General features: G+C 43.0%; 5 protein-coding genes across 17 annotated transcripts in view; 3 read left to right on the top strand and 2 right to left on the bottom strand.

The window, feature by feature from the left end:
• agrn (agrin) overlaps positions 1-28,793 on the bottom strand; it is a 269,273-nt gene extending 240,480 nt beyond the window's left edge. For 3 of the 9 annotated variants that reach the window (XM_090184407.1, XM_036988114.2, XM_090184408.1), the window contains exons 1-2: positions 28,169-28,793; positions 26,805-27,066 (exon numbers count right to left, since the gene is read on the bottom strand). In XM_090184407.1, coding sequence (XP_090040533.1) covers positions 26,805-27,066; positions 28,169-28,363 — 457 coding nt within the window. In that variant the 5' untranslated portion in view covers positions 28,364-28,793. The remainder of the gene's footprint in view (positions 1-26,804; positions 27,067-28,168) is intronic. The other 6 variants (XM_036988111.2, XM_090184405.1, XM_090184406.1 and 3 more) reach the window with 3 other exon arrangements.
• Positions 28,794-82,459: 53,666 nt separating this feature from the next.
• Positions 82,460-205,848, top strand: mtor (mechanistic target of rapamycin kinase). 4 transcript variants are annotated; one of them, XM_021615845.3, is made up of 58 exons: positions 82,460-82,720; positions 83,351-83,492; positions 83,690-83,798; positions 83,971-84,203; positions 84,550-84,750; positions 84,925-85,059; positions 85,356-85,631; positions 86,093-86,201; positions 86,597-86,780; positions 86,999-87,127; positions 87,348-87,592; positions 88,145-88,360; positions 88,568-88,773; positions 89,473-89,595; positions 89,901-89,984; positions 92,084-92,176; positions 92,438-92,572; positions 92,845-92,974; positions 97,106-97,356; positions 97,794-97,880; positions 99,627-99,794; positions 101,565-101,677; positions 102,104-102,266; positions 102,762-102,854; positions 104,293-104,436; positions 104,898-105,040; positions 105,875-106,037; positions 106,310-106,455; positions 152,772-152,847; positions 158,000-158,139; positions 161,494-161,594; positions 163,164-163,279; positions 172,241-172,318; positions 172,815-172,922; positions 185,093-185,218; positions 187,098-187,229; positions 187,653-187,768; positions 191,601-191,718; positions 192,225-192,422; positions 192,686-192,786; positions 193,587-193,683; positions 193,899-193,997; positions 194,131-194,253; positions 195,663-195,845; positions 196,163-196,297; positions 197,131-197,305; positions 198,819-198,954; positions 199,111-199,258; positions 199,597-199,719; positions 200,009-200,091; positions 200,311-200,383; positions 201,641-201,715; positions 201,956-202,091; positions 202,219-202,284; positions 202,385-202,465; positions 203,562-203,642; positions 203,746-203,851; positions 204,369-205,848. In XM_021615845.3, the coding sequence occupies exons 2-58, from the start codon at positions 83,364-83,366 to the stop codon at positions 204,382-204,384; spliced, it is 7,554 nt and encodes a 2,517-aa protein (XP_021471520.1). In that variant the 5' UTR covers positions 82,460-82,720; positions 83,351-83,363; the 3' UTR covers positions 204,385-205,848. The 4 variants fall into 4 exon arrangements, with proteins under 4 accessions (XP_021471520.1, XP_021471518.1, XP_090041867.1 ...); XM_021615843.3 differs by having other exon boundaries at positions 82,473-82,720; positions 86,576-86,780; XM_090185741.1 differs by having other exon boundaries at positions 82,652-82,777; positions 86,576-86,780.
• On the top strand, positions 93,361-96,643 carry LOC110532177 (intelectin). The gene has a single exon (XM_090185743.1). It carries the CDS (start codon positions 95,489-95,491, stop codon positions 96,464-96,466), a length of 978 nt encoding a protein of 325 aa, XP_090041869.1. The 5' UTR covers positions 93,361-95,488; the 3' UTR covers positions 96,467-96,643.
• On the bottom strand, positions 110,390-114,655 carry LOC110532176 (angiopoietin-related protein 7). The gene is made up of 5 exons (XM_021615846.3): positions 113,878-114,655; positions 112,345-112,445; positions 111,865-112,059; positions 111,294-111,489; positions 110,390-111,152 (listed from the first exon to the last, which is right to left on the bottom strand). The coding sequence occupies exons 1-5, from the start codon at positions 114,239-114,241 to the stop codon at positions 110,983-110,985; spliced, it is 1,026 nt and encodes a 341-aa protein (XP_021471521.3). The 5' UTR covers positions 114,242-114,655; the 3' UTR covers positions 110,390-110,982.
• A 31,831-nt stretch (positions 205,849-237,679) lies between the features above and the next one.
• On the top strand, positions 237,680-278,703 carry tafa5l (TAFA chemokine like family member 5, like). 2 transcript variants are annotated; one of them, XM_036988104.2, is made up of 5 exons: positions 237,680-238,487; positions 250,580-250,729; positions 255,534-255,661; positions 273,688-273,730; positions 276,415-278,176. In XM_036988104.2, exons 1-4 carry the CDS (start codon positions 238,385-238,387, stop codon positions 273,709-273,711), a joined length of 405 nt encoding a protein of 134 aa, XP_036843999.1. In that variant the 5' UTR covers positions 237,680-238,384; the 3' UTR covers positions 273,712-273,730; positions 276,415-278,176. The 2 variants fall into 2 exon arrangements, with proteins under 2 accessions (XP_036843999.1, XP_036843998.1); XM_036988103.2 differs by having other exon boundaries at positions 237,749-238,487; positions 273,688-273,734; positions 276,415-278,703.
• Positions 278,704-288,358: the final 9,655 nt, after the last annotated feature.

Here is a 288,358-nt window from a genome sequence, read left to right as displayed (position 1 = left end):
CTCTCTCTCTCTCTCTCTCTCTCTCTCTCTCTCTCTCTCTCTCTCTCTCTCTCTCTCTCTCTCTCTCTCTCTCTCTCTCTCTCTCTCTCTCTCTCTCTCTCTCTCTCTCCTTTCCTGAACTTGACGTTCCTGATCTGGGGCGGCCAGAGGGTAATGCTGGGGGTGGGAGAGGCCTAATCGCTCTATTCTCTAATGCCCCCTCCCCCCAGTCCTGGATCACACCAGAGAAAAAGAGGAAAAACAAATGTTGGGGGGGCTAGGTGTACATTGAGCTGGCCCCTCCAAGGCTTTGTGACACTGTCAACGGTGATGGAGGACAGGTGGCTCTGGGGCTAACATTAAAGGCCTGGGAGTCAACAAAGGCTGAGTCCCAATACATGGCCTCGTATTCTTGTCTCCTTTCCTTTGTGAGCGCTGATCTCAAAGGACTAGATGGAGGTGGGGCCATTGATTTACGACATGGCCTACTGTGTTAACTACAGCCTGCTTGGGGACAGAATATAATGGCTGCCTACCACAGGCAAGGAAATGACAAAACACAACAAGTAATTTCTCTCTGTAAAGAGATACAGCTAGATATACAATATCCAGCACTTAACGCTTTCAACAGTGTTTTATCACATTTAAATTCCCGAAATTCGCCCGACAACAAAGAGGGGTTAAATTAAAAAGCAGCCAGGAATTCTCAGAAGGCTTGAGTCTGACTCATTCTACCCGGGGTGACTGTGAGAAACACTACCATTCTTCTCACCCATGTCCACACACACGTACACACACACTCAATCCCCATGGGCGAGCTTCAAACACCCCCTTATCTCTTCCTTGACTTGCACTTAATAAAGTTCACGCTTGAATCGTATCATGGCTAAGTAGCACCAAGCACTTCCACACTCATCAGGGCAGCGCGAGAGGACGTGTGCAGAGTACCAGCCTATGATAGGTTCTGCAAGGTGCATTTCATTTCAGCTCCCTGAGATACTGACATTGGAGCTTAAGAATCCAAAACACAACAGTGGTGACTGACTTCAGGTAATCCAACGAGTGTAAACTACCAAGACAGGAGTCCTCACATGTCGAGGCCCTTCGGTATGATAGGAGAACTCCTGATTTGTTATCGTTTTCATCTGAACGAATGATACGGGTGCTGGAACGCCAGCTGAGGCGGCAAGCCTAACGTGTTGATAGAACCACATCTGACTTCACTAGAACACCCTCGTCCGGTGACAATCACATCCCTCCTGGAAGATTGAATTATTTTAACCAATTGAAAAGTACATGGTACAAGTAGAGGACTGTTTGACTTCTAACACGTACAGTATAGGTCATATCGGTGACTCTTATAAGCCAAGTGCACCGTAACGGACATGACGTACTCTCAGAGAGTATCAGCATTTCAACTCCAATTAGTATGACACTGGACATGATGCTAAATCAAGCTCATACTAATTTATGATTATGTACGGTGTGATGACATGCGTAAGGAGGATTATTATGTATACTGGTAATCAAACAGACAGTGACAGAAGGCAGGTCCTGCTCCCAACAGCCTGTTTAAACCGGAGTGTGTGTGCGTGCGCGCGCGCGTGCGTGTGTGTGTGTGTGTGTGTGTGTGTGTGTGTGTGTGTGCGTGCGTGCGTGCGTGCGTGCGTGTGTGTGTGCGTGTGTGTGTGGCCCTGTGTGTGTTCAGCCTTGCACGTGTGTGCATGTGTGTGGAGTTCATTATTATGGGGGTATTGAGAGGGGCCTGTCCTCTTTAGCACTGATGAAGTCTAAGCCCATTCAGGGCCCTCTACTGTAGAAGAGCTGCTCTCCTCCATCCTACCTCCGATTCTTCTTCTTCTCTCTCCGAAGACACCAACCCGCAAAGAAGAGAGAATCCGGGCAAAAAGACTGAGGTGGAGAGGGAGGGAATGAGGGGCAAAGAGGGCGAAATAGGCCTGGGAGAGGGAGAGAAAGCAAGGAGAAATCACTTGAACTTCCCCCATTGTCTCCATGTAAATGTGCCCTGATCAAGATTCCACTAGCATCCTGGCAGCCAGTTCAATCTGCAAAGACATGGCTGAGCCGAGATAGAGAGAAAGAAAGAAAGAAAGAAATAAAGAAAGAAAGAAGGAAAGAAAGAAAGAAAGAAAGAAGGAAAGAAAGAGAGAAAGGGAGAGAAAGAGAGAGACACGACCAGGTCTGAGAGAAGGGCCACACACATCCAAATGCCTCCACTCCAAACGCCTCACAGTTTTGTTCAAATGGAGGGTCAAGGGATCTAGCTGTTGCTGGTGAGCAAACACCTCGACCAAATAGTCCAACAAAGCCATGCGAGTCGCAATAGGCAGAGCAAAAAATCTTCTCGGTTCCTTCAAGTGTCGCCCCTTTTTTCCAGAGGGTTTCAACTCTTACAACTCCAGGCATACGGGTATCCACATGCCTGCCCCTAACTTAACCCCTGCACTTTGACCCAACCACTGCTACCTTTCTCCCCCCAGGCGATGGTAGACCTGTGACTTGACAGTTTCTAGCTGATTTACAGGAAAAATAAGTGAGGAATATAAGATCCGCCCATGTCAACCTGCCCTGAAAAGTTTGGCATTGAACCATGTAGGATAAAGGACAGGGGAATTCCGTAGGAATTTTTATTGGCTGTGTGTATCAGATGCCATATCTCATTCGCCTGTATTCCTCTGTCCTCCTTACTCATAAGGCATTTTCATGTTAGGAAAAGTAGATGCAGTGCTCTTATCATTTCCACATTGTGGACTAGGAGTACTGTTGTTGTCATTGCAGACCAGCAAAGAACTATATGAATACAGCCTCCACTCTTCTGGGAAGGTTTTCCACTAGATGTTGGAACATTGCTGCGGGGACTTGCTTCCATTCAGCCACAAGAGCATTAGTGAGGTCTGGCACTGATGTTGGGCGATTAGGCCTGACTCGCAGTCGGTGTTCCAATTCATTCCAAAGGTGTTTGATGGGGTTGAGGTCAGGGCTCTGTGCAGGCCAGTCAAGTTCTTCCACACCGATCTCGACAAACCATTTCTGTATGGACTTCGCTTTGTGCACGGGGGCATTGCCATGCTGAAACAGGAAAGGGCCTTCCCATACTGTTGCCACAAAGTTGGAAGCACCAAATTGTCTTGAATGTCATTGTATGCTATAGCGTTAAGATTTCCCTTTACTGGAACTAAGGGCCTAGCCCAAACCATTAAAAACAGCCTCAGACCATTATTCCTCCTCCAACAAACAGTTGGTACTATGCATTGGGGCAGGTACTGTTCTCCTGGAATCCCGGACTACTAGATGGTGAAGTGTGATTCATCACTCCAGAGATCGCGTTCCCACTGCTCCAGTCCAATGGCAGTGAGCTTTACATCACTCCAGCCGACGCTTGGCATTGAGCATGGTGATCTTAGGCTTGTGTGCGGCTGCTCGGCCATGGAAACCCATTTCATGAAGCTCCCGACGAACAGTTATTGTGCTGACGTTGCTTCCAGAGGCCGTTTGGAACTCGGTAGTGTGTGTTGCAACCGAGGATAGACGATTTTTACGCGCTACACGCTTCAGCACTCAGCGGTCCCGTTCGTTCAGCCGTTGTTGCTCCTAGACGTTTCCACTTCACAATAACAGCACTTACAGTTGACCGGGGCAGCTCTAGCAGAGCAGAAATTTGACTGACTTGTTGGAAAGGCGGCATCTTATGACGGTGCCAAGCTGAAAGTAACTGAGCTCTTCAGTAAGGCCATTGTACTGCCAGTGTTTGTCTATGGAGATTGGATGGCTGTGTGTTCAATTTTAAACAACTGTCTGAAATAGCCGAATCCACTCATTTGAAGTGGTGTCCACATACTTTTGTATATATAGTGTATATCCAATAGCACCTAATTCTATAGCTAGAATTATAGCAGAGTTTGTTTGACCCTTATGCACTGTAAAAAAATGAGTTGTTTCAACTTATTATTTCCAGAGATAAAGGTGCATGGCCTTTTTTCAAGCTCTATCAACTTTACATTTCAAGCTATCCCAACTTACATCATATTTACTTTGACTAATAAAAGACAGTTAAGTCAACTTCACCATTTTCAGTATAACTACTATTCCTAGTTGAACCAATTTCAACTTTAGCTATATGAACTTTAATTGTAGAGTTTATCCTAAACAACACCACATTTACTTATGACTAATAAAATAAACTTAAGTCAAATTTACAGTTAGTCGATATAACCTACGATTTATAGTTGAATCAATTTAGGTTTTAGTAGAGATAACTTGCCTCCATTTTGTAATTACGTCATATTTTCCATTAATCTAACTTACTATCAAGTTAAGTAGACTATATATTCATGTACTAAACAACCCTAACAGTGATTATTATAATAAAGATTTCAGTAGGGAACATTAAGCTCCCATCTGTCTCTTGCTCATGTATGAGCTTTTTCTCTCTTGCTCATGTATGAGCTTTTTCTCTCTTGCTCTCTCTTTTTCTCTATTGCTCATGTATGAGCTTTTTCTCTCTTGCTCATGTATGAGCTTTTTCTCTATTGCTCATGTATGAGCTTTTTCTTTATTGCTCATGTATGAGCTTTTTCTCTCTTGCTCTCTCTTTTTCTCTATTGCTCATGTATGAGCTTTTTCTCTCTTGCTCATGTATGAGCTTTTTCTCTATTGCTCATGTATGAGCTTTTTCTTTATTGCTCATGTATGAGCTTTTTCTCTCTTGCTCTCTTTTTCTCTATTGCTCATGTATGAGCTTTTTCTCTCTTGCTCATGTATGAGCTTTTTCTCTCTTGCTCTCTCTTTTTCTCTATTGCTCATGTATGAGCTTTTTCTCTCTTGCTCATGTATGAGCTTTTTCTCTCTTGCTCATGTATGAGCTTTTTCTTTATTGCTCATGTATGAGCTTTTTCTCTATTGCTCATGTATGAGCTTTTTCTCTCTTGCTCTCTTTTTTTCTCTCTTGCTCTCTCTTTTTCTCTCTTGCTCATGTATGAGCTTTTTCGCCAGTTTAAAAACTGGTCGTGCACTCAGTAATGTCACCCAACCCACATACCAATTTAACTACAATAACATTCTCAGTAAAGGTTCAAGAAACATTTTACTTGTTACTTTGTACATGTGGTTGTTGATCTACGTTTTTATTGAATGCACTAACTGAACTTTTTCAGGATAAAAGCGTCTGCTATATGATCCAAATTGTAAATGTATAAAATGTGCTGGGTATTATTCTTACGAGTTCTGCCCCCCCCCCCAAAATAAGTTGAAGGCAACTTAACGTGACTGTTTTAGTCAATACAGCTGTTATGTTGTTTCAGTTGACTTCACTTTTTGGTTGTGAATTTCTAAGTTGAGTAAACACGTTGACCTTTGTTGATTCAACTTGGTTTATTTAGTTGGCATTTTGAGTGAGTTGAAGTCCACACAACAACAACAATTGTCCAACTCAACAATTCTTTTTAGTTGACTTGGCACTCATAAGAATAATACCCAGCACATTTTATACATTTACAATTTGGATCATATAGCAGACGCTTTTATCCTGAAAAACTTCAGTTAGTGCATTAAATAAAAACGTAGATCAACAACCACATAAAATGAGTCATTTTGACTGAATCTCAATATATTGTTTACAGTGGTATGCAGCTTGACAGGCATTTGCCTTGTTCCTCCTTTGCAGGCAGCCAATGAAAGACGGATTACATTTTCATTTTCAATCGAAGACAGTGCTGCGCAATCCGACTTGTCCCGAGGCTGCATTGCAGCGATACCTTTATGCGTTGAACTATGGGGCCTTCTAGTTCTTCAGTGTTTTCAATGTAGGCCTGAAATTCAACATCATTTGCTCATAGAAAAGTGAGAAAGAGCCAAAGTGTGCCAAACTCACCCTCTACATTCCCACACTATCTTCATCCTCATATATTTTGGGAGAGCACTTTCCAATCTCTCATTCCAAGTGCTTTCCAAGAGCAGGCTTCTATGCACTTACTCCCAGGGGGGAAAAAAGACAGTTTTATAGAGCATGTCAGGAATAGGTAGAGTTCAACTTTCAGTAGGAACTGTAAACGTGTATCAACCCCCAAATGGCTGACACTGCCGTATGGTAATATCCATGGAGAGGCTCTCCAAAGTGAGACAGGTGAGTTAGCTAATGGTGTGAGTCAGGAGAAAAGCAACGATTTGAGAGGTGGGTTCGGGTACACCGCAGGCAGTAGGTGTTGTACCCGATCATGAGAATTCTTCCTTCAGGCGAACATTTTGAGAGATTATACTTTCCCTGGGAAATGCCAGGAGGCTGCTCGCAGGGGTGGAAGCTCAATCAGTCATTGTTTTGCTGGGCTTCCCACACTCCTGGAGTGAAACTAAAGCAACAACAGGAGAGCCACGACTATTAGTTCAACAATTAGGTATTCTGTCTTCTTCTGTCTGCTCTTCTAGCACTTTCTGGAAGGCAAGGCTACATATGACACACGCAAGCAGGCACACACATATCTCACACACGCACGTAAAACAGCAGCGGCAGAAGCAAAGACCAGATAACGCTCGATTTTTCTCACACACATACATACACAAAGAAATGGGAGACAGCCACTGAAGAGGAGAGTAAGTAACCCCGGGAGGAGCAGTGGAGCGTCTCGCTGGCTGGTCTTGGAATGACTTCATCTCAGCGTGGATAATAAAGGGCTCAACACAAAGCAGGGTAGCTGCTGGCCCGATTCCCTCTCTTAATTCACCCTACTGCACCGCTCCGTTTCTCCCTCTCTCCCTCTCTTAATTCTCCCTACTGCACCGCTCCGTTTCTCCCTCTCTCCCTCTCTTAATTCTCCCTACTGCACCGCTCCGTTTCTCCCTCTCTCCCTCTCTTAATTCTCCCTACTGCACCGCTCCGTTTCTCCCTCTCTCCCTCTCTTAATTCTCCCTACTGCACCGCTCCGTTTCTCCCTCTCTCCCTCTCTTAATTCTCCCTACTGCACCGCTCCGTTTCTCCCTCTCTCCCTCTCTTAATTCTCCCTACTGCACCGCTCCGTTTCTCCCTCTCTCCCTCTCTTAATTCTCCCTACTGCACCGCTCCGTTTCTCCCTCTCTCCCTCTCTTAATTCTCCCTACTGCACCGCTCCGTTTCTCCCTCTCTCCCTCTCTTAATTCTCCCTACTGCACCGCTCCGTTTCTCCCTCTCTCCCTCTCTTAATTCTCCCTACTGCACCGCTCCGTTTCTCCCTCTCTCCCTCTCTTAATTCTCCCTACTGCACCGCTCCGTTTCTCCCTCTCTCCCTCTCTTAATTCTCCCTACTGCACCGCTCCGTTTCTCCCTCTCTCCCTCTCTTAATTCTCCCTACTGCACCGCTCCGTTTCTCCCTCTCTCCCTCTCTTAATTCTCCCTACTGCACCGCTCCGTTTCTCCCTCTCTCCCTCTCTTAATTCTCCCTACTGCACCGCTCCGTTTCTCCCTCTCTCCCTCTCTTAATTCTCCCTACTGCACCGCTCCGTTTCTCCCTCTCTCCCTCTCTTAATTCTCCCTACTGCACCGCTCCGTTTCTCCCTCTCTTAATTCTCCCTACTGCACCGCTCCGTTTCTCCCTCTCTCCCTCTCTTAATTCTCCCTACTGCACCGCTCCGTTTCTCCCTCTCTCCCTCTCTTAATTCACCCTACTGCACCGCTCCGTTTCTCCCTCTCTCCCTCTCTTAATTCTCTCTACTGCACCGCTCCGTTTCTCCCTCTCTCCCTCTCTTAATTCTCCCTACTGCACCGCTCCGTTTCTCCCTCTCTCCCTCTCTTAATTCTCCCTACTGCACCGCTCCGTTTCTCCCTCTCTCCCTCTCTTAATTCTCTCTACTGCACCACTTCGTTTCTCCCTCTCTTAATTCTCTCTACTGCACCGCTCCGTTTCTCCCTCTCTTAATTTTCCCTACTGCACTGCTCCGTTTCTCCCTCTCTTAATTCTCCCTACTGCACCACTTATTTTCTCCCTCTCTCCCTCTCTTAATTCTCCCTACTGCACCACTTATTTTCTCCCTCTCTCCCTCTCTTAATTCTCCCTACTGCACCACTTCTTTTCTCCCTCTCTCCCTCTCTTAATTCTCCCTACTGCACCGCTCCGTTTCTCCCTCTCTCCCTCTCTTAATTCTCCCTACTGCACCGCTCCGTTTCTCCCTCTCTCCCTCTCTTAATTCACCCTACTGCACCGCTCCGTTTCTCCCTCTCTCAATTCACCCTACTGCACCGCTCCGTTTCTCCCTCTCTCCCTCTCTTAATTCACCCTACTGCACCGCTCCGTTTCTCCCTCTCTCCCTCTCTTAATTCTCCCTACTGCACCGCTCCGTTTCTCCCTCTCTCCCTCTCTTAATTCTCCCTACTGCACCACTTCTTTTCTCCCTCTCTCCCTCTCTTAATTCTCCCTACTGCACCGCTCCGTTTCTCCCTCTCTTAATTCTCCCTACTGCACCGCTCCGTTTCTCCCTCTCTTAATTCTCCCTACTGCACCACTCCGTTTCTCCCTCTCTTAATTCTCCCTACTGCACCACTCCGTTTCTCCCTCTCTTAATTCTCCCTACTGCACCACTTCTTTTCTCCCTCTCTCCCTCTCTTAATTCTCCCTACTGCACCGCTCCGTTTCTCCCTCTCTTAATTCTCCCTACTGCACCGCTCCGTTTCTCCCTCTCTTAATTCTCCCTACTGCACCGATCCGTTTCTCCCTCTCTTAATTCTCCCTACTGCACCACTTCTTTTCTCCCTCTCTCCCTCTCTTAATTATCCCTACTGCACCACTTATTTTCTCCCTCTCTCCCTCTCTTAATTCTCCCTACTGCACCACTTATTTTCTCCCTCTCTCCCTCTCTTAATTCTCCCTACTGCACCACTTCTTTTCTCCCTCTCTCCCTCTCTTAATTCTCCCTACTGCACCACTTATTTTCTCCCTCTCTCCCTCTCTTAATTCTCCCTACTGCACCACTTCTTTTCTCCCTCTCTCCCTCTCTTAATTCTCCCTACTGCACCGCTTCGTTTCTCCCTCTCTTAATTCTCCCTACTGCACCGCTCCGTTTCTCCCTCTCTTAATTCTCCCTACTGCACCGCTCCGTTTCTCCCTCTCTTAATTCTCCCTACTGCACCGCTCCGTTTCTCCCTCTCTTAATTCTCCCTACTGCACCGCTTTGTTTCTCCCTCTCTTAATTCTCCCTACTGTCCCGCTCCGTTTCTCCCTCTCTTAATTCTCCCTGCTGCACCCGTTTCTCCCTCTCTCCCTCTCTTAACTCTCCCTGCTGCACCCGTTTCTCCCTCTCTTAATTCTCCCTACTGCACCTCTCCGTTTCTCCCTCTCTTAACTCTCCCTGCTGCACCCGTTTCTCCCTCTCTCCCTCTTAACTCTCCCTGATGCACCCGTTTCTCCCTCTCTCCCTCTCTTAACTCTCCCTGCTGCACCCGTTTCTCCCTCTCTCCCTCTCTTTACTCTCCCTGCTGCACCCGTTTCTCTCTTGCTCCCTTTCCCTTGCTCAGTTCTCCCTCCATATCTCCTGCTCCTTCCCTCTGTTGTTCCCTCCCTCCCTCTCTTTCTCCCTCTTTCCGTCACATTTCTCCCGGCTGCACCCCTCTTTCTCACTCTCCCATTCCCCCCTCATTTCTAACTGCCTCGTGTGTCTCCCACTCTTATTTCTGTATAACGCTCGGTTTCTCCCCCTTTCCTCCTACACCCCTCTATACTTTCTACTCCCCCTCTCTTTCCCCCATTTTCTGTCACTCTCTCCCTTGCTCTTACCCTCCCTCCCGCTTCTCTCTCTCAAGTGCTGTGCATCAATAGACAGTCTTTCTGTGTGACTGATGGAACCATGTTGATTGCAAACAGAAGCGTATTGCTCCATCCCTCAAGTGATCACTGTACTGATGAGGGGTTGCTACAAGTGGCTGTTCCCATTCATCGCCAATGGGCTGTGCTTCACATCCCAAGAACTACAGCCTATCCTCTGACATATACTTTAGAGATTAAAATATAATTTGTTGAAATCATTTTTTTTACGAGTTAGATTAATCAAAGAGCTGTGTGAGAGCTGTCCTAAACACTCAATCGTGAGGTCAAAGACACAGGCAGTGTGTGTGTGTGTGTGTGTGGTGTGTGTGTGTGTGTGTGTGTGTGTGTGTGTGTGTGTGTGTGTGTGTGTGTGTGTGTGTGTGTGTGTGTGTGCGTGCGTGCGTGCGCCACTGAGACAACCTCATCCAGATATCTCTGTTTGCCTCTGAAAGCCACCACTTCCTTGCCATTGTTGGCTAAAACAACAGGATCGGCCAGGCCACTTTACTGTAGCCAGCCAAATCTCTTGGCTCAGGGGTGCCAGTGGGTGGGCACACACACTGGATAAAGCGAGTGAGAGAGAAAGCGAGAGAGAGGCACATTCCTGAGGCCTCAGAGAAAGCTGCCCTACCACCACAGAGGAGTGTCATCGCAGGGCCTTGCACAGTATACACATACTGTGTTCCACGTACACCCATACACATGTACGCTTGCCCAACACACACACACAGTGCAGGGCAGCTCCATCGCCATTTACGATCAAAGTCTTGCTCGATGGGGTTGTGACTTACACGACATGCATCTCACACATCTTCTCGAGATAGAACATCAGGAATAGGGAGATATGAAAGTAGGTCAATCCCACTTGTTTTTGAACCTGCACGGCTCAAGTCTGGCGGTCTGGAGGCTGCACCTGGTTATTAGGCTGTGGCTGGCAGCTTTACTGTCCAGATTCCAGCCTAATTACAGGTGAACCGAGAGGGCCTTGGATGGACTCTGAGACACAGAGGAGTGGGAGTGTGGGAAAAAAGACAGAGGGAGGTCACCTCCTCTGCCCAGATCTCCAGAAACAGACAGGATGTGGAGAGGTTCGAGGAGAGAAATATGGGAGAAGGGGGAGAGGAATGGATCGATGCTAGAGCTAGACGGATGCGCTGAGAGGTGGATAGACACATGTACAGGTAAGCAGACATACCAAAAGAAATACAACATAACTCAAAAGACCGACAACGAGTTAGACATACAGAGAGGAGTGATGGCAGGGGGACAGACGGAGAGAGACTGCTAGGAAAGAGTCCTCCTTCCCACAAAGCAGGAGCCCCAAATACCTGACACCGGGAAGAGAGAGGGTCTTGATGTTTTTCTCATCAAGGTCAACCCTCCAGGATGGAGGGAGGGATAGAGGGGGAGAACAGGAAGTGATAGCGACGCGAGCGATGGTGGAGGAGCAAAAGGAAAGGAAAGGCCTGTGCATCACTCCATGTCATTGTGTGGTGTGCGAACGTGGGCCCTACACCAGCAAACCAGAACCTCTAACAGCCTCTATACAGTACTATAGGGCAGTCTGGAGAAACTCACATTGATAAGACAGAGGGCCCACAAGCAGAAGCAACAGGGTTTGTAACTAGCCTAAATACATTGCAATTGCTCCTGAAGCCAACTACATCTACCGTGTAGTGCCAGCCACAGTGCATTCCAAACATCAAAGAAAGAGAGAAACTGCAGCAGATGCCAGGACATAGAAAAGCTAGAACAGTTGTATTAGGAATACAGTAGCATCCCAAAGGCTACCAACTGACTATCCCTGCTACACTACGGGTGCCAGCAGGGAATGTTTATATATTGACCAACACCAAGTCAGACCACCTCCACATCGGGAAAGGGAGATTTGTCCTTGTAATTGGGTTCTTCCTGTTTCTCAATACAGGCGAGTGATTATATTATCATGCATTGTGGCTCAGGTTTAATTCAGTCTAGCAGATGAGCTAGAGGAAGCAGGGAGGGGAAAATGCATTGCACATTCCCTGGTTGACATATTGACCATGGGGCAACACGACCCAGCCTCTAGCTGTATATTTTTCAACTCAGAATGATGAATTCTCTGCTTGAATGCAGTTGGATAAACATAAGATAAGAAACAAGAGATTGACAACCTGAGAAATGGCTCATTTTAGGCAAAACTGCACAAGGTTTTTATCAGCAAACAGTCTCCCCTATCATCCAATATCCCATACTCTGTCCTAGACTGACAGTCGAGCTAACCTTAACCCAAACTTAAATGACATTAGTCTTACAATCCCCTCGAGGGCTCGTCGTAAGCCTCCCCTTTAACCCTGGTGCCTTCGGCGTGTTTACAGTAAGCAGCAATAAGCAGCTACTTATAAGCAGCTACGCTCGCCATCCAGCCGTAGAATCAGGAGGTCGGAATTGGAATGACGCGGTAGATTTCAGATCCCGAGGAAGTCCATATCCCGCACTACAGTCCCGCGGCGGGGGCTGTGATTACCCCTCTGGCCTTTGTGTCCTGGGGGGGGGTTCCGGTTCACTGTTCATATGAAGTCCGGGAGCCTGCTGGGTCAGTCAGAGTTTCCTTTTCCAAACAACTTAGATTAGCTCATGTCTCAGAGGCCTGTACTGTACACCTTCCTCACATGCAGATGGCTCATGCATTTCATTATTTATTGTTTCAATGGTCACCTTAGAAGATGAAGGCCAGTAGCACTGATGTCCCTTTGGTGCTTTTCTACACTGCCATTGTGTGCAATATGTGTACTGGGTGAATAATATATATATATTTTTTTGTTTGTTTTTTTGAAGAGGTATAAAATGACACTTGAAGGAGTTACAGGAGTAACTAAGTCCACCAACGTAAACCATCTAAATCAATTTCAGAGGATTGCATTTCTTTAAAGGAATGCTACAAGTTTGGGCTTCAGCCTGCGAAAGGGGTTCAGGGCCAATCCTACAGTATGGAGTTCTGAGTAACGCATATTCCCAGAATAGTTATCTCGCTCTGTACAGCCCAAGGAGGTGTTCAAGACCAGACCACTCCATGAACTGTTGTATGAGTGGCATTGAGCCCTATTGAATGTTTCATAATTGTGCCCTAAGGGTAAAGAATTCAAAGGTAAAGACTGCTAGTGCAGTCTTTATGGCTTACAACTATTATAAAATGCTTGAGATGACAACTGACAATATGAAATGGGGCGAGGTTCATCATTCCTCTAACCAGATCATTCTCACTTGAATGCTAGACGAGGGCCTTGGCATCAACTCAAATTTGGTCTACTGTCTCCACACGGAACTCCACTACAACATCACAAAATACCATTTGTATATTTTTGGAGATTTTACATTAAGATTACACACTGACCAAAAATATAAACGCAACATGTAAAGTGTTGGTCCCATGTGTTATGAGGTGAAAAAACGTATCTCAAATTTAGTGAGCATTTCTCCTGTAATATTTCTGTCTGTAATAAAGCCCTTTTGTGTGGAAAACCTCATTCTGATTGGCTGGGCCCGGCTCCCCAGTCATGTGAAATCCATAGATTAGGGCCTAATGAATTCATTTCAATTGACTGATTTCCTTTATATGAACTGTAACTCAGTAAAATGTTTGAAATTGTTGCATGTTGCGTTTATATTTTTGTTCAGTATATATGGCATCGTGTCTAAATGTATATGCTAGTGAACAGAGTGACAGGCCTATGGTGTCTGATTGTACTATGCTAGTGAACAGAGTGACAGACCTATGGTGTCTGACTGTACAATGCTAGTGAACAGAGTGACAGACCTATGGTGTCTGACTGTACTATGCTAGTGAACAGAGTGACAGACCTATGGTGTCTGACTGTACTATGCTAGTAAACAGAGTGACAGACCTATGGTGTCTGACTGTACTATGCTAGTGAACAGAGTGACAGACCTATGGTGTCTGACTGTACTATGCTAGTGAACAGAGTGACAGACCTATGGTGTCTGACTGTACTATGCTAGTGAACAGAGTGACAGACCTATGGTGTCTGACTGTACTATGCTAGTGAACAGAGTGACAGACCTATGGTGTCTGACTGTACTATGCTAGTGAACAGAGTGACAGACCTATGGTGTCTGACTGTACTATGCTAGTGAACAGAGTGACAGACCTATGGTGTCTGACTGTACTATGCTAGTGAACAGAGTGACAGACCTATGGTGTCTGACTGTACTATGCTAGTGAACAGAGTGACAGACCTATGGTGTCTGACTGTACTATGCTAGTGAACAGAGTGACAGACCTATGGTGTCTGACTGTACAATGCTAGTGAACAGAGTGACAGACCTATGGTGTCTGACTGTACAATGCTAGTGAACAGAGTGACAGACCTATGGTGTCTGACTGTACTATGCTAGTGAACAGAGTGACAGACCTATGGTGTCTGACTGTACTATGCTAGTGAACAGAGTCACAGACCTATGGTGTCTGACTGTACTATGCTAGTGAACAGAGTGACAGACCTATGGTGTCTGACTGTACTATGCTAGTGAACAGAGTCACAGGCCTATGGTGTCTGATTGTACTATGCTAGTGAACAGAGTGACAGACCTATGGTGTCTGACTGTACTATGCTAGTGAACAGAGTCACAGGCCTATGGTGTCTGACTGTACTATGCTAGTGAACAGAGTGACAGACCTATGGTGTCTGACTGTACTATGCTAGTGAACAGAGTCACAGGCCTATGGTGTCTGATTGTACTATGCTAGTGAACAGAGTGACAGACCTATGGTGTCTGACTGTACTATGCTAGTGAACAGAGTCACAGGCCTATGGTGTCTGATTGTACTATGCTAGTGAACAGAGTGACAGACCTAGGGTGTCTGACTGTATATGGATCTCTATGAGACATCAATTCCATCAGTGATTCTTATCATTAACCAAACAGACAGAGTCACGGGTAGGGCAGTGAGTCAGGGTAAGGTGAAGTGGTCCCCTCCTCTCTCTCCCTCTCGTTCACTCTCCCTCCTGTCTTTCATGGATTTTTCATTTGTAGCCCTTCATCGCTATTCCTGGCAGGCACTGCGCTCCCACAATTTATTTATTAAAATCTAAAAGTATAATAACTCTGGAGACTTAGGGGTAGCTGGCAAACAGGTAGATCTCTCTGCCTTTGTCAGTATTTGTTGCTCGCCCCTCCAATACTCATTATCTTCTCACTGCCTCTCCACACTCGCTTCACTGCGAAAACACATTCACACATTATATGCCAGTGTTGTGTTTGAGACCAACTAAAGCGAGACCGATTCATGACCAAGACCGGAGCAAATCGAGGCGAGTCAAGACCAAGACCGGAGGGGGGGGCGAGATCGAGGCCGAGGCTGAGTCAAGACCAAGACCGGAGGGGGGACGAGGCTGAGTCAAGACCAAGACCGGAGGGGGGGGTGAGGCCGAGTCAAGACCAAGACCGGAGGGGGGGCGAGGCCGAGTCAAGACCAAGACCGGAGGGGGGGGGGGCGAGGCCGAGTCAAGACCAAGACCGGAGGGGGGGCGAGGCCGAGTCAAGACCAAGACCGGAGGGGGGGCGAGGCCGAGTCAAGACCAAGACCAGAGGGGGGGTCGAGGCCGAGCCAAGACCAAGACCGGAGGGGGGGCGAGGCTGAGTCAAGACCAAGACCGGAGGTTGGGGCGAGGCCGAGTCAAGACCGAGACCAGAGGGGGGGAGGAAGGCCGAGTCAAGACCAAGACCGGAGGGGGACAAGGGGTCCGAGATCGAGTCGAAACCAAGACCAGAAAGATGCTAGTCCAATTCAACACCATGATTGTAACTTTGTCTAATCACCACCATAATAAGAGTTCAACATGTCCAGTATTTCTTTATTTTTTCCCCCCTTTTTCTCCCCAATTTCATAGTATCTAATTGTTAGTAATTACTATCTTGTCTCATCGCTACAGCTCCTGTACGGGCTCGGGAGAGACGAAGGTCGAGAGCCATGCGTCCTCCGAAACACAACCCAACCAAGCCGCACTGTTTCTTAACACAGCGTGCCTCCAACCCGGAAGTCAGCCGCACCAATGTGTCGGAGGAAACACCGTACATCTAGCGACCTAGTCAGCGTGCACTGCACCCGGCCCACCACAGAAGTCAATGCGCAATGAGTCAAGGATATCCCTACCGGGCAAACCCTCCCTAACCCGGACGACGCAAGGCCAATTGTGCGTCGCCCCATGGACCTCCCGGTCGCGGCCGGCTGCGACAGAGCCTGGGCTCAAACCCAGAGTCTCTGGTGGCACAGCTAGCACTGCGATGCAGTGCCTTAGACCACTGCGCCACCCGGGAGGCTCATTCATGTCCAGTATTTCTGTGTTCATATTTCAAAACAACATGTAGATTCTTTAGACTTTCAGAATAGTGAAAAACTGAGGTAAAATATTGTTGAGGTAAAATATTACTAAACCTAACACAATGGGCCTTCTACGCCTTCAGAGAAGGGCTAAGGATTTATAAAATAATTATTATAACATAATAATAATGATTATCATATTATTATTTTCAATTATGTTTTGATTTAATCTCTTCAGTTTTTTGGAATGGAAAGGGCTACGTCAGCCATTGGCTAGGCCATCAAAAGCTAAATCAAGGCATCTGCCATTCAACTGTATCAGGGCAATATTTTGGAGTGAAAGTGGAATCAACCAATCAAATCAAATCAGAGTTTATTTGTCATGTGCGCCGAATACAACAGGTGTAGTAGACCTTACAGTGAAATGCTATCTTACAGGCTCTAACCAATAGTGCAAAAAAGGTATTTGGTGAACAATAGGTAGGTAAAGAAATAAAACAACAGTAAAAAGACAGGCTTTATACAGTAGCGAGGCTACAAAAGTAGCGAGGCTACATACAGACACTGGTTAGTCAGGCTGATTGAGGTAGTATGTACATGTATATATGGTTAATGTGACTATGCATATATGATGAACATTGACTTAATGAGTGGGACCATTTTTACAAAAACGTATGGAAACTTCTGCGTTCTTGAAGGACAAAAGGTCACTGCGCAATAGCGAGCAGTAGTTTTCCCATGACCTAGCTAGCTAGCTTTTGTTGTCGGATAGTTTGCAGAGGTTGCAGCAGGTGTTATCAAATAGGATGTTGTTGCTAATTTGTTAGCTTCTTCTGTTAACTTTCAACAAAAAGTTTAAAATGATCATCATCTGGTGAGTGGAACTGGAGTTTTCCAATAAATTGTGAAGATTTTCAATCTCAAAATCACACCTTTTTATAAATATAAAAACATGAAGAAATGTGATGGTGTAAATCCACAACAATGCTTCCACCACATCAATCTGATTTGGTGGGCCTGTCAAGGCCTGGCTCCCAAGTGGGTGGGCCTCTGTCCACCCAGGCCCATCCATGTCTATGCCCCTGATGCATGATGACAATTGCGCATCACAAATAGCCTACTAACCAACACTTCGGATGAAACTTTTTCAATACCTGGTACCTATTTTTAACATAGTTAGTATTTACTGGTAGATATTGGTAGATATAAGTTGAAAGTCTTTCCTACACTACCAGCTACCGATGTCATTCTTCTGTGAGCTGCACCATGCTAAAACCAGTTGAGAGCTGCACCATGCTAAAACCAGTTGAGAGCTGCACCATGCTAACACCAGTTGAGAGCTGCACCATGCTAACACCAGTTGAGAGCTGCACCATGCTAAAACCAGTTGAGAGCTGCACCATGCTAACACCAGTTGAGAGCTGCACCATGCTAAAACCAGTTGAGAGCTGCACCATGCTAAAACCAGTTGAGAGCTGCACCATGCTAAAACCAGTTGAGAGCTGCACCATGCTAACACCAGTTGAGAGCTGCGCCATGCTAAAACCAGTTGAGAGCTGCACCATGCTAAAACCAGTTGAGAGCTGCACCATGCTAAAACCAGTTGAGAGCTGCACCATGCTAAAACCAGTTGAGAGCTGCACCATGCTAAAACCAGTTGAGAGCTGCACCATGCTAAAACCAGTTGAGAGCTGCACCATGCTAAAACCAGTTGAGAGCTGCACCATGCTAAAACCAGTTGAGAGCTGCACCATGCTAACACCAGTTGAGAGCTGCACCATGCTAAAACCAGTTGAGAGCTGCACAATGCTAAAACCAGTTGAGAGCTGCACCATGCTAAAACCAGTTGAGAGCTGCACCATGCTAACACCAGTTGAGCGCTGCACACTCTTGCCGCCTGCAGATGATATTCCACTGAAACAAGGCTGTGTGTGTGATGCACAAATGAATATATTTCACTGTGCTTTGCAATTGTGTAGGCTACTTAGCATGATTTCTCTATTGTTCTACATAATTGTGCCATATACCTCCACTACACTACATTGATACGCATCAGGAGGGATTAAGAAGTGAGTATAAGCAGTGCCCACTGAAAACAAAGTGGGTATACGGCTTAAACCGGCGTATAGCCTTCATTACACCAAACAACTGGCCCTTTGTGTTTTACAAAAAGTGCACTCTCCTACGTGAGTGCACTGGTATTACGGTTGCCGTCCTTTCAGAATCATGAACCTGTCACACACTGAAGACCTATAGGTTCACCACTCTACTAACCTGTCACACTGAAGACCTATAGGTTCACCACTCTACTAACCTGTCACACTGAAGACCTATAGGTTCACCACTCTACTAACCTGTCACACACTGAAGACTTATAGGTTCACCACTGTACTAACCTGTCACACACTGAAGACCTATAGGTTCACCACTCTACTAACCTGTCACACACTGAAGACCTATAGGTTCACCACTGTACTAACCTGTCACACACTGAAGACCTATAGGTTCACCACTCTACTAACCTGTCACACACTGAAGACCTATAGGTTCACCACTCTACTAACCTGTCACACACTGAAGACCTATAGGTTCACCACTCTACTAACCTGTCACACACTGAAGACTTATAGGTTCACCACTGTACTAACCTGTCACACACTGAAGACCTATAGGTTCACCACTCTACTAACCTGTCACACACTGAAGACCTATAGGTTCACCACTGTACTAACCTGTCACACACTGAAGACCTATAGGTTCACCACTGTACTAACCTGTCACAAACTGAAGACCTATAGGTTCACCACTGTACTGACCTGTCACACTGAAGACTTATAGGTTCACCACTGTACTAACCTGTCACAAACTGAAGACCTATAGGTTCACCACTGTACTAACCTGTCACAAACTGAAGACCTATAGGTTCACCACTCTACTAACCTGTCACAAACTGAAGACCTATAGGTTCACCACTGTACTAACCTGTCACAAACTGAAGACCTATAGGTTCACCACTGTACTGACCTGTCACACTGAAGACTTATAGGTTCACCACTGTACTAACCTGTCACAAACTGAAGACCTATAGGTTCACCACTCTACTAACCTGTCACAAACTGAAGACCTATAGGTTCACCACTGTACTGACCTGTCACACTGAAGACTTATAGGTTCACCACTGTACTAACCTGTCACAAACTGAAGGCCTATAGGTTCACCACTGAAGGCCTATAGGTTCACCACTGAAGGCCTATTGGTTCGCCACTGAAGGCCTATAGGTTCACCACTGAAGGCCTATAGGTTCACCACTGAAGGCCTATAGGTTCACAACTGAAGGCCTATTGGTTCACCACTGAAGGCCTATAGGTTCACCACTGTACTAACCTGTCTATAATAGATATAAAGGCTGTTAATTAGATATTAATGTTTCAAGAAAGGAGAGTATATATTTGGCTGGAGAGACGTTTATATACGCTGACTGAATAGAAGCTGATGATTGACTTTTTGTACTCCGCTGGCCTCGGGAAGAAATGACGAGACCTCACTATCCGAGACCAAGTCAAGACCAAGTACAAAAGTCTGGTCTCGAGTACTACAACACTGTTATACGCACATACAGACACGCACAGGCGCACACACCCAGGGACGCAAACCCACAGACATCGAAGTATCCTGAGAAAAGTCCAAGCCTTCGAGTCACCCTGCTCGGGTACATGACTTCCCATGACTCTCTGAACACAAAGGGGAGCTTGTATGGCCAGTAGATTGGGATAAAGAAAGGCACAAGACCACAAGACCTCACTGCTCTCTCAGTCTTCTGGGTGGGACTGTCTGGGTCTAGGACTACTCTCTCACACTTCTTTCGGTTTGTCAAATGCCCCCTACGCCTCCTCTTTGGGACATAGATAAAACCTACATAGCTATCATGACATAAAACAGGGCTTCTAATCTGTGCAGAATAAGGAAGAAAAGTGGTGATTGGTGGTCTACTCTGGTATTGTTAACTATTTGTTTTCTATTAACACTGAATTAGAAATGGGGCAAGCATTCCTGAGAGTCACTGATAAACCGTAGGTAAGAACTGACCTCACAGACAAAATAATCCAGACCATCTCAAAATAAACTAATCTGGCACTAGATGCGACAGGACTGGCATTGTCCTTTAAAATTGGGACTCACTCAACAGGGATCCAACTTAACTTCATTTAGTAAAGATGAGCCCTGCATGTGAAAATCACAAATGCTTGCTCCTTGTAAAGGTCCAAATGAACAAACAAAGAGATGTTCAACCCCTCAATTTCATATCAGTTATTCATTACCTTAGCAGATCTAGTGGGGGGGCTTGCTGAAGGAATGCTAAGGGGGGTGAAGGTAGGGAGAATGAGATGTAGAAGCCTTAAACAGTCATCCCACATCCCACCCACCCAGAGGAGCATTCCACAGGACTGTCTGCAGGCCCGTCATTAACTCAGACCACCTGCCGGCAAATCAGGAACCCCATCGCACTCCAGGCTTAGCAAACTAACCCCATACTGCTCAGCCCTTAACGCCATACACATATCAGACAAACTTTACGCAACTACACACTGACCATAGAGAACTAGGGATCCACTGACAATTCCTGGCCGACGCCTAGCAGATATTTAACTGAGCAGAGCACTTATAGTAGTACGGGTGGACGGAACGTCACACTGACCAGAAACAGCATCACAGCATCACCCGTGTGGCCATTGACTGGCATGTCACCTCCTTGAGAGAGCGAGAAGAGGATGGAACAAGAAAAGAAAGAAAAAGAAGAAGAAACAGCCCTTTGTTGTTCTCCTCTGACAGAGCCTTGAAGGAATGACGTTACTGGCATCAAGTGAAGTTGAAACAAAAGCAGCTGATAAACAGACTGGGACAGATAGCATCTCCCTGTACGCTCAACACCTCTCCATCAAGTGGGCTTCCTCTCCCTCCCCTCCCCTCCGTCCATGTCCTTTCGCCTCACGGTTTCGCTCTCTCTCTCTCATCCCTCTCTCTCCCCTCTGTCAGTAACACAGCAGAGGGAGAGAAAAAAACAAATGACAACAAACAGTAACAATTCACATGTTCTCAATTCTCAGAAAATGAAGCCCTCAGGCATTCGGTTAAATCTTGTATCCCTCCATACAATTTCAGACAGCAGTCTCATTGTGTTTTTCCAAAGCCATGCAAATGGCTCTGCTTGATTTTGACACACTATCTGACAACTCGGTGCGCGGGGAACAATTGAATATGCTAACATTTCACTGAATAGTTGTCGCTCGAGGTGCAAACATAGGGAGAGGAAGATGTAGGCTTCGCTTATCCGCTTCTGCAAGGTAAACGTCAACAGTGTGAAGGGGATGTGTGTCCCAGTCAGAAGTGGTGCATTTGCCCCTTTTCAGGTCTTCATTTAGTCTCTGAATTGCCTTTGAGAGCCGTGTGAACAGAGATAACACGTTGGGAGCGGGCCAGCTTTGAACGGCGACAAATATGGAGCTGTGTTTTTAGAGTGCCGGGTCAAAGACAGCACAGTATGAAGATAGGCAGAAACTGCTTCTCCAATAGAAATCCCTGATCACGCTTGTAGGCGATGTCATGGCGACGTTGGCTAGCTAAGCTCATGCGCAGAAACACGTCATCAGGTCTAAACGGTCGTTTGATGTGCAGGCCATCAAATCAAAGGCACACCTTTGATATAAAGTTGTTTTGGACGAAAATGAAAACGTGTCTGTTTGTCACTTTCATGAGGTTGGAGTAATAACATGTTGAACTACTTAAGACATTGGCCCCGAATCTAAGTTGTGTCTTTATAAGTCAAGAAAATAAACAACTAAGGAAGAATGTTTCACTTCTCTCATTGGCTTCTCAAACCCCAAACCCCGGCCTGGTCTGCTTGGTCTGCTTCGCAAGAATTCCCTGAAGTCTCGCGATGTTGCGCCTCTGGGTTTAGAAACTCTGTGGCCGGGTGTTTAGTGAGGTCTTGTAAAGATTCCTTTGAGGGGAAGGCTGCTCTTAGTGAGATTAAAGCATTGCCCAAGTGATCCCGTGCGAGGTTTTGAAGTGGCCTGTACCTCCGCACTAAAGCTCTGGGGAGTGATAGGACGAAACACGATGCCTCTAGGCATCTATCTATGCCACGGAGCATTGGTCGCACTTCCTGACCGTGAGATGCCAAGAAAAACACACATCTCCAGCATTCCAAGTCCACACCTGAACAAAGAATTTCCTCACGGTCTCTCTCTCTCTCTCTCTCTCTCTCTCTCTTCCCCTTTCATCCTCACTTATCCTTCCTCCTCCCTCCCATGCATCTTACACAGAGACTCTTTTTCCTCCACTTTTTGACAATGTGCCTCCCCGCCTAGCTCCGCCAGGCATTCCTGGGTCTCTCCTAGCTGTGGATATGTCAAGAATGGGGAGAAAGGAGTGGAGGGTACACTGAGCGCAGCGACAGGTAGAGTCTTGTCTGAAGGTACTAACATCCCCAGTCTCCTGGATGGTGGTTGGCTGCACACAGAGGATGTGATCCGACTTGACTGTCTTAATTAAAATGTTGCACTGGACTGAAGCCTCAGAGCTCACTCTTCATCAGATGGAGGAATGCCAAATAATCCCTTGGGTGAAATATGGCCCGCAAAAAAAACAAATACAGATTTGTGTCTAACCTCAAGAGAGACGTGGATCGCTATTATGCCCCTGAAAATCAGTACACTTAGATTTGTTTTAACCTTGTCCTATAAAGACTGAGTGAAATAATTGTACAGCGATGAAACAAATACATTGCAAATTCACATTGAATACAGTTTGAAAAGTTTCATAAGGTTATATTGAAACGAAACAGGACCAAGTGCATTTCCTAATTTGAAAAATAAGAAAAGAGGGAAGAAAAAATGTCAGCAGTACAGTGTGTCGTGCCGGGAAAGATAAAATGTTATTTGTGCCAAACTCTACCAAACACTGCAAACAACCTGCGACCATTGGAATCACCTGCCATCACTAATTATTTGGCCGTTTTTGAGGCCTGTATATGGAGGCCATGGATTCTAACTTCTGACCAGCTGCCAACATCGTCAAGCGCCAGCAGAAGCCGAACAGCAACAAGCCTTGTTTGCTGGCAAAGAGGGCAGAGACGGGCATAGTCACGGCAGATGTTAGGACTTATTAGTCACGGGTATGGGTCTTCTTATAGTGCCTGACAAATGGTTTCTTCACAAAAAAAGTGCCAAAAGGAGCGACAGCTCTCAATAACTCTCACTGCACTGGGGAAGTTTTCAGTATCTAGAGCTGCAGCTGGCTAAAATGGATTACTTGTCTCCTTTTTTTCCCCCAAACTCAGGAAGCTCCTCAAAAAACTATTTTTATGATTGCATGTTCTCAAGCACAGACAAGTCTGATCTATTCATTCCTTCTCCACGTCCGCTTCCTCCTGCTCCTGCCTCTGTTTAGGTAAAATTAGAAAACGCGAGGCTGTTTCTTTTTGGTGCCACGGCTTTGCCATTAACAGAGGTGTGAACATAACTGTCAACTGCTAAAAGAGTGTGAGAAACGCAGTCCCCAGTAAATACCTCAAAGCTCTGGGTTATGTGTAAAAAATACTTTAAGAGCTTACTGACTTCATAAAACGTCCCCCTGACAACGGGGAAAGGTTGTCTCAGGGAGGTCAGTTACTGTCCCTGAAGGTGTATATCAAAGGGGACACCTCCACCTCCTAGAGAGAGACGATTAACCTGAGCAGGGCCGCAGCAGCTTCACCATGACAACTAACCTGCTTAGAGGACTCAGGTGTCCCTATTTGTCTGAGTGCTGGGAAACAGTCATGGGTGTAACCCTACAGCTATGATATTTCAGATACCATTTACTTGTGATGCAGGGAGTGTGATGCCTATCTTTACAATGTGACTGCCCTGTACTACTCTGTCAGACTAACCTTAAAATAATCTGGTCTCAGACGATCGTGCAGGTGAAGAAGCCGGATATGGAGGTCCAGGCAGGCGTGATTACACAGGTTCTGCGGTTATGAGGCCGGTTGGATGCACTGCCAAATTCTCAAAAACAACGTTGGAGGAGGCTTATGGTAGAGAAATTAACATTCAATTCTAAGGCAATCGCTCTGGTGGACATTCCTGCAGTCAGCATGCCAATTGCACACTCCCTCAGAATTTGAGACATCTGTGGCATTGTGTTGTGTGATAAAACTTCCCATTTTAGATTGGCCTTTTATTGTCCCCAGCACAAGGTGCACCTGTGTAATGATCATGCTGTTTAATCAGCTTCTTGATATGCCACACCTATCGGTTGGATGGATTATCTTGGCAAAGGAGAAATGCTCACTAACAGCGATGTAAACACATTTGTGCACATTTGAGAAAAATAAGCTTTTTGTGCGTATGGAACATATCTGGGACCTTTTATTTCAGCGTATGAAACATGGGGCGAACACTTGACATGTTGCATTTATATTTTTGTTCAGTAAATATTGAAAGTCAACATCTTCATCAGATGACAACAGAAGTGCAACGCTATTTGGCTGACAGCCACACGAGTAAAAGAGCTTACAAAGAAAAATAAAGGTATTTATTATACATGACCATCGTATTTCTAATGTTTTTTACAGAAAGAATGTAGCCAGCAACAATTCCTAATATTTTGCTTAACGTTAAAATTGCATTTTACCAGAGAAAAGCAGGCAGGCGAGGAAAGTACTGGTAAAAAGAAGCTACACATCAGTCAGAGCATTGTCTGCTGGTTGAATGCTCGTTCATGAATTCTCATCCAAATGGAGAAGTGCAACTGAACCACAAAATGTGCCTGAAATTACAATTACAATAAGAAGCATTTCAGGATCTTCGTTTTAAAAAAGCTGCAAGATATTTCTTATGTCTTTGAACTTTTTTCCTGCGTGAAAAATTAAGAATTATGCGTTAACGCGACAACTAAGCTTAACTTGCTAGTTATCAAAGTAAGTGGCTGAATTAATAAGCTGACGGGGCATCATATTGAGTTGGCTTTCTGCCATGTTTGAGAAGTCAAAGCCCTTTGGATGAGTTATCTGTACATCTGCCACTGCTATCTTTTGAATTCCTTGTTTTCTCCTCTCCGTTCTTGGCCAGTCTGCTACACTCCCATCTTCTCTGAGTAGTCAAGCCCATTGCCCTAGCGACTCCAGACTCCTCACAGACATATCATGTACACATGCTGCTCCAGTGCCAGTACTGTTTTTCCTTCAGAAAAGCATGTGTCAAAACTTTGTTCATTTCCACAATGTCTCTGGTTCACATTCGCTTTTAAATGTCCAAAATCACCAAAAATGGCATTCGGTAGCTCCTATATGTATAACTTTATGAGCTGGATTGCCATTCTTTGCGCTCGTTAGCATATTTAGCTAGCAACCGCCATGGAAATTCGCTATTATTTGTGCTAATTTTGTTAGACCCCCAATGGCCTTTTTTGTAGTTTATTTGGCGCCCCCTTGTGTACTAAGCTGGTAATACCGTAAATCTTGGAACGTATGAAGGACGGTATGACAATATGAAAATCTGGATTGCGCCCAACCTTAGTATAAAACAATCAAACTTCCCCCCCAAAAAATCCTAATTTATTATCCTTTCCACCGTGTAAAACATTATTTGTGTGAAAAAGTCCCTTTTCCTTCATCAGAATAATGATTCTCCTCTATAGCTAGATTTCAATCCAATATTCTACATTCTAAAAATAGTTTCCTCACAAAAATGTTTTGCATTATATAGCGAGTGTATACACTCTGGTATTGGCATGTGCACTCTAGCCAACAGCGTTATCTGCACGCTGTTGGCTAGAGCGCACATATAGCCGATATGATGAGATTATTATTATGGAAAAAAGCAAGATTATTTTTACTTGTCAAATGACAGCCAAGCATCGATTATCATGTCACCAGAATAAGACCCTTAATATTTATTGGAAAGGAGCATCAACCTCATCACCTTGCACTTTCACCACCCTGTGAAGTTCATCATTTATTTAATCTGTAGCCTAATAAACTGCATGCTTTCCCGATGAGTCATAGTAGGAGAACCACACATGTCATCGTGTGACTCCAAGTTAAATTCAATATGATGGTAATTATATCAATATTCGCACATAAAAGCTTTTCCACTGGCATTTTCCACATAATTAATTTTACCGACAGAAAAAGATCCCACCTTGTCTAACATATTTTTTTTATCGATACTTGGAAAGTTTACCGAAAAATTTCCATCAGGCCTTTCATGACATTTTTTATCCAGCATGCACTTTACTCGCATTAAAAGGTTGGAATGAAACCTGGTTTATGACCATGTACTGTATTTTCAATGGATTCAATAACAGTTCTTACGAGCAGCACTTTGTGTTGATTTCTAAGGTGCCTTTGGCACCCGCACTGCCTCACAGGCAAAATTCATGGCACAAAAGTACGTGTGCACCTGAGGCTCTTGCATGCATATAAGGCTTACTGCCGGTAAGAACGGACGATTGCCATAATTTTTCGAGTTTCAACACTCAGTTATTACATTTAAAAAAACAAACATTGAAATAGCATTAGGTAAGGTAAAGCAAAACCCCAAACCGGTCCGTGCATCCCTAATATGGGATACCTAAACAGAGAGGGGGTTGACTATTCCATACCGTCCTGTTGAGACTGAAAAACAGACAGAGAGAGAGAGAAAGAGAGAGGAGACAACACAATGGCAGCTTACCGTCCACACAGTGCTCCACCTCCTCCAGGTTACGCAGGGTAATCCTCATCAGGCTGGAGTTGAGCATCAGCTCGTTCTTATGTGCTGGCCACATGTACTCCGGGGCCAGGTTGACAAAGAAAATGCGCGTGTCGCCAGTGGCAACCTGGTTGTCGCATATCACAGGGTCCCCGAAGCCGCCGATCATCACCTTGTTGCCGCCGTCCAGAAGAACCTCGCCGTTGACCATGGTCTTGCCTTTCAGGTACCGCCATACCCTCACCTTTATCAAGGCCATGGAAAAAGACTCTTTAGCTCTTTACTGAGGCTCCTCACATGCAGGCTGTAACCTCAAGTTAAAGGTAGTCTGAGCAAGGTGACATCATCATAACTAGGATATGAGGTATGCAAGTGGAAATTTGCCCTGTTGCTTATGATGATGTAATTTTGCAGTCTACCTTTAAGCAAATATATATCAAAAGTATTTTACAACAATTGTAGTTTAACAAACAGATTTAAGTCAGGACTCCAGTTATTTCATGTTTATATGCATGCAAGCACTTATTCTTCCAACCACTTGTTTTAATAAAACTTTAAAGGGACAAATTGTATACATCAGTGTACCATGGTTGAATAAATACATACTTTCCTGGACTGTATCTGCTAAACCATAACCGTATTCGCAACAGAAGACATTTCATATTCATGGGACAGGTTTCCATTTGGGCCGGTCTCATTTGGTGGTAAAGTGGTTCCGATCTGAAAACGTGACACCTCTAATCTACTCCAATCTCTCTACATAGGATATGGATCTTTAGTGTCCTGCTCTATGACAAGGCAATTGTCAAATACAACTTCATGCCTGTAAATACATTTTAAAAACAAGCTTCTGAAGAACAACAAATGTAACGCCTTATATATAGCTCAATTATGTACATCACTATAGTTTAAATATATATATATATATATATATATATATATATATATATATATATCGTTTACTTGAGCTTCCCTTAGGAAGACAGATATAGTATTTTATGTTTCAAATGGGGTTTATTAGCCTATAAATATGTAATAAATAGTTACCACTTTGTTGAAAAGGTTGAGATTGTTATTACTTCTTTTGTTCAACTACTGTATGAGAAGGCCTACCAAGACCGATGCACTGATTCAAATGGCCACTGTTGGCTTTGGAAGAAAAGTGGGATGGCATGTATAGGCTATGATTTGACAGGTGTCACTTTGGAGTTAGGCTTACACGTATCCTACTTCCTGAAACAGAAACATTGAATACTTTGTAACGTTTTCGACAAGACTATCGTTACTTTGTAGACAACCTCAATCAACATAAATCTATCCACTCAAGTCAGGACAGTCAGGCTTACCTTGCACGAGTATGTATTATGCACTGGGTCCATGTTCATGATTTCTTCAACGGTACCAGTCAAAACTACGTTCGCCTCCTCTTCCCTTTTCTCCAAGTCTTTCTCCGGACAACTTCCGTGACATCGTTGACAGAAAACGGCGACTATCATCAATGCCCACCCGTACAAGTGAGTTGGTCTCCGTTGTGAAACCATGGTCACGAAAACGGGTAACAGACTAAATCAATTCTCTGCGACACAAAGTAGGCTACAAATTGTTTTCGCAGCAATACTCGCTATTTAGGCGAATAAGCCTTCTCCTAACTTCCCTACCGACCACAAAGCTCTCTCAATTTCAGACAAATCTCATGCGTCTGCTGCGTGCGCGACCTGAGCTGCCTCGCTGCAAGCCGGCTGGGAGAGAAGAAAAGGGCTGGATTCTCTCTCAAGGAATGCGCTACACTTCACCCCCCCCCCCCCTCACACTCGATTCTTTTTGAATGACGCTTCGGATTTGCATGCAATCTGAATTGCTGATACGACTGGTGAAGGGACCTGCGGTTTCAGGAAGGCTGCCGAAAGTGGTGTAAAACGCCACCCTTTGGAGAAATGGTGCGTTCACTGAACAAGCGTAAAACCTTGCTTTGAGGCAAGTGATGGTCAAGTAGCCTATACTAAACATTGAAAGTAGTCTCGGCCTATATTGTGTGTAGCTTAGCCTAAACTATGAAATAATCAAATAACAAAACAAAAACATTGGCCTATCCCTAATAAACAAACCAACAGAAACAGTCCAGAACTGACAATACAGTAAGCCTAAGTGATACAATTATGGATCTTATTAAATATTTGCCATGATCAACATTTATAAATGCTACCATGTGTGCGTTTTTTTACAGCTCCCAGTTAGGAATAGACACTGCGTAAATTTCCGCTCTTCAAAAGCTGTAATTTTAAGTAGACTATCCGTCAATCTATTCCTGGAAAATGACAGGCTTGCGATGTGCTTTCCAACAGAGGATATTTGTAGAGATTTGTTCCATGTTTTCCCTCGAATTTCTTGTGCCCTTCCCTGATTTTTCTATAAATCTAAAAAGTAGCCTCTTCACAATTAAAATGTCAACATCACACTCTAAAAATTAGGGGTTCAACAAGGGTTCTTCTAAGATCATCAAAGTTATTTAAATAACCTTAGGGTTCTTGGAACTGAAACTGTCCCCCAAAAGGTTCTCCCAAGAACCCCATAGGATGTGGGGTTCATCGAGGAAACTGCCTTAGTTGGTGGGGTTTCTTGCAGAAACCTAACTGCCCAACTGAAACATTTGGATTTGAATTTGAAAGGACAACAGGTGCTGGCACTTAACTGAAAAATGTTAAGAGCTCCTCAATTTAAGGGAAGGGTTGTCCCTTGTATGAACTAACTTGATATTGTTTTACGATGATACCATTTATCTTTTCATATTTGTGCAAATCTTTCTAAAACAGAAAATGGACACAATTCAATGGATATCAATCTAAAGGTAAGAATATGTAGGCTATAAGAATATGTAGGCTATAAGAATATGTACGCTATAAGAATATGTAATAAGAATATGTAGGCTATAAGAATATGTTGAAGGCTATAAGAATATGTACGCTATAAGAATATGTAGGCTATAAGAATATGTAGGCTATAAGAATATGTAGGCTATAAGAATATGTAATAAGAATATGTAGGCTATAAGAATATGTAATAAGAATATGTAGGCTATAAGAATATGTAATAAGAATATGTAGGCTATAAGAATATGTAGGCTATAAGAATATGTAATAAGAATATGTAGGCTATAAGAATATGTAGGCTATAAGAATATGTAGGCTATAAGAATATGTAATAAGAATATGTAGGCTATAAGAATATGTAGGCTATAAGAATATGTAGGCTATAAGAATATGTAGGCTATAAGAATATGTAATAAGAATATGTAGGCTATAAGAATATGTAGGCTATAAGAATATGTAATAAGAATATGTAGGCTATAAGAATATGTAGGCTATAAGAATATGTAGGCTATAAGAATATGTAATAAGAATATGTACGCTATAAGAATATGTAGGCTATAAGAATATGTAATAAGAATATGTAGGCTATAAGAATATGTAATAAGAATATGTAGGCTATAAGAATATGTAATAAGAATATGTAGGCTATAAGAATATGTAGGCTATAAGAATATGTAATAAGAATATGTAGGCTATAAGAATATGTAGGCTATAAGAATATGTAGGCTATAAGAATATGTAGGCTATAAGAATATGTAATAAGAATATGAAGGCTATAAGAATATGTAATAAGAATATGTAATAAGAATATGTAGGCTATAAGAATATGTAATAAGAATATGTAGGCTATAAGAATATGTAATAAGAATATGAAGGCTATAAGAATATGTAATAAGAATATGTAGGCTATAAGAATATGTAGGCTATAAGAATATGTAATAAGAATACCAATTGACATACCCTTTTATGCCTCCTTGTCTGTATACCTGCAGACACAGACTCAAAAGTGAGCAGTTCAGTCATGTGCACCCAATACAGATAGCCTTCAACATATTCTTGTAGCCTACACTCTAAAAATAAAAGGTTCCTGGAGTATCCTTTAGGGGTTCTTCAAATTGAAACTGTGGGAGAACCCCGATAAGTTCTTCAAATCCCCACCAACTAAGGAGGTCCTTGATGAACCCCACCTCTTATTTGATGAACCCCACCTACAGAAATATGAAAAGATAGAGCCCCCAGTGACGGCCTCCAGTCCGGAGCCCCCAACGAAGGTGCCCAGTCCGGGACCCGCAGCGAGGGTCCCCAGTCCGAGGCCCGCAGCGAGGGTCCCCAGTCCGGTGCCCGCAGAGAGGGTCCCCAGTCCGGGGTCGGCGGCGAGGGTCCTCACACCAGAGGCGCCACCAAAGCGGGGTGAGCCAGAGGTGGAGCGGGGTCTACGTCCCGTACCAGAGCCGCCACCGCGGATAGATGCCCACCCAGACCCTCCCCTATAGGTTCAGGTTTTGCAGCCGGAGTCCGCACCTTTGGTCACATGCTGACCTTAGAGAGCCTTTTTTTCTCTTTTTGGTTTGGTCAGGGTGTGATTTGGGTGGGAATTCTATGTCTTTTATTTCTATGATTTGTGTTTCAATGTGTTGGCCGGGTATGGTTCTCAATCAGGGACAGCTGTCTATCGTTGTCTCTGATTGGGAATCATACTTAGGTAGCCCTTTTTCCCTCCTTTCAGTGTGGGTAGTTATCTTTGTTAGTGGCACTTAGCCCTGTTAAGCTTCACGGTCGTTTCTGTGCTTTTTGTTTTGTTGGCGACATTATAATAAAAGTAAAATGTACACTCACCACGCTGCACCTTGGTCCTCTTCTTTCGACGGCCGTGACAGTATCATCATGAAACAATATCAATTTAGATCATACAAGGGGCAAACCTTGCCATAAATTGAGATCTTTACATTTTTCAGTGAAGCGCGTGCACCTGCTGTCAAATCCAAATGTTTCAGTTTTATTTATTTATTTTATTTAACCTTTTTTTAACTAGGAAAGTCAGTTAAGAACAAATTCTTATTTACAATGACTGCCTACCCTGGCCAAACCCGGATGACGGTGGGCCAATTGTACGCCGCCCTATGGGACTCCCAATCACTTCCGGTTGTGATACAGCCTGGATTCAAACCAGTGTGTCTGTATTGATGCCTCTAGCACTGAGATGCAGTGCCTTAGACTGCTGCACCACTCGGGAGCCCAAGAGTGTGTTGGGCAGTTAGGTTCCTGCAAGAACCCCCATCAGCTGAGGAGGTTCCTCAATGAACCCCACATCCTATGGGGTTCTTGGAAGAAGCTTTTGGGGGCCATTTTCAGTGCCAAGAACCGTAAGGTGCTTCGAATAACTTTGAGGATCTTAGAAGAGCCCTTGTTGAAGCCCTAATTTTTAGAGTGTGATACTACTAATAATAAGTGATGAGTAGGACTATTAGGAGTAGGCAACAGATGAGATGAGTGTTATTTTAAGCGATGGGAACGCCCTTAGTGGTGCTGAAAGGACAGCGCCAGGATCGAGCACTAGTGTTTTTTTAATTAATTATTTATTGAATATTCGAAACATACAATATACTTGCAGTGAAGCTGCTCAATAACTACATCATATCAGTCATCCAACAGATTCCCATTCAGAGCGACACACAGAAGCATCCAGGGTCAATGCCCTGCTCAAGGGCATGTTGACCGATCTACCACCAGGACAAAAAACGTTAACCCGTACCCTCCAAGATCCCCCCACAGTTCCCCAATAGCTGTCCCTCAACCATTCAAGACCCCACCCACAGTCCCCCCCCCCCCCCCAGGAATAAAATAAAATACAATTAATTCCATTCCCCACCCCCTAAGAACCCCCCAATGCACCAACAACCAAGAGAATGGACTAAAGAGAAAAAAGGAAAAGACAGAAGAAAACAGCAAACAACAATGCAAATGTTTTATTTTTTTAATAATACATTTAAAACAATGGACATCAAGGACAACTAAAATCGCAATGTCACGTTCACTGTCTTCAACTCCCTGTCATAGATGAGCCAACGTGCAGCATGCATGTAATTCCACATCTTTTAATAAAGTGAAACTTTCACAAAAAAAAAACAGAAACCGAACATGACGCAACCATGGCCCACACAAACACACACAGAAAATTAATAATTACCCACAACCTTAGGTGGGAAAAAGGCTGACCAAAGTATGATTCCCAGTTAGAGACAACGATAGACAGCTGCCTCTGATTGGGAACCACACTCGGCCAAAAACAAAGAAATAGAAAACATAGAATGCCCACCCAAATCGCACCCTGACCTAACCAAATAGAGAAATAAAACGTCTCTCTAAGGTCAGGGCGTGACAGTACCCCCCAAAGGTGCGGACTATGGGGGAGGGTCCGGGTGGGCATCTATCCTCGGTGGCGGCTCCGGTTCGGGACGTAGCCCCCGCTCCGCACGCTGATCCCCCCCTGCTTCCGTGGAATCAGACAGTGGACCGCCGCTGGAGGCTCCGGACTGTGGAAGGTCGCTGCAGGGACCGGACTGGGGATCGTCGCTGCAGGAACCGGACTAGGGACCTGACTGGGGACCGTCGCTGCAGGCTCCGGACTGGGGACCTGACTGGGGACCGTCGCTACAGGCTCCGGACTGGAGACCGTCACTGGAGGCTTCGTGCCATGGATTATCACTGGAGGCTCCGGGCCATGGATTATCACTGGAGGCTCCGGGCCATGGATCATCACTACAGGCTCCAGGCCATGGATCATCACTGGAGGCTCCGGGCCATGGATCATCACTGGAGGCTCCGGGCCATGGATCATCACTGGAGGCTTCGGGCCATGGATTATCACTGAAGGCTTCAGGCCATGGATTATCACTGGAGGCTTCGTACCATGGATCATCACTACAGGCTCCGGGCCATGGACCATCACTGGAGGCTTCGTGCCATGGATCATCACTAGAGGCTTCGTACGTGGAGCCGGAACAGGTCTCACCGGACTGAGGAGACATACTGGAAGCCTGGTGCGTGGAGCTGCCACAGGGCTTACCAGGCTGGGGAGACATACTGGAGGCCTGGTACCTGGAACCGGAACAGGTCTCACCGGACTGGGGAGATGCACTGGAAGCCTGGTGCATGGAGCAGACACCGGATACACTGGGCCGTGGAGGCACACTGGAGGTCTCGAGCGTAGAGCTGGCACAACCCGTCCTGGCTGGATGCCCACTTCCGCGCTCTGTGCGCTGGCACAGAGCACACCGGCCTGTGAATGCTCACTGGAGACACCGTGCGCATCACCGCATAACACGGTGCCGGGGAGTTGGCTCAGGTCTAAACCCTGAATATGCCAATCTCCCCATGTGCCCCACCCCCCAAAAATTGGGGGGCTGCCTCTCAGCCTTCCGTCTACTGGGTCTTGTCCCCTGCCATAATCTCCTCCCTGGTCCAGCTCGTCCAGCTCGTCCTCCAAGTTGATGCACACTGCTTGGTCTTTTTGTGGTGGGTAATTCTGTCACGTTCACTGTCTTCAACTCCCTGTCATAGATGAGCCAAGGCATGCATACATACATGCATACATTACATACACTGGGCCGTGGAGGCACACTGGAGGTCTCGAGCGTAGAGCTGGCACAACCCGTATATTAAATGTATGCATGTAATTCCACATCTTTAATAAAGTGACCTTCCCTATGCCTTGGTTGAAACTCAAACTACTATATTTGCAGATGATACTACAATTTATGCAGCAAGACAATCGGTTCAACAGGTACAGCAAGCTTTGCAAGGAGATTTGGAGATTATCAGGAAATGGGTTTGCCAAAACAAACTTGTTTTAAACACCAAGAAAACCAAAGTTATGTTGGTCTGTTCAACTAGGAAAAGGCCAAAACAGCATGGGATACAATTAAGTATGGGAGGAGTACAAATTGAAAAAGTGGCAGAAACCAAACTACTGGGAGTGCAGCTAGACAACTGCTTATCATGGTCGTCTCAAATAACTAATCTATGTAAAAAAAAATATTGAAACAGCATGCATAATCAGAAGGATAGCTAAATATTTACCAGGGAAAATCCTTCAGCAAATAACACAGGCATTGGTTGAGAGTCAAGTGAACTATTGTTCGGTGGTCTGGGGAAATGCATCATCTAGTGAAGTTAGGAGGCTGCAGAATGCACAGAATAAAGCAGCAAGGATTGTTTTAAGGCGGAGATATGGTTATTCTGTTGCAGTCATGCGCAGTGTTCTTGGTTGGTCATCAATCGACAAGATAATTGAAAAAAACATGCTTATCTTATTTTATAATATACATCATTTAAAACGGCCAAGTTCTATTCACAATGGTATTCAGTTGGTAAGAGACAGACATTCCTTAAATACTAGGAATAGATTGTCCACCATCTATGCGTTATCCAGACAGAAAAAAGAAATGGGCAAAAGAACATTTCGATTTAGAGCAATAAAGAAATGGAATAAATTAACTGAGCAAACTAGAAACCTTTCAATATATAAGTTTAAACATTATTTAAAAACAATTTAAATATAGTATATAGAAATGTTGTGGGACTATAGTAGATGAAGAATCAATATTTTTATTTTTTTATTTTTTATTTTTAGATTGAGTATTTATTGGGTCATTATGCTAGTGTATTATGTATGTTTGTAATAGTGTGTTATATGTGAAAGTGTGTTTGTATTATAAATTGTATTTTAATGTTAAGGACTCTTGGAAGATTACTCCAAAAGGGGACTAAAAGAGATCCTAATAAAATCAAATCAAATAAAGTGAAACTTTCACAAAAAAACTGGTAAACAGAAACCGAACGTGCCGCACAAACACACACAGAAAATAAATAATTACCCACGGTGGGAAAAAGGCTGCCTAAGTATGATTCCCAATCAGAGACAACAATAGACAGCTGCCTCTGATTGGGAACCACACTCGACCAAAAACAACGAAATAGAAAACATAGAATGCCCACCCAAATCACACCCTGACCTAACCAAATGGAGAAATAAAACGTCTCTCTAAGGTCAGGGCGTGACAAGCATTGCCAACTGTATATGTTTGTGTGCGTGTCTGGCACTATTACATGTATGTGTGTGTTCTTGCATGTGTTTATTTGAATGAGAGTGTGTGAATATGCATGTGTACAAACACCTGCACTGCGTCAGCCTCAGGCAAACCAGGCAATAGTTGTAAAAACACTGCCACTTAGTATCATTCAAATGTACTTTTTATAATGTTTTATTTTGGCTTTTTTTGCAATAATGTTGAAGAAGTTGAACCAACTTGGGGTGCTGAAGGATAGCTCTGCCATTCGGCCAGTTCAGGAACAAACAATAATCATTTGCAGTATTGCCTAATAGTCCTACGACTACGTGGTATAGCTATTTGTAGGCTATAGCCTACTGTAAATACATATACATATAACACTGTTTGCAAGGTGAGGTTTAGTTGCTAGTAGGAATTTCATTGTATTGTGTAGCTTACGCTTTGGCTGTATCATAAATAAACTGTGATTTGATTAGCTTGAACACGTTACAATATAGGCCTACCCAGGGCCAGAATTCTGCAGGGGCTTACCGGGGCTGAAGTTTGGACACATGTTTTTCTTGTGTTCCAGTGTTTTTCTTTATTTTTACTATTTTCTACATTGTAGAATTATATTGAAGACATCAATACTATGAAATAACACATGTGGAATCATGTAGTAAACAATAGTGTTAAAAAAAGTGTTAAATTAAACAAATCAAAATATATATTTTATATTTGAGATTTTTCAAAGTAGCCACCCTTTGCCTTGATGACAGCTTTACACACTCTTGGCATTCTCTCAACCAGATTCATGAGGTAGTCACCTGGAATGCATTTCAATTAACAGGTGTGCCTTGTTAAAAGTTCATTTGTGGAATTTCTTTTCTTCTTAATGCGTTTTTAGCCAATCAGTTGTGTTGTGACAAGGTGGGGGAGTATACAGAGGATAACCCTCATGGTAAAACACCAAGTCCATATAATGGCAAAAACAGCTCAAATAAGCAAAGAGAAATTACAGTCCATAATTACTTTAAGAGATGAAGGTCAGTCGATGTCGAAAGTTTCTTCAAGTGCAGTCGAAAAAACCATCAAGAGCTATGATGAAACTGTCTCTCATGAGGACCGTCACGGGAATGAAAAACCCAGAGTTACCTCTGCTGCAGAGGATAAGTTCATTAGAGTTACCAGCCTCAGAACTTGCAGCCCAAATAAATGCTTCATAGGAGTTCAAGTAACAGACACATCTCAACATGAACTTTTCAGAAGAGACTGGATGAATCAAGCCTTCATGGTTGAATTGCTGCAAATGAACTACTACTAAAGGACACCAATAATAAGAAGAGACTTGCTTGGGCCAAGAAACACGAGAAATGGACATTAGACTGGTGGAAATGTGTCTTTTGGTCTGATGAATCCAAATTTGAGTTTATTGTTTCCAACCGCCGTGTCTTTATGAGACGCAGAGTAGGTGAATGGTTGATCTCTGCATGTGTAATTCCCACCATGAAGCATGGAGGAGGAGTTGTGATGTTGTGGGGGTGCTTTGCTGGTGACACTGTTGGTGTTTTATTTAGAATTCAAGGCATACTTAACCAGCATGGCTACCACAGCATTCTGCAGAGATACGCCATCCCATCTGGTTTGCGCCCAGTGGGACTATCATTTGTTTTTCAACAGGACAATGACCCAACACACCTCCAGGCTGAGTAAGGGCTATTTGACCAAGAAGGAAAGTGATAGAATGCTGTATCAGTGACCTGGCCTTCACGATCACCCGACCTCAACCGAATTGACATGGTTTGGGATGAGTTGGACCGCAGAGTGAAGGAAAAGCAGCCAACAAGTGCTCAGCATATGTGGGAACTCCTTCAAGACTGTTGGAAAAGCATTCTAGGTGAAGCTGTTTGAGAGAATGCCAAGAGCATGCAAAGCTGTCATCAAGGCAAAGGGTGGCTACTTTGAAGAATCTCAATATAAAATATATTTTGATTTGCTTAACACTTTTTTGGTTACTATATGATTCCATATGTGTTATTTCATAGTTTTGATGTCTTTACCATTATTCTACGAAAACACTTGAATGAGTAGGTGTGTCCAAACATTTGACTGGTACTATATCTATCTATCTATCTATATATATATATATATATATATATATATATATATATATATATATATATATATATATATATATATATATATTGTACAATATGTGTGTTTGTATGAATTCAAGACCAGATTGATCTCAGTTGGTCAGTGTCAGAGTAGTCATTTCAGTCATTTGTATGGTAAGATTCAGCTAATTTCTTCTATCGTGTAAATTATGTAGAACTCCATAAAATGCTTTTTTTATTTTGGCTTTATTATTGCGTCTTGGTGCACAGATTTGTTTTCAGAAAAGTATGGTGTTCCGGGACGTGTGTGTGTGTGTGCGTGTGCGCGTGCGTGCGCGCGCGTGTGTGTGTGTGTGTGTGTGTGTGGGGGTGAACTATCAATTCTAATAATTTTTTTGCATAGATTAAACATGCTATAAAATCAATTCACCAAGTAGAGAACATAAATCATTACTACGTAGAATTGAAGGAGATTAGTTTTAATATAGCCAGTAAATCAAGCTTTTGGTGTGGTGGGTTCCACTGCGCAGTGCAAGAGGGGGTCCGTGATGTTTTATGAACATCAAGGCAGACACACGGTGAATTTGGATTCTCGATCTCGTTGGTAAGATGATAAGGTTCATGTAGCTAAACCCTCTCACACTCCACTGAGCAGTAGATCGTTTTATCAACTGTCTGATTGGCCAAAGTGGTAAATCCCCTGAATTGCCTCTGCAGTGCACACACGTAGCCTACAGTTCTTCATCATTCCCACCACCGCCAGTGAGAAGAGGGAAGAAACCACCATTTACTGTCAGTTCAAGTATATTTAAAAAGTAAGTTCATGGCCAGTTTTATTGTGAAACATTTATGACAATGTCCTCATCTTCCCAACATTTCCTGTCACCTCATGGATAAAAAACACCCAACACCAACTCTCCAAAACTAAAAACGATGTTTTACTTTATTTTCATGTTCCTTTGTAGGCTAATCCTCTCCGTGTTGTCAAAATTATTGTGTAGACTGTAGCCCCGAAAATGTCTAGGCTGTAGCCCGAAAACAACGGGCTTTCCCAAACTTTATGCATTAGGTAGACTTAATATAGGCCTATATTTTAACAAAAAAAGTGAACTTGTTTTTAGAAATGTTCAGTGGAAAAATGGGTAAGCCCAAGGGTGCAACTGCATCTCTGAATTTCCCATCGTTCTTCTTTGTGTGCATTCCAGGCAGACTAGATGCTGTGTTGTGTATTGCTGCCTTTCACAGGTCTGAATGCAGATTGCACGTTTTAGTCACAAAATTAAAGGAGTAGGGGAATGAGAAATTCTTAAATTGCACCACCATCTAACCTGGCACCTAGGGTTAACAAAATGCTGCAAACTTTCAATAAACGGTTCTAGTTATATAGCTATAGACCAGGGTTTTCCTTGTCAGATCACATAGCTAACACTAACAGCACAATGGAAAAAGCTGTAGCCCTCTAAAAAAGTCTACAGTACTGTGACCTACACACACTGTCAGCCAGAGCATCTCCTTCAGCTTAGAACCTTTTCCCAAATCACGTGAAGAATCATGTTCTCACCACCACCAATTGTCTTTTGACAGCACTCCTCATCCCACAAATATTTCAACACAAAGCCTCCGTAAGTAAACATGCTTAAACAAGCATTCGACTCAGGAAAGACATTTTCATAGCCCATTTTGTCATTCAAACCATAATCTGCCAAGCAGATGCAATTACTGTTGAAAAAGCCAGAGTGGCAAAGACATATTCCCCACGGGCATTTATTAGCAGACTTTGAGAGGGTTTGTTGAAAACGTTCCCATACATCATTTTGGTTGTGTTTTGACTCTCTCTTTGCTCAGTTGTCAGTTTTTATGACTGAGTGTTTCATTGCAGGACTGACCACACTGGCAGAATGAATTGGCACATTGCCATGTAGTTGTGTGACATGATCTGTTATTCGAATCATTCTTCAGCAATACCCCTGGAATAAACCAAAATGACACATATCACCGCTCTGACAGTTTGTTCGTATATATGTATGAATAAGGATGTGTGTTATTATTTCTCCCTTTGAAATAACTTATTGAGAGTGATGACTTTAAACATGCGGAAGGTTTGTTCAGCGGGATTATAATGACCCAGTTTAACTAAGGGTATTTTGGAAACAAAGAGACTAAAAATTATTTTTTTTTTTAAATATTTGCTGAAAAAAGTTATGCAAAGGCCTATACAATAGTAGGCTCTCAGCTGTTATTCATTTAACAGCTGTGCTATTGGTTTATTCCTGTATTTCATCAACTTCAGCCATTCAGTGAAATTCCTACTGTATGAGTGTTGAAAAGTCCATCTGCTTGGTGCTCTATGTACAGGAACATGTAAGTGATATCTCCACGGTGCAGATCACAATAAATAATTCACATTGCCTCCGTGGTTCTATGTCCTTACATTCTGTTCGTTGTTCTTCAAATATCCTTTGATTCGTAAGAATGTGTCCAAAATGTATTCTGCCCACAGTATACATTGCTATATTTTACACACACACACACACACACACACACACACACACACACACACACACACACACACACACACACACACACACACACACACACACACACACACACACACACGGGCTAATATGACCCAATAACTGAGTTTCTTTGTCTGATGGAAACAGACTCTCACACACAGATATGTAAACAGTCACACAACCCCCCATTCCTATGCAGACACACATCACCAACATCACCTAACACACCCACACACTGTGGTAGACATTCCAGCGTTATCAATAGAGCCTGCTGTAACTCTTTTGTTTCTCCAGGGGACAGGCTTCGTTCCCTTTATCAGGTATCAGCCTGGGAACATAATAGCAACCCTCGCCTGCCTGGCATCTATCTGCCTGTGGCTGTGACCACAGAGATGGTGTCCAGTGTCCCAGCCTGCCTTGCAAGCCCTAGAGAGGTGGCCTCTTTCCATTAGTTCTCTAACTGTCCTCACTGTAGAAACAAAATGGAGGCCACCAGATTGATATTATCAAGTAATCCTTTTCCGACAGTTAAATCTCAATTGAGCATGACTCTCGGGGGCACTTGTTATTTATTTTAGAGATAGAGGATAAATATTCTGTGGTGTGCGTGTCTGCGCACGGTGGCGGGTGTGTGTGTGCATACGTGCAAATGTATGGGTAAGAGTGTGTGTATAAATGCCCATTGACCACAAGGCAGCTCATTTAAGAATCAACATGAGCATGAGGAGGTGGACTGAAATTCTTCACACTGAACACATCCGTCACTTATTGGAGAGCTGCATTCAAAAAAGAGCAAGTCCAGGTAGCCTGGTTTAAATCACTCCGAATGAAAGGAGCATGAAACCCAATTGGCCAAGCCAATAGAAACAAATCTGAACAGAAATATACCCCCCCTAAACCATTTAGCCCACCCTACGTCAAGCAACGAATTGACTGTAGACAATCAGGGGATGTTTCCGCTCTTGTTCCTGTGTGAGAATACATGGTGATCACTACTACAACATTTCCTCAGCTACAATGTTCCAGAAACACATGACTTGTCATGGTGTTCATCAGATCTTGCAGGGTTTCCCAACCATCTCCTCAGGCCTCCCCAGACGTTTCACATCTGAGTTGTAACCCTAAACTGGCACACCTGATTCAATTAGTCAAAGGCTTGATGATTAGTTGACTAATTGAATCAGGTGTGCCAGTTTAGGGTTAAAACTGAAATGTGAAACTTCTGGGGAGGCCTGAGAGGAGGGTTGGTAATAGAGGAACATTATCCCTAACCTCATGTCTAACACACTAGAAAGCATCTCGTGACTAGAATGCTAGCAAGGTAGCACTTCATTTAAGCTACAAATGATTGTACCTGAGGTAATTGTAGCCAAGGGCTCCATATTTCATCCAACTTGTTTCATGGAGTTGGAGGCTGCTGGCTAACCGTGTCAAACACTGAAGACTGTTTTTTTGTGTTTTCCAATGGCACTCCCTCACAACCCAGCCACTCTTCCATCACAAACAGAGCGGTGCACAGCAAACAGCCGGTGTCGAGCTGGCTGGCAGTTGCCAGATGTTTTCCTACTTTGTGGTGTCAAGTCTAAACAGGAGAACGATCCTCACACCTGGTTTTACCATGAGCATTTAGCTGGAATGTTTCAATGTCTCTTTTTTTCAAGCCTCTAATGTCTCTCCAACTCTTCCTTTTCTTCTCGGACGGCATGGAGGGAGGGGTTACAAATGCTGCATTCCAGAGAGAGAGAGAGAGAGAGAGAGAGAGAGCAGGACGGAGAGATGGGAAGACAGAGAGACAGAGAGAGAGAGAAAGAGGGAGACACTTGTCTACTGTTTGAGCAGAGGTTTCCTGTAGTCTGTCAACACTGTCAACAAACAGATGCCATCTGGATGCATTGTGGTGAATGGCAGAGAGACACCACAGCTAGGTTGCTGAATGTGCACTTCAGAATTCCCAACAAACACACGTGCACACTCAAACACACTCAAATACGCAAATGAACACACACCCCAAGGAAAACACACACTCACTTTTTATAATTTCATAAAGTTTGTTGAAGATTAGACCACAAAGAAAGCCAAGCAAAGCACTTAGAAGCACATACTGAGTAATTAAATCTAAATGTGGATGAGTGTCAACAAGGAATTGTAGAGGAAGTAGATAATCAACTGCCCTGGAGGAAGACCAATTATGGGCTACATCTGCACCGCCACACCTCAACTGATAGGGATATAGATAGGGATATCTCAGATCCGAGTGTGGAGTCTAGAGACAACATACCATGCCACCACGCAGCATCCCCACTCCAACCACAGACAGATGCTATTAGTAATGTCTCTATTATCTTTGGACAGCATGTGAGGTAACAGGAGTCCTGCAATTACTGGTTCTCTATCTGTCTTGAAAGATACCAACAATAGATGATTCACTGTCACTTTGTTTGCAACATAAACATGAGCTATGTGTCTATCAGTATTCACAAACCTGATGATATTAATATAAACCTGGCATGGGCATTTCTCCCCACAACAAAGTACTTTTCACTAATTTGAATCTACCTATATGTGACATATGATGGCCTTACAGGTCTTATATCATACAGTAAAACCCCTTTTACTTAAAATGTCACATGCTGGGTGCATTTATTTTCTGTTGAGTTTAGTCTAGCAGTGACTAATAAAGGGGGAAGTTTCATTGCCCTTTAGAAAGCCTTCCAGACATCTCTATTCATCTGCCCCTTGTGACAGAGTCCCGGCTGTACTCGCAGAGTGGCCAGGATTTACCGGCCATTTCATTTTATGGACGCCATTCATTCCCAGTTAGCTCTTTGGCAGATAGCGGGCCGAGTCAATTAGGAAATGAGTCCATCGGGACCGCTCAAGTCTCCCACGCCACCAGAGATGAACGGCAAATCAAATCTGATTTGGACTGATTTGGTTCACTGCAGTTAGAAATTCAAATCAAATCAAAGTTTATTGGTCACATATACATATGTAGCAGATGGTATTGCGGATGTAGCGAAATGCTTGTGTTCCTAGATCCAACAGTGCAGTAGTATCTAACAGTTCAGAACAATACACACTAATCTAAAAGTAAATAATGGAATTAAGAAATATATATATATTACATTTAGCAATGTTGGAGTGGCATTGACTAAAACACAGTAGAATAGAATACAGTATATACATTTGAGATGAGTAAAGCAGTATGTAAAAATTATTTTAACATTATTAAAGTGACTAGTGGTTCATTATTAAAGTGGCCATTGATTCCAAGTCTATTAAGGGCAGCTGCCTCTAAGGAGCACAGTTACGTAACCGGGTGGAAGCCAGCTAGTGATGGCTATTTAACAGTCTGATGGCCTTGGGAAAGAAGCTATTTTTCAGTCTCTCGGTCCCAGCTTTGATGCACCTGTACCTGAACAGGCAGTGGCTCGGATGGTTGTTGTCCTTGATTATATTTTTGGCCTTCCTCTGACATCGGGTGCTGTAGGTGTCCTGGAGGGCAGGTAGTTTTCCCCCGGTGATGCGTTGGGCAGACACACCACCCTCTGGAGAGCCCTGCAGTTGCGGGAGGTGCAGTTGCCATACCAGGTGGTGATACAGCCCGACAGGATGCTCTCAGTTGTGCATCTGTAAAAGTTTGTGAGGTTTTAGGGGCCAAGACAAATTTCTTAAGCCTCCTGAGGTTGAAGAGTCGCTGTAGCACCTTCTTCACCATACTGTCTGTGTGGGTGGACCATTTCAGATCATCAGTGATGTGTACGCCGAGGAACTTGAAACTTTCCACCTTCTCCATTGCGGTCCTGTTGATGTGGATAGGGGCGTGCTCCCTCTGCTGTTTTCTGAAGTCCACGATCAGCTCCTTTTTTTTGTTGACGTTGAGTGAGAGGTTATTTTCATGGCACCACTCTCTCAGGGCCCTCACCTCCTCCCTGTAGGCTGTCTCATAATTGTCGGTAATCAGGCCTACTAATGTTGTGTCGTCTGCAAACTTGAGTTGGAGGCGTGCGTTGCCACCAATCATGGGTGAATAGGGAGAACAGGAGGGGGCTGAACATGCAACCTTGTGGGGCCCCTATGTTGAGGATCAGCGAAGTGGAAGTGTTGTTTCCTACCTTCACCACCTGGGTGTGGCCCATCTGAAAGTCCAGGACCTAGTTGCAAAGGGCAGGGTTCAGACCCCCGAGCTTAATGATGAGCGTGGAGGGTACTATAGTCAATGAACAGCATTCTTACATAGGTATTCCTCTTGTCCAGATGGGATAGGGCGGTGTGCAGTGCGATTGCATTGTCTGTGGATCTATTGGGGTGGTGAACAAATTGAAGTGGGTCTAGGGTGTCAGGTAAGGTACAGGTGTTATGATCCTTGAATAGTCTCTCAAAGCACTTCATGATGACAAGAGGTGAGTGCTACGGGGCGATAGTCGTTTAGTTCAGTTACCTTTGCTTTCTTGGGTACAGCAATAATGGTGGACATCTTGAAGCATGTGGGGACAGCAGACTCGGATAGGGAGAGATTGAATACGTCCGTAACCACTCCAGCCAGCTGGTCTGCACATGCTCTGAGGCCGTCTGGGCCGGCAGCCTTGCGAGGGTTAACATGCTTAAATGTCTTACTCACGTCGGCCACAGAGAAGGAGAGCCCACAATCTTTGGTAGCTGGCTGCATCGGTTGCACTGTGTTATCCTCAAAGTGGGCGAAGAAGGTGTTTAGCCTGTCCTGTGTCCGCGACGTGGCTGGCTTTCCCTTTGTAGTCTGCTATTGTCTGTAGACCCTGCCACATACGTCTCATGTCTGAGCTGTTGAATTGCGACTCCACTTTGTCTCTGTACTGACATTTTTGCCTGTTTGATTGCCTTACGGAGGGAATAACTACACTGTTTGTATTCGGCCATATTCCAGTCACCTTGCCATGGTTAAATGCTCTTTCAGTTTTGCACGAATGATACCATCGATCCACGGTTTCTGGTTTGGGTAGGTTTTAATAGTCACAGTGGGTACAACATCTCCTATATACTTCCTGATGAACTCAGTCACCATATCTGTGTATTCGTCGATATTATTCTCAGAGGCTACCCTGAACATATCCCAGTCCGCGTGATCAAAACAATCTCGAGGCATGGATTCCGATTGGTCAGACCAGCGTTGAATAGACCTTAGCACAGGTCAGATGAACTCATGGCTATCATTTTAATGTGAAGTTTAAAGACGTTGCTAACTAGTGTTATCACAATTGCTAACTAGCGTTAGCTCAATAACTAGAAGTCTATGGTAGCGTGCTAGTAGATACCATAGGCTTCCAGTCATTGGCTCGCAAAACTACCTCTAACTTCCTTTATACTGGATACAGAGACATAAAAATGGTATCCATGAGTTCATCTGACTCTGGGGAAGAAGATAAAGGGCTTCATTGCAAAAATCAGGAAGTATCCCTTTAAAGCCCTCTCCACACAAAAACAAATCATGACGAGACTGATTTCTTCTAAAGTTACGCAGACCCAACAATAACATATATAAGTAATTGCTCTTGGAAACAAATAAAATAACGGGGCTAGACATTGCATCTTTATCTGACCATTGACGACCATTCGCCTCTGTGCGAGTCTTACCCTGGACTCTTTTGATGTAAAGAGTGGATGTAAGTAAATTTCTCATTTCCATAAACATAAGCTAGCCTCTGGTTTCCTGGCCCCTCTTAATCATGCATTAGCATTAGCATTTGATCCCATACATCTGTCCGCGGGAAGGAATAGGTAATCAATAGGAGGTTGAGGTGGAGTACAGTACTGTTTGGGCTCACCAAGACTTCCTTTCCTGAGTCAGAAGCTTGGGCGATGGGCCAGAGGGAGAGAAGCAAGCACTACAACAGGAAACCAGTCTTCACTGCATCATCATTTGTCAGGTCCTCCTCTACCACTGTTGGCCGCTTGCTTCAAAATGGCCGCCGAACTGCATTAGCTAATAGCAGACACAAGGTTGTTGCTGCGTCAGTGTGTTCTGCTGATTCATTTGATTGATTGGCGTATTGACTCAGTCCTGCAGAGCACTTTGTTCGTGTTTATATATTATCATTCAGACAGACCGTAGTCGTGTCCAGTGGGATGAAACATTATAGACCGTTCAGTAGAAATAAAGTATGCCATTATGAATCCCTATTCATGTAGAATAGGGAATCATATCAGCTATATACATCACATTTCTACATACAATGTTTTGAAACAATGGGCCTTCCTTGCTGTGACCCTTAGTCGAAATGCGTATGTCTGCATTCAACTTACATTTGGGGTAATAAAATGTACTGTTGTGCAAAATTGGGAGGAGAAAATAGGGAAAGTACACTATCCAGTTTTGTGTCTGTGTAGAGGGAGGCACAATGCCAAGTATCGACAAGGGGTGGGCAGTTTGGGGGGAGTTATAGAAGGGGATGTTGGGATATTGCCAGGTAGAGGAAGAGAGACGCCTCCAACATCAGGAACCAGATGTCGAAACGCATACTTTCACAGGAACATGTCATGTCTTATCACTTGGTTTCCATGACCAAGTCCATCCATGATCCATTCGGAATTATAGAGTTAAAGGGTGTCTACAGGGGGGTCACCTTTTCTACCGCTGCATACTTCCCCCATTTCTGGGAGGAATGGCATGTTTGGTGTAAAAACATTTTAAGAAGCATCAGGACAGAATAAACAAAAAGGAAAACAAATACAAGCAGTGGAGCAGGTATCAAAGTCCTGTCTGTCACTCAGTGAAGGATGCCGGCTGCCTGTTGGGACTCGTACCTGCACAGTGTGCGTGTGCGCATGTGTGTGTGTGTGCATATGTGTGAGTGGCAAGTAACCTAGTGGTTAAGAGCATTGGGTCAGAACCTGAAAGTTTGAATCCCTGAGACAACTTGGTAAGAAATATGTCGATGTGCCCTCGAGCAAGGCACTTAACCCCAATTGCTCCTGTAAGTCGCTCTGGATAAGAGCATCTGCTAAATGACTAAAATGTAGTATGTGTGGGTTCCTGGATGCAAGTGTGTGTGTTTCGCCCACCCCACATGAAAAAATACTTTAGTATCAAATATTTACTGTTGACTATAGTACAACTACTGTAGTAAAATAACTGTAGTATATACTATAGCAATTAATGTCGTGTTTTTGCGGATTGTAGAATATGTATTATTTACTATAGTGTTATTGTGGACTGTACTATACTGTAGTATTTACTATAATGTTTGTGTTTTATTATCTTTGACATAGAAGTGGAAAACTAATGGAGAAATACTAAAAGAGCACATTTTCCTTGTAGGTAGATAGGACTGGGGTCTGAACAGATGGTTCAGCGCTTGCTTCTGCTCTTTTCAATAACCTGTAGGGAACACAATATATGATCTACACTTGGCATGTAGGTTTCTCACTTATGGGTGGTACAAATTGAGATACGGGTGAGGGTAATTTGCAGGGTATATGCAATTAAATACTGTAGTATTTGCTATAATTTTGAGGACTGTTGTGTTTTTGCAGACATTACTGTAGTATTTCCTAGTGCTTTTTGGGGGGGTAATACTGTAATATTTACAATAGTATTCTACAGTATACTGCGACATTCTATAATTATTACTACACATGATCGAGGGATCCTATGGTGTGTAATATAGTATTCCACAGCATACAGTTTACTATAGAAACATTTAGTAGGTACTGGAGTATTATATACTGTAGTAATTTTCAATGTGGGAGACATTAAAAGCACATCCACGAGTGAAAGATGAGTGGAGTGGGGAAGATGCCTGCAGTGTCTGGAAGCCTCGTCAGTGAAATACTGCACAGTATGTCTGGCTGGCAAAAGCCTAGTCTATGCAGCAGCAACGACTTGCTCCTCCTCCTCTCAAACTTAGTCCTTACATTTCATTTCTCACCTTCGCCTTCTAATTTCCCCCCATACAGCGCCCATATGCGGCAGGCCCTTTTTCTTTCAGCACTCCCCCTGCATCAAGACATACACGCGTGCGCACATGTACACAAGGACACACACACACAAAAACCTTTATATATTTGTCTACGCCAAGTCTCTCCAATCCTACTCCTGGAGAGCTACGTTCCTGTTGGTTTTCACTCCAACCCTAATCGAGTGCACCTGATTCTAATAATTAGCTGGATGATCAACTGAATCAGGTTATACAACTGGGGTAGAAGCGAAAACCTACAGGAGGGTATCTCTCCAGGAACAGGGTTGGAGAGCCCACGTCTACACACTAACATACTTGTTTGCATGCATGCGCGTGTGTTTGACTCCTTCCATTGAGCTTTCCAGTCGCTCCCCTATGCTTCAATCGTGCCTAAATAAATGTGTAAGTGTGCATCCAAAAGAAGGTCAATCCCTGAACATTCTCTCGATGTGGGGAGATGTGCAATCTCATGGAATAGAACAATGGCTACCTGGAAGAAATGACCAGCGATACTCAGAGCTGGAAGCCATCCTTCCCTCAATTTAAGCAAGTTTGAAGGTCATCCCTGCATATTAGTTATGACTCAATTGACATCATTCAGCTGTGTCTACGGTCCTAAGCCTGCCTAATGGTTCCAAATATCTGATATACATGTATGCAGAAGATGTGTAAGTAAGGTAAGGTGGATAGGTGTTGTGGGTGTACCACAGGCAGGCAGCTTTCCTTCTCTAACTTCTGACCCCTGACCGGCAGTGTCCACCGTCTGGGCCGGCCAGCTCCAGTGTTTTTTTGTGTTGCAGAGGTAAGTTTTTTGTGATGAGGTAGCCCATCAAAGAGACTTGTGTCTTACATCAGTCCATCCCCAAACGACCAACTCTCACTGTCACATGGCAACACATGGCAAAGAAAGAATGAGGGCCAGCCACGCCCCTTCCTATTATCAACCCCTAACAGGAAATTTCCTCAAGAGTAGCCTTGAGAGTATGGTTATGTTCCCCTGCTCAGACGTTGCTGACGCATGCCAGATCTTACAACGCCTGGCTAGCACAGGAAGCTGATGAGGGGAAACACATCATATGTTATAGCAATCTGGCGCCCGACTACACAGTCGATGACATGGCACACAATCATTGATTGATGCATGCAACGTCTGAGCAGGGGAATGTGACCAAAAGCTACTGCTCTCTGGGGTTATGGAGTGTAAATCATGTTTGATTATGGCTGTGTTTACACAGGCAGCCCAATTCTGATATTTTGCCCAGTAATTGGCAAAATATCAGAATTGGGCTGCCTGTGTAAACACAGCCTATGTGGTCGTGCAGTCGAAACTAAATGCACTCTAAATTCACATTTCCTAACAGCATTGAGAAACATTTGCTCCCTTTACCCGCTGTGATAACTGACTCTACAGTGCCTTGAATGTTTTTGTCTGTGTGTCCTCGTGATACCCTTGTTACACCCTCCTAAAAGCATTAACTGTCAGGGGCAGACTGGGATCAGAAATCAGTCCAGGAATTTCTAACACACCGGCCCATTTTTTTCCACAAGGCCCATACACTGGCCCATTTTCCCCTTTATTATCAACCAGATAATGATAATTTGGCACGAAAAAACAAGTTAGACAGCCCCACCTCAGCTATAATGGTCAAGACATCTCGAGTTGACTATTACAATGAAGAGTGCTCACAATATGTTTTGCTCCGACAGTGTTTGTTGATGACCATGCATTTCTATCTAGCCATTGAAAGCTCTCTTTAATGGTAAACAAATTCACAAAGAAACACGTAATATGCAATTGTTTTATCAGAAACTGCTTCATATCTAAATTCACCATGTCTTAGCAAGATCAGATGGTGACAGGTGTCCCTGTAGGATCAGACAGTATTAAGAGCTCAGGTGAATTTTACAGTATATTAACAATATCAGTGAATGATACAACAACATTTGGATACCATGAAATTGGGGAGAAAAAGGGGTAAAATTAATTAAAAATAAAATAATAGATAATAAATAAATCTTGAGTTGATGAGTAGCTTCAGGACAGCAGCTTATTAACCGTAAAGCTACAGTCTTGGATCTGGGAATAATGGTCATTTCAATTATTGAACCATTGATTCTATTCTTGAATAATGTAATGTATAAATTTAGACCAAGGTAATTCTTTGTCATGAGCAGGATCAGACGGTGACAGGGATCTCAGCAGGGTCAGGCAGTTAGGGAAGACCAGTCTGTGACGGAGCTGAGGTGAATTTTTGCTGATACATCACTTTATCAGATCCAAGACTGCAGCAAACACTGGACAAGAAAAAAGCTTCAAAGACTGAATCAAATGTTATTTTTACTTAATTTTACCCCTTTTTCTCCCCAATTTCATGGTATCCAAATGTTAGTAGCTACTATCTTGTCTCATCGCTACAACTCCCATACGGGCTTCTTAACACAGCGCGCATCCAACCCGGAAGCCAGCCGCACCAATGTGTCGGAGGAAACACTGTGCACCTGGCAACCTTGGTTAGCACGCACTGCACCCGGCCCACCACAGGAGTCGCTGGTGTACGATGAGACAAGGATATCCCTACCAGCCAAACCCTCCCTAACCCGGACAACGCTAGGCCAATTGTGCGTCGCCCCACCGACCTCCCGTTCACGGCCGGTTACGACAGAGCCTGGGCGCTGGCGCTACCCGAGAGGCCCTTGACTGAATCTATTTTAAGGCAGTCTGACAAAACTCTAAAGTTGATTTCCACACTGTATTAAGGGTTGAAAGAGACCTTTCCCGATGACATAAAACCTGTAAAACAAAAATGTGAGGAAGACCTAGGAGATGCTATTGATGATGATGAATGGATACAGTGGGGCAAAAAAGTATTTAGTCAGCCACCAATTGTGCAAGTTCTCCCACTTAAAAAGATGAGAGGCCTGTAATTTTCATCATAGGTACACTTCAAATATGACAGACAAAATGAGAAAAAAAAATCCAGGAGTGGCTTCTTACGAAGGAGTGGCTTCGTAAGAAGCATTTCAAGGTCCTGGAGTGGCCTAGCCAATCTCCAGATCTCAACCCCATAGAAAATCTTTGGAGGGTTGAAAGTCCGTGTTGCCAAGCAACAGCCCCAAACCATCACTGCTCTAGAGGAGATCTGCATGGAGGAATGGGCCAAAATACCAGCAACAGTGTGTGAAAACCTTGTGAAGACAGAAAACGTTTGACCTCTGTCATTGCCAACAAAGGGTATATAACAAAGTATTGAGATAAACTTTTGTTATTGACCAAATACTTATTTTCCACCATAATTTGCAAATAAATTCATAATAAATCCTACAATGTGATTTTCTGGATTGTTTTCCTCATTTTGTCTGTCATAGTTGAAGTGTACCTATGATGAAAATTACAGGCCTCTCTCATCTTTTTAAGTGGGAGAACTTTCACAATTGGTGGCTGACTAAATACTTTTTTGCCCCACTGTATATACAAAAGTATGTGTACTCGGCATTCAGGCACACCTGCATTAGACTTTCAGCCACACCCATTGCTAACAGGTGTATAAAATCGGGCACACAGCCATGCAATCTCCCTAGACAAACATTGGCAGTAGAATGGCCTTACTGAAGAGTTCAGTGACTTTCAACGTGATACCATCATAGGATGCCACCTTTCCAGCAATTCAGTTCGTCAAATTTCTGCCCTGTTAGAATTGCCTGTTATTGTGAAGTGGAAACAAAGGCTCAGCCATGAAGTGGTAGGCCACACAAACTCACAGAACGCGACCGCTGAGTGCTCCATTGGACTCTGGAGCAGTGGAAACACGTTCCCTGGAGTGATGAATCACGCTTTACCATCTGGCAGTCTGATGAACAAATCTGGGTTTGACGAATGCCAGGAGGACGCTACCTGCCCCAATGCATAGTTCCAACAGTAAAGTTTGGTTGAGCAGGAATAATGGTCTGGGGCTGTTTTTATTTGTTTGGGCTAGACCCCTTAGTTCCAATGAAGGGAAATCTTAACGCTACAGCATAAAATTACATTCTAGACGATTCTGCGCTTCCAATTTTGTGGCAACAAGCCACAAAAAATGGCGCCGACAAAGGGCTGCCTCGCTTCTAGTCCTTGTAGTATTTCGTTTTTTTTAATGTATAATTTCTTACATTGTTAGCACAGGAAATCTTAAGTGTTATTACATACAGCTGGGAAGAACTATTGGATATCAGAGCGGCGTCAACTTACCAGCACTACGACCAGGAATACGACTTTCCCGAAGTGGACCCTTTCTCCGTGCCACCCAGGGCATTTGAACTTATTCCAGAAGCCGACCCAAAACAATGCCGCCGGAGAAGAGAGAGCCAGAGCGGTCCTCTAGTCAGACATCGGAGGCGCACACACCACCCACCGCTTCCGAGTATATGACTTGCTAATGTCCAGTAACCCTAGATAGAAAAAGTTGTCGAAATCAGGGCAAGGTTTGCTTTCCAGAGAGACATCAGGGATTGTAACATACTCTATTTCACTGAAACATGGCTCTCTCGGGATATGCTGTCTGAGTCGGTACAACCACCTGGATTCTCAGTGCATCACGCTGACTGGAATAAACATCTCTTCGGGAAGAAGAAGAGCGGGGGTGTGTGTTTCATGATTAACAACTCATGGTGTAATTGTAATAACATACATACTTGTTCCCCTGACCTAGAATTTCTCACAATCAAATGCCGACCGTATTATCTCCCAAGAGAATTCTCTTCAGTTATAGTCACAGCCGTGTACATCCCCCTTCAAGCCGATACCACGACGATCCTCAAGAAACTTCACTGGACTTTATGCAAACTGTAAACCATGTGTTCAGAGGGTGCATTTTTTTTAGCTGGGGATTTTAACAAAGGAAATTTGAGAAAAGGCTGCCTAAATGCTATCAACATATCTACTGTAGCACTCGAGCTGGAAAAACATTGGACCATTGTTACTCTAACTTCCGTGATGCATACAAGGCCCTTCCTCACCCTCCTTTCAGCAAATCTGTCCACAAATCAATTTTGCTCCTCCCTTCCTATAGGCAGAAACTCAAACAGGAAGTACCCGTGCTAAGGACTATTCAACACTGGTCAGACCAATCGGAATCCACGCTTCAAGATTGTCAGTACAGAGACAAAGTGGAGTCGCAATTGAACGGATCAGACACAAGACGTACACTTGTTCTGAGAAATTAAGGCTATTCCATGCGAGAAATTGCCAGGAAACTGAAGATCTCATACAACGCTGTGTACTACTCCCTTCACAGAACAACACAAACTGTCTCTAACCAGAATAGAAAGAGGAGTGAGAGCCCCGATGCACAACTGAGCAAGAGGACAAATACATTAGTGTGTCTAGTTTGAGAAACAGACACCTTACAAGTCCTCAACTGGCAGCTTCATTAAATAGTACCCTCAAAACACCAGTCTTAACGTCAACAGTGAAGAGGCGACTCCGGGATGCTGGTCTTCTAGGCAGAGTTGCAAAGAAAAAGCAGTGAGAAGAGATAATCTGTAGACATGATGAGATAAAAGAACATACTCTTGACAGAATTCACCCAGCCTTCACAAGAACATAACATATGCAAATATGTCCCCTTTTGTGTTTAACACCTCGGGCAGAATAATACAATTTCTGTGTGAATGATATTAAGTTTCACTTGCATATAGTACGTTCTATGGATGGTCTTTAACTGCAGTAATTTATGTCTGCAATTATATGAATTCTAACATTCTAGCATTCTAACATACACTACATGGCCAAAAGTATGTGGACACCAGCTCGTCGAACATCTCATTCCAAAATGATCGTGGACTTCAGGAAACAGCTGAGGGAGTACCCCCCTATCCACATTGACGGGACAGCAGCAGAGAAGGTGGAAAGTTTCACTGACAAACTGAAAAGATCCACCCACACAGACAGCGCCTCTTCAACCTCAGGAGGCTGAAGAAATTTGGCTTGTCACCTAAAACCCTCACAAACTTTTACAGATGCACAATTGAGAGCATCCTGTTGGGCTGTATCACCACCTGGTACGGTAACTGCACCGCCCACAACTGCAGGGTTCTCCAGAAGGTGGTGTGGTCTGCCCAACGCTTCAAACTGCCTGCCCTCCAGGAGCAAACTACCTGCCCTCCAGGACACCTGCAGCACCCGATGGCACAGGAAGGTCAAAAAGATCAATAAAGACAACATCCACCCGAGCCACTGCCTGTTCACCCCGCTATCATCCAGAAGGCAAGGTCAGTACATGTGCATCAAAGCTGGGACCGAGAGACTGAAAAACAGCTTCTATCTTAAGGCCATCAGACTGTTAAACAGCCATCACTAGCACAGAGAGGCTGCTGCCTACATACAGACTTGAAATCATTGGCCACTTTAATAAATGAAACACTAGTCACTTTAATAATGCCACTTTATAATGTTTACATATCTTGCATTACTCATCTCATATGTATTTATTGTATTCTATATTATCTATTGCATCTTAGCCTATGCGGCTCTGACATTGCTCATCTATATATTTATATTTATATATTCTTATTCCATTTCTTTACTTAGATTTATGTGTATTAGGTATTTGTTGTGGAATTGTTTGATGTTACTTGTTAGACATTGCTGCACTGTCGGAACTAGAAGCACAAGCATTTCGCTACACTCACAATAACATCTGCTAACCATGGGTATGTGACCAATAAAATTTGATTTGATTTCTTGTTTCAGCTTGACAATGCCCCCTGTGCACAAAGCCAGGTCCATACAGAAATGGTTTGTCGAGATCGGTGTGGAAAAACTTGACTGGCCTGTACAGAGCCCTGATCTCAACCACAGCCAAGGTTCCAGTGTATAAATGTACAGAAGAGTGGAGGCTGTTATTGCAGCAAAGGGGAGATCAACTCCATATTAATGCCCATGATTTTGTAATGAGATGTTCGATGAGCAGGTGTCCACATACTTTTGGCCATGAGGTGTATGTTAGAATGCCCTGTCATGTTCATATAATTTCAGACATAAATTACTGCAGTTAAAGACCATCCATAGAACGTACTATATGCCAGTGAAAATGAATATCATGCACACAGAAATGGTATTAATCTGCCCGAGGTGTTAAACACAAAAGGGGACATATTTGCATTTGTTATGTTCTTGTGAAGGCTGGCTGAATTCTGTCAAGAGTATGTTCTTTTATCTCAGCATGTCTACAGATTATCTCCTCTCCCTGTTTTTGTTTGCTTGGAAATGTTGATACTAGAGACTAGAGATACTAGAGTATCAGAATAAACTGTGTAACCTAACATTTATAGGGGCTAAGAAATGCATTGTCATTAATTGGAAAACTATATATCAATAGATTAAAGGTATACTGTGCAACTTTCAAAAGGTCTGTCTGCCTTGTCAGAGGAGATACCTATTTAGGCAATCCTAAACTGCTGGTCTAATCAGTCCTGGCCCTGGGAGTCTGCCATACTGTTGGTTGTCACTCTGGCCTTGACCTGACGCACCTGAAACCAATAATGAATGTTTCACTAAGATCCTAAAGCTGAGTGGGCTGTGTTGGGTTGGGGCGGTGCAGGGTCGTGGACCCCTAGGGACAGGACTGGTTGACCCAGTTATAAGGTGTGCAAGTAAAAATAGCTCTACCGTACTATTAGTCCTATGATATGAATTATATGTGGGATGTACTGTTTCTGTGTGTTAATGTGTAGGTGTATGTGTGTTTCTATTTAACTTTTGTTTTCCATACCTTTCCCTTGAGACATTAAAAAAAATCTGGGAATGAAGTTGTGTTGGGGAGAAAGTTGAGTTATTTACTAGACTGGTGGGGGTCGGGCGTGCCGGCGGCTCAGGTTGGCTGGGCGGTTAAGTCTTTGTTAAGTCTTTGTACGTTATTTATAAGAGTTGTTCATTTGTCAGGCTATTGATTAAAGGTGCAACACAATATAATATTGATTATTGAATTATCTTTGATATAGTTCAGTCTTATCAATCACTTAAACATATTTAATAATGATCTCTTGTCTAGATTGATGACTGTGGGGACCCTTATAGCCAAGTTATGTCCCCCCCACCTCTAAAACCACTTCTAAACTTCACAGGATCACCACAATCTCCTTCCCCATCACTTTTTCGGCCTCTTCCTACACCAGGCACCAAACCTCCACCTAGTCCACAGACTGGTGGGGAACAAACCCCACCTTTTCCAAGGCCACGCCTGGCTTCAAAACCTCCTCAGCCTCTGCAGACCAATGGGGTCTAAACTCAAACACCACCTCTGCCTTCACCCCCCAGCAAGGTTCCAAACCATCCTCAGCGTCTGCTGACCAGCCATGGGGTCCAAACCCAAGTCCCACCTCAGCATTCGCTGCCTGGCCAGGTTCTCAACCAACCTCAGCCTTCGCTGACCATCAGTGGGGTCTACACTCAAGCCCCACCTCAGCCAGTGCCACCTAACCAGGTTCCAAACCAGCCTCCACTGACCACCAATGGGGTTAACACTCATGGCCCACCTCAGCCAGTGCTTCCAAGCAGGGTTCTGAACTCACTTCAGCCTCCAATGATAACCAGTGGAGTCCAGATTGGTGACCTACCCTAGCCTTACCTGCCTAGCTAGGTTCGAAACCCACCTGAACCTTCTGGGCCACGCCAACCAGAAGGACCTCTGGGTGCCCAGACTGGCCCTGGCTCTTAGCCTTCAACTCAGCAGCTGGCAGGGGTGGAGCATCCTGACCCCTTTCTCTCACTATATCGCTACCACAGCAAGACAATGTAGCCAACAGGAAGAAGCTCCTTGTCGCCTACGCTCATAGTGTACCCAGACCTAAGATGCCTTACTTCAAAAGTGGCCATAGACAGCCTCCTAGGTAACCATGGTCACCTTTCGGAGCAGTACAAGTTGTAAGTGCTCCTGGATCATCTGAAACTGCCAAATGCACAGAAACTGGCCATACACCTCAGCGCTCAATGCCCTGAATGCCAAGTATGGACAGCCCTGTCTGCTCATGCAGAGTGAAATTGGCAACATCCTCAGTGCATCACACAGCCTTCCAATAATTCGCTCTCTCCATCCAATCCTTGATGGGCAAGCTGCAGACAAGCCAGTTACAGCTCTCCTTGTGGTAAGCAGCAACAGTTGAACCAGAACAAGCCCAAGTTTAAATGATATTGTCCTTACTGTGAAGGGAGAGAACACTTCCTAGGCTCAGGTCCTGAGTTCAAGTAGCTCTTGGGGGAAAAGGTCAGGGATTGGATCTCATTTAAAAGCCGCTGCTGGAGGTGTGGGCGAAAATACTCCCCAAAGGAATTCAGCCTAAAAAAGCCATGCAACACCTGCAAGGAGTTACACCTCACTGTGCTACATTTTATTTTGTAATTTAGCAGATGCTCTTATCCAGCGTCATACCGCAAGACCACAGTAGTGTCCTTATGGGGAGCTTTGACAAAGCAGAGACCGATGAGGAGGTCTTTGTTGGTACTCTTACAACTGAGATTCAGGAGCTAACCAACATGAAGGACTGGAGGTACGTTGACTGCCGAAACAACCCTGCAGACGACATCACTTGAGAGACAACTCTTGCAGAACTTGCCCAACCGCAGAGATGGATTTTGCGGCCTGGCTTCTTGAGTTACACAGAAGACCAATGGCCAACCTGGCCATCAACCCCCATGCTGGAAGGATCAACAGAAGAGCTGAAGAAGCTTACCTTCTGATTCAATTTTGCAGTTGGTCCCAGCACCACACTTCCTGATGCCTCCCAATTCCAGACATGGCAGGAGCTCCTTAAAGCCACAGAAAAATCACTTCACTGGGTGGCTGGCACCAAGGCTGAAACCTTTCTCCTACAGCAGGTCCAGGCAGAGTCTTTCCCAGAAGAGCTGAATGCCCTCCAATCAGGGAAACCCACATCCAAACACAGTTGACTTCTCGCTTTCTCACCTGAGTTTGACCCGGTTCTCTGGGGTGGCAGGACGGCTCTCCCTGGTTCAGAGCGGATCTTAAGAAAGGTCAGGAGGAAATTCTGGGTGCTGAGAGATCGTGCAGCCATCCTCAAACAACAGCAAGCCTGTCACCAGTGCCGTATATGGCGATTTCCAGGATTGAGAAACGGTGGGGTGTTATCTTCAAATATATGACCATCCACTGTGCCCATCACGACCTGCTGGAGAGCATCGACACATGCTTTTTTGATGGCCTTCTGCCAGTTAATTTCCTAACTTGGGATGAATCACTAATTATTGGCAGACAGAGGCACAAACTTCAGAGGGTGTGCCCTCCAATAGAAACTGGTGGATCCCCATTTTACCTTTCAGTTCCACCCCCTACCTTCGGGGGTGTGTGGGAAAGGAGACCCGGTCTGTAAAGGTGGCACTGCAGGTGGAACTTGGCGACCAGACAGTGATGGAAACTGTACAGTGCTCATTGAGGTGGAGGGCATTCTGAATGCTAAGCCGTTGGGCTACTTGTCGATTGATGTTGCTGACCTGGACCCAGTCACTTCCAAGTTGCTTTAAATGGGGTGGTGTGACAGCTCTCTACTTCAAGCTATCTACGCTGACAGTGGTCTCGTCGGTCAACGGTGCTGGCGCCATAGCCAAATCCTGACCAACCACTTCTGGGCCAACTTCATCCGGCATTACCTCCCGAGCCTACATAGGCTTCAGAAGTGGCAGAAGGAGTCCAAAGAACTGGATGTTGGCCAGGTACTCATGCTCCTTGATTCCCCAGTTGCCTCGTGCCTCATTGCCCATCGGTCAGATCACCAAGGTCATCGCAGGGTCAGATGGACGGATCCGGACTGCTGATGTGCAGGTTGGCGGTGATCGAATTTACCCCAGACCGTTGGTCTGTCTGATTCCGTTGCCTGAGGTCTGGAATGACCCAGATTAAAACAGGCCGCTTGGAGAATCTTGAGGAGTAAGAACAAAACCATCAGAGACTGCTTTTGGAGGTGGCTGTGGTGAAGGCTCTCATTTTTACCACACTTTTTAGTTAAATGTCCCTTTAAATTGCACTTTTTTGTTAACTGTCCTCATAAATCCAGTGGTGAAAAAAAAAACATACTTGAGTAAAAGTAAAGATACAGTGCATTCGGAAAGTATTCAGACCCCTTGACTTTTCTCACATTTTGTTACGTTAAAGCCTTATTCTAAAAATTATTAAACTGTTTTTGAAAGTGCAAAAACAGGTTTTTAGAAATGTTTGCAAATGTATAAAAAAACAACCCTGAAATATCACATTTACATAAGTATTCAGACCCTTTACTCAGTACTCAGTACTTTGTTGAAGCATCTTTGGCAGCAATTACAGCCTTGAGTCTTATTGGCAATGATGCTACAAGCTTGGCACACCTGTATTTGGGGAGTTTCTCCCATTCTTCTCTGCAGATCCTTTCAAGCTCTGTCAGGCTCTGCCCTCAATCTCACACAAATGATCAATGAACCTACCAGGTACCTCCCCAAAGCCTTAAACATGGGCACCCTTATAGATATCATCCTAACCAACTTGCCCTCTAAATACACCTCTGCTGTCTTCAACCAAGATCTCAGCGATCACTGCCTCATTGCCTGCATCCGTAATGGGTCAGCGGTCAAACGACCTCCACTCATCACTGTCAAATGCTCCCTGAAACACTTCAGCAAGCAGGCCTTTCTAATCGACCTGGCCGGGGTATCCTGGAAGGATATTGATCTCATCCCGTCAGTAGAAGATGCCTGATTTAAAAAAAAAAAAAACATTCCTAACCATCTTAAATAAGCATGCCCCATTCAAGAAATTTAGAACCAGGAACAGATATAGCCCTTGGTTCTCCCCAGACCTGACTGCCCTTAACCAACACAAAAACATCCCATGGCGTTCTGCATTAGCATCGAACAGCTCCCGTGATATGCAGCTGTTTAGGGAAGCTAGAAACCATTATACACAGGCAGTTAGAAAAGCCAAGGCTAGCTTTTTCAAGCAGAAATTTGCTTCCTGCAACACTAGCTCAAAAAAGTTCTGGGACACTGTAAAGTCCATGAAGAATAAGACCACCTCCTCCCAGCTGCCCACTGCACTGAAGATAGGAAACACTGTCACCACTGATAAATCCACTATAATTGAGAATTTCAATAAGCATTTCTCTACGGCTGGCCATGCTTTCCACCTGGCTACTCCTACCCCGGTCAACAGCACTGCACCCCCCACAGCAACTCGCCCAAGCCTTCCCCATTTCTCCTTCTCCCAAATCCAGTCAGCTGATGTTCTGAAAGAGCTGCAAAATCTGGACCCCTACAAATCAGCAGGGCTAGACAATCTGGACCCTTTCTTTTTAAAATTATCTGCAGAAATGGTTGCCACCCCTATTACTAGCCTGTTCAACCTCTCTTTCGTGTCGTCTGAGATTCCCAAAGATTGGAAAGCAGCTGCGGTCATCCCCCTCTTCAAAGGGGGGGACACTCTTGACCCAAACTGCTACAGACCTATATCTATCCTACCCTGCCTTTCTAAAGTCTTCGAAAGCCAAGTCAACAAACAGATTTCCGACCATTTCGATTCTCACCATACCTTCTCTGCTATGCAATCTGGTTTCAGAGCTGGTCATGGGTGCACCTCAGCCACGCTCAAGGTCATAAACAATATCTTAACCGCCATCGATAAGAAACATTACTGTGCAACCGTATTCATTGATCTGGCCAAGGCTTTCGACTCTGTCAATCACCACATCCTCATCGATAGCCTTGGTTTCTCAAATGATTGCCTCGCCTGGTTCACCAACTACTTCTCTGATAGAGTTCAGTGTGTCAAATCGGAGGGTCTGCTGTCCGGACCTCTAGCAGTCTCTATGGGGGTGCCACAGGGTTAAATTCTTGGACCGACACTCTTCTCTGTATACATCAATGATGTCGCTCTTGCTGCTGGTGAGTCTCTGATCCACCTCTACGCAGACGACACCATTCTGTATAGTTCTGGCCCTTCTTTGGACACTGTGTTAACAACCCTCCAGGCAAGCTTCAATGCCATACAACTCTCCTTCCGTGGCCTCCAATTGCTCTTAAATACAAGTCACATGAAATGCATGCTCTTCAACCGATCGCTGCCTGCACTTGCCCGCCTGTCCAAGATCACTACTATGGACGGCTCTGTCTTAGAATACGTGGACAACTACAAATACCTAGGTGTCCCGTTAGACTGTAAACTCTCCTTCCAGACCCACATCAAACATCTCCAATCCAAAGTTAAATCTAGAATTGGCTTCCTATTTCGCAACAAAGTATCCTTCACTCATGCTGCCAAACATACCCTTGTAAAACTGACCATCCTACCAATCCTCGACTTCGGCGATGTCATTTACAAAAAAGCCTCCAATACCCTACTCAACAAATTGGATGCAGTCTATCACAGTGCAATCCGTTTTGTCACCAAAGCCCCATACACTACCCACTATTGCGACCTGTACGCTCTCGTTGGCTGGCCCTCGCTTCATACTCGTCACCAAACCCACTTGCTCCATGTCATCTACAAGACCCTGCTAGGTAAAGTCCCCCCTTATCTCAGCTCGCTGGTCACCATAGCATCACCCACCTGTAGCACGCGCTCCAGCAGGAATATCTCTCTGGTCACCACCAAAACCAATACTTTCTTTGGCCGCCTCTCCTTCCAGTTCTCTGCTGCCAATGACTGGAACGAACTACAAAAATCTCTGAAACTGGAAACACTTATCTCCCTCACTGGCTTTAAGCACCAACTGTCAGAACAGCTCACAGATTACTGCACCTGTACATAGCCCACCTATAATTTAGCCCAAACAACTACCTCTTTCCCTACTGTATTTATTTTATTTATTTTGCTCCTTTGCACCCCATTATTCTTATTTCTACTTTGCACATTCTTCCACTGCAAATATACCATTCCAGTGTTTTACTTGCTATATTGTATTTACTTTGCCACCATGGCCTTTTTTGCCTTTACCTCCCTTATCTCACCTAATTTGCTCACATCGTATATTAGACTTGTTTATACTGTATTATTGACTGTATGTTTGTTTTACTCCATGTGTAACTCTGTGTCGTTGTATGTGTCGAACTGCTTTGCTTTATCATGGCCAGGTCGCAATTGTAAATGAGAACTTGTTCTCAACTTGCCTACCTGGTTAAATAAAGGTGAAATAAAAATACATTTAAAAAACCCGGACAAGGCAGGACCAATTGACTCGAACCCAAAATCTCAAGTGGCACGCGATGCAGTGCCTTAGACCACTGCGCCACTTGGGAGGCCCAGGGGACAACCATTTCTGCAGCACTCCACCAATCAGGCCTTTATGGTAGAGTGGCCAGACGGAAGCTGCTCCTTAGTAAAAGACACATGACAGCCCGATTGGAGTTTGCCAAAAGGCACATAAAGACACTCAGACCATGAGAAACAAGATTCGCTGGTCTGATGAAACCAAGATTGAACTCTTTGGCCTGAATGCCAAGTGTCACATCTGAAGGAAACCTGGCACCATCCCAACGATGAAGCATGGTGGTGGCAGCATCATGCTGTGGGGATGTTTTTCCGTGGCAGGACCTGGGAGATTAGTCAAGACCGAGGGAAAGATAAACGGAACGAAGTATAGAGAGATCCTTGATGATAACCTACTCCAGAGCGTTCAGGACCTTGGACTGGGGCGAAGGTTCACCTTCCAACAGGACAACTACCCTAAGCACACAGCTAAGACAACACTGGAGTCGCTTCGGGACAAGTCTCTGAATGACTTGAACCCAATCGAACAGCTTTGGAGAGACCTGAAAATAGCTGTGCAGCAACAATAGCTGTGCATCCTACCTTTTATTTTGATTTATTTTTTTCACCTTTATTTAACCAGGTAGGCTAGTTGAGAACAAGTTCTCATTTGCAACTGCGACCTGGCCAAGATAAAGCGTAGCAATTTGACACATACAACAACACAGAGTTACACATGGAATAAACAAAACATGCAGTCAATAATACAGTAGAACAAAAGAAAACAAAAAGTATATATACAGTGAGTGCAAATGAGGTAAGTTAAGGAAATAAATAGGCCATGGTGGCGAAGTAATTACAATATAGCAATTAAACACTGGAATGGTAGATCGGCAGAAGATGAATGTGCAGGTAGAGATACTGGGGTGCAAAGGAGCAAAATAAATAAATAAATACCAGTATGGGGATGAGGTAGGTAGATAGATGGGCTGTTTACAGATAGACTAAGTACAGGTGCAGTGATCTGTAAACTGCTCTGACAGCTGGTGCTTAAAGCTAGTGAGGGAGATGTGAGTCTCCAGCTTCAGAGATTTTTGCAATTCGTTCCAATCATGGGCAGCAGAGAACTGGAAGGAAAGACGACCAAAGGAGGAATTGGCTTCGGGGGTGACCAGTGAGATATAGCTGCTGGAGCGTGTGCTACGAGTGGGTGCTGCTATGGTGACCAGTGAGCTGAGATAAGACAGGGCTTTACCTAGCAGAGACTTGTAGATAACCTGTAGCCAGTGGGTTTGGCGACGAGTATGAAGCGAGGGCCAACCAACGAGAGCGTACAGGTCGCAATGGTGGGTAGTGTATGGGGCTTTGGTGACAAAACAGATGGCACTGTGATAGACAGCATCCAGTTTGTTGAGTAGAGCGATGGAGGCTATTTTATAGATGACATCACCGAAGTCGAGGATCGGTAGGATGGTCAGTTTTACGAGGGTATGTTTGGCAGCATGAGTGAAGGATGCTTTGTTGCGATATAGGAAGCCGATTCTAGATTTAATTTTGGATTGGAGATGCTTAATGTGAGTCTGGAAGGAGAGTTTACAGTCTAACCAGACACCCAGGTATTTGTCAGAGCCGTCCAGAGTAATGATGCTGGACGGGCGAGCAGGTGTGGGCAGCGATCGATTGAAAAGCATGCATTTAGTTTTACTTGCGTTTAAGAGCAGTTGGAGGCCACGGAAGGAGAGTTGTATGGCATTGAAGCTTGTCTGGAGGTTAGTTAACACAGTGTCCAAGGAGGGGCCAGAAGTATACCGAATGGTGTTGTCTGCGTAGAGGTGGATCAGAGAATCACCAGCAGCAAGAGCAACATCATTGAGAGTTGGCCCGAGAATTGAACCCTGTGGCACACCCATAGAGACTGTCAGAGGTCCAGACAACAGGCCCTCCGATTTGACACACTGAACTCTATCAGAGAAGTAGTTGGTAAACCAGGCGAGGCAATCATTTGAGAAACCAAGGCTGTCGAGTCTGCCAATAAGAATGTTGTGATTGACAGTCGAAAGCCTTGGCCAGGTCGATGAATACAGCTGCACAGTAATGTCTCTTATCAATGGCGGTTATGATGTCATTTAGAACCTTGAGCGTGGCTGAGGTGCACCCATGACCAGCTCTGAAACCAGATTGCATAGCGGAGAAGGTATGGTGGGATTCGAAATGGTCAGTAATCTGTTGGTTAACTTGGCTTTCGAAGACCTTAGAAAGACAGGGTAGGATAGATATAGGTCTGTAGCAGTTTGGGTCTAGAGTGTCACCCCCTTTGAAGAGGGGCAGCTTTCCAATCTTTGGGAATCTCAGACAATATGAAAGAGAGGTTGAACAGGCTAGTAATAGGGGTTGCAACAATTTCGGCAGATCATTTTAGAAAGAGAGGGTCCAGATTGTCTAGCCTGGCTGATTTGTAGGGGTCCAGATTTTGCAGCTCTTTCAGAACATCGGCAATCTGGACTTGGGTAAAGGAGAAATGGTGGGGGCTTTGGCGGGTTGCTATAGTAAAACCAAATACATTTAGACTTTACCTTTTTAATTTATTTTATTTAACCTTTATTTAACTATGAAAGTCTGTTAAGATCAAATTCTTATTTACAATGAGGGCCTACCCCGGCCAAACCCTAACCCGGATAACGCTGGGCCAATGTCGCGCCGCCCTATGGGACTCCCAATCACAGCCAGTTGTGATACAGCCTGGAATCTAACCAGCATCTGTAGTGATGCCTCTAGCACTGAGATGCAGTGCCTTAGACCGCTGCGCCACTCGGGAGCCCCCACTTACTTTTTTTTTACAGGGTGACTTTTACTTAAGTAATTTTCTATTACGGTGCAGTGCATTCGGTAGTATTCAGACCACTTGACTTTTTCCACGTTTTGTTATGTTACAGCCTCGTTCTAAAATGGATGAAATCATTTTTTCCACTCATCAATCTACACACAATACCCCATAATGACAAAGTGAATACATTTTTAGAACATTTTTCAAATGTATAAATGAAAAATTATTAGGCAATCCAAACAACACACTTTTTCATTTAAGGGCACACTCCAACACTCAGATGTAATTTACATATGAAGCATTTGTGTTTAGTGTGTCCGCCACATCAGAGGCAGTAGGGATGACCAGGGATGTTTCTTGATAAATGTGTGAATTTAACCATTTTCCTGTCCTGTTAAACATTGAAAATGTAACGAGTACTTTTAGGTGTCAGGTAAAATGTATGGAGTAACAAGTACATTATTTTCTTTAGGAATGTAGTGGAATAAAAGTAAAAGTTGTCAAAAATATAAATACGAAAGTAAAGTACAGATACCCCAAAAAACGACGTAAGTAGTACTTTAAAGTAGTTTTACTTAAATATTTTACACCAACTGCATTCATTTGATTGGTTATTAAGGTAAGAGTTAATGTTTGGGATAGGGTTAAAACATTTTAAAAACTTGACGGTTAAGGTTAGGAATGAATTCTGACTGATTAAGATAAGGGTTAAGGTTAGGCATTAATTCCGACTGATTAAGATAAGGGTTAAGGTTAGGCATTAATTCAGACTGATTAAGATAAGGGTTAAGGTTAGGCATTAATTCAGACTGATTAAGATAAGGGTTAAGGTTAGGCATTCATTCCGACTGATTAAGATAAGGGTTAAGGTTAGGCATTCATTCCGACTGATTAAGATAAGGGTTAAGGTTAGGCATTCATTCCGACTGATTAAGATAAGGGTTAAGGTTTGGGTTAAAACAGAAAAAAATAAAAAGGAGTGGGCTAATAGGCACTCACGTTGCCCCTAGCGGACAGAATTGAAGGCATCTCCTGAAGCCCTGGGGACCTGGACAATCATCTAATACTGCAGTGGATCTGGTGTGCCCTGGCTGGTCATACTAAGACTTCACCAACAGAAAATAGAGATTCCAAGAAGCATTTGAAAGCAGCATATGACTGCCACTGATGACTATATTACACACATTGTGATGTTAGTTTTTTTAATGTTCTGTAATTGTAAATTGGAGCTTTGTAAGTTATTTGCCCAGTATTGCGAGATGGCTGTCTTTCTACATTGATAGTAATACTTCGAAGACAAACACACACACACACACCTTACATGTGACCTAGCAGCGCTCCACCCACATCTTACTCGTTAAACAGAAAGAAGTAGAATAACAGAGCAGCACAGTAGCATGCAGCTATTCAGCGATACTCTCAGCCTTCTTACAGGAGCCTTCTTACAGATTCAGCAGGGTCAAAGGTGCTCTGCAGTCGGCACAGTGAGAAACTCAAACTATTCTGTCTGGTTGATAAGCAGCCCATCTGTGTGGTGTGTCGGGATTCAAAAATAAAGCCTGGGTCCTGGGTGTGGCCCCAGACTCTGTCCAGAGGGAGGGCGAGTTTGGCTTCAGACATAGAACCTTGGGTGTGTGGTGTATTGATGAGAAATAGTATACACATTCCTTATCTGTCATGTTGTCTTGTCTCTGTCCTTTCCCTTCACCCTGTCTCCCTCTGCTGGTCGTTGTTATGTTACCTTTTCTCCCCCTCTTTTCCCCAGCTGTGCCTTGTCTCCTCCTAATTACCCATTCACCCCGTTCCCCACCTGTTCCCTTTTTTCCCTCTGATTAGGTCCCTATATCTGTCTCTGTTTCTGCTCCTGTCCTTGTCGGATTCTTGTTTGTTTGTTTATGTGTCTCATGCCTGAACCAGACTATCATCGTGTGTGCTGCAACCTTGTCCTGTCCTGTCGGAATCTACCTGTCCATCTGAGCCCACGTATGTTCGTCATTAAAGTACTCTGTTTGTTAATTCGCTTTTGGGTCCTCATTCACGCACCATAACAGAAGAATCCGACCAAGAATGGACCCAGCGACTTCGGATCCTCTCCACTCAGCCGTCGAGATCCAGGGAGCGATGCTAGGCAGACACAAGCAGGAATTGTCTGCTGCTCGACATGCCGTTGAGACCCTGGCCACCCAAGTCTCCAACCTCACAGAACAGGTTCACCATCTCCGCCTCGATCCACCGGCCACTTCCAGGGCTTTCGAATCTCCGGAGCCCAGAATCAATAACCCGCCGTGTTACTCTGGGGAGCCCACTGAATGCCGCTCGTTCCTCACCCAGTGTGATATTGTGTTTTCTCTCCAGCCCAACACTTACTCCAGGAGCACTGCTCGTGTCGCCTACGTCATATCTCTCCTTATTGGACGGGCTCGTGAGTGGGGCACGGCAATCTGGGAGGCAAGGGCTGAGTGTATTAACCAGTATCAAGACTTTAAGGAGGAGATGATACGGGTTTTTGATCGATCTGTTTTTGGGGAGGAGGCTTCCAGGGCCCTGTCTTCCCTATGTCAAGGCAATCGATCCATAACAGACTACTCTATTGAGTTTCGCACTCTTGCTGTCTCCAGTGGCTGGAACGAGCCGGCCTTGCTCGCTCGTCTTCTGGAGGGTTTCCGCGCAGAGGTAAAGGATGAGATTCTCTCCCGGGAGGTTCCTTCCAGCGTGGATTCCTTGATTGAACTCGCTATTCGCATTGAGCGACGGGTTGATCTTCGTCACCGAGCTCGTGGAAAGGAGCTCGCGCTCTCCGTCGCCTCCCTCTCCGCATCACTACCATCTTCCTCCGCCGGCTCGGGTGCTGAGCCCATGCAGCTGGGAGGTATCCGCATCTCGACTAAGGAGAGGGAACGGAGAATCACCAACCGCCTCTGTCTCTATTGCGGTTCCGCTGGTCATTTTGCCACTTCATGTCCAGTAAAAGGCCAGAGCTCGTCAGTAAGCGGAGGGCTACTGGTGAGCGCTACTACTCCTGTCTCTCCTTCAAGATCCTGCACTACCTTGTCGGTCCATCTACGCTGGACCGGTTCGTCAGCTTCCTGCAGTGCCTTAATAGACTCTGGGGCGGAGGGCTGTTTTATGGACGAGACCTGGGCTCGGGAACATGACATTCCTCTCAGACAGTTAAAGGAGCCCACGGCCTTGTTCGCCCTGGATGGTAGTCCTCTCCCCAGGATTCAGCGTGAGACGCTACCTTTAACCCTCACTGTTTCTGGTAATCATAGTGAAACCATTTCTTTTTTAATTTTTCGTTCACCTTTTACACCTGTTGTTTTGGGCCATCCCTGGCTAGTTTGTCATAATCCTTCCATTAATTGGTCTAGTAATTCTATCCTCTCCTGGAACGTCTCTTGTCATGTGAAATGTTTAATGTCTGCTATCCCTCCTGTTTCCTCTGTCTCTTCTTCACAGGAGGAGCCTGGTGATTTGACAGGGGTGCCGGAGGAATATCACGATCTGCGCACGGTGTTCAGTCGGTCCAGGGCCACCTCTCTTCCTCCACACCGGTCGTATGATTGTAGTATTGATCTCCTTCCGGGAACCACCCCCCCCCGGGGTAGACTATACTCTCTGTCGGCTCCCGAACGTAAGGCTCTCGAAGATTATTTGTCTGTAGCTCTTGACGCCGGTACCATAGTCCCCTCCTCCTCTCCCGCCGGAGCGGGGTTTTTTTTTGTCAAGAAGAAGGACGGGTCTCTGCGCCCCTGCATAGATTATCGAGGGCTGAATGACATAACAGTGAAGAATCGTTATCCGCTTCCTCTTATGTCTTCAGCCTTCGAGATCCTGCAGGGAGCCAGGTTTTTCACTAAGTTGGACCTTCGTAACGCTTACCATCTCGTGCGCATCAGGGAGGGGGACGAGTGGAAGACGGCGTTTAACACTCCGTTAGGGCACTTTGAATACCGGGTTCTTCCTTTCGGCCTCGCTAACGCTCCAGCTGTCTTTCAGGCATTAGTCAATGATGTCCTGAGAGACATGCTGAACATCTTTGTTTTCGTTTACCTTGACGATATCCTGATTTTTTCACCGTCACTCCAGATTCATGTTCAGCACGTTCGACGTGTCCTCCAGCGCCTTTTAGAGAATTGTCTTTTCGTGAAGGCTGAGAAGTGCACTTTTCATGCCTCCTCCGTCACATTTCTCGGTTCTGTTATTTCCGCTGAAGGCATTAAGATGGATCCCGCTAAGGTCCAAGCTGTCATTGATTGGCCCGTCCCTAAGTCACGCGTCGAGCTGCAGCGCTTTCTCGGCTTCGCGAACTTCTATCGTCGTTTCATCCGTAATTTCGGTCAGGTGGCAGCTCCTCTCACAGTCCTTACTTCTGTCAAGACGTGCTTTAAGTGGTCCGTTTCCGCCCAGGGAGCTTTTGATCTCCTCAAGAATCGTTTTACATCCGCTCCTATCCTTGTTACACCTGACGTCTCTAGACAGTTCGTTGTCGAGGTTGACGCGTCAGAGGTGGGAGTGGGAGCCATCCTTTCTCAGCGCTCCCTCTCTGACGACAAGGTCCACCCATGCGCGTATTTTTCTCATCGCCTGTCGCCGTCGGAACGTAACTATGATGTGGGTAACCGCGAACTGCTCGCCATCCGGTTAGCCCTAGGCGAATGGCGACAGTGGTTGGAGGGGGCGACCGTTCCTTTTGTCGTTTGGACTGACCATAGGAACCTTGAGTACATCCGTTCTGCCAAACGACTTAATGCGCGTCAGGCGCGTTGGGCGCTGTTTTTCGCTCGTTTCGAGTTCGTGATTTCTTATCGTCCGGGCTCTAAGAACACCAAGCCTGATGCTTTGTCTCGTCTCTTCAGTTCTTCAGTAGCCTCCACTGACCCCGAGGGGATTCTCCCTGAGGGGCGTGTTGTCGGGTTGACTGTCTGGGGAATTGAGAGGCAGGTAAAGCAAGCACTCACTCAAACTCCGTCGCCGCGCGCTTGTCCTAGGAACCTTCTTTTCGTTCCCGTTCCTACTCGTCTGGCCGTTCTTCAGTGGGCTCACTCTGCCAAGTTAGCCGGTCACCCTGGCGTTCGGGGTACGCTTGCTTCCATTCGCCAGCGTTTCTGGTGGCCCACCCGGGAGCATGACACGCGTCGTTTCGTGGCTGCTTGTTCGGTCTGCGCGCAGACTAAGTCCGGTAACTCTCCTCCTGCCGGCCGTCTCAGGCCGCTTCCTATTCCCTCTCGACCGTGGTCTCACATCGCCTTAGATTTTGTCACCGGACTGCCTTCGTCAGCGGGGAAGACTGTTATTCTTACGGTTGTCGATAGGTTCTCTAAGGCGGCTCATTTCATTCCCCTTGCTAAGCTTCCTTCTGCTAAAGAGACGGCACAAATCATCATCGAGAATGTTTTCAGAATTCATGGCCTTCCGTCAGACGTCGTTTCGGACAGAGGTCCGCAATTCACGTCTCAATTTTGGAGGGAGTTTTGCCGTTTGATTGGGGCTTCCGTCAGTCTCTCTTCCGGCTTTCACCCCCAGTCTAACGGTCAAGCAGAACGGGCCAATCAGACTATTGGTCGCATCTTACGCAGTCTTTCTTTTCGCAACCCTGCGTCTTGGTCAGAACAGCTCCCCTGGGCAGAATACGCCCACAACTCGCTTCCTTCGTCTGCGACCGGGCTATCTCCTTTTCAGAGTAGCCTCGGGTACCAGCCTCCGTTGTTCTCATCTCAGTTCGCCGAGTCCAGCGTCCCCTCCGCTCAGGCTTTTGTCCAACGTTGCGAGCGCACCTGGAAGAGGGTCAGGTCTGCACTTTGCCGTTATAGGGCGCAGACTGTGAGAGCTGCTAATAAGCGTAGAACGAAGAGCCCTAGATATTGTCGCGGTCAGAGAGTTTGGCTCTCCACTCAGAACCTTCCCCTTAAGACGGCTTCTCGCAAGTTGACCCCGCGGTTCATTGGTCCATTCCGTATCTCTCAAATCATTAACCCTGTCGCAGTGCGACTTCTTCTGCCGCGATATCTTCGTCGCGTCCACCCGGTCTTCCATGTCTCCTGTGTCAAGCCCGTTCTTCGCGCCCCCGCTCGTCTTCCCCCCCCCCCCCCCATCCTTGTCGAGGGCGCACCCATCTACAGGGTCCGCAGGATTTTGGACATGCGTCCTCGGGGCCGTGGTCACCAGTACCTTGTTGATTGGGAGGGGTACGGTCCGGAGGAGAGGAGTTGGGTTCCCTCTCGGGACGTGCTGGACCGTGCGCTGATCGATGATTTCCTCCGTTGCCGCCAGGCTTCCTCCTCGAGTGCGCCAGGAGGCGCTCGGTGAGTGGGGGGGTACTGTCATGTTGTCTTGTCTCTGTCCTTTCCCTTCACCCTGTCTCCCTCTGCTGGTCGTTGTTATGTTACCTTTTCTCCCCCTCTTTTCCCCAGCTGTGCCTTGTCTCCTCCTAATTACCCATTCACCCCGTTCCCCACCTGTTCCCTTTTTTCCCTCTGATTAGGTCCCTATATCTGTCTCTGTTTCTGCTCCTGTCCTTGTCGGATTCTTGTTTGTTTGTTTATGTGTCTCATGCCTGAACCAGACTATCATCGTGTGTGCTGCAACCTTGTCCTGTCCTGTCGGAATCTACCTGTCCATCTGAGCCCACGTATGTTCGTCATTAAAGTACTCTGTTTGTTAATTCGCTTTTGGGTCCTCATTCACGCACCATAACATTATCAGAGGCACTTACTCCATTCACTCCATTCAAAGTGAGTAAGCCCCAGAAAATCAGAATGCAGCTGGACTGGAAAAAAGGACAGCTCTCATTTGTTGATCCAGTCAACAACACGCAACTTTATAAATTCATGCATACTTTCAAAGAGGGAGTCTTTCCATACATCTCTAGCAAACACCCTCTTAGGATTTCTTTGTCAGGGGATTCCGCCTCTGTCCAAATCAGGTACTAACATGCTGTAAACTAGCCAGTAACACTCACTCATTTCCCTCAGTGCAAGATTCTCACACAGGGAGAGCACAGACTGTGATGGCGTGAACAGGACCGTCCTCCATCAACACTACTCCTGCTGTGACTCTCACCTGTCGAACCACATGCTGTTGAGAACTATGTCCATTTGTATAACAGCATGTAAATACATGTTATGTTGCATTGCTTATTACTGTTATCAGTGGGGATTTCCATTTCCTGTGTGTTATAGGGCAGGATTCTTAAAGTGTTCTGTTCTGAGGCCCCCGTTCCAAGGCCCCCAAAATGTGTGCTCAATATTCATTCTTGATGCTGACAATATGAAATGTAACAATGTTTTAGGCCTAGTTCCTGTAAAATACTGTTTAACAGTTTGTTTGTGTGAGATGTTTTTCCTTTTCTATTGTTTTTTTCTTGTTGTTATTTTCATTCTTTGTTTTATATTTGCTTTTTCAGGGACCCCTGGGATGCATCGAACAGACACATGACATTGTCACTGTGACACACTGTGACACATTGCTGAAGCCTTCTTTAATGTATTCTTAGTACGGTAATACCTATACTATACTGGCATTAATATTTCCTTCATTGTTTTTTCTTTGAGTATTTCAGAATGATTCTTGATTCTGTCCATTCAATTAGTTTAATCCTGATGTGTGTGTTCCAATAACCATTCCCACAGTAATGTCCAATCATTTTCTTGGGCAATGTCGGCCCTTGGTGGTTACAGTAGACTACTGCAACTGAGATTGATCATAAAAAATGTTTTGATAAGCTTTATTGATGACCATTTGTGATGGCCTGTGGTTTATTTCAAAGAGAGCTCCATAAGCCACCCCCCAGTGGGCAGAGCTAGGAATGTTGCACTAGGACACATTTTAGTGAGGTGAAAAGCCTCTCATTTTACAATGGGTCCGCGTGGTTTTGTGTAGCCTAGTTATGCTAATCTATTTAATAAGTCAAACATATTTGAATAGATAACAGGGAAACAATGAGTCCCAGTTCGCAATAGTTCGCAATAGAAATACCAGATGAGGGCATCGTTTACTACTGGTTATCACCAGTGTTTGGAATGCAGTGAGTTCATTGGCAAAACAGACCATGATCATTACACAGGTGCCTTGTGCTGGTAGTAGTTGCTACTATCTTGTCTCATTGCTACAACTCCCGTACGGGCTCGGGAGAGACGAAGGCTCCCCTCTCCCGAGGGGCATGCGTCCTCCGATACACAACCCAACCAGCCGTACTGCTTCTTAACACAGCGCGCATCCAACCTGGAAGCCAGCCGCACCAATGTGTCAGAGGCTACACCGTGCTTCTGGCAACCTTGGCTAGCGCGCACTGCGCCCGGCCCACCACAGGAGTCGCTGGTGAGCAATGAGACAAGGAGATCCTTACCGACCAAACCCGGACGACGCTAGGCCAATTGTGCGTCGACAGAGCCTGGGCGCAAACCCAGGGACTCTGATGGCACAGCTGGCTGCAGTACAGCTCCCTTAACCACTGCGCCACCCGGGAGGCCATGAAGACATTGTTAGATTGAATGTATGCCTTTATACGGTCTCTGTATCCCAGCAAGTCAAATAAAGATTTGTGCCAACTGAAAGTGTGACTTCTTTCCCCATTGATTTCCTAAGGTATTTAGTCAGTCATTCCATACCAAGGCTAGATGAGGCTGAATGGCAACTGATTCATCTCATTGGTACATGACTGTTCAGTCTGTTGAATATTTAATCAATGGATGTCTTGGCTGAATACGTTTTTTTTTTTTTTACTAATGATTTAAAAGACGTTATTATGAGCACAAGGATACACAGTTGTACTCAACAATGCTTTACACACCACGGCTACTTACAGTATATAACTCTGGTGAGGTACAGTAGACTACACAGCCCATGATGTGAATATCAAAGAGTTCCATTGTGTACAAAGAATGATAGACAGGCATGTCGGTGACAGAGACACAGAGAACGTGGGTGAGAGACACAGAGAAGAGCATCTTCCACTCAACTTCAACAACTTCAAACAGCAGGTAGGTACTGTGTTTTCTCATGAGGACAATATAACATTTGAATAGGCTGTTCAATGAGAAAAACATGTTCATTCGATTTTTCAGTTTCACCACCTGATGGATTGTATTTGTCACGTCCCAGCTTGTGTACTGTGTAGCATACATTGTGAACTTGCTGTTTGAATATTTCACCCACTGTAAAGGTTTATTGTAGATAATAACCAAGCCAACAAAAAAAACGCTAGTACACAATTTATGCAGATAAAAGAATCCCCAACATTATACAAGTATGGATCGACAATGTCACGGTGCAAATATGCATAGACCTGTGCTAAAAGATACCCTCAATGTAATTAGAACCATATTCATTTATTTAAAGCTTTTCTTCGACAATGTGTTTTATCGATGACTCCTCTATTTGGTTAGACATTGAGACTTCTCTTCCAAAATACCCCTTACAGGATCTTTTATTTTTCAGAAGTTTAAAGTCTGTAGAAGATCACTGCAATAATCCTGTTACACTTAACACACTCAAAGTATGGAGGTTAGTTCAACGCTTCCTGGGAAGGTCCAAACTAACCTCTGCTCTTACCCCAATTCTTAACAACCCAGATTTTGGTCCAGGATTGCTGGATGCTGGCTTTCACTTTTGGCTCACTAAATGACTTATTTGCTGATAAGATTTTATTGTCATTTGAGCAGCTGTCAACACACAGAGGGTAAAACAAGTGTGGGTGAAAGAATTGTCTGTTACTATTGACGAAGAGATGTGGGAGGACATTTGGAGATATGCAAAAACAATATCTATATGTAATTGTACTAGAGCAATCAAATTAAGAATAATACACAGATTGCATATATCCCCAGATCGCAGACATGCTTTTAGCCCCACTTCCTCTTCTCCTCAGTGTCTTAAATGCAAAACTGATACAGGCACACATTGTTTATGGTCATGTACCAAAATACAAAGATACTGGTCTGGTGTTCTGCAAGAAATTGAAAAGATCCCAGGGGTTGATCTAGAATTGGACCCAGTTTCTTTACTGTTGGGTCTCCCTAGTAGGCATGTTACTTCTGTGGGTAAAAGGAGGCTTTACAACATCCTTACCTTCGCAGCGAGGAAAAACATCCTTTTACAGTGGATTAGTGATAAGGTTCCTTCTATTAAAGATTGGCATAAGATACTATTTGAATGGGTGCCTCTGGAATATCTGACGTACATTGCATTCTAAAACAGACCAGTTCTACAAAGTATGGGAACCTTATCTAAATTACCTAGAACCTGAGGTATCAGCTATTATGCTGCAAGGATTCTCTTAGAATGGTGGGGATCTATGTATTTCAGAATTACACTGTACGTTCCATGTGTGGAACCTAACTTCTTGGTTTAAACTGAGCTTTTTTGTTTAATTTCTGTTTGTAAATTTGTTTAAAATGTATGTATTGAGAGACGCAATGATGGGGATGGGGTGAGAGAAGCGCCGAGCGCGAAGAGGAAAATGGTGTAAGTATTTATGTGTGTGTATGTGTGTGTGTATGTGTATGTATGTATATGTGTACGTATGTGTATATGTGTATACATATATACGCAGGTATGTGTAAGTGAGTACTGTTTTGTTTTGTCTCTGTTGTTGTATCTCTTAATATGGGTGAAAATTGTGAAATTCCAATAAAAATACTGTTACAAAACAATGTGTTTTATAAGGAGGCACTTATTTAACTAGAGTTCAGTAAATGTAGCAACGTGTACCTCCTTGTAAGTCACCTCCTTATAACGTACAGTGTTGAAGGAAAGTTGTCCACTGTATTCTTTTGCACAGATCTGTGCTATTTTGCAACATAAAAAAGGTTGCCTTGTATGTGATGCAAATTCAAATTCTAAATCTGAGTCACCTCAATTTGCATCACATACAAGAAAAGGCATGACTTTTGATCAGGTCAGACTGATGGCGTATCTCGTCAACGTACAGCACACAGTGGATACCTGAACATCATACAGCATGTGTTGTATATTCATGCACCGTCTGTTCTTATTGTCTCTTTACAGACAAAAGACAGGGGGTTGAATGAAACGTCCACTGCTAACCATGCAGTGGAGTCTATCCCTCTTCCCTTTACTGGGTAAGTGACGTATTAATAACTATACAGACGTGTACTGTATGCATACATACCTATTATTGGCATAACAGCAACCATTGTTGCTTCCCTTATTCTTTTTTCATATTTCCCTACCTTCTCCCCTCCACCACTACTTCTGTCGAAATAATTGGTCATGTCACCACTGTTTGACTGTAGTGCCATAGCAAGACGTTCTGTTACAGACGTAACATTACATACGTATGATTGTAATACTTGAAAATTATTACTCATCCACGGGAGTTGTGTTATTACCGCAGATGGGCTTTGTCCTTACTGGTAACTCCAGTCTTTGTTAGAATTGTTAGAATGTTTTTTCAAATGTACATCACTATTTTGAGGAATATTCTAACCCTAATAGATTCTTCTACCTTTTTTTTTATATTACCTTACATATAGGTTGTCGTCGGAAGTACTGATATTTGAAAATTGACCTTAACATCTATAATTCAATTATTGTAAAATGATTAGTAAAGCCTCTTGGATTCAATGATGTCGCTCCCAGTGCAAGTAGGGATTCCAGTCGTTAGATGATCAATTTGCAAAAAAAGAGTTGCTTATACTTATAAAATACTTCTCAAATGTACTCACTATTTCATGCCATGTCAGAATACAATTGCGTTCAAAGGGTAAACATTTTATTTTTGCTAAGCATTTGCTCATATAAAGTCATGTAAAGTGAAGCAAATTAAGGATTGTATGTAGATGAGATTTCCTGCATTTGAAGTTCAAATGTTTAATAATTGTTCCCTTGTCCAAAAAGAATAACTGCAAACCCTTGTCCTCGGTTTCAAACACATCCACCCCTTTCCCTTCCACTCAACCACCTACCTCCCCCATTATCTTCTCTCTTCTCCACTCTTTCTCCTTCTCCAGAGGTGGACGTACATGACACTCCCTCAAGTAACGTGCATAAACAAGCTATTAGGTCATCTACTTGCAAAGGAGTTGCTTATACTTATCAAATACTTATCAAGTACTCTTCACTATTTCATGTCATGTCAGAATATGACACTTCACAAGGGCAGAAATGTGAGTTTTGCTTCCACACCAACAGCATTTGATTTATTTCTCTCTTACAGGACACTGTTCATCCACATCATGCCGTCCTGATAATGAGAATCACTTTGTTAACGACCCTCAGACCTGGACTGACCCACAGAGCTACTGCAGGAAGAAGTACACTGACCTGGCAACCATTGACAACATGGATGAAATGAATAGACTGATTAACGCTGTAGACAGTAGATATAATGAATTAGCCAGGATAGGGCTAGAGAAGGGAGAATGTAAGACATGGCATTGGTCACTAGCAGATAATGAGTTTATTGAGAAGGAGACTCACTGGAAACCAGGAGAACCAAATGATCTGGGAAGTAATGCGTGTTGATGGAAAACACTGGTAAATGGACTGATGACACAAGTAGTCCAATACATTTATTTACATGCTATAATAGTAAGCCCCTGAGCAGACAATAATACAATAATACATGGTCAAACATTTTTTTAAGTCTGGAAATATGAAACTGTAAAAGTCAAACTTGACAATTATGCATAAATTTAAGTTACATGACTGAAACATTTCAATGAGCCATTCCATTTGATTAGGGAGAATAAGACATGGAAAGATGCTCAGTGTCACACTGATCTGTTTCACCTATCTTGTGCTTGTCTCCACCCCCCTCCAGATGTCGCCCATCTTCCCCATTATCTCCAGTGCATTTATACCTGTGTTCTCTGTTTGTCTGTTGCCAGTTCGCCTTGTCTCGTCAAGCCTACCAGCGTGTCTTCGACCTGCCTATTGCCTGTCCCTTGCAATTGATTAAATATCAGAAACTCAAACCATCTGCCTCCTGTGTCTCCACCTGTGTCGTTATACTCAGAGCTACTGTAGGGAGAAAAACATAGACCTTGCCAGTGTGAGGAACCAGAATGAGAGCCTGAAGATACAGAATCTAGTGCCAGAAGACAGGGGTGTGTGGATTGGCCTGTTCAGAGACTCTCGGAAGTGGTGGGGTAAGTTTTCATTCAGATACTGGAATGAGGGACAGCCCAATAACAACAAAGGGATTCAGAGCTGGGTGGTGGCCAGGGCCAAGAGGGCCTCCACTTCTCATGTGTGGCTGGGCCTGCCCCACACCTGCACAGTGGACCTCTGCTTCTGGGTCAGTAGAGAGGGCACCGGCTACCACAATTGGGATCCGGGGACATGGGTTCCGCAGGGAGGACTGTGGGAGAACCGGTGCGGACCAGTCTGGAAGAGATCACCAGTGGTGGTGATTAACTCATTAACTTCATTTAACAACAACAACAACAAGGTCCTAGAAAAACGGGGAAACTCACCTCATCCACTACCGTAGCGCTCTCCTTCCAACCCCTCTCTGTCTTTTATCTTCCTATGTGAGTGTTTGGAAATAAGTACCTTTGTTGTGTTGTTTAAAAACAAACTACTCCTGCAAACGACAACAACAGAGATTTGAATTTTATTTAGAATTTTACAATTAGGGATAATAACTTCAGAAGTAGCTGCTGTCATAAATGTATTCACATTTGAATAGTCGTCAATCACAATATGATAAACCTGTACCCGGATTATCGAGTGTACAGATGATATAAGGCAATGCGCAATGAGCACGTAGTCAGAACCATGGAGAAATAACTAAGCCTAGCTACACTTTTGTCTTTAGAATAGTGGGACAGTAACAAAATCACATCAATCATGTAAGATCAGGTAGACATCCACGTCAATTCGATATTGATTTCTGTAGTCAAGTGCAAGGAACGGAATGCTATTTGCCTATTAAGCTACAGTTCACCTAATCATCGGATATAGAATAGCCTACTTTTGCTTTCAGATGTCTAAACACAAACAATGGACTATTTCTGTGATGGTAGGCTATGGATTTATGGATTTATTTTTAATTTGATTTATTTAACCTTTATTTAACTAGGCAAGCCAGTTAAGAACAAATTCTTATTTACAATGACGGCCTGCGGGACGGGGGCAAAACACACATCAAGACAAGAGAGTCAACACTACATAATTTATTTTATTAGACTGTTTAAAAATTACAGACAAAATGCATCATTGGCTGTTCTAGGGTTTAACGAAATAATCTATCATATTATATACACATTTTGCCATGTTTAATGGTGTTAAAGAATGCTTTTCTTTGTTTTTTGATACATAATTGTTTAAATTCTTATCATTCTTTTTTTAATCTGCAAGAACAGGGAATTAGGTGCATGGGCCATGGGGCGGTCGTTCGTTTCGGAGTATACCACAAATCATGAGGTCAGTGATCTTCAGGTCGGAGCTCTAGAAAGAGGCCCGAGGTCCCAACTTGCAATTCAGAGTTGGATGACCGTTCAAAACGTATTTTCCCATTCTGAGGTAGTTTTTTTCAGAGTTCCCAGTTGACTTGAACTCACAGAAGTCTGAGATTTCCCCGTTCAAGTTTCCAGTTGTTTTGAATGTGATAGAAGTCATGCTGGATTGACAGCATGGCCAATGTTGAATGTTTATCCTTTTAAGGTTGGAAAAGAGACCCTTAAACCCAGACTTGGACCTCACACCCACTCCACTGAATAGCAGGCTAGTGATTGCTTTGCAATGCTTGCAGTTAGCCACTGATTCCTTCTATACCCCTTATTGTTTATGTCCAATGGTAGATGAGCACCGATATGTTTTATAATTTTATAATTTCTCTTCATTATTTTTCTTCATATGACAAGGTTTGAAAATGATTTGGCAGTAGATTTTTGGCTTGATTCATGTTGATGACAGCTAGCTTGCTAGCTAAGATTTTGAAAGTATGATGTTGATATGATCAGTCCAATCAAAGCTACAGTAGATATAACATGATTTGACATAATTCTATCTGTGGCCAATGAACTTGAGACTTCTTGGATGGGCACTTCGAATGTAACTATATGCAGCACCTAAGGGGCAGCACCTTCCGAGCGCTCCCCGTAGATTTTGCAGTGACGTCCCCAAGAGTGACAGAACACTGAGCCAATCACGGCGCAACTAGAGAACATTACCAACCTCTACACTCCGTATTTTCCGCTGGCTGCCCCACCTGCATTTTGAGCTGCCTTACTGAAGAAGGCAAAAAAGAGACCATGTTTGTATGCGGCTTTACTAACTCAATGATAGATTTTTTTTTACATTGTTTGTGAACTAATATGTAATTTTGTGCGGACTGATCGAGCATTTATGCGGTGAAATAGAACTAGGACTGCCTTTATTCTCCTTCTTTCGCGAACGCTACAAGGTAAAATTGAGCCAAGCAACCCGCATAGCAACATACACTTTGGTTCATTGTGAAATCCGGTCAGAATGTTCTAGCAACAGCCCGAGCAACAGAAGCTAGAACTCATCGAATCCCATTGTGATGAAGAGGCTGACACAATTTGGCCAGGAGACACTATTTGGCATGACATGCCCCCTGGTAAAAACAGCCAGAGGACACAGGTACATCACGGTAATAGTAGATTATGCCACCCGGGAGCCCGGGAGCTGTTCCATCTCTTCAGCTGGGTGGGCATCCCGAACGAGATCCTGACCGACCAAGGTACCGAGTTCAAGTTCCGACTAATGAAAGATTTGTGTGCTCTCCTACAGATAAAGCAGATCCGGACCGCCGTCTTTCATCCGCAGACCGATGGGCTCATCGAACAGTTCAATAAGACGCTCAAACAAATTCTGCGGAAGGTCATCAAGCGGGATGGGAAGAACTGGGACCAGCTACTGCCCCACCTAATGTTCTCGATCCGAGAAGTGCCACAAGGCTCCACTGGGTTTTCCCCTTTTGAAATCCTCTACGAGAGGAGACCACGCGGCCTACTGGATCTCGCCAAGGAGGTGTGGGAAGTCCAACAGCGTGGTGGAACACGTAGAGACGATGAGGAAGTGGATGACAGCCATATGGCCAGTGGTAAGGGAACATATGGAGAAGGCCCAGCCAAGGTCTACAATTGTGGTACCTAGCACCGAGAGTTCCATGTGGGTGACAAGGTGCTGGTTTTAATTACAACCGCAAAAAGTAAGTTTCTGGCAACATGGCATGGGCCATACGAGGTGACAGAGAGGCTGGGACCTGTAAATTACCGAGGACGGCAGCCGAGGAGACGGAGTCCCACAGTGCATGGTGCAGCCCCATCATGTTTGTTGCCCAAACCGGATGGTAGTCTGCGTTTCTGCAATAATTCCGGGGGGTGAACGTCATCAGTATGTTCGACGCCTACCCTATGCCGAGGGTGGACGAGCTCATCGACCGGTTGGGAAAGGCCCGGTACATCAGCACCCTGGACCTGACCAAAGGATATTGGCAGGTACCCTTGGTAGCCTCCTCTCGGGAGAAGACGGCATTCTCAACAGTTTATACCAATACCGGGTCCTCCCGTTCGGTCTCCGTGGAGCCGCGCCCAAGTTCCAGCGCCTGATGGACCGAGTCCACTGACCCCACCAACAGTAAGCAGCAGTCTATTTGGATGACATCATCATCCACAGCCAAGGTTGGGAAGAGCACCTGATGCGTCTCCAGGCAGTGCTGGACGTGCTCAGGCAAGCCTGGTTCACAGGGAATGCCAGGGGGGACTCCTCGAGGCCTTGTGACAGATTGAGTCTACATCACGTGGCGGTGGCTCCCTCTGCTGGACGTGACAGGTCTCGATGGGTCCTCCAGCCATGACTAATTGGGGCTGATTTTGGCTGGTGAGTAAATCAAGGGGCTGATTGCTCACTGGCCGTATGGGCCCATAAAGCTGACAGGAGGGCAGCACACGGGAGGGTTGGAGATAATGAGAGGTTGCTACCAGATAGACGTCCTCACGGTCTTCTAGAACTGAAGGGCTCGGTGGTCCACCCCAGAGGAGACAGCATTCCCAGAAGAGGTCTCCTGGAGGAAACCTGTTTCTTTTCCTTTGTTTTAAATAAACACCCTTGAAACAGAGGTATCACACTTGTCTGATCTGTGTTAACGTCTAACCCCCTGGTCTGCCACACTACATATATATATATATATATATTTATTTTTTGCTAATACAGGTGGGGCTCTGCCCTAATACAGGTGGGGCTCTGCCCTAATACATACGTATATTTATGTGGGTAGACCTACAATTTATCTTACAGTAGTCAATCGATTTGCCTCGGGCTGGAACGCACCCAAACACATTTCTGCGCAAAGGCTTCGCAAGTTGATGGTGGCGAAAAATTCTACACTTGTCTATCCAAAACAGACCCTCTGTTGACGGAAAACTAGCCAGCAGTTAGCCAGCAAGCTAGCTAGGTAAGCAATTATTTGTTTTGCCTGTGCTATACATAGCTAAAACACCAAAATAAAAGCGTAAGTAAGATGTGTAAGGTTTGTTGTGCTCTCATTCGTGCTGTCCTTCCACTTCAACCCGGCGCGTTAGCTTAGCATGCCTTTTCTAGCAGCTAGCTAGCTACTGTACAGTATCTAACTTGCTAGCTAACGACGTTTGTCCAGCTTGCAAAGCTATTGCATTGTCAATTTAATTCAAATACTTAGCAGTTTGGTATGTTGCAAATATTTTCAATAAATTACCTAGCCAAATAGCAGCTAGCGTTTGCATTTTGAGCTAACGGTAGGTTACATTAGCTAGTTAACTTTAGTAGTAGCTGTGTAGCTAGCTACCCATATGAAACCTGGCAAATGGAACCAACTTGACATGCTTTAGTTAGCTCGGTAGATGTCTAGCTCTGGCCTAGTTATCTAGACTAAACTAAACTCTGCGATTTACGATGAGGTTGAGCGGCGATTGTACATCGTGGAATTGATTTTAATCGGCAAGTTAGACAGTAAACTGACAATTGCAAGCTGCATGGTGGGTTATATAGACGACATCTGTTTGTGTATCTAGCTAGCTAGCTTGCTAAATTATTCTGCTATCTACAGGTCTGGCTCCCCAATGGTTATCATGTCTGGCACAGCCACGGTGCTGCAACAATTTGTCAGTGGCCTGAAGAGTCGAAATGAAGACACAAGAGCAAAATCTGCGAAAGATCTCCAGCACTATGTGACGACAGAGCTCAGAGAGGTACGACTAGCTAGCTCCAGTCTGTACTGTAGCTGCAACACTTGCATTATAATGCAACACTTTTACCAACTATCCTTATTTAACTACACACTCTGGAATGTTTTATGTTTCGTACAACATTGTCATGTTTGTCATGAGTTACATGCAGTCAGTGGGGTTTAATCTGATTGTGATGTGTACCTGCATTCTGTCCTAAGTTGAGCCAAGATGAAGCCACTACTTTCTACGATGAATTGAATCATCACATTTTTGAGCTGGTTTCCAGCTCTGATGTGAATGAGAAAAAAGGAGGGATTCTTGCAATAGGTAAGTCAGATGATTTGCCTCAATGATGACACAACTTGTCACAAATTAATTGCAAGGTCTAAGACACTCAATAAAGTTTTGTTCAATTTGTTGGGAGTTTACATTACTACTCCTGTCTACACACAAGTGAAGCTGACACAATCCATGTCACTGACTCGTTTATTTGCTCCAGTGAGTCTGATTGGAGTAGAAGGAGGCAATGCCACCCGAATCAGCCGCTTCGCCAACTACCTCCGCAACCTGCTGCCCTCCAGTGACTCGGTGGTCATGGAGATGGCCTCCAAGGCCATGGGCCACCTGTCCATGGCAGGGGACACCTTCACCGCAGAGTATGTGGAGTTTGAGGTGAAGAGGGCACTGGAGTGGCTGGGCGCCGACAGGAACGAGGGCAGGCGCCATGCTGCGGTTAGTGTGACTCACACAGCTAGCCTGCTGTTTGTTTTGTCAACCACTATAGGATAAAACTGCAGGTGGTTGCATTTTCTGCCAATGTGGGCTAAAGCACTTATCGGGACAAGCCCACAGCCCTGCTCTGCTTTAGGAGCTGACTTAGTGGTTTCTAGCTAAACTACACTTTTCACCATCCCTAATAACTATTCATGATGGTGAAAGGGGTAGTAATAACACTGTTAGTACAGTTTTTTGTTGTTGCTTTCCTTTCGGTTAAAAAGCTTTTAATTTCATATGTAAACCAGCACAAGATGAGGACTATGAGTTTGAAAATGTCCTCTTTTATATTCTTACTTTACAGGTTCTTGTCCTAAGGGAGTTGGCCGTCAGCGCACCCACCTTTTTCTTCCAGCAAGTCCAGCCCTTTTTCGACAACATCTTCTATGCGGTGTGGGACCAGAAGCAGGCCATCCGCGAAGGAGCCGTGGCCGCTCTCAGGGCCTGCCTCATCCTCACTACCCAACGAGAGACCAAGGAGATGCAGAAACCACAGTGGTACAAAGTAGGTCCCTCACAATCAATATCTAATTCGTTTAGCATTTTCTAAAACCATGGTGGTACAAAGTACGTCACTCACAATCAACATTTGATTGATCATGAGCCATCATTTTAACATATTTCAACCAGTTGCAATGAAAGCACTCACTATTTGTTTTATGTGTGTCCTTCACCACAGCAAACTTTTGACGAGGCTGAGAAAGGCTTCGATGAGACCTTATCCAAAGAGAAGGGTATGAACCGTGACGATAGGGTCCATGGCGCCCTCCTCATCCTCAACGAGCTGGTCCGCATCAGCAGCATGGAAGGAGAGGTCAGCCCCTCCCTGAACCATAAAGCACCACCACTACAGGTCACAGAGGACCACAACTTTGTCCAGTGCTTCCCATGGCCAAAAGAATGTGCAACTCATAGACCCTAACCCTTTGGTCACAGAAGTGGATGGGTGTAAGTAATATGGTGATGGCTTCACTCCATCGGGCTCAATAGAGCTTCTGCCATGTTGCTAATACCTATCCAGTTTATTCAGATCGGCAAACACTACCTAGGGGAAGCATAGGTCCTATGTATTGCTTTCAGACTGAATCTCAACGTCTTCTTCCCTGGCAGCGCATGCGGGAGGAGATGGAGGAGATCACCCAGCAGCAGCTGGTCCACGACAAGTACTGCAAGGAGCTGATGGGCTTCGGCACCAAGCCGCGTCACATCACCCCCTTCACCAGCTTTCAGTCGGTGCAGCCACAGCAGTCCAATGCCCTGCTGGGTCTCCTGGGCTACAGCACACCCCAGGGCTTCCTCAGCTTCGGGGCCACACCGGTGCCCGCCAAGAGCTCCCTGGTGGAGAGCCGCTACTGCCGCGAGCTCATGGAGGAGTGCTTTGACCAGGTGCCATTAGTTTGTTGTACTTGCAAGTGGAGGGTTGAAAACCCACTTTCAGGGTTGAGTCCTGACTTGAAATAAAGGTGTGAAGCATAGTGGTTCTCAACCTGAGGTCTGTGAAGGGGAACTAGCCGCTTGGATGTTGCTGACTGTTCCCTCAGATAGTTGTCGGACTCTGACATTTATTTAGCCAGTGTTCAAGTGTTTGTTTCAATCTTCTGTAAGTGGTGGAGAACCATAGCTTGCCAGATGTTGATACAAAAAATAAACACTGGTGTAGCGCGTACTTTCATATGCCCAATGCTGCGTTTACACAGGAAGCCCAATTATGGGCAAAAGATCTGATCTGATAGGTCAAAAGTCAAATTAGTGGCAAAAAATCAGAATTGGGCTGCCTGTGTGACCGCAGCCTAAGGTTTGAGTTGTGTCGGATGTAACGACAGCTGCTGTGTGTGTCTCTTCCCCAGGTGTGCCGCTGGGTGCTGAAGTACAGGACCAGTAAGAACCCTCTGATCCAGATGACCATTCTCAACCTTCTGCCGCGCCTCGCCGCTTTCCAGCCACACACTTTTACAGGTCAGAAAGGAGTCTCGCATGCAATATCCTTACTAGATATGGATCCAATCTTTTTTCAAGCACTTGATTTTCAAGCTAGATTAGTCAGGATAACAAAGTTGAAATGAATCAATTTACCAGTATGAAAAATGTTGAGTTGCAAGGATGAATTCTGTTATTAAGTCATGTTTCCTAATTTAGAAAACATATAGGTGGCCACTCAAGTTAAAAATAGACTTTAATACTTTGAAAGAAAGTTGTGTTTGTTCTTTAAAAAATAGATATTATACCATTCACTGGTTTTATACCATTTGATAATTATTTTGACGATCTCAAGTGCTGTGTGTGGATGTCTGTAATTTCTCTCGATTCTAACTTTTCTCGACTTTGACCAGTTGAAGTTTGCCCCCTCCCAGACCAGTACCTGGCTGACACCATGGGCTACCTGCTTGGCTGTCTGAAGAAGGAGAAGGAGCGCACGGCGGCCTTCCAAGCCCTGGGCCTGCTGGTGGTGGCGGTACGCGCTGAGATCCAGCCGTACCTCACCAAGATTCTGGAGATCATCAAGGCTGCGCTGCCCCCCAAGGACTTCGCTCACAAGTAAATTACATTTACTTTATACAAGTGACTTTGTTTCTGAAGTGATGTTCATACTCAAAGCGCTGAAATGTCCCCCTGAAATCAGTGTTATAGTTTAGTTGATTCATACTTTTTAAAAAGGGTTAAAGTTTGAAATTCACCCTGTAAAGATAATACAGATCAATATATTATATGTCCTGAACTTAATTTTTCTAACGTGTGTGTGTGTGTGTGTGTAGGAGACAGAAGACCATGCAGGTGGATGCCACAGTGTTCACCTGTATCAGTATGTTGTCCAGAGCCATGGGCCCTAGCATCCAGCAAGACATCAAGGAGCTGCTGGAGCCCATGCTGGCCGTGGGACTCAGGTAGGGTTCATGACAACACCTCTCATTCCTATCCATTGTTCCCCATGCTTTGTGTAGGCAGGACTGGCCTCCATATCCCAAATAAGTGTCGCTGCCCGACAGATGCCAGGCAGATGTGGATGTTGGGTATTGAGGCTCCTTTTTGTGTTTGCCTATGCGCGTGCACTTCCTGGTTTGACGAAATTACTCCATAACAATCCACCATTGTCTTCTCCTGTAGCCCGGCCCTGACGGCGGTGCTGTACGACCTGAGTCGGCAGATCCCCCAGCTAAAGAAAGACATCCAGGACGGCCTTCTGAAGATGCTCTCCCTGGTGCTCATGCACAAGCCCTTACGCCACCCGGGCATGCCCAAGGGCCTAGCGCAACAGCTGGCATCGCCCAGCCTCACCAACATCCCCGAGGCCAGCGACGTGGGCAGCATCACCCTGGCACTCAGGACACTGGGCAGCTTTGAGTTTGAAGGTGAGACGCTTTACGGCCACTACTGAGAAAAATGCATGTTGAATGTTAAAATGATTGGATTGAAGCTATTCTCTCTCAATGTTAATCTAGTACTGGCTTGAAGTGGCTCCACAAGGGAACGTATGTTCAGGATCGAATTGTCCAATAATCAGTGAGTTTAACCGGAGGTTTTAAACATAACATTTTCCCTTTTGATGTCATTGGGCCAAGTGAGCAGCGACACTGAACGTCTCCCTCCTGAGTACAAGTACTGCCTGTGGTCAACTTGTCGCTGTAAGTTAGCTCGCTAGGCTAGCTAGCAAAGTTAGCTTACATGGCTAGTTGGCACAGCATATGCAGCTGAATTAGCTATCAAGCCATCGTTTCCCCTTCTGCAATTAAAATGTGTAGGTGAGGAGGCTGCAACTAGCTACAATGCCACGTTCGCAAACAACGTCATCAGTGACAGCTGCTGTGCATTAGTGACCTCCCTCCGTTTCCCAATCTGCTTTCTTCCATTTGGTGCCTCATGAATTAGACCCTGACTTTCTCACCTCTCCTTGCTGTCCACAGGCCACTCGCTGACCCAGTTTGTGCGCCACTGCGCCGACCATTTCCTCAACAGCGAGCACAAGGAGATCCGCATGGAGGCGGCGCGCACCTGCTCCCGCCTGCTGACGCCCTCCATCCACCTGATCAGCGGCCATGGCCATGTGGTCAGCCAGACGGCCGTGCAGGTGGTGGCCGACGTGCTCAGCAAACTGCTGGTAGTTGGCATCACAGATCCAGGTTGGTTGTAAGAGCCATGGTGATGATGATAAGGTCAAATAGCCAGAATGCCTAGGCACTCCTGGGTTCTCTATTTTTTCCCCCTCCCGTTTAGTATTTTGTCACTTTATTTAGACAGCTTGAAAGGAGATATGATACAGAGAAAGGAAAACAGCATGAGTCTCACCCTCTCTCTCGCTCCCTACCTACCAACCTCCCCCGTCTCAGACCCAGATATCCGCTACTGTGTGCTGGCCTCTCTGGACGAGCGCTTCGACGCCCACCTGGCGCAGGCGGAGAACCTGCAAGCTCTGTTCGTGGCGCTGAACGACGAGGTGTTTGAGATCAGGGAACTGGCCATCTGCACCATCGGACGCCTCAGCAGCATGAACCCCGCCTTCGTCATGCCCTTCCTGCGCAAGATGCTCATCCAGGTAACACGAGCAGTAGACTTGTCTTATTTGAGTAATTTTACCCATTTACCAGATAAGTTGAATGAGAACAGAATGTAATTTACAGAAACGGTAAACAGAAATGACTTATTTTACCTGTAGGTTATTTTTTGTATTTCTGTGCCAGATGTATTGAAAGACAACAAAAGGCACTTAGGTTGTTATTGAAGGGGGATACTTGGAAATGACTGGAAGTCTATGGGTATCTGCTACAATGTTAGCAGATACCCATGGACTTCCAGTCATTGTGCTAATGCTAGTTAGGATTGACTCATGAAACTACCTCTAACTTCCTTCATACTGGACACAGAGACATAAACATGGCATCCACAAGTTCACCTGACTCTGGGGAAGTAGAAAAGGGACACATTGCCAAAATACTGAACTATCCCTTCAAATTTTAACCAAGATGCTAATGATTCCTGAGTTAGTGTAAGTGGTGGACCTTCCCTTTTTATAACACAGCAACAAATGGTAGCCAAGTTAATGTTTCACGATGTAGCTTGAATTACAAATGTCAGACTATGTTGAGGTATGCTGAACTATGGTGGGGGTTTTTTCTACCTTTTTTAAATGACTTTTTGTTTTTAAATGGGATGTTTTATCAATTCAAGTTAAACCCATCTATCGCTTTCATCAGAATTTCTGCTAAACTATGGTGTGTGTTTCTGCTGGTTCCAGATTCTGACTGAGCTGGAGCACAGTGGCGTGGGCAGGAACAAGGAGCAGAGTGCCCGCATGCTGGGTCACCTGGTTTCCAACGCCCCCCGCCTCATACGCCCATACATGGAGCCCATCCTAAAGGTACCTACCATCATTGGTGCTGCCCCATATGTTAACTACCCAGTAACATCTTTGTAACATGTTACAACATATTTGTGACAACTTTGTAACATATTTTGAGTGTTTTGCTCACTGAAAGTAAGATGCAGTATGTATAGATTCCATCCAGCAGGTACTACCGTTAGCCACCCTGTAACATCTAAAGAACGTTTTCCTCATTCAAATGAACATACTTTTAAATGAACCATTTATTAGTATTAGAAATGTTGAAATAATTCAAATGATTCAATTGACTGTTGGCTCTAAGCTCATTTACTCTGTTTCAGGCCCTGATCCTGAAGCTTAAAGACCCAGACCCCAACCCTGGAGTGGTCATCAGTGTCCTGGCCACTATTGGAGAGTTGGCTCAGGTAAGGAGTCCTTTTTAACCCTGACAGTGAATGCTTGTGACGTTCAGTGTATAGATTTTCAATATTTAGTGTATTCTACTCTGTTCTATTCTATGTGCCCTGTATGCCTTAGTGCAGACACAATGTACCTGTGTCTGCCGATGGTGGCCAACTTAACTTTCTCCCGTGGGAATCAACCATGTATTTCCCATTCATTTCAGTAGTGTTCACTGTGCCTGCTCACTCTCTCTGCTCAGGTGAACTGCTGGACTCCCCAGAAGGTTGAGGAAGTGAGAGTTGTTAGGGGCAGGCTGGCCCTGCAGCGCAGAGGGAGTGCAGGAGATGCCAGAGTAGGGTTGATGACAGTTTGTGCTGAGGCAGTGCCAGGACAGGTAGAGTCCATCAGGTTCCCCCAAAGAGACAGTCTGAGGAAAAAGACTGAACATGATTGTGTAAATTCTCAATATGTCAGGGTCGTGTTTAGTAGGGTCACACCATTGCAAAATGTATTGAAACAGAAAAGAAAGTGTCTCTTATTGGACAAATTCAGATCAATTATGTATGTAAACCCTTGGTTACTGACAAGGGGGCACTGTATTGAAGCCACTGTGCAGCCATCTTGGTACTCCTCCATTGTAAAACAATATTTTGGAAGCTATATAAATATGTTTATTAATGTCTACATTGTTTTTTCACATGTTTATTATATTACAGTCACCTTAATGCATGCTTTTAAATTATACTGAACAAAAATATAAATGCAACATGCAACAATTGCATTGATTTTATTGAGTTACAGTTCATATAAGGAAATGATTCAATTAAAATAAATTAATTAGGCTATACTCTATGGATTTCACATGACTGGGAATACAGATATGCATCTGTTGGTCACAGATACCTTAAAGAAAATGGGCCTCAACATCTCATCACGGTATTTTTGTGCATTCAAATTGCCATTGATGATAAAATGCAATTGTGTTCATTGTCCATAGCTTATACCTGCCCATAACAACCCCCCCACCATCATGGGGCACTCTGTTCACAACGTTACATCAGCAAACCACTCACCCACACACAGCCGTGGTCTGCGGCTGTAAGGCCAGTTTAACGTACTGCCAAATTCTCCAAAATGATAATGGCACCGGCTTATGGTAGAGAAATTAACATTACATTCTCTGGCAACATCTCTGGTGGACATTCCTACAGTCAACATGCCAATTACACGCTCCCTCAACTTGAGACATCTGTGGCATTGTGTTGTGTGACAAAACTGCACCTTTTTAGAATTGGCCTTTTATTGTCCCCCAGCACAAGGTGCACCTATGTTATGAGCGTGCTGTTTAGTCAGCTTCTTGATATGTCACACCTGTCAGGTGGATGGATGATCTTGGCAAAGGAGAAATGCTCACAGGGATGTAAACACATTTGTACTCAAAATATGAGCGAAATAAGGTTCTGGGATCTTTTATTCCGGCTGATGAAACATGGGACCAAAACTTTTCATGTTGCGTTTATATTTTTGTTAGGTGTATATTATGTGAGCTAAACATACACATATTTTCTTTAGAGAGTACATACTAATCTTACTGTTCTCACTACAACAACAAAAATATTAAATACATGTCATTTTGTCCTTGAAACATTTAATTGAAATACTGTAGAGTTCTATTCATTCCTATGGAGGACTGCTCCTACTGGGGAGTACCAATATGGCTGACCGGTAACTTCAAAGCCTCTCAATGGCCAATACATAGCGACAGCAATCCAGGGTTTATATACATCATTGGTTCAGACGGTGCTTCCCGTTTCAAAATGTTTTCTCCCTACTGAACACAACCCATGACCAGGCTACAACAGTTGTAAACATCCAAGAGTACTGTGTATAAAATGTATTACGTACGGAATATGCAAGGGTTTTGTGAATTTTGAATATTACAGGCTGAGTGGATCAAAACTGAAATACGAGACTGAATACAGTAATTTGTGAATCTGTTAGGTGAAGTGAAATGCAGGGTTACTAAAGATTAGATGTACAAGGATGGCTAGGAGATCTAACAGTAGGCCTCTTTGCACCAGAGAGGCGAGTTCTAATTGGTTGTTGTCACACGGCCCTCTAGGTGAGCGGGCTGGAGATGAGGAAGTGGATGGACGAGCTCTTCCCCATCATCATGGACATGCTCCAGGACTCCTCCTCATTGGCCAAGAGACAGGTACCTAGAAAATCGTGCATATGTACAACTTTGGGAGGTGACAGGCTTGTTCAACAATTGTGACACATAGTTTCTTTTTTATTCTCACGATATCTTCAATTGCAAGCCTTTCCCCCAAGCATATCTGGTCATGTTAATAAAAAAGGACATTTTTCTATTTTCCATACGATCCATGTTTTTATACATGTTACGGGACTATTTGGGATCTGATTTTTTTGTGATTTGATGACGTTGTTGTAGTAACACCTTATTTTCCACCAGGTGGCGCTGTGGACTTTGGGCCAGCAAGTTGCTAGCACTGGATACGTGGTGGAGCCCTACCGCAAGTACCCCTCTCTTCTGGAGGTGCTGCTCAACTTTCTCAAGACAGAGCAGAACCAGGGGATCAGAAGAGAGGTACCATTCATTATCCATTTGGGCTTTTCCCCTCAGTTTTATCGTTGCAATGATTAAACTGGTGACACCTCGAATCACAACTCAGAATTGCATTTCTTGTTAAGAATTATATGGACTTATGCTTTGAGGTTGGCTTTTCCAAAACCTCAAGCCCTGTTGTAAGTGCTGTGTCAACTTTTCTCCCCCACCTCACGTTTCACTGTTCTTGTCGCATGTTCTGTCTATTGACATCCACGATATGTTCCATTTAATTCTGTTGCTTTGTCTGCCAGGCTATCCGTGTGCTGGGCTTGCTGGGAGCCCTGGACCCCTACAAGCACAAGGTGAACATTGGCATGATCGACCAGTCACGAGACGCTTCCGCCGTCAGCCTCTCCGAGTCCAAGTCCAGCCAGGACTCTGGTGAGCACCTACTGCCATCTTCAACATCTCACACACACACACACACACACAGTCTGGAGCCTTGCTCATCAACATTGACCCACATATTAGGCCCTAAGGCTTGGAGTTCACCAGGCGTCAGCCTACAACAACAGACTTTACCATAAATCCTGATGTATACGATTTTGTAATGATTTTAGAGGAATTTGGCAGATTTTTATATGACCTAATGGTCCACGCACTGGCGAGACCAACGCCTTGATGTAATTTGGATCACAGGAGTAGGCTACACTGTCCACTGGAGATTACGAGTGAACTTCTGTACGTTTCTACGTTATATCCATGCCATAAATCACAAATATTTCGCATGAATGCAGGTAGGGATTCGATTCCGTGTTTTAGACTGGGCCCCCGAGGCATATTCATGCTTTGACAGAGTCCCCGAAGATAGTTCCATGTCAATGTCACATTACGTCATTGAGCTCACACAAGGCTCCACATCTGATAATACAATGTGCAGTCTCCTGTGGCGCAATCTTTTTAGTCAGTTCAGAGAAAAACAGCTTGCAAAAATGACAGAAGTAATCACATTCCAATCCAACATTCAGCAACTTTTAAACAACTTTGTCATATGTGAATGAATTTACCAGAAGCATTGTAAGAAGATAAAAAATAATGTCAATAAGGAGCTATTTGTCACTAACACACAGATGCGCTGTGACTGTGCTCTGTGGAAGGTGGTAGATTTAGCAGTTTGGCCTGCTTAAGGGGCTCAGTCTGGAATTGAAGTTATCTCTCTCCAATGTAGGATATGGTTAAAGCCAAGGTCAGTGTCTGGAGCAGCTATAGGGCGTGTTCCACAGCTAAGGCGAGGCAACGCAATAACCAACGGTTGCGTGCCACGCCATCGGCTGACAAATTGCTGTAACATTTGATGTGGTTAGCTGATCCTTAAAATACCTATCCAGGCGTTGTAAGATCTGTCAAGCATCAGCAACTTCTAAGTTCTGGCATGCGGCTATAGTCTTTGGCAGCTTGCTGCTGCTGTGTACTGGGGGTCCTGTATTTCCTGCTTAAGTGCTGGAAAGTAATGGGCTATGTCAGGGGTCTGTAACTTGTGGTTCCGGAGCCGCATGTGGCACCTTAGCTGTCCCTTTGTGGCTCCAGTGGTTGGCTAGGTGCTCCAGACCTCTCTTGAGCACAACCACAACCCAATGAATACAAGTCAGCTAAGGGAGTTGGACACCGGGGGCTCAAGAATGATAAAGGTATAATGTAGTAGCATGCTCAGGGTGAGATCCGATACAATGCTCCTGTCCCGACATTACTCTGTACCCTCTGACGCACTGTAACAAACCTAGATCTGTTTTGTTTGGGGGGGAAAGTTGCTGATGTAATTGGCACCAAGTCTCCATTGTTCTCTTCATGTTATCTTAGGCCTAGTAAAGGCCCGATGTACTGCGCGTGAGGCAATAGAGAAGCTAGCCTGTCCAAAGGAACACAGGCGTTCTGCCCAGGTGCTCACCTATTGTGTCTTGCTCTAGACTAGAGTGTAAAGGGAGGGAGAAGGTATTAAGAAGTGTGGTACTTGCATTAAGGGCTGAAACTCGACTCCTATGCTAGGCCAATGAAACGTTGAATATCAGATATATCGGTCTCCCTGACTCGACCATAAAACCAAACCCTGCTCACGGCAGCAGACAGGGTTGGCCTTGGTCACCTAGAGTCTTGAGACTGTGATGCAAGAATCCTTGGCTGGGGAGGATACTTCAGTATTTTGGCAATGAACCTGTTATCTACTTCCCTGGAGTCAGAAGAACTCGTGGATACTGTTTTCAATGTCTCTTCGTGCAGTTTGAAGGAAGTTGCTAACTAGTGTTAGCGCAATGCCTGGAAGTCTATGGTAACTGCTAGCATGGTAGTAGATACCGTAGACTTCCAGCCATTGCCTAACGCTAGTTGGCATTGGCTTGCAAAACTACCTCTAACTTCCTTTTTATACTGGATTATAGAGACAAAAAAATGAGTTCATCGGACTCTGGGGAAGTAGATAAAGGGTTCATTGCCAGAATCCCAAAGTATTCCTTTAACATTAAATGCATTATGAAATAGGACCTTGAAATGATTTTAGAACTTTTTTCATTTAAATTTCATCGCAAAATATTGAGAACATTCAATTGTCCAACAACACAGAATACAGCAATTATAATTAGAGCCCCATGATGGTAGTGACTGTCCATTATTGCGTGCTTATCGCCACGTCATGTTTGTTGTTAACTGGGGTTGCAACATTTCGGGAACTTCCAATCGGGTTTTCTTTTAAACCTGCAGATTTTGGGAAAGTTTCCGGAGTTTAGCAACCCTATTGACAACTTAATAAAATATTAACTTTATTTGGATGTTGAGTGGGTAACAGTTGACAAAAGAGACATGGGCCCTAAGGGTATAAATATAAGCATTGCCATGGGTTGACAACATACCTTGTCTTGGACACAGACTGAATAGATACTTCACTGAGAACTCACCACAGAAGACATGAAGTATTGTGTTCTCCTGATAATGATCCATCTACTGTTGGTGGAACTGCCTCAATTTCCAGAAGCACTACAAGGAAACGTGTATGCAGCAGCTCCAGTTGTTGCCGCAACCGATTTAAGACTGAGGATCAGGTCTAGTTACATTGGCAGAAGCTGTAAGGAAATAAGGGACCGATATAATCAACATGAAGATGGGCTGTACTACCTGTCCACAGCCAGCGGGACAGTCTACCAGACCTTCTGCGACATGACCACCGCTGGCGGCGGCTGGACACTTGTGGCGAGCGTGCACGAGAACAACGTGTATGGGAAGTGCACAATGGGTGACCGTTGGTCCAGCCAGCAAGGCAGCAACCCCAACTGGCCAGACGGAGATGGGAACTGGGCCAACAGGGCCACTTTTGGAACCGCAGAGGGTGCCACCTCAGACGACTTCAAGAATCCTGGGTATTATGACATTGTGGCAGAAGACATTTCGGTGTGGCACGTTCCCAACAACTCCCCGATGGAACACTGGAACCTAGGCGCCATCCTCCGTTACCACACAGAGAGAAGCTTTCTCTCCATTCAAGGGGGAAATCTGCATCAACTCTTTAAGCTCTACCCAGTGAGATATAATGCTGAGGCAAGTGGGAACACAGGACCTGTCATTCCAATTGTGTACGACTTTGGGGACAAAGAAACCACAAGAAAACTTTACGGACCCAACACAAGAAACCAGTTTGAACCTGGCTTCATCACTTTCAGGCCAATAAATAATGAACTGGCGGCCATGGCTATCTGCTCTGGGGTCAAACCAACAACTGGCGGCGACACTGAACATTACTGTATTGGTGGTGGTGGACATTTCCCTGAGGGAGCCCCTCGTCAGTGTGGCGACTTCCCAGCCTTTGACTGGAATGGCTATGGGACCAACACAGAATGGAGTGCATCAAAGCAGTTAACTGAAGCAGCTGTGTTACTCTTCTACCGTTAAAATTCTTCCTGTTGATTATCATTGCGTAATAGTACCGCAATGTTTTAAACAAATGTATCCATTGTTATCAAATGTATGTAAAGATTCATTTTGTTTATACTGTTTGTATATAATGTACATAACAGAACTAGGATTTTCATTTGTTTAATCTATAAATGCCTTCTCCCTGCAGTAAAATGGAATACTTGTATCATAGTTTCCTTGTAGAAGTAGAAGGAGCGATGAGTATTATCACTGTGAATATGAATGACTGAAATGAAGACTACTCTAAAGGAGAAATTGACCGCAGTTGGTCTTTCGTTATGTTTCAATATGCTTTGTCTTATAGGCATGAAAGACATGCCACCGTTTTGAGTTTGTTACATTTACTGTGCATTGTTCAGTGAACTGCAGTACATTGTCCAATCACAACACTTCCCTGTGTAACATCAATATAAACATAACATGTCAAGAAACAAAAAAACAAGAAAAGGTGGCCTGTATTTTTCTAATGCATTTTTTATTTAAGTGGCTACAAACAAATACAGGCACTGTACCTTCACAAAAGGATGGTTTGTTTCTCTCAGTGGCCTGAAAATAATTCAAAAGTAAAAAAATAGGCATGTGTGCTAGAATTTTTTTTCTCTCTATCCCTCTCAGCCGACTACAGTACCAGTGAGATGCTGGTGAACATGGGCAACCTCCCCCTGGACGAGTTCTACCCGGCGGTGGCCATCGTGACGCTGATGCGCATCCTGCGTGACCCCTCCCTCTCTAACCACCACACCATGGTGGTGCAGGCGGTCACCTTCATCTTCAAGTCCCTGGGCCTGAAGTGTGTCCAGTTCCTGCCGCAGGTCATGCCCACCTTCCTCAACGTCATCCGCGTGTGCGACGCTAGCATTCGAGAGGTAACTTGCTAGCTACTGCTAGCTGGGAACTATGTCGTGTTTCATGATTTCTCCTTGTTGATTGGAACTTGTGGCTGTTTAATTGTTGTGTATTTCTTTGTTTTAACTGAAATGAAGTACTACCGCTAGTCGTTTTGTGAAATAATGGATTTTTAGAGGTAGCTGGGTAAAAGTCAGGGTAGCTGTAAAGTTAAGTGAAGGTAGAACCTTTCCACTTCAGTGTTTTTACCTGCTTTTTTACGAAGTTGTTTTGCGCCAACCCATTTGTATTACAACCGTACGCTTTCCGCTCCATAAATGGGGGTTTGAAATCGGGAGTCGAGATGCACGTAGCTAAAGGATTGACCCACAATCAGATAGTTTCCCAAGCTAAGCCTGACTGGTGAGCAATCAATGTGTTTTGCTTACACCTGCTATTTTCTCTCCCTCTCTTTCAGTTTCTCTTCCAGCAGATGGGGATGGTCGTGTGCTTTGTAAAAATCCACATCCGCCCCTACATGGATGACATCTTCACACTCATCAGAGTGAGTTTCCTCTTCAAAAACAAGGCCCCCTTTCATTCTCTCTTTTTCCACTCGCTCAGAAAACAGCTGCAAACTCTTAATTGTGTACATTTCTCTCTCGACTTTCCTCTTTGGCTCTAATGCGCAAGGGGAAATGTGACTTGAGCGTGACTCTCTTGGTGGCGCGAAGCCTGTTTGTCCATCCAGAATGAAAGTTGCTCCATTAAACGCCGTTTGTTATGGAGAAGTTATTTTGTTTGTAGAAAAGTTGTTTTCAGAAATGACTTTGGTTGTATCTATTCTACGTTCAGGATTGAAATATTTTATTCAACTGCTCCACTCTACAGTGTCATTCCTTCCCAATTAACTGAGACCTTCACTAGTGCAAAGAAGAAAATACCTGTGTGAAGTCCTACTGTGAAAGCAACTGTTAAAACCTTCTATGAGCCCATTCAATCTTGGCCGCGGGAGGTTTGAGTAGTTTATTTTTGTGTGTGTGTGTGTGTGTGTGGGGGGGGGGGGGGGTGATTTATTATTGGTAAAAAAAAAACACTAGGCCACTCTTGAACGTCTAAAATGAGATCGAAAGTAGGTAGAAATTATAATGGACCTTTTTTTATATTTTCAAATAACTGGTCCTTTTTCTCTGTTGAATTTAGAAAATCCAGATGTGGCCCTCGCGTCAAAAAGTTTGGCCACCGCTGGTCTAGCACTACATACTCGTTTAGCAAGGAACAGCATATCAAATGTCCATTATTTACTGTAATCAAAATAACATTCTGAATCAGCAGTCAGTAACTTTTCCGGGAAGCTGAGCCATTGCACATTTTAGCTGGAGTTAATAAATGGTGAGTAAAACAAAGGGCTCTATTCATTGTAGTAACTGTCTACCTCATGCGTCCAGATGAGGGGCTGGAATAGCCATTCGGGACTTCGGGAGGTGAAATCACATAATCTGTTGTAGGAATAGCAGCCCTAACGTAGGCTAGTTCCAGTCAGAGCAGGAAAGCGGGGGTTGGAACACTGGCCACTCACAAAATACCTCTTAAGAGCTTTCATAGCTGAAGGCTATTGGCCCTTCAATGTATTGCGTGACTACATTCCTTTACACCCCCATTATCTCCCAATCACCAGTGGCTGTGACAGATCTTAAACCCTGTTTTTCATAGTGGTGGCGGAGTCATATTGAGAAAGGTTGCCGAGTTGATTGACAGGAAATTGGCATCCCGCCACTGGCACGTGAGGACGTCGCATTGCATAGAGGAGGAATCTCCTTCTAAATCTGGCGTTTCTTGATGGAAACACCATTTGACCCAATTACCCCAGTCCCAGACCCTCATCTCTCCTAATGTATGGCAATGGGACCGCATGAGGTAGTGCTTGGTCGCTAGCACCTTGGCTGTACCCTCCGAAGCTCTTAAACCCTAAAAAGCACAAAACATAAGGACCTGGACTTGTGTGAATTCAGGTCAACTCATTATTTAGGAAAAACACATTTCTCAATACGGAGATAATGTCCCTCCATGGCTTAAGGGCGGGATCCTAACTTGAGAACCGTCTCCCATTGGCATCAATGAAGGATTTACGCGGTAGTTGTGCAAGCAGATCTCAAGTCAGAATAATGGTTTATGTTTTGACATGTTAGTCATTTAGCAGAAACTCTTATCCAGAGCAAGTTACAATCAGTGCATTCAACTAAGGGAGGTATAACCACCACATATTACAGTCGTTTCAAGTAACTACATGTGTATTATTCTCATCCCATAGGAGTACTGGACACCTAACAACCCCATGCAGAACACCATCATCCTGCTGATTGAGCAGATCGTGGTGGCCCTGGGTGGCGAGTTCAAGCTCTACCTGCCGCAGCTCATCCCACACATGCTGCGCGTTTTCATGCACGATATGAGCATGGGCCGCAGTGTCACCATCAAGGTAAAGTTGTGAGGATAATGTCATCTTTTTTTTTTTTTATAAGGACTGACTTCCACACACTTCTGGGGGTTTGTTTGTACACATTTGGTCAGAGTTTGACCTTGTCCAAGAGCGTGTCAGCAGGCAGAACTGGTCGAAATGACTTATTTTACCTCTGCTCTTCTATAACGGTCCAGTTATTTATGCCATTGTCCTAGCGAGCAGGGACATAAGTATCTGGAGTGAGATAGACATGTAGAGGTCAATTTGAGTGCGGGAGTCACTTTTGTTATTTTGGACTATTTAGTGTGTTTTTATATTCTCAACACCACATAGAGGAAATGTGCTGATGCGCTTGTTAGTACAGTATTTGTTCCAAGTATTTTCCTGTATCCAGTGAATACCACATCAACACACATTGTAATTGTACACCGTAAGTCATGGTTAGTCAAATATATAAGGACCCGAGGAACCATTACATAAATTAAATCATTTATCGGGTTCTTTAAAATCATAATCTACTGCACTACTGCCACGACATGGCCCCCTTCAAAGTCCAATTTACTTCCTGTTCCATGTACCATTTGTTTGTGGTTGCAATCAAAACTCACCCCATGACCCTTTTAGTCTAGCCTCTAGCCAAAGCATACTCACTACAAGCACCCAGCCAACGAAGCATAGCTGGTACTCTCTCTTATTTCACCAATTTTAGCTATGACACTGATATGGGTTTTCCTCAAACATTAAATCTTGGGGGTGAAAATAAACCACAGGGCAACATCGCACTCTTACTTTTATTCTTACTAACCCACAACCTCTCTCTCCGGTGTAGCATGTGTCTTGTTTCTCTAAGGCAGCGATGGGATATTAGATAACCAGAGGCACACAGCTAGCTGCTACCTCTTACAGTACGTCTGGTTATGGTCTTTTGAACCCGAGTTCTAGGTTATGTCTCAAATTCCCTATATAGTGCACTACTTTTGACCAGAGCCAATAGCGGGGCTCAGGTCAAAAGTAGTGCACTATATAGGGAATAGGGTGCCATTTGTAAGGCAGCCCTGGTCTAGCCTCCATATCTATTACCAGAGGGTCACAGTAGAGCCAGGAAGAATCGGGTTACCTTCCAGTCCAAGTAGAGAAAAGAAAACAGAACTCCATCATTAGCGGGAGCTGTTCAGTCGAGCTCCCTACTTCCTGTAGTCTCGCCAAGGCAATGAATAAGGGGGGGGGTCTCACAGTCAATGGCATAGCCTATACGTCATCCACACCTGACACGTGTACACACACACACACAGACATTCCCGCTGCCCCCTTGCATTCAGTAATCATTTACAGGAAAATGTGTTAGTTGCACAGAAAACATCCAGCCACTTCACTGTGCTGAAATCCATGGCTTGAGGGTTGTGTTGGAACCAGTGTGCTATAATGAAGCAAGTAGGAGGGCCAGGAGTATCAAAGGACACTGTTCTGTAGCCTTGGCTCACAATGACTAAGAACCCCTTTTGAAAGACATGGATGTTGGCATTGCAACTCACTTTTCATGAACAATACCATACACATTGCATATGTAAAATGAAAACATAACAATTGACTTTGCTGGTGGCGAAAGTTCCTCTGAACCTCTTGTCTTGTTATACTTTTTGACCATCCAACCAGTATAAGGATGCATACTATCTGCTCCTCCAGTTGGTGGAGTCTCTCCCATTAGGTGTACCATCAGGGCTGTACCTTGTCCTTGATGTATTCCTTATATTGCCTGTTTTAACTCTGTTGTCTATATTGTATCTTCAGCTCCTCAATGCCATTCAGCTGTTTGGTGCTAACCTGGACGACTACCTCCACCTGTTGCTGCCTCCCATCGTCAAGCTGTTTGATGCCCCAGACGTACCTCTACAGGCCCGCAAGTGAGTTCAACATCTCACGTCCAGTTGGTTATAGAGCACATGCACTGTGAAGTACATTTTGACAGTTTATGAATTGACTCACAGGTCACTGAGTCACATGAGTATGTTCACTCCCATGTTAAATGTCCGTCCCCATCTCCTCCCAATTGGTAATATTATATTAATGCGACTGTACTGAAGAAACTGGGCCCACTTTCCGAAATACTAAGTGCCAGGGTCTTACATTTATTGTCTGGGCGTCATGGAGGAAAAGTGTTCATAAATACTTTGGGGCTTGGGGCGGAGAGGGCTTGACAAGTGCCTCCATTTCTGTTTCCTAGCATTTGGAGTGAGATGTCCCTTTCTCGCCAAACGCTCTCCCAGTGAGCTTTGGTAACTGAGCTTTTTTTCTAGGCGTTGTTTATCAGTGTTTCCTTCACCCCTCAGGGTTGCCTTGGAGACGCTAGACCGGCTGACGGAGTCCCTGGACTTCACGGACTATGCGTCGCGCATCATTCACCCCATAGTACGCGCGCTGGACAACACCCCCGAGCTACGCAGCACAGCCATGGACACGTTGTCGTCGCTCGTTTTCCAGCTGGGCAAGAAGGTACCTCATTATTAGTTACCATACCCACAGGGCCCTCGTAGAACCGCTAACAGGAGCTGACACACACACAAACACACTGGCACACACACACACACACACACCAGGACCATACGTTTCTCTTCAAGGTTCTCTCCTGTACCTGTAGTTTTTACTACTTCCTGCGGGTCGGTGATGTCATCACATGGTGCCGCAGTTGGGACCGTTACTGTTACTGTTTACGAGAGTCGATGAGGTCACCCCCTTAGCCCCAACCAAACCTCAGAAACCCAACCAGACCACATGCAGGGAAGTCTGGCCCCGACTTGAAAAGCAACAGCTTTTGATCAAACCATCAAACCAGGGGCAACGGAGGTTATATACAGATGGCATCGCCAGTCTGTCATTAGTGTTATGGCCAGAGGGGATGGATGTGAACAGATTAAATGCATAAACCACCAAATACCCGACACTCTTTTATTTACTCTCTCTATTTCTTTCTACTTTTCCCGGCTTCAGTACCAGATCTTTATCCCCATGGTGAACAAAGTGATGTTGAAGCACAGGATCAATCACCAGCGCTATGACGTGCTCATCTGTCGGATCGTCAAGGTCAGTTTTTATTTATTTATTATCATTTATTTATTTATATATATATATATATAAAAAATTAGAAATACCTTATTTCCATAAGTATTCAGACCCTTTGCTATGAGACTCGAAATAGAGCTCAGGTGCATCCTGTTTCCATTGACCTTCCTTGAGATGTTTCTAGAACTTGATTGGAGTCCACCGGTGGCAAATTCAATTGCTTGGACATGATTTGGAAAGGCACACACCTGTCTATATAAGTTCCCATAGGTGACAGTTGATGTCAGAGCAAAAACCAAGCCATGAGATGGAAGGAATTGTCCGTAGTGCTCCGTGACAGGATTGTGTCGAGGCACAGATCTGGGAAAGGGTACCAACACATTTCTGCAGCATTGAAGGTCCCCAAGAACACAGCGACCTCTATCATTATTAAATGGAAGAAGTTTGGAACCACCAAGAGTCTTCCTAGAGCTGGCCTCCCGAGCCAAACTGAGCAATCGGGGGAGAAGGGCCTTGTTCAGGGAGGTGTCCAAGAACCTGATCGTCACTCTGACAGAGCTCCAGAGAACCTTCCTGAAGGACAACCATCTCTACAGCACTCCACCAATCAGGCCTTTATGGTAGAGTGGCCAGACAGAAGCCACTCCTCAGTAAAAGGCACATGACAGCCCGCTTGGAGTTTGCCAAAAGGCAACTAAAGGACTCTGACCATGAGAAACAAGATTCTCTGGTCTGATGAAACCAATATTGAACTCTTTGGCCTGAATGCCAAGCGTCAGATCTGGACTTCGGGACAAGTCTCTGAATGTCCTTGAGTGGCCCAGCAAGAGCCCAGACTTGAACCCGATCAAACATCTCTGGAGAGACCTGAAAATAGCTGTGCAGCGACACTCCCCATCCAACCTGACAGAGCTTGAGAGGATCTGCAGAGAATAATTGTAGCGTCATACCCAAGAAGACTGCAATTGCTTCAACAAAGTACTGAGTACAGGGTCTGAATACTTATGTAAATGTGATATTTCAGTAGAATTTAAAAATCTAAATTAGCAAATATATAAAAAAATATAATATAATGCTTTGTCATTATGGGGGTATTGTGTGTAGATTGATAAGGGACAAAAACAATTTAATCAATTTTAAATCTGAGAATACTAGAAAACAATGATGCTATCGTGTGGTAGTAGTCCTGACTCCAACCCTTTCACATTGTCAGCATGTGCCATGAAATGTGTTGAGAATAGCGAGGAGGCAGTCTTTGTGAGGAACACACGAAGGCACGTTTCAATTTTAATTCCGAGCAGACGGTGTAATAGAAGAAGAATCATCGAGGGACGTTGCTTGTCAACAGTGTGCTTCTCTTCAGGAAGGAAATGCAACTTGTGTGGACAACATGTTTCGAAGGCCCTGATTTGTGTGTGAGCTCACTGTTTGTGTGTCATGGTAACTGTGTTTATCTCAGGGGTACACTTTGGCGGAGGAGGAAGAGGATCCTTTAATCTTCCAGCATCGCCAGCTGCGCAGTAACCAGGGCGATGTCGGTAGTGGCCCGGCGGAGGCGGGACCAATGAAGAAGCTCCACGTTAGCACCACAGCCCTGCAGAAGGTCAGGAGAAATAAAATGGTGTTTTATTTCCTGCACTGTGCCTTGTCTTATTTCAAGTAATACATTTAGTTTTTGTCCTCAAACGGGAAGTTGTTTTGGTTTTAGAGACTCATTATTAAATCACTTCATGGTCCATTGATTGTGATTTTTCATACAAAGGGTTTCATGATGGATATTTAAAATGTTTTTTCCTTTGACAGAGTGCTCTGTTTTCATCCAACACACTTCACCAGGCAATAAGTAATGTCTTACTGATATAATCGGAAATTTTCCCTTTCTACAAGATGCCAATGCCCAACGATTTGAAGCACCTTTGCCTCGGCGCGTCTAATCATTCTTAAACATAGTGTCATACACTGACAAGTCTGATCTGCTAATGGAAACTTCTTCTCTCCCCAACTGTTGCCATATGAAGTGCATTAACGTGAAGTGATTTCATTACATTTTTCTGGTGGCCACAGGCCTGGGGCGCTGCTCGGAAGGTGTCCAAGGACGACTGGCTGGAGTGGCTGAGACGGCTGAGCGTGGTCCTGCTGAAGGAGTCGTCGTCCCCTGCCCTGCGCTCGTGCTGGTCTCTGGCCCAGACCTACATTCCCCTCGCCAGGTATAGCTGTCCCCTTTCCTTCTCTCCATCCCTCCATCCCATGTTCCACCACACTTCAGAGCACCAGGCAGTCACCCTGTTTTTCCCCCCACAGAGGTCCTCAGTAAACCACAGAGGTCCTCAGTAAACCACAGAGGTCCTCAGTAAACCACAGAGGTCCTCAGTAAACCACAGAGGTCCTCAGTAAACCACAGAGGTCCTCAGTAAGCCACAGAGGTCCTCAGTAAGCCACAGAGGTCCTCAGTAAGCCACAGAGGTCCTCAGTAAGCCACAGAGGTCCTCAGTAAGCCACAGAGGTCCTCAGTAAGCCACAGAGGTCCTCAGTAAGCCACAGAGGTCCTCAGTAAGCCACAGAGGTCCTCAGTAAGCCACAGAGGTCCTCAGTAAGCCACAGAGGTCCTCAGTAAGCCACAGAGGTCCTCAGTAAGCCACAGAGGTCCTCAGTAAGCCACAGAGGTCCTCAGTAAGCCACAGAGGTCCTCAGTAAGCCACAGAGGTCCTCTTAAGTGTCAAGTTGCAGTTTAGTTTGAACCAAAAGACCCCTCGTTTCCACTCTTAAACCAGATCACGTTTTGTTTTGCTGTGATAACTTGGGCACACCTTGGTGTGGCATCCATGGGCAATTTTCTTCTTCTGATGCCTAACCAATATAATTATTATGATGGACTAATGAACTTATGGTCCTTCAAACACACAACAAGACAAACAGGAGGCCTATATCTTGCCCTGAAGACTTAAATTAATTATATACCAAAAATATATGTAGAGGTTGAGCATATCAGCATGTTAAGTTACTGCTGTTAAGCTGTTGCTAACTTTCCCATCCGTTGTCAGGGACCTGTTCAACGCAGCCTTCCTGTCATGCTGGTCTGAGCTGAGTGAGGATCAGCAGGATGAGCTGATCCGCAGCATTGAACTGGCCCTCACCTCCCAGGACATCGCCGAGGTCACCCAGACCCTGCTAAACCTGGCTGAGTTCATGGAGCACAGCGATAAGGTGGGTTCATACTCGGAGCAGAGGTCTTCAGCTCCAGTCCTGGAGAGAACTGCTTGGTGTGCAGGCTTTCGTTCCAGCTCTGCAGTCACAGACTGGATTCAAATAATCCACTCATCACTATCCTCTGTCTGGGTATTTATTAGCTGAATCATGTGTGGGCTGGAATAAAGGTGTACCCACCCCATCGTTGGATAACGCTGGTTCAGCGCAGTGCCACGGCATCCATCCTTCCATCAATCCACCTGTCTAATGAATGTCCTGTGTCTTTTCAGGGTCCTCTGCCTCTGAGAGACGACAATGGCATTGTTCTGCTGGGTGAGAGGGCTGCCAAATGTCGTGCCTACGCCAAGGCCCTCCACTACAAAGAGCTGGAGTTCCAGAAGGGCGCCTCTCCTCTCATCCTAGAGTCCCTCATCAGGTAGGAACCTCATTAAGAGAACACATTCATCTACACAACCCATTTAGAACAGGGGAGTATTTGGTGGTTGCACACTACATTTCCTGTGCTTCCCAGACTTGGCTATGGCCAGCATCTATCGTTCAGACATTCTACAGGTAGCTACTGAGGCAGTACGGCTACTGTATGGTTCCCCTTGGGTTATATAACTCTTGCTTGTGTTGGGTCATTTCTACTTGGTGAAGCCTAACCAAAAAATAGCTTGAATGGAAGACCCAGTGCTTTTAGCCATTTTCTTTGGCTCCCCCATGTCAGTTTTGGTGGAATGCGTGTGATTGCACATGGCTGGAGAACACAGATGCCAGATGTCCAGTAGTTCAAAGTTACTTGCCTTGATGACAAAGTGTAAACCGAGAGAGAGCGCGCACGCCGGTTATGTAAGTACAATGTCGGTCTGGTACATTTTGTCCATTTTGTGGATGACCCTTGAAAAATATGCGTTTGGATTTCCTCCCGCATGGAAAAGGCGAGTGGATCATTTCTGGATGGGCAGCTATTTTGGAAAGAAGGCTGCTACGATTGATGCAGTGGGATGTTTTGATTAGTGTGCCATGAATGGAACAACCGACCGTAGCTAATGCTTAAGCACTTTTTTTTTCTCTCGCTTCTTTGCTTTAGGCCTAGTCACTGTAGCATTTACCCAAATCGGAGTCCGTTTTGAGTTGGGACACAGTGGAACAGGTGTCCACCTCAATACAACTATTCTTAGCTTACACTTTGCTAGTTCTTCCATGACCTATTATTTGGGTTTTGTTTAGTGTATTTGTGAACCACAAAGCCTCATTAAAGACAAGGCTGACCTCTGATAAAGGGGTTGTTAAACGTCCTTTAGTCAATGAGCCTAACTTATTACACCAGTCAGATAATGGTTGCTACATCCCCCATCCGATAGCTCTTTCATATCTCCTGTCATCTTTTCCATCCCACCTCTCACCTTTATTTTTTACGCTGGTATTGTATGAAGAGAACTGTTTTCCAGCCATTTAATTGGACGTTTGCCTCCTTTCATCCATCGAGTGGTCTGGAATAGCGTTCTCTCAGGGGCCTGTTTTCAATTTCTCCCAGCCTTGATGAATGATGGGAGCCAGCAGCTCAGTGTTTTCAATCTCCCCATCTGGTTCTCACCTCTCCAGGATTTCCCATAAAATAACCTAGTATTTTGCCCATGAGACTCCTGTGCACCAAGCAGCCTGTTCTATTCCATCACTTTGGTTGGTGTATATAGAAGTAAGAGATTTCTTGGGCCATTGCATGATATTCTTCAGTCATTTGGAAGATTGTCTTCCATTTCTTTCTTTCCTGATCCCCAAATATACATTTGGCCTTTGCAGTGGATTGCAATGAAATGTTTTCCTTAATAAAGAGAGAAAGCTGTGTGTAAGGTATCAGGGACTCTGTTGCTGGTGGGCTTAGTAATGAACCTTCATTTTGGCATTTGAACGCCAAAAAGTCATCTCAAAACGTAGTCTAGTCAGACCATATGGGTCTTCATTTATTTAGCATTTAAGCATTTCAAATCTGTGGAAGGCATTTACAGAAGCGGAAATGCACAGTTTTCCATTATCCACGCCGTCCTAGGAATTGAAAGCGACTTTGATGATGCTCCACAGCCGTCCAGATGCAGGGGTATACAGTATGAATAAGGCATGAGGGACTTTGAGGCAGCAAAAATGATTTAGGAGCTGCGACCTGGGGTTAATCCATTAGACCACTGCGGTAGGTGAGCCTAGGGCCCTGTTCGAATACTTAAAATTCTTCTTTCATTTCTTCCTTCATTGCTTGAAGTAATTACCAGTCTGAATGGAAACCATCCTTTCACTTAGGCTATTTAATCACGTCGGCTTAGGTATTAAGATAAGGAAGGAAGGATGTTTTCTTGGCCTTTTCTAAAAGGCCTATGTTCTTTTTCCTTGTCGCTTTTGCTGTCTGGTAGCTGGGCACTCCGCTCAAGAAAATCATACAATTAGAGGATCAAAGCAATATAATTTTGATAGAAATCAGTCGATGTCAATGGGTTCTCACATGACGTGTCATTCAAATTCCCTGTCATTTTATAACATTTTGTGTTGAATTGAAATGTTTTCTCGTTTGAATTAAATGATTGGAGTCTGGACGGAGTCCCTCTGGTGCTGTTGCTAATATAAAGGCCTCTTAAAGAAAGGGCTGATTTCATTTACAGTTTGATCGTGAGACTGGTAGCACGATCGCTTATTGCAGTGGCTGGAACCGAGTGTCATTGCATCTGGCCCATCTGTTTATAACAAATACGCGGCCATAATGTTTCCTGTGGAAATGACATTTCAAATAAAGTTTGGTATGCTCAGATGTAAGGGGCTGCAACCTCTTAAGCAGAAGCTATCCTGTCCGACTGTGAGATGGGTACCCATCCAGTGCTGCTCGTCCTAACTCATATGCGTTATTTACATTTTGTACAGTCCTCCGACCAGGTTTCTAGAAAACATTTTTTAAATAACTTTGGGGTTTAATAGTGCCACACTAAACATTTTAAAACTGACACAGATGCAGTATTGAGATGTGCTTCACTCATCACAAGATAAAAATGTAATAATATTATATATATTTTTTAAAATGTTTTATTTGCCTTTTGAAATAAGCTCTCCCTGCCATATACATTACATTGCTAACTACCTTTGCTAACTGCCATTGCTAACTACCATGTAATGCTAGTAACCATAAGTGAAGTGCAATGCTTGACATCCATCAATATGAAATGCACTCTGAAATGTTGTGTAGAAGGTAAGAGCTCTTACTAAAATTGATGGCTTCCTGCCGTCTACTGGAATGTTTGATAGTTTTATGAATACTTAGTTTCTTCTCAGCAGCATCTGAAAGACTATAAAAAATGATTGTATATCTCCTTGATGGCATATTGATTTAGTCATTTCCTTAATTTGACTTTTAAGATACTGCCTCTTTTACAGCGCCAGCAAAAGGACCAATGGCCAACGTCTCCCTCAGTACGATATCACGATATAAATAGCAGAGGCTTTGGCAGTACCCTTTTGAGAAAGTAGGGCTTCCCTGTAAATGAACTGTAAAAGTCCCCCGTCAGGCCCTACAGTGGACAGATCGAAGAAATGAAGTCTCAGCCATTAGCACAGGGCATTCCACATACACAACCAAAAGGTTACACCTGGCCATAGGGTTCCTTGATTAATGAGGAATTTGACGGGAACCTCCCAGTTCTCCTTGGGAGCCCAAGCCCCACTCCGCAGCTGCCAGTGGAAACCTTTTTGGACTGGTGGACCCACAACCTCTGCATACATGAGCATGGCTCTGTCATTTGTCATCTATCTTAAATTATCCTCAGAATTTGTCACCGTCCCTAAGCTCCCAATGACTTACTTTTAAGAATGTCACTCGTCCGCCAGTCTTTCTCGGGAAGGTGAGGAATGGAAGCACCCACACTATTTGGAATGTCCTCCATCCTGACCGTCGCTCCTATTTGAAGAGACTACACAGGCAGCGCACATCTTGCTGAAGGCATTCCACTATATACTCTTACCATTTCAGTATGTAGTTGAAAAGCCCTTTTTTATTCATTTCTTTATGTGGTATTGACTGGGCGGGCAGTCGTGGAAAACGTGTGTGTGTGTGTGTGTGTGTGTGTGGTATTGTTTCCTGGAGTTTGGCTATGTGACCTGTGGCATGTATGTCAGTGTGACCTGAGAGTCAGAGATCAGTGGTGGCTGAAGGCAAAGGCTTGGTCATTGTTGGTCAGAGACAGGAGGGTGATCAACTGTCTGCTTCTCGAACCTACTGTTGCTCTTTCACCGAACCAGCTAACCATTGGGGACTTGTGATAATTTGATGATATTGAACTAAGACAGGCGGCTAGATGAATAAACCACATTGACTACCATCAGCAACACACTTTGTTTTTTTAAAAATACACATTTATTTTCTATCCCACAAAACAACACAATATAGAGCTGTACACGTTTTACAAAGAACACAATTCCCCAAAAATCGACATGTTATTTTCTCTCACAATAAAAATCTTTCGGGTACTTCTGATGAAAGTACATTGGGTGGTTGTTCCCATTCCAGCAGCTCACAAAGGCCCATTGCAAAACACTTGATGGATCTTCATATTTTTTTTTTGCATTATCATACCTGCCAAATACATGTAATCAACTTAACCACAGGCTAGTAGACAGCTTGAGTTAGGACTGATAAATATACCCTATTGCTTTGAGACAGATGGAGGGAAGCAACATTCAGTTACCCTTACAGAACAGTGGTAAAGAGGCTTCTGTAAAGCTTTTAAGAAAATAAAGTATTTCAACGATAAATACAAAACTAACTACAATTTACAATCAAACATGTTAAATGCATTACGCATTCAACCCATAGAAATATTCCAGGCATTAACAAAGGTCAAGGGGAAAGACTTTGGTTTCTCAGAGGCTTTGTTAAATCTCTCGGCAAGCATGCACATCATTCAGGGTTTGAAGTTCGAAGCGTTTATGGTTGAAAATTCTGTGGCCGGATCTTCATCTCCACCCTCTTCAGGGAGTAGTTGGGCCCGTGCCAGCCGTACCAAGTGATTCCATCTGAGTTCTTGATGTGGTCGCCATAGCGATAGAACACGCCATTCAGGTTGGAGTCAGTGCAACAGTTGTACCAGTAACCACCTGTAGGGGAAAATAGTAAAATAGTAATTGGAAAGAAATTGAAAGGTGTTCAAGGAATCGATTCAAATGAATTCTTACATGGAATCAATCTTAATCTATTCATCTAAATTGTGATTTAAACCCGAGTTATGTATTTTGTACCTTTGCGTAGTGAAGCACAGTTGTCCACACATTTGTCGTTGTCCTTGCCCTTGGTGCTGAAGTTGGTGTTGTTGTGGTAGCGCAGAGAGTCCCCGGCGTTTCCACTATAGTTGGCGATGAAGAGTTTGTAGCTGTTCAACTCGTTTTTCACTGTGAAGTAGCTGTACTCTGCAAAGCGGGTCTGGCCTTCCCAGTCCTTCATTGGAGAGCAGAAAACACAAATAGTACCTGATTAACATATTTGCTGCACAGCTTGTGGTAAAACTACGCAACTGACAATATTGAACTTTGTAGTTAAAATAGTAATGTTATCACTTTTGGCGAAGCAAGAGGTTTACCACTTGCCCATGTGTTTTCTTTTTACTGTGTTTTGGGTGGTCTGTCTTCAGTCTCCTGGCTCCTAACTGATGTTAGTAACCTCCCACTTGCTAACATCAGTTTCCCAGGAGTGATGTGTGTCAGAACCATGGAAAGCTTTACCAAGTTATCTATTTTACTACTCTCAATATCTGGGGCCTGGTCTAAGCGGCTAGCCTGTTTTGGGTTTCCCACCCTCAGCCGTCCTTTGTACCTCCATCTCTATCCTCAGTGTGCTGGGTTGCCTTGTCATACGGAAGACGTTGTCATTGCCCAGCCAGAAGTCTCCGCGGATGGTGCCAAAGCCGTTCTTGTACTGTTTCCAGTCGCGGTTGAAGGAGGTCAGGCCCACCTTGCGTCTCTGGATGATCGTCCACCCACCGCCATTGCTTTCCATGTCACAGAATACCTGAAACCAACAGCACAGGTTAAACGTGCGAATCAGTTGGTAGAGAATGGCGTTTACAACGCCAGGGTTGTGGGTTCGATTCCCACGGGGGACCAGTACAAAAATGTATGTACTCACAACTGTAAGTTGCTCTGCATAAAAGCGTCTGCTAAATGACTAAAATGGAAATGTAAACAACTTACCCCAACAAGTCTGAAAAGTCTACAGAGTAGTCTACAGAGACGACAATGTAGCAGGGATGTGTGAACCTAAAACTTGTTTGCAGTTACAGGGTTCATCACTTACGTTGATCTCAGGGGTATTCAGGAAGTCATCTGCAGGCAGTTTGTACTCCCCCGAGATCTTGTAGTTCTTGGTGTACAGGGATGCGCAGTCGTAGACAGCATCTAGAAAATAAAGGTTATGTCATTAGAGATGGCCAAACCAGATGCCGTTTCATGGTGGATTTAAAAAATGCTAATTGACTGAATCATGGGAATGGATGTCTGGCAGAGAAGTCAAAGACTTTTGAGATAAAAGGATATTATCCACGGCATGGTTCAGTTTCTTTGCGTAGTTCTCTCAATTGTTCATGTGATGGTATGGTGACGCGGTTAGTAGTGCTCTGAGATCACTGGGGAGAAATGGATCCAATGCATCAAAAGGGGGCTGAAGTGTTTTCGAGGCTGGAGTGGAATCACTCCGATCTTTGCTTTTCTTCCTGCTCTGCTTCCCCGTCTGCACAGTGTCTCTGTAATTTGTCTTTTTATAAAGCTTCTCTCTGTTTACCGTGCCTGAATCATAAAAGCAACACTGCTAAGACTGGCTAATAGGGTATGAAAAGAGTACACTTCGACATGCCTGGTTAAATCTCCCCACAGTGATGAATGGTTTGGTTAAGTTCAGATGACTGATGGAAACAATTTGGCTTTGATGGAGGTGGTCTTTATTGACAGACTTCGTGCAGACAGGAGACTACGAGTTCAAATTATGGCTTTTGGTTGCCATGAGACACCCAGACAGGCTTGCACACTATAATCTCCATTATCACCAATTGATGGCAGCTGTTTGGTGCCCAAGATTCGGAGCGCCCACAGCTAATTATAGTTTGTCCAAAAATATGTTTCTAGTGTCCTGTAAATTTAAAATGTTTGTATTTTTGACAAACAACACCACCCTACATACCAATCTAATAGAACACATTTTGTTTGGTTGTTTAATGGTTTTGAAACTAATAGTCGTGTCTCTCTTTAAGGGGTATTTTTAAGTGGATCGTTTTCTGACTGCAGACTGACTGACTGTCATAAAGAGGAAAAAATGCATTTAAGACAACCAAATTTCCTGTGTGTCTGACATTAGGTGTGTGCCATATATATGGCAGTGTGTAATGTATGGCAGCCAGTGATATGATTTTCATACCTGTGGAGAGCATCTGGCAGAAGATGCTGAGCAGGCAAGCGCGATAGAGAGGGAGAGAGAGAAGTATCGTCTGGGTCTAAACTTAACTGGGTCTGCTATGTGGAGCTGGACAGATTTCCACTCTGGCCATTTGTCACAGTCACTACTGTACTACTGCATTCACCTACTCAAAGGCTATTATTTTCACCGGAAAACCTTTTTTGAGTTTTATTCCTACTAATTATTCAATTTCAAACCGTTTTTGATGCCTCAATTTAGCCTCTTTTTTTTTTCTCCACTGAAGTTAAGTAATGAAAACACTACATTTTATATTTAATTTGTTTAATTTCTCTTTTCTTCTTTGTTGCTGTGGTGCAATGAACAAATTAAAGGGGCTTAATTCCCTGACCCAAGAACCTGGGACACATGGTAAGTTCTTACCTGACGAGGTCTGAATGGCAGACTCGACGGCTTGTAGCTGCATGATCTCCACCCGGTTGTTGATCTCGGAATACTTGCTCTCGGCCTCTGTGACGCGGGCCTCCTGCTGCCGATTCTGCTTGTCCAGCTCCATCATCTGCCGAACTACGTTCATCAAGTCTGCCTCCTGCTTGCGGTTCAGCTCCTCCAGGATGCTGGTTAGGTTGGCCACCTGTACCTTCAGGGAGCGCACCTCATCGCAGCACTGTGCCTTTGGAGGCTTGGGTGGCGCCAGCCTCTTCCGTGGGTTCTGCGCCCACGCTTCTGTCAGCACCAGCAGCAGGGTGACAGTCAGAGCCACCGTGCGCAAAGACATCTTAACCATTTTCTATGTTTCAAAGATGAGATACTTGCACCTATGTTCTTGCTCTGCTGGAATACAAGCTGTCCTGGTCCAGTCTGATTCTTTAGCGGTGCTGGAGGTCCCGAAGAGGCTAAGTGAACAGGATTGGTTGGAGTGAGTTAGGAATCAAAGTCCTGACTGGTTGAAGTGAAGCTCTCTTTAGCCATTTGTTTGCTCAGGCTCTTTGCTCCTCAGTAAAGCACTGCTGTGGCTGGTGCATCTTAAATATTTTTGACATATGTGCCCTCCCCTTTTGTGGTTGTGCTCACAGTCACTGACCCCCCTCCAACCCTCTGGGCGGAGGGCCTTCCCCACCCCTGTTTCTCCCCCCCTCCACCTCTCCATCTCTCTCTCGCTCACTCTTGTTGGTTCTGCACTGTGTCTCGTTTCTTTGTCAGGTGTTGAAAGTTTATTTTTCGCCCTGTCTGAAAGAGCAAAGAAGGGAGCGGCTTTGTATCCAATAGCCTTTCCTTCCCTATGACTCGTCTTTATACAGAGGCACACCTTGCTAATTACTTTTGATACTTGTATCAAGCTTTGTGATTTTACTGCTCAAGGTAATGGTATGTGTGCAACGTATCTTTGGCTTGCCTTCACACCTGAAGGTAGTCCTATTTAATGGTAGTTGTGTGTTACCCTCGGGAACGTTTCAGCAATAAACGCTGCCTCTTTACATGCCAAAGGAATTTAAGGTGCTAAGTACTCTTAATTGAGGGTTAAGCACACGTATGTTATTGATGCCACTGTGTGTGTTTCTGTCCCTTTCTTGCACAGTGGAGTAACAATATGAGTGACAATAAGTAAACCAGTTACTGTACATCGTGGGACAAGCTAGCCACAAAAGAGCTGAATGAATGTCAAACCTCTACCAGAAAGGACTTGGCTTTTATAGTTTTGTTTGTGTTTGGGATGTAAGTGTGTGTGCGCGCTGTGCTCCTCAGTTTGATGTCCTTGTGATCGAAGGCCCCGACAGTGAGAACCAAATAGTTTCCTCAATCAACATGTCTTCAGAACTATCTACAGCGCTTTCAGAAAGTATTCATATCCCTTGACTTATTCCACATTTTGTTGTTACAGCCTGTATTCAAAATGGATGAAATATATACTTTTTTAATCATCCTTCTACATATATACCTCCATAATTACAATGAAAACATATATATTTTTTAAATGTTGTGAAAATGAAATGCAGAAATATCTCATTTACATAAGTATTGACACCCCTGAGTCAATACATGTTAGAATATTTGGCATTGATTACAGCTGTGAGTGTTTCTGGGTAAGTCTAAGAACTTTCCACACCTGTATTGTGTGACATTTGCCCATTTTATTATTTTCAAAATTCTTAAGTTCTGTCAAGTTGGTTGTTGATCATCGCTAGACAACCATTTTCAAGTTTTGCCGTAGATTTAAGTCAAAACTGGAACTCGGCCACTCGGGAACTTTCACTGTCTTCTTGGTAAGCAACTCCAGTATAGATTTGGTCTTGTGTTTTAGCTTATTGTCCTGCTGAAAGGTGAATTCATCTACTAGTGTCTGGTGGAAAGTAGACTGTACCAGGTTTTCTTCTAGGATTTTCCTGTGCTTTCAAAAAAAACTTCCGTTCTTAGTGATTACAAGCATACCCATAACACGATGCAGCCAACACTATGCTTCAAAATATGGAGCATATGGTACTCAGTAATGTGTTGTATTGGATTTGCGAAAACATAACACCTAGTATTCAGGACACAAAGTGAATTGCTTTGCCCCATTTTTTTGCGTTATTACTTTAGTGCCTTTTTGCAAACAGGATGCATTTTTTGAGAGAATGCTAAGAGTGTGCAAATCTGTCATCAAGGCAAAGGGTGTTTACTTTGAAGAATATATTTGGATTTGTTTAACACTTTTGGTTACTACATGATTCCATGTGTGTTTTTTGTTTTGATGTCTTCACTATTATTCTACAATGTAAAAAATAAAGGAAAACCATTTAAGGTGTTCTAAAACATTTTAGTGTGCGTGTGTGTGTGTGTGTGTGTGTGTGTGTGTGTGTGTGTGTATACACACACACTGTAACCGGTCACATATGGCATCAAAATGTTGGCCACATGCTATACCTTGCCACCTCTTTCACAAGAAATTCACAATAATTTCTGCTGTGAATAAAGACTTAGAGGAATACAAATCACAATATTTTCCTCATGTCATGCCCATTGAGTATATTTTTTTTGTGTAGCGTTTGGTTTAGTCATAAGCGTGAGTCAGTCTTTAGGAAATATGTGGATAATACGCTTTCCTAGATATTTTGTGTAGCGTTTGGTTTAGTCATAAGCGTGAGTCAGTCTTTAGGAAATAAGTGGATAAAACGCTTTCCTAGATATTCTCGATGCCTAAAAACTGTGTTGTGAATCATATTTCACTCTCAAGCAATATGTCCCTGAGGCCTTGCTATTCATTGGGCCTGGAATCTGTCAAATAGCACTAGTGCTGGAACTTCCAGCTGGATGCTAGTTCATACTGTTAGCACCACGTTGCTTTTCCCACCAGATTCACTGTTTTCTCAAAATATTCTCTTGCCTCGCACCATGCGGCATGTGAAGAATGCAGAGCACCCATTGACATTAGAGGTGTTAAGACCAATAAACCTCCGCGAAGGCCCCCTATTTGTGTGGCTCCCATGGATAGCCCTTATAGTTTTCTATGCAATTTAAAAACCACATTAAGAGCTCGCCCTGCTGCTCCCAACACGTCGGTTCTCTACTTTTGATAAGCATGTGGTGTTTTCCCCCAGCCAGGATCCCCCGGCCCAGGTTATGCATTTGTTTTGCGTAACAAACTCTATTTTGGTGGCCTCTGTCACATTCTAATGTCTTGATTCCATCCTTAATATGCAGCAAAATGATTACATACTTTATTGAGTTTACCTCCCAGATTGGAAAAATAAGTTGGTATATTGTGTTTACAATTTGAGTGACTGAACATGTTTGAATTCAGTGTATTGATAGTTTATGGGGATATCGTCTAGACCTAGGCCTATATGATCAGGACATTACACCATTTAAAAAAAAAAACATTTAACCTGTCTTAAGAGTAAAGTATTTTACTGCAAGATATGGTTGTTATGGTTGTTCTTTAAATGATATATTTTATAAAATGAAGTGAATTGCCCAAATTATCTTAAATAAATTAAAGGTTACATTTAAAATCAAACAAATTGTGTGATGGCCACTCAGGTAGATTAGTGAAAGAATTTCAACAATTGCAACTCTCTTTGTGAATTGCAGTATATCATTTATTTAAAATCAACTTGTGTATCTATTGACCAACATATTTATTCCTAAATAATCTGGTCTGTGGACTTCCGTAGGCTTCAAACTACCTTTTTTAGAGGCATTTTTGTCAGGTATCTGCAATACAGGTATGATTGAAGAATGAAGCAGGTTTTAAACATGGGCTTTGCAAGACAGAAAGCAGCAGTTGTCTACTCCATTGTCAGACTTTGATTAAATCAGTAGACCTACAGTGCCTTCAGAGCTCCTTGACTTGTTCCACATGTTGTTAGGTTACAGGCTTATTATGAAATTAATTTAATAGTCCCCCTCCCTTCCCCTCAATCTACACACAATACCTCATAATGACAAAGCAAAAACAGGCTCTTAGAACTTTTTGCTAATTTATTAATCAATAAGGAGCTGAAATATCACATTTGCATTGGTATTCAGACCCTTTACGCAGTACTTTGTTGAAGCACCTTTGGCAGTGCTTACATCCTCGAGTCTTCTTCTTGGGTTTGATGCTACAAGCTTGGCACACCTGTATTTGGTGGTTTCTCCCGTTCTTCTCTGCAGATCCTCTCAAGCTCTGTCAGACTGGATAGGAAGCGCTGCTGCACAGCAATTTTCTGGTCTCTCCAGAGATGTTTGTTCGGGTTCAAGTCCGGGCTCTGGCTGGGCCACTCAAGGACATTAAGACTTGTCCTGAAGTGACTCCTGTGTTGTCTTGGCTGTGTGCTTAGGGTCGTTGTCTTGTTGGAAGGTGAACTTTTGCCCCAGTCTGAGGTCCTGAGCGCTCTGGAGCAGGTTTTCATCAAGGATCTCTCTGTTCTTTGCTCCGTTCATCTTTGACTCAATCCTGACTACACTCCCAGTCCCTGCCACTGAAAAACATCCCCACAGCATGATGCTGCCACCTCCATGCTTTTACCGTAGGGGTGGTGCCAAGTTTCCTCCAGACCTGACGCTTGGCATTCAGGCCAAATAGTTATTTCTTGGTTCCATCAGACCAGAGAATCTTGTTTTCTCATGGCCCTGGAGTCTTTTGGTGCCAAGCGGGCTGTTATGTGCCTTTTACTAAGGAGTGGCTTCCGTCTGGTCTCTCTACCATAAAGGCCTGATTTGGTGGAGTGCTGTAGAGATGGTTGTGCTTCAGGAAGGTTCTCCCATTTCCACAGAGGAACTCTGGAGCTCTGTCAGAGTGACCATCAGGTTCTTGGCCACCTCCCTGACCAAGGCCCTTCTCCCCTGATTGCTCAGTTTGGCTGGGAGGCCAGCTCTAGGAAGAGTCTTCATGGTTCCAAACTTCTTCCACTTAAGAATAATGGAGGCCACTGTGTTCTTGGACCTTCAATGATGCAAAAATGTTTTGGTACCCATCCCCAGATCTTTGCCTTCGACACAATCTTGTCTCGGAACTCCACGGACAATTCCTTTGATCTCATGGCTTGGTTATTGATCTGACATGCATTCTCAATTGTGGGACCTTATAGACAGGTGTGTGCCTTTCCAAATCATGTCCAATCAATTATATTTACCACAGGTGGACTCAAATGAAGTTGTGTGAACATCTCAATGATGATCAAGGGAAACAGGATGCACCTGAGCTCAATTTCGAGTCTCATAGCAAATGGTCTGAATACATACATTATTTACATATTTCTGTTTTGTATTTTTAATAAATAAGCAAACATTTCCGCTTTGTCATTATGGGGTATTGTGCGTAGATTGGTGAGGATTCTTTTTTAAATCCATTTTTAGAATACGGCTGTAACGTAACAAAATGTGGACAAAGTCATAGGGTCTGAATCCTTCCCGAAGGCACTGTTTATCAATATCTTTGAAAATGCCTTATCTTTAGCTTCATAACAATTCAATCTGTTTTATTTATTTATTTTATCACATTTTGGACAAGAGTGAGGCTATCTTTCCACAAGCCTACCTATTGTTCCTGCAGTGAGGACGATTTACCATATCCATCATTTTTTTTCTCATAATTTATCTGCAGATAATCGGCAAAAAGCGTACCAGAATACAAATATGGGAGCCAAATGAACGGCTCTCTAACCGATGTGTTTCGGCTGGCTACTGACAAGTCACTCATTTTAACATAAGTGTCTGGCAAGTCCTGATGGACTATATATAAAAAATACAAATGAGATCTTTAGTTTACTTATCCCGATGTGATACCATGGACATTATTGAATGTCAAAGAGATGAAGGAGATTGACTTTATTCAGTCAGTTCGACACCTTTTATAAACTAGTTAAGCTTGCTGTTCATCAATCAAAGCACAGTTAGCCTATGTGCCATCACTTTGTGGCTTCATATGAAACATGCAAAATAAATAAATGAATGTGCTAGATACAATAAACTATGTGGATTTCGACTCGTCGTTACCACATGCGATGTACAAATTGACTCGCATAGGCGATGAAAGAGCATCATGCTCTCTCCCTCTGTGTAAAGACATTTGACTGCAACCACAGCGTACACACACACACACACACACACACACACACACACACACACACACACACACACACACACACACAGAGGAACCGGGACAGACAACTGTCAAACCCTCAGTGTTTCCCTGTCAACACTCACTTTGTCAATAGATCGGTAGAAGATGCATATTGTTCATTCTAGCGGGGGAGAGTTTGGCAGACTTTTTTTTCTGAATTTAAAAGTAGTATGGTTTATTCATTCAAGCGGGAGAGGGCTTGGTGGACTTTTTTCTGCAAATTGTAAAGAAGTAGCCCAGTTAATTTAAGTGAAGAAAGTACCTGGCTGAAAATGTGTGTAACCGGCTGTATAGCCGACGCTAGTGGAAAACACTGCGCTTGAGCTGATGGAATGAATCGTGCCAAGTGTTTCTCATCAGAAGTTGCTCACCGCCAGACATCTTCTTTCGAAAAAACCCTGTAAAGCGTTTGAAATCAAACTGTCCGGTGACCAGAGGGCCAAGCTGTCCGTCTCAGTCAAAGCACTCATGGGTTCAATTAGGGAGAGGGACGTAACGGGAGCCAACAAATTCCAGGGCTCCTCTCTGAGCTAAAATTATATAACATTTATTAAAGTAAAGTCTTCCACCTGATGTCAAGTACCTCTGCACAGATTACCTTTTTAAAAAAAATGTTTATCGTAGAACAAGTTGCTTGAATCAGATGTACAAATGCAAACCTTGTTTTATCCTTTTACTTTTATGCACACAGACCTACATTGATGTATTTAGAGCTATTCTGTACTGCGATCATGATGCGTATTAAGTAAAACATTCCATTTCAAACGAAGATACACTGCCTTCAGAAAGTATTGACTTATTCTACTTTGTGTTACAGCCTGAATTCAAAAATTGATTTGAGAAATAATCTCACCCATCACAATGCCCCATAATGACAAAGTGAAAATATGTTTTTAGAAATGTTTAGAAAATGAAAATGAAATACAGAAATATCTCACGCATGTATTCACAGCCCTGAATCAATCATTTGTAGAAGCACCTTTGGCAGGGATTACAGCTGTGACCCCTTCTGGGTAAGTCTCTAAGAGGTTTCCACACCTGGATTGTGCAACATTTGCCCATTTTATTATTTTCAAAATTCTTCAAGCGCTGTCAAAGTGGTTGTTGATCATTGCTAGACATCCATTCTCAGGTCTTGCCATAGACTTTCAAGCAGATTTAAGATAATGCTAACTCGGCCACTGAGGAACATTCATTGCCTTCTTGGTAAGCAATTTCAGTATAGATTTGGTCTCGTGTTAGGTTATTGTCCTGCTGAAATGTGAATTCATCTCCCAGTGTTTGGTGTAATGTAGACTGAACCAGGTTTTCCTCTACTATTTTGCTTGTGCTTAGCTCCATTCTGTTTTATTTTTTATCCTGAAAATCCCCAGTTCATAGCGATTTACAAGCATACCCATAACATGATGCAGCCACCACTATGCTTGAAAATCCAGGGAGTGGTACTTAGTCATGTTGTTGTATTGGATTTACCCCAAACATAACACTTTGTATTCATGACGAAAGGTTAGTTGCTTTGCCACAATACTTTAGTGCCTTATTGCAAATGGGATGCATGTCTTGGAACATTTGTATTCAATACAGGCTTCCTTCTTTTCACTCTTTCAATTAGGTTAGTATTGTGGAGTAACCACAATGTTGTTCATCCATCCTCAGTTTTCTCCTATCACAGCCATTAAACTCTTAACTTTTTTTAAAGTAAGGTACCTTTAAAATCATCATCTGTATGTGTGGGGTACAGAGATGAGGTAGTCTTTCAAAAAATCATGTTAACCACTATTATTACACACAGAGTGAGTCCTTGCAACTTATTATGTGACTTGTTAAGCACATTTTACTCCTTAACTTATTTAGGCTTGCCATAACAAAGGGGTTGAGTACTTATTGACTCAAGACAATTCAGCTTTTAATTCTTTATTAAATTGTGAACAATTCTAAAAACATAATTCCACTTTGACGTTATGGAGTATTGTGTGTGTGTGTGTGTGTGTGTGTGTGTGTGTGTGTGTGTGTGTGTGTGTGTGTCAATTTTAATCCATTCAGGCTGTAACACAAAACAAAGTGGTGTGAATACTTTCTGAAGACATTCCAGGGTTGAAAATGTATGTAGATATTAAATTACCTTTCTGTTACCTTTGGTCTTTGCTGTGATTTCCATCAAATTGTTAGTGATGTGAATTCTTCTGTAATTCTCTGTGGTCTGTACTGAGTTAAGGCCAAACAGATTTGTGGTCCATAACTACAGTAAGTTCTGAAACTATTGGGACAGTAACAAGTGTTTTGTTATTTTGGCTCTGTATTCCAGCACTTTGGATTTGAAATAATACATATGACTATGAAGTTAAAGTGCAGATTTTCAGCTTTAATTTGAGGGTGTTTTCATCCATATCGGGTGAACCGTTTAGAAATCACAGGACTTTGTGTACGTAATCCCTTCATTTTAGGGACCAAAACTATTGGGACAAATTCACTTACAGTGCATTCGGAAAGTATTCAGACCCCTTGACTTTTTCCTCATTTTGTTACATTACAGCCATATTCTAAAATTGATTAAATAGTTTTTCCCCCCGCATCAATCTACACACAATACTCCATAATGACAAAGCAAAAACAGGCTTTTAGACATTTATGCAAATGTATTGAGAGTAAAAAACCGATATGACATTTGCATAAGAATTCAGACCATTTCCTCAGTACTTTGTTGAAGCCCCTTTGACAGCAATTACAGCTTCGAGTCTTCTTGGATATGACGCTACATGCTTGGCACACCTGTATTTGGGGAGTTTCTCCCATTCTTCTTTGCAGATCCTCACAAGCTCTGTCAGGTTGGATGGGGAGCGTCGCTGCACAGATATTTACAGGTGTCTCCAGAGATGTTCGTTCGGGTTCAAGTCGGGGCTCTGGCTGGGCCACTCAAGGACATTCAGAGACTTGTCCCGAAGCCACTCCTGCGTTGTCTTGGCTGTGTGCTTAGGATCGTTGTCCTGTTGGAAGGTGAACCTTCGGCCCTGTCTGAGGTCCTGAGCTCTCTGAGCAGGTTTTCATCAAGGATCTCGCTGTACTAGGGCCTCCCGGGTGGCGCAGTGGTTAAGGGCGCTGTACTGCTGTGCCATCAGAGACACTGGGTTCACGCCCAGGCTCTGTCGTAACCGGCCTCGACCGGGAGGTCCGTGGGGCGACGCACAATTGGCCTTGCGTCATCCGGGTTAGGGAGGGCTTGGCCGGTAGGGATGTCCTTGTCTCATCGCGCACCAGCGACTCCTGTGGCGGGCCGGGCGCAGTGCGCGCTAACCAAGGTTGCCAGGTGCACAGTGTTTCCTCCGACACATTGGTGCGGCTGGCTTCCGGGTTGGATGCGCGCTGTGTTAAGAAGCAGTGCGGCTTGGTTGGTTGTGTATCGGAGGACGCATGACTTTCAACCTTCGTCTCTCCCGAGCCCATATTGGTGTTGTAGCGATGAGACGATAGTAGCTAGTAAAACAATTGGATACCACGAAATTGGTAGAAAAAGGGGTACTTTGCTCCGATCTTTCCCTTGATCCTGACTTCTCTCAGTCCCTGCAACTGAATACCCCACAGCATGATGCTGCCACCATGCTTTATCGTAGGGATTGGGCCAGGTTTCCTCCAGACGTGACGCTTGGCATTCAGACCAAATAGTTAAATCAGACCAGAGAATCTTGTTTCTCATGGTCTGATTCCTTTAGGTGCCTTTTGGCAAACTCCAAGCGAGCTTTCATGTGCCTTTTTCCTGAGGAGTGGCTTCCGTCTGGTCACTACCATAAAGGCCTGATGGGTGGAGTGCAGTGTGTGGTCCTCCTGGAAGGTTCTCTCATCCCCACAGAGGAGCTATGGAGCTCTGTCAGAGTGACTATCGGGTTCTTGGTCCTTCACCCCCGATTTACTCAGTCAGGCCTAACGGCCAGCTCTAGGCAGAGTCTTAGTGGTTCCAAGCTGCTTCCATTTAAGAATGATGGAGGCCACTGTGTTCTTGGGGACCTTCAATGCTGCAGAAATGTTTTGGTATCCTTCCCCAGATCTGTGCCTTGACACAATCCTGTCTCGGAGCTCTACGGACAAATTCTTAGATCTCATGGCTTGGTTTGTGCTCTGACATACGCTGTCAACTGTGTGACCTTATATAGACAAAATGGAAAAAGTCAACGGGTCTGAATACTCTCTGGATTCACTGTATATATGTATTAAGTAGTCAAAAGTTAAGTATTTGGTCCCATATTCACAGCACACAATGACTACATCAAGCTTGTGACTCTACACATTTTGTTGGGTGCATTTGCTGTTTGTTTTGGTTGTGTTTCTGATTATTTTGTGCCCTTAGAAATTCATGGTAAATAGTGTATTGTGTCATTTTTGAGTCACTTTTATTGTAAATAAGAAAACGTTTCATTCATGTGGATGCTAAAATGATTACAGATAATCCTGAATGAATTGTAAATGAAGAATGATAAAGTGCACAAATTTGTCCCGATACTTTTGGTCATTGTATCATTTAAAATCCAAAGTGTTGGAGTATAGAGCCAAAACAATAAAGAATGTGCCACTTGTCCTAATGCTTTTGGAGCTCACTGTATATTGATGAAAGATAAAATATTTCTGGATACTGGGATAACATCGGTCTCGGAGGGATTGCTATTTATTTGAATTGCAAACGGTTTAATTAGAATCAGTTTCAATTTAAACAGTTGCTCCTGCTCAAAATGTGCATAAGCGTTGATTTACTTGCATGTGATAGAATGCTACATTCTACCTGGTCCCATCAGATAATCTTGCACACGTTAGCCCTATGCTAACCTCACCAGACAGACGGGGATTATTTCCTGAAACATATTCTGCATCAGCCAATTACAAATGTTGACGTAGATGGACGAGCACAAACACTTGTCCATAAGCGCGTCCTTCACAAAGTAAAGCACTCTCTTTATCCTACAGGTGTCAGTATTGTGTTAGTTATTTTAAAGACGTTTACCGCGAGTCCGGACTCAAAACCACTTTGAAGAGCATCCACTCTAGAGGAAAGTTAATCATTTATAGTTCTACAGTGCACCTGTCAATCAACTGATCAACACTGTAGGTCACGCTGTAGGTCTGATAATAAGATGGTAACAAAGACCATTCAGTGCTTTCATTGTCATAGTGACAACGGCAAATAATACTTCAATGTACATACAATGAAAAATAATCTAAAAACTTGTATTTAAATGTAGATATTCAACAGCAAACACCAAAAACAAGAACAAAAAATATAGCTAGATATGAGGCAATTCATTAGCTAAATATTAGGGCTATACATATTTACCTGTGAAAGTGCTAAAAAAAATCAAATAAAAAAAGTTGGCAGATCTGTGAGTTCCTCAAGGCTGTGCATTGCGATCCCCATATACTAGTGATGTCACTATACCAGAATTTTACTAAAACTGATTCCAGGTTTAGTGTCACAATACTCGATACCATCACAATACTCGATAACCAAACAATACCAAAACAATATCAAAGCGATACCACGGCAGAAGAAGCAGGCATATTAGCTAAAGTCACAGAATGACACTTGATCCAGACAGATAAACTCAGCTACTGCTCTGTTCAAGCGTTGGGCATCTTTTGAGGTAATTACAATTTCGTTACATTAGACTCTTTTGACGGAACATTTTTTTCAGAGACAGCCATGTATGCAGTAATGAATCAGTTATACAATCTTACAATCAGTTTGACTGTGTTTATTACCAATCGAACTACATAATGGTAATAATTTATTTGAATTGTTAATCTCTATTGATAAATTGGGTAAATCAAGATGTAGCCTAGGCCTATCCAAAATACAGATGAATGCATATTCAGTAGGAGTGTGTGCATGCATGGAGTTATTGAGCTTGTTTTGGCTGATTTTCATGGTGCTACAGATGACAATCAATCTGTTTCCCTTCCGTTTGGGACTTATTTTATTGTACTGATCATAAACATTTGCATATACACTGCCGTTCAAAAGCTTGGGGTCACATAGAAATATACTTGTGTTTGAAAGAAAAACATATCCCCCCCTTTAAAATAACATCAAATTGATCAGAAATACAGTGTAGACATTGTTAATGTTGTAAATGACTATTGTAGCTGGAAACGGGCAGATTTTTTTATGGAATAGGCGCACAGAGGCCCATTATCAGCAACCATCACTCCTGTGTTCCAATGGCACGTTGTGCTAGCTAATCCAAGTTTATCATTTGAAAAGGCTGATTGATCATTAGAAAACCCTTTAGCAATTAGGTTAGCACAGCTGAAAACTGTTGTTCTGAATAAAGAAGCAATAAAACTGTCCTTTTTTAGACTAGTTGCGTATCTGGAGCATCAGCATTGGTGGGTTCGATTACAGGCTCAAAATGGTCAGAAACAAAGAACTTTCTTCTGAAACTCATCAGTCTATTCTTGTTCTTAGAAATGAAGGCTATTCCATGCGAGAAATTGCCAAGAAACTGAAGATCTTGTACCACGCTGTGTACTTCTCCCTTCACAGAACAGCGCAAACATTCTCTAACCAGAATAGAAAGAGGAGTGGGAGGCCCCAGTGCACACCTGAGCAAGAGGACAAGTACATTAGTGTCTAGTTTGAGAAAGACACCTCACAAGTCCTCAACTGGCAGCTTCATTAAATAATACCCGCAAAACACGTCTTAACAGTGAAGAGGCGACTCCGGGATGCTGGCCTTCTCGACAGTTTCGAAGGTCCAGAAAGGTGCATTAGGAGACCACTAATATGGTGTATTTTGTCAGGTGCTAAGATACCATAGGAAAATATGGTCTTCTTCTGACACGGAGATGATCTCTCATTTTCAACTCCCTGACAGTTAATGCTGTAGCCTATTTTACATTCAGCAAGCAAAAGCAGCCATGCATCTCTCCTCCAATAGGCTATTAGTAAAGAAAATGTGTCTTAGTGTCCAACAAACAACTGAGGTCTGACTTTTCCTGGGACTCTACAATATTTAAGAGTAATAGCCAAGGCAGTGGAGAGGCCAGGTGCGTAATTGTGTAACAAAACAATGAAGACAGACTACATCTCTCAAACCTGCCTAAGTTAGAAATGCATGCATATTAGTCCATAATTCATTAGTTCAATGTTAGGCTTAATACTGCAGTTAATATATCCAGTCAATTGACACAGCGAAAGAAAAACAGTTATCAGGTAACGAAATCACAGGTAGCCTACAAAAATGATAGTAGCTGCCATAGGCTATATTACATAGATGTGTAGGCTTGACTTACATATACAACGTCTTATATGCATTTTTATAATCACCTACTTTGTCACATATGCGTTACTTGACTCGAGGACCAACAGTGGAGCATTTTACTCCTCAAATAAAAACCTTACCCCAAGGTAGATTTGAACTCGCGGCCGTCGTACCTTGCTGTCTCTGGGCCTACTGTTTTAGTTTAATCATGCCAGCAATTAGTGATAGTGGTAAGAGTAAATGAACTATTTGACAAGACCACAGGCGTCTTAGACATTAGTTTTTTATTTTTACGATGTTTTAGGACATAAGCATAATCCACCCACGTCTTTATTGATGTGAAAGCACACGAATGTGTGTAAAACATGAGATTTTTACGTGTACGAAAACCTTGTTTAACGTTAGTACTAGTAGCTAGAAGTCTAGTCAAGAATGCATCAATGCAATATGCCAACACACAACATTTACTTACACACCAGCGGAAACAAAAGCAGACCTTGAATTTGTAGGTTTAAAAGATCCCTCTGGTGGCCAGGTTTGACCTATTTTAAGAAATGCCATTGGTCTAACATCTTTGATAGGCTCATGCGGAATTTTGTTCCAGAAAATAATCGCTGTCATCTGGTGAGGTTAGCATAGGGCTAACGTGTGCCAGGTTATCTGATGGGACCAGCTCCATTGTAGGGTTCTATCCTGTGTAAATAAATTTATGATTTTAATTGGCTGATGCGCATTTCGCAAGTAAGGCTCCACGGTGTTTAGGTACTGTTTATTCTCTCTTCCAGATTGATATCAACCTAACTGCAGGATGGTAGTGGAGCCTGCATAGAAAATAGTCTATTGACAGTTGGTGAATGCATATACTGGAAGTGTATTGAAATACTATACGGTGCATTTGGAAACTATTCAGACCCCTTGACTTTTTACACATCTTGTTACGTTACAGCCTTATTCTAAAATTGATTAAATAAATACAAATCCTCATCAATCTACACCCAAAACCCCATAATGACAAAGCGAAAACAGTTTTTTATGAACTAATAAAAAATAAAAAACATACCTTATTTATAAAGTATTCAGACCCTTTGCTATGAGACTTGAAATTGAGATGGGGTGCATCCTGTTTACATTGGTCATCCTTGAGCTGTTTCTACAACTTGATTGGAGTCCACCTGTGGTAAATTCAATTGATTGGACATGATTTGGAAAGGCACACAACTGTCTATATAAGGTCCCACAGTTGACAGTGCATGTCAGAGCAAAAACCAAAGCATTGTCTGTAGAGCTCCGAGACAAGATTGTGTCGAGGCACAGATCTGAGCAAGGGTACCAAAAAAATGTCTGCAGCATTGAAGGTCCCCAAGAACACAGTGGCCTCCATCATTCTTACATGGAAGAAGTTTGAATCCACCAAGACTTCCTAGAGCTGGCCACCCAGCCAAACTGGGCAATCGAGGGAGAAGGGTCTTGGTCAGGGAGGTGACCAAGAACCCACTGGTCGAGATGGGAGAACCTTCCAGAAGGACAGCCATCTATGCAGCACTCCACTAACCAGGCCTTTATGGTAGAGTGGTCAGATGGAAGCACATGACAGCCTTCTTGTTTTGCCAAAAGGCACCTAAAGGACTCTGACCATGAGAAACATGATTCTCTGGTCTGATGAAACCTAGATTGAACTCTTTGGCCTGAATGCCAAGAGTCACATCTGGAGGAAACCTGTCACCATCCCTACGGAGAAGCATGGTAGTGGCAGCATCATGCTGTGAGAATGTTTTTCAGTGGCAGGGACTGGGAGACTAGTCAGGATCGAGGAAAAGATGAACGAAGCAAGGTAGAGCGATCCTTTATGAAAACCTGCTCCAGTGCGCGCAGGACCTCAGACTGGGGCTAAGGTTCACCTTCCAACAGGACAACAACCCTAAGCAGACAGCCAAGACAACGCAGGAGTGGCTTTGGGACAAGTCTCTGAATGTCCTTGAGTGCCCCATCCAGAGCCCGGACTTGAACCTGATCAAACATCTCTGGAGAGACCTGAAAATAGCTGTGCAGCGACGTGCCCCATCCAACCTGACAGAGCTTGAGAGGATCTGCAAAGCAGAATGGGAGAAACTCCCTATATACAGGTGTGCCAAGTTTGTAGCGTCATACCCAAGAAGACTCGAAGCTGTATATATATATATATATATATATAAGAGCCTGTTTTTGCTTTATCATTATGGGTTATTGTGTGTAGATTGATGCAGGGGAAAAACAGGCTGTAATGTAACAAAATGTGGAAAAAGTCAAGGGGTCTGAATACTTTCCAAATGCACTTTTAATGTATTGATCCATTTGAAAGTGTATTGGATATTGATATAGTACATGTACTATACTTGTGCCTCTCAAATGTGTTCTTTCTTATTTCATAGGGCTACCGATATTCTTTAATTGTGCTTTAAATGACAATTAAACGGAATGTACACAAGGCCTCCATGTGAGGATGCTTTTCAATATTCAGCTTAACATTTTGTTTTATTTTATTCAAATAACACGTGACCTAACCCACAAAAATCTAGATAGCCAGGCAGGCATTGCAATGCAATAAATAGTTCTATATTCCGCTATAATGAGTACCTCTGTATGCGCCTTGGCATCCACCAAGCGTCTGAGCGGATGAGCTCAAGCCCAGCGGGTCTGGTGGCTCAGGCAGCCATGGCTACCAGGTGGTGTAGATTAGAGCTTGGTGGACAGGGGCCAGATACTCACCGCCCAGTCACTACCCTACTAAAACGTTAGCCGCAGAGGATACAGCGAGTTCACAGTATTCTTATCCCAACGAAGCAGCCGTCTACTGCTCTTCTTCAAAGAGATGGTGCGTGACAATGTGCCGGGAAAACAGAAGTCTTCCCGACTTTTGACTTCTGGTAGATCACAATTAAATCTGGTTCCATATTTGTGGGTTTGAGCGGATCTCCTTGTTTTTATTCAATTCTATTTGCAAAATATTTTGTGGGTATTTGCTAAAAGGCCCTGTTGGCATGCATCTCTTCTTAAGTCATCTTTTCTCCAATCCATTTTGTATTTTGGAATACAAGGATGGAATTTCTGAATGAGCTTTTGGTTTACAGTGCCTTCAGAAAGTATTCACACCCCTTGACTCTTTCCACATGTTGTTTTACAGCATGAATTTAAAATAGATTCAATTCAGATGTTTTGTCACTGGCCTACATACAGTACCCCATAATGTCAAAATGGAATTATGTTTTTGTCTTTCGTCAAGTATTCAACCCCTTTGTTATGGCAAGCCTAAATACATTCAGGATTAAAATTTTGTCACATAATAAATTGCATGGACTCACTGTGTGAAGAAACTAGATTTTTGAATGACTACCTCATATACCCCACACATACAATTATCTGTAAGATCCCTCAGTCAAGCAGTGCATTTCAAACACAGATTCAACCACAAAGACCAGGGAGGTTTTCCAATACCTGGCAATAACGTGCACCTATTGGTAGATGGGTAAAAAATAAAAAGCAGACATTTAATATCCCTTTGAGCATGGTGAAGTTATTAATTACATTTTGGATGGTGTATCAATACACCGAGACACTACAAAGATACAGGCGGCCTTCCTAACTGCCAGAGAGGAAGGAAACCGCGTCGGGATTTCACCATGACTTTAAAACATTTTATTGGCTGTGATAGGAGAGGATGGATCACCGACATTGGAGTTACTCCACAATACTAACCTAAATGATGGATGAGAAAAAATTATCAATTTAATATATTTTGAATTATGGCTGCAACACAACAAAATATGGAATAAGTCAAGGGGTGTGAATAGTTTCTGAAGGTACTGTACCTTTTTCAAAGTCAACGGAAAACCTGTAACCAATTGGCAACATGCATTAAGACAACAATACACTTGTTCCATTGTTTTAAGGTTAAGGGAAAACTGAATTATTACATATGTTGTTTAATGAGAACAAAGGCAAAAAATGTACCTGAATATTGCAAGGAGTGGAATCATTTGAACAGAGGCAGATGTCCAGTGTATAATTTTGACTGAATGCCGTCAATATGTATGTAAACCAAGTCCTCCAACATTGTCTATGGTTCCTTTGTCCAAATAGCAACGGCAACATTCCAATGAGGTCATAGTGTCTGACTCTAATGGCAGGAAATGGATCCTTTCTTCCCATGGCTTCTTGACCCTGAGGTGAGGGTCCCAGGAAAGCCATTCTGTGGAGGTGTCCCAATGTGTTAACAGCACAGAGTAAACAGAGATGGAATTGCTTCTCCAGCTGACATCTCAGTGGCCCTTTAACACGCTAAATTAACGCTAGCTAAAACGTGCGGGAGAACGTTATACTGGCCATTCTTGTGGTACTGGTATTCTAAATGTGTAGTTGTTTTTTGATTCATTTGTAGCCTGCATGAATAGATGTACTTAATGAACCAAACAATCGTTGCTTTAATGCCCTGGTAAATGTACCGAATCAATTAAACAAATAGCTTCTTATAGACCTAATACACTTCGATGTGAACCGTGGCAAACAAAGTTGATCTTTATGAGAATGCTGTGAGTCAGATATTTGGCCTAGCCTTCTTACTTTGGGCAATTTCCCTGAAATGCTTTCTTGTACATCACCTGTCCTCGCAAACGTTTGAGAGGACAGGTGAGTCAGTGTTTGATCATTACTACTAATGAGTATCTGTCAGTTACTGCTAACATTGGGACCATGTTGTTTGACTGACTTTTTCAAATTCCAAAGGGAATATTTGACTGCTAGAGCTTATACTCTGTCTTAACCTTGTCATGTACAACAAGTTGTCTGACTAGACACTAGCCCTGCAGCTACTCCATTCTGCTAGTTTATACCTCTTCACATTGCTGTAAATATGAGGTAATCTCTGAAGGATCTGATGTTTTCAAAGGGCTCTTTGTGCAAAGCACCCAAGTGGTTTTTGGACGCAGTGGAGTGTGAGCTGTCAAGAAGAAGGACCCCGCCCATTTCCCATCTGTGATCTTCTGAGAAATAGGAGTGCTCAATAAAAATGTTAAAAACATTGGTGTTCGATGGCTGGACTCGTCTGACCGCTGAGGTGAGGGTCCCCGTAGAGACATTATGTGGAGGTGTCCCAAACAGTACAGCGTAAACGGAGATGGAATGGCGTCTCCGGCTGACGTCTGTTGCCCTTTAACACACCAAATTAACTGAAGCAAAAATGTGCAAGAGAACGTTATATTGGCCCGGATTGTGGCACTGGTGTTCTAACTGTGTAGTTGCTTTTCTGTTCATTTGTAGCCTGCGTGAATAGACGTACCTCATGAGACAAGCAAACATTGCTTTTATGCTCTGTTAAATTTACTGAATCGATTAAACAAATGGCTTCTTATGGACCTAATCAACTTTGTTTGCCAATGTTCACATGAAAGTGTATCTTGAGAATGCTGTGAGATTGTTATCAGTCTGATATTGTAAGTGTTTTGACCAAAGCTGTGTCTTGTTCGATTTGTGGGACTTGCTATTGAAAATGAGCATCTGCTCAGTGATAACACTCCCTTCCTTGGTGATCTGTGTAGTGGAGTCCTCAGAAACAATGGTAGACTCTAGTGAGACAAGGTTGTCAGGGTTGAATGCAATCCCTTTTAACCACCCACGTCCCAGCACCATCTGCTAGGAAATAGAGGTGACTTAAGTGACTGCTATGCCCAATGCTAACTAGCTGCAGAATGATGTTGCTCTCTTCGAAGATTACCTTTAATGGTCAACGGAAACCTTGATCATTGGAATTGAGTTGTCACTGATTCTGTCCATGCTTGGCATAACTGACAGATGCACCATTGTAATGTTAACATAAATCTTCTAATGCTGTGTCATGTCATTCCTCAAGTCAGGATTAGGCCTCCTCATTTAAAGTGCTTTAGGAAAAGTATTACTACCCCTTGACTTTTTCAAAGTGGGATTAAAATGGATTTAATTGTCATTTTTTAGTCAGCGAGCTATGCAAAATACTCTGTCAAAGTGGAAGATGGGAAATTAAACACTAATATATATATCTTGATTAGGTAAGTATTCGACCCCCCTCAAGTCCATACAAGTTAGAATCACCTTTGCCAGCGAATACAGCTGTGAATCTTCTGGGTAAGTCTCTGAGAGCTTTGCACACCTGGATTGTACAATATTTGTGCCCAATATTCTTTAAAAAATAATTCAAGTTCTGTCAAGTTTCTACTACTTATTTCTGCTTCTACAAAGTATTGATTCAGGAGTGTGAATACTCATGTAAATGTGATTTCTGTATTTAATTTCCAATAAATTTGCAAACATTTCTATAAACATTTGTCGTTATGGGGTATTGTGGGTAGATGGGTGAGAAAAAACATCTTAACACACTGGAATAAGTCGGAGTATGAATACTTTCTGAAGGCACTGTAGCTACCTCAATTACCTCGTACCCCTGCACATCAACTCAGTACTGGTACTCCCTGAATATACTGTACCAGTCAAAAGTTTGGACACACTTACTCATTCCAGGGTTTTTCTATGTTGTGGAATAATAGTGAAGACATCAAAACTATGAAATAACACACAGGGAATAATGTAGTAACCAAAAAAGTGTTAAATAAATCCAAATGTATAATATTTTTTGGAGATTCTTCAAAGTAGCCACTCTTTGCCTAGATGACAGCACCCTCTTGGCATTCTTTCAACCAGCTACATGAGATAGTCATGGAATGCATTTCAATTAACAGGTGTGCCTTGCTAAAAGTTCATTTGTGGAATTTCTTTCCTTCTCAATGCGTTTGAGCCAATCAGTTGTGTTGTGACAAGGTGTGGTGGTATACAGAAGATAGCCCTATTTGGTAAAAGACCAAGTCCATATTATGGCAAGTACAGCTCAAATAAGCAAAGAGAAACAACACTCCATCATTACTTTAAGACATGAAGGTCAGTCAATCCGGAAAATGTCAAGAACTTTGAAAGTTTCTTCAAGTGCAGTCGCAAAAACCATCAAGCACTATGATGAAACTGGCTCTCATGATGACCGCCTCAGGAAAAGAAACCCCAGAGTTAAATCTGCTGCAGAGGATAAGTTCATTAGAGTTAAAAGCCTCAGAAATTGCAGCCCAAATAAATGCTTTACAGAGTTCAAGTAACAGACACATCTCAACATCAACTGTTCAAAGGAGACTGCGTGAATCAGGCCTTCATGGTTGAATTGCTGCAAAGAAACCACTACTAAAGGACACCAATAATCAGAAGAGACTTGCTTGGGCCAAGAAACATGATAAATGGACATTCGACCGCGGGAAATCTGTCCTTTGGTCTTAGACCAAATTTAGCCCAAACCGCCGCGTATTTCCCACCGTGAAGCATGGAGGAGGTGGTGTGGAGGTGCTTTGCTGGTGACACTCTCAGTGATTTATTTAGAATTCAAGGCACACTTAACCAGCATGGGTACCAAAGAATTCTGCAGCGATACGCCGTCCCACCATCATTTGTTTTTCAACAGGACAATGACCCAACACTCTTCCAGGCTGTGTAAGGGCTATTTCACCAAGCAGAATAGTGAGGCAGTGCTACATCAGATGACCTGGCTTACACAATCACCCGACCTCAACCCAATTGAGATGGTTCGGGATGAGTTGGACAGCAGAGTGAAAGAAAAACAGCCAACTAGTGCTCAGCATATGTGGAAAAGCATTCCAGGTGAAGATGGTTGAGAGAATGCCAAGTAAGTGCAAAGCTGTCATCAAGGCAAAGGGTGGCTACTTTGAAAAATCTAAAATATGAAATCTAGTTTGACTTTTTTGGTTCCTGCATTATCCCATATGTTATTTCAGTTTTGATATCTTTTCTATGATTCTACAATTTAGAGAATAGTAAAAATTAAGAAAAACTCTTGAATGAGTATGTGTGTCCAAACTTTTTACTGTATATATAGCCATGTTTTTTTAATTCACTGTGTATTTATTCCTTGTCACTATTTCAGATTTTATTTTATTTTGTATCTTTATCTTTAACTGTGCATTGTTGAAGAGGACCTGTAAGTAAGCATTTCCCTGTTAGTCTACACCTGTTGTTTATGAAGCATGTGACAATTAACATTTGATTAAATGTTTTAAATATCATTGCATGTAAAAACAATTCAGGCAACATCCAATCAAATCAAAAAGAATGTGCGCCAAATACAACAGGTGTAGACTTTACCGTGAAAAGCTTATTTCCAGTTCAGAAAATATTTACTAAATAAACTATAGTAAAAAACATAACCAAATAAAATAACTATAATGAGGCTATGCAGGGGGGTACCAGTACCGAGTCAATGTGCAGGGGGTACAGGTTAGTCAAGGTAATTTGTACATGTAGGTAGGGGTAAAGTGTAGCATCAACATCATGTACAAAATAAGTTCCAAATAATGCTAAAAAACACACAAAATAGAACAATTGGTTAGGAGTCGGCAGCCATCCCCGTAAAACGGCAGCCATCCCCTCCGACAGAGACATCCATGTATACATTAATGAATCAATTATACAATCAATTTGACTTTGGCTAAACAATATAACTACATAACAACATAATGCTAATAATTTATTTTAATTGTAAGTCTCTATTGATAAACTGCGTAAATCAAGATGTAGCCTAGGCCTATCCAAAATACAGATGAATGCATATTCAGTAGGAGTGTGTGCATGCATGGAGTTATTGAGCTTGTTTTGGCTGATTTCATGGGGCAGATGGTAATCTGTTTCCCTTCCATTTGGGACTTACTTTATTGTACTGATCAACAACATTTGCATAGAATTATCTTATTCTGTAAAAATGTATCTTTAAGCAGTTATGACGTCATACATGAGGCATCTTTAGGAGACACATAAGACAGAATAAGTGAATGAATAAAGTTTTTGGTTGCAGTCAGCTTTGAAATCAGCATATTTTGTGTTACGGTTTGCAAAGTATCACAAACAAAGTACTAGGGTAGTGAATTGATGTTAGCTTTAGCTGTCAACAGGCAGGGAAAGTTAGCCATCTGGAAGCTACTGTTTTGTTCTTGCATTGTAAAGTGTTCTAGCCTGTATGGACATTGTTTTGCAAATAGTAATTTCTTCATGCCGGGTTGCATTATTCAAGTGTGTTAAACTTCTTTGCTGCATGAGAGGGAAGCTAACAAATTGCAGCCCAGATTCCCATTGCAGGCTAGCAATGAGTAAGTGGAGCAGGCAGGGTGCGCTATAACAGACAGGCTTGATCCGTGAGACATATTTGATAGAAGTACAGGAAGTAATACATTTTATTATCAAACCGTTTTTCATGTTCTAGTGTCAAAGTGTTGGTATACCGTCCAACACTATTTTATAGTAAAAAAATATATAATATCATGTCTACCCAATGTGGACCTGACTGAGACAATGGGATGCTTTCAATGTTTTGGCAATTAAATGTTCACTATTTTTGGCTTTTGAATTTCTATTAACTCCTTACACTCGTGGGAATTGGGCTATATGGATAGGGCCAAATTAAAATGTTTCAAACAGAAGAACTACACTGTTCAAAAAAATAAAGGGAACACTTAAACAACACAATGTAACTCCAAGTCAATCACACTTCTGTGAAATCAAACTGTCCACTTAGGAAGCAACACTGATTGACAATAAATTTCACATGCTGTTGTGCAAATGGGATAGACAACAGGTGGAAATTATAGGCAATTAGCAAGACATCACCAATAAAGGAGTGGTTCTGCAGGTGGGGACCACAGACCACTTCTCAGTTCCTATGCTCCCTGGCTGATGTTTTGGTCACTTTTGAATGCTGTCAGCGTAGTGTCCAGAGCATGGAGGCGCTACGAGGAGACAGGCCAGTACATCAGGAGATGTGGAGGAGGCCGTAGGAGGGCAACAACCCAGCAGCAGGACCGCTACTTCCGCCTTTGTGCAAGGAGGAGCAGGAGGAGCACTGCCAGAGCCCTGCAAAATGACCTCCAGCAGGCCACAAATGTGCATGTGTCTGCTCAAACGGTCAGAAACAGACTCCATAAGGGTGGTATGAGGGCCCGACGTCCACAGGTGGGGGTTGTGCTTTACAGCCCAACACCTTGCAGGACGTTTGGCATTTGCCAGAGAACACTAAGATTGGCAAATTCGCCACTGGCGCCCTGTGCTCTTCACAGATGAAAGCAGGTTCACACTGAGCACATGTGACAGACGTGAGTCTGGAGACGCCGTGGAGAACGTTCTGCTGCCTGCAACATCCTCCAGCATGACCGGTTTGGCGGTGGGTCTGTCATGGTGTGGGGTGGCATTTCTTTGGGGGGCCGCACAGCCCTCCATGTGCTCGCCAGAGGTAGCCTGACTGCCATTAGGTACCGAGATGAGATCCTCAGACCCCTTGTGAGACCATATGCTGGTGTGGTTGGCCCTGGGTTCCTCCTAATGCAAGACAATGCTAGACCTCATGTGGCTGGAGTGTGTCAGCAGTTCCTGTAAGAGGAAGGCATTGATGCTATGGACTGGCCCGCCCGTTCCCCAGACCTGAATCCAATTGAGCACATCTGGGACATCATGTCTCGCTCCATCCACCAACGCCACGTTGCACCACAGACTGTCCAGTAGTTGGCGGATGCTTTAGTCCAGGTCTGGGAAGAGATCCCTCAGGAAACCATCCGCCACCTCATTAGGAGCATGCCCACGCGTTGTAGGGAGGTCATACAGGCACGTGGAGGCCACACACACTACTGAGCCTCATTTTGACTTGTTTTAAGGACATTACATCAAAGGTGGATCAGCCTGTAGTGTGGTTTTGCACTTTAATTTTGAGTGTGACTCCAAATCCAGACCTCCATGGGTTGATAAATTTGATTTCCATAAATGTTTGTATTGATAAATATGAATATTTCATTCATTCAGATTTAGGATGTGTTATTTTAGTGTTCCCTTTATTTTTTTGAGGAGAGTATTTTAAAAAAATATGCGTGACCACGGTAGAAATGTGAAGGGAACACTTTGGAGATTATGGGGAAAGGATCAGACCAAAGGTGATGACACATTTCACCTAACATAAGACTGAATACAATTGTTGATTTTATGTGCATTTTACATTTACTGTACTTTTTACAGCATTTGTCAATAACAAAATATCTAAATACTCTGTATACATTCAGTAAGGTAATAATAATAATTTACATTTTGAAGTAGGTGCAAAATATATATATTTTTAAAAGATTACAAGGGTTTGAGTGAGTCTGGTGTCTCCAAGAGGCTACGTACAGTGCATTCTGAAAGTATTCAGATCCCCGTTCCACATTTATTTTTAACTTTACAGCCTTATTCTAAAATGGATTAAATATTTGTTTCCCCTCATCAATTTACACACAATACCCAATAATGACAAAGCAAAAGCAGGTGTCTAGAATTTTTTGCATATCTATAAAAAATAAATACGTAAGTATTCAGACCCTTTTATATTCAGCACAGATGCATCCTGTTTCCATTTATTGTCCTTGAGATGTTTCTACAACTTGGTTAGAGTCCACCTGTGGTAAATTGGACATGATTTGGAAAGGCACACACCTGTCTACAGTATATAAGGTCCCACAGTTGACAGTGCATGTCAGAGCAAAAACCAAGCCATGTGGTCGATGGAATTGTCCATATAGCTCCGAAAAAGGATTGTGTCGAAGGCAGAGATCTGGGTAAGGATACCAACAAGTTTGTGTAGCATTGAAGGTCCCCAAGAACACATCATGTGGCCTCCATAATTCTAAAATGGGAGAGGTTTGGAACCACCCAGACTCTTGAGCAATTGTGGGAGACGATCAGGGAGGTGACCAAGAACCCAATGGTCACTCTAACAGAGCTCCAGAGTTCCTCTGTGGAGATGGGAGAACCTTCCAGAAGGACAGCCATCTCTGCAGCACTCCATCAATCAGGCCTTTTATGGTAGAGTGGCCTGGGATCGAACCAGAGTGTGTAGTGACGCCTCTAGCACTGAGATGCAGTGCCTTAGACCGCAGTGCCATTCGGGAGCTACGTTACAACCTTATTCTAAAATGTATTCAATGTTTTTTTTCCCCCCTTACCTACACACAAAACCCCATATTGACAAAGCATTTTTTTTTGATTTTTTTTTGCAAGTTTATACAAAATAACTGAAATATTACATTTACATAGGTGTTAAGACCCTTTACTTAGTACTTTGTTGAGGCACCTTTGGCAGCGATTACAGCCTCGAGTCTTCTTGGGTATGGTGCTACAAGCTTGGCACACCTGTATTTGGGGAGTTCCTCTCATTCTTCTCTGCAGATCCTCTTGAGCTTTGTCAGGTTGGATGGGGAGCGCACAGCTATTTTCAGGTCTCTCCAGAGATGTTTGATCGGGTTCAGGTCCTGCGTTGTCTTGGCTTTGTGTTTAGGGTTGTTGTCCTGTTGGAAGGTGAACCTTCGCCACAGTCTGAGGTCCTGAGGCCTCTGGAGCAGGTTTTCATCAAGGATCTCACTTTACTTTGCTTCATTCATCTATCCGCCGATCCTGACTAGTCTCCCAGTCCCTGCTGCTGAAAACATTGCCACAGCATGACGCTGCCTCCATCATATTTCACCATAGGGATGGTGCCAAGTTTCCTTCAGATGTGAAGCTTGGCATTCAGGCCAAAGAGTTCAATCTTGGTTTCATCAGACCAGAGAATTTTGTTTCTCATGGTCTGAGAGTCCTTTAGTTGCCTTTTGGCAAGCTCCAAGCTGGCTGTCATGGGCCTTTTACTGAGGAGTGGCTTCAGTCTTGCCACTCTACCATAAAGGCCTGATTGGTGGAGTGCTGCTGAGATGGTTGTCCTTCTGGAAGGTTCTCTGATCTCCACAGAGGAATTCTAGAGTGACCATCGGGTTCTTGGTCACCTCGACCAGCTCTAGGAAGAGTCTTGGGGGTTCCAAACTACTTCCATTTAAGAATGATAGAGGCCCCTGTATTCACAGCAGTTGCATTAAGGAGAAGTGTATCTATAATTCCATGCATATCACTTTCTGTAAATTGATGTGGCTCGCTGCACCGGATGTTTGTTTGAGACAATGCATTACTGAACATAACACACCAATTTCAAATGAGGTTTTTGGACATAAAGATTAACTTTATTGAACAAAACACACATTTATTGTCTAACATGGAGTCCTGGGAGTGCCATTCCGGTGAAGATCATCAAAGGTTAGTGATTCATTTTAACGCTATTTCTGAGTTTTGTGACACTTCTCCTTCTTTGGAATATGGCTGTATGTTTTTCTGTGACTTGGCGCTGACCTAACATAATGGCAAGGTGTGCTTTTGCTGTAAAGCCTTTTTGAAATCAGACACTGTGGCTGGATTAACGAGAAGTGTATCTTTAAAATGGTGTATAATACTTGTATGTTTGAGGAATTTTTGTTATGATATTTCTGTTTTGAATTTGGCGCCCTGCAATTTCACGCGAGCGTCCCACATATCCCAGAGAAGTTAATCTTTTGGGGCGTACCTTTTCAGATAAGTTTTCATTGATGAAGACTTTGGTTCCCTTCATGCAGTTGGCTCTCCTGTGAGTCTCCTCCTTGAATTTGAACCTGAGCAGTTTCACAACTACACACCTGGGCTGTCCATCTGGGAAGAAAGTGCCATTCCTATATAGTTTAGGGTCCAGTTTGAGTTGATCTGCCTGGAGTTTCTTGGCCTTGACTTCTGTGTCATGCCAAGTTTCATTCTTTACGTCCTCAATTCCATCGATTTGAAATCTTATTGCACCTCGATTGATTTTCAACTTAGTCTCCTTTGGAAGAGCGCTTGTCAAGTGACGTTTTGAAAATTGCGAAATCCTCAGACATGGTTTTGAATGCGGTCTTGCTGTTGACATTGGCGGCCTTTAGCTCCCTCACCTCTGACTGCGTAAATTCAAAACTGTGCTTAAATTCCGTTACATTCTAAAACAGATCGTCACCCCTTCTGTTGGTAGGATCCATAAAGAGTTACAGGAAGGACAAAGTTATTTTCCTGCGACTCTATTACATCTTCGTAAAAATGTTTTTAGTGCATGTGGATAGTTCATGGATTGTAGTGCTTGATACGTATTCTTCTTCCACCTTGAGCTTCGCTGTTGTTTTTCTGTCTAGTATTCGCCATGCTACAAGCTTATTGCGAGCTAAAATGAGTCTGCTAACACAGCCCACACCCCGCCTCCCAAAAACAAGCTCTGCCAGTGAAATGGCAAAACATACAAGCAACACAGACTTGATCACACATGCACCAGTATGATAAACAGAGAAGGCAGAGAACTTACTCACTGTCTGGACCCTGGCTATACTTTACAAAGCGAGCGGGAGATCACCAACTCGCAAGTTAGTGCTGTGGATACAGGCAGTATGCGGGGCAGTAAGCCAAAACACTGGTCGAAGATGCTTCAGAGAGACGGTGGTAGGAGCATTCGCTCACCCACGAAACGAGCAGCGCGAACGAGCAGTGTGAAATGGATTAGCCTAATAAATTAATTTATTTTAAAAGGCACATCAGCGGCTTGTATGCGTGGAGGCCTGGAGATGCTAAACGTGTTTGTTAATTAACGGGTGTGTGGTTTCCTCAACGTCTCAACTTTCAGAACACATCCTCTCGATTTACAGCATTTCCCTCACTCAAGCAAAAAATGTGCAGTATTAGCGGGAGGGATGAGGGAATCTTCGAGTCGCGCATGGTGCTGAAGTTTATAACGGCTGTCAGTCAACCCATGCAGCGCTGTGAAGCCCAGCGCTCTGACATCATATATAGCACGTTACCGTACAGCCACTGCGTTCCAATTTAGGTGCTTATCAATTACAAAATCTGCCATTTTCAACCTATATACGGGATGATGAGCTGTGAGTCGAAAGGGCTACAAAGCTTTAAAATAATTCTATAGTAATTATTTAATAGTGCATTTAATGTTTTAAAAAAAATGAAATCGAAAACCGTGATTATTATGTAATAACCGAAACCGACCACAAAACTCACTCATCGCTCAGCACTACCAGCTACACACCATGAGACGTGTCCGTCAATAATCTACAGTATAATATCGTTTTCATTCTTCATTCAGAGCTCAGCCATAATCCTGTGGACTATCCAGCTGAAGAAACAAGAAGGTTCTGGGTCAAATTATGTCAATCACTTTCTAATTGCCCTCGCCTGAAATATGCTTGTTGGCACAGGCTTTTATAGATGGAACAGGAAAACAAACTGGTCTTTGCTCTCCATCCAACATCCTTCAATATCATGTAGCTGATATTTTCTCCAAATGAGTGTTGTTGGAGAGACCAAAAAATACATGGGCGATGGCAAGAGGACTGCCGTTCCTTGGAAGCACGTCTATCTCACTCCACTTGTGAGTCTAGAGCAAATGGTACGTGTATTGCCTCAACTTTGTTCGCAGGAAGTGTTCTCAGGACACAGATAATCTTGGTTCTCAGCAGCTTAAATGCGCTCCATGTAACAGCAGGACCTGCCACCTGAGACTTCATTAGGCCCTTTCTCTTAGCTCTCATTAGATGGTGTGATTCAGCCTCTCTTACCAATATTTCCCGAGAACATTGCAATGTCTGTGTTACCATTATTCTTTGTGATCGCCTTCTTACATTGAAAAATTTCCTGTATAATGATTCAGGATTCAAACGTTTGAGAGGGCAGGTGAGTCAGAGTTTTTGGAAGCAGTGGAGTGTGAGTTGCCAAGAAGACGGACCCCGCCCATTTCCCATCTGTAATCTCCTGGGAAATAGGAGTGTGCAATAAAAAATAAACAAAGAGTTCGATGGTTGGACTCGTCTGAATCAGTCATTGATTGGGATCTGGCCGACCTCACAAATGAACGGGTCCTCAGGCACTAAGGCCAGAGACATGTCAAACAACCATTGTCACTTTTCCACTTTCCATACTCCTGGAACATTTGAAAGTCTTAACAGAGTCAAGGAGTCTATCACCATTACATTCAAGTAACCTATGTTAGTGCGTGGCCTCGATTAGATCTAGGGATTCAATCTGTCCTCTTTTAGCCTCCTTAGAGGGGTCCATCTCCAGCCCTATCCCCATCAACAAGTCCTTTCCAGACTTTACCCATATTTAAACTGGGGAGCAAAGGACACTGTCATCTGACTCAAATAACTTTCTCCAACAGACCATATCTCCATCACCATATAATTTCTTCAGCATATTTCGGAGGAGTGCATTGAGGGCGCTTTGTTTTATCTCTCTGGCAGATGGATCAGGTGGGGCACCGCCCCCCAGCAGGGTAGCCGCCACTGCTTGAAGTCTCTTTAATGTCCACTTCCATAAATGTCCCTCTCCTCACATTAGTCACTTACTAAAATGGCGCCTCGCCTCGAGCTCATTCAAAACATTACTGGTTTCTACACCTGCACTGTTGGAGTGTAAGAATTTCCCAGTACACTGCAACTACATATGTGATCCTGTACATGTGACTAAAGAAAAAAGAAACGTGTCCACTGTGTGTTCGATTATTGAAGAAATACACAATCTGAAAAATGTGCAAGCAATACTCAGAGTGAAAGAATGCGCCTCAATGCAATGGGATCGGATTCATACTTTCCGAAAACTATTTTTAAATATAACATTACCAAAAGCACAATGCTGTGCAACTTTCTTCAGCTTTTTATGTCAAACTTTAACACTTCTAGTCCTAAGAGCCAAACATTTGAAGCTGCTTTGCTCAACATCAAGGAATAGAGTCAACATTTGGCAAACTAGCTAGCTAAAGGGCAAAAAAATAATTGAGGATCAAGAGCATACTTAGATGATTAGATTAGGTTCAGAAGTGAGACAAGTTTTCCCCTCTCTCATTCCTTCACACATATGTTACGCTCTAAGGGGGAATTTATTACGTTTTCTTTAAGGATCGTATTCTGTCTTATTCAACCGAAAGCCAAGCCACTCAGTGTTATGGAAGACACAGGACGATTGCGTGAGAATAGTGTTTTGTTTCTCTCTATGGATGCTTTCTTTTGGAGAAGTTGAGTCTCTCAATCCTTTTATGTATAAAACATTTATTAACCTAGTACAGCAAATGTATAAATCAAAGCAACAACTGTCTCATTTACATGATTATTTCTCACACAGTATAGACTGACCCTTAAGATGATTCACCTATATTTTGTATCATGGTTTATGTAAAGTAATAAGCGGTTGGTGTCACTCTTAATAACACCTTTGAGAGTGATTTCCCTCCAGTGTTCAATTACAGGGCTTCTACCTCAGTTATATTCATCACGAGAGCCGAGAGGCAGAACTTAATCAACGTTTTTGATTAACCCAGGAAACTCAATACTTTTACCACGACTTGAAATATTGAATGGTTGCCAAAGCATAATACACAAGACATGCTTCAGACTATACAGCCTTTTATCATTGGACACACCAGCCCGCCAACGGGTTGATCGGGTTTAATTTTAAACCCATGTTATGATTTTTTTATTGTCTGACAGGATGAACGACAACAGGACCGAAAACTGTTTTTGTAATGAAGGGGGCTGTGAAGGGGAACAGGGGAACAGTCAATGAGCTCTGAAAGAACCCGCAGAAAAAGAATCAGTGTATTTACACTGCATTTGGGTCCGGCTGGAAACGTGTGGTCAAATTAGGTGGGCTCTGTAGGTTTAGTAGAAAAAAGGTTTGATTGAATTTTGTCTCTGCAGTGCGATTCAGTGTTATTTTCATTGTGCTTTCTACTAAGCCTTGTCTCAAAGCTGTTACCAAAAGGCTAAGGCCCCTGGTCTCTTACAAACCAAAACTATGTCAACAGTGGCAGCCAGGGAAGAACCTCAAATTCAGAGTGGAAAAACCTCTAAGGGAATCAGACAATGACATAATGACAAAGTGAAAACAGGTTTTTAGAAAAATATTGACATTAGTATTCAGACCTTTGCTATGAGACTGTAAATTGAGTTAAAGTGCATCTTGTTTCCATTGATCATCCGTGAGATGTTTCTACAATGTGATTGGAATCCACCTGTGGTAAATTCAGTTGATTGGACATGATTTGGAAAGGCACACACCTGTCTATATAAGGTCCCACAGTTGACAGTGCATGTCAGAGCAAAAACCAAGCCATGAGGTTGAAGGATTTGTCTGTAGAGCTTTGAGACAGGATTGTGTCGAGGCACAGATCTGACGAAGGGTATCAACAAGTTTGTGCAGAATTGACGGTCCCCAAGAACACGATGGCCTCCATCATTCTTAAATGGAATAAGTTTGGAAACGCAAGACTCTGCTAGAGCTGGCTGCCACGCCAAACTGAGCAATTGGGGGAAAGAACCTTGGTCAGGGTGGTGACCAAGAACCCGATGGTCACTCTGACAGAGCTTCAGAGTTCCTCTGTGGAGATGGGAGAACCTTCCAGAAGAGCAACCATCTCTACAGCACTCCACCAATCAGGCTTTTATGGTAGAGTGGCCAGACAGAAACCACTCCTCAGTAAAAGGCACATGGCAGTCCACTTGGCGTTTGCGTAAAGGTAACTAAAGGACTCTCAGACCATGAGAAACAAGATTGATTATCTGGGCTGATGAAACCAAGATTGAACTCTCTGGCCTGAATACCAAGCGCCACGTCTGGAGGAAACCTGGCACCATCCCTACGGTGAAGCATGGTGGCAGCACCATGCTGCAGGGATGTTTTTCAGCGGCAGGGACTGGGAGACTAGTCAGGAATCGAGGGGAACATGAACAGAGCAAAGTACAGCGAGATCCTTGATGAAAACCTGCTCCAGAGATCTCAGGACTTCAGACTGGGGCGAAGGTTCACCTTCCAACAGTATAACAACCCTAAGCACACAGCCAAGACAACCCAGGAGTATCTGAATGTCCTTGAGTGGGCCAGCCAGAGCCTGGACTTTAACCCGATCAAACATCTCTAGAGACTCCTGAAAATAGCTGTGCAGTGACTCTCCCCATCCAACCTGACAAAGCTTGAGAGGATTTGCAGAGAAGAATGGGAGAAATTCCCCAAATACAGGTGTGCCAAGCTTGTAGCGTCATACCCAAGAAGACTCAAGGCTGTAATCTCTGTCGAAGGTGCTTCAACAAAGTAATTTGTAAAGGGTCTGAATTCTTATGTAAATGTGATATTTCAGTTTTTATTTTCAATACATTTGCAAAAATGTCTAAGCCTGTTTTGCTTTGTCGTTATGGAGTATTGTGTGTAGATTGATGAGGGGGGGGAAACAATTTAATCAATTTTAGAATAAGGCTGTAACGTAGCAAAATGTGTAAAAAGTCAATACTTTCCGAATTGTGAATTTGTCCCTGCACTTTTGGTCCCCTAAAATGAAGGGACTATGTACAAAAAGTACATTATATACATTTGCTAATATTTCTAAACGTGTTTTTGCTTTGTCATTATGGGTGTTGGATTCTAGCTTGAAATATACTTGTTCATTGTTACCAGACTAGAACTTGATTACTTTACATGTAGAAGGAATGTATATGCTGGGGTCAATGAAGGTTAGATCGGGACTTGGTATAAGTTACTAAGTGCAGAAAGTTTGTATTCTGCTCCATGTTTCTAAGGAGGGAGCCGAAGGGCAATAGTTAGTCTCTGATAAGGCAGGCCAGCTGCGGAACTAGGGAGGATGGAGGAATGCGTCTCGAGGTCAAGTCAACAGATGAAGTGAGAAGAAACCTCTGGGAGGGGGGCCAGAGAGGCCCACCACAACGTCTCTCCTACTACAGTCCTATCTCACACATACACTTCCATGCCCACGAAGGTGTTAGTATCAGGCAAGGCTGTGACTATACCAGTGAGAGGAACCAATTCAGTTCCTGCCTAGCAACAGAGATATATTGGCTGTCTAGATGTGTAATACCTTGTCTTTTCAGCTTTGGGTGAATACACTTAGTTTGAGCTTTTTCAAGTTGTCCGTTTTTACTCTGTTGTTTTCAGAACCTACAGTAACATGGGGTATTGTGCGTAGATATGAGGGACAAAACAACAATTGAATCAGTTTTAGAATAAGGCTGTTACATAACAAAATGTGGAAAAAGTCAAGGGGTCTGAATACTTCCTGAATGCACTGTGTGTTCTGATCCCTAACTTTCATTTATGTTCAAAGCATGGTGCACCTTTTATTGTGTGTGCTATGGAAATACATTTATGTTTATAATATGAACAGGTGTGTATTGTAATGTTTGCTTTAAATGTGAAGTGATCATGATGTGAATTGGCTTGTTCTCATTGGTCAGAAACATCCTGGGTATTGGTATTTAAACCCTGTAATTTCTTTGTCTGCAGGTCAGAGACAGGGCAAGGTAAAGTCTGCATTCTGACGAGTACAGACATGATTGAAGCCTGGGTTTTCTTTTAAGTTTATTAGGCCTACCTTTTGTTAATTGTCTTGATTATTTGTTTTTGTAAATACTTGTACAGTTGCCGGATATATAAATTATTCTCATACCAAATAAAAACCCTCACTTTGGCAACACATCCGTCAAGTTCGTCAGCCTGTTAAAAACCTACTGCTGGGTCAACCTTCACACCTGCTCTATACCGTAATTAGGAAGGTGATATTTTATCAAATAATGAGACGTGTAGGGGTTGAGGTAATATACAGCCTTGCTTCTCTCTAGCCCAACATTACTGTAGGTTGCTATATTATTTACACTGACTGTCAACCCAATACCCTGTCATACTAGTGCCACATTGGGACAGTGATGTGCTTTATCTGTCTAGGAAAGATGTCCTCTGTTCACGCTCCGGAAGAGTCTTAAAATGCCAAATTTGTGATTGGGATATGATGGTACACTGGTTCCCCCAGAATATTAATTATAACAGTCCCGACATTGATCCCTGTGGCACTCCATTCATCTATCACATCACCACACCGTAGACCGCGAAGTGATATAAGCCTCTTTGATGTGTGAGTAGCCGGCAATCACATATTGCTGACATATCCTCCTCTTGCATAATGTCCTTCTTGAAGGCAGGAAATTAAACCACAAAAGTATGAAACCCTTCTTATTCACGTGTATTACATTTTGATTTCTTGATTTTCCAAGAGTTGTTTTAAGATTTTTGAGATGAAACAAGTGGTGCGTTTGATAATGTGTATTAACATTTGCGGATAAATAAATCCTATGTACTGTCAGAACTTACCTGTGACTGTAGAAAATGTGGACTCTGTTTTCCTTATTACATACCACATATTTTGTGTTTGATATGCCCAGTTTTGTAGTACATTTGGTTAGCAACTGCTGTGTTTGCATGCAGATGACCTCTCGCTGGGTCCAGTCAACAAATTGGTCTGGCCCTGACCCCTCCTGACATATAGGCTCCGATGTCATCAACTCTCTCGCCTGCTGTCCTCGCCTTCCAACTTCCTTAAAACGCTACATTTTAACAGATGTATTGGAACAGGCCAAGCATGGCTTTTCATAGATGAGGAAATACTACAGACTTGCGTTTCAGATGAGTGCTTCCAGATGTGTGGGTTCTTAAACATTAGATGCCCAGGGGATTATAGTCATGACAGAAAAGTGGATGACATTATCTCCCAAACAGGGCACCTTTGTTGGTTGAAAAGACAATGTTTAACATGCACATGCCAATGAGTGGATAGTCCAGTTGGCCATTGGCTTGCTCACAATCGCAAATTAGCGCTGACCATTAGTTTTATGATTTGTGGGGATGGGGTCCGGAATTTGTCAACTCCGAATTAATGGTGACTTTATATCAAGTCTCCACTATGTGTCGACAGAACCCCCGCTTTCTTAGCGTAAATTCAGTTGTACTTTTGGATTTATCACTGTTGCCAATGCAGGGTTTGCAGTCGGTTAGAACACAGCTCGTGTGACGATTTAGGAATGGGTTGCACCCATTTGATCAAACAAACACATAGGTAGACTACTTTTCTGACAACAAATTATATTATATTAGACCCATTCTGTATTATGCATTACCTGCAACTAGGGTTGCAAAGGGTCGGAAACTTTCTGGTAAATTTCCAGAATTTTCCCAGAAATGTTCCATGGGAAGTTAAGCCCTGGAATTTGGGGAATTTGCTTAACTTCATCAAAAAAGTTATCGTATAACAGGAACCTTTTTTGTTGGATACACATAAGGCAATTCTAGGTCTTGTGGCATATTTTGGTTAAACTATCCCCAATTCAATCTAATTTCAACCATCTGCATGCACAGTGCATTCTCCCATCACATGTGCAGTGCACTCTTACGTCACATGTACAGCTGATTCTCAAGAACTTGCACACTGAGATGCTATTGAGCCCACACTACTACACTGTCTGAGCCAAGGACTACATGCTTTCTGGTAAGTTTTGATTACAGTACTGGGTGGTTGAATATATTTTGTTAACTAGTAAATAGTAGCCTACATCAAAGTGTGTTTGAATAATTTCTAAGTTGTTAACAATTTCTGCTAGTTTGTTTTTGCTACCAAGTGGGTTTTAGCTTGCTTGAGTGTTAATTCACCCGTTTCCATACATGTTTAATTTTAAAACATTTATCTTACAAAGGAGTTGTTTAATCTAACTGCTTAACTAGTTATCTGTACATGGAATTGTATTTCTTTACTCATTTTTGTTCTAATCTTCACAGGAAAATGCCACTGGCACTATCTGATGTGTGGAGAAATTTAACTGTAGCTAATGTAGAAGGAAAATATGTGTACATTTGCAAATACTGTGCCAAATGATATGTGAAGAATGCAACAAAGATGCAAAGTAATCTGGCCAAGTGCATAAAGTTCCCACAGCGCTCACAGCAAGAAACCTCTGACAAAAGTCCCTCTACCTTTATTCAAGGTGAAAATAATGAATCAGACATCTCTAGCAACAGCTCATGGTCCACCTGGAATCAGAAGTGTTTTTGGACAATGGAGGAACGTAGTCAGGGAAATGCTGATAACTGTTTTGCTCGAGCTGTGTATGCAGCTGGTTCACCTCTGATGGATATTAGAAGAGATTTCTGAATGCTCTTCGCCCAGCATACTCCCTTCCAACCAGACATGCTTTATCTACTCATTTGCTGGATGCAGAGTTCAACAGAGTTAAAGTGAAGGTCAAGCAAATCATAGAGAAAGCATACTGTGTTGCAATCATCTCTGATGGGTGGTCGAATGTTCGTGGGCAAGGAATAATTAACTACATCACCACCCATGAACCAGTATTCTACAATAACACAGACACAAGGGACAAGAGACACCGGTCTCTACATTGCTGATGAGCTGAAGGCAGTCATCAATGACCTTGGACCACAGAAGGTATTTGCACTGGTGACAGACAATGCTGCGAACATGAATGCTGCTTGGTCTAAAGTGGAGGAGTCCTACCCTCACATCACACCCATTGGCTGTGCTGCTCATGCATTGAATCTGCTCTTCAAGGACATCATGGCACTGAAAACAATGGATACACTCTACAAGACAGCCAATGAAATTGTTAGGTATGTGAAGTGTCATCAAGCCCGTTTGCAAGACCACCAAATACATCCTCCCTTCGCACGAAGGCTCGATTCTTCAAGTTACTCCTATTTTAATGAACTTCCTAAGTTCGTTGTTACTATGTGGCAGTGTCGTTTCTCTGTCAACTTTTCAGAAAGCTCCATCAGAGTTTTTCTCCCAACAGTTTTAGCTAGCTAGGCCAGCTAGCCTATCTTTAGCTTGGCTTTTTTACTTATCTAGTGGGAGCGGAGGAAATTGACGAGGAAGTGTGGAGAGTGTTGCACATGCAAATAACATGTATATGAGAACCTACATATGAGAACCACTCAAAAAAGTTCACTCATTCTGTGTTCTCCAATCTTATACAACTTTTTTGAAAAAGTCTCACTGTAGGGTCTCCACCCTCTCTGCCCAGAGTGGGTGAAAACGCGCTTTGTTGGTGGAATTTCACTTCCTTATGTTATAAAATGCAGTAAAACTTGAATTAATAGCCTGGGATTTTATTTGCTTAAATCACTGAACACAACAGGCTCTTGTTAGAGACAGTCTTTTTTTTAAACCAGGCATCTATTTTCCTTAATGCCAACAGCTGCATTGTTTTTTGTTAATTGTTTAATTCCAGCATTCACTTCCAGCATTTTAATACATTTTTTAATTTCCTGCAGTAATGTGTTAGAATTTACGTGTCACATTTATTTTGTCTTAGTATGCTCAAAAAAATGATATGTTCCAGAATAGTAATTGTCCTCTGACTGTGCATTTATTAGCAGTTCTTTCTTTTCGCCACTAGCTGGCAATCTGCCGATTTCTAGGGCTCTGTACTCGTGAAGTTGTTTACTGTTTTTGTGCTTGCCTGTTAGCTAGCAGTTCTCAGCTATTAGCAGCCAATGGCTATCAGTTTCTTACTGGTGATAAAAACGGATTATTGCCATGATTGTTTTGTCATTACTGCATTATTTAATGTAACAATTCAAATATTAAACCTCATAAGCAATTCATGGTAACCTCGTTAACAATTCATTTAGACCTAATGTTTATTTGAAGGAGGCGTTTATTTGCTGAAATGTGTGCCATTGCCTGGCTATTAAAAGGGACAGGTGGCTATTTGAGACATCAATTTGTAGTTTTACGGTACATTTTACCAAGACAAATATAATGAATTCTGTTCTGAATCAGTGGGGTCTTTCTCTAACATATCATTAACATTATATCCAAACAGTTGGATTTTGGAACCTAATACATCTGGTAATGAGCACCTAGCTCAGTTGACATAGGTTGTTCGTAACAACTTTTGAGGATTTTACATTTTGTGGACGTTGTCTTCAAAGTTGATTCCGCAGGTCACAAAAAGCTAAATGAGCATGACACGAGCTGAATTAAATGTAAAAGGATTAATAGAAAGTTTTGTATACGCTCAGTGCTCAGTTTACATTTTACAGAGAGACGCTTGTTTTTGTGAGAAGTCTTCAAAAAAAGAACAGTAATTTCGAATTAATATGTAAAGCGCTTACTGAAATATGAAAATACTGTGTGTCATGTCTCAAAATTGATATCCATCTTACCTCTATATTGTTTTAAGTCCTGCGGATTCGAGAAGAAAGAGGAATATATACACAATTTAACATTTTATTTTACCCATTGGTCAAAAGATGTGTTTTTGATTGTGCACCCTGCTCTGTGTCATTGTCCTCGCAAGGGTAGGGTGCTGTAGTAGTGAAATCATTTTGACCCCTATGTTTTTTAGATTTTTTTCAACAACTTGTTAAACAAAATCTCTTTCTCTGAGCAATTTTGTTAGTATAAAATAATATCCTTTCACCTTTTTAGTTTGCGTACAACATAGCTCAGTATTGGAAGGATCATAGTCGTTTTTGCTCGTCTTTATCAAGGGTGTCCATAAATATCGGACCCCACTGTACTGTGTGTGAGACCTCAGCCGCTTTCTCACCCAGAGCATGCTGTACGTGACACGGGAGAGTGCCTGAGTCGGTTGCCAGATTGGGTATGAATATTGACGTAAAGCTGTCTCTGCTTCTGTGTCTTGTTCCAGCATCAATAACAAACTGCAGCAGCCAGAGGCAGCATCCGGGGTCCTGGAGTACGCCATGAAGCACTTTGGCGAACTGGTAAGTGACTCTTGTCTACAGTCATCTATCTCTACAGTACATGCACTTTAAATTGACACTAGTGTCTCCTTTCCTCACCTCCTCCCTCAAACTGCATCCTTAACAAGAGGATGAGCAGCTTTCAAACAGGTGCTCTACAACATCCTGTGCTCACTTTCCAACACGTGCAGAGGACATCTACTTCCATGGTCAATAGCTTTGTATGCAGGAGTAGACATATTGGGCTTTTTCTCCTCCAGTTAATAGTTTAAAAATATATATCTTTAAAAAAATCACATACCTGATACTATTATTTCTACAATTTCTCCTGAGTCTGCTAAGATGGATTGGTGGAGGTTTTGTTCCAAATTGTAAAAATGTATTTATGCACCATACCAAAGTCCCTAACTGTAATATTGACTTAACAGTGAAGTTTTAACACACTTTTATGACTTTAAACACACTATTTGGTCATGTCCCCGTGGGATCGCTTCACATGCCAAGTGGAAAGCCGGCAACGTGTCACTTTTTCACATTTGTGCCGTCTGTATTCCTATTAATATTCTCAAGTGTTTTTTATAAACCAAACACTATTCTTTTATGTAACTTTTTTATTTAGTATTTTTTTTTGTCTTGGCCAAGGTTAATTTATCTTCATTGCAGGTGATTTTCACAGGCTCCTCTGTTATGTTAACTGTGATGCGTAGTACTCCCTGCTGTTATTCCTCAAACCGTTTCATGTTCTCCAAAGGGACCAGCTCCAGATATGAAATAACATTTTCTAAATAGAGTACATGCCTTGGGAGCCCTCGCCCTGCTTTTTCCACACACCGGGGTTCGTACGGTCATGAAAATCCTGGAAAAGTCATGGCATTTTAAAATGGTGTTTTCCAGGCCTGGAAAAGGATAAAATCAGAAAAGTAATGGAAATTGAATTTAATGTATGTTAATTACATTTATTTAGGCACAGCTTTTAAATATTTTCTCAATCAAATAAAAATCAACACATCAGAATGACACTTTAGCTCGTCTCGGTTTGCACACATCACCTGCATGTGTGCAAGGCAAGTGGGCTGTGGATCAAAGAGAGACATTGCAGCAGCAGCTAAGCCTATAAAATATGATAGAGAACAGACTAATAACTAGGTAGCCAATTTAAACACATATTGTACCTTCTAGTTCGGTGTTTATCTATTATTATCATGTATTTGTTTTCATCATGTCGTCCCCAAAAACTTTCCACCAACACTCGTGAATGAGGCCATACATTCGCAAATGTCATACAAAAGTTAATTCATTTAAACAATTATTTTTGACTAAATGAACGATTCACCTCAGCATTGTATTACTTGAGATTTGGTTAAATCGCGGTGATTCTGATTATGTGAATCAAAATAATTTTTGAATCGCGAACAGTAATTTTAGGAAAACATATTAGATAGTAGCCTTTCTTTTGGATAATGTGGCGTCAAAAAGTTTGGTAGATACTTCCAATGTATGGGACATTGCAACTCAATAGATACTAGTCAACCTTCAAAGTAAACACTTCTAAGGTAGCTAAGATAAATGTGACTGAACTAGAAAAGACACATTTCCTGAAGAAAATTTGTGGGCTTGCTTCAGCTAAATAAAATGTTTTTTAACCTTCCATAGCCATTTGATCTTTGATATATTGAATGAATGAATTATTTCAAAATGCATCAAAACATATTTGGTTATAATGTTGCACTGTTATACATCAAAGGTTGACAACCATCCTCCAGGAGAGCTAATGGGTGTGCAGGCTTATATTCCAGTCCCTCTTTAACAAAACCCATTTTAGAAGTTAGCTGCTCAACCGGACCTTGATAAACTGGCTGTGATGTGTTTGAGCAGGGCTTGATCAAAAGCCTGCACACCCAACTGAGGGTTGACCATGTGTTTTATACAGTTGCCTAATGGGTATAGCTACTTTGTGGGGGGGTTAAGTGCCTTGCACTATGACAGGAGATTTTACATGGGTTCAGAGAGCAGCCTCCCAGTGTCGATACCACGTTACTTACTTTTTGTTATACGTATGTAGAGACGCCGCCAATTGTTGGTCATGGAAATTTGATTAAGTAACACACAGAGAGAAAGGGCTTCTTTGTTTGACTTCTTGATTGTTTCCCCCTGTGTAGCGTAATTGCACCACACTGTATAATTCTGCCATTTTACATATCCCCCTCATTTGATCAGCCCATTGATATGTGTGTGAGCGCGACCAGTGAATTAAGACACATTTGTTAAGCTCTCCCCCGTTTAAAACTAAAACAGAACGAAATACGTTTGTGGCACTGAACTTTGTCTACAAGTTCTACACAACCAGGCCGACAGATCCTGTCCTGTTGCATTTTATTTCGGGCCTACTTTTAGCCCAGAGTCCGGTTCTATGGCCGACTGTTTCACAGGTGGTTGCCTGACGAAAGTGCCCTACCGCCTGTCTTTTTCGAGCTGTAGTTATGTTCTCCATAAAACATTTTCTGAAGTAAAAGTTTACAATAAAAGCACCTCGGAGAGCATTTCCAGGAAACCTTGTTCATGAGGTAAACAGTGAGTAGCGTTTTACGGGGTGTGTGAGGCATCATACTGCGCCCGGTGGCACCTTCTTTGTTTGGAATCCCAGTCAGGCTTATCACCAGGTCGCCAGAGGTCGAGTCAGTTCTGCGCATCACTTCCTCCCGAGGTCACAGACATATACAGTAAGTCAACAGAAAGAGGTCATTTGACAACTCAGATGCCTATGGTGGGAATCTCCACTCATGCGTTCAGTGTCGTAAAGAGGGTGGCTTGATGACCACTTGTTTTCTATGCATACATTAGTATACTTTGGAAAGTATATTACATACAGTCAGGTCCACAATTATTGGCACCCTTGATAAAAATGAGCAAAAAAATACTGTTTTTAATAAATAATACAAATACTGATCTACATTTTATGCTAAATCTTTCCAAATCCTCTATCCTTTGTCTGTGCTTATTGACTACCTTCTTCAATTCAAACCACAGGGGTTCAAGTCCGAAGACTGATACGGCCATTGCAAAATCTAGATTTTTGTGCTCAATTAACACTAGAAATGCGGAGAGGGACATGTGGACGGACGCAAAACAAATATACATTTTCAATTAGTTATTTTTAAAGTAATTTCCCTCCCCCTTCCTCAACTTTTCCTGAATAAGTCTATATACCACACTGTCGTTGCCAAACAACTCTTAAAGATGAACCCTTCAGCTCTATTTCAATATATAACTTCCCGTGATTCCATGCACTTTCCACATGCACTCGCAACACTCAAAGCACAGTCATATATTTAAACTCATTATATGCCATTCTGTTCTTTTGAAATGCATTTTTTTAGTCTCATAATGTTCCTTAAGACCTGCCCTTAACAAATTATTAATTCATTAACTTTGTGATTGTTTATTTAATGGATTTTAACACTTTAACTGTGTTGTTTTGGTGGTTTATAATTTGTACTTATAGCCTACAATTACACAAACTAATGAAAATGCTATTGTGTTCTTTGAAATACATTTTCTTTCGTATTCTGTTACTTAAGAAATAAATAAATACAGCCAAATTATTATTTTAGCAAGAGCATATATGAAATGTATTTATGAGAATGTTAAAATGTCCAAAAGACTCGTCATTGGCTCAAAGAGGGGTCCTTCGAGGCCAAGCTTTTCTAGTGTTAACCATTTCTTTGTGTGTTTTGATGTGTAGGGTTGTGTGATTGTCGACACAGTTAGGCCAATATATCATTTTACAGTATGTGCCGTTGCTTTTTATTAAGAGGCTACTTTTAGCCCCAAGTCCGGTTCTTAGGCCTCCGACTATTTCACACTTGGTTGCCTGACTAAAGTGCCCTACCGTCTGTCTTTTTGGAGCTGTAATTATGTTCTCCATAAAATATTTCCAGAAGTAAAAGCACCTTGGAGAGCGCTTCCAGGAAACCTTGTTTATAAGGTAAACAGTGAGTAGCGTTTATGGGGTGAGCGAAGCAGAAGATTGCGCCCGGTGGCACCTTCTTTGTTTGGCATCCCAGTCAGGCTTATCACCAGGTCGCCAGAGGTCGAGACATGCCTATGGTGGGAATCTCCACTCGTGCGTTCAGTGTCATAAAGAGGGTGGCTTGATGACCACTTGTTTTCCATGTATTTTTTATCTCATAATTTGGGCAGTAGCGTTTAGTAGAAATAAAAGTAATTCTGAAAAAATCCATACAGTAGTATACTTTGGAAAGTATAGTATATATAGTCATGTCCATTAATAAAGATGAGCAAAAAGTTATACAAAAACTATATAAAACATTTTAAAAATATTGTGTTTTATACAAAAAAATAGATTTAGTTAAAGAAGTTAAAAAAATCTCAGAAAGATAAGGGTCAAAATGATTGGCGCCCCTGTTTTCAAGACAATCAACATTGGCCATCTGTCTCTGGACTTCATCTCCATTGAAACCTATGGTTTGAATTAAAGCAGATTAAGAGCAGATTAAGGATATCAAGGATCTGGAATGAGTCTGTATGGAGGAATGGGGAATTCCTATATTCCTGTATGGAGGAATTGGGAGTTCCTCCCAATGTGTTCTCCAATCTCATAAAACATATACAAAAAGGCTCAGTCACGTTATGCTCAGTCACGTTATCCTCGCAATGTGAACAACCACTTCCTCTGAGCAATTGTATTAGTATAAAATAATATAAATTCCCCCTTTTGTTTGTTGCATACCATATATCTCAATATTTGTATAATTGATTTGTTTTTTTTTAGCCTCGTCTTTATCAAGGGTGCCAATAATTTTGGACCTGACTGTCCAGTGTAGGTCTTGCTTTAGCCCTGAGCAGATCGAAATCAGATGCAGTTTTTGTATCTTACCGCAAACGGAACAAAAACAATCATCACATCCTCATGTATGCATTCAGATGGCCATACACTGCAAGCAAGAATCATCTTATAGTATAGTTAGTATAGCAGATAGATAATTATCAGAAGTCATTCGCACCACCTGGTTGTGTTGTTTAACAGGAAATCCAGTCTATAGAAAAGTGTGTGGTCATACGTACATCTTTGTGGTCATACGATGGAAACGTTGTCAATAAAGCGGTGAATTGGGAGCTTTAACAGTGCTTGGGCCTTCCTGTTCCTGAACAGGAAATCCAGGCCACCTGGTACGAGAAGCTCCACGAGTGGGAGGATGCACTGGTGGCGTACGACAAGAAGATCGACATCAACAAGGATGACCCTGAGCTGATCCTGGGGCGCATGCGCTGCTTGGAGGCCCTGGGCGAATGGTGAGTCACAACACTTTGGTGTCTGTGTTCTGTCTCTCCTCACTGTCAATCAAAGGGGAGTTTTTTGGAGGCAACTCCTTTTGTGCAGGCCTTAGTGTCTTTCTATTCACTGTTAGGTGTTGTGTTAAATACTATAGGGGGAAAGTCTGGTCTACTCTGGAACTTTAATGCTCTGTCATGATAAAATGTAATCTCAGGTGACATTACAGCTGTCATATCGTGTTACGATTGTGAAGACAACCTTTTTGGAGCGAGTGTTGCTCACCGTCTTGCTCACCTTTTTCAAAAAGTTGCCTTCAATGAAGTAATAAATAGCTGTTTGAGATGTGTACTCCTTGTGAGTGTAATGGAGAAGGACAGGGTCTGTGACAGAGAAGATTGGCCGGGAGCAGACGCGTCCCCGACTCTTTGTACTTGCTCACGACCGCTCCTGCAGTATGTACTAATGGAATCTGACATTGGGCTTCTTTGATGACTGGGCGTGAAGCGACGGGGGAAAAAGTCAATAGTTTCCTCTAACGAGAGCCTGGTAGTATTACAGGAAAGTGTGCGAGGACAGTCAGTCCAGGCCAGTTCGTGACTGGGCCTGTTGGTTCGGTACACTGAAACCCTCAACCACAGCTCCAGGCAGCCAACTCCAAGATTGAACTCAAGAACGTTCTCTCTTTCTTTCTGTCTGTCTCATGCTCTCTCTCTCTCTCCCTCTCTTTGTTTATTGTGCTCTGTCACTCGCTCTCCCCTCCTCCATCCTTCCTTCCTTCCTTCCCTCTCCACAGGTGATTCAACTTCATTTCTGTATAAATGCCTTCAAGGGGCAAAGCCGCTGGGAAGGAAATCACACAATGTTAGAACAGTTTGAAAGAATGTGGACCGTCCCGGAGTTTGTGAAGCTAACCAGACAACGATTAGCTTGTGTAACCGTCTGTGCTGTGCCATCATTGTATACCCCTGATGATATTCTCTTTGTACAAGAACATGATTCAAGTGAGAGAAATGGGAAAACGGACAGAATTACATAACAGTTGACTGTCATTACTTCACATTACTTCAGGATAGCAGTCTGGGGGGAATACATTGTTTCCAGCTAAGGAAAAGAAGCGTGAGTACACATAAGTGACAGTGCAGCCCTTTGTTCTACAACCCCATGAGCGATGAGTCAGCCCATGCGGTTGTATTTAACTCGTCTAATCCAACTTTATTTGTCACATCCACCGAATACAACGAGTGTAGACCTTACCGTGAAATGCTTACTTACAAGCCCTTAACCAACAGTGCAGTTCAAGAAGAGTCAAATAAAATATTTGTCAAATAAACTAAAGTAAAAAATAATTAAAAGTAACACAGTACAATAACATATACAAGGGGTACCGGTACCGAGTCAGTGTGCAGGGGGTACAGGTTAGTTGAGGTAATTTGTACGTGTAGGTATGGTCAAAGTGACTATGCATAGATAATAAACAGCGAGTAGCAGCAGAGTACAAAACAAATGGAGGGGGGTCAATGTAAATAGTCCGGTGGCCATTTGATTAATTGTACAGCAGTCTTATTATGGCTTGGGGGTAGAAGCTGTTAAAGAGCCTTTTGGTCCTAGACTTGGCATTCCGGTACTGCTTGCCGTGCGGTAGCAGAGAAAACAGTCTATGACTTGGGTGACTGAAGTCTCTGATGATTTTATGGGTTTTCCTCTGACACCGCCTATTATATAGGTCCTGGATGGCAGGAAGCTTGGCCCCAGTGATGTACTGGGCCGTATGTGATCACAATTGCCTATTCAATGCAAAGCATAGCCTGACTGTCTGTCTCAATACAGTGTTTAGTGTTTATTCCATTTTTTATTTTTAAACGTAAACCCTGAAGAAGGCACTGTTGGTGTATTATCCATCATTGGGAGTAGAGTGTGCAACGTTCTTTATTTTTCATAAGTTTACTATACTGTTAGTCAGCACCTCTGCAGCTTTTTTGGGTGGGCATCAATTCATGCTTTTTGCTAGTTTTATTCTATTTCCATGTTCCTTTACTGTTTGGCAAGGTTACCACAGACTAAATGAATGTTCAGGCATTTGTGCTCACACTCCGCTCTATACCAAAACAAAGTACCAAGAAATAATGTCTGTCTTCAATTTCCCTCTATTTATGTTTAGATTCATTTCAGGTGGAATTTACCTCCATTGAGTTGAGTGACTGGCTGCTGAGTCATCCGATAGCCGTAGCACTTTCCGTTATGCCCTTGACCACGGCGCGTTATGCTACGTGAGACACGCAGGGCTGTAGCACACTGGGGCTTTGTGGTGTTCTAATTATTATGCATTATGCTGGGAAACACTTCATATCTACCAGACACAAACCTGTCTGACTCACCCCATCTAATCTGTTGCCACACTCATCCAATGTTCTTCCCCCTGCAAACGTGCGCCTGCGCTGAGGGTTCCACCCATATGGAGCAGGGTGAAGACACGCGGTCACACGCAGTACTGGTTGTACGTTTTGTCCCGGTTGAGTTCCAATCGAAGAGAACATTTAGTATTAGTTAGTTGACAGTGATATCTGATATGATCAGGACTGTGGTCACAGGCTGGCTGGATCATGTTTACCAGGGAATAAAAAAAAGTAGACTCAGCCAAGTTCTCAGTGAAGCTGAGCATCCATTATTACGCTCTGTCCCCTTCTCTTTTCATTCCGTGCCAGTCCCGCGGGCTTTACTGGTCAATGAATAAATCAAATGGGGTTTGGTGGCGGAAAATGGAAACATTCTAGTGTAAAGATTACATTTCATTTGACACTTAGCCGAGTCTTGTCTTTCAGTGTTTCCCCTATATTAATTTAGTAGCGACGGGCCGCCGCTGCTAAATCGTTGCCGCCACTTCCAAAAATAAGTAAAAATACAATAACCCAAAATCGGATCCACTAAAAATGAATCCACTAAAACCAGATATAAAGTATACAGAAAAGATAATGGAGCTATATATTTTTTAATAAGAACATCTTTGAGAACGAACAACCACCATATCTAGAATCTAAAATTCCAAAAGTGTTATGGCATTGATTATGTTATACATTATGTTATACATTATATAACATATGGCCTAACTTTTCCTGGAATTGCAGGAAATTTGCTTTAAAATGTCACATTTTCTCTCAGCACCATGACAAAATGTGTACAATTGCAGGAAATTAGCAACATTTTGTGTCTGTCGCCAAGAGGATGGCCTCTAAAATGTTTTGTCACTAAACTTTGCCTAAAGCGTGTTTGCGTGTGTGCGTATCAGGGTTCAGTCGCCAAAAATATAGTGGGTCCACAAACAAAAATATGTAGCAAAGAATTCACTATTTTTTTAAATGATTTTCATTGCACAGGGGCCAGTTGCACCAGCAGTGCTGTGAGGAGTGGACTCTGGTCACTGAGGATACGCAGGCCAAGATGGCACGGATGGCAGCCGCTGCAGCCTGGGGTCTAGGTAAGAGCTCTCACTCAACCCTGCATCAGCCTTGTTACAAAATGCTTCAAATTACTATAGCAATCATATTGCTTTATGACTACATTAATAATTCAATCCAATAACTATTACAAACCTATTATAAAATGGTTTGACCAAAGCAGACCCATTTTATAGATAACGGTGTATGAAGGTACCATGTACAGATTGTATTTTCCTGTATTTGATATACTGAAGTCACAATAATGTAATTGATGAAATTCAATACAGCTAGCAAATCAATCAATAGTGTTATTGTCCCAATTGTGTAGTGAAGTCAGGGTTACAACTATAAAAACAACATTAAAAACAGTGACAACCACACAGCAGATATAAGATGCAGTAAATGGTGAGACCGGTTAGAGTATTGAAATACTAAAGAGCATTTATTGTGCAAATGACCAGCAACAAATTGACATCATTTAATATGCAGATGCCTGTACATTCAAAAAGCAATTGGTACATAAGAACAGTGGACACATTTCAGAATGCAATGTTGTTTGCCAAACCTCTGCCACAGAGCTCTTCTGGGAGTGCTATACAGGAAGCGGGCTTCCATTTTCTTTGACTGGCTGGAACTGAAGCCAAGCCGTAATGATAACAGCGACAGCTCGACCATCCAGATGGGAATGCATCCACACATAAGTAACCATATCATAATGTTCTATGGTGGAGAAAAATACCTCAGCTTACACCAGTCTTATTTTCTGATCAAGACCACGCATACTGTTTATGGAGCCCAGGAAGCATATGGCTTCATTACATTAGAACCTGATCCGTATCCCAACACAGTACTCAGCCACTGGCCCCCATGCACCCCATAACACTGACTGCACTCTGAGGAAAAATAAGTATTCATTTCCTGGTTGCTAAAATTCGAATAGTTCGCCTAATTTCAATTTGTGACAAAACAAGCAAGTTTAGTGTAGAGAATCATTTTACCATCTAAACCGCTGTGAAATATATTTTCCATAACAAATAAATAGTGTTTTCAGCTGTTTGAATAATGTTATCAGCTGTGGTGTACCAAACCCAAAAGTAAAAGACGCAAAAATGAAACTTAAGTACGGGAAGCATAGAAATAGTGCACATAGAACAGATCTGCCGCTTCTTAGACTTACTTTCAATTAGAATTACATATCTATAACTCAAATGTCTGTGAATTTGGTCGGGGTCGCCCAATAAGTTACATATTACAGCCTTAAATAATAATAATTATGATGTATGGTTTTTCTTGATTCATTACATATCTGGCTGATATTAGGACTTATAAATAAGTCAGTGGCCTTATTGAACCCTGGGTTGAGACTTTTTATTAATGTTTTGAGGAAACAGACATTTTTATATTACACAACATTGGGCTTTCATGTGGTGGGGGTACAACCACACTGTGTGTGTGTGTGTGTGTGTGTGTACGCTGTGGTTGCAGTCAAATGTCTTTACACGGAGGGAGAGAGCATGATGCTCCTTCATCGTCTATGCGAGTCAATTTGTACATCGCATATGTGGTAACGACGAGTCGAAATCCACATTGTGTGTGTGTGTGTGCAGGCCACTGGGACAGCATGGAGGAGTATACATGTATGATCCCCAGGGACACACACGATGGAGCCTTCTACAGGGCCGTGCTCGCTCTGCATCAGGACCTCTTCTCATTGGCTCAGCAGGTGAGAGACATCAGCATCCATTGTTTCCCCTAGACAGGGTGCAAAGAAAGTTATTAAAATGCTTGGCAAAGTAACATGAAAGTGATCAAAAGCCAATATTTTTTAATTGAAGTCAATAGAGGCAACATTGCTTTACGTGGGGGTAATAGTAAGTGAAAGACATACTTGGCATATGCGAACCCAGGATTACCCAACAGGTCAATAGTTTTTCATGTAGGTTTTACATTTTCCTAAATGATGCTGGCCAGGCAATTTTGCAGATTTCATAGCAAGGTGTGAAAATGTATTAAAAAAAATGTACAACCTTTTCCATTAACGTACAAAATATACTGAACAAAAATATAAATGCATTAATTTCAAAGATTTTACTGAGTAACAGTTCATATAAGGAAGTCAGTCGATTAAAGTAAATTAATTAGGTCCTTATCTATGGATTTCACATGGCTGGGAATACAGATATGCATCTGTTGGTCACAGATACTGTAAGAAAAAAAAATGGTTAGGGACGTGGATCAGAAAACCATTCAGTATCCGGTGTGACCACCATTTGCCTCATGCAGCGCGACACATCTCCTTCGCATAGAGTTGATCAGGTTGTTGATTGTGGCCTTTGGAATGTTGTCCCACTCCTCTTCAGTGGCTGTGCAAAGTTGCTGGATATGGCAGGAACTGGAAAATGTTGTTGTACACGTCAATCCAGAACATCCCAAACATGCTCAATGGTGAGCATGTCTGGTGAGTATGCAGGCCATGGAAGAACTGGGACATTTTCAGCTTCCAGGAATTGTGTACAGATCCTTGCGACATGGGGCTGCCCACACGACGCCATACACGTGGTCTGCGGTTGTGAGGCCGGTTGGACGTACTGCCAAATACTCTAAAACGACGTTGGATGCAGCTTATGGTAGAGAAATTAACATTCAAGTCTCTGGCAACAGCTCTGGTGGACATTCCAGCAGTCAGCATGCCAATTGCCCATCCCTCAAAACTTGAGACATCTGTGGCATCGTGTTGTGTTTCAAAACTTCACATTTTAGAGTGGCTTTTTATTGTCCCCAGCACAAGGTGCACCTGTTTAATTATCTTGGCAAAGGAGAAATGAACAGGGATGTAAACAAATTTGAGAGAAATACGTTTTTCGTGAATATGGAACATTTCCGACATCTTTTATTTAATTGCATGAAACATGGGACCAACACTTTACGTGTTGCGTTTACATTTTTGTTCACTATACATGTAACAATGACCACACAAATGCTCCAACAAGAATTCCATTTGTTCAATTCTTCCTTAAACTGAAGGAATAAAACATCCAACAGCTTTTTATTTTAACATGTGGCACTTCCTTGGTGTGGAATCATTAGGTAACTCCCAATCGTAAATCATCGTAACTTAAACCGTGCAGCAAAATAAAGAAGTAAGGTATCAACAAAGTCTGTCCCATAAGATGAGCTTCCTTGTGGGATGAGCGATGGAGTCTGCAATGAGCTCATGGTCTCTGGGGGTCGATCCATCCAGGCTAGATGACAGTGGATGGTCTGGATCGACCGCTGACATCGGTGCACACCTGTGTTCCTCCTACCTCTGTAGACCCATCCTGCCAGTCACTCTTTTACCCAGAGACACTCACGCCTGCGTGCCCCCCGATCCTTTGTCTCCCATCTAATTCTGATTAACTCCAGGTGTGACCAATAGGTTTCCTGCCACTGAAAAGGGAAAAGGGTGATTATCTGACGATGAGCCTGTTCTCATTGAATGAGGCTGAATGAAAACCAGATGGGGAAAGGGTTAAAGCCTAAATGTCAACATGAGCTCAGTTGTCTTCCGGATATGCTTGGTAATCCTTGCTCTTAAGTCTTTCGATTACAGACGGTTGTACTTTGCGACTTTCTTTCGGGTAGTAGTGATGTGTACTGGGAGGTTGAGAGCATGCATCTGCCTGAGAAGTTATACGTCAATGTTGTAAATCAGCGGAAATTATTTGTCTGTTCCTACAGTGTTCCCGTTAGACACAACAATATTGCTTTCCCTAACAACGACCATTTACAGCGCCAATATAGCCATGATATATACAAAAGTATGTGGACACCCTTCATATTAGTGGATTCGGCTATTTCAGCCACACCCGTTGCTGACAAGTGAATACAATTGAGCACACAGCCATGCAATCTCCAGAGATAAACATTGGCACCAGAATGGCCTTATTGAGGAGCTTAGTGACTTTCAATGTGGCACCGTCATAGGTTGCTAGAGCTGCAGGCTCAACTGTAAGGGCTGTTACTGTGAAGTGGAAACGTCTAGAAGCAATAGCTGCTCAGCCGCGAAGTGGTAGGCCACACAAGCACACAGTACGGATCTGCCGAGTGCTGAAGCGCATAGCGAGTAAAAAATTGCCTGTCCTCGGTTGCAACACTCACTACCGAGTTCCTAACTGCCTCTGGAAGCAACGTCAGGTGGAGATCATCCGTTCACCTACTCTGCGTCTCACAAAGACACAAAATCTCAAATTTGGACTCATCAGACCAAAGGACATATTTCCACCGGTGTAATGTCCATTGCTCGTGTTTCTTGGCCCAAACAAGTCTCTTCTTATTATTGGTGTCCTTTCAGAGTGGTTTACATTCAATGACATTCTAGACATTTCTGTGCTTCCAACATTGTGGTAACAGTTTGAGGAAGACCCTTTCCTGTTTCGGCATGACAAAGCCCCTGTGCACAAAGCGAGGTCCATACAGAAATTATTTGTTGAGATCAGTGTGGAAGAACTTGACTGGCCTGCACAGAGCCCTGACCTCATCCACATCGAACACCTTTTGCATGAATTGGAACGCCGACTGCAAAGCCAGGCCTAATCGCCCAACCTCACTAATTCTCTTGTGGCTGAATGGAAGCAAGTCCCCGCAGCAATGTTCCAACATCTATTGGAAAGCCCTCCGAGAAGAGTGGAGGCTTTTATAGCAGCCAAGGGGGAACCAACTCCATATTAATGCCCAGGATTTTGGAATTAGATGTTTGTCAAGCAGGTGTCCACATACTTTTGGTCATGTAGAGTGTACCACAGACCATATCGCCGAAAGTCACATGATTTGGAAACCGCCTGGTGCACTCCTCTTAAAACAATGGTTTTCCTTGTCCTCGTCTTCTGGCTTTCGTATGATCGATAAAACAGGTCCTGTTGATTTGTCATGGCACGGGCCCTAGCTGTTTTTCCAGAATACAATGCTATAGCCACACTACCATTAAAATTACAGTACGTCTAAGGCAGCGGTATTCAAACTTTTTCAACGGGGACCCAATCTTTTCCCGCTAGAATTTCTGGGGACCCCATTTTTTTGGCAATCATTTCTTACAACCCCACCCCAAATCTAATGACCAAACCTTCAAATTGGTCAATATAGATTTTTAGATCAACAAATAACCAATTCATTAAATGTTGATCTCTTCTCAAAATGAAAAGAAACTAATAAACAAATGTAAAAAAAAAAAAAAAAAAATCTCAAATTATCTTTCACAAACACATTTGTATATTATCCCATGCAATCATTTTTGTTCTTCATTTTTTATATACAGTCGTGGCCAAAAGTTTTGAGAATGACACAAATATAAATTTTCACAAAGTTTGCTGCTTCAGTGTCTTTAGATATTTTTGTCAGATGGTACTATGGAATACTGAAGTATAATTACAAGCATTTCATACGTGTCTAAGGCTTTTATTGACAATTACGTGAAGTTGATGCAGAGAGTCAATATTTGCACTGTTGACCCTTCTTTTTCAAGACCTCTGCAATTCGCCCTGGCATGCGGTCAGTTAACTTCTGGGCCACATCCTGACTGATGGCAGCCCATTCTTGCATAATCAATGCTTGGAGTATGTCAGAATTTGTGGGTTTTTGTTTGTCCACCCGCCTCTTGAGGATTGACCACAAGTTCTCAATGGGATTAAGGTCTGAGGAGTTTCCTGGCCATGGACCCAAAATATCGATGTTTTGTTCCCGAGCCACTTAGTTATCACTTTTTCCTTATGGCAAGGTGCTCCGTCATGCTGGAAAAGGCATTGTTCGTCACCAAACTGTTCCTGGATGGTTGGGAGAAGTTGCTCTTGGAGGATGTGTTGGTACCATTCTTTATTCATGGCTATGTTCTTAGGCAGAATTGTGAGTGAGCCCACTCCCTTGGCTGAGATGCAACCCCACACATGAATGGTCTCAGGATGCTTTACTGTTGGCATGAGACAGGACTGATGGCAGCGCTCACCTTGTCTTCTCCGGACAAGCTTTTTTTTGGATGCCCCAAACAATCGGAAAGGGGATTGGTCAGAGAAAATGACTTTACCCCAGTCCTCAGCAGTCCAATCCCTGTACCTTTTGCAGAATATCAGTCTGTCCCTGTTTTTCCTGGAGAGAAGTGGCTTATTTGCTGCCCTTCTTGACACCAGGCCATCCTCCAAAAGTCTTCGCCTCACTGTGCGTGCAGATACACTCACACCTGCCTGCTACCATTCCTGAGCAAGCTCTGTACTGGTGGTGCCCCGATCCCGCAGCTGAATCAACTTTAGGAGACTGCCTGGCGCTTGCTGGACTTTCTTGGGCGCCCTGAATCCTTCTTCACAACAATTGAACCTCTCTCCTTGAAGTTCTTGATGATCCAGTAAATGGTTGATTTTGGTGCAATCTTACTGGCAGCAATATCCTTGCCTGTGAAGCCCTTTTTGTGCAAAGCAATGATGACGGCACGTGTTTCCTGGCAGGTAACCATGGTTGACAGAGGAAGAACAATAATTCAAAGCACCACCCTCCTTTTGAAGCTTCCAGTCTGTTATTCAAACTCAAACAGCATGACAGAGTGATCTCCAGCCTTGTCCTCGTCAACACTCACACCTGTGTTAACGAGAGAATCACTGACATGATGTCAGCTGGTCCTTTTGTGGCAGGGCTGAAATGCTGTGGAAATGTTTTTGGGGGATTCAGTTCATTTGTATGATAAAGAGGGACTTTGCAATTCATTGCAATTCATCTGATCACTCTTCATAAAATTCTTAAGTATATGCAAATTGCCATCATACATACTGAGGCAGCAGACTTTGGAAATTAATATTTGTGTCATTCTCAAAACTTTTGGCCACGACTGTATACTGTACAGGTCTAAAGTTTGGACACATTCCAGGGTTTTTCTTTAGTAGTAATAATAGTAAAGACATCAAAACTATGAAATAACACATATGGAATCATGTAGTAACCAAAAAAGTGTTAGACAAATTAAAGTATATTTTATATTTGAGATTCTTCGAAGTAGCCACCCTATGCCTTGATGACAGCTTTGCACACTCTTGGTATTCTCTCAACCAGCTTCACCTGGAATGCTTTTCCAACAGTCTTGAAGGAGTTCCCACATATGCTGAGCTCTTGTTGGCTGCTTTCCCTTCACTCTGCGGTCCAACTCATCTCAAACCATCTCAGCTGGGTTGTCGGGTGATTGTTGAGGCCAGGTTATCGGATGCACCGTCACTCTCCTTGGCCAAGTAGCCCTTACAGCCTGGAGGGTCATTGTCCTGTTGAAAAACAAATGATAGTCCCACTAAGCGCAAACCAATAGGATGGCATATCACTGCAGAATGCAGGAATTGGCCTGAATTCTAAATAAATCACTGACAGTGTCACCAGCAAAGTACATTGGGAACCACACGTGGAGATCATTCGTTCACCTTCTCTGCGTCTCACAAAAAAAATCTAAAATGTGGACGCATCAGACCAAAGGCCTAGGAACAGTGGGTTAACTGCCTGTTCAGGGGCAGAACGACAGATTCGTAACTTGTCAGCTCAGTGATTTGAACTTGCAACCTTTCGGTTACTAGTCCAACACTCTAACCACTAGGCTACCCTGGCGCCTCCTTGAGTGGTTTCTTTGCAGCGATTCAACCACGAAGGACTGATTCACGCAGTCTCCTCAGAACAGTTGATGTTGACATGTGTCTGTTACTGCATTTATTTGGGCTGCAATTTCTGAGGCTGGTAACTCTAATGAACGTATCCTCTGCAGCAGAGGTAACTCTGGGTCTTCCTTTCCTGTGGCGGTCCTCATGAGAGCCAGTTTCATCATAGAGCTTGATGATTTTTGCGACTGCACTTGACGAAACTTTCAAAGTTCTTGAAATGTTCTGTATTGACTGACCTTCATGTCTTAAAGTAATAATGGACCTTAGTTTCTCTTTGCTTATTAATGCTAAGAGTATGCAAAGCTGTCATCAAGGGTGGCTACTTTGAAGAATCTCAAATGTAAAATATATTTAGTTATGTTTAACACTTTTGGTTACTACAAGATTCCATATGTTATTTCATAGTTTTGATGTCTCAACTGTTATTCTACAATGTAGAAAATAGTAAAAATAAAGAAAAACCCTTGAATGAGTAGGTGTGTCTAAACTTTTGACTGGTACTGTCTATATCTAAAAAGGACTTTGAATACCACTGGCTAAGGTAAAATTACTAATTGCTGACTCAAGTCGCTAAATAACCAGTCTCATTGTGGCCTGATCTCAGGGGCCCATCCATCCACCTCTATGTTGTGCATGCCTGTCAGGCATTTTGGCACGCAATAAACCCCCCCCCCCCAAAAAAAAAATCATAATTGCTTCTAGGCATGCTGCAACAGCTGTGTTGGAAAAGCCTCTTGTCCTCCCTCATCTGTCTCTAGCCCTGGGTAATGACTGTATACAGAATACAGCCTTCCAAAAAGATCTCTTTGTTTTCTTTGTCACTCGTTTGATACAGCTCTCTCTATTTCTCTTACTCTCTCTCCCTCTCTCACTGAATGTTTTGTATGTCCACTTAATACCAAGTCAAAACGTAGCAGGGATGCTTTGTGGAAGAGTAATGAGATTTGGCAACGACTATTACATAACTGTTAGAGTGCAAGTCCTCAGCAGTTCATTTGACTGCCCATAATTGCTTCATTTTGTGTTAACAAGCCGGGTGGCTGGCGTAATCAAAGTAACTCTATGTGTCTGTGTTGACAAGGCAAAATAGGGTGTACTATTCCAGGACTCACTGGTGTACTATTCCAGGACTCACTGGTGTACTATTCCAGGAATCACTGGTGTGCTATTCCAGGACTCACTGGTGTACTATTCCAGGACTCACTGGTGTACTATTCCATGACTCACTGGTGTACTATTCCATGACTCACTGGTGTACTATTCCATGACTCACTGGTGTACTATTCCATGACTCACTGGTGTACTATTCCATGACTCACTGGTGTACTATTCCATGACTCACTGGTGTGCTATTCCATGACTCACTGATGTACTATTCCATGACTCACTGGTGTATGATTTTTATTAATGAAAGTTCTAAATTTGCTTTATGAGTAGTGCGTGAACATAGGGTGTCAACACATATATTACACATTATTTCAATGGGTCTTTCTCCATTCGAATTGTTTTATACTGTTCAATTTAACTTCAACCTAAAATAATTTCCTGCACTTCCATCAATTTCTGCATTTCCTGCACTCATTTGAGATAATTTCCACACTGCCAAGATGTTAGCAAATATACTTATTTTTTAACCAAATGTTGATTAAAACACTTGGGTGAACTTTTGGAATCATGGAAATAGAATGTTTATTATAATTCCACAGTTAGAATATAAATAATAGTGGGCACTTTGAATAGTGTTTGACATGACAACGAATGAAAATGCCATGGACGAGTTATTTTGACAGGGTAGGAATCAAAGTGGTGGTCAGTGTTTCCCCAGGGGAACCTATAATCTTTGGCTACATTAAATCTTTATTCATATAGCCAACATATTCATGCTTCTCCTATTCCTCTTTGATTTAGAAGACGGTCACTGTTGCACAAACATCATGCTGATTTAAGCCTCCACCATACTGGTATCACGCTGTATAAGCTAGCTAGTACTGACTCAGTAATTTTATTAGCTAGTTTAGCTAGCCAGCCAGCTAGCTAACTAGCGATTAGCATTAGAGGCTAAAACCATTTAGCTTAACTTAAGAAAATACAAACAAGCTGTTTGCAGCTGTAAGAAACACAAACTAATATTGTAATTATAGAACGCTTGTGGATTTATATTATGATAAAAGTGGAAACAACATCGTTGTCATCAACATTTTTGCATGTGCTGCATTGAGCATGCAGACTGAACGAAAGTGTCTAGTGGTCAAGCAACAACAAATGTGCTCCTTGAGTGACGAGGTGGGACTAGGTCTGTGTGGAAAGCGGCGCGGAAAGGGATGACTCAAGTAGCGGAGTAAAATTGGACATTACACACGGCGTATCACATTTAACAAACCAAACATTCAAATACCATTATAGAAGGTAAAGTAAAAACCCAAACCAGTCCGTGCATAAATGCCAATGTATATAGTAAAACACGGTATACCGCCCACCCGCCCAAGAGGCTGGTTGTTGTATGAATTGGGTTAAGTCCAAACCCATTGTTTTTGTCTGGGTAGAAGTGCCCAGAGTTGACACAAGTATGGGTTGGAGTGATTTGGGGAACTAGAGTTTATTCTACATCTGAAGCTCAAATTGCATCCTATTTTCTATATGCTGTACATGAGGCTCTGCTCACAAGTAGTGCACCATGAAGGGAATAGGGTGCCATTTGGGGATGGTTAACCCTAACCCTCACGGGATGTTCTGAGTTCAAGTCCCTTGTCTTTACTAAGGACATGGTCCCATTTGACTCCTTATTCTTACTGTAAGGTGGGAGTGATGGAGAGGGAAAGAGAGAGAGACTGAGAAGCAGACATGTGGATGACATATGTTCACCTATCAACCTCACCGATTGATCCTTCACTTTTATTTGCTTTAAGTTTAATACTGTCTGTGACTTTACTTTGCTTTCTGTATGAAGCTCTCCATTTCCCAGTTGGTAACCAAAAAGTCATTTTTGTGTGTGTTTGTGTGCGTGTGTACAAACGTGTGTGTTATTCCAGTGTATCGACAAGGCCAGAGATCTATTGGATGCGGAGCTGACAGCCATGGCTGGAGAGAGTTACAGCAGAGCATATGGGGTAAGAACATCACTCTACTAATGAGGACAAATATAAGCACTGACCAAATTATTATTATCAGTATTATGTTTCACAGGAACATTTGCCCATACAACTTTATGGTCAATTTGCATCCATTTTAACTGCCGGTAATAAATCTTGGTAATATTTGTAATATTCCACCACATACAGATAAAAGACTAAAGTAAACGTTTGTTTAGTCAGGTAGCTCTACAATTATGCATTTACTGGAAACAATGTATTTACTGTAATTACACTTTGAGCACCTGGTGGGAAAAGTGCTACATATACACTCAAATGCAATAAGTAATACTTACTCAAACTGCCATTATGACAGCATTCATGTTCCTGTATCACCTCATACCAACCTGTGGTTCTCCATTAAATATGAGCAGCTTATGGATGAGTAATGTTGTCCTTATGTAGTGCCTTGAAAGGAAGTGCTACCAGAGGAGGGGGTGCTGTACAGTGATTGAGTGTTGCTGTTGTTGTGCAGGCCATGGTGTCGTGTCAGATGCTGTCGGAGCTGGAAGAGGTCATCCAGTACAAGCTGGTCCCGGAGAGGAGGGACATCATCCGAGACACCTGGTGGGAAAGGCTACAGGTACACACTTGAGGGGGGCGCTGACACACACACTCATATACACACACAAACAAACAAATATACACATGGGCACACGCACACACGGTACAAACACATTCAAAGACAAAAAAATATATGCATTCATACGTACACACACACACACACACACACACACACACACACACACACGAGAGGGTGGTTAAGGGAGCATGTGGAAAAGGATATACGTGATTGGAATGGATGATACACACACCTTTAACATAAACTTGAGGGATGACAGTGCATAGGAGACCACTTCAGTTTGAATAATGTTCCATTGTTCCATACGTCTTGAAGAGTTTGACATGCGTTTCCTGTTCACTTGATATTACCTGCCCCCTGCAAACATCTGGACAAACTAGGACACTGGTATATGAAGTCAAATGAAAGGGGATATACCTAGTCAGTCGCACAACTGAATGCATTCAACCGAAATGTGTCTTCCGCATTTAACCCAACCCTTTTGAATCAGAGAGGTGCAGAGGCTGCCTTAATCGACATACACATCATCGACATCCGGAGAGCAGTTGTTGTTGGGAGTTAACTGCCTTGCTGAAGGGCAGAAAGACAGATTTTTACCTTGTCGGCTCAGGGATTTGATCTTGTTGGCCCAACATTCCTATAGGCTAGACTTTGAGGAACGTTTTCGCATCGCATGAGCCCACTACAAATGGTGTAGGCTTTACAGTGAAATGCTTACTTGAAAGCTCTTTCGCAACGATGCAGTTAGATAAATAAAACATCTCGTTCAGAAATCATGGGCATTAATATGGAATTGCTCCCTCCTTTGCTGCTATAACAGCCTCCACTCTTCTGGGAAGGCTTTCCACTAGATGTTGGAACATTGCTGCAGGGACTTGATTCCATTCAGCCGAAAGAGCATTAGTGAGGTCAGGCACTGATGTCGGGCGATTAGACCTGGCTCGCAGTCTGCGTTCCAATTCATCCCAAAAGTGTTCGATGGGGTTGAGACCACGGCTCTGTTCAGGCCAGTCAAGTTCTTCTACATCGATCTCGACAAACCAATTCTGTATGGACAACACGGGGGCGCTGCACGGGGGCATTGTCATGCTGAAACAGGAAAGGGCCTTACCCAAACTGTTGTCGCGAAGTTGGAAGCACAGAATCGTCTAGAATGTCTTTGTATGCTGTAGCGTTAAGATTTCCCTTCAATGGAACTATGGAGCTTGAACCATGAAAAACATCCCCAGACCATTATTTTTCCTCCACCAAACTTTACAGTTGGCACTATGCATTGGGGCAGGTAGCGTTCTCCTGGCATTCGCCAAACCCAGATTCGTCAATCAAACTGCCAGATGGTGAAGTGTGTTTCATCACTCCAGAGAATGCATTTCCACTGCTCTAGAGTCCAATGTCGGCGAGCTTTACAACACTCCAGCCTCGGCTGGCATTGCGCATGGTGATCTTAGGCTTGTGTGCGGCTGCTCGGCCATGGAAACCCATTTCATGAAGCACCTAATGAACAGTTATTGTGCTGACGTTGCTTCCAGAGGCAGTTTGGAACTCAGTAGTGAGTGTTGCTACCCGAGGACAGATGATTTTTAACGCTACACGCTTCAGCCCTTGCCGGTCCCATTCTGTGAGCTTGTGTGGTCTACCACTTCGCGGCTGAGCTGTAGTTGCTCCTACTAGACGTTTCCAAATCACAATAACAGCACTTACAGTTGACCAGGGCAGCTGTAGCAGGGCAGAAATTTGACGGACTGATTTGTTGGAAAGATGGCATCCTATGATGGTGCCACATTGAATGTCACTGAACTTTTCAGTAAGGCTATTCTACTGTCAATGTTTGTCTATGGAGATTGCATGGCTGTGTTTAAAAATGTCTACACCAGTCAGCAATGGGTGTGGCTGAAATAGCCGAATCCACTCATTTGAAGGTGTGTCCACATACTTTTGTATAAACTCAGCAAAAATAAGAAACGGACCCTTTTCAGGACCCTGTCTTTCAAAGATAATTCATAAAAATTCAAATAACTTCACAGATCTTCCTTGAAGAGGGTTTAAACACTGTTTCCCATGCTTGTTCAATTATCCATAAACAATTATTTAACATGCACCTGTGGAACGGTCGTTAAGACACTAACAGCTTACAGATGGTAGGCAATTAAGGTCACAGTTATGAAAACTTAGGACACTAAAGAGCCCTTTCTACCGACTCTGAAAAACACCAAAAGAAAGATGCCCAGGGTTCCCTGCTCATCTGCGTGAACGTGCCTTAGGCATGCTGCAAGGAGGCATGAGGACTGCAGATGTGGCCAGGGCAATAAATTGCAATGTCCGTACTGTGAGACGCGCTACAGAGAGACAGGACGGACAGCTGATCGTCCTCGCAGTGGCAGACCACGTGTAACAACACCTGCACAGGATCGGTACATCCGAACATCACACCTGCGGGACAGGTACAGGATGGCAACAACAACTGCCCGAGTTGCACCAGGAACGCACAATCACTCCATCAGTGTTCAGACTGTCCGCAATAGGCTTAGAGAGGCTTGTAGGCCTTTTGTAAGGCAGGTCCTCACCTGACAGCACCGGCAATAACATTGCCTATGGACACAAACCCACCATCGCTGGACCAGACAGGACTGGCAAAAAGTGCTCTTCACTGACGAGTTACGGTTTTGTCTCACCAGGGGTGATTCGCGTTTATCGTCGAAGGAATGATCGTTACATCGATGCCTGTACTATGGAGCGGGATCGATTTGGAAGTGGAGGGTTCGTCATGGTCTAGGGCGGTGTGTCACAGCATCATCGGACTGAGCTTGTTGTCAATCTAAACGCTGTGCGTTACAAGGAAAGACATCCTCCTCCCTCATGTGGTACCCTTCCTGCAGGCTCATCCTGACATGACCCTCCAGCATGACAATGCCACCAGCCATACTGCTCGTTCTGTGTGTGATTTCCTGCAAGACAGGTATGTCAGTGTTCTGCTATGGCCAGCGAAGAGCCTTGATCTCAATCCCATTGAGCACGTCTGGGTCCTGTTGAATCAGAGGGTGAGGGCTAGGGCCATTCCCTCCAGAAATGTCTGGGAAGTTGCAGATGCCTTGGTGGAAGAGTGGGGTAACATCTCACAGCAAGAACTGCAATTTTAAACAAATAATATTTTTTTAATGACTAATTTCACATTTTATTTAACCATGTAGGCCAGTTGAGAACAAGTTCTCATTTACAACTGCGACCTGGCCAAGATAAAGCAAAGCAGTGCGACACAAATAACAGAGTTACACAGGGGATAAACAAAAGTACAGTCAATAATACAAATCTGGTGCAGTCCATGAGGAGGAGATGCACTGCCGTACTTAATGCAGCTGGTGGCCACACCAGACATGGACTGTTACTTTAGATTTGACTCCCCCCCCCCCCCCCCCCCTTCATTCAGGGACACATAATTCCATTTATGTTAGTCACATGAATCTTGTTATGTGTTCATACAAATATTTACACATGTTAAGTTTGCTCAAAATAAACGTAGTTGACAGTGAGAGGACATTTCTTTTTTTGCCGAGTTTGTATTGTGTAGTCTATACAGGTAAGATAGTCCGGTGGCCATTGATTAGCTACTCAACAGTCTAATTGCTTTGGGATAGAAGCTGTCTGGGAGACTTTCGGTCCGAGACCTGATACTCAGTACCACTTGCCTGACAGTAGCACAGAGAACATGCCATGGCTTGGGTAGCTGAAGTCTTTGTCAATTTTCTGGGCCTGGTATAAAGGTCCTGGATGGCAGGGAGCTCGGTCCCAGTAATGTAGTGGGTCGTCTGCACCACCCCTTGCGGTTGAGGGTGGTGCAGGTTGCCATACCAGGCGATGATGCAGCCAGTCAAGATGCTCTCAATGGTGCAGTTATAGAACTTCTGGAGGATCAGAGGGCCCATGCCAAATTTCTTCAGCCTCCTGAGCGAGAAATGACGCTGCTGTGCCATCTTCAGGACTGTGCTGGTGTGTGTGGACAACGTTACGTCCTCAGTGATGTGGACACCGGGAACTTGAAGCTCTCCACCAACTCCACTACAGCCCCTTCGGTGTGGATGGGGGTATGCTCCCCCTGCTGTTTCCTGTAGTCCACGATCAGCACCTTTTGATGCATGGCGTCTTGCTGATTTTGAGGGAGAGATTATTGTCCTGGCACCATGTGGGCCTGAGTCAGATGCACTACCGCTCGACTCCTGTGCAGTTGAAACAATTGTTGTTGGTATTGAGGTAACACAGTTATTGTATTGTATTGCCTTATTGAGTTGTTAATTTACCGAGAGTTTGAACTTGAGGAATTACAACTATTTGGGCAGCATCCTTAACTTTCCTTATTTCAATTGTAATCCTTGTCAAACCTGTTCCAAGCATATGCTTCCTGACAGGCGGATTTTGATTACAATGATTATCATTTTTTTTATTGATAACTAGAGTTATATCCTGTACAGATAAAAGACCAAATTAGAGGCCACAAAACCAACGCTCTGAAGGAAAATGAAGTCGCCGGCCAAGACTGTGCAACTCAATACGAACACCAGTCTATCCAGAAAATTACCCAAACAAAAAATGAACTGGAACCATGTGCTGTGTGTGTAGTTAAATCCATTACCACCGACTCTAATTGGGAATCAAAACAATCTTTGGAGGTCTCTTCAGGCCACTGTCGGGTTGGTACACGCTCAGACTGAACGCCAGATTGAAAACCTAAAAGTAGGTGTGGTGAGTTACAGTGCACTGAATGCGGTTCATATCTCTCTCTTCTCTTCCTTTTCCTGTTATCTTTTGTCGTGTCTCTCTGTCTCGCTCTCCTGTCTCTTCTCTGGTCTGTCTCTTCTCTGGTCTGTCTCTTCTGTCTCTTCTCTGGTCTGTCTCTTCTCTGGTCTGTCTCTTCTCTGGTCTGTCTCTTCTGTCTCTTCTCTTGTCTGTCTCTTCTCTTGTCTGTCTCTTCTGTCTCTTCTCTGGTCTGTCTTTTCTGTCTCTTCTCTGGTCTGTCTCTTCTGTCTCTTCTCTGGTCTGTCTCTTCTCTGGTCTGTCTCTTCTCTGGTCTCTCTTCTCTGGTCTGTCTCTTCTCTGGTCTGTCTCTTCTCTCGTCTGTCTCTTCTCTGGTCTGTCTCTTCTCTCGTCTGTCTCTTCTGTCTCTTCTCTGGTCTGTCTCTTCTGTCTCTTCTCTTGTCTGTCTCTTCTGTCTCTTCTCTTGTCTGTCTCTTCTGTCTCTGGTCTGTCTCTTCTCTTGTCTCTCTTCTCAGGTCTGTCTCTTCTGTCTCTTCTCTGGTCTGTCTCTTCTGTCTCTTCTCTGGTCTGTCTCTTCTGTCTCTGGTCTGTCTCTTCTCTTGTCTCTCTTCTCTTGTCTCTCTTCTCTTGTCTCTTCTCTGTACTGTCTCTTCTCTGTACTGTCTCTTCTCTGGTCTGTCTCTTCTCTGGTCTGTCTCTTCTCTGGTCTGTCTCTTCTCTGGTCTGTCTCTTCTCTGGTCTGTCTCTTCTCTGGTCTGTCTCTTCTCTTGTCTGTCTCTTCTCTGGTCTGTCTCTTCTGTCTCTTCTCTGGTCTGTCTCTTCTCTGGTCTGTCTGTCTCTTCTCTGGTCTGTCTGTCTCTTCTCTGGTCTGTCTGTCTCTTCTCTGGTCTGTCTCTTCTCTGGTCTGTCTCTTCTCTGATCTGTCTCTTCTCTGGTCTGTCTCTTCTCTGGTCTGTCTCTTCTCTGGTCTGTCTCTTCTCTGATCTGTCTCTTCTCTGGTCTGTCTCTTCTCTGGTCTGTCTCTTCTCTGATCTGTCTCTTCTCTGGTCTGTCTCTTCTCTGGTCTGTCTCTCCTCTGGTCTGTCTCTCTCTTCTCTGGTCTGTCTGTCTCTTTTCTGTCTCTTCTCTCGGTCTCTTGTCTTCTCTTCTCTCTGTCTCTGTGAGCTCAAGTGTTCCTGACATTTGGAGGCTTCACCCAAGATAGGCACGTACGTGTGTGCTCACTCACACACAACACACACCTTCAATCTCTCTCTCTCTCTCTCTCTCTCTCTCTCTCTCTCTCTCTCTCTCTCTCTCTCTCTCTCTCTCTCTCTCTCTCTCTCTCTCTCTCTCTCTCTCTCTCTCTCTCTCTCTCTCTCTCTCTCTCTCTCTCTCTCTCTCTCTCTCTCTCTCTCTCTCTCTCTCTCTCTCTCTCTCTCTCTCTCTCTCTCTCTCACAAACATGCATCTGTTTGTCAAAGATACCTTTTTTTTAAGTAGGGGTGTGGATCAGAAAACCAGTCAGTACCTGGTGTGACCACCATTTGCCTCATGCAGCGAAATTGCAGGATATTGACGGGAACTGGAACATGCTGTCGTACACCTCGATCTAGAGCATCCCAAACATGCTCAATGGGTGACATCTCTGGTGAGTATGCAGGCCATAGAAAAACTGGGACATTTGTAGCTTCCAGAAATAATTTACAGATCCTTGTGATATGGGGCCATACATTATCATGCTGAAATAAGAGCTGATGGTGGTGGACGAATGACACGACAATGGGCCTCAGGACCTCATCACGGTATCTCTGTGCATTCATATTGCCATCGATAAAAATGCAATTGTGTTCGTTGTCCATAGTTTCCGCTTGCCCATACCATAACCCTCAGCGCCACCATGGAGCACTCTGTTTACAATGTTGACATTAGCAAACCGTTCGCCCACACAGGGCCATACACGTGGTCTGCGGTTGTGGGGCCCGGTCGGACGTACTGCCAAATTCTCTAAAACTACGGCTTATGGTAGAAAAATTGACATTTAATTCTCTGGCAACAACTCTGGTGGAATTTCCTGCAGTCAGCATGCCAATTGCACGCTACCTCAAAACTTGAGACATCTGTGGCGTTGTGTTGTGCGACAACACTGCACATTTTAGAGTGACCTTTTATTGTCCCCAGCACAAAGTGTACCTCTAATGATCATGCTGTTTAATCAGCTTCTTGATGTGCCACACCTGTCAGGTGGATGGATTGTCTTGGCAAAGGAGAAAAGTTCACTAACAGGAATGTAAACAAATTTGTGCACAGCATTTGAGAGAAATACGATTTTTGTGCGTATGAAACACTTCAGGAATCTTTGAAACATGGCACATTACATGTTGCGTTTATATTTTTGTTCAGTGTATTTGCCCAATGTAGAAGTGCTCACTCAGAGAGTGTCAAAATATTCAAGAGATAAAGGTGCTCAAAGTTGAACCATTTTGCATACCCCACCATACCATTGGAAAGGAATACAGGTTGGGTGTCATGCTTTGGCTGATAAATGGACTAAAATGGAAATAACATTTACATTTTCACCTTCAAATGATACCACAAGGACGTTTGGAGGTCCACGCATCAGAGAATGTTAACTTGAATGGGAATATCTGTCACGTCCTGACCTTTTGTATGTTTCTATTTTAGGTTGGTCAGGGCGTGAGTTGGGGTGTGCATTCAATGTTTTTGTTCTATGTTGGGTATTTCTATGTGTTTGGCCTGGTATGGTTCAGCTGTCTCTGATTGAGAACCATACTTAGGTAGCCTGTTTTCCCACTCTTGTTTATGGGTGGTTAATTTCTGTTTAGTGTCTGTTCACCTGGCAAAACTGTTTTGTTTTCTCTTCGTTATTATGTTGTGTAGTGTTCAGTTTGTTCAATTAAAAATATGAAGAACACTTACCACGCTGCACCGTGGTCCTCTTCTCCTTCACCAGACGAAAACCGTTACAATATCAGTTTTAATTATACTGTCAAACCTCCATAGGAAACCTATTGAAATAATCGAAAGGTTGATAGTAGAATAGACATGAACATTTAATTTGACATTGGATGGTGGGTGGACCGGCATGTGGTAGTAATTAGAAGTTAAAATTACAATAGGTCAAATTCTATGATTGAAATTATGCCCACATTGTATTCAAGAGTATGTGTCGCAACCAATGGCGGGCACCACAAAAAAGCCTCAGATTAAGTAGGGTCTAAGCTACAACATACAGTGCAGTGCATACAGTGTTTTCAGACCCCTTGACTTTTTCCACATTTTGTTGTTACACCATCATGCTAAAATGGATTCAATTGTTTTTTTCTCATCAATCTACACACAATACCCTATAATAACAAAGCAAAAACTCGATTTTAGAAATGTTTGCTAAAAAAATTATATTGTATTTACATTAGTATTCAGACTCTTTACCCAGTACTTTGTTGAAGCAGCGATTACGGCTTCGAGTCTTCTTGGGTATGACACTACAAGCTTGGCACACCTGTATTTGGGGAGTTTCTCCTGTTCCTCTCTGCAGATTCTCTCAAGTTCTGTCAGGTTGGATGGGGAGTGTCGCTGCACAGCCATTTTCAGGTCTCTCTAGAGATGTTAGATCAGATTCAAGTTTGGGCTCTGGCTGGGCCACTCGAGGACATTGAGACTTGTCCCGAAGCCATTCCTGTGTTGTCTTGGCTGTGTGCTTAGGGTTGTTGTCCTGTTGGAAGGTGAACCTTCGCCCCAGTCTGAGGTCCTGAGCGCTTTGGAGCAGGTTTTCATCAAGGATCTCCCTGTACTTTGCTCCGTTCATCTTTCCCTTGATCCTAACTAGTCTCCCAGTCCTTGCTACTGAAAAACATCCCCACACCATGATGCTGCCACCACCATGCTTCACCTTAGGGATGGTGCCAGGTTTCCTCCAGGTGTGACGCTTGGCACCCATGCCAAAGAATTCAATCATTTCTTTTGGCAAACTGCTGTGGTGGGGTCTACAAAATGGTTCAATTTGAGCACCTTTATCTCCTGAATGTTTTGGCATTCCAGTCCAAAAAGTGACTTATTCCATGGGCAAACATGTATGGGAAGTTTTGTTTAAATCAAATGTTGTCAAAAAGTGATTGAATTCGTTGCATAGACACCAACAAGGCTATTATTTACTTCTCCATAAGACCTTAATGCCTGTCACGTATTCCAGGGGAATATATAAACCCCTAAACCCTCCTCATGTCCTTGTGTAGTGAAAGGTCTTGATGGTTCCACTCTTTCCATTCATAAAAGAAGAGGAGGTGGGGGAGTTGGATTGCGAGGCTCCAGCAGACAAAACAGAGCTAGTTTAATGGCAGCACCAGAGTCTCAGGGTGAAATGTTGACGGGCTCTTCTTCTCCTGTGATTTACTGGCGACTAACCTGACACATCTGTCAAGAGAGTCGCACACGCCTCCGTCAAACAACCTGGGCTGTGTCCTAAATGGCACCCTATTCCCTTTCTGGTCAAAAGTTGTGCACTATATAGGGAATTGGGTGCCATTCGGGATGCACCCCTGGAATGAAGTGGAAAGCATTTCTGTGAACTGAGAACCAACCACCTGAGACGAGAACCATGTGTCCTGACATAAAAGTCTGGGGCCTCTTAAAAAGTTCTTTAAGATTGTTATAGGTTTTGGGGTTTTGCTCTATTTCATTTTTGACATGAGTTTGGTTCTGTTTGCATGTGGTTTGCCCTGATTGGAATCATCCTCGTTGGTCAGGATGTGTTGCACCTGTCGCCTCGCTAGTCAGTAGTTAGTTTCACCAGTGCTGGCACAGGTGCTATTTAAGAGCGGCTAGCAATACTTGGTGATTTGAAAAGTCATAGTCAATCGATTAATAATATAATAATACTTTTAGCAAACATGTTTATCTTTCCTTTACAATCTGTAGAAACTATGAGAATATAAATGTTCCAAACGTTTGTGAAGCATCGCAGCACAGTTGAAAAAGATATGGCCAATAGAAATCCACTATGGATGGTGTTAAGAGATAGATGGGAGGGGTTGAATGGAGCTGGAGGGTGGGACTAATAACAACAAGATAACTCATGTAAAACATACTGTGTCCATAAAATGTGTATAGGTTCAGAACTTTTGTGAAATAGCACTGTTAAAAATATATGGCAAAGCTGGATGGACATCAGAAATAGATGGGAAAGGTGGAGGTTAGAGGATGGCCAGGACTAAAAACAAACAAAATATAACTATTGAAAAATAGATTGTGTCCGTAAAATGTATCTAGTGTGTATAAGCTGGAAGTAGAAGCCTAAGTGTTGTTGTTTATTAGTTGACTCCAATTAGGGGAAGGGTGGTAGGGTTTGTGGGAAATAATAAAGGAAAATATATTTTGATGTGTATTTGTGTGTGTGTGTGTGTGTGTGTCTGTGTGTGTGTCTGTGTGTGTGTGTGTGTGTGTGTGTATGAAAAGCATCCATGGGGGTGCCTACTGACTTGGTTCTGGCTAAGAAAACTTGAGTAGGGTCCTAAACACCCACCATGGAAGCCCACTAGACTTGCCTGATAACATACAAATCAAAAGAAAAGAAAACCCACACCAATTTAGGTTAGGGAGTGAAAATAAATGTGGAGAGAACCACAAAGGGGAACACAAAATAAAAAGAGGTCTAGCTCTTCCAACATATATTTATATATTTTTAACTCTGCAAAAAAAAGAAATGTCCATTTTTCAGGACCCTGTCTTTCAAAGATAATTCATAAAAAGCCAAATAACTTCACGGATCTTCGTTGTAAAGGGTTTTAACACTGTTACCCATGCAATTAATGAACATGCACCTGTGGAACGGTTGTTAAGACACTAATAGCTTACAGACAGTAAGGTCACAGTTATGAAAACGTAGGACACTAAAGAGGCCTATCTACCAACTCTGAAAAACACCAAAAGAAAGATGCCCTGGGTCCCTGCTCATCTGCGTGAACTTGCCTTTGGCATGCTGCGAGGAGGCATGAGGACGACAGATGTAGCCAGGGCAATAAATTGCAATGTCCGTACTGTGAGATGCCTTAGACAGCGCTACAGAGAGACAGGATGGACAGCTGATCGTCCTCACAGTGGCAGACCACGTGTAACAACACCTGCACAGAATCGGTACATCCGAACATCACACCTGCGGGACAGGTACAGGATGGCAACAACTGCCCGAGTTACACCAGGAACGCACAATCCCTCCATCAGTGCTCAGACTGTCCGCAATAGGCTGAGAGAGGCTGGACTGAGGGCTTGTAGGCCTGTTGTAAGGCAGGTCCTCACCAGACATTACTGGCAAAGTCGTCGCTGGACCAGACAGGACTGGCAAAAAGTGCTCTTCACTGACGATTCGCGGCTTTGTCTCTCCAGGGGTGATGGTCGGATTCGCATTTATCGTTGAAGGAATGAGCGTTACACCGAGGCCTGTACTCTGGAGCGGGATCGATTTGGAAGTGGAGGGTCCGTCATGGTCTGGGGCGGTGTGTCACAACATTATCGGACTGAGCTTGTTGTCATTGCAGACAATTTCAACGCTGTGCGTTACAAGGAAGACATCCTCCTCCCTCATGTGGTACACTTCCTGCAGGCTCATCCTGACTTGATCCTCCAGCATGACAATGCCACCAGCCATACTGCTCGTTCTGTGTGTGTCTGAGGAACTTGTTCAGTTTGTGTCTCAGTTGTTGAATCTTAAGTTCATACAAATATTTACACATGTTAAGTTTGCTGAAAATAAACGCAGTTGACAGTGAGAGGACGTTTCTTTTTTTGCTGAGGTTATATATATAAACTACTGTTCAAAGGTTTGGGGTCATTTAGAAATGTCTTTGTTTTTGAAAGAAAATAAAAACATTTGCCCATTAAAATAACATCAAATTGATCAGAAATACAATGTAGACATTGTTAATGTTGGAAATGACTATTGTAGCCAGAAATCTTGCTTGTTTGTAGGTGACCAAATACTTATTTTCCACCATAATTTGCAAATAAATTCATTAAAAATCCTACGGTGAGATTTTCTGGATTTTTTTTCTCATTTTGTCTGTCATAGTTGAAGTGTACCTATGATGAAAATTACAGGCCTCTCTCATCTTTTTAAGTGGGAGAACTTGCACAATTGGTGGCTGACTAAATACTTTTTTGCCCCACTGTATATATAAATTGTTGTCAGGACCTGTGGTCCATATTGTCCCAGTTTTGGGTCCTGATCTGCTCCATCAGTTGAGTATGGGGGCTCTAGAGAATAGAATGGGGGGGGGGGGAGACTACCGTACCTGGTCACTGTGTGTGGTTGTGTCTCCTGTAAAGCACTTTGTGACAACTGCTGATGTAAAAATGGCTTTTTGAAATATATGTGATTGATTAATAATAATTATATCATTGATTGATTGCTCTTTGTTTCTCCGTCTTTAGGGTTGCCAGCGGATCGTGGAGGACTGGCAGAGGATCCTAATGGTTCGATCACTGGTCATCAACCCCCACGAGGACATGCGGACCTGGCTCAAGTACGCCAGTCTCTGTGGCAAGAGTGGACGCCTGGTGAGTTCACTAGCACAGGAACAGCTAATGGGTCATTTGCCAAATGGTTCAAAATAGGTATGTCAGTTAGGTTTTTTTTTTTTCAACCGCTTAGTCTCCACCATCAACCAGTTATCCTTGCAAAAACATGTAGTATGAAAGCATGATTTGATGCACTCCGTTGTTCAGCTCACGTTTTATGAAGTGTAACATTTACAAAGGCCTTACAAAGACCTGGACAAAACGTTGCACTCAATAAAACAAAGGGAACATTCACCGGTATCTGGGTGTCAATTTCTTTTTCATAAATGGCAACAACGGGGCCTCCCGGGTGGCGCAGTGGTCTAAGGCACTGCATTGCAGTGCTAGCTGTGCCACCAGAGACTCTGGGTTCGAGCCCAGGCTCTGTCGCAGCCGGCCGCGACCGAGAGGTCCATGGGGCGACGCACAAATTGGCCTAGCGTCGTCCGGGTTAGGGAGGGTTTGGCCGGTAGGGATATCCTTGTCTCATCGCGCTCTAGCGACTCCTGTGGCGGGCCGGGCGCAGTGCACGCTGACTAGGTCGCTAGGCGTACGGTGTTTCCTCCGACACATTGTTGCGCCTGGCTTCTGGGTTGGATGCGCGCTGTGTTAAGAAGCAGTGCGGCTTGGTTGGGTTGTGTTTCGGAGTACGCATGGCTCTCGACCTTCGTCTCTCCCGAGCCCGTACGGCAGTTGTAGTGATGAGACAAGATAGTAACGACTAACAATTGGATACCACGGAATTGGGGAGAAAAAGGGGGTAATTATTATTATTATTTTAATAATAACAAATAATAAATGGCAACAACAACAAAAAATACACGATTTGTGGTGTTTAGTGACCAGCTTGTTTGGCAATCGGCTTGTTTTTAACTAATGCATTTCCTTTCAGATACAGCTATAAGCTGTTGTATCAAGTTGAGTTCAAGTGATGTCATTGTCACTTGACATTTTAGTACAACCAGAATGGAAGGAATTTGGTAAAACAGTTCTTTAAAGGGTTTGTGTCATTCCGAGGGGGAATCTATTCTACTGGATTTGGATTCATACTGACATCCCTATTTTTCCAGTGAACTCAGCTCTCACTGGATCGACTGTGCAAATGAAACGCACCTCTCAGAAATCGCACTGTTTAGAAACCGTACCTCAAACCCGTTTAATGAAAGTGTCACCGTTTTCCCTCCCTGGTGCCAGTTTTATTGCAAGTGATTGTGGTGGATTGCAGGCACCCAACCAGCTTTCCAATTGTAACACAATCCTTTCAGAACGTTCCGGTATGATGTCAGAGAATTGTGGAGGTTTTCACTCACAGGAGCGAACATCAATCAGCGAGCGAAGAACGTGATTATGGGCAAACGAGCAACATCTAAAAGAATGCCTGCAGTGTTTTAAAAGGCCCTTCCACAGGGGTCAATGGTTAGTTACTCCCTCCACAGTAGTGTGGTATACTTAAGCTATTTATTTAGCAAGAGGTTCAAATGAGCCTGGGGAAATCTGGGGGTCTGTACGTCCATGGGAGTTGGAAGCTAGGGCGGTGGTTCTCAAACATTTCCTCAGGACTTTCACAATATTGTTGGAGCTGTTAACTAGCAAACCTGATTCACCTAATCAAGAGCTTGATGATTAGTTGAATTAGGCATGCTAGCTCTGGAAAAGATCACCTATGTGAAATGGCTGGGGGTCCCTGACTAGAGGTCTGAGTGGGCTATAGGAGACTGACCTTCAGGTTTCCACCGTTGAGCCCCTTTCTTCCACTTTGGCGCTGCTCTGCGGCTGACACTATGCTGCACCTAGCCTCGTGTGTACAGTTTGGGTTTGTGCGTGTGTGAGGTTGAGTATTATGATAGAAATGGATCAATGTGAATCTCTTTTCTCCCAGGCGTTGGCCCACAAGACCCTGGTCCTTCTCCTGGGGGTGGACCCCTCGAAGCAGCTGGACCACCCGCTGCCCACCGCCCACCCCCACGTTACCTATGCCTACATGAAGTACATGTGGAAGAGCCAACACAAGGTATAGTAGCTATACCGTTGTTACAGGCTTTCTCTGTAGCTGAAGAAAATGTTGTTTTCTCATTGTTGTGCAACGTAAGGAAATGCAGGGCTGTAATGTGTAGGTTCATTAAATATTGTGGACTGTTATGTGTTAGTGAATCAACTGAAATGAAGAGCATAAATAACCCAGCAGTGAAAATGTCACATCATTCCAACCACACCATTAGAGCAACAGGGGGACCGGTCGATATGTAGATGCTCACACACACAAACATTTTGAAACGGTGAGGCGTTAGGTTCTATAAGAATGCAGATTTTAGTTTTCGGTTGCTTAAGGTTGGCGACAGCATTCACAGAGAGTTGAGTTAAATCCCTGTTTTGAATGAGAGTCCCTTGCCTCCCCCCCTGCCCCCCCACCGTTTGTTCCTCTGTCCCCCATCAGATCGAAGCCTTCCAGCACATGCAGCACTTTGTCCAGGGGATGCAGCAGCAGGCCCAGCATGCCATCGCCGCCGAGGACCAGCAACACAAGCAGGAGCTCCACAAGCTTATGGCCAGGTCAGGACTCCTTCCACAACTACATTAGGGGTGGGGAACTCATGTTTTTATTGCAGTGTGTGCTTGAATTTTTTTTTACACACACACCTTTTCCCAGCCCTCATGTTCTCTCTCACCTAAAAGGGTCACGTACAGAGAGTTGTGCTCTTTCACCATGACCGTGACCCAACCCTGGTCGTAATATTCCTCCACTCCCTCCCTCGCTCCTTGTACTGGCATTTAGTTTTGCAAACCCGGACAAGTTTTGTCTCTTTTCATTCTGCGCAATCACTCACCCCTCAGCCAACGGGCATCCAAGAATCCAGCTACTTATCTTCAACCAAATGTGGCATTGTGCCGACGGGTACTGGAAACCAGGTGTGTCTCTGGCAAGTGAGAACTGTCGGCACCTGGCTGGGCCTACACCCACACCCCAGCCCAGAGTGTCCCATACTGGCCGGGTGTTGCCCTCTGCCTCTTCACCCTGTCTCCTGTCACATTCTACCATCTTCACCTCTTCTCTCTGTAAGAATAGTTGCTGTTTTGTGTTTTGACACAAAATGGCTGCCCAACTACACCTTCAGCGTACGAATGCTGAACAATGGCAGTGGACGAGTGACATGAGCAGCTGGTCCAGGATCTGTGCTGTGGTTTAGCCTGACGGCCAAGGTTAGAACTGGGGATGGACAAAGCTGAATTGAGATCAGTTATGGGCAGAAAGGGACTGAAGGTCTTTCTCAATTCCTGTTGGAAGCTCTTCCCATTTACAACAACACCCTTTTTTGCAATGCTCCCAATCACCATTGCTCGTCTCATGTATTTCTGTTTTGTGCTTGTGTATACCGTCAACGGATTAAATATAGAAAGACTCCCGTTTTCAGAATGCCTCTACAAGGCATGATAGCCTAAGGAGGTTGTTTGTATGGTTGACGGGCCCATGAAAATACTTCCAGCACGATCCCCATTCCCCAAAGCGCTCTCCTTCATGGAGCGGACTTCAAATGAGCGCCCGAGGGAATCTCAGAGGCCAGTTATTTTGGGGGAAAGTTTACTTCTGACACACCAGGTTTTGTGTGAGGTTTTACTCAGTAAAATACTGTGTTTCACATTAGCCTCCAAATGAACACAAGCAAGGGTAAAAAAACAGTGCTTGAGCTTTATGGGTTGGATGTATTGAAACTTTGGTCAGCAGACGAGCACACACACACACACACACACACACACACACACACACACACACACACACACACACAGGAGACGAGCCTTCTCACAGTAAAACACTCATCTTAGAGGCGCACACACAATGCACACAAACACACACACAATATACATACCTCATAATTTTTATGAGGCAACAAGCTAACAGGAAACCAGGAGTGTTTCATACTTGCTGTTGCACTTCCAGATTATATTTGTCTGTGGAATGTTTGTCTCCACTGTTTTATTCCAGACGTGCTGACACACTTTCCTGCAAATGGGTTGGCACTGTGGAATGGCGTACACCTGGTCTATACACACACACACACACACACACCGAAATAATTCATTGTAATTTCAGCGATATGTATTTGCATGTTACGACGCAATGATCATGATAAGACCTGCAATCTCCGGTCTGAGTTCCTGTGGTAACAGAGAAGCACTTCTGGCACTAGTGGTTCTCCCATGCAGACGGTTTTACTGTGTTTTTCCCTGAAGCGGTTTGTCAGAGGTGAACTGAACCAGTACTGTATTTTCACATGGAAAAAGCACTCCGCAGCGTTACGCAATGCTAATGGATCATTTATTAGAAGTGCTCTCTGGAAATGGGTGCAGTGTACAGTTAGGATCTGAGGGACGGATGCCTGCGCAGGATTCGGCAGTTCCTGGTCGGGCGTGTTATAAACCAATCACAAGCTTGGCCCATGTAAATCAAACACGACTCGATTATTTGGCAGTTTGCCTCGAGTGTCTGTGTTTTTTTTATGATGATTGATATGGCAAGCACAACCACTGGGAAGACAGACCACGAGGCAATGTTCCCTCACACTCACTACCAATATAAAACATTGAAAATCACTTAAGTGATGCCAAAACCTTTCAGTAGCTAATGCGCCACTGCTTTTAGTAATGACGCCTAAGTATGATAAATGTCTTTGCGCGATTTCCACGTTTTCCCATCATTCTCTTCTATTTTAAGGGGTTGCACTAGTACTGCGTTGAACATCCATTGCCAACTCCCCCAGACAACTTGTGATGACAGCGAGCATATTGTATAAGATAACTTCCCCAACATACTTTTTAAATTGTCACCACAGAACAGACGTTTCTCATAGTAAAGTTAAACGTGGATTCAGTTAATATCCATTTTCTCCAGAAGTGTCCCACAGATCTTGGCCTTAGGCCTAGGTAAGCATTCAAGGCAATAGATGGTAGAGAGGAGTGTGTGGATGAGCCTGGCATTAGAGAGGGGAGATGGACTGCCAGGAAACACCACGTTGAATGCATTCATCACACTAACTAACTAGTGTAACAGACTTAGTGTAAGAGCTTCATCTCACATACCAGGCCTTATAGCTGTTGACATGATTGTGTGTTGCTAAGGCAATTTATCAGACTCTGATGCAGCCCTGGGCCTGTATTCACAAACGTCTCAGAAAAGGAGCGCTGATCTGGGACCAGGGGGCTCGTTTATCAACCGTGTGTAAATTCCGTACTAAATTCTGACATGCGTGGAGATCCTAGGATTTGCATGCGTCACAAATGATATGCGTTTATCAAACTGTCGCACGCAACATATACTGTCGCGCATGTTTTCATTGATAAATCAGAGCCATATTATATTTGTGCGGTCATGAACAAACGCTATAACCTCGCCTGGAAAACTTCCTCCGTTTTTATGGTAATAAAAACGCCCTCATTTGCTGAATGATTTGGAAGAGATGTTGGAACTGGGACATGATCATTCCTAAAAGAAAGCGCAATATCACATTCTGTCGAGGAGTAGACAGAATGTTGCAGTGACTTTTCCCAACAAATAATGCAAGCTGCCTAGCGAGTGCCACAACAGTGGCCTCACATTCTGCAAGATTGATTGTCCTTTCGACCAATTTACAAGTAAATGCTACAGCCCACACTTCTATGCAAAATATACATTGTTTATCAACACGTGATTGTGTGTCTCCTACCTTTTGGTATAGGATCTGAAATTAAATAGGCTAGGATATGATGTCGTGCTCCTAATCCTATCACGCCGCAATACTGTAGCCTACCCATACTGTCAAGGCTACCGGTCTATTTACTTTTGAGCGTGCTTGGCTATTGAATTAGTGATTGATAAATGGTAGCCTACTTTCTGTTGTGTAGTGGAAATAATACCATTTAAAATACCAACGGCAAATGCATATTTTATCATTAGGCCTACGTTTTAATGTTTTTATTAGCCTACCATTATTATCATTATTCCTATGCATCAAACACCACCTATTTCCCCCAAAGGAACAATAAGCCTATTTGCTTGCCATACAGTTGATCAACCTTCTGGTGATTTGCGTGGAGATAAGCACACTTTCCTGTCAACCTTTGCGCGAAAACTGCACGCTGGGTTTTGAGTATTTTTTGTGCTCATGCAACTACGGAGTGTCCATATAAAGGGTCTCAAGAGTAGGAGTGCTGATTTAGGATCAGTTTTGCCTTTCAGATCACAAACAAATAAGTTTACATAGATAGGAGAGGACGTGATTCGAGATCAGCACTCCTACTCTGAGACACTCAACGAGCGTGGGCCGTATTCTGCTGACAATCTATATAGTGACCAAGACTGTCTCTCCCTCTCTCTCTCTCCCCCTCAATCCCTCCTTCCCTCCTTTCCTAGGTGCTTCCTGAAGCTGGGTGAGTGGCAGCTCAGTCTTCAGGGCATTAATGAGAGCACCATCCCCAAAGTGCTGCAGTACTACAACCACTCCACGGAGCACGACCGCAACTGGTACAAGGTCAGTGACCCTCTCACGTTTAACCACTCCCTTCCAACCCCTGTCACTCCCATCAGCATTCACGCTGTGGACCTCGTGCTGACTCTCCCATTTACTTAACATAAGGTTTGTATGTTATTAGAGACATGAGTTGATTTGAAAGGAACCAAGGGCACCTATGGGCTTGTATAGGCCCATGCCCACACTGCAGGAAAGCCACGCTCTTCCTCTATTGAGAGCCCCCCCCCCTCCTCACATCTCTCAGTAGCTTATTACGTAACAACCGAAAACATGATCGACATCTGTTTAGACCCAGAACATTCCCCAGAGGGCAGGACTCCTCCGGGACATCTCACATAATCCTTCAGTAAACCGGAAACTAATTGTCTAACGGACTGGAAGTTGATGTGATAAGTGCGATAACATAAGTTCAAACATATGTTTCGACATGTAGACTTTTTATGTCTTATAATAAATAAATAAAAATAATATATATATTTCTTCACCTGGCATACCTTTTTCCGCAGGCCTGGCACGCATGGGCGGTGATGAACTTTGAGGCAGTGCTGCATTACAAGCACCAGAACCAGGGCCGGGACGAAAAGAAGAAGAAGCGCCACGTCAGCGGCACCAGCGCAAATAGCGAGGCCAGCAACAGCGACAGTGAGGTAGACAGCACTGAGCACAGCCCTGTGCCCTCGCCGGGCCAGAAGAAGGCCAACGAGGTGAGTGCGGCGGCCATCTTAGATTCTCCTTCACCATACTCGTCCACTAACGCTAACCAGCCCTTTCGCTATTCACTACCGGACAAATTTCAAACTAACTTGACAGACCTGTGCTTCAAAAGTTGCATAAATCACAAGTTTATGTCAATGGGAGAATGTTTGAGTTAGGACTATGACTGAATGCCTTGCTTGCTGAAATCAAGGTACAATCATTTGCAATTCTTCCTTTTCCTCATTCTCCCTCTGTTGTTTGGCGAGTTCAGGACCTCTCCAAGACGTTACTCCTCTACACGGTTCCTGCTGTCCAGGGCTTCTTCCGCTCAATCTCCCTCTCCAGAGGGAACAACCTCCAGGACACCCTGAGGTGAGTCCCCGCATGGGGCCAGGGCCTATATTTAACTAGGCAAGTCAGTTAAGAACAAATTCTTATTTACAATGACGGCCTACCAAAAGGCCTCCTGCGGGGATGGGGGCTGGGATTAAAAATAAATCAAATATAAATATAGGACAAAACACACATCACAACAAGAGAGACAACACTACATAAAGAGATACCTAAGACAACAACATAGCAAGTCAACAACACATGAAAACACAGTACTGTAGCAACACAACATGGTAGCAACACAACATGGCAGCAGCACAACATAGTAACAGTACAAAACATGGTACAGACATTATTGGGCACAGACAACAGCACAAAGGGCAAGAAGGTAGAAACAACAATACATCACGCCAAGCAGCCACAACTGTCAGTAAGAGTGTCCTTTAAAGACTCTTTGTGAATAAAGGTTAAATAAATCCCTTTTTCTAAATCCCTAGATCATAATGAATAAGATTAGATGGAGAGGGAGCACCTGATCCCAGATCAGCACTCCTACTCTGAGATGGCCAGTAGTCTGAAAGCCCAAACCGACAACACTGATAGACACAGAGTTGAAATATGTGGAAAGGAAGCCCTCTGGTGGCAGAGAGACGAGCTCCAATTCCAATTTGTGTCGTTGCGCACATTTGATTGCTTGGTGTCAATTTGTTTTGCTTTGAATGCGGTTTGAAATTCAGGGAAACTGTGGTTGTTGTTTTTTTTCTTCGTCTGAACCTGTCAATAAAGATGCAATGGATACAAGAGACTGTTTTTGACATGATGCTGTTTTCTTTCTCCAGGGTCCTGACCCTCTGGTTTGACTATGGACACTGGCCTGAAGTCAACGAGGCACTGGTAGAGGGTATCAAAACCATTCAGATAGACACCTGGCTACAGGTACGCATCTCACATGCATGTTTTTGGTTTGCTTTTATTGTTCTGTCCATTGTGTCAAGGGTACTAGAAAACTGAATTATTCCCAGGGGCCATGTTGGTTTTGGGCCATGAATCATCCATGAAATAGTCATTCAAGAAAGTCTCTTACAGGACGATAGTAACTGAATAGTTACTGAATAGTAATTCCGCATTGCATTGCTCCCCCTCGTCTGCAGGTGATCCCCCAGCTGATTGCCCGCATCGACACTCCCCGTGCTCTGGTTGGCCGCCTCATCCACCAGCTGCTCACCGACATTGGGCGCTACCACCCCCAGGTAATGACATACTGCTGGCATCCAGGCTAGGAGCGATGGCCTAGGACGCATATCTCTGAACTGGTATTGCGTTGATTAACTCTCCCTCCCTCTCGATCACTCGACCCCGCCCCACCCACCCACCCTCTTCTAGGCTTTGATCTATCCGTTGACCGTGGCCTCCAAGTCAACCACCACTGCCCGCCACAATGCTGCTAATAAGATCCTCAAGAACATGTGTGAGCACTGCAATACACTGGTCCAGCAGGCGATCATGGTACGTGATTCCTGTCGGTGTACCTCACTACCTCACGGTACAACTAGCAACAAGTGGTTACAGTCTGTTTTACCATTTAGACATACAGAGCCTTCAGAAAGTATCCCCTTGACTTATTCTACATTTTGTTGTGTTACAGCCTGAATTTAACATTTGGATAAGTTCAGGAGTAAAACATTTACTTAACAAGTCACATAATAAGTTGTAAGGACTTAATATTGTTTCACATTGGTAGATGGGTAATAAAATAATAAATCATGCATTGAATATACCTTTGAGCATGGTGAAGTTAATAATTACACTTTGGATGGACAATGTCTACACTGTATTTCTGATCAATTTGATGTTATTTTAATGGACCAAAAAAATGTGATTTTCTTTCAAAAACAAGGAAAATTCTGAGTGACCCCACATTTTTTAACAGTAGTGTGTGTATATATATATATATTTGCAAAAACGTATTTGAGGGTTGGAAGTGATGCAGACAACTAACTACATTGATGGAAGCTACAATCTATCTGCAATATTAAAGCTGATTTACCCCCTAAAAAAATAATAATTATAATACAGGTGTCTTTCCTAACTCGGTTGCAAGAGAGGGTGGAAACCCGCTCAGGGATTTCACCATGCCAATGGTGACTTGAAACAGTTTAACGGCTGTGATAGGAGAAAACTGAGGATGGATAAACATTGTAGTTTCTCTGCAGTACTAACCTAATTGACAAAGAAGGAAGCCTGTACGTAATCACACTAAAGTAATACTGCAAAGAATGTGGCAAGGCAATTCACTTTTTGTCCTGAATACAAAGTGTTATGTTTTGGGCAAATACAATACAGTACATTACTGAGTACCACTCTCCATATTTTCAAGCATAGTGGTGGCTGCTTCATGTAATGGGTATGCTTGTCATCGTTAAGGACTGGCGAGTGTTTCAAAAAATAAACTGAATGGAACTAAGCACAGGCAAAATCCTAGAGGAAAACCTGGTCCACCAGACACTGGGTGATTAATTCACCTTTTGGGAAAATAACCAATACTGCAAGGCCAAATCAACACTGCAGTTGCTTACCAAGAAGACGGTGAATGTTCCTGAGTGGCCGAGTTACAGTTTTGACCTAATCTACCTGAAAACCTATTGCAAGACCTGAAAATTGTTGTCTAGCTATGATTAACAACGAATTTGACAGGGCCTGAAGAATTTTGAAAAGAATAATGGGCAAATGTTGCACAATCCAGGTGTGGAACGCTCTTAGAGGCTTACCCAGAAAGACTCACAGCTGATTCTACAGAGTATTGACTCAGGGGTGTGAATACTTATGTAAATGATATATTTCTGTATTTCATTTTCAATAAATCTGAAGAAAATGTACTTGTTTCCCAAGGCATGAGTCACTTCCTGTCTCCCCAGGTGAGTGAGGAGCTGATCCGGGTGGCCATTCTGTGGCACGAGATGTGGCACGAGGGCCTGGAGGAGGCCTCCCGCCTCTACTTTGGCGAGCGCAACGTGAAGGGTATGTTTGCTGTGCTGGAGCCCCTTCACGCCATGATGGAGAGGGGTCCACAGACCCTCAAAGAGACCTCCTTCAACCAGGTCCGTCTTTTGTTTTCTTTTGTCTTTTTTTAAAGTCATGTTTATAGTCTTTATTTTGTCATGTATTTTTCCCTCTTTTTACCATTTCATTTACCAAGTTACAATGATTGACAAATGTGCGTGTATCTCGAAAATGTGCAGAAATCCCATGTAGATGTCAATTGGAGACATTGAGGAAGTGTACGAGTTGAAAGTTAGGATAATTTCCGCAGTTTAATGACCAATTGACAATGATGTGTAGTGCTCTTTGACCTGGATTATAGGTAAATGGCTGGACAGGTGAAGTGAATTGGCTGCTGTTCTCTGTGTTATGACAGGCCTACGGGAGGGACCTCATGGAGGCCCAGGATTGGTGCAGGAAGTACATGCGCTCGGGCAACGTGAAGGACCTGACCCAAGCGTGGGACCTGTACTACCACGTCTTCAGACGGATCTCCAAGCAGCTACCACAGGTGAGAGAATCACATCAACCTACTCACACTCTGCTCAAGTCAGTTTGGTCTGTCTCCTAACGTAACTCCTACACTGAGGCCAATTGGAGATCTGCCAGTCTTCGTCTGAATTCAAGAATCTCTCTCCTCTTCGGATTCAGCCCTTCGTTGGTTGTGCCAGTTGAAAAACTAAAGCATCCAGTGAAAGGAGTCAAGTTGGCTCACAACCAGTTATGTGTGGGTAGTGTATATTGCTACATTCACATCTTTCTTCAGAGCTATGAGATGTTATTTTGCTACTCTTGTTAAGGCCCACGTTCATTTATCCCTTGACACTGTAAACTGATATATCTAGGTCATGTCAGCATCCTGAAACAATGCAACCCATTCCGCAATGATCCTGAAGTGGCTGTTAGTGGAAAATAAATAGCGCTTCCTAGGTGTTGCGTCTGTCTCAGTTGTTGTTCCAAGTTAAGCCAAATGTCTTCTCATCGCTACAGTATTTCACTGTAATAGGCCAACAATAGCAAAACTCCTTCAGAGTCAAGTGAAAAGAGTACACCAGTGGGGCAGTTTTGTATCCTTTATTTATACAGGTGAACCCATTGAGATGAGATGCCTTTCCTAGGAGGACCTGTCTAGACAGTGCACGAGCAAAAGAGACAGACTGTTAAAGTGGTGACGGTGAAGGACGGAGTGAGAGACTGAAAGAGGCAGAGTGACGGTTGGAACACGGCACAATGAACCTTTTCATCTGCCAGTAATCTGATCTTCCTCCTCTCTCTCGCTCCCCTCATCTATCCATTATTTTATCCATTGATCCCTCCCCCATCCATTCCTTCTTGTGTCCCAAGCTGACCTCCTTGGAGCTGCAGTACGTGTCCCCCAAGCTGCTGATGTGCAGGGACCTGGAGCTGGCCGTGCCGGGGACCTACGACCCCAACCAGCCCATTATCCGCATCCAGTCCATCGCCCCCTCGCTGCAGGTCATCACCTCCAAGCAGCGGCCGCGTAAACTCACCATCATGGGTAAGACAACCACATAACCTCCAAACAATGTCCCCGCAGACTCACCTACATGGGTAAGACAACCAACCACGAGGCCAATAAGAATTAAAAGAAAGGGCGTCTCCATTCAAATCAATGATGATGACACAATGGGTGGACTGGCAGCCATTTTGAGTGTACCCATGTAAGGAAGTAAAAACAGGAAGTGTACCCTTTAATTAAATGAATGCATTCAGTTGTACAACTAACTAGGTTTCCCCCTTTCCTGTCCCCTAATCTATGCTGTCATCTCGATTGGCATTACAAAAAAAGGATTCCATTATCATGAGCCATATCAGTTAGCATCATTTGAATGAACGTTCTACATTACCATGGCAATCCAGCATCAGTTGATGGAATATTCCAAAATACAAAGGCATTTATTTCGTCACAATACCAGGCAGCCATTGTGAGGCTACCCGTGAGCTTGGCAGTCAGTTGCCAGGGTTTGAGCTTCCAAGCCCATTCTATTCATTCTTATTTCTATGATTACACCCACCATTTACCATTGATGGAAATGAATCAAAAGGGAATACGATTAGTGGGGACAATGGACTACAGGCCCATTGTCCTACTGAGTCCTTTGGGAGTATTGGCTAACTACACAAGGAGTTAGCTAACTAAGTATGACCATCATAGTAGTAAGGGTATTAGATTTATTTTTTTATCCCATTTGTTTAAAGATGAGTGTCTAGGGCTATTAAACGATAACACTTAATCGAGTTAATCGCAGGATTTGCTGTGATTATTCTCACAATTTGAATTTGCTCAAATTCAGCTGAAATTTAAGATTTTCATATAAAAAAATTGCACAAGAATATTGACGTCTTGATTTTGTCTAAAGTAACGGTTAGCAAAATTGGGTAAATTGAGAAAGCACACTTTCTTTACCCTCAGTTGTAACCTGTTTTCACAGTCCATTGTTTTCAGCTGTAGAGATGATGTATTGGGGATGTTTTCAGTGATTTTTGAACACTTTCACACAATGTGATTAATCACAATAAAAATAACATAAATTACTAAAGGTGATTAACTCTGACCGCCCTAAAGATGACACAAGTCAGGTCATCAAAAGATGAATGAGAAATGCAAACATGCTGTCTTTTGGAGTAATTTCCTGAGTCAGAAGTATAATCAATATGTGGTATGTGTCATGCCATCTACCTGTGTTTAATGCCATTATTGTCCTCTGCAGTTTAGCAATGTGATAACAAAGGATTATCCCGCAACATAATTTTTCATCCCACTGTCATTGTAAAGTGATAAACAGAATTTTACACTAATTCGCATGCATAGGAGTTCAGGGGCTATATGTATCGACAAGCTTCTCAGAGCAGGAGTGCTGTTCTACAATCAGGCCCCCCCTATCCATGCAGTCTAATTCATTACCATCTAAAAAACTAAACTGATCCTAGATCAGCACTCCTACTCTCAGACGCCAGTTGAATGAAAGCCACGGTCTGAGAGTTGACCTGTGTTGTGGTGCCCCCTGCAGGCAGCAATGGCCATGAGTTCATGTTCCTCCTGAAGGGCCATGAGGACCTGCGGCAGGACGAGAGGGTCATGCAACTCTTTGGCCTGGTTAACACACTGCTGGCCAATGACCCAGCCTCTCTACGCAAAAACCTCAGGTAGACAGTACACACACATTTCAAGATTAATGGCTGGATTATTGCCATCGGGAGGGAGTGAGATTGATTGATTGATTGATTTTCGGTGTCTGCTGTGCTTCTGTAAAAAATATAATTTCCTGGTTACCATTTTTGTGTATTGTGTCCCCCTCTCAGCATTCAGCGCTACGCAGTGATTCCCCTGTCCACCAACTCTGGTCTAATTGGCTGGGTGCCTCACTGCGACACCCTCCACGCCCTCATCAGAGACTACCGGGAGAAGAAGAAGATCCTGCTCAACATCGAGCACCGCATTATGCTCAGGGTAAGAACCAGGAACTATCACATTAGCAGTTCACACACACCCTGTTCAGAATGGAGCTTTTTAGACATGGTGTACACTGAACAGTGCACTTGCTATTACTAACCATCTGTTGATTAGCCATGAATTTAAAGGGAATGTACACTTTAATACACAATATAATATGAATGTTGTTACTTGTCCACCACTCTTAAATGTCAAGTCTCAAGTAAAAAAAAATAATTAAAAGACAATAAATTATTTATCCGTGAATTGAAAACCGTTAAACAAATTGACAATGAGGTTCTATTTTACTACCAAAGGTTGTGCCATCTTGATGTTGTGGTATGTATGTTTGTTAGATGGCTCCAGACTATGATCACCTGACCCTGATGGAGAAGGTGGAGGTGTTTGAGCACGCCGTCAACAACACGGCCGGAGACGACCTGGCCAAGCTGCTGTGGCTGAAGAGCCCCAGCTCTGAGGTAAAACCCTGTTTCAGCCTTACAGACAGTTGTCATAAGACTGACGTACCCCTGTTTGCCACCCAGTCTGACGTAGCATGTCATTAGGTGTTATAGCTAACAACTGACCACTCTATATAAGGCTGCTGAAGACTAATTAAAGGTGGTATCTGTAACAATTTAGTGATCATTTCAATTTCCTCATGGTTTTTTGAAGAATGTGGCTCAGAAATACCTGAAATATCTTAGTTCGGCTTTCTGTTGCAGGGACGCAATGTAGTGTTATGTTTACTCCTGGTCTTCTTCTCAGGTTTGGTTTGACAGGAGGACCAATTACACACGCTCCCTGGCTGTGATGTCAATGGTGGGCTACATCCTGGGCCTGGGAGACAGGTGAGGCTCTCCACCAATAAAAGTTCAGCAGTGGTAGCAGATGTTTAAAAAGTGAAATAATCTTGCTTTGCAGGTGTATTGGAGCATATTTATTGAACAGAACATCTAAAGTATCAAATAGTTATTTTCGTGCATGGGGCCAAAACATTGGCATGAAAATAAATATGTGGTCCAGTGTGTAGACTACCCTCACTCAGTTTCTCTCCATTTCCTCTACAGGCATCCATCCAACTTGATGTTGGACAGACTAAGTGGCAAGATCCTCCACATTGATTTTGGGGATTGCTTTGAGGTGAGCAGGGGCCTCCAAAATCAGAACCTGACTGAATGTATACTATTTATACAAAGTATGTGGACACCCCTTCAAATTAGTGGATTTGGCTATTTCAGCCCCACCCGTTGCTGACAGGTGTATAAAATCGAGCACACAGCCATGCAATCGCCATAGACAAACATTGGCAGTAGGATGGCCATGAAGAGCGCAGTGATTTTCAATATGGCATCGTCATAGGATGCCACCTTTCCAACAAGTCAGTTCATCAAATTTCTGTCCTCCTAGATCTGCCCTTGTCAACTGTAAGTGCTGTTATTGTGAGTTGGAAACGTCTAGGAGCAACAACGGCACAGCCGCAAAGTAGTAGGTCACACAAGCTTACAGAATGGGATCGCTGAAGCTCGTAGCCCGTAAAAAGTTGTCTGTCCTCGGTTGCTACCGAGTTCCAAACTGCCTCTGTAAGCAACGTCAGCACAAGAACTGTTCATTAGGTGATTCATGAAATGAGTTTCCATAGCCGAGCAGCCGCACACAAGCCTAAAATCAACATGCCAAGCCTCGGCTGGAGTGGTGTAAAGCTTGCCGCCATTGGAAACACGTTCTCTGGAGTGAGGAATCACACTTCACCATCTGGCAGTCCGACGGACGAATCTGGGTTTGGCGGATGCCAGGAGAACGCTACCTGCCCGAATGCATAGTGCCAACTGTAAAGTTTGTTGGAGGAATAATGGTCTGGGGCTGTTTTTCATGGATCAGGCCCCTTAGTTCCAGTTAAGGGAAATCTTAACGCTACAGCATACAATTACATTCTAGATGATTCTGTGCTTCCAACTTTGTGGCAACAGTTTTGGGAAGGCCCTTTCCTGTTTCAGCATGGCAAGAACCCCGTGCACAAAGCGAGGTCTATACAGAAATGGTTTGTTGAGATCAGTGTGGAAGAACTTGACTGGCCTGACCTCAACCTCATCGAACACCTTTTGGATTAATTGGAATGTTGACTGCGAAGCCAGGCCTGATCGCTCAACATCAGTTCCCGACATCACTAATGATCTTGTGGCTGCATGGAAGCAAGTCCCTGCAGCAATGTTCCAACATCTAGTGGAAAGCCTTTCCAGAAGAGTGGAGGCTGTTATAGCAGCAAAGGAGGGACCAACTCCATATTAATGCCCATGATTTTGGAATGAGATGTTCACATAGCAGGTGTCCACATACCTTTGGTCATGTAGTGTATCTGTGAATGTTGTCAATATTTTATAAATGTTTTTCCCACTACAGGTTGCCATGACCAGGGAGAAGTTCCCGGAGAAGATTCCTTTCAGACTGACAAGAATGCTGACGAACGCCATGGAGGTAGGAGGAATAACTCTCAGAGGTTTTATTTTACATACTCTTGTCAATAGTTCACATTTGCCTCTGTCATGGAAGGCACTTAATCCTGCAACTCAATTGAGGGTTTGCACTGCAGACTTGAGGAGCGAAGCAAAGATTTCCGGCTGGCACCCAGGCTACAATTACCAATCAGAACAGACAATAAAACTCCCCTCTCTGTTCTGTCAATCAATGTGTCCCTCCCCTGTGTGCGTTGGTCAGGTGACAGGGCTGGATGGGAACTACAGGATCACATGTCACACGGTGATGGAGGTGCTGAGGGAGCACAGGGACAGTGTCATGGCCGTACTGGAGGCCTTCGTCTACGACCCACTGCTCAACTGGAGACTGATGGACAGTAAGGAAACCACTCCGAAACGCCTCAAAACATCTTGAAAGCCTCTTAAACACTGAAATACCTTTAAACCATCTGAAATCAACAACCCAGCAAACAATTGAGCCCTCTCTTTCTTTGTGGTCCACAGCGAACACCAAGGGAAACAAGCGATCCAGGACCAGAACTGACTCCTACACTGCTGGACAATCAGTCGGTGAGTGTGAAACAAGACGTCCATTTTGTGTCACTAACAACATCTGGAATGTTTCCAGACTGAATGCATCTTTCTGTGCTGTGTCTGTTGTCCAATGCAGAAGCACTGGAGGGGATCGACCTTGGTGAGACCACACACAAGAAACCAGGAACTACCGTGCCTGAATCCATTCATTCCTTCCGTGAGTCTTTGGCTCAAGCCAATACTGTAAAAATGCATGAGGCTAACATTCCTAGTAGTTTCTATGGTGGCTATGTTTGTTAACGCTAGAAATGGTGGGCCTCGAGGGACCCCACTTCAAACCAATGACTTGTCTTTTGGACTTCAACATTCTAACAGTCTAATAAATACATTTCATATATGCTATTGGACAAATTATCATTTGGTTATGTTTATGAAGGTCTTAGGTAACATATGAAGAACATAATAGTATTTTCAATACTTTATTTTACTGTAAGCTATTTAAAAAAAAATGTTTTGGCGGGTCTTAAGAAGCACTATGGAAATAAGAAAATGTATTTCAAAGAACAGGATAGCGTATTTTAAGTTGTTTTATGTCCATATGCTGCCGCATGCTCACGTTTTTTAGCGCATAAAACAATGGTCATTCTTAGAAAAAGTGGTATTTTGAAATAGAGCTCACATCTTAAATGTTTTTGTTATTTGGCCAAGCTACGTGTTCTAGAAACTGCTCTTTCTGATGCTATATAGAAATCAAAATGTCTAACCTGAATCTAACTAATTGTATAAGTATTTGAAAAAGTGTATTTTTGGAGCTCCGTTTTCCTGCCTCTGTGTCAATTCCAAGCTGCCCATCTCTTCATATACATTTGACAATTGATAATATTTTCACCCATCAGACTATTGTCAATTTAATCTTGTCTTTTGGCTAATGTGTGAAATTAGTTTCAATATAGTTTAGGTGTAATTTCGATGGGCCATCAGCTGCGCAGGCTGACTGGCAGTGGATGAGGGGCAAATTCTCTTTGTGAACAACATACGTGTGTTAAATATACTTATTTCAAGGACGGGGGTGGGGGACATGACAAAAAATGTTTTAAATGTGTTTTGTCAACATGACGCTCTCGGCGCTTCCTGTGTTAAAACACAGCTATGAATAGTTGCTGAGTGGCATGTAGCTTCTATGGGTTTTTCTTTCCTCAACAAAGGATTGTGGAGGATATTGGTATTGGGAAGTACTATCTTTGCTTATTGTTGGCCCAAATATTTCCTAAAATGTTAGTGTATCAGTCATCACTGTGTTCCTCTCCCATCAGTTGGAGATGGCACTGTCCAGCCTGAGGCCCTGAATAAAAAGGCTATCCAGATTATCAACAGAGTACGAGACAAGCTGACTGGTAAGTCTTTCCCTACACATTCCCTACACATGTAACTAAAAATGCTAGGATATGCTAGTATATTAGCATTCATTGACTAATATGTATGGCTTTTCCCCATCAGGGCGTGATTTCTCACACGATGAGACTCTGGATGTGCCAACCCAAGTGGAGCTCCTCATCAAGCAGGCGACGTCGCACGAGAACCTATGCCAGTGTTATATTGGATGGTCAGTATGATCTGTTTGTTGTTAGTTAGCATCAGTTAGCCTACTGTTAGTTAGCATCAGACAAATACTATACGTTGGCATCAGTTAGCCTACTGTTAGTTAGCATCAGACAAATACTATAAGTTGGCATCAGTTAGCCTAGTACTCTTAGTGAGATTCTGCTAGCAAAGTACTGTTAGTTAGCATCAGTTAGACTAGCGCTGTTAGTTTTCAGAAGTTAGCCTAGAACTATTAGTTAGCATTAGTTAGCCTAGCCTGTGCTACATTGGCTCGTTACCATCATCGGTAACTGTTAGTTCGCATCAATTAGCCTAGCCTGGGTGGTGGACTGTTTCAGCATTCAACAATGCTATGGCACTGCCATGCTGTTTGACAAGACAACTATACGTTGCCTAAAGCAGGATCAGACAGGTACCCAAACTACAAAAAAATGTCTTGGTTGGGCAAACATTTGTGGCTTATGTTGGGAACTTTTTTAACAATGGTCACTGAACTTGTATTGTTTTGCATCCCCCAGGTGTCCATTTTGGTAGAAGAGCTACACTTGAAGAGTTACACAGCCTGTTTTCATCAAGTAACCATGAACTTACTTGGTAACTATGTGGTTAATTTGTGAGAGATGGTCCATGGCAAGGAATTACATTTCCAAAGATCTTTATCAAATTATGCCATGCTGACATTGGTTTCAAGCATTTTACATTCACTTAGCTAATTACTTCCAATTTAATGAAATTAGCGCCAAATCCTTAGTTTTAAGTAATGACCCATGTAACATTTAATCCCAGGATGTAATACCATGTAAAGGTAACAGCTACAATTATGTACTGTACAAGGTAACAACCTGGGCCTCGTTTCCCAGTTGCGATGTAACTTAAGCATTACAATGATCGTGTCAGATGCCTCGTTATTTATGAGCCACGTTTTAAAGTATTTCCCAAACAAGCAAATAGAGAGAATGTTCACTAAGTGCGTCGTTAGACCATGTCAATACTGATCGGATCGAAAGAAAAGCATCAGCTTTCTTCGAATCAGCTTTCTCCATTCAGATCTAACCTTAGCATTACAATTATTACACAATACTGATGACAGATCAGCTACTAGATATTACCACCTATGGCGGCAAATATTGAGGCGGCTTATTCTAAATGCTTACCCTATAATAACCCACAAAATCAAGATTTGGCACGTGCACATATTGTTACTTTTTTTTTTTTAAATATTGTAGCAAAAATTATAGACAGTAGCCTAGAATTAGCTAAATATAATGAAATTGATTGAACATAACATTTATTTCAATGTAGCCTATAATGTATTTCTATTTTGCAGTCATCTCAGTGTTCATTTCAAGCCATGTTTTATTCTTCGCTTGTTTGTAACAATTGCAAAGACATTGGCGACTTTGAATTTGTAGTCAACTTTGTTTTGAAGTTGACTACAGCGGAGAACTTCTGTGTATGAAGTGACGTGGAAATGGCAAAGAAGCCTCTAACAACCTACTCAGCTGTTCTACCAGTGGTCTGAGGTAGTCAGTAAATAGTAAAGCGTTTTCAAGTGTAACTTTAGTGACAATGTTTTGGGGAAACAGCACGGCTACTAAAGATACATTGTACGAAGGTTCTGACGATGGCTTTGGGAAACGAGGCCCTGGTTATTTGCTAGTGCTTATTGCTCAAAGCGCTGGCTGTAAAGAGGAAGTGCTGCCCAGTGTTTAATTATGTCACTGTCATCATGCTAATGCTTTCTACTGTGGCCATATTTGTAACAAGTTTTAAAAAAATAATAATAATTTACTTGTTGCATCTGCTTCATAGTCCTTCATAGACCACTAGTCCATTGTATTATTGTGTGTTAATGTGACTATTTGAGTAACATACTGTATGCCTTTTGCTAATTTAAACATTATTGAAGGGTGTCCCATGATAGAATATGAATGGGAGTATTTGATTTAAGATGGTTGCATGCATAATTCTATGCCAATAAATAAAGATCTATTGATACTTGTCTTGTGCTCTTTGCCATTGTCCAAATATTTGTGATAATGCTGATCATGTTTGTATGCTTAAATGTTCATTGCCTTTGCATATCATCACTATTAACGAACATACAATTATGAAACTTCAGAAGCTATTTTAAATACATTTTCTTGGTCCTAAGGTCATGAAATGTTCATATTACATTGCAGGGAGTTTCTGTACATTTTTTTTTATTTTTAGAAAATGTCGTTTTCATCCACCAGCGTATGGAGCTCATTTTTCTCCTATAAATATCAAGCAAAACTTCTGAAGTTGAGAATATATTGCAAGCAAAATATAAACCCAAAATATTGAGCAAAGAAATCATAATTGCAAGATTTTTTTTTACATGTGCTAACAAATTAGTTAATAAAAAATTATAGTTTTCACTGAAACATTTTTAATGTAAATGCGATTGTGATTAAACACCACCTTCTTTGCATTAAATTGTTTTGGGGGCAGTTGTAAGTTTTGGCACATTCATTCTATCAGCATAGCACCCTGCATCCCACTACTGGTTTGCCTCTGAACCTAAGCAGGGTCGGTCCCTGGATGGGAGACCAGATGTAGCTGGAAGTGTGTTAGAGGATCAGTAGGGGGCACCCTTTACTCTCATCTTTCTCAGTGGTCATAAAAAATCCCATGGCACTTATAACATGAAGATGAACTATCACTCCTAAACTGGTTGACCACTGGTCATCATCTACACCTCTAAACCCTGCCTACACAGAATGGATTGATTGAAAGGATGTATCTAGCACATTTCTACTTACTGAACTGTTTTACAGAACCTCAGCAAAAAAAGAAACATCCTCTCACTGTCAACTGCGTTAATTTTCAGCAAACTTAACATGTGTTAATATTTGTATGAATGTAAGATTCAACAGCTGAGACATAAACTGAACAAGTTCCACAGACATGTGACTAACAGAAATGGAGTAATGTGTCCCTGAACAAAGGGGGGGTCAAAATCAAAAGTAACAGTCAGTATCTGGTGTGGCCACCAGCTGCATTAAGTACTGCAGTGCATCTCCTCATGGACAGCACCAGATTTGTGTTATTGGCTGTACCTTTGTTTATCCCATGTGTAACTCTGTGTTTGTGTCACACTGCTTCGCTTTACCTTGGCCAGGTCGCAGTTGTAAATGATAACTTGTTCTCAACTGGCCTACCTGGTTAAATAAAGGTGAAATATATATATAAATAAAATATTTTTTAAATGGCCAGTTCTTGCTTTGAGATGTTACCCCACTCTTCCACCAAGGCATCTGCAAGATTCCGGAAATTTCTGGGGGGAATGGCCCTAGCCCTCACCCTCCGATCCAACAGCTCCCAGACGTGCTCAATGGGATTGAGATCCGGGCTCTTACGCTGGCCATGGCAGAACACTGACATTCCTGTCTTACAGGAAATCACGCACAGAACGAGCAGTATGGCTGGTGGCATTGTCATGCTGGAGGGTCATGTCAGGATGAGCCTGCAGGAAAGGTACCACAGGAGGGAGGAGGAAGTCTTTCCTTGTAAAGCACAGCGTTGAAAATGCCTGCAATGACAACAAGCTCAGTCCGATGATGCTGTGACACACCGCCCCAGACCATGACGGACCATCCACCTCCAAATCGATCCCGCTCCAGAGTACAGGCCTTGGTATAATGCTCATTCCTTCAACAAGAAACGTGAATCCAACCATCACCCCTGGTGAGACAAAACCGCGACTCGTCAGCAAAGAGCACTTTTTGCCTGTCCTGTCTGGTCCAGCGATGGTGGGTTTGTGCCCACAGGCGACGTTGTTGCCGGTGATGTCTGGTGAGGACCTGCCTTACAACAGGCCTACAAGCCCTCAGTCCAGCCTCTCTCAGCCTATTGCGGACAGTCTGAGCACTGATGGAGGGATTGTGCGTTCCTGGTGTAACTCGCAGGTGTGATGTTCGGATGATCCTGTGCAGGTGTTGTTACACGTGGTCTGCCACTGCAAGGACGACCAGCTGTCCGTCCTGTCTCTCTGTAGCACTGTCTTAGGCATCTCACAGTACGGACATTGCAATTTATTGCCCTGGTCACATCTGCAGTCCTCATGCCTCCTTGCAGCATGCCAAAGGCGCGTTCACGCAGATGAGCAGGGACACTGGGCATCTTTCTTTTGGTGTTTTTCAGAGTCGGTAGAAAGGCCTCTTAGTGTCCTAAATTTTAATTGCCTACCGTCTGTAAGCTGTTAGTGTCTTAACGACCGTTCCACAGGTGCATGTTCATTAACTGTTTATGGTTCATTGAACAAGCATGGGAAACAGTGTTAAAAACCCTTTACAATAAAGACCTGTGAGGTTATTTGGATTTTTACGAATTTCTTTGAAAGACAGGGTCCTGATAAAGGGACGTTTGATTTTTTGCTGTGTTTAGTAACTGGGAAACTCACCTCATCCACCACCACTTGGGTAATGCACAGCAAACACATGGTGGAGAGGTGAGGAGTGATCTATGCCAATTATGAGTGAGGTAGATGATTAGATGGCCATGATGGAATGGGGCCAGGTTGGTAATTTAGCCAGGACACTGGGGTTAACACCCCTGGTCTTTCAAGTGCCAAGAATCAGGACATCCGTTTAACGTCCCATCCCAAAAATGTCACCATACACAGGGTATTGTCGTCACTGCCCTGGAGCATTGGGATTTGATATTGAGGGAAGTGTGCCCCCCTTCTTGCATTTCAAATGTATTTCCTTGCATAATCTTTTTCACTTAATATTATAATTTTTGCTCCCAATAATATTGTTTAGGTTTTGCTTTCAATATCATTATTTTTGTTTGCATTACTGAATAATGTTGATCTCTACTTCAGAAGTTTTGCATGATATTAATGGCACAGTCAGACCCCTTCACTTTTTCCACATTTTGTTACGTTACAGTGTTATTTTAAAAACAATTAATTAAAAATATTTTATCATCAATCTATACACAATACCCCATAATGACAGTGAAAACAGGTTTTTATCAATTTTGACAATTTATTACATACAACAGAAATACCTCATTTACATAAGTATTCAGACCCTTTGCTATGAGACTCGAAATTGAGCTCAGGTGCATCCTGTTTCCATTGATCATCCTTGAGATGTTTCTAGAACTTGATTGGAGTCCACCTGTGGTAATGGACATGATTTGGAAAGGCACACACCTGTCTATATAATGTCCCAAAACCAAGCCATGAGGTCGAAGGAATTGTCCATAGAGCTCCGAGACAGGATTGTGTCGAGGCACAGATCTGGGCAAGGGTACCAAGAAATGTCTGCAGCATTGAAGGTCCCCAAGAACACAGTGGCAACCATCATTCTTAAATGGAATACTTTTGGAACTACCAAGGCTCTTCCTAGAGCTGGCCGCCTGGCCAAACTGAGAAATTGGGGGAGAAGGCCTGGGCCAGGGAGATGACCAAGAACCCGATGATCACCCTGACAGAGCTCCTGAGATCTACTCTGGAGATGGGAGAACATTCTAGAAGGACAACCATCTCTGCAGAACTCCACTAATCAAGCCTTTATGGTAGAGTGGCCAGGCGGAAGCCACTCCTCAGTAAAAGGCACATGAGTTTGCCAAAAGGCACCTAAAGGACTCTCTGACCATGAGAAACAAGATTCTCAGGTTTGATGAAACCAAAGTTGAACTCTTTGGCCTGAATGCTAAGCGTCACATCTGGAGGAAACCTGGCACCATCCCTACGGTGAAGTATGGTGGTGGCAGCATCATGCTGTGGGCATGTTTTTCAGGGACTGGGAGACTCGTCAAGATCGAGAGAATGATGAACGGAGCAAAGTACAGAGAGATCCTTGATGAAAACCTGCTCCAGACTGCTCAGGAACTCAGACTAGGGCTAAGGTTCACCTTCCAACAGGACAACGACCCTAAGCACACAGCCAAGACAAGGCTGGAGTGACTTCAGGACAAGTCTCTGAATGTCCTTGAGTTGTCGAGCCAGAGCCCGGACTTGAACCCGATCGAATATCTCTGGACCTGAAAATAGCTGTGCAGCTACGCTCCCCATCCAACTTGACAGAGCTTGAGAGGATCTGCAGAGAAGAATGGGAGAAACTCCCCAAATACAGGTGTGTCAAGCTTGTAGCATCATACCCAAGAAGACTCGAGGCCGTAATTGCTACCGAAGGTGCTTCAACAATGTACTGAGTAAAGGGTCTGAATACTAATGTAAATGTGATATTTCAGTTTTGTATTTTTTACACGTTTGTAAAAATGTATAAAAAGCTGTTTTTGCTTTGTCGTTATGAGGTATTGTGTGTCGAAAAAAACGTGGGGGAAATCAATTTAGTTCATTTTATAATAAGGCTGTAACATAACAAAATCTGGAAAAAGTAATGTTCAACTATAGTATGCATGTGCAGAATCTTCTGGAATGCAGTGAAGCAAACCTACCCACAGGGCACTCCAGCTCTGTCCATGTGAGGAGCAACTCTGCAGAAACTGGCCTCATAACAGTTTTAGAGATGAGGTGAGAAGGGATTCTAATACTAAAAGGTACACTAGTAACCCCGAAAATAAACTTCTTGGCCCATACTGTAGTTCCTTGATCATTTGAGCACTTGTCCTTCACTGATGATAGAAATCTAGTGATGGTGGAACCCAGAACCAAATGTTGCACTATGTATGTTTGTCACCGGAGATCTGGGTCTGTATACAGGTCATGGCTGATATAACTGGTTAAAGGGAGCTGGTAGATTCTGCATTCTTCAGCAGTCACCTTGACATCCTATTTAAAATAATCTGAAAATGTCTTTATTCAAAAGAGATGCCTACCCACCCACCCGTAGACTACTTCCAAGGAGAGGTCATAGAAAAACAAATATGAAACGGATGATATGGAAGTACTTAGACTAAGAATGTACAGTGCCTTCAGACAGTATTCACACCCCTCGACTTTTTCCACATTTAGTTGTGTAACAGCCTGAATTTAAAATGGATTAAATCAAGATTTTTTTTTGTCACAAAATCTGGAATGTCTAGTCAATAAGTATTCAACCCCTTTGTTATGGCAAGGCTAAATAAGTTCAGGAGTAAACATTTGCTTAACACTGGGAGACTCCCAGATACTGGGAGATTAATTCACCTTTCAGCAGTACAATAACCTAAAACACAAGACCAAATCTACACTGGAGTTACTTACCAAGAAGACAGTAGATGTTAGTTTTGACTTAAATCTACTTGAAAATATATTCCAAGACCTGAAAATGGTTGTCTAGCAATTATTTTTTTAAATCTATATGACAGAGCTTGAATAATTTTAAAAGAATAATGGGCAACTATTGCACAATCCAGGTGTGGAAAGCTCTTATAAAGACTGACAGCTGTAATCACTGCTAAATGTGCTTCTACAAAGTATTCACTCAGGGGTGTGAATCCTTATGTAAGTGAGATATTTCTGTGTTGCATTTATAATACATTTCTATAAACATGTTTTCGCTGTAGTTATGGGGGGGGGGGGGGGGGAAGAATAAATGTAATCCATTTTGAATTCAGGCGGTAACACAACAAAATATGGAATAAGTCAAGGGGTGTGAATACTTTCTGAAGGCTCTGTAAATATATTATAAACCATTTAAATTGCCACAATTGCAGTTCCCAAGTTTTAGTCAGCAAAAGAGTTCCAGCACCGAGTGCATCAGCGCTGCCTACTTATTGCGTTTGCTCTACAGCGGCTCCTCTCTTCTAATTTTATTCCCTCTTTCTCCTCTGAAGGTTAATTACTTATAGATAGTTAAGGATTACAGAGGGAGAAAAAAAAGCAGCCAATTGATCTCTTCCCTGGTGTACCCACCCCTGCAATGTCACCAATTTACACATTGGGACAGAGCCCTAGATTATCTGCTTGCATCGATCGATTCCTCCTCTGTGTTCTCTCTTTCTCTTTCCCCCTACCTCCTTCTTTCTTTCTCTCTCCAAATCTCATTAGGCTGAAAAGCAGCGTTTTCATACCCGCCCTTTTGTTCCCTTTTCACCTCCATCTAATTTCTTTGTATTTTTTTCAGCCTCTGTCTGTTGAGGGTCTGTGAGTCAATAGCTCACGTTAAATGGGCTTCATCGATCGTTGTTGACGAATGATATCGGGAGACAATGCCTCCTAAACGATGGAAGGTGAAGAGACCGACCATGGAGGCTGCCCACTGGACACACGACGTCATTTAAACGTGGATAATTGGCTAATGTTTGGTTTAGACGTTGATCAGTGAGATTACAATTTATTTTCACCTACTCAAAAAGACAGCCAGAAGTTAGTTGAATTTCCAATGTGTTATCAACGCTGTTCGAGATTCTGCTCAGATTATTACAGCAATCGTGAAGATCTCCATAGACCTATGATGGCCTAAGCATATCAGATCTATTGTGTTATTCATACCAGATCTATTGTGTTTTACAACATACTTACAGCACATCCCCGTATTGTATGGGGCAATTTTAAATGTACTTTTAGAGGCCATTCAATCCAATACTCATCGTTAAAACAAAAGCAGTTTAGGTCAAAAAAGATTAGACTAATAAAGGAAATGGAGGAAGTAACAGCCAGGTAGATAGATGGTAATGGAAACTGTACTATAGAACCACAAAATAAGTTAGAGGAAAAACAAAAAGAAATGGAGTTACTTATTCAAGAACGATCGAGTGTAATGTATTGCAAAAATAAAGCGAATTAGGTGGAAAACTGTGAAAAATTCAGAAAGTTTTTCTGGAATCCTCAACATAGAAATGCTACCAAAAATAATTTACAGACACTTGTTACAAACAATGGACTCATCCATGATTCACCAAATTATATTTTGAAAGAGGAAGGAAAATATTTTCAGCATATGTTTTCTTTTCAGTCACCTCCATTTCCACTGAATGATGTTAACTGTAAGGATGTCTTTCCTAATAATAATAAGGTCAAATTAACAAATTCACAGAAAAACCTATGTGAAGGCCAACTTACAGAAGAGGACATTTGAGGCAATAAAATATTTTTAGTCTGCAAAAACACGAGGGCTTGATGGTATACCACTAGAGGTATACTATATGTACTCAGAGATCCATTATTAGCATGTTTTAATTACTCCTATAAAAATGGTAGACTTTCAGGTACTCAACAAGGTCGTCTGATTTCATTACTACGTAAACAGGTGGTAAGTATAAAGATTCAGTCCATTTATAAAACTGGAGGCCTCTTACACTTCAATGGTGTGATGTGAAAATATTGGCCAAATGCATAGCACATAGAATAAAAAAGGTTTTACCAGATACAGTGGGGCAAAAAAGTATTTAGTCAGCCACCGATTGTGCAAGTTCTCCCACGTAAAAAGATGAGAGAGGCCTGTAATTTTCATCATAGGTACACTTCAACTATGTCAGACAAAATGAGGGAAAAAAAAATCAGAAAATCACATTGTAGGATTTTTTATGAATTTATTTGCAAATTATGGTGGAAAATAAGTATTTGGTCAATAACAAAAGTTTATCTCAATAGTTTGTTATATACCCTTTGTGGGCAATGACAGAGGTCAAACGTTTTCTGTACGTCTTCACAGGGTTTTCACACACTGTTGCTGGTAATTTGGCCCATTTCTCCATGCAGATCTCCTCTAGAGCAGTGATGTTTTTTAGACAGCAAGGGCGGTTCGTTGCTCCAGAGCCTTTCCGTTCACCTTCACACTCCTGGGCCAGACTACACTCAATCATATGACCCACTGAAGAGATGAGTCTTCAGTAAAGACTTAAAGGTTTGAGACCGAGTTTGCGTCTCTCACATGGGTAGGCAGACCATTCCATAAAAATTGAGATCTATAGAAGAAAGCCCTGCCTCCAGCTGTTTGCTTAGAAATTCTAGGGACAATTAGGAGGCCTGCGTCTTGTGACCGTAGCATACGTGTAGGTATGTACGGCAGGACCAAATCAGAGAGATATAGGTAGGAGCAAGTCCATGTAATGCTTTGTAGGTTAGCAGTAAAACCTTGAAATCAGCCCTTGCCTTGACAGGAAGTCAGTGTAGGGAGGCTAGCACTGGAGTAATATGATACATTTTTTTGGTTCTAGTCAGGATTCTAGCAGCTGTATTTAGCACTAAGTGAAGTTTATTTAGTGCTTTATCCGGGTAGCCGGAAAGTAGAGCATTGCAGTAGTCTAATCTAGAAGTGACAAAAGCATGGATTCATTTTTCTGCATCATTTTTGGACAGAAAGTTTCTGATTTTTGCAATGTTACGTAGATGGAAAAAAGCTGTCCTTGAAACAGTCTTGATATGTTCTTCAAAAGAGAGATCCAGAGTAACGCCGAGGTCCTTCACAGTTTTATTTGAGACGACTGTACAACCATTAAGATTGGATATAGATGCTTTTCTACCTCTTGCTCCAGCATCTTCACAAGGTCCTTTGCTGTTGTTCTGGGATTTGCACTTTTCACACCAGAGTACGTTCATCTCTAGGAGACAGAACGCGTCTCCTTCCTGAGCGGTATGGCGGCTGCGTGGTCCCATGGTGTTTATACTTGCGTACTATTGTTTGTACAGATGAACGTGGTACCTTCAGGCGTTTGGAAATTGCTCCCAAGAATGAACCCGACTTGTGGAGGTCTACAATTATTTTTCTGAGGTCTTGGCTGATTTCTTTTGATTTTCCCATGATGTCAAGCAAGAGGCACTGAGTTGTAAGGTAGGCCTTGAAATACATCCACAGGTACACCTCCAATTGACTCAAATTATGTCAATTAGCCTATCAGAAGCTTCTAAAGCCATGACATCATTTTCTGGAAATGTCCAAGCTGTTTAAAGGCACAGTCAACTTAGTGTGTGTAAACTTCTGACCTGCTGGAATTGTGATACAGTGAATTATAAGTGAAATAATCTGTCTGTAAACAATTGTTGGAAAAATTACTTGTGTCATGCACAAAGAAGATGTCCTAACCGACTTGCCAAAACTATAGTTTGTTAACAAGAAATTTGTGGAGTGGTTGAAAAACAAGTTTTAATGACTCCAACCTAAGTGTACGTAAACTTCCGACGTTTTTTATTTATTTTATTTCACCTTTATTTAACCAGGTAGGCAAGTTGAGAACAAGTTCTCATTTACAATTGCGACCTGGCCAAGATAAAGCAAAGCAGTTCGACACATACAACGACACAGAGTTACACATGGAGTAAAACAAACATACAGTCAATAATACAGTATAAACAAGTCTATATACGATGTGAGCAAATGAGGTGAGATAAGGGAGGTAAAGGCAAAAAGGCCATGGTGGCAAAGTAAATACAATATAGCAAGTAAAACACTGGAAAGGTAGATTTGCAATGGGAGAATGTGCAAAGTAGAAATACAAATAATGGGGTGCAAAGGAGCAAAATAAATAAATTAAATACAGTAGGGAAAGAGGTAGTTGTTTGGGCTAAATTATAGGTGGACTATGTACAGGTGCAGTAATCTGTGAGCTGCTCTGACAGTTGGTGCTTAAAGCTAGTGAGGGAGATACGTGTTTCCAGTTTCAGAGATTTTTGTAGTTCGTTCCAGTCATTGGCAGCAGAGAACTGGAAGGAGAGGCGGCTAAAGAAAGAATTGGTTTTGGGGGTGACTAGAGAGATATACCTGCTGGAGCGTGTGCTGCAGGTGGGAGATGCAATGGTGACCAGCGAGCTGAGATAAGGGGGGACTTTACCTAGCAGGGTCTTGTAGATGACATGGAGCCAGTGGGTTTGGCGACGAGTATGAAGCGAGGGCCAGCCAACGAGAGCGTACAGGTCGCAATGGTGGGTAGTATATGGGACTTCAACTGTATATACTGTATTTTATACCATCTACTGCACCTTGCCTATGCCATCACTTATCCATATATTTATATGTACATATTCTCATTCACCCCTTTCAATTTGTGTATATTAGGTGCTTTTTAGGAATTGTTTGATTATTTGTTAGATATTACTGCACTGTTGGAACTAGAAGCACAAACATTTCACGACACTCGCATTAACATCTGCTAACCATGTGTATGTGACCAATACAATTTGATTTGATTTAATATTAATACAGAATTGTAAGTACTAGTAGAATGATTCACGCGAATGGGATTATACGATCACTTGTTAGCTTCATTGATGTCTGTGTGTGCAGAGCTTGATTAGTGATGCTTAGGAATACAGATGTGAAAGCTATTTCATTTGCGAAAAGAGATATCTATGTATTGTAGAGAGTTGATGATTTTATGAAATTCATCATTACAACTGATTGAACGCTGATGCTAGTCATTTCTCATATTTCCCCCCTTTCAGGGGTTTAACATTATGATTGTATCGCTAATAGGTGTTTGTAGATCGACTGAGGTGAATGAACCTTCAGCAGCCAAGGTGAAAATGACTCTGGTCGTTTTGGTTTGTTTTTGCTGATTACGGCCCTGGATGTCTTGCCCAGCCTATTGTTTTTTTTTTCTTCTTTCTTCTGACAGTGGATATATAACTTTGAAACTCTGACGTTGTTTTACAGATACAAATTCAACATATTTTGTACAAGGTTAGCCTGTGTTGAAATTTGGTGACCATGATGACATAATCCTGTGGTTTAAATTTCACACTCAAAACAACAGTGAATGTATTTTCCAGGTAGATTCCAAGTCACAAATTACGTTGAAATGACATATTCAACCAGTTTCTGCCCCGTGGGTGGAGAATGCTACCGTGCTTTACCAAGTAACTGTCGTATTATGGCCTACACCTTGAGAGTTCCCCGAGGAGTGATGGTGGAGAAAGAGGTTCAGGCCTGTGGACTCCCTCTGGGCTATAATACAGTAATATATATCATATACTCCAAGCACTTATAATATAGCATTCCTCCCATCAAGTATTTTTCCTTTCATCTCCACTATAAACGACTCAAATCCTGCCTTCTCTGAATCCTCTTGTGGGCCTAAGTATTATGTTGTGTGTATAATATATTGTATATACACTGAGTATGCAAAACGTGAGGAACATGACATTTCACCAGGTGAATCCTGGTGAAGGCTATGATCCCTTATTGATTTCACTTGTTCATTAAGTCCACTTCATTCAATGTAGATGAAGGGGAGCAGGTTAAGTCTTGAGACAACTGAGACATGGATTGTATATGTGTGGCATTCAGAGGGTGAATGGGCAAGACAAAGGATTTAAGTGCCTTTGAAGTGCCTTTCCCAGGTACACTGGTTTGAGTATGTCAAGAACTGCAGCGCTGCTGGGTTTTCCACGCTCAACAGTTTCCCCTGTGTATCAAGAATGGTCCACCACCCAAAGGGCATCCAGCCAACTTGACACAACTGTGGGAAGCATTGGAGTCAACATGGGCCAGCATCAGTGTGGAATGCTTTCGATAATTTGAGTAGTCCATGCCCTGACGAATTTAGGTTGTTCTGAGGGCAAAAGGGGAGCAACTCAATATTAGGAAGATGTTTCTAGTGTTTTGTACACTCAGTGTATAATATTAATACCTTTGTATATAATCCTCTATTTTGTGCCATAACTAATTCTCTCCCAAACAGCTTACCTATTTTCTCCCTTGTAATGCCCTATGAAGTAACCTTTGTTAAACTGCATTTTCCCCAAGCACATGCTTTAAAGAGTTGTCACATGATATGAGTGGGAGATGCATCAAGGATGCATCTCAATTGTATTTCCTTCATTCCTTGCGTCCTCTCTCCTCACTTCCTTCTCTAAGCTCATTGGAAGAGAAGGTCAGAGGGGAGTGCCTTTTGGATCTTCTCCTCCAATGCGTTTTGAGAAGGTGGCAAGGATAGAGGATATGCGGAATCAAGGAAATGCTATTTAGATTTACCCCTGCCCCATGCTGCTTAAATCAAAAAGTGGGCTGGCCGATATGGCCACGATCCAACGATCTCCTCCTTGCTGTTCTCTTAACAACTCTCACGTTACAGTTGCTTCCTGTGGGTTTCCTTTCCCCTCTTCTTTTCTCTTTTAAGTGGTTGACTGTGAAGGCAGAGGGGTGGTTTTGACGCATTGGGGAGTTCAGTATCTGTCTGTGGCCTAAGCAAGGCTATCAGGCAAGTAGCAGCCTGTTTTTGTGCACTCTGGTATAGAAGCAAGCCAGTATCGATGAACTTGACAGAAGTTTAGCCATGTGGAGAGCAGCTCCCTAAGGAGGCAATCTTGACATGCCCTTTTTACCCTGGTTGCTAATGTGAGTTGGAGGGACGTCAGGTGTGGGGAGTTTTATCATTTCCTTTTTCCTAGTTACTTACACTCTATATATTCCCAGCCATAACCTTGGTCTTTGGCTGTTTTGTGACTTTTCACACAGAACGTTGGTACTTCTGATCTGGAGTGAATGTTTTTTTTTTCTACATGTTGTCTGTGTATCCTGTTCATCATCTGTCTGTATTTTCTGTTTATTGTGGCAGCACAATTTCACCAAGTCAAATTCCTGTACATCAGAATCACATTTATTTACCAAGTACATTTACACATACCCAGAATGTTCCTTAGTGAGAAGGTGCTGCCAGCAATAGACAATATGCAAACAGAATAGAGACACAAGTCCACATAGACATGCAAATGTTTTTAGCGAATAAAGGTGATTCTGAAAAGTAAGATTTCCTGACCCATCTGATTTAAATACAGATGATAGCTGGTACGTTTTGTGTTTGAATTGTCCAGACACAACAAAATCACGCACTGCATCGTTAGATGGGCCTAACACATTGACTCTTTGCTAGGGTTGCAAAAACTACGGTAATCTATGGTAACCTTGGTAATTTATACTTGAATTACTTTTAACAATGTATTCATATATAGTTTTTTTTATTTTTTTATATATCTGTGTCCATATTGTCCACGTGTTTCTAGTGGATATACCATATGGTTCAAGAGAAATTATAAACTGGGTGGTTCGAGCCCTGAATGCTGATTGGCTGAAAGCTGACCGTATACCACGGGTATGACAAAACATTTATTTTTACTGTTCTAATTATGTTGGTAACCAGTTTATAATAGCAATAAGGCACCTCGGGGGTTTGTGATATATGGCCAATATACCACGGCTAATGGTTGTGTCCTAGCGCTCCGCGATGCGTCGTAAGAACAGCCCTTAGCCGTGATATATTGGCCATATATCACACCCCCGAGGGCCTTATTGCTTAAATAGCCTAATTAATGTTAAAACGCATCTAATCAACAATGGCATTATTTTCATTTAACTCTGCAACTCCTCCAACTACTTACTTTTTTCACAACTGCCACCAGTTTGGTGCCAAAACATTTACAAAGACATTGACATAGTCAAAATAAATATAAAGGATATGTCATCCTGAAACCCTCATATTAAACGGCAATAATATTGACTGAGTTGATGGTCTATACTTAGGATAATGTTTAACAGCTTTGTAATACATTTTTTACATTTTTTAAATCATCTTATTTGATGATAATTACAGGCACCTGTGATAATCTGATGTACCCAAAAAGGCCACTAGCTGTCATGTGATAGAATTCCATGAAATCCTTGAAAGTTACCAATATTCTGGTAGTTTACTGGTGAACTTAAAAAGTGACCAGTAATATACCCTCCCTTTGCAACGCTACTCTCGACCGTCCCCAGCTTGTCTTCATTGACCAGACCACCACTTTCTCTGAGCTTTGATTTACCACATGGGCCAGCCATTATGTCTCCTGTTATTATTTGTCATAAAAAGCAGCTGAATGGCGATCAACAGTGGGCCTATAAAAGGCATCAGAGTGTGAGATGATGTCTGCACGTCATCAATCAGACACAGTGGTGAAAACACAGGAATAGATTTTTTCTCAAAAGTCAACGATTAGGGTGTGTGTGAGAGAGAGGGGGGGGAGGGATGGAATGAAGAGTTGGAGGAGAACGGTTTGATGATAGAATACTGTGAGAGAAGGGAAGGAGAAAAGCGAGTGAGAGAATAATGTTGAAACACTTCAAAGTTTTCGAGTGGCACTACAGCTACCTTAGTCATTATGTTGCTTTGGATTCTTCAAAAGTCTTGGTTTAACAATAAGTGGTTACTACGGTGTTATGCAATGCAACACTCTGCAATCAAATGATTGGATGGTCTTTACAGCAAGGCCTGATAAAATGATGTTACAGTAGCTACAAGACTACTTGTACCAAATAAATATCTCTATCAATCTTTCCCTCACATACGTAAGCTGATGGCTTTAAATGAGCTTTCCAACTCTCTGTAACACTTACTACAGCTCCATGGCCACTAAAGAAAGGAGGCCATGAAACAAGGAGACAAGCAAAGGCAGCCACTGTTGAATTAGCATGAGTCATCCAATGGCAGTGACTCAATAATTCAGCTGTGAAGAGTCTGACTTGTGCTTGGATGGATTTATGCTGCACTTGCTACTCATCTACAGAACATGCCCTATCCATTCATACAACATAGACCCATACACAGTACAGTACATTCAGATCTGAGTCAGAGTTGTATTCTTATCATAGCCCTGGTGTGGTGGTATATTATTGTAATACCCACGCTGGCGCACTGACCCCTGCCTGTGTCTCATAATCATAACCGTGTCTGACAGCCAGGGGTGTTGGGAGGCAAAACACTCATCCTCCTTTCTTCCTCTTCCTGGTAGGTTCTCTCCAGTTTTGTTTCTCTTGTCGCTCTCCTGGTTTCTTTGTCCTCAGGCTCCATTGCGGAGGATGTCAGGAAAAGGTCAGCCAGATGCGCTCACAATAACTCCTTTTGTTTTAGAGGAGATGGGATGTGGAGGAAGCCAATTTAGATGAAAGAGTAGGATATCTGTGATGTTTGGGGTTATTTGATGGGTCACAGCTCAGCTGTGTGCCCTCAGTTTTTCGTTCGATATTAGTACGAGTGTATACGGACGAGAGCAGGGTTAGGCCTTGATATAACACGAGGTGCACAAGTAAAAATAAATTCCATCTTTTTGTGCGCAAATTAATTGGAGTGTGAGTAGTCGGCTTTTGCCCAGGACAATAGGGTAGTGGAACCGTTATAACCCTGCGATCAGGCAGTTACTACATTATCCACATCCAGGCTCCCAGATATTGTACTTCCACGTCTTTTTCTCCTTCCTCTCATTGTTCAGCAGTGCAAGCAGGGACAAAAAGGCATGTCTCCAAGGATCAATTTGTCACTTACAGCGAGTTTGGAACCGAAGACAGAGGGAGCAGGAGAGACAAAGGCCCAGGCCATGTTAGACCCTGAGTGTGGTGATAAAGTGACTATATCTTACTTCCGCATCATTACCGTGACAACCGGCCACTGAGGGGGATGACACCAACGTGCACATCAGCCCTTCTCACACGAGCAGCAGTCCCTTTGATTCAACTCACCTCCAATCTCGCCATCTTTTTGCCTTTCTTCTCCCCCTCTTCTTCCGTTGTCTCTTTCTCAAATTGCTCTCCTCTGTCTCTCAGCTTACTCTTATAGAACGTGACTCTCCACCAAAGCAAAACAGTGGGTTGTTCACAGCAGGACACAGGCACAACACAAAGGGGTAAACAAGGTTATTTATAGGGGCTTGTTTTTCCTTAAGATTCTAAATGCACTGCACTTTCTGCACAGAGCGATGACAGTAGTTGTCTGGTGTGTTAGAAGTGGTGAGAACCAGAGAGAGGTGTGCCTGGTAAGGTGGCCTTCACAGTGTGATGCCATCGGCGAAGGCTCTTGGTTGCGTGTTATTACAGAATGAAGTAGAGGAACGCTGTCTTATTATGTTCTTATGTTACTGGTGGGATGTGAACCTGAGTCTCCTGCTCGGGAACCCAACGACGTCTTAACCATTCGAGCAAATGTCCTCTGCTGACGAGCTTGACATTGGGCTTAAGGCAGTGATCTGCTTCATGTAACAGATGACACATTGGCTGGACAAAGAGACGCGGCGATCTGTAATGACGTATAACGATGAAAGTTCCTCTGTCCGCGTCGTTTGTGATCATCGGCACTTCTGTTCAAAGAAGTGTGATCCTGGGTGTTGATGTGTTTGTTTCTCCATTACGTAAGCTTGGTCGTGTAGCTCGGCTCTTTTTTTGTTTGTTGCTTGGCTGCATTGCTCTGAGATTCTCTCGCTATTCAGGTACCGCGATTCAACGGCATGTACTGCACATGTGTGCTTGTGAGAGAGCGAGAGGAATGTGTGAAGAGTGTGTCTGCGTGTGTTGGAGAGTGTGAAATGACTGTGGGTGTGATGTGTGTGCACACATTGCTATCATTTCAATGGTCTGTCAGACATTTGGTCACAATTGGAATAATTGGTTGAACCGTGACCAAATTTCACAATTCATTGATTCTGTATACCTCAGTGAATAGAACACAATAACTATGTAATGACTTGTTTTATCGGATGTATTTGCTCTATCGGCATGCCATGTCTGTTGGCGCGTTAAGTAAGGGATGGAAATAAGACGTCAACACCGTTCCCAGCGTACCCTTTGAATGACTGTGTCACAGATGTTCTAAAGCCACACTTCTAACCAACAATTGCCTCGACCATTTTGTAACTCACCACACCAATAAATATATTTCAAGAAAGACTCCCAGTTCCAAAATATCCAAGGTGCTTTCTGGGAAAGACATTACACCATGACCACACAGTAGGAAATACTGTGGCCTGTGTCAGCAACCGTAGGTTCGTATGTCACTTTATACCCTATGTCAGTCAGTGGCTCTCGACATAAGCCGACGTTGGCGTTTTATAAATGTTTCTGAAAGGCTGATCTGTGTTTTTTGTAGAGCCTGTCTATGTAGGTGTTACGAAGTCTGTATGTAGTATGGCCTTTACACCATGTAAAACATATTTCACAGTACTATGTGCTTTATGGTGGCCACAAAGCATACATCTACAACTCAGCACCAACAGCAAATTGTTCTATAGCCCCTACATACTCTGTCCCCTCCGCCCCCTTACCCTGGCGTGACAGTTTGGTCACAAAGATGAATTCATCGTCAGCACTGCAGCCAAAACAGGTAATTTGATTGCCCCGACCACAAATTAAGTTAGTGTGATTCAATTTTCAATCTGGGCTTCTCTCACAACCATACATCACGGCCGACATATTTCATTACACAGCGAAACAGCGGGCACCCAGCAGTGACTCTCCTCCATATGAAGACATCATAGGAGCATTATGACATTTACTCAATAGTGCTGGTGCTGCTGGCCCCACAACAACAGTTCCCCCGGCGACCATAGCACAGCACAATACAGCAGCACAGCTATTTACAGCCACAGAGGAAATACCGATCTACTGCTGCCTGTCGGTTGGCTGCCGATCTTCTGTCTGTAAGATACACACACGTCTAACTACACACATAATTTAATCAACGATTAATAGTTGCTCATTCCATCCATCTATGTTAGTTTGGAGATTTTGGCTTTAAGACACACACACACACACAGTACAAGCACGGACATGCTCATTCCTTTCAATCAAAATTGAGCACCCATTAACTTGTCTTATGGCTTGTTTCTGTAGATTTTGAAGCAAATGGCCATCAGTCTCTCAGTCAGAAAGCATCATGGAGCCATGTTTGCTTGTTGTCTGGCTAAGAACAAGTGACGAGTGCGTGCTCAATCCCCCTGACTTCCCCCTCAGTACCACCCAGCACAATGGAGCAAGCAGGTTTCTAATCAAACTACAGGCTGTTCGTCAAGGTAACCATACAATGGGTGAACAGCTAGTGAACTCACACTAGGCACAGATGTATTTTTTACTGTGCTTTTAATTGCTTTGAGAGGAGTTGACCGGAACAAATATGTGTGTCTTGTTGCTGATCCTGCAACACACATTCACAAAACCCTACTCTGCTATTAGAGGTGGTGAGCTCTCAAAGTGGTCAGGGACAGTATTGATAGTGTCTCAGAGTAGGAGTGCGGCTCTAGGATCAGTTTTGTTTTAAGATTACAATGAATGGACAAGGGGACACCTGGTCCTAGATCAGCACTCTTACTCTGAGACACTTTCTGAATATGGGCCCAGAACTCAATTTAAACCTTAGATTGACATTGTTGGCGGTCACTAATTTTGTCATTTTTGATTTGGTTGGTCTATTTAGCTCTCCTTATGAAAATATGGAAATAAGGTTGTCTTTTTCTGTCCCGGTTCACAGTATTTTTCAGCTCTTCTTCCTGCAGAGCAATAATCCCGTTGGCATTGTGCCTTCTGTCGCGAGGTGTTATAGTATTTCCACAGTATGTGGTCTCTGTGCTCTGTCGCAGGTTTCTTTTCAACTGTGCCGGGTTTGTAACTGTTCTACTCTGTGTCCGTGCCTTGAGCTGTTGGAGAGAGGCAGAAAGCCCACCAAGCAGAGACATTCCTGGCAAATGAGAATGTGCCGTGCCTCTCCATCCAGGCAGGAGCCCTGGAATACCAAATTACAGCTGTAAATTCTGCACAATGGGCGCACGCTTGATTACATCTTATGAGTTTTCACTTTCCCTTGCTCTCCCCCTTTTCATCTCCATCCCGTGAGCTTCGTTTGCCTCTGTCTGTTTTGCTTTCTTTCTCTCTCCATCTCTCTTTCTCTCTCACACGCACATACACACTCACTCACACACTCACTCACACACTAAAACACTATCCCTCTATCTACACTCATAGCATAAAGAGAGGTTACCGTTTCAGAGCAACTATCAACAAGCGATTTCAGAGATGTGTGGGGAGAGACATGGAGAAGTCACTTTAACAGGCGATAGTTTGACAACTGAACTCCAACTCCTTCCTGCAGCTTTGACAAAGATTATTTTGGGTCCATTCTCTGAAATGAGATGTCAGTAGATTGGTGTGGTTCGCACAAGGAAGGAAACAGCAGAGTGTATACAACTCCCTTTTACTGAACACTCAATATGGAGTCCTGTGTTTGAGTCACAAGATGTTTTCACAGTAACATTACACATTGAAAACGGTGGCCCGAACTGCACCAGGATTAGTCTCATCCCTCCACTGATTCAATAGCGTACTATTTGCTGCCCTATTCTCATTTCCCTCTGGTTGTGTTCTAAATAGCACCCTATTCCCTGTGTACTGCCCTACTTTTGACCAGGGCCCATTGAGCGCTGGTCAAAATAGGGAATAGGGTGCCATTTGGGACACAGCCTGTCTGTAGGGAAGTGTGAGCGGCTCCAGGCCAGAGCTGCAAGATGAATAGGATTGCATGGCACCACTTTGTCATGGTGTCTTAGGAAGCACTAATAGCATTGCGAGCATTGCCTGGTTCTTTCAAAAGGATCTCAGTCTGCACTCCAATGTAACCTCTCATACTGTATACACGGGCAACTTCTCCAGTCCTCTGAGAATGCGAAAAATGTTCTCAAAGACCTTAGCCAATCTGCTTCTTTTTTTATCTGAGAATGTATGGATGGAAACCTACCATCTAGCAATTCAGTGTGATTTGTTACTATTTATTCAATACATGAAGAGAGGTGTTTGGATGGTCTTAAAATCATGTGTAATAGCAGCAGCACATCTTCAGCCTGGCTGTGGGACCACCGCTCCAGTGAATTATTGGGTCGTCTTCACCACCCGCTGGAGAACCTTGTGGTTGTGAATGAAGCAGTTTCCAGGCCTTGATTCAGCTGGTCAGGACACTAGATGGTGCAGCGGTAGAGGGGCATGTTGTTTTGAAGCATGTGGAGACTACAGCCGATAAGACTCCTGCCAGCTTAGTTGATGTTGCTGATGTGGAGCGACAGCCAAGCCAATTACCTTTGCTCAGATTGCGCATGGTTGGGCATTGAGTCTTACTCATTGACTTATCCTTCGAATGCAACGTGAATCGAAAATACACAAGCACGCACGCACACACATGCCCACACACACACACACACATACACACCTCTCCAATTACTTCTGGTGGGAATGTTTGTGCCAAGGGGTCTGAAAAAAGACAGTAGGATAGGTAGGTCGGTATGCCTGTGTGAGCCTGCACACTAGAGCTCTACTTTGCACTAATGCTGTGCCTCCAAATAGGGCTCTAGTAGAGCAGTATTTCAGCAGTTATCGGACTGAGACAGATGAATGTAGAATAACCGGGGCTGTATGCATCTGGCTCCACATATAGGCATGTATAATTGGAGCACTTTTAACCCCAGCCACTTGTAAAGTATAGATACTATTGAATTGAGTCAGAATCAGAATCCCCTTTATTCACCAGGTAGGCCGACATCTACATATACCCAGCATTTTGACTTGGTGAAATGGTGCTGCCAGCAATAGACAGAATATACAGACAGAATGTAGAAGAGGAATTTACACATAGTCTACATACACTACATAGATACAGAACACAGATACAGAACACATGGAACAATTACACTTGATTGGAGAGTGTAAGCAAATGTACAGCTGAGGAATTATCCTTTGAACTTATCTGCTGTGGGGCCTCCCGGGTGGCGCAGTGGTTAAGGGCGCCCAGGCTCTGTCGCCCAGGCTCTGTCGTGGGCGACGCACAATTGGCCTAGCGTCGTCCGGGTTAGGGAGGGCTTGGTCGGTAGGGATGTCCTTGTCTCATCGCACACCAGCGACTCCTGTGGCGGGCCGGGCGCAGTGCGCGCTAACCGAGGTTGCCAGGTGCACGGCGTTTCCTCCGACACATTGGTGCGGCTGGCTTCCGGGTTGGATGCGCGCTGTGTTAAGAAGCAGTGCGGCTAGGTTGGGTTGTGTATCGGAGGACGCATGACTTTCAATCTTCGTCTCTCCCGAGCCCGTACGGGAGTTGTAGCGATGAGACAAGATAGTAGCTACTACAACAATTGGACACTATGAAATTGGGGAGAAAAAAGGGTCATTTTTAAAAAAAAAAGAACTTATCTGCTGTGCATTGTTCTAGCCTTTTAACCAGGCTGGCATGCGGGTTAGTATTTCTGTACTGTGAACCAAATATTCAGTGGTATTCTTAGCTATCCTGTATGAAATATTGGTACCCCTTTGATATTCAACATCCCTTTTACAACAGAGGCCTGTCACAAGAAGGCACACAGTAGCCATTCTTTATTACAAAGACGAAGGGGGTGGCATTCAACTGCAAACTTGCTCAGGTTTGAAATTCCCACCTTCCTCTAAGTGGATTTAATCAATTAGTGGTTTTAAATTAATCACATTTCACTCCTCCTCTCCTTGGTAATCAGTTCTGGGCCATTAATGAGCGAATGACTATCGACTGCCAAAGAGGCTGATAATTGAATGTGTAGAGACCATTAAACACTGCTAATCAAAAACAAACACTTCAAGGCTACTCAAGTTCCCGTCTCACAATGATGAAGAAGATCAACAGTGGATTCATGTTTGCTATTGGCAATTTGAAGAGAGAACTCAACAATTCCTCTCTTTGTGTGCTTGCCTCCATCTGCACTGACATTAAAGAACTGGACAGGTGAAAGCAAATGCCCGGTAGTCAGTAAGCATCCTTCATATTGCTTTAACCTAGCGTGTGTCTTCAGATCAGTGAAGAGAAAGGGAAGGAGACACGGAGAGGATGAGATGGACCATGTCAGTATGATGTACATGTATGTGTCCTCCATTCAGGCAGTGAACATCCTGGCCTGCAAGCTAGAGAAAAAGCTTTCCAGTAAGAGTGTTGGCCAATCCGGTATTGAGAGGTACTGTATAATTCCACTAACACTATTTGACCCTAACCTCTCCCTACATAGTCCTGTCCCCACGGACACTCATGTTTTGCCCTCTGTTGTCCCCCCCATATTTCAAATCAAAGTTATGCCCTTGACTTTCACATTCACCTTTCATCATTGAAAAAAACACAATTTCTTATTGCAACCATTCGACAATTGTGCCACTCAATTTGAGACTACCAATGAAGGAAGTAAATCAGAAGCAATGAATATTCTACGACTGACTCTGTCCCATTGATAAGTTGTATTATCACAATATGTAAAGTAAGGAACTTGACAGTTACTGTTGGTTCACTACGGGCTGAAGTTGAACAACCAAGGCCAAGGTTACAGACAGAAACGCTAGGTATGTGCTAGCTAATGTTTTTCATATAAATAAATGATTGCATATCCTAACAAACTTAGGATTTCTGACTGCTAGATAGCAACTAGGACTGGGATCTTTTGTATATTTATGCATTGTTGTAGGCCCATCAAAACATCCTTTAAGGATCCTTCTCTAAGGGACCATTTCATCCAGCCTGGTCTCAGACTAAACGTAACACAGTAAATGTAAATCTGGGATACTCAAATTAGTATAATATGTTACGTATGGTTACATAACACAGATGATTACTTAAAGCAAAAAGGTTGCGAGTTTGAATCTCATCACAGACAACTTCATGCTTTTTAGCTAATTAGCAACTTTTCAACTACTTGCTACTTTGCAACTACTTAGCAACTACTTAGCATGTTAGCTAACCCTTCCCCTAACCATAACCCTTTTAGCTAACCCTTCCCCTAACCCTAACCCTTTTAGCTAACCCTTCCCCTAACCCTAATCATTTTAGCTAACCCTTCCCCTAACCCTAACCCTTTTAGCTAACCCTTCCCCTAACCCTAACCCTTTTAGCTAACCCATCCCCGAACCCTAATCCTTTTAGCTAACCCTTCCCCTAACCCTAATCCTTTTAGCTGACCCTTCCCCTAACCCTAATCCTTTTAGCTAACCCTTCCCCTAACCCTAACCCTTTTAGCTAACCCTTCCCCTAACCCTAATCATTTTAGCTAACCCTTCCCCTTCCCCTAACCCTTTTAGATAACCTTTCCCCTAACCATAATCCTTTTAGCGAACCCTTCCCCTAACCCTTTTAGCTAACCCTTCCCTAACCCTAATCCTTTTAGATAACCCTTCCCCTAACCCTAATCCTTTTAGCTAACCCTTCCCCTAACCCTTTTAGATAACCCTTCCTGTAACCTTAACCTTTTTAGCTAACCCTAACTTTCATCACGAACAACTTTACCATTTTAGCTAATTATCAACTTTTCAACTACTTACTACTTTTTAAAACTTTGTAACTACTTAACATGTTAGGTAACCCTTCCCCTACCCTTTTAGATAACCCTTCCTGTAACCTTAACCTTTAGCCAAAATCCTAAACTTAACCCTAACCCCTAACCTAGATAACGTTAGCCAGCCAGCTAACATTAGCCACCTAGCTAGAATTTGTAGCATATCATACTTTTTTGTACATTTGTAGCATATTGTACATTTTGATATTTGCAACATATCATACGAAATGGGTGATGGACATCCACAAATGAATACATACCATATGAAACGTAACGTAACATATCATATTAAGTGGACTGTCTTGGTTTCATCATCCCTGTAATGCTATATACATCTAATTGGGGTAAAAAACTAAAAAGTGCAAATTAGAGTACATTTTTCTTCACCAGACTGCTTAGTCCAACATGCCTCCTAGGCTATGGACTCTGCGAGCTACCCAGCAGCTACCCAGTAACAATTCTGTCCACAATTATTCTTGAGGCGAGCCACAGAAATAAAACCCAGTTCAAAGAGAACTAAACTCCTTAGAACCCAACTTTGTTATGAGGGGCACGTGTGTCCGCTTTGTAATTGTGGAAGGGCCTTCTTGCTGCTTGCGGATTTTGTTTGTTTTCCTTTCAAGGTCCGCTGCATCTCAGAAGGACAGATGTTCCCGTCCCTTCGCAGAGAGATTGTCAACACGGCTCTCACTCCAGTGGAGCAGAAAGAGGGCCATTCTGTGTCAGTCCGTTTGCTGCCTTGCCCATAGAAGAAAAGAGCAGAAGGAAAGTATTCATAGTCATTGCCAAATAAGAATTGGTGTGGCTCATGGGTGTTGGAGTTGTTGTGAGGTTGAGCAGAGTGCTGGTGGTGTAACCAAAGAAGAGACTGGGCTATGTAGGGTTGTTGAATGAACAAGAGCATTAGAGCATGAGAGCTTTCACGCTATTGCAATATTGAGTTTAGTGCCTTGCTGAAATATTCATTTTAGTGCCTTGCTCAAGGACACAATGGCAGTGGGTGGTACAGGCATAAGACTATTGGTCTGCATGTGGGTTTGGGCATATTTTATCAACAACAATCCATCTCTGTCTTATTTTAGTGTCTTTCAACGGCCTCATGAGTCTGGTACACAAGATAACACTCTAAAAATTGGGGGTTCAACAAGGGTTCTTCTAAGATCATCAAAGTTCTTTGAATAACCTTAGGGTTCTTGAAACTGAAACTGTCCCCCAAAAGGTTCTTCCAAGAACCCCATAGGATGTGGGGTTCATCGAGGAAACCTCCTTAGGTTCCTGCAAGAACCCCACCAACTAACTGCCCAAACATTTGGATTTGAATTTGAAAAGACAGAACGTGCTGGCACTTAACTGAAAAATGTTAAGAGCTCCTCAATTTAAGGGAAGGTTTGTCCCTTGTATGAACTAACTTGATATTGTTTTACGATGATACCATTTATCTTTTCATATTTGTGCAAATCTTTCTAAAACAGAAAATGGACACAATTCAATGGATATCAATCTAAAGGTAAGAATATGTAGGCTATAAGAATATGTAGGCTATAAGAATATGTACGCTATAAGAATATGTAATAAGAATATGTAGGCTATAAGAATATGTAGGCTATAAGAATATGTTGAAGGCTATAAGAATATGTAGGCTATAAGAATATGTAGGCTATAAGAATATGTAGGCTATAAGAATATGTAGGCTATAAGAATATGTAGGCTATAAGAATATGTAGGCTATAAGAATACGTAATAATAATATGTAGGCTATAAGAATATGTAGGCTATAAGAATATGTAGGCTATAAGAATATGTAGGCTATAAGAATATGTAATAAGAATATGTAGGCTATAAGAATATGTAGGCTATAAGAATATGTCATAAGAATATGTAGGCTATAAGAATATGTAGGCTATAAGAATATGTAATAAGAATATGTAGGCTATAAGAATATGTAGGCTATAAGAATATGTAGGCTATATTCTATAAGAATATGTAGGCTATAAGAATATGTAGGCTATAAGAATATGTAGGCTATAAGAATATGTAATAAGAATATGAACGCTATAAGAATATGTAGGCTATAAGAATATGTAGGCTATAAGAATATGTAGGCTATAAGAATATGTAATAAGAATATGTAATAAGAATATGTAGGCTATAAGAATATGTAATAAGAATATGTAGGCTATAAGTATATGTAGGCTATAAGAATATGTAGGCTATAAGAATATGTAGGCTATATTCTATAAGAATATGTAGGCTATAAGAATATGTAGGCTATAAGAATATGTAGGCTATAAGAATATGTAGGCTATATTCTATAAGAATATGTAGGCTATAAGAATATGTAATAAGAATATGTAGGCTATAAGAATATGTAATAAGAATATGTAGGCTATAAGAATATGTAGGCTATAAGAATATGTAGGCTATATTCTATAAGAATATGTAGGCTATAAGAATATGTAGGCTATAAGAATATGTAGGCTATATTCTATAAGAATATGTAGGCTATAACAATATGTAGGCTATAAGAATATGTAGGCTATAAGAATATGTAATAAGAATATGTAGGCTATAAGAATATGTAGGCTATAAGAATATGTAATAAGAATATGTAGGCTATAAGAAGAATATGTAGGCTATAAGAATATGTAATAAGAATATGTAGGCTATAAGAATATGTAGGCTATAAGAATATGTAATAAGAATATGTAGGCTATAAGAATATGTAATAAGAATATGTAGGCTATAAGAATATGTAATAAGAATATGTAGGCTATAAGAATATGTAATAAGAATATGTAGGCTATAAGAATATGTAGGCTATAAGAATATGTAATAAGAATATGTAGGCTATAAGAATATGTAGGCTATAAGAATATGTAGGCTATATTCTATAAGAATATGTAGGCTATAAGAATATGTAGGCTATAAGAATATGTAGGCTATAAGAATATGTAATAAGAATATGAAGGCTATAAGAATATGTAGGCTATACGAATATGTAATAAGAATATGAAGGCTATAAGAATATGTAGGCTATAAGAATATGTAATAAGAATATGTAGGCTATAAGAATATGTAATAAGAATATGTAGGCTATAAGAATATGTAGGCTATAAGAATATGTAATAAGAATATGTAGGCTATAAGAATATTTAGGCTATAAGAATATGTAATAAGAATATGTAAGCTATAAGAATATGTAATAAGAATATGTAGGCTATAAGAATATGTAATAAGAATATGTAGGCTATAAGAATATGTAGGCTATAAGAATATGTAATAAGAATATGTAGGCTATAAGAATATGTAGGCTATAAGAATATGTAGGCTATAAGAATATGTAATAAGAATATGTAGGCTATAAGAATATGTAGGCTATAAGAATATGTAATAAGAATATGTAGGCTATAAGAATATGTAGGCTATAAGAATATGTAGGCTATAAGAATATGTAATAAGAATATGTAGGCTATAAGAATATGTAGGCTATAAGAATATGTAGGCTATAAGAATATGTAATAAGAATATGTAGGCTATAAGAATATGTAGGCTATAAGAATATGTAGGCTATAAGAATATGTAGGCTATAAGAATATGTAATAAGAATATGTAGGCTATAAGAATATGTAATAAGAATATGTAGGCTATAAGAATATGTAATAAGAATATGTAGGCAATAAGAATATGTAGGCTATAAGGATATGTAGGCTATAAGAATATGTAGGCTATAAGAATATGTAATAAGAATATGTAGGCTATTAGAATATGTAGGCTATAAGAATATGTAGGCTATAAGAATATGTAATAAGAATATGTAGGCTATAAGAATATGTAGGCTATAAGAATATGTAATAAGAATATGTAGGCTATAAGAATATGTAGGCTATAAGAATATGTAGGCTATAAGAATATGTAATAAGAATATGTAGGCTATAAGAATATGTAATAAGAATATGTAGGCTATAAGAATATGTAGGCTATAAGAATATGTAATAAGAATATGTAGGCTATAAGAATATGTAATAAGAATATGTAGGCTATAAGAATATGTAGGCTATAAGAATATGTAGGCTATAAGAATATGTAATAAGAATATGTAGGCTATAAGAATATGTAGGCTATAAGAATATGTAATAAGAATATGTAGGCTATAAGAATATGTAGGCTATAAGAATATGTAGGCTATAAGAATATGTAATAAGAATATGTAATAAGAATATGTAATAAGAATATGTAATAAGAATATGTAATAAGAATATGTAATAAGAATATGTAATAAGAATATGTAATAAGAATATGTAATAAGAATATGTAATAAGAATATGTAATAAGAATATGTAGGCTATAAGAATATGTAGGCTATAAGAATATGTAATAAGAATATGTAGGCTATAAGAATATGTAGGCTATAAGAATATGTTGAAGGCTATAAGAATATGTAATAAGAATATGTAGGCTATAAGAATATGTAATAAGAATATGTAGGCTATAAGAATATGTAGGCTATAAGAATATGTTGAAGGCTACGGTAGCTGTATTGGGTGCAGATGACTAAACTGGTCTCTTTTGTGTCTGTATCTGCAGGTATACAGACAAGGAGGCATACGAAGGTATGTTGTGCAGATCCCTTACCTCTTCAATGAATATCCCACAGGCCTCTACATTATGGACAAGGTGTGTGTATGAAAACCATTACCAAAAGTTGTTTTCATTCACATTCACCACAAAAACCAAGGTAGGAATACTGTTGTGTGCATGCTTTGTTAATCATCTGAATAATTATTATTTATTGGATTGAGACTTTACCCTCCCTACACCTCTGATGAATTTAACAGGAAACCTGTTCAATCACCATACAGTGTAAAATCATCCTGGCTTTGGATAAGGAGAACATCAACACATTAACATCAACACGACAGATGTATCCATTGGACATGGGGCTATGCTGGGAGTTGACCTCATATTTTATTTGTATTCTGCTTTAACACTAAAATCATAATGAGAACTAAAATACTGTGTTATTGTTAACAGTGGACGGGGGGGTAGTTCAAAAATTAACCCCAAGATGTTCTTTGAGGATCAATTAAAACGGGTTCTTTGAACAAACCAAGTGTCCTTTACCTTACGATTGTCACAGTATAGTTCATCCTAAGATCCATCCCTGTAAGAGTGGATGAATATATCTGAACTGAGACCACCTTTCCATCTGCTAATACAGACCAGACTGACTGACTGGTCGTATAGCGGAGGACTGAATTATGGGTCTGGTACTCAACAGCCAGGGAGTTTTAATGGTGGTCATTTAGAAGATAGAGTGGCATCTGCAGAGCTCTAAATCTGACCGGGTAACACACACACCACACCACATACACACACAAAGGCTATTTCTGTACATTCTGTTCAGAATGTTCCAAAACAATATAATCAGTAATCTAGAGATGTTGCTATGACCACATTGTTGATCTACTGACTCCACTGTGGAGGGATACAAATTCAGGCCCACTGTCTTCAGAGACATTGTGTTCTTCCATGTGCTCTACCTCAGTGGTTCTCAGATCTCGGGGCCCTCAGATGTTTCAAAATTGTATTCTATCCCTGATCTAGCACGCCTGATTCATTCATCAAGGGCTTGATGATTATTTGACAAGTTGAATCAGGTGTGCTAGCTCTGGAATAGATCAAATACATGGAACAGCTGTGGTCCCCGAAGGAGAGGTTCGAGAAGCTCTCCAATGCCCAGTGCATTGTACTGTTGTCCCATCTCATCTCTCATACACCTTATGTCTGAATAGGAAAATTCCCAACATGGCCAATATTATTTTTTCTTTCTTTATCTCCCTGCTCCTCTGGGCAATGGAGTTTTGGCATAAAAAAAGATTGTCTTAATTAGACAATTTTATCCAAAGAATGTGATTCATCGCCTGTTCTCACAAAGGAATTAGGGAAGACATTTGGCGTGTGTCTGTGGGTGCATGTGCTGAGTGTGCGTCTCTCTGTGTGTTGAGAGAGAGTGTTGCGAAAAAGGTCCAATTGCCAGGACCACAAATGCAAATTCCATCTAGACACCGTTGCCCTAGACCACACAAAAAACTATACACACCGCAGCCTAAGCATCAGCACCACAGGTTACTTCTGGCAAGAAGGGCCTTGAATCGGTTATAGAACCCATTGCCCTTTATGGTTGTGTGGTCTGGGGTCCGCTCACCAACTAAGAATTCACAAAATGGGACAAACACCAAATTTAGACTCTGCATGCAGAATTCTGCAAAAATATCCTAGGTGAACAACATAAAACAAAAAGAATGCATGCAGAGCAGAATTAGGCCGATACCCGCTAATTATCAAAATCCAGAAAAGAGCTGCTAAATACTACAACCACCTGAAAGGAAGCGATTCCCAATCCTTCCATAACAAAGCCATCACCTACAGAGAGATGAACCTGGAGAAGAGTCCCCTAAACAAGCTGATCCTGGGGCTCTGTTCACAAACACAAACAGAGAGCACCAGGACAGCAACACAATAAGACCCATCCAAATCATGATAAAACAACAAGATAATTACTTGACACATTTGAAAGAATTAACAAAAGAAATGAACAAAATCGAATGCTATTTGGCCCTAAACAGAGAGTAAACAGTGGCAGAATACCTGACCACTGTGACTGACCCAAACTTAAGGAAAGCGTTGACTATGTACAGACTTAGTGAGCATAGGCTTACAATTGAAAAAGGCCGCTGTAGGCAGACCTGGCTCTCAAGAGAAGACAAGCTATGTGCACACTATCTACAAAATGAGGTGGAAACTGAGCTGCACTTCCTAACCTCCTGCCCAATGTATGACGGTATTAGAGACATATTTGTCCCTCAGACTACACAGACCCACAAAGAATTCAAAAACAAACCCAATTTTGATAAACTCCCATATCTACTAGGTGAAATACCACAGTGTGCAATCACAGCAGCAACATTTGTGACTTGTTGCCACAAGAAAAGGGCAACCAGTGAAGAACAAACACCATTGTAAATACAACCCATATTTATGTTTATTTATTTTCCCTTTTGTACTTTAACTATTTGCACATAATATGAAACTTTTGTGAGTGTAATGTTTACTGCTGAGAGAGAGCAAGTCAGATAGATGGGATGGGAACATTCTAACTCAAGGCTACTCGTGTACACGCTTTCCGATGGAAATCCAAGCTGACATGTAGCCTAAATGCTGCATAGCCTGTACGAATTGACTCCTTGGAGGGGAAGTGATTCTCTTGGGATCTATTCTTTTCTCGCTGTCCCGTCAAAACAGGTTAGACATTGCCTATTTATTTAGCTATATAGTCTATTTATTTAGCTATATAGTCGGTGGATGACCGAGAGTTGAATTCGGTGGACTTGGCAATATGATTAAATCACAATAGACTACAGACATTTGTAGAGCTGCTGTTACTGGATCATAGCAAAAATGCATGAGATAAAATCTAGCTCATTCAGGCGACAAGACTTCGACAGAGATTGACATACCGATAGCCTATTTCTATCTTGGCCAAATAATTAGAATAACTGACAAATGCAATAGCATATAGCCTTGGACATTGCACTTTTGTGAGTGTAGCCTAATACAAAAGAAATCTGACAAAACAGCACTTTTGTTTAAGCAGCCTTTATTTGCAGAGTTGGGGAAGCTACAGTACTCTGAAATGAGTTAACCAAGCTACCAATTATTTCACAATGGAAGAAGTTAAGCTACACTAAAGCTGTCCTTAAGAAAAATATAGTTTACTGAGCTAAAGTTACTTTGAAGTAATTCACTACATCCAAACTATGTGAAACCTATCTCTGAAATGTCATAGACTACAAATTGCAAGAACAGCTCACTCTGGAGTCAGATATTGACAAAATGTGTAATTTAGTCTACTAAATGATGCCGGGAAAAGAAAGGAAATGCCGGAAAAATAAAGGAAATGCATGCCTACTTCACCCATATTATATTTTATTTTTGCAAAAAAAGTAGTGTGTAGTGCCAGTAGTTACCACTGCAGAAAAATAATTAACTACTGAAAACACTACCAAGATATGAATTTAGTTAAAGATTCAATGCACCCATTCTTATTTCAGTATCAAATAATTAATGGGTAAAAATGAAGTACCTTATTGTGATTGTTTTCTATTAAAATGGTCCAAAAAATTAAAAATAGCTTCTTGGCAAAGAGCAACTTCTCAAGCAAGTATTTTGCTAGGACTGTCTGGGGGTGGTCTGAGTGGCAGAGATAACCAGCTGTTATTGGCAGAGAGGTATGGAACTCTCTTTCCCGAGGAAAACTTTGGTTTTAGAAGTGGGGGGGGGGGGGGGGCATCATTATTATACATCTTTTTATCCAGATGGATTAACACTCCAAACAGCCTAACCGTTCCGCTCGGAGGCATCCACATGGTCCCAAAGCACACTGTTGCCTTGTTATGAATCACATTCGAATTGTAAAACTGGGGGGACAAAAATGCAATTTCAGAATGTGGGGGGGGGGACATGCCCCCCGTCCCCAGTGTAAATTGCACCCCTGCTCATTCTTATTGGTCTAATAACTAAAGACAGGCCAAAACTCAATCCCACCAAAACAGGCTGAAATTTCAGGTGGTCTTTTCAAACAGCTTTAACACTAAAAGGGCATTATCATAATTTTCACAATTTCACAGTAGGCAATTATTCCAGCCTCATAGTGTGGAAATATGCAACACAGAAAATCAAGTTTTTGACTTCTGTGGGCCTTTAAACTACCACCAAGCTACTGCAAAAATGTAGTTAAATTAGGCCTAGGCTACTAGTTGAACTTGGATAAATGTAGTCCACTACTCCCAACACGGTGTATTTGTGACCTTTAGGATTTTATGTTGATGTTTATTGCAGTCGATTGCACAGCCACCGTGCATAACTAGACTACATCCTGTTTTGTTTTGTAGGAGCCGAACTTCTATTTTTCTTGGCCTTTCAACTAAAGAAACTGAAGAATATGAGCTCGTGCGTCGTCGTAGGAAATTCGCGCTCAAGCGCAAAGAAGCTGACGATGCTTGCGGAGGTCTTGGCGTTCGCCTCCGCGTCTTGCAGTAGTAGGCTGCTTGAACGGTGAGTCTTTCGATCTGCAATCCGTGAATGGATAAACCATACGGTATATGGAATAAACCTGGAACTTCCACCGGGGATTATGAAGTGTATTAACTTCATATCATATGGTGATGTTTCGTGAGAATCCTCTCCTGACTCCTGAATGTCGTTTGAAACTTGCCAAATGGACATCTCATTTAGATTCAACTTGGGCTGCTATGAAGCTTCGATCGGCGTTGCACTCACTGCAAATCATTGACAGTCACAGAAAAATATAAGAAGGGAATTTGCTAATAAGGGATCGTGTCAATCATAGGCTACTCTATTGAATTGTCCTCCACTAATTTACCGCGGAAAATAGATGTCAACGGCGGGCTATCGAAACACCATAGGAATAAGTCTTCACCCATTTGAACACCACCTTAAAAGTGGGAAAATCGAGGGATACGACGAGACGCGGGAGAAAGGATGCAGTCGGGAAAGGGAATGAAGAAGGTCTCAGCAGGTGGAGGAGCGTCGCTCTGCTGTCTGTTGCTCTTGTGGGTCATCTACTCCCATCTCCTGAGAGAGGGTAAGTGCATCTACATGATGCAATGCCACGGTTAGGCTACTCTACTTACTGGAATTTCTAATGCAAGGAGACAGGACAGCTACACATGGATCATTCATTGTCTTGATACTGCTTGATCTCAGTGTATACTTGTTGTTACACAATGTTGTTGTTTTGCTTTGTTTTATTGCTTTTTACATAAAAATGACCCTCTCTTGGGTTGGTATTCTAGACCAGGGATCATCCACTAGATTCAGCCTCGGGACGATTTTTTTCTTGAGCAGATGGTCTAGGGCTGAACATAATTACAAATAATTAGTAAACTGCAAATTTACCGGAAGAAGCCCCAACATATATAATATTTGACTAAAACATAATCATTTCAAACCTTGCTTACATTTTAATATAAGATCACACGTCTCTATTATTCGTGGTAATACTGTACTTGGAAACAGATTTTCAAAATGTAAACCACTCGGAACTGATTTCTTGGTGTTTTCACAGTCTTTTATGTCCAACAATGAAACAAATATTTAATAATAATTATAATTTTCAAAAATTGCTTAGAACACTTGGGAAAATAAAACCACCCCAGGGCCTGCCGGCAGCCACCAGTTGTCGAGTGTGTTAGGGGATTATTTGTTGTTAGGCTACTCAAAAGATGAATGCTGGAAGCAATGCTCCTGTCATGTAATTCTGTGGAGGATCCCTGACTGTGGAGGATCCCTGGCTGTGATGAAGCCTATTTATTTTACCATTAGCCCAAGTCTATTATTCTTCATCATGTGCCTTATGATTTCATACAGTTGTATATTAATTCCTTGCCATGCAATGACAGTAGAAGTCTACCCTGTTGAATTATGTATGCACTAGTAGTGCAATTACACATTCACTCATCCACAGAATGGAAAGCAAAAACACGTTTCTCTCTGCTACATAGGCTACTGCCCTGAACTAAACCAATTTGGAACTCTGTAGTCTTGTCTAACAGAGAAGGACACCAGAGCTTAGAACATGGTTATTCATTTATTACTACCATGCTCATTTTCTTCTCTGGTTCACAAGGCAAATGTCTATGTTTTCCTCAGCTCCTCCTCTCTCAAACCAATGATATCAACATGATTGACAAAAGGATGCTTGCTGTCTTTGAGTCTATTACAATAATAATGATATTAACATTATTCACAAATAACCTTGTTATGGAGGTGTAGAACTGAAGCAATCAATGTAGTTTCATTTTTCACAACCCACTCCCATTCAGTAAATAATTGAAGCTACCGAAAAAGCCCCCAGGGTATGTCTAAGGGCTTTGTATAGCATGGGCCTACATAACATCTTCATATGAACTACATCAATTCATCACAGATCATTTATACACCGCAGTATAAACCCCTGAACTATGGAATACTATGGCCTGCCCTCAAGATACTGATCAAACCTGCACTTTGACCTTCTCTCTGTGTACAGTAGTTCGGTTTTGGGATAAATTACTAGGTTGTTATTCTCCACCAACATAAGAAAGATTCACAGTCACAAAGATCAGGATGTCCTTTGGCAGCCATGTTGATTATCTGGATACATTGTTTAGACTTCTCTTTGTGTCGATCCCAAACCAACCACTTGTCCCTACCCTGCTATGGACTTGTGGAGATTTGAGAGGGATAGATATGGTATGATATGGTTGTAGCTTCACCTTACCCTCTGATTGCCTAGATGGAAATGATATCCATATCGCTTACACCTGTCCAGTCCTCTCAAATCTCCACACCTTCATAGGGGTAAGTATAGGGGTCGACTTGATTTGGGCGCTCCTCCAGCATTTGAAGTCTTCTCAAGTTTCCCATGGCTCAAGTCAAATACATGTATACCTCTGCTTCCCTATTGTACGACGGTGCACATATCTCAATCACACCTGACCATGCACAGATACTCACTCAGTGCTCCTAGGTCCGATCTCCACCTCCCTGGGTGGCCCCTGGTAGCCTAACAAAGAGAGGTCTTGGGGCAGGGGCGGTCGTGAATCCTGCCATGACTGGCTGCATCGCCTCCCCTCCATAGCGGCACCATCTGTCACAGCGACAGGAAATCAAAGTACAGTAGCCTGGCCTTCTCATGCCATTGGGCCCCGGCCCCACACAGATGGATGGCCTGTCAAGCTCCTCTCCATGCTCGCCAGTTTATTCAACACTAAATTTGGAAATGTCTGGATTTCCCTCACCAGAGCCAATTCCACCAGTTGTTCAGTGGACCAGCAGCTCCCCCCCCCCCTCTTCGCTTTGTCAACCTCACCACCTTTGTTGTGTGTATGGGTCAGAAGAGAGAAAGAGAGATGTTCTCTGAGATGTTTTGAGGTGGAGGTGTGTGTTTCTTGGACTGTATCTGCATCAAATATGTTGATGATGGAAAGGTAAGTTTGTCACTTTAGCCAGTGGCGGATTTAGGTATAGGTGACATGTGCAGCCGCCCAGGGCGACATTGTGCCGGGGGCGGCACTGGGCGCCCGCACAATTGTTTTTGGAATGGTGACATTTGCACATCGGTTTTCTATCGCTCATCGGCACGTCACGTCAATGATATCATGCCACCGTGTGGGACTGTGGGTCAATTAACCCTGTCGGAGTGGGCGCCCTGATACTAGTTTGTAAGCTAGGCAGGCTACTGCCTGGGAAGGTCTCCCACTCAGAAGTACGAGATGGGGAGGTGGGCGGGGGTTGACCTCAGGTCTCCCCACTGGATGCCTGAGGTAGGGGTAGTGGGGCAGTCTTTCAAATACCTCTAACTTCGTACAGTACTAATGCAATTAGTAAAATCCGTCACACTACGAAATGCTACCAAATAAACCACAATTCATTCATGAAACTGTGAATATATAGTTTCACAGACATATTGTTGCATTTTTTTCTGGTTTGTGCAAAATCATTAAGAAAAACATAAAACCAGTCTGCACATCACCAGGATGAATTGGTTTAGTCTTGATGCTTGGTTGACAGTTTTGGGGGGGGATGGGTAATGTAATGATGCTCTAGTGCCAAATCAACACAAATGTGTTTCTATTTGTCTTCGTTACTTCTTTTTGATATTTAGGGGTCTTCTTTTTGTATATATTTTTATATTTATATAGTTTTAAATGTTATGATTATTTATTTGTGTTGTTCCAAATGTCTGAATAAAAATGAGTTTTTTGTTTGTTTGTTGGCGTGGGGGCTGAAGGGGGGGTTCGCCCAGGGAGCCATACAAGCTAGAACCGCCACTGACTTTAGCTGTGGGGTTACAACAACATGTTGTGCTTTAGCCTACTAAGTCCATTGTATTTGTCCATTTGAAGCTCAGTGGAGAAGGTTTTGTGAAATTGATAGGAAAGATTTCAGTCTCCTCCAGAAGTTCTGTTCAGTGGTTCAAATTACAGGGGGGACGGTTTTGCTCCATAAATTGTGAGTAAACCACTACTCCTGTTTTGATAGGTAATGAAGTCATAAAACTATGGGGATGTTTATGGAAAAATGAAAAGGGTTTTTACTGCAAAATCAATGTTGCTGCACGCCAAGGCCCATATTTCACAGGTCCCTGAATAGCATCAGCTGTTTGCCTTCCTCTGGGTTGAGCGTTGAGTTATTTTGTCTGTGGAATGCATTGGGAGGTTAAAATTGTTGATGTCAGGGAGAATGTGGGTGAAACGTTATTGTCCTAGTCTGTTTCCTGTCATCAGCCCCAGTCTTTTTGATCGACTCTATTCTATGAAAGGACCTCCCTCCTGCATTTTAAAGGTATAGTTTACCCAAATTACAAAAAAGCACAAAAATGCCTCCTTCCTAAAGAAAAGTATGACCCAGGAGAGATTTAAATCCACAATCTGGGCTTGGATTACTTTTATGTTAAAAGCATTGATGACCAAAAACCAAAGACAATGATTGGCCCTTACATATTATTGAGTATTATGGGTAGGTTATGAGCTTACTCTTATTTTTATTCACAAATCATCCCAAAGTCATTTGGAAATCAAGTGACTCGGCTTCACGGTCCTCTTTGAAGTGGGGGTATGTATACAGTGGGGCATCTGGTTGTGGGTGTGTGCTTTCGATTGCTGAATCACATGATCTCAATGTACAAGGTATGAGACCAAGATATTGTCACACATGCAGATGAAGTTACATAGTGGTAGTTTGAACTGCAGCTAGCCATGTCATCATGACTAAAAGATGTGCATTAACATGTTGTAGCGCTCCTCTGGCCTACTTGTTTATACCAGGAACTCATAGTAGATGACAGTAGGTTGAACAGTACAGTCACAGACACACACACACGGTCACAAGCACGCAGTCACACACACACTCACATACACACACCAGCTGGTGTCCTTTAAAATATGTGTTAATCTACTGTAGGGAATTCAGTAATTAAATGTATTGTCAAATTTGCATTTTTTTTATTTTTAGAATGCACGCATACATTTTCTAATGGTATCAGGTATTTATTTTATATTTTGTGTTAAAATAAAGAAAGTGATATGTGCCTAATTTGCATAAATACCCTGGGTGTATTTGTATATTTACATAAAGAGGTGGAACAGGGCTAGACGTAGCTGAACTCACCTGCTCTGTCTACCCTACCTGAACTCACCTGCTCTGTCTACCCTACCTGAACTCATCTGCTCCGTCTACCCTACCTGCACTCACCTGCTCTGTCTACCCTACCTGAACTCACCTGCTCTGTCTAGACCTACCTGAACTCACCTGCTCTGTCTAGACCTACCTGAAATCACCTGCTCCGTCTGCCCTACCTGAACTCACCTGCTCTGTCTAGACCTACCTGAACTCACCTGCTCTGTCTAGACCTACCTGAACTCACCTGCTCTGTCTACCCTACCTGAACTCACCTGCTCTGTCTACCCTACCTGCTCTGTCTACCCTACCTGAACTCACCTGCTCTGTCTAGACCTACCTGAACTCACCTGCTCTGTCTAGACCTACCTGAACTCACCTGTTCTGTCTACCCTACCTGAACTCACTTGCTCTGTTTACCCTACCTGCACTGTCTACCCTACTTGCACTCATCTGCTCTGTCTATCCTACCTGCACTCACCTGCTCTGTCTACCCTACCTGCACTCACCTGCTCTGTCTACCCTACCTGAACTCCCCTGCTCTGTCTATCCTACCTGAACTCACCTGCTCTGTCCAGGCCTAACTGAACTCACCTGCACTGTCTAGACCTACCTGAATTCACCTGCTCTGTCCAGGCCTACCTGAACTTACCTGCTCTGTCTACCCTACCTGCACTCACCTGCTCTGTCTACCCTACCTGCTCTCACCTGCTCTGTCTACCCTACCTGAACTCACCTGCTCCGTCTACCCTACCTGAACTCATCTGCTCCGTCTACCCTACCTGCACTCACCTGCTCTGTCTAGACCTACCTGAACTCACCTGCTCTGTCTAGACCTACCTGAACTCACCTGCTCCGTCTGCCCTACCTGAACTCACCTGCTCTGTCTAGACCTACCTGAACTGACCTGCTCTGACTACCCTACCTGAACTCACCTGCTCCGTCTACCCTACCTGAACTCACCTGCTCCATCTACCCTACCTGAACTCACCTGCTCTGGCTACCCTACCTGCTCTGTCTACCCTACTTGAACTCACCTGCTCTGTCTAGACCTACCTGAACTCACCTGCTCTGTCTACCCTACCTGAACTCACCTGCTCTGTCTACCCTACCTGCACTGTCTACCCTACATGCACTCATCTGTTCTGTCTACCCTACCTGCACTCACCTGCTCTGTCTATCCTACCTGCACTCACCTGCTCTGTCTACCCTACCTGAACTCTCCTGCTCTGTCTATCCTACCTGAACTCACCTGCTCTGTCTAGGCCTACCTGAACTCACCTGCTCTTGCTACCCTACCTGAACTCAGCTGCTCTGTCTAGACCTACCTGAACTCACCTGCTCTGTCCAGGCCTAACTGAACTCACCTGCTCTGTCTAGACCTACCTGAACTCACCTGCTCTGTCCAGGCCTAACTGAACTCACCTGCACTGTCTAGACCTACCTGAATTCACCTGCTCTGTCCAGGCCTACCTGGCCTACCTGATGAAGTTACATAGTGGTAGTTTGAACTGCAGCTAGCCATGTCATCATGACTAAAAGATGTGCATTAATATGTTGTAGCGCTCCTCTGGCCTACTTGTTTATACCAGGAACTCATAGTAGATGACAGTAGGTTGAACAGTACAGTCACAGACACACACACACGGTCACAAGCACGCAGTCACACACACACTCACATACACACACCAGCTGGTGTCCTTTAAAATATGTGTTAATCTACTGTAGGGAATTCAGTAATTAAATGTATTGTCAAATTTGCATTTTTTTTATTTTTAGAATGCACGCATACATTTTCTAATGGTATCAGGTATTTATTTTATATTTTGTGTTAAAATAAAGAAAGTGATATGTGCCTAATTTGCATAAATACCCTGGGTGTATTTGTATATTTACATAAAGAGGTGGAACAGGGCTAGACGTAGCTGAACTCACCTGCTCTGTCTACCCTACCTGAACTCACCTGCTCTGTCTACCCTACCTGAACTCATCTGCTCCGTCTACCCTACCTGCACTCACCTGCTCTGTCTACCCTACCTGAACTCACCTGCTCTGTCTAGACCTACCTGAACTCACCTGCTCTGTCTAGACCTACCTGAAATCACCTGCTCCGTCTGCCCTACCTGAACTCACCTGCTCTGTCTAGACCTACCTGAACTCACCTGCTCTGTCTAGACCTACCTGAACTCACCTGCTCTGTCTACCCTACCTGAACTCACCTGCTCTGTCTACCCTACCTGCTCTGTCTACCCTACCTGAACTCACCTGCTCTGTCTAGACCTACCTGAACTCACCTGCTCTGTCTAGACCTACCTGAACTCACCTGTTCTGTCTACCCTACCTGAACTCACTTGCTCTGTTTACCCTACCTGCACTGTCTACCCTACTTGCACTCATCTGCTCTGTCTATCCTACCTGCACTCACCTGCTCTGTCTACCCTACCTGCACTCACCTGCTCTGTCTACCCTACCTGAACTCCCCTGCTCTGTCTATCCTACCTGAACTCACCTGCTCTGTCCAGGCCTAACTGAACTCACCTGCACTGTCTAGACCTACCTGAATTCACCTGCTCTGTCCAGGCCTACCTGAACTTACCTGCTCTGTCTACCCTACCTGCACTCACCTGCTCTGTCTACCCTACCTGCTCTCACCTGCTCTGTCTACCCTACCTGAACTCACCTGCTCCGTCTACCCTACCTGAACTCATCTGCTCCGTCTACCCTACCTGCACTCACCTGCTCTGTCTAGACCTACCTGAACTCACCTGCTCTGTCTAGACCTACCTGAACTCACCTGCTCCGTCTGCCCTACCTGAACTCACCTGCTCTGTCTAGACCTACCTGAACTGACCTGCTCTGACTACCCTACCTGAACTCACCTGCTCCGTCTACCCTACCTGAACTCACCTGCTCCATCTACCCTACCTGAACTCACCTGCTCTGGCTACCCTACCTGCTCTGTCTACCCTACTTGAACTCACCTGCTCTGTCTAGACCTACCTGAACTCACCTGCTCTGTCTACCCTACCTGAACTCACCTGCTCTGTCTACCCTACCTGCACTGTCTACCCTACATGCACTCATCTGTTCTGTCTACCCTACCTGCACTCACCTGCTCTGTCTATCCTACCTGCACTCACCTGCTCTGTCTACCCTACCTGAACTCTCCTGCTCTGTCTATCCTACCTGAACCTACCTGCTCTGTCTAGGCCTACCTGAACTCACCTGCTCTTGCTACCCTACCTGAACTCAGCTGCTCTGTCTAGACCTACCTGAACTCACCTGCTCTGTCCAGGCCTAACTGAACTCACCTGCTCTGTCTAGACCTACCTGAACTCACCTGCTCTGTCCAGGCCTAACTGAACTCACCTGCACTGTCTAGACCTACCTGAATTCACCTGCTCTGTCCAGGCCTACCTGAACTTACCTGCTCTGTCTACCCTACCTGAACTCACCTGCTCTGTCTAGACCTACCTGAACTCACCTGCTCTGTCTAGACTTCCTCAATAATTACTGTTATTGTCATGTTCTCTTGCATAATTCAACAAGTGTGTCAATAGCAGGATACCGTTGGATTAAAAAATCAACACGCTTGGCTCTAGATTACACCTATCCAAACATACTTCACATTGTTTGCGAGATCAAACATGATCACTATAATCCGAGTATTCATTTTTGAAAGTTGCTTTCATTTCAGCGCATATAATTTGTAAACATTTCAACTGTAGCAAATGAAATCCCAGACCAAGCTTTAGCATTCTTATAAATGCAACGGAAAGACAATGTATCTCATTGAACCCATTTCAGCCATTACCGGGGGGTGTTTGTCAGGTCATTACAAACGTTTCCGTGGTCGTAAGGTTAACGGGGGAGAAAAACAGGCACAAACAAGAGTAGGAAAGAGTCGCAGGAGTAAAATGAAAGCAATCAATCAAGCGAGATTAAAGTGACAAGTGGATTCTGCACCCCTCAAACACAGGAAATAAATAGCCGAAGGAGACAGATCCTCAGGTGGGCGGGGCATGTGCATTGTTATTCTAATACTGAGCTATATTATATGCAAAAACATTTTGGAGAAATTATTTTATACTAACACAGTTGCTCAAAGAAAGAGATTTTGTTGAACAAGTTATCTTTTTTTTCTCAAAAAGGTTGGGATCATAATTGATTACGGATCATCCTGAATGAGTCATGAATAATGATGAGTGAGAAAGTTACAGAAGGGTCAATGATCAAACCCTCAAGACATGCTAACCTCACGTTATTGTAATGGTGAGAGGTTAGCATGTCTTGGGGGTATGATCTTTGACCCTCCGTATCTTTCTCACTCATCGTTATTCGCGATTCATTCCAAAGTATTCACAATCATGGTAGCATCCACATTAATGTAGAAGTGTGTAGAAACAGATCTATTCTTATTTACAGTAAAATTGACTCCAAAATAACACAATACATGATTTAACCATTCAATTCTATTGGGCACAAAATAATCAGAAACACAGCCAAAACTAACTGCAAATACATCCAGTACGTTTGTAGAGTCACAGGCATGATGTAGTTATTGCATGCTAGGAACATGGGAACAAATACTAAATCAACTACTTTATTTATAAGAATCTTTAGGGGTGTCAATAATTTTGACCTCTACCTTTTTGAGAGAAAACAATGATTACTTAAACCAAATCTCTTTCTCTGAGCAATTGTATTAGTATAAAATAACTTAATTTCCCATTTTTGGGCGGCATACAATATAGCTAAGTATTTAAATGTTTTATTTTCTACAGTCATAATTGCTCATCTTTATCAAGGGTGTCAATAATTTCGGACCCCCACTGTATATACAGTATATCATACAAGCAGTGCAGAGTCAAAATAACACTGCTCACTATACATTTGCTTTGCGGTTTGTGTGTGCATACTTTTGTGTCTGTGTGTGTGTGTGTGTGTGTGTGTGTATGTGTGTATTTATCCATGCATCACTGTGTGTGTGTGTGTGTGTGTGTGTGTGTGTGTGTGTGTGTGTGTGTGTATGTGTGTATTTATCCATGCATCACTGTATGTCAGTGTGTGTGTGTGTGGGTTTGTGTGGATCCATGCATCTCTTTTTCTGTCTGTGTGTGTGTGTGTGTGTGTGTGTGTGTGTGTGTGTGTGTGTGTGTGTGTGTGTGTGTCAGTGAAGGTCATTTGTGCAAGCGCCTGTACAGATGTAGGATCTTAATTTGAGCTGGTTTTCTACTGCTGGAAAATAATCCTGCAGCAACATGAAATGTAAATTATTATGTGAATTATCATTTTTTGTAGGGGTTGATACATTTTCTTAGGGAGAATCAAGGCTGACGTTTTAAAGTGGGAATTAAAAACTATAGAAGCCTTTAAAAAAATTATCAACAAAAGTGTAATCAAATTAAGATCCTACATATGTAGGTGTCATGTGTGATGGAAACCAGAGCGTGGGCGACCCCCCCCCCCCCCCCCCCACCGCTATACCTCACTCTGTGCCCCCACAGTATGTGCATTTCATCATCTGAAATAGAGACGAGGCCATGCGCCTTCACATCACCAAGTGACAGAAACCCCCTGTCATTTGAATGAACTCCTGCTTGGCGTGATGGAATGGGCTGCAGTGGCTTAGGGCACATTAAGAAGCCTGTAATGCTCCGTACTGTCTCCATCTCTCTCTCCCTCCTCTCCCTCCTCTCCCTCCCTATCCTCTAGGCTTATTGCACATGGTCCCATTTATCTGGTAGCTGTTGAAACACGAGGACCAGAGCCTTGTGTATGTCCAGCATATTAGTACAGAACAATTAGTGCTTTTTGGGGTCGGTTTGATTATTTTATTACTTAACTTTAATAAAATATTTGTTTTATTTGATGACTTTATTATTTCATTCCAAGTCATCATCTCATCTCTATAGACCTGCTGCCTTATGCTGTCTGACAAAATCACTATTTTTGTAGTTCTTCAAAGTAAATATGGTATACTTTTATGACTGCAGAATGCCAACTATCAATCACTTAGATCATGTATTTTCAGGTAGCGATACCTTGCAAAGCAACTGCTTTCTATCCCTCTTGATTGCACATTCTCTCTTCTCACTGTCTCCATGTCTGCTCCACACAGACTGGACAAGTAGGCACGCGCACAATGGATTATGGTCATTGTAGTTAATTACCACGTTTTCTACACTAAGCTATGTCGAATATTGGCTATGATTTATCTCTACAAAAACTGTGCATCCAGCTCACAAAAGAAAGAAAAAAACTACATGGAATTAAAATAATTGAACTGACGTCAGTCAATTAGTTGTTTAAAAACCTAAAAATAACCGAAATGTTGGTTAATCGCTCAGCACTAATATCTGATGGCACAGCCATTAACTCCCCAGTGTGTGGGGGAGGGACGGGGATGTGCTGGATGTGGGGGTGGTTGGTGTGTGTGTGTGTGTGTGTGTGTGTGTGTGTGTGTGTGTGTGTGTGTGTGTGTGTGTGTGTGTGTGTGTGTGTGTGAGTAAGCCTCTGTGTGTGTATTTTTGTGAATGCGTGCCTGTGTGTCAGTGTATGAAATTAAATTACACATAGCCTGTGCGAATCCTCACTTGAATCTGATTGTGTTGTAATGCTCCTATCTAAATTCAGTGGTTGACTGGTAGAGATAAGTGTGGAGCGCGTTATGAGGGATGGAAGTGGAAGGCTACTGCTTTAAGTGGCCATGGGAGTGAATGGATTGGGAGATAGGATCTTAAGGGAACCACCTGGGTCCTCATCAGTCTTCATCAGACTGATAATAACTATAGTACTACCAGGTAGAAGCAGAATACACTGCAAGAGATGACTTACTCTCTGGGCTTTGTGGATGTTCCTCCCAAACCTAAACAACAGCAGTTCAAAACGGACTATAATTGTAGAAGGTCGTGCAGGGATCTTTCCTAGTATGTACCATAATTGACTTTAACAAGGCAGCTTGATGTTCAAACTCTTCTGCTACATTTGCATTGTTCACTAATCGTTGTATCGGACGTTCAGCAGGGAAGGCTGTACAGGAGAGTCTGTCTGACTCAGCTGTGTGTGAGGTTATTGACTAGATACCAACAGTGTTGTTTCTGTTGGAATTGCATTGTGGGGGATGAGGTGAAATATAGTGCCTCAAGCCAGGAAGTAGAGATAAAATTTCACCTTCATGGAGCAACCTTGTTCATCTTAGTATTTATTTTCTGGGAAATATGTAAAGAACCACCTATGATCTACAGTTGATTGAGCCGGCCTGGAATTCCAGGGGACTATTCTATTGATTCCAATGCGCCAGGCAAGCTCAATCAAGTGCAGCTGAATTATTGGAATGAAAGCAAATACTATCTGAATCCAGGTCTGGATGAGAGCTTCTGCTGAATGATTGTAATGTCAAGTAGACCACGTCTGAAATGGCCCCTTATTCCCTGTATAGTGCAGACTCTGGTCAAAAGTAGTGCACTACACAATAGGGTGCCATTTGAGACTCTCACCTTGTTGTCTCTGCAGGCCAGTTGGCGGTGGGCACGTGTGAGATCGTGACGCTCAACAGAGACAGCAGCGTGCCCAGGCGGACCATCGACCGTCAGACTGCCCGCTGTGCCTGCAGGAGAGGCCAGATCGCTGGCACCACGCGAGCCAGGCCTGCCTGCGTTGACGGTGAGTGTGAACAACCGTAGTTTAATTAAGCTGTCTCTAGGGTGGAAAAATTCAGGTAACGTCCCCAGATTGACCAATAATCCTGGTTGGAGGAGTCTAGGAATTCCTGCTTATTCCCTCCTAATTGTAGGAATATTCCAGTTGGTATTTCTGGAAATGTGGGGAATTTTTGCAAGCCTAGCAGTTATCTCTCTATGATCATCTTCATGCAACATAGAGGTCAACCACACAACTCCTCCCCCGTCCCCAGCCTGCACTGCTCAACAGTACATAAACAACAGGCCGTATCTGGCATAACGTGTGCCTGTCTGGTACCACGCTGTCTTTGTAATACTGTCTCTTCAGACAGCTCCACATAACGCTCCAGCAACGCTGCTTAACTAAAAGAGAACTATGATTACAGCGGCAGCAAATGGATTATTACTGGCTGGCCATCGCAGCTCTCGCTGACGTTAATAGCCAGTCCATTAAATACAGACCGGTTGCGCACTGTCTATATATTTCTACAACACACTCTCTCTCTCTCCATTTCTCCTATACAATCCGAACCAGTCTCTCTCTCCTGCCCCCTCCCTCCCTCCCCACTCTCTCTCTCTCTCTCTCTCCATTTCTCCTATACAATCCAGACCAGTCTTTCTCTCTCTCCTCTCTCTCTCTCTCTCTCTCTCTCTCTCTCTCTCTCTCTCTCTCTCTCCTATACAATCCATACCAGTCTCTCTCTCCTGTCCCCTCCCTCCCTCCCTCCCCACTCTCTCTCTCTCTCCCCGCTCTCTCTCTCTCTCTCTCCCTCTCTCTCTCTCAGTGGTCCTGGCTGGCAGGAACTGCTAGGGGACAGATGGCCACATGAGCTCTTAAGGCAGGAACAGTTGCAGGAGAGAGCTGGCCCATAGGACCTTCAGAAGCTGATAACCCTAGGCCAGCATCCAGCCTGTCTGGGGGTTGGGGGGGCCGTGGAAACAGAGAGAATGACAGGAAGGCCACCCAGGTGTCAGTCACAGCTCTCCACTCTGTAGTGCCCTATGGGCCGTGTTCTGTAGGGCACAGCGTTCTGAAACGTTTTGCAACTGGAAAAGAAAATGAATGTTTCCTATTTAGACGAGTTCAGGTAGTGCCTAACCGTTTCACTGTGTTTCAAAAAGTTTTCTCCCTTATTGGACACAACCCAGATGTTTCAGTCTGTCTTTTAGCCAGGCTGTGCTTTAGTGCTCTGTTGGTCTCTCCGCACAAATCAGCCAACTTTGCAAACTCAGCTTTATTTATTTAGCCCCTCAGCAATTGGGTTTAGCTGTTACATGATATACTCACAACTATGTTTACGAATGACTGATCAATCTATGCTTTGTTACGGCTGATGGCGCTGACGATCCAATTCGCAGAGGGAAATTGCAGTGTCAGGGGCAGGATAGCTAGACTTTTGCAGCTGTTGAAGGAATCACGGAGGAATTGAAAAGGAATTTGAAATGTTTTTCTCCTTAAAGCTTTTTTGACCCGTTCCCATTCATAATATGATATTAGAAAACAGTTGGTGTTCAGGCAGCCAGAGATCCTTTTTTGACCCGTTCCCATTCATAATATGATATTAGAAAACAGTTGGTGTTCAGGCAGCCAGAGATCCTTTTTTGCAGTGTCCTCTTACTGTGTGTGCGTGTGTGCGTGCGTGCACGTGTCTGTGCACGTGCATACATAGTCCCATGGAAAGACAGACCTATACAGGGCTGCGATATCCGACTCGAAGGAACAACATGATACAAGCAATTATTGAAAACATCAACAAGGGGTTATCCTTTAGCGTCACAATGTCACAATAGGAGGGACACAAACTCCTTTACTCTCATTGTGGACATTTGCCACTGCAGCCCCTCTGTCTCTCACTCTCTTTCAATTCGCCCCCCAACCACCGTAAACCCTGAGGGACCAGAAAGGGATGACAGCTCATGCCAGGTCCTGAGAGGACCGATAACCTTTGAGAGAGCTTGAACACACCACATACACACACACACACACACACACACACACACACACACAGTGAGGAACAATCAGTGTTGATCAGCGTCAACAAAGCCTAATGCTAATTCAATGTCGTCCGGACAGATTATATAGAGAACACAAAAGAGTGACCGTCATTATGGTGACACCATCTAGTGTCTAGACAGATGACTTTCAAAGAATCTAATCAAGAGCCACTGATTGTGAAGAAGCTATTTCTCTCTCTCTCACATTCGCTCCCTCGCTCTCTCCCCCTCTCTCTCGCCTTCTCTCTATCTCCCTCCCTCTCTCTCTCCCTCTCTCCCTCCCTCTCTCTCTCCCTCCCTCCCTCCCTCCCCCTCGCTCTCAAAATTAAAATCAATTCAATTTAAGGGCTTTATTGGCATATGTTAACATTGCCAAAGCAAGTGAAGTAGATAATAAACAAAAGTGAAACAAACAATAAAAAAAGAACAGTAAAAATTACACTCACAAAAGTTCCCAAAGAATAAAGACATTTCAAATGTCATATTATGTGCAAATAGTTAAAGTACAAAAGCAAAAATAAATCTCTCTCTCAATTCAATAAACTTAATTGACATGGCAAGTTAAATTACTTAATTGTCTAAGTACAAATATAACAACGACCTAGTAGTAGTGGCTTTGTTATTAACCTTAAACGCAATAGTCATGAGAATAATAATAAGTAGAATGAATTTTAGTAGGCTTTTATAGATACAAATTCTTTGCAATGAATGAATGATCATTTTGGGAAATAAATATTATCCTACGTTTGAGTATCTGTCACAGTGTAAAAGGAAATGCAGCTCTGTCTCCACCTCTCCCCGGGAGCAGAGTGAGCACAAAGTGGGCAGCCAGGTTGACCTGTGACAACCGGTCTCTATGGCCATGCTGTGCTCACTGAGTCTGAACATAGTCAGTGTTTTCCACAGTTTTCTATCAGTCACAGTGGTCACCGTGTGCTGTCTGTTTAGAGCCAAATAGGATTGAAGTTTATTTAGATTTTTTGTGGTGTCTTTCCAATCAACCTCTTCTCTTGTTTCATCTCTTGACATTGTAGGGCTGTGTGATGAAATATTTTGGGGTCGCTTGTTCTTAGATGGATGTCAAATTGTATGGCTATTTTTTTTATTTGAATAGGGAAGGGAGTATTGGCCCAATTCTGCTCTACATACGTTATTTAGATTTTGTTGGGACAAACATCGATTTGTTTTTTGTCCCATTTGGTAAATTCATTATTGGAATATTTTGAGCCAGATCCTAATTGGAATTTCAATTTTAATGAGACTTGAAATTGAGCTCGGGTGCATCCTGTTCCCATTGATCCTCCTTGAGATGTTTCTACAACTTGATTGGAGTCCACTTGTGGTAAATTCAATTGATTGGACATGATTTGGAAAGGCACACACCTGTATATATAAGGTCTCACATTTGACAGTGCATGTCAGAGAAAAAGCCAAGCCATGAAGTTGAAAGGAATCAGATCTGGGGAGGATACCAAAACATTTATGCAACATTTAAGATCCCCAAGAAAACAGTGACCTCCATCATTCTTAAATGGAAGAAGTTTAGAACCACCAAGACTCTTCCCAGAGCTGGCCACCTGGCCAAACTGAGTATTCAGGGGAGAAGGGCCTTGTTCAGGGAGGAACCAAGAACCCGATGGTCACTCTGAGTTCCTCTATGGAGATGGGAGACTCTTCCAGAAGGACAACCATTTCTGCAGCATTCCACCAATCAGGCCATTATGGTATATTGACCAGACGTAAGCCACTCATCGTTAAACGCATATGACAGCACCTAAAGACTCTCAGACCATGAGAAACAAGATTCTCTGGTCTGATGAAATCAAGATTGAACTCTTTGGCCTGAATGTCAAGCATCACGTCTGGAGGAAACCAGGCATCATCCCTACGGTGAAGCATGGTGGTGGCAGCATCATGCTGTGGGGATGTTTTTCAGATGCAGGGACTGGGAGACTCGTCAGGATTGAGGGAAAGCTGAACGGCGCAAAGTACAGAGATCCTGCTCCAGAGCGCTCAGGACCTCAAACTGGGGCGACGGTTCACCTTCCAACAGGACAACGACCCTAAGCACACAGCCAAGACAACGCAGAAGTGGCTTCGGGACAAGTCTCTGAATGTCCTTGGAGAGGTCCCTGGAGAGACCTGAAAATAGATGTGCAGCGACGCTCCCCATCCAACCTGACAGAGCTTGAGGGGATCTGCAGAGAATAATGGAACAAACTATACCCAGGAAGACTCAAGGCTCAAATCGCTGCCACAGGTGCTTCAACAAAGTACTGAGTAAAGGGTCTGAATACTTCAACTTTTTTAATTTGTTATAAATTTCCCAAAAAATGTAAACTGTTTTTGCTTTTCATTATGAGGTATTGTGTGTAGATTGATGAGGAAAATGTAATACATTTTAGAATAAGGCTGTAGCTTAACAAAATGTGGAAATGTGGGCTCTGAAAATGTTCAGAATGCACTGTATCTATCTATCTCTCACTCTCTTTCTCTCTCTCATTGAAGACCATTTTGGTATGGCTTGTCATTGGTTATTGAAACATAGTCCGTGACAAAGCACTAGCATCTACCGATTAGCATAGTGAGCTAATATACAGTAAACTGTATGTCTGTATAGCACGTTTGACAGTGTCACTACACATCAAGCCATTTGTGTTCAAATGCACTTGAAATAAAGTGTGACTTTAAAAGGTTGATGACAGTAGCTAATTCAACCTAGGTTCTAACTCTCTTTCTCCACCCCCCCCCCCCCCCTCTCTCTTTCTCTTCTTTTCTCTTTGTCCCCTCAGCGCGTATCGTGAGGGGCAGACAGTGGTGTGAGATGGCGCCCTGCTTGGAGGGGGAGGTGTGTGGCCTCCTCTTCAACCGCTCTGGCTGGACCTGTACCAAAGGCAGTGGCCGTATCAAGACAGTCACGGTAAGATGTAGCCTCACAGAGTCATGTATGGAGTCATATTGAAACATACAACTGCCATTAGCTTTGGAACAGGGATGGAGAGAGGGGGCATTTATAAGCTTTTTATTTTTTTTGCTTGCATGCCTGCCTGCCTGCCTGCCTGCCTGCCTGCCTGCCTGCCTGCCTGCCTACCTGCCTGCCTGCTTGCCTGCTTGCATGCCTGTGTACATGGAGAGATCCAGTGCTGTCCTCATTGTCAGGTACGTAGGGTGAAAGGTCATCCAGTGACTGCATCATGTCAGCTAGGTTTCAGTGTGTGTATTATTGTCTGTCTGGGAGGTGCAAGCAGCTGCTACACATTTCACTCTCATCGCTACATCATCTGGGTTTGACAGTTTGATGTTTGTCATTGGCTGAAAATGCAGATTATACATACAGTATGTTTTGTCCATTAGCTGTTGAAGGACCCGATTTGTGAATGTAATATTATTGTGTATTGATGATGATGCCTTGGATGAAGAGCAGAGCCACTGACTGACAGACCACAATACGGAGGAAGGATGCTCAAGATGGATGCAAATGAGAAATACACGTAACGAGGGCTGAACAGACTAGGATGAAGAGGGAGAGAGGGACGAGAGAGCTAGGCAGAGAGCAGGAGTGACACAGGCTACAGTTGGGCATGCAGCCAAGCAAAATGTTTGTGTGTGTGGCAGGTGGGCGTGTCGGCTGTCACATACACTCCCCCCTGCACCTGCAACCCTTTCTAAATGAAGCCATTGGACAAGTTATTATTGGACAAGCTCTTTGTGTGTATTGTATAATATTTGAGGACACTAATTAGAATAATGCTAACTATACATATTTTATTTTAGACTTTTATTGTTACTGTAAGTAGTGTTATTTCATTTAAGGGAAAATATAAGAATAGATGTTGGTGGAAATGTGTGTTGGGATGTCGTAAGGGCTAGAGGAAGTTGCAGTCATGCATTTTGGATGAAATTGCTAGCACTCTACAAACGAAACAGCACACACAGGATGACCCAATGGGTCATAGAGACTTGCATCACATTTAGCACATTTTTGTTCTTCTGCCAACCGTTCCCTCTCCCTCATGTTGTTAGCCAGCACTAAATGCTTGTCGACACTAAGGACCCATTTCCCGGAACCTGAACTAATAAGCACTCTCAATGAAGATTAACCATTGAGCTTGTTTTTTCGTATAGCGTTAGACTTCATTCGGGTCCAGGAAACTAGCCATATTTTGACAAGCCTATGCATTAAAAAGTGTTGCTGTTGAATCTTGGACTTTGATTAATCTGACCAACTAAAATACGTTGAACCATTTCGTAAAACATGGTTTAATGGTGGTGACTACGTAAACCAGCATGCCTCGTTTCTTAATGCCCAAAGTTGCTTTGATATCCCCTGCACAGACTTCAGACGAGCTCAAAGGCAAAAGCCCATGGATTTCCCTTTGGATTTCATACAGGCTGTTGTTGATACTCTAGTACGTTGATTGTAAATGTATTGATTTCCTCTCCACTTGTATACGGAGTAACTAATCATTATCTGTAAATATATGCTTGAATCAGCACATGGAGAGGAGAGGAATAGTGTGTGGAAACAGGAAAGAGAAATAGAAGTGGAAGTATGGATAGATGGAAGAAAAAAATGTAGAAAGAAAGATTACAAAGAATGAAAGAATGACTGTTGAAATCATTTCAATATGATTCCGCTATTGTTCCCTCTTCTCATTGACATTACAATAGCCTTTTAAGTTTTGGCTCCATTTTAAGAGCCAGTGCTGTGGATTTCATGACTTCATCCACAGTAACTGATGTGTCCCTGGGCACAGCCCCCTGTAAGAATGAATAAAGTGACTTCTCTTGTGCTGCCACACTCTATAAATTCATACATTTGTTCCTTTTCTTTTCTCCTCGGCGTATGTTTACCCCTCTTGTTCCTGTCAGAGACCCTCTCTGAACACACTCTTTTCCCTTGTCACTTAAAGCACTTTCCGTCCGTTTCCCATTTCAACTTCTGTCATTGCCTACTCTTTGAACTGTCATTTTTGTTTTAATCAGCTCCGTTTTCCTCTGCAGACTGTCGGCTGTAAAAGTAGCAGACCTGGGATATATTGTGTACTGTTGAGGCGTAACATCTAGGTAGAATGTCTATGGATGCTCTCGAAAATGGGGTTTGTGATGGTCTGGATTGTGTTGAGTAGGAAAGGATTGCTCACCTCGAACTGGACAAAGATTTTTGCTTTAACAAGTCGGACTTGAGGGTCCAAATCCCTGTCATTCGCATGAAGAAGAGATGCCGATAGAGGGGACGTAATCATTTGTCGGCGAGTGAGTAACGCGCCTCTACCATCCGTCTTATTGGCCAACGTGCAATCATTGGAGAAAAAACTGGATGCGCTCCGTTCAAGACTATCCTACAAACAGGACATTAAACTGTAATGTCTTATGTTTCACCGAGTCGTGGCTGAACGATGACATGGATATATACGTATAGTTGGCTGGGTTTTCCGTGCATCAGCAAGACAGAACAGCTGCCTCCGGTAAGACAAGGGGTGGCGATCTGTGTATCTTTGTCAATAACAGCTGGTGAGGGAAATCTAATATTTAGGAAGTCTTGATGTTACGCTCGCCTGAGGTAGAGTATCTCATGATAAGCTGTAGACCACACTATTTACCAAGATAATTTTCATCTATATTTTTCGTAGCTGTCTATTCACCACCACAAACCAATGCTGGCATTAAGACCGCACTCAATGCCGCCATAAGCAAACAAGAAAATGCTCATCCAGAGGCGGTGCTCCTAGTGGCCAGGGACTTTAATGCAGGGAAACTTAAATCCCTTTTACCTAATCTCTGCCAGCATGTCACATGTGCAACCAGAGGGGAAAAAAACTCTAGACCACCTTTACTTCTACTACACCAGATCCGACGCTTGTCGGTTGTGGCTGGGCCTGCAAACTATTACACACTACAAAGGGAAGCCCAGCCGCGAGCTGCCCAGTGGCACGAGCCTTCCAGACAAGCGAAATTACTTATGCACGCTTTGAGGCAAGCAACCACCACAAACCAATGCTGGCATTAAGACCGCACTCAATGCCGCCATAAGCAAACAAGAAAATGCTCATCCAGAGGCGGTGCTCCTAGTGGCCAGGGACTTTAATGCAGGGAAACTTAAATCCCTTTTACCTAATTTCTGCCAGCATGTCACATGTGCAACCAGAGGGGAAAAAAACTCTAGACCACCTTTACTTCTACTACACCAGATCCGACGCTTGTCGGTTGTGGCTGGGCCTGCAAACTATTACAGACTACAAAGGGAAGCCCAGCCGTGAGCTGCCCAGTGGCACGAGCCTTCCAGACAAGCTAAATTACTTATGCACGCTTTGAGGCAAGCAACACTGAAGCATGCATGAGAGTGCCAGCTATTCCGGACGACTGTTTGATCACGCTCTCCATAGCCGATGTGTGTAAAACCTTTAAACAGGTCAACATTCACAAGGCTGCAGGGCCAGACGGATTACCAGGATGTGTACCGAGAACATGCAGAACAAACTGGCAAGTGTCTTCACTGACATTTTCAAACTCCTTGACCGAGTGTGTAATACCTACATGTTTCAAACAGACCACCATAGTCCCTGTGCCCAAGAACACCAAAGTAACCTGCCTAAATGACTACTGACCTGTAGCACTCATGTCTGTAGCCATGAAGAGCTTTGAAAGGCTGGTCTTGGCTCACATCAACACCATCATCCCAGAAACCCTAGACCCACTCCAATTCGCTTACCGCCCCAACAGATCAATAGATGACACAATCTCTATTGCACTCCACACTGCCCTTTCCCACCTGGACAAAATGAACACCTATGTGTGAATGCTATTCATTGACTAAAGCTCAGCGTTCAACACCATAGTGCCCTCAAAGCTCATCAATAAGCTAAGGACCCTGGGACTAAACACCTTCTTCTGTAACTGGATCCTGGACTTCCTGAAGGGCCGCCCCCAGGTAGTAAGGGTAGGCAACAACACATCTGCCACGCTGATTCTCAACATGGGGGCCCCTCAGGGGTGCGTGCTTAGTCCCCTCCTGTACTCCCTGTTCACCCATGACTGCATCGCCAAGCACAACTCCCAACACCATCATTAAATTTGCTGACGACACAACGATGAGACAGCCTATAGGGAGGACATCAGAGACCTGGCAGTGTGGTGCCAGGACAACAACCTCTCCCTCAACGTGACCAAGACAAAGGAGATGTGGCATGGGTCCTTAGATCCTCAAAAGGTTTTACAGCTGCACCATCGAGCGCATCCTGACTGGTTGCATCACCGCCTGGTATGATAACTGCTCGGCCTCCGACCGCCAGGCGCTACAGAGGGAATGGCATTCGGCCAAGTACATCACTGGGGCCAAGCTTCCTGCCAAGCTTCCTGCCATCCAGGACCTCTATATCAGGCAGTGTCAGAGGAATGCCCTAAAAATTGGCAAAGACCCCAGCCACCATAGTCATAGACTGTTCTCTCTGCTACTGCATGGCAAGTGGTACCAGAGCGCCAAGTCTTGGACCAAAAAACAGATTATCAAATGACTAGACAGACTATTAGCTTTGACCCCCCCCCCCCCCCCCACCTTTTTTTACACTGCTGCTACTCGCTGTTTATTATCGATGCATAGTCACTTTACCCCTATCTACATGTACATATTACCTCAATTAACTTGACTAACCTGTACCCCCGCACATTGACTCGGTACCGGTACACCCTGTATATAGCCTCGTTGTTGTTATTTTATTGTTACTCTTTTATTTTTTTACTTTAGTTTATTTAGTCAATATTTCCTGAGCCCCTATTTTTTTTTTTTTTACTGCGTTGATGGTTAAGGGCTCGTTAGAAAGCATTTCACGGTTGTATTGGGCGCATGTGACAAATAAAATTTGATTTGACTACACATCATTTAGTCACAGTTGGTACCCCCAATAGTATGTCCAGTGGCATGATCATTCTAGGTTATGACGATACATATTCAGTCTCCATTGCTATCAGTGGTGTAAAGTACTTAAATAGAAAATACTTTGAAGTACTACTGAAGTCATTTTTTTTGTGTATCTTTACTTTACACCCCTTTACTATTTATATTTTTGACAACTTTTACTTCACCACATTCCTAAAGAAAATAACATTATTTTTACTCCATGCATTTTCCCTGACACCCATACGTACTCGTTACATTTTGAATGCTTAGCAGGACAGGAAAATTGTCAAATTCACACACCTATCAAGAGAACATCTCTACTGTCTCTGATCTGCCCAACTCAGTAAACACAAATGCTTTATTTGTGAATGGCGTCTGAGTGTTGGAGTGTGCCCCTGGCTATCCATAAGTTAAAAACAAGAAAATTGTGCCATCTGGTTTGCTTAATATAAGGAATTTGTAACGAATTATACTTTTACTTTTGATACTTAAGTATACTTAAGCAATTACATTTACTTTTGATACTTAAGTATATTTAAAACCAAATACTTTTAATCAAGTAGTATTTTACTGGGTGACTTTAACTTGTGTCATTTTCTATTAACGTATCTTTACTTTTACTCAATTGAGAATTGTTTTCCAACACTGATCGCTATGCATACACTCCCCTATGTATTTATTTGGCAGTGAAGCTAAAACGTTTAATTGATATATTCCAGCATTTTGGATGTGAGATCAAATGTGCGTGCGGGCGTGCGTTTTCCACGACTTGGTCTGATAGCATGCTCTCTGACATGTTGTGAATTTGGGGGCTGAATAATAGTAGCTGTACTGGTTGTTAGTTGCTCAGAGCTTGATGAGTCTTTAAATGAATAATCCAACCCGCTGAAGGCCACCCTGGGACGCTAGCACATCACTGTGCAGTGCAGTCCACTTTTGATGCGGGAGGAGGGGGGGGTTGGTGAAGGAATAGGGTTTTTTAGTCATCGCTGTGATGGCAAAGTGCCTGCAGTGTCTACAATGGCTGGGGGAACTATGAGGGTGAGAATGGTGTCCTCGTCTGAACTACCGCTAGTGTTAATCAGTGGCGATTTTAGCATGTACTGTACATCTTGGTGGGACAAACTGAACCAAAAAATGTATGCATGCCAGCAAAGCCACGACACAACACTAACAACACTATAACGGTGACAAACGGTGCCCATAAACTGTTAGGGCCTACATAAAGCTGTTCCAACAGCAAGGATTTATTTTCAGCACCGTGGAGTGAATCCTTACCACTGCTACACCTGGAAATCAGCAGAGCCTTGTCTGGCAGCATAATAGATCATTCAGCCTCATTTACTGCCATTTAAAAAAAACATAGCTGATATGGCTGACATGCTGAAATAAATATGGTTTCTACTGACTCCTTGTGGATTTGTGGAACTCGATAAGAATAATGATGAATGCCGACATGAGTTATGACTTTTTGTACCATACACAAACGTTATTTTGTTTTATGTTCAGTAAATTCATAATGTTTGTTTGTTGTATCATTAACACTTAGCTGTAAGTATAAGCAAGTGCACGCAAACGATCTGCAACGAGGGAGGCCTATTCATTCAGCACTTTCAAAATGGACACCGACAGAAGTTCAGATAAGGGCTCAACATCTTGCGGAATTTAACTTTACTCTTCTTTAAGTCACCACACACACCGAGCGAGAGAGAGAGAGAGAGAGAGAGGTGTTGTTAGCCTACAATTTCAAGTATTTTATTAGGCGTATGTGGTCTAAAAACTAAGGAATATACAATCACGAGGATCCACTTTTATAGACAATATACAAACACAAACAAAACAGCCCTCGCAATATCAACTGGAATTACATGGTTCTATTACTGTACCTTTTGTTTAAAAAATAATCATAATTGGAATGGGAAGAGACTGTCACTGGCAAACATGGTTACAGACCCAACAACATTATATAGTATCCCCTCTGGACTGACGGGTGCCTCCGGACTGACGGGCGGCTCTGGCGCCTCTGGACTGACGGGCGCCTCCGGACTGACGGGCGGCTCTGGCAGCTCCGGACTGACGGGCGGCTCTGGCAGCTCCGGACAGACAGGCAGCTCTGGCGCCTCTGGACTGACATGCAGCTCCGGACTGACGGGCGCCTCCGGACTGACGGGCGGCTCTGGCAGCTCCGGACTGACGGGCGGCTCTGGCAGCTCCGGACAGGAGGGCGGCCACTTCCTTTGCCGAGGCACCGGATGCACTGGTCCGTGGAGGCGCACTGGAGGTCTCGAGCAACGAGCCTGCACAACCCGTCCTGGCTGGATACCCCCTGTAGCCCGGCAAGTGCGGAGAGTTGGAACAGGCCCCACTGGGCGCTGGGCCGGCTTCATCCCTCCTGGCTCGATGCCCACTCTAGCCCGGCCGATTCGAGGAGCTGTGATGTAGCGCACCGGGCTATGCGTGCGCACTGGGGACACTGTGTGCTTCACCGCATAACACGGTACCTGCCCGTTCACTCTCTCGCCACGGTAAGCACGGGGATTTGGCTCAGGTCTCCTACCTGACTTCGCCAATCTCCCCCCCAAAGCAAATTTCTGGGGCTGCCTCTCGTGCACGTTACCTCGATCCAATTCCTCGTAGTGTCGCCTCTCCGCTCTAGCTGCCTCCAGCTCCTCTTTCTGACGGCGATACTCTCCCGGCTGTGCCCAGGGTCCCTTGCCGTCCGATATATCCTCCCATGTCCAGGAGTCCATTACACGCTGCTTGGTCCTTTGGTGGTGGGTAGTTCTATAACGGCTGTCGTGGTTGAAGAAGGTGAGGACCAAGGTGCAGCGTGGTACATGTTCATATTTTATTATGAATTGAACACTGAATAGAAAAACAACAAAAGAGAATGAACAAAACCGAAACAGTTCTGTCATGCTAGATTGATAGCATGGCTATTGTATTCAACCTTTTCTGGCCCATGGTGTTGCGTGTGAATGTTTGTCATTTTAAGCTTGGAAAAGAGACCCTTTCTGACAGATGTTTTAAACCCTTAAACCCAGACTTGGACCACACACCACTGAATAGCAGGCAGGGAAAGCAAAATAGTGATTGCTTTGCAATGCATGCAGTTAGCCACTGATTCCTTCCACACCAATCATTGTTGAAAATTTGCCTGTAGATTGTCGACGTGATTCATGATGTCGACTGCTTGTCTAGCTAGCTTTCTAGGTTTTGAAAGTGTGATGTCCAATCAAAGCTAGATATACCGTGATTTGACATCATTTTATCTGTGGCCAATGACCTTGAGTCTTCTTGGACCAGCACTTATACTGTACATTTATGGCAGCACCCAAGGGGGCTTGAACTGCCTAGCTCTCCCTGTAGATTCTGCGGTGACGTAATGTCCCCATGAGTAGCAGAAGACCGAACCACAACTAGAAAAGATTACCAACGCCTACGCTCTGTGCTTTTGCTGGCTGCCCCTCCACCACAGAAAGCACTGAGCTTGGCTGAAACACCTGCATTTTGAAGCTGCCTTACTCAAGAAAGAGATCATGTTTGTATGCGGCTTTATTATCTCAGAACTAAACAGGTGGGGCCCAAAACAGCTGTGGCTCTGCCCTGAATGACAGGTCGCCACGGGTGTTAATATAGTGCTGCCTCAACTCTGGTGCAGTATACCCCTACGCAGTATGCAACCATGCTGTCAGAGGTACTTCAAATCAAAGTGTATTGGTCACATACACAGATTTGCTGACGTTATCTCCAGGGCAGTGAAATGCTTGTGTTTCTAGCTCCAACAGTGTAGTAATACCTAGCAATACAAAACAATACACACATAATACAAAAAGTTAAAAGAAAGAAATTAAGAAATGTCAAAACGAATCCAATTAACAACCCAAATAGCACTGTAACAGTAATATATGCAATCTATATGTATATACAACGGATTCATTTAGAGCAGATATACTAAGAATGATATGTTCAGCAGTAGATATACTAAGAATGATATGTTCAGCAGCAGATATACTAAGAATGATATGTTCAGCAGCAGATATACTAAGAATGATATGTTCAGCAGTAGATATACTAAGAATGATGTGTTCAGCAGTAGATATACTAAGAATGATATGTTCAGCAGCAGATATACTAAGAATGATATGTTCAGCAGCAGATATACTAAGAATGATATGTTCAGCAGTAGATATACTAAGAATGATATGTTCAGCAGCAGATATACTAAGAATGATATGTTCAGCAGCAGATATACTAAGAATGATATGTTCAGCAGTAGATATACTAAGAATGATATGTTCAGCAGCAGATATACTAAGAATGATATGTTCAGCAACAGATATATTAAGAATTATATGTTCAGCAGCAGATATACTAAGAATGATATGTTCAGCAGTAGATATACTAAGAATGATGTGTTCAGCAGTAGATATACTAAGAATGATATGTTCAGCAGCAGATATACTAAGAATGATATGTTCAGCAGTAGATATACTAAGAATGATATGTTCAGCAGCAGATATACTAAGAATGATATGTTCAGCAGCAGATCTACTAAGAATGATATGTTCAGCAGCAGTTATACTAAGAATGATATGTTCAGCAGCAGATATACTAATAATGATATGTTCAGCAGTAGATATACTAAGAATGATATGTTCAGCAGCAGATATACTAAGAATGATATGTTCAGCAGTAGATATACTAAGAATGATATGTTCAGCAGTAGATATACTAAGAATGATATGTTCAGCAGATATACTAAGAATGATATGTTCAGCAGCAGATATACTAAGAATGATATGTTCAGCAGTAGATATACTAAGAATGATATGTTCAGCAGTAGATATACTAAGAATGATATTTTCAGCAGCAGATATACTAAGAATGATATGTTCAGCAACAGATATATTAAGAATGATATGTTCAGCAGCAGATATACTAAGAATGATATGTTCGGCAGTAGATATACTAAGAATGATATGTTCGGCAGTAGATATACTAAGAATGATATGTTCAGCAGCAGATATACTAAGAATGATATGTTCAGCAGCAGATATACTAAGAATGATATGTTCAGCAGCAGATATACTAAGAATGATATGTTCAGCAGCAGATATACTAAGAATGATATGTTCAGCAGTAGATATACTAAGAATGATATGTTCAGCAGTAGATATACTAAGAATGATATGTTCAGCAGGAGATATACTAAGAATGATATGTTCAGCAGTAGATATACTAAGAATGATATGTTCAGCAGCAGATATACTAAGAATGATATGTTCAGCAGCAGATATACTAAGAATGATATGTTCAGCAGATATACTAAGAATGATATGTTCAGCAGCAGATATACTAAGAATGATATGTTCAGCAGCAGATATACTAAGAATGATATGTTCAGCAGTAGATATACTAAGAATGATATGTTCAGCAGTAGATATACTAAGAATTATATGTTCAGCACTAGATATACTAAGAATGATATGTTCAGCAGCAGATATACTAAGAATGATATGTTCAGCAGCAGATATACTAAGAATGATATGTTCAGCAGTAAATATACTAAGAATGATATGTTCAGCAGCAGATAAGATATACTAAGAATGATATGTTCAGCAGTAGATATAATAAGAATGATATGTTCAGCAGCAGATAAGATATAATAAGAATGATATGTTCAGCAGCAGATATACTAAGAATGATATGTCCAGCAGTAGATATACTAAGAATGATATGTCCAGCAGTAGATATACTAAGAATGATATGTCCAGCAGCAGATATACTAAGAATGATATGTTCAGCAGCAGATATACTAAGAATGATATGTTCAGCAGTAGATATACTAAGAATGATATGTCCAGCAGCAGATATACTAAGAATGATATGTTCAGCAGTAGATATATTAGAGTCAGCTATGTCAAGAATCCAGTATTTACATAAATGAACAGTGTAAATAAAATGCAATGTTAAATTGTATAAATATTAGAATGAGCTATGCAGCTCATAGTATGTACTGTAAATACACAGTACAAAATCACATAGCAAAAGGGATAGAAATGTAGGAAATTTGCTTCCGGATCTGAGTCCGGAATATAAATAATATACTGTGCATTCGTAAAGTATTCAGACCCCATTCCCCTTTTCCACATTTTGTTACGTTACAGCCTTATTCTAAAATTGATTCAATTATTTGTTTTCCTCGTCAATCTACACACAATAGTTTTTTTTAAACATTTTTGCAAATGTTAAACATTTTTGCAAATGTTAAACATTTTTGCAAATGTTAAACATTTTAGAACAGAAATACCTTATTTACATAACTATTCAGACCTTTTGCCATAAGACTCAAAATTGAGCTCAGGTGCATCCTGTTTCCATTGATCATCCTTGAGATGTTTCTACAACTTGATTGGAGTCCACCTGTAGCAAATTCAATTGATTGGACATGATTTGGAAAGGTACACACCTGTCTATAAGGTCCCACAGTTGACACTACATAACAGTGCAAAAACCAAGCCATGAGGTCAAAGGATTTGTCTGTAGAGCTCCGAGACATGATTGGGTTGAGGCACAGATCTGGGGAAGGGTACAAAAAAAATTCTGCAGCATTGAAGGTCCCCAAGAACACCATGGCCTCCATTCTTAAATGGAAGAAGTGTGGAACCACCAAGACTCTTCCTAGAGCTGGCCGCCCAACCAAACTGAGCAATCGGGGGAGAAGGACCTTGGTCAGGGAGGTTACCAAGAACCCCATCTCTGCAGCACTCCATGAATCAGGCCTTATTGGTAGAGTGGCCAGACGGAAGTCACTCCTCAGTAAAAGGCACATAATAGCCCGCTCTGAGTTTGCCAAAAGGCACCTAAAGACTCTCAGACCATGAGAAACAAGATTCTCTGGTCTGATGAAACCAAGATTGAACTCTTTTGCCTGAAGGCCAAGCATCATATCTGGAGGAAACCTGTCACCAGCTGTGGGGATGTTTTCGGCAGCAGGGACTGGGAGACTAGTCAGGAAAGATGAACGGAGCATGGACTGACTACAGAGGTCCATGATGAAAACCTGCACCAGAGCACTCAGGACCTCAGACTGGGGTGAAGATTCACCTTCCAACAGGACAACAACCCTACTTACACAGCTAAGACAACACAGAAGTGGCTTCGGGACAAGTCTCTGAATGTCCTTGAGTGGCCCAGCCAGAGCATGGACTTGAGCCAAATTGAACATCTCTGGAGAGACCTGAAAATACACTGCTCAAAAAAATAAAGGGAACACTAAAATAACACATCCTAGATCTGAATGAAATATTCTTATTAAATACTTTTTTCTTTACATAGTTGAATGTGCTGACAACAAAATCACACAAAAATTATCAGAGTTATCAAATTTATCAACCCATGGAGGTCTGGATTTGGAGTCACACTCAAAATTTAAGTGGAAAACCACACTACAAGCTGATCCAACGTTGATGTAATGTCCTTAAAACAAGTCAAAATGAGGCTCAGTAGTGTGTGTGGCCTCCACGTGCCTGTATGACCTCCCTACAACGCCTGGGCATGCTCCTGATGAGGTGGCGCCAAACCGGTCATGCTTGAGGATGTTGCAGGCAGCAGAACGTTCTCCACAGCGTCTCCAGACTCTGTCACATGTGCTCAGTGTGAACCTGCTTTCATCTGTGAAGAGCATAGGGCGCCAGTGGCGAATTTGCCAATCTTGGTGTTCTCTGGAAAATGCCAAACGTCCTGCACGGTGTTGGGTTGTAAGCACAACCCCCACCTGTGGACGTCGGTACCTCATACTACCACCCTCATGGAGTTTGTTTCTGACCGTTTGAGCAGACACATGCACATTTGTGGCCTGCTGGAGGTCATTTTGCAGGGCTCTGGCAGTGCTCCTCCTGCTCCTCCTTGCACAAAGGCAGAGGTAGCGGTCCTGCTGCTGGGTTGTTGCCATCCTACGGCCTCCTTCACGTCTCCTGATGTACTGGCCTGTCTCCTGGTAGCGCCTCCATGCTCTGGACACTACGCTGACAGACATAGCAAACCTTCTTGCCACAACTCGCATTGATGTGCCATCCTGGATGAGCTGCACTACCTGAGCCACTTGTGTGGGTTGTAGACTCACATAGTCTCATGCTACCACTAGAGTGAAAGCACCGCCAGCATTCAAAAGTGACCAAAACATCAGCCAGGAAGCATAGGAACTGAGAAGTGGTCTATGGTCACCACCTGCAGAACCACTCCTTTATTGGGGGTGTCTTGCTAATTGCCTATAATTTCCACCTGTTGTCAATTCCATTTGCACAACAGCATGTGAAATTTATTGTCAATCAGTGTTGCTTCCTAAGTGGACAGTTTGATTTTACAGAAGTGTGACTGACTTGGAGTTACATTGTGTTGTTTAAGTGTTCCCTTTGTTTTTTTGAGCAGTGTAGCTGTGCAGTGACGCTCCCCATCCAACCTGACAGAGCTTGAGAAGATCTGCAGAGAAGAATGGGAGAAACTCCCCAAATACAGGTGTGCCAAGCTCGTAGCTGTCATGGTTCCACCTGTCACCAGAGGGCAGCAGAGACCGTCCTAGAGACATTAACGACACTCCGCTGTGTCCAATTTACTCATTATGATTTACCTGTTAAAAGAGGGGTGTTTTCCTTTTGTAGAAGCTTGAATTGTTTACCGTGTGCTGTTGTTTCCTGAGTGAGTTTTCGAGACATAGTGTTTGTTTTTTTCAAGTGCACTGTGATCCTGCGACTACCGTTTCTCAGTAAAGTATCATGTTTATCCTTAACTACTGATTCCTCGCCTGGTCTCTTCTCTGCACCTGGGTCCAACCTTACCACATCACAGTAGCTTCATACCCAAGAAGACTCAAGGCTGTAATCGCTGCCAAAAGTGCTACAACAAAGCACTGAGTAAAGGGTCTGAATACTTATGTAAATGTCATTAAGGTTTTTTATTTGTAATAAATTTGCAAACATTTCTAAAAACCTGTTTTTGCTTTATTGTGTATATTGTGTGTAGATTGATTGGAGGGGGGACAATTTAATCCATTTTAGAGTAGGGCTGTAATGTAATATAATGTGGTTCTGAATACTTTCCGAATGCACTCCATATATTTGAATGATGTGTATGGACAGTATGTGAATAGAAAAAAACTAGTTATATAGGATGAGCCATGACTAGAATACTGTATAGTGAACAAAAATATGAACGCAACAATTTCTACGATTTTACTGAGTTACAGTTCATATAAGGAAATCAGTCAATTGAAATAAATGAATTAGGCCCAAATCTATGGATTTCATATGACTGGCAATACATGCATGCATGCATCTGTCGGTCAGACTATTTTTTAAGGTAGGGGTGTCGAGCAGAAAACCAGTCAATATCAGGTGTGACCACCATTTGCCTCATGCAGCGTGACACATATCCTTCGCATCAGGCTGTTGATTGGGGAATGTTGTCCCACTCCTCTTCAATGGCTGTGCAAAGTTGCTGGATAATGGTGGGAACTGAAACACGCTTTTGTACACATCGATCCAGAGCATCCTCAATGGGTGACATGTCTGGTGAATATGCATGCCAGTGGGACATTTTCAGATTGTAGGAATTGTGTACAGTTCCTTGCGACATGGGGCTGTGCATTATGCTGAAACAGGAGGTGATGGCTGCGGAGGAATGGTACGACAATGAGTGTGAGGATCTCTGTGCATTCAAATTTGCCAGTTTATGGTAGAGAAATTAACATAAAAATCTCTGGCAACAGCTCTAGTGGACATTCCTGCAGTCAGGATGCCAATTACACGCTCCCTCAAACCTTGTGTGACAAAACTGCCCATTTTAGAGTGGCTTTTCATTGTCTCCAGCACAAGGTGCGCCTGTGTAATGATCAAGCTCTTTAATCATCTTCTTGATATGACAGCCACACCTGTCAGGTGTATGGATTATCTTGGCAAATGAGAAATGCTCTCTAACAGGGATGTAAACTAATTTGTGCACAACATTTCAGAGAAATAAGCTTTTCGTGCATATGAAAAATGTCTGGGATATTTTATTTCACCTCGTGAAATATGAGACCAACACTTAAGATGTTGTATTTATATTTTTGTTCAGTGTACATATAAAGTTGGTAAAACAGTATGTAAACATTATTAAAGTGACCAGTGTTGAATGACTCAATGTACATTGGGCAGCAGTCTCTAAGGTGCAGGGTAGAGTACTGGGTGGTAGCCGTCAAGTAACAAGTTTTGAGGTTCAAGTCAGGGTACTGGGTGGAGACAGCTAGTGGTGAAGCTGTTTAATCACAAACTTTTGACCCTCTCCACTACAGCCCCGTTGATGTGGATGGGGTTGTGCTTTCTCTGCTGTCTCCTGTAGTCCTCAATCAGCTCCTTTATTTGGTTGACATTGAGGCGCTGTCGGCTGTCTCGTCGTTGTAGGTAATCAGGCCTTCCAGTATTGTGTCGAGTTGGAGATGTGCGCAGTCATGGGTGAACGAGGAATACAGGAGGGCGCTGAAGACGCACCCCTGTGGGGACCCCGTGTTGAGGTTCAGCGTGGCGGAGGTGTTGTTGACTACCTTCACCACTTGGAGTCGGCCTGTCAGGAAGTCCAGGACCCAGTTGCACAGGGAGTGTTTCAGACCCAGGGCCAGAGCTTAATGATGAGCTTCGAGGGCACTATGGTGTTGAAGGCTGAGCTGTAGTTGATGAACAGCATTCTAACTTGAGTAAACAGATAGTAATCCTGGATTTTATGTAGCAGTATTTGTAGATGTACCTGAGTGAGATCGAACCAGGTAAAATCACCCCAGAGCTAGAAATGTCACAAATGGTGCTGAATCAGAATATTTTGTAAGTTGTCAAGTGGGTGGTCACGTGTGTTAGCGATCAGAGGATCGTTGGGTCGAGCCTGGTAGGGGACAGTTGAAGAAGCACAGCTGTTAGCAGCACAGTGAAGATGTTTTTTTTAAGGTTCTGGTTTAAAAAAAAAAAATGTATTTCTGTGATCCAACTCCTCAGAGAGTGCTAGCATCAGTATACTTTTTCAACAACAGCTGAGCCATGGAACAGCTAATGGCCTATATTCACAAAGTGTCTCGGTGTATGAGTACAGATCTAGGATCCGTTTTCTTTTTTAGATCATAATGAATAAGATTGCATGGATCAGCCCTTTCTTGGACGCTTGACACATACAGCCCCTGGAGCTCAGGGACAGGGTTAAGTAAAACAGAATCATAGCTAATTAGTGAAAAAAACGAATTAGTACATTTGTTGTATCTCTATCTTTGTCTGTCCCTCTCCCAATCTTTCTTTGTATCTCTTTGTAGCCTAAAGAGAGGACTTTGTGATGTCCATGGGTTTCTTGTCCTGTGAACAGTAGCCATTGCTAAGCTGTTTGTTTGGCTAGCGGTAGTGCCGTCCACTGTCTCTCCCACACCTTCTCCTCTTCTGGGCCCAACTAGCCTTTTAATTAGGGTGAGCAGTTAATAGTGCCAAGCTAGCACCACTGCCACTTCAGCACTTTAGCCTGAGTTAGTATCCCCACAATCGATTTGTAAGAGCGGTAGCAAGAGAAGGCCACTCTATTGTTGAAGTACCAGGGCAATCATGATTCGCCTTTTGGGTGAGGGTGGGGGGGGGGGGGTTGCTTCTTTCACAGCAAATTATGGAAAAGTGCCAAAGTCAGGTATATCAATACTTTGCTTTCTCCTCGATTCTTGTACTTTTATAATAGATAGCAAGGTCTTGGAATTCTTCTCACACACCACCAGTAAAGAATGTTCTAGGCATTCAGCCTTCAACTGAAGAAAAATAAATAAAATCAAGAAACCTTGTGCTCAATATAGATACTATAAGCTTTTTTCCCCTCTCGCCCCTTTTTTTGTTTTGATTCAAAGATGCAGTAGAAGTATTTAGCATTTAGATGACATTGCCAGAGAGGTGCGATGGATCAGCACCACTCTGAGGAGTGTTTCTCTGATAACATAGGTAGGGCACCCGGACAGACACAACAGACGACCGACACGCCAGATGGACGGACGGACAGAACAGACCGACAAGACAGACATGCAGGTGGGCAGACACGACAGAGAACATTGACAGACAGAGAGACATGGCCAACCAACCAGCCGATAGATGGGTGGGCAGTGGAATACCTGCTGTACCCGTTGTTGCTGCAGGAGCTCAGAACAGCAGAGCAGAGAGGCTCCGGGGAATGCCATGGCAACTGGCGTAGCAAACCCCCCGCAGGGTGCCCCACAGAGACATGGGGGGGTGACCTTGCTCGGACCTTGCGGGAGGGGGCAGTTACCGCTGCCCACTGCACCACGGCCTCGACTGGCTGCACAGCCCATTAGCTTCCTGATTATGCTCAGCTTAGCCATTAGCTCCTCAGAAGTATCTCACCCCCCCGGCTCCCTCTACCAGTTTAGATGCCGTCACGAGTTTCTTCGAAAATGGGAAGGAAACAACAGCAAGTGCTTTCTAGCTCTGGGGAATGAACGAGGCACACAAAAAATACTAGAGTAAAATGGAAAGAAAAAGTTCTCTTTTACTATTAAACAACCTGCAGTAAGCATATCGTTTTGTAGATATAGATTGTTTTTCGTAGTTGTATGATTGTATTTTTATATATATATGAATATTTTTGTTTTGCTACAGATTTATAATATAGACTTATAGTATAGATTTTCACTGGACATACAGTATATTGTAATTGTTCTATTATGACACTGGAAGGAAGTTCCTTAGGAACCCATGGCTCAGAGACCCATATGGACCTACCTTACCTGCTAGTACTTCCTGGTAGTGTATAGTTTAAAGGTCAGAAAAAGTACAACATTTGATAAGTCCTTAAGTTTCTGTCATCTAGCCTCAGATATAATTTAGTATTGCCGTCTTTGCTTCAAAGTAGACATGTTGTATGCTCCTGGCCATTTTACTGGAAAGAAAAGCATGATAGTTTATACTTTGATAAAGGAGAGCTGTCTGTCCTGATGTTTCTTTGCCTTTCAACCTCTTCTTTTCTTTTTATCCTCTTTCTAGCCCTTGCCTAAGGAGCCATCGTAAGGAGTTAAGAACTAAGTGGGTAGGTGAGTCTGGCTCCATCCATCCTCTCAAAGTGTATGTTGTTTATTTTATGCACTTCCAGCTGTCTAGTCTGTGGGGCAAGCAGAATTGCACATCTGAGACTGTTACCGTCTCCCTATACGAACTAATCACTGGAGTTCAAAAGGTCAAACTCCCATGGTGCTTATAGTAAAGGACAACTCCCACCTACTCATGGTTTACATTTTTCTCTTTTACATAGAATATACACAATTGCTGCATTTTCCTGTGAGAAAATGGCTTTGATGCTTGCAACAAAAAAAAAGACCAAAAGATAGATCAAAGGGAGCTATAGTGGTACAAAGTCACCTAATGCAGAGGGTTACAAATTAACAAAGCCCAAAGAGGCTACTTCAAAGGATGATGTTACTTCAAATGACTGCGTTGTTTAAGAGGACTCGGGGAATACAAGGTGGAGTTGAGAGATTTAGTTATTTTTGGACTGAGAAGGAAAGAAAACTAAAGAGCCGTATTAAGTCAAACAAGCACCCCGAAACAAGCACCCCACCGCAGAAAACCGGAACTGGGGAAACATAATGCATCTGAACCTTTGTTTTGTTTCACGGTAAACATTGGCTACTGCAATTTATCCGATTGCTTAATTTGTTAATTTATTCCATGAAAATACCTCTTATGTGTAACAATAACAATGTTGTTTGTCCATAGTGCAGGGTTGTGTGAATACCAAGCCTAGAAAAAGACAATGGTCGTAAAAGTGGGTGATATTGCCGAATCTCCACGCCTATGTGTCACAGTCTATATTCTAAGATGGATTTACCTTCTTCCACAGAGAAAACAAAATGAATCACAGACAATTACCAGAGACAGGGAGAGAATGAGGATTGGGGGCATCATAAATATTAATTTTCCGGGTGGCTTAAAATTCATGAAATTCTTTGCAGACTCATATTAAAGATTCATATGGACAATCTAGGGTGTAAAAGTTTACCATTGCTACGGTGAATTGGCACTCAGACAGACACGACAGACAGACACGACAGACACGCCAGACGGACGGACAGAGAGACAGACCATACAGATATACCAGAAATACAAACCAAACAGACAGACAGACATACGAGTGTGCAGACACGACAGATCATTTATTACGTGGAATTATACATTTACATTTATGGCATATTTACAATTGAAGTCGGAAGTTTATATACACCTTAGCCAAATATATTTAAACTCAGTTTTTCACAATTCCTGACATCCTTAGTAAAAATTCCCTGTCTTAGGTCAGTTAGGATCACCACTTTATTTTAAGAATGTGAAATGTCAGAATAATAGGGGAGAGAATGATTTATTTCAGCTTGTATTTCTTTAATCACATTCCCAGTGGGTCAGAAGTTTACATACCCTCAATTAGTATTTGATAGCATTGCCTTTAAATTGGTTAACTTGGGTCAAATGTTTTGGGTAGCCTTGTACAAGCTTCCCACAATTGGCCCATTCCTCCTGACCGGTGTAAAGGTGTCAGGTTTGTAGACCTTGCTCGCACAAGCTTTTTCAGTTCTGCCTTGACTTTGTAGTCCTTAAGCCATTTTGCCACAACTTTGGAAGTATGTTTGGTCTCATTGTCCATTTGGAAGACCCATTTGCGACCAAGCTTTAAGACTGATGTCTTGAGATGTTGCTTCAATATATCCACATAATTTTCCTGCCTCATGATGCCATCTATTTTGTGATTTTAGTCCCTCCTGCAGCAAAGCACCCCCCCCCCCCCAACATAATGCTGTCACCCCCGTGCTTCATGGTTGGGATGGTGTTCTTCGGCTTGCAAGCCTCCCCTTTTTTCCTCCAAACATAACAATAGTCATTATAGCCAAAGAGTTCTATTTTTGTTTCATCAGACCAGAGGACATTTCTCCAAAAGAAATGATGCCATGGTGTTTATACTTGCGTACTATTGTTTGTACAGATGAACGTGGTACCTTCAGGCATTTGGAAATTGCTCCAAAGGATGAACCAGACTTGTGGAGGTCTACAATTTTGGCTTCATGGCTTCTAAAGCCATGACATAATTTTCTGGAATTTTCCAAGCTGTTTAAAGGCAACTTAGTGTATGTAAACTTCTGACCCACTGGAATTGTGATACAGTGAATTATAAGTTAAATAATCTGTCCTTAAACAATTGTTGGACAAATTACTTGTCATGCACAAAGTAGATGTCCTGACCGACTTGCCAAAACTATAGTTTGTTAACAAGAAATTTGTGAGTTGGTTGAAAAACAAGTTTTAATGACTCCAACATAAGTGTATGTAAACTTCCGACTTCAACTGTATATGGTTTGAACTCAATGTAATTATTTTAGCATACAAAAATAGATATGGATGACTAAAACAAGATATTTGATTTAACCAATATTTATACAGGTTATTCTCGTTGAGGTGATGTCTATTTTAATAGAGAGACCTGTTAAAAGTTTTTCTACATAAACTGTGCTAGCCTTCATTATACACCACTTGTATTAATATGAGTGTTTGTATGTTCATCTTACTTGTGAAGTTGCTTTCATTATTCTTATTCTGAAGTCCATAGTGCGTTCAAGATTCAAAGTAATCCTGAAATGACAGTGAACAACCATGAGTGCCTTGTTTACTCAACTCCATTTTTACCCCCCTTTCTCTCTCTCTCTAACCCCCTTACCCCCATCCCAGGTTTATTGCCAGTCATGGCAGAAGGGGAACAGAGGCCAATGACCAGGCAAGCACAGTTTGTGTCCATTCGCCAATTTTGTGCTCAAACCACTACTACCCCCCCTCCCCCCTCCCCCACACCACCACCATCTCTCAGAGGAGCCCTACTATGTGACAGTGACACTCCTCTGCTCCCTCATTGGTCCAAAAGTCCGTACCTGCCCATGAAAGCAACTCGCCACAGCATCGTTATTGGAACCATATCACAAACTGAATGACAAATCCTACTGTATACTGTATATAACCTGTGTTGTTTCAGCACGGCAAGCAGGATAGAACTGGGAGTCTAAACATGTGTAAGGAAACCATTTCGTCACCTACCCCTATGGAACACAATGTGAAGGCATTTTTGGTAACTTGGTTTAAACTAGTCTACAGTTATTTTCTGGGTACTGTAATGAGAACCATTCAGGGTCTTTTCACTCATGTAAATAGTCTGTTTGGTTAAGGCGTTGGTTTTGTCCTGTTGAAGAGCCATGATAGGTTTGGTGGACACAGGAGGTTAGTGAAACCAGGATATGATGCCAATGGGTGCCCGTCTTTAGCCATATTTCTCCATCCTCTAAGAAACACCACCACCTGTCTTGGGTATCTGAGGGGTGGGGTTCCAAGAGGTTTTGGGATGAAAATATATAGAGAAAAGGAGGAAATCCCATGCGAGTATCATGCTCTTCTCTTGTCGTCAATCTCTACAGTGAAAGAAGGATCAAATATATGATATACATTTACAGTTCTGGAGGAGAAACTTTTGGATGGATTGTTAGTGACTATCTAACTTGACATTGACAAAGCTTTGTTTATCTGGTGCCTACGACTGATGGGACCGTTGCAAGTAAGGATTCCCTAATAGTGTCTGTGGAGAAACCGCCCACGTGACATCACTCTGCTATAGGAGATCTTTATGAGACACTTACTGACAGACTACACCTGCCTGGCTCTTTATCCTGTGTTCTAATTATTTTGTGTGTGTGTGTGTGTGTGTGTGCGTGCGTCTGGGTGTCTGTGCCTCCTGATATACACTGTGAAATGGGAAATAGTTGACACAATCTTGTTCTTAAGTTTGACACATCCAGTACTGTACTTCTGGCAGAACTGTTCCTGAAGCTCACTATCTTGCAAACTGGTATAATCATGTTTTAGGGGATGCTCGTTGATTTAAAGCTGGAATCTGTACTTGGTGGAGCTGCCATGTCGGTTTGCGATATTAAAGAGACAGTTACTTCAAAACAATGAGCACTGTTCTTTCCCTCGGACATCACTGCACATCACTGCACATCACTGCACACCCGATAGAACAGCAGAGTATTTACTGCAATTTTCTTTTACCACAATGCTAGATGCTCATCTCCTCCGATAGCAAAAGCTCCGGGTCGAGATGGCGCTGTTTCACCTTATGCGGATTTCAGCTTTTTTTTTCAGAATCACATGTTTTTAATCCAAAAGTGTATTAATATTGACAGATCTATGTCACATAAGTTAAAAGCAGTAATGATAGTCCATGTGTAGTACCGATTCATTATTTCAGCGTTAGGTTTTAAATGGACTTTTTTATAGGAAATAGATGTATGGAGGTATGCTACTTGCAAAGTGCTGCTGTTTATGTTGGGTGTAATGTATACATTCACTGTATAATGTCCCATGGGTATTTATGTTACGGGATTACGAGAGAGAGTGAGTGTCACAGAGAGAATGAGACCATAAAGGACATTGTATATCACTGAAATGGAGTTGTTATTTTTCACCAGAAAGATATACTTACTGTATGTTAATATACTTACTGTATGTTAATATACTTACTGTATGTTAATATACTTACTGTATGTTAATATACTTACTGTATGTTAATATACTTACTGTATGTTAATATACTTACTGTATGTTAATATACTTACTGTATGTTAATATACTTACTGTATGTTAATATACTTACTGTATGTTAATATACTTACTGTATGTTAATATACTTACTGTATGTTAATATACTTACTGTATGTTAATATACTGTATGCTCCTTTGAGAGACACGGGGATGAAAAGAGCCTTCCATCCCTGGGGCTAATGTAATTGCCTTTAAGTGTGTGTGTGGTGTGCGTGCATATGTGTGTGCATGATTGATGTGTGAAGAGAGCACCACAATTCTCATCTAATTACACTTAACTTGAATTACTCCCAGCTGTACCCATGTCCTTTTCTTTCACTATTTTGTCTTAGTTTTTTTTTTAACCAACACAAATAAAATGTCCCCTTGATTTGATCTGATTCCATGGATGAATCTCTGAATCCACATCAGATGCATGACACAATGAAAGTTCTATCACCGGGTTCCCCAACTGGTTTGCCCACGGGCTGCATTTGGCCTGCGGGTGATTTTATTTGGCCCCAAAAGTTTAATGAGCGTTACAGAGAGATGTATGGGATCATATACAAATATAAGCAAGGTTTGAATATAATATGTTTAAGTCAAATACTATCTGTTTAGACTTCTTGCGGTCAATTTGCAGTCTACAAATTATTTGTAATTATGTTCCCGCCCCCTGAGAATTAATAATTCTACAAATTATTTGTAATTATGTTCCCGCCCCCTGACCATCGCTCCCTATGTAGTCTTGAAGAGAAGATATGGTAGCAATCAAAGTTAGAGAACAAAGTATTTATTTTCACTTTCTCTGAAGTGTCTCCTTTTCCTATGAGGGATGCAACATCCACGTCACTTCAATCTCGCTGGATTGATTGCTTTGATTTCATTCCCGCGACTCTTCATGTGTGCCTGTTGTTTTTTTTCCCGTGAACATTACGACCGCGGAAACATTTGTAATGACCTGTCAAACACACTGGTAATAGCTGAAATGGGCTCAATGGGAATTGTCTTTACGTTGAACATTAAAGCTTCGTCGGGCATTTAATTAACCGTCTCTACACTTACATCGCAAGAAAGAGAAGAAAGAACCTTATTTTTGCGGTTGTTCATTTTTTGGTGTAATTGAAAAAAGTTAGAATTTGCTACAGTTGAAATGTTTACAAATTAGAAGCACTGAAATTAAAGCAATTTTCTAAAATGAATACTCGGATTATAGTAATCATGTTTGATCTCGCAAACAATGTGAAGTATGTTTGGATAGGTGTAATCTAGAGCCAAGCGTGTTGATTTTTTAATCCAATAGTATCCTGCTATTGACACACTTGTTGAATTATGCAAGAGAACATGACAATAACAGTAATTATTGAGGCAGTCTAGAGAGCACATGTAAATTCAGGTAGGCCTGGACAGAGCAGGTGAGTTCAGGAAGGGTTGACAGTGCAGGTGAATTCAGGTAGGTCTAGACAGCGCAGGTAAATTCAGGTAGGCCTAGACAGAGCAGGTGAGTTCAGGTAGGTCTAGACAGAGCAGGTGAGTTCAGGTAGGGTAGACAGAGCAGGTGAGTTCAGGTAGGTCTAGACCGAGCAGCTGAGTTCAGGTAGGTCTAGACAGAGCAGGTGAGTTCAGGTAGGTCTAGACAGAGCAGGTGAGTTCAGGTAGGGTAGACAGAGCAGGTGAATTCAGGTAGGTCTAGACGGAGCAGGTGAGTGCAGGTAGGGTAGACGGAGCAGGTGAGTTCAGGTAGGGTAGCCAGAGCAGGTGAGTTCAGGTAGGGTAGACAGCAGGTGAGTTCGGGTAGGGTAGACAGAGGAAGTATTTGTGGTTGCAGCCCTGTTCCCCTCCTTTATGTAAATATAGTCATATAGCCTATGCAAATACACCTGCTGTATTTATGAAAATGAGGCACATATATTTTTCTTTATTTTAACGCAAAACATACAGTGCCTTGCGAAAGTATTCGGCCCCCTTGAACTTTGCGACCTTTTGCCACATTTCAGGCTTCAAACATAAAGATATAAAACTGTATTTTTTTGTGAAGAATCAACAACAAGTGGGACACAATCATGAAGTGGAACGACATTTATTGGATATTTCAAACTTTTTTAACAAATCAAAAACTGAAAAATTGGGCGTCCAAAATTATTCAGCCCCCTTAAGTTAATACTTTGTAGCGCCACCTTTTGCTGCGATTACAGCTGTAAGTCGCTTGGGGTATGTCTCTATCAGTTTTGCACATCGAGAGACTGACATTTTTTCCCATTCCTCCTTGCAAAACAGCTCGAGCTCAGTGAGGTTGGATGGAGAGCATTTGTGAACAGCAGTTTTCAGTTCTTTCCACAGATTCTCGATTGGATTCAGGTCTGGACTTTGACTTGGCCATTCTAACACCTGGATATGTTTATTTTTGAACCATTCCATTGTAGATTTTGCTTTATGTTTTGGATCATTGTCTTGTTGGAAGACAAATCTCCGTCCCAGTCTCAGGTCTTTTGCAGACTCCATCAGGTTTTCTTCCAGAATGGTCCTGTATTTGGCTCCATCCATCTTCCCATCAATTTTAACCATCTTCCCTGTCCCTGCTGAAGAAAAGCAGGCCCAAACCATGATGCTGCCACCACCATGTTTGACTGTGGGGATGGTGTGTTCAGCTGTGTTGCTTTTACGCCCAACATAACGTTTTGCATTGTTGCCAAAAAGTTCAATTTTGGTTTCATCTGACCAGAGCACCTTCTTCCACATGTTTGGTGTGTCTCCCAGGTGGCTTGTGGCAAACTTTAAACAACACTTTTTATGGATATCTTTAAGAAATGGCTTTCTTCTTGCCACTCTTCCATAAAGGCCAGATTTGTGCAATATACGACTGATTGTTGTCCTATGGACAGAGTCTCCCACCTCAGCTGTAGATCTCTGCAGTTCATCCAGAGTGATCATGGGCCTCTTGGCTGCATCTCTGATCAGTCTTCTCCTTGTATGAGCTGAAAGTTTAGAGGGACGGCCAGGTCTTGGTAGATTTGCAGTGGTCTGATACTCCTTCCATTTCAATATTATCGCTTGCACAGTGCTCCTTGGGATGTTTAAAGCTTGGGAAATCTTTTTGTATCCAAATCCGGCTTTAAACTTCTTCACAACAGTATCTCGGACCTGCCTGGTGTGTTCATTGTTCTTCATGATGCTCTCTGCGCTTTTAACGGACCTCTGAGACTATCACAGTGCAGGTGCATTTATACGGAGACTTGATTACACACAGGTGGATTGTATTTATCATCATTAGTCATTTAGGTCAACATTGGATCATTCAGAGATCCTCACTGAACTTCTGGAGAGAGTTTGCTGCACTGAAAGTAAAGGGGCTGAATAATTTTGCACGCCCAATTTTTCAGTTTTTGATTTGTTAAAAAAGTTAGAAATATCCAATAAAGGTCGTTCCACTTCATGATTGTGTCCCACTTGTTGTTGATTCTTCACAAAAAAATACAGTTTTATATCTTTATGTTTGAAGCCTGAAATGTGGCAAAAGGTCACAAAGTTCAAGGGGGCCGAATACTTTCGCAAGGCACTGTAAAAAATACCTGATACAATAAGAAAATGTATGAGCGCATTTTAAGTAAATGTAATACCTGAATTCCCACCAAAATCTCTGAGCTTAATTATTTATCCATGCCAGTGAAATGTTTTATGTGCAATGATTCAGTCAATATCTGATGCATTATAAGAATTCTAAAAGTTTGGAGTATTTTCATCTATTGTCCACCCGTTGCATTTATTACAATTGTTTGCTACTTTATATGTGGTCCACCACCAGCCTGTTCTACTTGGGAAGAAATGAGAAGAAAGCAGCGAGCCTTTCAGTTGAAAACCTCGCTTCAAAACATACAACCAGCCTGATTATAGATACATCTACTCTGTATTTACACTGAGTGTACAAAACATTAGGAACACCTCCATAATATTGAGTTGCACCCCCCTTTCCCTTCAGAACGGCCTCAATTGGCCTGTGCATGGACTTCATGGTGTCGAAAGTGACTCCAATGCTTCCCACAGTTGTTGCAAGTTGGCTGGATGTCCTTTGGGTGTTGACCCATTCGTGTTACACGCGGGAAACTGTTGAGCGTGAAAAACCACGCGGCGCTGCAGTTCTTGACATACTCAAACCGATGCGCATGGCACCTACTACCGTACCCTGTTCAAAGGCATTCAAATCTTTTGTCTTGCCCATTCACCCTCTGAATGGCACACATACACAATCCATGTTTCACTTGTCTCAAGGCTGAAAAATCCTTCTTTAAACCTGTCTCCTTCCCTTCAACTACACAGATTGAAGAGGATTTAATGGGTGACATCAATAAGGGATCATAGCTTTCACCTGGATTTACCTGGTCAGTCTGTCATGTTTTGTACACTCAGTGTCTTTGGACAGTGAAGCTACAATTTGAACATTTGGCTCCATACTTTAGGATTTTGGATTTGAGATCAATTGTTTCCTCGTAAGGCGCCCAGTACACAATGTAACCTTTTATTTTAGGGTATTTTCATACATGTCTGAACAAAGATTATACCCCCCAAAGAAATGCCAACTTCTGACCATTATGCAGCAAGAAGACCCGGACACTGTTAAAGCTCCCAATTCACCACTTTATTGAGTCCGTTTCCATCTGAAACGGATCTTCGTCAGGTCAAACAAACAAACTGAGTGCTCACTTCCCCAAATATACACATTTCACCTCACATGACCATCGCGGACATGACACATGATGGGTGCAAAAAACACATTTGTATATCTCTAATAATGAAATAACAATGAAGTGGGTGCATGTCATGGTTCCAGAACATAATATATGTTTACAAAATGACCAAGTGGGTAACCTGGAAGGCAAGACAAATCAAAGTGAAGTAACATATTCAGGTAAGAAATGGTCTGATATCAAACTTCTCACCGTTACCATTAAGAGGGGAGGTTAGCCTTGATTTATTCCCCTAACATTCTCACCGTTCATTCATGATTATCCATAATGTTCAGAAACATCTTCTACTCTTATCTACAATAAAAGTGACTCCAAAATGGCACAATACATTGTTCACCATTCAATTCCTGTTGGGCAAAACATCAAAACAAATGCAAAGGCATCCAACAAGTTTGTAGAGTCAGAAGCTTGATGTGGTCATTGTGTGCTAGGAACATGTGACCAAATATATTACTTTTGTCTACTTTAATACACTATAAGTGAATTTGTCCAAATACTTATGAAAATAAAAATCTAATTGGGGGGGGGGGGGGGGCTAGACACATAAAGTACTTTAATTTCTAAACAGTGAAACAGGTATATAAAAAAAATACCCTCAAATTAAAGGTGACATTCTGTGCCGTTGCCTCAAATCCAAAATGCTGGAGTACAGTGTGTATAGGGGCCTTTTCAGTGTGCAGTGAGACTGGGAAGAATAGAAAGAAGATAGCGATGTAAAATGGTCGTTTTGCACAAGCAACACAGCTAATTTATCATTCTCAAGGGGTCAGGCGACGCTCCCTGGGTTGTGAATTTTAATGGTATTTTTTTATGGGTTTCTATAAAGTCTGTTTAGCTGCAAGCGTTTATGCAGAGCACAACATCCTCTACTCCCCTCACTTAGTGAGTCAAGGAGAGGCTGGGCTGAATTTAGCCTGTGTACTGCCGCATCGCTGTCCTTTTGAGCATGACACACACAAAGTATTTAGGTGTGGATTCAAAAACATGACCACACACAATTTAATGATATGAGAATGGTATTCAAAAATGTTCTCAACCAAAAGCACTAGTCTCAAATCCCACACCATCAGTTTAAAACCATATAAGCTGTTTCTGTTTGTAAGTTACTCACCATGCCATCCCAGTTCTGTTGGTATGCATGCTTCTGCCATCCCAGTTCTGTTGGTATGCATGCTTCTGCCATCCCAGTTCTGTTGGTATGCATGCCACTGCAATCACAGTTCCTCATAAAGTGTCTCCTAATTGGTCTCATGCCATAAGGATCCCCACCCCAGTGGGGATTCAAGCTGTAATATTTGGATGTTGACAGTGTGCCATGATGTGCTCATTCAACCCATTGGCTGATTCTCATTGCGTTTGGGGGCCTGAAAGGGGCAATCCTGGATTGGTACATCCCGTTTTGGACCAAAACAAGTGGCTTTGTTGTTTATTTCTCAGAATCGCGGATTGTCCCTGTAGTGGGACAATCCAGGTTTTAGAAAGTGGGGGGTACATAACCTGGCGAGGGGTCTGGGGGAGACTTTTTTGGCAATCTAAAGTTCATTTCCCACACAATCCAATATGTTATAAAGTAAGCAAAAATGCCCACAGTCATCAAGCTAGGTAAGAGATAATTATTCAATATGTTTAAGTGACTGATAAGACTAAACTAGACCCAAAAATTATTAATAATCAATATTGTGTTGCACCTAGAACCAATAGCCTAACAAATGAACAACTCTTTAAAGAAAATACTAACACTTTTCATTGTCTTAAGACATCCTCTATACCAAACTTCAGCCAGACATCAAACCCGAGCCCCACCAGTCTAGTACATAACTCAACTCTCTCCAAACACAATTTCCTTCCCACCTTCCCAAGGGAAAGGTTTGGAAACAAAAGTTTTCAAAAATAACAAAAAAATCACATATACCTCAAATATACATTAACACACAGAAACAGCAAATCCTCCATAAACACTGAAAAAATATATAAATGCAACATGTAAAGTGTTGGTCCCATGTTTCATGAGCTGAAATAAAAGATCCCAGAAATGTTCCACACGCACAAATAGCTTATTTCTCACAAATGTTGTGCACCGTTAGTGAGCATTTTATCCTTTGTCAAGATAATCCATCCACCTGACAGGTGTGGCATATCAAGAAGCTGATTAAACAGCATGAGTGCTGAGGAGTATTTCTGTCTGTAATAAAGCCCTTTTGTGGGGAAAAACATATTCTGATTGGCTGGGCCTGGGTCCCCAGTGGGTGGGCCTGGCTCCCAAATGGGTGGGCCTATGCCCTCCCAGACCCATGGCTGCGCCCCTGCCTATTCATGTGAAATCCATAGATTAGGGCCTAATAAATTGATTTCCATTGACTTATTTCCTTTTATGAACTGTAACTCAGTAGAATCTTTGAAATTGTTGCATGTTGCATTTATATTTTTGGTCAGTATAATTCATATCATAGGCCTAATAGTACTGCAGAGCTATTTTTACTTGTACACAATCTAGCTGGGTCACCCAGTCCTGCCCCTAGGGGTCCACGGCCCTGCAGCACCCCAACCCAACACACCCCACTCAGCTTTAGGATCTTAGTGAAACATGTATTATTGGTTGTGGGGTATGTTAGGCCAATGCCAGAGTGACAACCCACAGGACGGCAGACCACCAGAGCCAGGACTGAGCAGCCCAGAAGCTAGGGACTACCTAAATAGGTATCTCCCCTGATGTGGGAATGTTTTAAATACAGACTCCTTTTGTCATACTGTATTCCATAAAAGGCATCCAGAACTTATGAAAGTTGCACAGTAAACCTTTAATCGTGTAATAAATCAAATCTAGTGATACATAACTTGACATTTCTGCCATCCATTGTGACATTGTGGGAGGATAACCAACCTTCCAATTAATGGCAATGCATTTGTAAGCCACTATAAATGCTTGGTTACACAGTTTCTTCTGATAACAGTCTCCAGTATCAACATTTCCAAGCAAACAAAAACAGGGAGAAGAGAGAATCTGTAGACATGCTGGGATAAAAGAGCATACTCTTTGCCAGAATTCAGCCAGCCTTCACAAGACCATAACAAATGCAAATATGTCCCTTTTTGTGTTTTACACCTCCAGCAGGGGAATTACATTTCAGAGTGCATGTAATTCAGTTTCACTGGCGTCTACTACGTTCTCTGGATGATCTTAAACTGTAGTAATTTATGTCTGAGATTATATGAACATGACTGGGCATTCAAACACATCTGTATCCACTCATCATAATCATCATCAATAGCTTCTACCAGGTCTTCCTCACATTTTTGTTTGACATGTATTGTGTCATCGGCAAAAACCTCTATCAACCATTGATACAGTTTGGAAATCAACTTTAGAAGTCTGTCAGACTGCCTTAAAATGTTTTCAATACTTGAAGCATCTGGCTTGTCCATTGTTTGCTGCACAGAGATTATAAAGTATTGTATCTGCAAACATTCACCTCATCTCCGTCACAGACTGGTCTTCCCTGGCTGCCTGACCCTTCTTACACCCCTGTCATCATCTGATCCTTTGAAGATGAGGCATGACAAAGAAATACATTGGTGTACAGATATACATTATATTATCCATGAATAGAATCAATGGTTCAACCATTGAAATGACCATTATTCCCAGATCCCAGACTGTAGCTTTAAACTTAAGCTGCTGTCTTTAAACTACTATAGGTCTACCCATCAACTCAAGATGGAACTTTGTGTCATTCACTGATATTGCTAATATATCGCAAAATTCACCTGAGCTCCGTAGACTGGTCTTCCCTCTGACCATGCTGGGACACCTGTCACCATCTGATCCTGCTAAGGCATGATGAGAATAGTGTTGTGTACCGACTGTGCACCATGACTGAAAGATTAGTGGAATCTGTGTGGGTAGCTGGACAGGTAGGATGACTGACAGTGAAGATGAACAGGTGGTCACAGGTCAGGTGACAGAGGAATGGATGAGTCAGGAATTCATTTAACCATAAAGTAGTATATTTACTGAGTAGTCTGTGGTGGATTCATGGAAACACAGAACTTCTGGATTAGACGGAGTTAAGGAAGAGAAAGCAGCGAGATCGGACGATGGCGATTTCCTCCTTTTATGGAGTTGAGATCTGTCTGACATTTCCACCTGACCTAATTAAAGCTTCCCTGGCCCAGCTGAGCAAGTGGACATGAATTAAAGGATTCTTCCACCAACTCCATGGGCCTTTTCTACAGCCACCCCAGAAATGTGTTAAATTCCACACTCCTCAAAAAGGCTCATTGCTCCTCGTCCTCTGTCACCTTAGGGAGAGAAATTAGTCGGGTGACTGGCCGGGTATATGTTCGATTCTTTACCTGGATCTCCACTGATCTAACACGACCATCGGTTCCAGTCATGGTCTCAGTGATATGGTCCAACGGCCAGGAGGCTCGAGGCAGCTGAGGGTCCACCATCATTACGACTTGGTCAGTTTCCAGGCTGACCATTTCTCTCCACCATTTCCCTCTGTGCTGTAGGCTATTAAGTAATCCCGAATGAATCGGGCCCAGAAATGGTCAGCCAAGATCTGGCTGTGTCGCCACAGACGTCTGCCAATGAGGTTGGTATCAGCATACATGACTTTAGGAAGTGACGCATCTCTGCTTCCCATCAAGAGCATATTCGGTGTAACCGGATCGGGGTCAGCGATGTCTGCAGAGAGATATCCCAAGGGTTTGGAGTTCAGTATCCCTTCCACCTCTATCAGGACAGTCCGCAAGACAGTTTAAATGACAGTTTGGTCCCCCAGGACGACTCGTAAGGCCGTCTTTACAGATTTGATTTTTCTCGCTCCCATGTTCCTCCAAAAGGAGGAGCTCCTGGAGGGTTAAATTTGAATGAGATTTTGGCCCATCAGCTGATCCTGGAGGCAGGGTTCCATGGCTTGGAAGGCTTCCTCCAACCTGGCTTCTCCTGCCTTGAAGTTTGTGCCCCTGTCAGCCAGGATCTTGTAGGGTTTCCCCTATTGGGAGATAAACCGGTGCATGGCCATGAGGAAGGCTCCAGTAGGTCCAGGTGGACACATCTAGTTGTCAAACACTTGAATAGAATGCCCCAGAGCTTTTCCACTCGACGACCTAGTTTGATCGTCAAGGGGCCAAAGCAATCTACTCCTGTTGACCAGAAGGGTGGTTTGAGGAGGCGCAAACGAGCAGGGGGTAAATCTGCATATTTTGGGCACAGTGGCTCCGGCCTGCCATCTCTGACATTCCACGGTGTATTGGTGCTTACGAATGGCTCCTCGTCCTCCAAGTATCCAGTACTTCCA

The sequence above is a fragment of the Oncorhynchus mykiss genome, chromosome 9 (genome assembly GCF_057628025.1).
Source record: "Oncorhynchus mykiss isolate SJ-2025 chromosome 9, ASM5762802v1, whole genome shotgun sequence".
Taxonomy (NCBI): Eukaryota; Metazoa; Chordata; class Actinopteri; order Salmoniformes; family Salmonidae; genus Oncorhynchus; species Oncorhynchus mykiss.
The sequence above is the reverse complement of the archived record's forward strand: the minus strand, read 5'-3'. Positions and strand labels throughout refer to the sequence as shown.

Coding starts and splice junctions, on each gene's coding strand:
- LOC110532176 (XM_021615846.3), bottom strand. CDS start 114,241: ATGGTTAAGATGTCTTTGCGCACGGTGGCTCTGACTGTCACCCTGCTG. Junction 111,490..111,864: donor CACTGAGGATAGAGATGGAG/GTACAAAGGACG, acceptor TCTCCAATGAAG/GACTGGGAAGGCCAGACCCG. Junction 111,153..111,293: donor CTGTGCTTCACTACGCAAAG/GTACAAAATACA, acceptor TTTCCCCTACAG/GTGGTTACTGGTACAACTGT.
- mtor (XM_021615843.3), top strand. CDS start 83,364: ATGGTTATCATGTCTGGCACAGCCACGGTGCTGCAACAATTTGTCAGT. Junction 85,060..85,355: donor TCAGCAGCATGGAAGGAGAG/GTCAGCCCCTCC, acceptor CTTCCCTGGCAG/CGCATGCGGGAGGAGATGGA. Junction 89,596..89,900: donor ACATGGAGCCCATCCTAAAG/GTACCTACCATC, acceptor ACTCTGTTTCAG/GCCCTGATCCTGAAGCTTAA.
- tafa5l (XM_036988103.2), top strand. CDS start 238,385: ATGCAGTCGGGAAAGGGAATGAAGAAGGTCTCAGCAGGTGGAGGAGCG. Junction 238,488..250,579: donor CTCCCATCTCCTGAGAGAGG/GTAAGTGCATCT, acceptor TTGTCTCTGCAG/GCCAGTTGGCGGTGGGCACG. Junction 255,662..273,687: donor GCCGTATCAAGACAGTCACG/GTAAGATGTAGC, acceptor TCCTCTTTCTAG/CCCTTGCCTAAGGAGCCATC.
- LOC110532177 (XM_090185743.1), top strand. CDS start 95,489: ATGAAGTATTGTGTTCTCCTGATAATGATCCATCTACTGTTGGTGGAA.